The sequence below is a fragment of the Typopeltis vanoorti genome, chromosome 13, assembly GCF_054136105.1.
Source record: "Typopeltis vanoorti isolate ZY-2024b chromosome 13, IOZ_Tvanoo_1.0, whole genome shotgun sequence".
Lineage (NCBI taxonomy): Eukaryota > Metazoa > Arthropoda > Arachnida > Uropygi > Thelyphonidae > Typopeltis > Typopeltis vanoorti.
Window position 1 is genome coordinate 27,639,426 of NC_143561.1, and position 288,358 is coordinate 27,927,783.

The 288,358-nt window shown below is 35.4% G+C and overlaps 2 protein-coding genes across 2 annotated transcripts in view; both read right to left on the reverse strand.

The window, feature by feature from the left end:
• Nucleotides 1-770: 770 nt before the first annotated feature.
• LOC150100010 (scavenger receptor class B member 1-like) lies at nt 771-136,565 on the reverse strand. Its single transcript, XM_090402579.1, has 13 exons — nt 136,027-136,565; nt 124,375-124,535; nt 117,657-117,798; nt 103,808-104,008; nt 80,863-80,954; nt 65,082-65,128; nt 58,958-59,030; nt 48,179-48,351; nt 29,649-29,767; nt 17,651-17,724; nt 17,361-17,415; nt 7,092-7,247; nt 771-1,730 (listed from the first exon to the last, which is right to left on the reverse strand). Exons 1-13 carry the CDS (start codon nt 136,144-136,146, stop codon nt 1,653-1,655), a joined length of 1,491 nt encoding a protein of 496 aa, XP_090258705.1. The 5' UTR covers nt 136,147-136,565; the 3' UTR covers nt 771-1,652.
• A 72,804-nt stretch (nt 136,566-209,369) lies between these two features.
• LOC150100011 (S-phase kinase-associated protein 2-like) overlaps nt 209,370-288,358 on the reverse strand; it is an 82,242-nt gene continuing 3,253 nt past the window's right edge. Inside the window, exons 2-6 of the mRNA XM_090402674.1 lie at nt 263,988-264,159; nt 247,453-247,613; nt 236,466-236,549; nt 226,148-226,262; nt 209,370-212,153 (exon numbers count right to left, since the gene is read on the reverse strand). Of these exons, the coding sequence (XP_090258800.1) occupies nt 212,025-212,153; nt 226,148-226,262; nt 236,466-236,549; nt 247,453-247,613; nt 263,988-264,159 (661 nt within the window). The 3' untranslated portion in view covers nt 209,370-212,024. The remainder of the gene's footprint in view (nt 212,154-226,147; nt 226,263-236,465; nt 236,550-247,452; nt 247,614-263,987; nt 264,160-288,358) is intronic.

The following is a 288,358-nucleotide window of genomic DNA, read 5'->3' on the forward strand; positions in this document are numbered from 1 at the left end:
TGACATCTGCTAATGCCACACACATGCCCTAAATGAAAGTTTAATTACATTTATAAATTTATTTATAAATTTAGAACCGAAAAATTACTCCTTTTAGAATGTTTTTTTTTAACGAAGTCAATACTTATTCACAAAACATTTGTTTTTAAATATTTACCAAGAAAAATATTTATTTGTTCTTTTATTACCTCTTTCATTATGTATTAATGAAAATTAGTGCTGATATCCAAAGTGTCATCTTATATCAAGCAATGAAACTACTTTTATTACTGAGTTAACTTTCTTTGGTATATGATGCTAAAATGATGTGTCATGGCAATGTCGGTTGTCAGTATTGAAGAGGAAAAATATTCATCCTCTGAGTGGTCTTCTAGTCACACCAAGTAGTTCTGGTTCATCACTCTTATACCTTTCAATTTAGCAAGTCCCTTAAGTCTAGATACTACTTTTTTTGTGCAGTTCTCCCTTGTTTGCAAGTCCCAATTCCTCAGACCACACAATTAATGCCCTGAGCTCAAGCTGTTTGTTGGTCCACATTGTATGAATATTCTCAGGCCAGTTTGTTTACATGGCATAAACCCAAAAGTTCCATGAGGAAAAAACTGTCACAGTATAAAACAAGTTAACTTATATTCAGTTGATAACACCCTTTAATATTATGGTCATGATTTCCTTTGTGTAACTAATGAGCTGTCCCCCTTTTACAAAAAAACACCCTTCTTCATCATAAAATAAGAGTATTTTCAGGGAAAAGTTACAAAATAATAATAAACTATGGCACGCAAAATATTTTATTTTGACAAAGTTGAATGACAGGTCTGGTTACTTAAAATTAAAAATTTCAATTTTAAGCACTTACTATTGTCAAATTGGAATAAAAGCATTCCAGAAACAGTCTTGTAAAATTCCCTAAAAATCAATGATTTAACAAAAATCTATAAAGTTACATTACATATTGAACAACTTTTCATTAACACTGACATTTTTAGATTAACAAACATGACAGTAGGCATACTGAATCTGTATAAAAAGGACTATGCAATTGAAAGTCAAATACAGTAGAGTAAAATCGACACATCTGAAAATATCAGCCAATAAACGAAAACATTAAGGATAACATTTACCAACACATGCAAAAAAACAGTTTCTGAGCATAATTATGGAAGCATCAAGCTGCATGAGAATATTTCTTTGGCTCTTCAAAACAGAAATGTTTCCAAAATAACAATTCTACTAACAATATACAGCTTTTGTTGTCTCTTGCTCCTCCATACGTATTATTTTTTTTAATGTACAGTATAGAAACTAGTCCTTTTTCCAAAATTTTTTTAAATCTATACAGCTTAATAACATGACTGTAGATATCTAAACAAAAAAGCAGAGAGCCTCACTAGTACTATTATTACCTGTACAAGAAATGTATCACAAACAAATGTATAACTAGATATCTAATCATACAATTTTTTATTTATTTATACAAAATGTGCATACTTGCTGATGCACATTTATTTGGAAGATCCCCATGTCCATCTTTTAAAATAATGATTTTTTTCAGTTTTTCCATAGGTATACTGAATCTGTATGAAAAGACTTTATACAATTTATATTTATATACAAATTTAAGTAGAGGATTTTCAGTATCATATGAAAGACTATTTGGGCGTAACATCTAAACAAATATTCTCTGCAGGTTTCTCCTTTTGTACAGCAGTATATTTCTTTGAATGTTTCTACAACAATTAGAAAAGATAAAATTAGAACATTTTCAAAAACAGTTAAAAAAAATAACCAATGAATTTTTTTTTGCTTGTTTAACAATTAAAAATTTATTAATTTTTGTTCTGATTTGAACAAAATATCTTGAAATTAAACTCCAAAAGGAGTTTATATATATGGTTATATATAAAGTTACATATATAATGGTAGCCTAGCAGAACCATAAAAAGTGCTTTTTGAATTCCTTTTTTTTTTTTTTTTTTTTTTTAAATAGAAAACTTGATATGTTGATTAATGTACAATATGACTTATCCCTTCACTCTGAAACTGTATAAAAGTCCATTGTTAAAAGTCCAATAACAGTGGTATAAATGCACTGACAAAAAGTAATATTGCTCCATGGAGGATAAATTTAGGTATCCCCCATATCCAATAATAATTTGAACAGTTGTAAAAAGTTACAGAATTACTGCATGCACTATGTGCCAGCATTCTTCAAGTATATAAACTGCTTCATATGTTGAGCCTTATGGAATAAAGTAAAATGTGCCTCTTCTATTCACAAGATGTTTGGAAGCTAATAACTATCTATCCATAATAAAGAATTCCAAGTGCAAAGGATCATTAAAGTCAATTTCAGGATCATCTTGAATTTTAGAGAACTTTAATAGCCTAATCCCCCAAACCCCAAAATACCTTTCCATGTTTTCTCTGCTAAAAAATTTTCTTAATTGATTGGTATTCTCTTCTGTAATTGAAGAAAAAAAAATTGTCCTTGATGCATTAACAGTTAGATGTTTATTTTTGTAATAAATTTTCATACATTCAAAATGATAATATTTTCAGTTAATTAACTGAAAAGAGAACTGAAGAAACTTGATGTAGTTGAAATTTTGTTACAAAAAAAGAAAGAAAAAAAAAGAGTAATTGCTAATGCCAGAGGATTAATTTTAGATATACTTGCATTAACAATGCAAATGTATCTAAAATTAATCCTCTGGCATTAGCAATGTACTTATTTTTTCTCTCTTTTTTTTTTTGTAACAAAATTTCAACTGCATCAAGTTTCTTAAGTTCTCTTTTCAATTTTTTCCCTACCAGTTTGCACATCTATAGATAGTCCTCCTGTATTGAACTCAGCAAAAAACTTTATAGAATTATTTATCATCCTGTTTCCACGTAGGATCCTGTTCCTTGAAACTTATCAAACAAAAAAATTAAATCTGTTTTTTTGCGAGTAGCTATCATAGGCGATATATACCATCTCAGTTTGTTGCCACAGTACTTAATCTGTTATTCATCAAGACTAATATTGTCCAACCATACATTTTGATAATTTCAGACACTTCTAATTGCATCCAATTGAACTCTATCTTGGTCTTCCTCTGGTATTTTGCTAACTTTTCCTCTCCCATTTTGTTTAAGTGAACTTGCCCACGTTAAATAGCTTCTGTTCATACATTTTTCAAGAGCAATAATATCAAGTGTCCTTTCTAACATTCATTTTTAATATGATTCTGCCATTAATGCCATCTGTTCTGTAATTTTTCTCAGAATTCTCATATCAGTGGTCCTAGTCTTTAATCAATTGTTATTTCTAAACCAGCTCTCAGATTCAAAATTAGATAGAATACTGTTTTGTATACTGTTTGTAAGTGTTTTTGTCTGACTTCTTATTCCAAATAAATTTATTCAACTGGTTCCCCCCATACCAGTTTTATTTAATCAGGGAAACAAAACTGGAAAAAAGAACATAATGAAAGTGCAACTTGGGATGTAAAGAGTATTGCAAACAAAGAAAAGGAACTTAATGAACAACTAAACAAAGCCAATGTAATCATCATCATCATCAAATTCCTGCCATGTACCATCAAGGGGTGTACAGGATATGATAGTACTATATGAAAAAAAAAATTACATCATTACTAACTTCCTATCTACAATTTTCCTCCAAATCAGTCTTGTTACTTGTCAAGACTCCAGCATTATCAGATCTTATATTTCTATCGTCTAAGGCACTTTGTACCGTATCAATCCACCTAAATCTTGGTCTTCCTCTGGGAAGACCAAGATATAGGTGGCAACTTTTTGCTGCCAACCTGGCAGAGAACAATTGTTTTGCTAATCTTTCTTCGCCCATTCTGTTTAAGTGACCATACCACCTGAGATTAGCTCTCCTAACGCATTCCTGGATGCTGACAATGTCAAGTTCTTTCCTAATATCCTTGTTTTTAATATGATATTGCCATTAATGCCATCTGTTCATGCCTATAATCTTTCTCAGGACTCTCATATCTGCGGCTTCTAGTCTTTGGTCAAGTGTTTTACTTCTGACCCAGCTCTCGGATCCATAAGTTTGAACACTGTCTTGTATACAGCTAATTTAGTGTTCCGACTAATTTCTGTCTTATAACATATGAATTTATTCAATTGATTTCCCACTATACCAGCTTTGCTGATTCTGTTGTCTATTTCTATATTGAATTTACCATCTTCACTAAAAATTGTGCCTAAGTAGCTGAAATGTTCTACTTGTTCCACAGGTTCTCCACTCACAACACAGTTGACATTTTCAATGATTCTGCCTATTTTCATTGTCTTTGTCTTTTTATTGCTGACCTTTATACCATATCTATTACAACAGCTATTCAATTTAGTCAAAGAATCTTGCAGACTTGTAGCAGATTTATTTAGAAGTATAACATCATCTGCATAAAGCAAACAGCTGACATTAACATCTCCAATTTTGATATCATGTTTAATACCACTTTCCTTCATAATGTGATCCATATAGATAATGAATAACAGAGGGGGATAATGTACATCCTTGTCTCACACCAGATTTAACATTAAACTATCTTCCTGTACTTCCTTCAATTCTAACTGCTGACTTACAACTCAAATAAAGATTAAGTATTGCTTGATATAATGCCCCATTGACACCGTATAACTGTAGCATATTGAATAGGCTTCTCTCTTGGCACCTTGTCATATGCCTTTTCCAAATCGACAAAACTTAAATACAGATCTTTGTTATATTCCCATGCTTTCTCGACTATTTGTCATAAAGTGAAGATCTGATCCTGACAGCCTCTATTTGGCCTGAATCCAGCTTGTTCTTCACCAAACTTTTCTTCCACAATTCTTCTCAACCGTTTCTCAAGTATACTTGCATAGGTCACGTAACAATAATCAGGGCATATGCACCAGAGAAGATGAAAGACGAAAACAGTAGTGTTGCATGGTGATCAGCATTCATTTTAGAAATTATGGACTTTACAACCATGTTATAAATAACTATTTTAATTTCCCAACGTTTTGACCTTCATATTAAGGTCATCATCTGGAATATATACAAATATACAAAGACAAGCTGAGTTACATTTCACACAGTAAGCTACAGAAACAACGTGAAATGTTGTGAAGTGGTGACACTTGTGAAAAGGGCAGAATTGTGAAAACTGACTAATAAATCATCTTTGCTGAGTGTTATGTTTTTAATTTTGTTTATAAAGTGTTGTGTGTTCTTTATATAGGAGGGGGAATGACCTACCAACTCCTTGAGTGTTGATGCTAATTTCTTCGCTAGGTGATAATTAGGGCTGTCTATTCCTTTTCAAGAACAAATTTCTGCCCAACATTACGGTCCTCTTTATCCACGTACTATGTTCCGGTTACTTCGTGTGGCAAAATGAATTTTACCTACAAAAAGAAGGTATGGCCATGGGCTCACCACTACCCCCCCCCCCCCCCATTGCTAACTTTTATATGGAAGCTTTTGAGCAAAGTGCTCTTGATTCCCTTTTCTTTCCCCTCCAAATTTTCCCAAAATTCTGTATCTGACAATCATCTCCAACAAGGACCAACTTTTCCTTTTTTCGTTGTGTCAGTTGCTTTCTCTAAAGCAACTTCCTCAAAAAAAAAAAAAAAAAAAAAAAAAAAAAAAAAAAAAAAAATCCTCACTTCTACCTTCTGTGGGACCATAGGCACAAATACGTCTCATTCTTCAGTTTTCCATTCTGATATTTGGTCCATATCATTCTACTTAATATTGCCTGCCATTCAAGAAGATTAGCCTCGTATTTAGTGTTAAATACTATAGCTACTCATTTTTTCCCTAATTGTTATTGCCTGAATTTTTGTATTTATTGCTTAGAAATATCCTGCCAGTTTTTATCTTTTCTGTTTCAGTCACCCCTATCAGGTCAATCTGGTACTTATCCAATTCTTCTCCTAGCTCCATTTCTTTGCCATTCAGGATTCTTATGTTGATAGTACTGACCTTGAACTCTGGCGATATTCAGCTGGGGTATGTTTTAGGATTTGTTCCAGTAGCTGACTTTTTGCCGTTTGCCCGGTTCCCTGGTGAAAACAATGGGGGGGGGGGGGGGGGTTAACCAGGTGATGCCCCAGCCGACATGAAATTCTGTCATGTTGTACCATCATTTTATTTGTGGTTTAAGCCAATAAGAAAGAATTTGGTCAGCTAAATCCCAAATTGTCAGCCCATCCTCGTTTATTCAGTATCCAGGTAGATACCTAACAGGGTGCACCATGAGAAGGTGAGGATTGGACATTAGGTCAGAAGCTCTAGTCAGTTCTCTGCATTCTTTTAAAGGCTATGTGGAGGTCTCCTCTCAGTTATACAGCTTTGACCTTAAGCATCCCAAAAAAAAAGAAGATATGCAAGCAAAAATGGAAAGGGCTGAATATTATTTTAAGTATATACATCAGCAATGTATGTATTGTTTTGTATTTAATGTAATCCTGACATGTACCCTCAAGAGTGTACAGGATGTTTAATGTCATCAAGTAAAATTAAGTTTTTTTTTTTGTTTAAATAGTGCTTTTGCTGGTATTTAAGCTTGGTGTGAACCGATTCACCCCCCCACACACAAAACACTATTTAGTTTTGTCTTATTCAGAAAGTAACACTGAATTTACTCTTCTTTTTAGTGTGAATTCCCCCCCTCCTCTCACAAAAAAAACATTGTAAACCTTAATACTAAAGGTAGGGTATGGGGAAGGTATATCAGGTGGTTTGGGCGATTTATAGCCTCCCTCAATGAGTCAAGGACTCATCGAGGGAGGCTATAAATCTCCTTCTCTACAAACCAAACAGGGGACTTTTTTTAAGCCATTAAATTTTCCAAATCAGTATGGTATTAGCCTCCCAATAGTCAAAGACATCCATTTAAAAAGGCATTCACAAATAACATATCGGACATAGTGCAATTAAAACCCACAACCTGTTGATTGGAGATGCAATTCACTGAGACAACTAGGTAAGCATTTGTTTATCACTGCACTTTAAAAAAAAACTGAATTACTAATAAATAAATTCTCAAGTAACTTTATATTAAATATATGCTTACATGTGTCTTGAAAAAACGGATGGCATATATAATACCAAAGGTGACAATTCCACCTCCAATAATAAGCAATATGGCCGATGCTATCATTGCATACCGTGGCAGTTCTTTTGTTACAAATTTCAACTTCTGTGCTGTTTCCATGTTAATTGATGCAGACTGTAAATATTTGTAAATAAATAACAAATCACTTAACAAAAATTAAATATAATCACTCTCTTAAATTATTAAATAATATGAGTATATATATATAAACATTTTATTTTGATTCTCTGCATAATACTCTTGTATGGTAAAGAATTATTGCAGAATATACATTAAATGGATTAAACTTGTAAAAATATTTTCAGGATTCAGCCAAATCTCGTTGCCATCTTTAGTGCTGAAGTCTAGGATTTCATGTTTTTAAATATACATGATTATCTTTTCTGTGTTTAATTCCTATTAGAGCAACATTTATCATATCATTGTGCATTTTAAATTTTAAGTGTTCTATTCTATTTTGCATTACCTTCATTTCTGTAACCTAGTCTATAGCACTGAAGACTATGAGACTTCAGTGAAATTTTAAAGTGAAAATAATATTTAGTTATAATATAATAAATGTTTATATATATTTAAAACATATGGGAGTTGGTTGCTAGAGAGCCAGACGGTCGGTCGTATTTTCAGGGAGCTTCCGAAAGCTAAGTATAATTTTGAATGAAAATTAGAATATAGGTTAAAATCATAACGTAATATTGTCTAATTTTGGTAGTTTGTTGTGTATGTGTGATTTTGGTGCGAATTCGGTTATTTAATTCAGTATTTAACGATACGTTTCATAGATTTGAATATGGCGCCAATGCGATGTAAGATAATGGCGTCCAAAAATACAACGCTAATGTTCAAAAACTATAATGTGAGAGAATTTGTCCAATGTGATGTGTGTGGAATGTATGCATTCCCGAATGAGGCTGGAGTTTGGATTGAAAGTGATAGTGGTGGGAGAATGTGCAGAAAGTGTAAGCAAAGTGAGGAGTTGAAGTATGTGTCAAGTTGTGAGACAGTTATGGTTGAAGAAAGCCAGAATGAGAGTGAAAATAGCGGATTGATAGGGAATGGCGATGTACAAGATGGCAACGAGAGCGCTGATCTAAGAGTGAGAGCAACTATACAGAAAGAGAAAATGGTTTGAATGATAAAAAAAATGAGGAATTATTTGTAGGAAGTGAGATCGCTAGGTTGTGCGCAGCGGCAATTAGAGCACCTGCAAAACTCTTTCCAGAGTGATTCGGCTAATGTAAATAAACAGCGTAAGAGTGGGAGAGTTTCTGAAATGAAGGAAAGAGTGTTCTATGGTGACTCGTTATTAAGAGGAGTGATAGATGGGAGTGTAACTAAATCGTACTTAAAGGGTGCAAAATTTGTAAGTGAGAGTATTAGAGTGCAAAAACAGAGGGTGAAAGAATTAATAATTGTGGCGGGTACGAATGAATTGAAAGGTGATAAATCTTTTTATGAGAGAGGACTTGAAAGTATTGTTAAAGGTAGCGAAAGAAAATAGTGACAGAGTTAAAATGGTGAGTCTGTTGCCGCGGTATGACAGAGAGGAGTTTAGAAGGGGGGCCATAATCGCAAATGACATTATGCGCAGGTTATGCAGATGGTGTGGTGTGGAATTCGTGGACGTGTGGAATGAGTTTGATGGGCGAAAGGACTTATACAAGATAGATGGCCTGCATTTGAATGGACTTGGTGTGCGGAGACTGGAAAAAGTGTTGCTGAATGAAGTGAAAATGGATGTGCAGAACCAGGGAAACTAGAACTACCAAGTAGGGGGGGGAGGTGGATATGCAAACTTCAGTGAGACAGTTGAGTGTAAAAATGTATATAATGTACCTGAGCCAGCACTAAGGACAAAAAATGGGAATGGGACATTTAGAATAACGCATCAAGATAGGGGTGGGACAAAGGGATCACTGCATTTCATGTATACTAATGCCAAGAGTATTAGGAACAAGAAGGAAGAATTTTTGGCCTTCATTGGCTCTTCCTTGCCACAGGTTACTGGCATAAGTGAAACATGGCTGACGGAAGATGATATAGTTAGTGGGATAGAATGTGTAGGTTACAGTGTGTTTAGGAGGGACAGAGAGAATAAAATGGGGGGAGGGGTGTTATTGATGATAGCTGATGAACTGCAGCCAAGGAGAATTGAAGTTGTATTGCAGGATAGTGAAAGGAGCTCATTTGAGGCCATTTGGTGTGAGATTGAGACTGGCAGAATAAAATATACAGTTGGGTGCTGCTATAGACCAGGTGATGGAATAGATGGTGGAGATAGTATGCATAAACAAATTGATGAAATGAGTGGAAGGAGGGTAATTATTATGGGGGATTTCAACTATGGTAACATTGATTGGAAGGAGGAGAGGACACATGTGAGGAAGGAAATAGATTTCATTCAATTATTAAGGGATAACTATATGAGACAGCATGTAATTGAAAATATTAGGGGTGTGAGAGTGCTTGACCTGGTAATAGCATCTCACAATCTGACTAATGAATATGACCATGTTGCCACCTATTGGTGAGAGTGATCATAAGGTCTTGACCTGGGAGGTAGCTAAAGGTGTGGAATTTTTCATTAAGACAGGGTATATGTGGAATTACCATGCTGGAAAGTTTGACAAGCTTAGGAGATTGCTTGGATCAGTGCCATGGCATGTACAACTGCAAGGACTGGATGTTGATAGAGCATGGGAAGTGGTCAAGGAGCATTTACAGGAGGTTATGGCTGATTGTATACCTAGGGTCCGAATAGTAAACCAAGTAGGGGTTAAATGGATGAATAACACCATTAAGCTTGAGCTGCAAAAAAAGAAACAACTGTGGAGGGAATTTAAAGAAAGGGGTGACCTGCAGGCACACGAACGGTATAAAGTGCAGGCCAGAAGGGTAACGAGTGTGGTAAAAACAGCAAAAGCCGATTATGAAAGGAAACTAGCTATGCAAGCAAAAGAGAATCCCAAACAGTTCTTTCAATATGCTGCAAGCAAGAAAAAAACTGTACGTGGCAAAATGATTTTAAGGAATGATGATGGTAAAGAGTTCACTGAACCAGTCGATATAGTGGAGTTACTGAGTGCGCACTTTGCAAAAGTATATCATCCAGGTGGTGACATTGAAAAAATGAAGGAACCATTAGTTTATATGGGAATTGTGATGAATGAAGTGGAGGTGAATTGTCTATTACAGAACCTTAATGTGAATACATCTGTGGGATTGGATGGTATACCGGCACGGGTCTTGCGTTAGGCGGCTAAGGAATTATCAGTGCCCTTGACCATGTTGTTTAATCTGAGTCTCGGGTCTGGTTTAGTCCCGAAGGCATGGAAAGAGGGGAAAATAGTTTCACTGCATAAAGGAGGATCCAAGACTATGGTGGCAAATTACCGACCGATCAGCATATCAGGAGTCATTGTCAAGGTGTTGGAAAAAGTAGTCAAGGGAAAAATACAGGAATGGATTGATGAAAATGAGATACTGTACAGGGGACAGCATGGCTTTGTGAAGGGTAGATCATGCCTCAGTAACTTGCTCAAGTTTTATAACAAGGTGACGGCAGAACTGGATAAGGGAAATGGGTTTACAGTGATACTGCTGGACCTGGCAAAAGCGTTTGACAGGATACCACATGGAATTCTAATCCGTAAACTACAACATATGGGAATGGATAGAGGGTTGGTGAGATGGATAGGTGGGTGGGTGGTTGATGGAGAGATATCAAAGAGTAGTTTATTCAGGAGTAGAGTCCAAAAGACGGCCTGTGACTAGTGGTGTGCTGCAGGGCTCTGTTCTTGGACCACTGCTGTTTAATCTGTTCATTAACGATATAGGGAAGGATCTAAAGTGGAACAGTTCATTTGTTCGCTGATGATGCAAAGTTGGGTAGGGCGATAGTGAATGCAGAAGATGTTAAAGTCTTGCAGGATGACTTAGATAGATTGGAGTTCTGGGCTAAGGAGAATGGATGTCAATTTAATGTGATAAAATGTAAGGTTATGCATTTTGGGGTGAAAAGATGGCAGCAGTATACCACATTGGTGGAACTGTACTCCAAGAGATTGATGAGGCCAGAGACTTGGGAGTGTTGGTGGATAGGGAGATGAAGTTTAGGGGGCACATTGCAAAAGTAGCTAAATCAGCCCATTAACTCACTTGGTTGTTGAAAAATACCATGACGAGCAGAGACAAGCAAGTTATTGTACCTCTGAACCGAGCCCTGATAAGACCTCATCTCTACTACTGTGCCCAGATTTGGTCACCTCGGTTCCTTCTTGATGGGGAGGAGGTGGAGAGGATCCAGAGGCGAGTGACTAAGATAATAGCAGGTCTATGGAATGAACCATATGAGAACAGGTTGAAGATTTGTGGGTTGCAGAAACTAGTTGATAGGCGGAAAAGGGGAGATATGATTGAGACATTCAAATTGCTAAAAGGATTCTATAGGATTAATTCAGAGGATATTTTTGAGATCAGGACTGGTGGTGGGAGAACTAGGGAACACCTATGGAAGCTGGGCAAGAGTGTGGTTAGCAGGGGTGTTAGAGCTGGGTTCTTTACTTTTAGAGTGGTAAATGAGTGGAATAAGCTGCCAGAGTCTGTTGTGGGTGCTATGACAGTGAGCGATTTCAAGGCAAGGTATGATAGATACTGTGAGAATGTCGAATAGTTGTGTGGACATGATGTTTAGGGCCTCCCTCGATGAGTCTAAGGACCCCTGGAGTAGCCTGAAATAATAATAAGAAATAATAATATATCCCACTGTTTCAGTAACAACGGGAAAATGTTTAATAGAATTTAAAACAGTCAAATTCAAATTGCTGCAATAATTTGACTACTGGGCCTTTGAAATTTTTGAAGTGAATAAATTGGTTTATTGAATTTAGCTTTATAATAGGCTGTATTAAAAAAGGCATTTCAGGTGCATCAACATTTAGAATCCATCTTTCTTTGGAAGGCAACTAGACATGTTTCCTAGGTGATATCTGGCCAAGTCTATAATGCAAATGTGTGTGTGAAAACTGAATTGTGTCCCATGAGCCTTAGATGTCTCCACTTTAAAAGGAACTCAAAAATCATTTGATAATTTAGATTTCTATCAGTAGCCCATGATATTTTCTATACATCATCTTCATAGTACAAGGACTTGAATTCCATAAGCCACTGTCTCAGAAAGCTAGTCTTTATTGTTTTTAAGTTGATGACACAATAGCAGAACTATTTTCTCCAATGTTTTTATTACTTTCTGGTCTCTTACTTTTGCCTTCAGTTCTACACCATTTCACAAAACTAAAAAATGTATTCTGCATTCCCTTTAATCTATTACCATCATGAAGGGTGAATTTATATAAATTATCCATAAAAATAATTCAATAGGAAAGACAAAAATTTACAAAAACAGAAAAATGGTCAGCACTAGCAATGACAGCACCAGACTAACTTGTCATGATATCACGTCAGTAACGTAATCTGGTCTCCAACTTGTCTTTGCAAGATAATTGTTTCTTAAATAACAATATTAAAAAGCCTTTTCATCATGTAAATGTTCAAGTATATAATACACTAAGTTAATTCATGTTGTGAAAATAAGCTAAAATAAGAAATGGTCTTTAATCCATCTATATATTACACACACACATTCAGAACTATAAAGCAGGTGATTAGGAGAAGCTCTGTAGTCAACATAAGTGCACTGGAATGATGAGCTGTGCATAAAAAAGTTGACAGTGTATGGGAAATGATAAGGCAATACATAACTGCATGTCAAGAGTTAGGCACATGGAGTACATAGGTTGGTGGACAGAAGGAAAAGAGAAGATATGATAGACCTTCAAGTTAGTTAAAGGATTCTATCAGATTAATACAGAAGAAATTATATAAAGAGTGGATGTTAAGAATGAGCAGCTATCCCTGAAAGTTGTATAAAGATGTGAAGGATGTAGGGAGTAGATTTTATTTTATTTTTTTTTTTATACCATGCAGAGTTGTTAGTGAGTGGAATGTATTGCCAGGGTACACTGCAAATGCAGGTGGTGTAAATAATTTCAAAGCTCATTATGATAGACATGTTGCTGGTTGAGTGGGCCTCCCAGGATGAGTTAGTTGACTCCATGGAGGTTACTACCAAAATAATAATAAATCTAGGTCAAAGTGTTGAAAAAACTGGTCAGCATGAGTTTGTAAAAAAGCATCACTTGTTTTAGCAACCTGCTTACATTTTACGATAAGGTAATGAATGTGTTGAATTAGGGAGATTCATATACAGTGATATTCTTGGACTTTGCAAAAGGTATTTGAAGATGATTTACTATATGACAGGTTGGTGCATAAGCTGCAGTATTGTATGATGGAGCAATGTCTCAGAAGAGACAGATAAGCAGTGGTGTGCCTCAAGGTTCTGTTTTTGGCATCCTGCTGTTTAATTTTTATTTCTTTATAATATTTCATGTAAATTGGAGATTTTCAATTTTTATTGATGATGCAAAGTTAGATAGAATTATCAGGAGTAGTGTTGATATTGATTCTCTACAAGAGGATTTGATTAGACTTTTAGCTTAGATAGATGAACAGGTTTGTAGTTTTAATATTAATAAATGTAAGGTGATAAACTTTGTGGTGCAAAGATACAAGGCTGCGTACTCTACTGGTGGCAATATGATTCAGGAACTGAATGAATTCTTGTCTTTATTACACATGGGGTGTAATAAAGACAGTGGAATAAATTCCAAGAGCACATTGCAAGTGTGAAGAGCCTGCAGTGATTTAAATAGGCCATCACAGTATGGGAAAAAGATGATGGATTTCAGCTTAACGTGGAGAAATGTAAAGTTATGCATTTTAGGATAAATAGATTACAAGCGGTGTACCACATTGATGGAAATGTACTCCAGGAAGCAGATGAAGCTAGGGATTTGGAGGGGTAGACAAAGAGCTGAAGTTTAGAGGACATATTGGTTGCTAAGGTAACTCAAGATTACTTGGCTACTGAAGGAAAGTTAAGGAAGTTGTTATTCTTCTTTATAAAGCCTTGATACATCCACATCTGGATTACTATGCTCAGGTGTGGGCTGCTGGGTTTCTTGGGGATGAGGAAGTGGTGGAGAGGATTCAGAGGCAAGCAACCAAGATGGTGAATGGTCTGTGGAATGTTCCCTATGAGGATAGATTGAAGGTGTATGGACTGCAGAAGTTTGTTGATAGGTGAAAGAGGGGGATATGATAGAAACATTTAAGTTACTTAAAGGATTTTATAGGATTGATGCAGCAGTTAGCTGGAGGCAGAACAAATTGAGTAAAAGTGTGGTTAGTAAGGGAGTGAGGACTAGATTTTTCACTTGGAGAGTTGTGAATAAATGAAATGCTGGAGTTATTTAGTGTTTTGTCCATTAATGGGTTCAAGGAGAGATGACAGAGCATGTGGATACATTGGGTCTCTCACAATGAGGATTTGGACTCCATGGAGGTGCCCGTACAATAATAATACCGATGATGATCAATATCCACCAAAATTTCACTAATATATACGCGTCTTTAAATAAATGCATTCAAGCATATGTTTATGTGCATGCATGTATGCGAGTGTTTATATTAAGGAATTAAAGATGCAAGTGATGTGTGATCACATGATGATTTTGGGAGTGACATCTGATAGTTTCAAAAACTTGCTTGAAAGCAAGATAACTGCTTTCACCACCCCTTTAGCACTAATATTTGTTCTAACCTCTACCCCAAGCAACAGCCTAATTCTTGGCCATCTCATGCAAGAAATTCTTACTCTGAGCTTTGCTTTCTTTTGCAATAATGTATCTACTTTATTAGATACTGAAAATATCTAATCAAGTAGACAGTTAAAAATTTATATTATTTGCAATCATAAAAACGTTGCATGGGTCACAATAGCAAGATTCTTCATTCCAGTAGAAGTTTATTATCTTACATACTTGCAGACTGTTTTTCAGTTATCATAAACACTGTTCTCTGTAACCATTCTTTAAAAAGTTATGTAAATGTGCTCCCAAGTAATAAACTTTTCACATACACGTCATGTGTCTTAACATCTGAAGTTACTCCTTGATGTTTAAAATAAAACAGATTGTTTCACTATTAGAGTTTAATATAAGTAAGGTGGTTTTTTCTTTTTTTTGGAAAAGAAAAACTACAAGGGCTGTTTACTATAACTATTACAGTAATCTTATCTTTTTTTGGAATTATTTGAATTGGTATTCACAAATTATGCATGAAATATTTTCCATTTTAGTATTATTCTTAAAATCAGAATAAAAAAAAAGTCAAATTTTCTGAAAATTAAAGTAAACAAATGAAAGCATGCTGTCATAAACAAGTTCTATTTATAGAAAATCAGTTTTGAGATTATACTGCAAATATACTAAACTATTTGATTGCCTGCAGCAGAAATATTTAATTATGTAATCTATTCAAAAATGGCATCTAATCCACTAAAGGTTATCTGGCTGGCATGCATTATTGATCCATAATTAGACATTCAAATTTCTAATTTGCCTTTCAATTTTATAATATTGAAAGACAAAAAAAAAAAAATAATAATAATAATAATATTGAAAGAAGCAGTTACAATGGAAGTTCATTGCCACAGTCAAAACATACATACTATGCCTACCTTTTACCTCAATCCATATGTCTGGTATGTGGTAAAGCATTTCATTGTGTTTATAATGCTTCAGTGGCAAAAAGGTATTTCTAAACAGTATCAAGCAAGACTCAGTTTTAGATTGGAATGGTAGAATTTTTTTTGCTCTCACTAAACAGATGAATAGTTCTGAGAAGATATAAAAATGAAACATATGGCAACAAATTATAATTTAGGATGGAAGGAATAAAGAAAATCTTTAATAGAAGACGTTGCTACAATTCAACTGCATTCAAAGGTTGCAAGATTAGTTTTTCCTTTTTTTTTGGGGGGGGGGGGGGGTAATTAGAAATTTTTATTTTAGAATTAGATTACATGTCAATAAAATTATGGTGTATTTATTGTTTTCTTCTGTTTACAATTAAATATTAATCTCACTACATATATGTATGGAAATTTCCCTTTGCAACTGTTCTTTATATTGCAAAGAGAAAGAAATTTCAAAGAAAAAAATTAATAAAAATAGGTCAAACTTTAAAGAAAACTTTTAGGCATTTCTATCAAAGAACCTTTTCTAAAACTGTATGGGGGTGCAATATCCAGGAAAAGGAAAGTCACTAGTGGAGTGCCTCAGGGGTCTGTTTTAGGGCCATTACTATTTAACTTGTATATTAATGATATTGGCAAAGAATTGGATGGAGATATTCAGTTGTTTGCAGATGATGCAAAGTTGGGACGAACCATAAAGAGTAGTGAAAATGTTGTGGCCTTGCAAGAAGACTTGAATAAATTGAGTGATTGGGCAAGCAAATGGGGATGCAAGTTCAATGTTGCAAAATGTAAGGTTTTAAAATTTGGAAAACAAACATGGGATGCAGAATTTATGCTTGGTGAGAATATATTGTTAGAGGTAGAGGAAATAAGAGATCTGGGGGTGATAGTGGATAAGGATCTAAAATTTAGGGGACACATTGCCAAAATTGTGAAGACAACACAAAGACTTCTGTGAATGATGCGGAGGACACTGACGTGTAGAAGTAGGGAGATTCCTGTTCCATTGTATAAGGCTTTGATTAGGCCACACATGGACTATTGTGCCCAGATTTGGTCACCAGGTTTTCAGAAGGATGAAGGGGTGTTGGAAAGGGTCCAAAGGCAACTGACTAAGGTAGTTTCTGACTTCTGGAATGTTGAGTATGAGGAAAGATTGAGAAGATGTAATTTACAGAGTCTGGTGGAGAGAAGGAAGAGGGGAGATATGCTAGAGACCTACAAGTTGGTAAGGGATTGTTATAAGATCAATGGTGTAGAAGTTCTAGAGAGAATAGTGGGAGATCAGGAGAGAACCTGTATAAAGAGGGTGTGAGTAGGGGAGCGATAGGCAGATTTTTTTCGTGCAGAGTTGTGAATGATTGGAATGCCTTGCCTGAGAGTGTGGTGTCTGCAAGGAGTTTGAGTGTGTTTAAGACACAGTATGATGAGATGCGTGTGTGATAAAAGGACCTCCCAGATGAGTCTGACTCCATGAGGTCTTGAGTAATAATAATAATAATAAAAATAATAATAAAAACAAAAAAAAAAATTTTTTTTTAAATATCTAAATGAATCATTTTTACCTCACTGTACCAAAATACTGGGTAATAAGTAACTTTAGGTAGATTCTTTAGCTCACTATAAAAAATAAAAGCAACAACAAAATCAAAATTAAATAATAACATAAACAAAATAAATATTAAAAATAGGATAAAATCAAAATTAACAAAATAAAATATATGGAGAATAAAAACAAATAGCCTGCTGTTAAATCAAAAAGGAAAAAAAAACAAATAAGAGGGGAAAAAAGAAGAAAAAAACATATTGAAGGACATATTCCAGCAGCAGTGGATTAATGAAGAACATTACTTACTCAAATTCTTTCATTCCTTCAACAGCTACATTCATTTGCATTTTTCCTTCTACATTTACAGGAATTCCCAACTCCTGTAATAAAATGAAAAAATTAGATCAGCTATTCTTGTACAAAGAAACCAATTAATATTCTGAAGATCTATATATAATCCTAGTTCAAGTAAAAGCAAACACCTTGAAATTAAATTTCATATCAAATTTATTTTTTATCCTGTATTGTATAGACAATGAATTGACAATGTATGTAAGAGCTTTGACTAAGAAGGGGGCATATATTATGGAACTCTAAGGCAGGCAATTATAATAGAAGTAGTCAAAAGGTACCTAAAGGAAGCTATATCTGACAATCCCAAGAATTAGGAGAATTGATCGAATGGGAGGTGGTGGGGGTTAATGGATGAATAATACTTTAAAACAAAAGCTAAATAAAAAGAGGATACTATAGATCTGATGAGATTCTGGAGTGCTATAAAGAAAAGGCCAAAGAATTATTTCATAATCTGATTTTAAGGAAGGAGCAGAAAAAAATTCAGATTATGAAAGCATTATCAGATTAAGCCAAAAGGAATTTAAAAGAATTTTATCACTATGTACAAGTCATAAGAATAACCATGGAAGAATAGCCTTGGTGAATGATAGAAAAGGTCAGATACAACAAATAGCAGAGTAGTTAAGTTATCACTTTAGTAAGACCTAGTCTAGCATAAATACTGTTACAACTACTTTAACAGTGCATAAACCTTTCATCTATTAGTAAATAATTTACAGCTTTCAGCACATACAAACCACATGTATAATGCACATATAGCAGCACTCAATGTTCAAAACATACCCCTTTTGCCTTCTCACATGCCTGAAGTGTGCGAGGCCACATGTTGATGGTGGCATGCACAACATCCAACAGGAAAATTGCCACCGCTCACTCTAAATCCACCTTTAAGGTGGCAATGCTGTATTGTTGTTTCTTGCAGGCTACTCTTTCAAGCTCTGATCAAAATGTGAAGTTCAGTGGATTCAGATTGGTACTTCAAGACAGCCAATCAGATGGTGATATATGGTTGGGCACATTCACCTCCAACCACTGTTGTGTGGTCCTTGTGTGTGCAGGGGCTGAGTCCAGTTGGAAGGTCCACTGCGTACTGTGAAACAAGGTGTTATCCAGGGGCCATACCCCAGTTCCAGTATGGTCTTGATACACTTCAGTGAAGGTTTTGATCCCTTTCTTGCAAAAATTCTACTTGGATACCTCTGGTGCATCACCCCACACTAAGCCATCACTGACACAGAGTGATGACCTCTGAATCCTGGGTGCTATGGCATATGTTGTGTGACCATCCAGGGCATATATCCGATTGTTTTGGTGGTTAAATGACTCTTCAATGGTGAAAATCTTCTCATCTGTGAAGAGGGTATCTCTGTGCCTGTTGTTTTTATACTACTGAAGAAGTGTCTTTGATTTTATTACCCTCTGCTGCATAAGTTGTGGTGTCAGGAAATGTCCAGTAGAATGACGATATGCTCTCACTCCAGGTCATCAGTTATGTTCTTTGGCAGTCAAATACATCTTCTGTATCATTATAACAATTAATAATAGTAAGATATACAAACATCCTACTATCTTGAGTGTTTTTAGCATGTTGAAAATAACATGTTGCTGTATTCCAATCTTGTGAAGTGTTATTACAGCTACACAGTTCTCAATCTCCCCACTACATGTTAATCCATATAGCTAGACAATTGTCTCTCTAATGATAAATGTGAATGTTGGCTGTGCACAGCATTAGGATACAGGAATGTGCAGAAGTTGTAGTAGTATTTATGGCAAGATTGTGTATTCCATGCAGGCTCATTAGCTCTCTAGATGCCAGAGGAACGAATAGAGGTAGATGAGTTAGAAGTATTTATCCTAGAAGTTACCCTAGTTAGAAGTATTTAGAAGTAAGTTATTACAAAAGCATTACTCAAAGCAGTTAGACTGGATAGTATATCAGCATGGGTGCTGAAGAAATATGCAAAACAGTTAGTGGTCTCCCTGACTAGGTTATTTAACTTTAGTCTCAGCACACGGAAGATTCCTAAGGAATGGAAAGAGAGCAAGACAATTCCATTACACAAGAGTGGTGTATAATGGAGTTGTCTATAATTCTGATCTATATTTCTCTACTTCAGCTAAGAATAAAGTAGAGAATTATAGACCAGTCAACAACCTTGGTGTGATCTAAGTATTGGAAAAGTTGATTAGGAACTACATCCAAAAAGGCAGGCAGACAACACTAGGATCCCCTATAGAGGGCAGCATGGTTTGTTAAAAAGGTAAGTCTTGCTTTAGCAACCTGTTTGTGCTCTGTCCAACAATAGAGTTGGATAAGAAGAGTAGATCAGTCTTCCTACTTAGTATCATCAGCAAAGAACCGAATATCACACAAGATCCCCCCCCCCCCCCACTCCCAATATCATTACATGTTAAATAACAACGGCTCAAGTTGTTTCACAAATGATAATGGTGGTGCTGAGTTTATGAGAAGAACAGTGACAATGGTATACCATTGTCGTATACTTCAACCATTGTTGTTTAACATGTAATGATATTGGTGAGGGGATCTTGTGTGATGTTCGGTTATTTGCTGATGATACTAAGTTAGGGAGAATGATAAGGAATATAACTGATACAGAATCTCTGTAGGCTGATTTGAAGAGATTAGTTATATGGGCAAATGACAATGAATGTCAGTTCCATGCTGCCAAGTATAAAACTATGCATTTTTGGATAGAGGACATTATAGGCAGAGTATTATATTAATGGGAATTCATTGGCAGTAGTAAATGATGCTAGATGGAAATTTGGGGGTTATTGCGAATAGTGAATTAAAGTTAAGGAATCACGTTACTATGTTGGTTAGCAGCTACCAAGATGATAAATATGATGTGGCCTATGGAAATGTGCATGTGACAGAGTGAGGGAATGTGGCCTTCAAAGTTTAAGGAACAGATAGAGGAGAGGAGATGAGAAAAAATAAAAGTTAGTAAGGGGATCTTGCAGTGCAGACACAAAAGAGATTTTGCAACGTATAGAAGGCAGAGGTAGAACTTGAGATTGTCTCCCTAGAAGCTGGTTAGTGGTGTTGTTAGGAAGCAAGTAAGGTCCAGGTTCTTCTTGTGGCATGTTATATGTGGAATGGGTCACTATATTGTGTTCCAGAATGGTCCTATTAAATGGACCTGTGGAGGTGCACCATCTTGTTGAAAGAGAGATTTATCACTCCCATAAAGTGCATAAATGGCAGATAAAATGGATGTGCATAGTATGTCTAGGTACACTTGATCAGTAACAGTACCTTCAAAGAAGAATGGTCCTATTAAACCCCTAGACAGTGGTTAAATTCAGCCGGGGACCAGCCCCAGAACTTTTTTATGCACTGGACCCAGAGAAATATGATAGGTATTTAAGCATGAGTGAAAATGAGCTCTCCCTCCCTCAATGAGTCCTTGAACACCCTTGAGGCCAGTTCCTTTATATTGAAACTAGAGGGGGCTACACCCAACCCCCTGAGTTCCAGACTGGTAGGCCAGTTCTCCTTTAATTCTGATGACTCGAATTTTGAAGACTCGACATTCAGGGTAACCCCTAAGTTACAAAACGTTTCAAAAAACGTGACATAAAAAACACTTATCATATTATACGTATATATAGGTAGATATACGGAGTCAATCAAAAAACTGTATAAAAATTGTAATACTAAATTTATACAGACATCAAGGGATGAATACAAGTTGCTTTTGCCTTCTACAATTACATGAGATACTCAAAGTGGTTACCATTAGCATCCACACACTTTTTATTACAGCAAACTACTGCTTGGGCAACATTGGCCAAAGTGTCCAGTGGGATTGCTGTGCATGCCATTTCAATTTCTTTCCGAAGGGAACCAGGGTAGCTGGTTTTCTACAATACACTGCATCCTTTAGAGTCCTCCATAGGTCCAAGAGTGTTAAATCAGGAGAATGTTGGTGTGTGTGTGTGGGGGGGGGGGGGGGGGCTGCACCTCTTCATCCTATCCACCATTGTCACTGCAAACTCTCATGTCTTGGTGGTAGTGCGCCATCTTGTTGAAAGAGAAAATCATTCATAAAGTGCATGAATGGCAGGTAAAATAGATGTGCATAGCAATGTCTAGGTACACTTGACCAGTAACAGTACCTTCAAAAGAAGAATGGTCCTATTAAACCCCTAGACAGTGGTTAAATATTCAGCCATGGCCCAGCCCCAGAACATTTCTGTTTTGTGACTTTTCTCCCTTTTCGGTAATTATGCCTACATTATTATGCTATTATTCAACAATTGTTTACAGTTTTGAATGTGTATATAAAGTCAATAAACAGTTCTTCTGATTATGAATGTTTGATGAAAGAGACAGGAAGGTTTGGAGCTTCTTGTAATGCGTTATCTTGCAGTGATTGACAAGCAAACATTACTGCAGCATAGTGTAGCAGAATTTTGACAGAGTTGTAGCGATATTTTGTCTTTTCTGGTTGACAACACTATCAGCAACAGTCAGTAACCAACAACAGAGCAGCAGGTTAGCAGTTGTTTATCAAGTCAGAGCTTGCGATTGTGAGAAGCACAAAGAAAATCATGTAATATTTTTGTTTTATGTAGGCCTATTATTTCAACTACCAATAAGTACATTTGTACCTTCTTTAAATGGAAAAATAGCTCTGATGACAGTGATAATACAAAATGAGTTTGTAATGATAGTTTGCATGTAGTTTCTGAAGAGAAAGAAGTCTAATGAATCCACAGAAACATAGGATTCCCATCAGTTGCAATGCAATAATATTAATATACGTTAAACAAAAGGAAAGATTTGCCGACTTGCTGACTTACTCAAAGGTAAATACAATTGGCTATTTTGCAAGGATGGAAGTCTGGGGTGAATAACATGTGCAGAGGTACAGATTCTAGGCACAGATTCTTCACATCAGGGTATTTACTTAGCATCAGAGTGGATTAAGTGGGTGTCCTCCCACAATGAATCTTTGGACTCCTTGGCGGTGTCACAAATTATAATAAAAATAAATGGATTTGCTGTTTTAAGGATACTTGTGACATAAGACTGAATAATATATGCACGTAAACACAAGAAAGATATTTAATTAACCAAATATTTCGGTCTGGAAATAGCAGACGTTTAAAACTGTTCTTGTAATTCCTCAGTGGAATTACAAGAACAGTTTTAAAAAATACAAGCTAGAATACTAACAATAAATCGTTAAAAAATAGAACATGCTGCGCGATGTTATATCACTAAGTATGAAATGGAATATTTTGAAGTAGAGACATGATTGAAAAAAAAAATAAAATAAAATAAAAAAATAAAAAATTAATGAGTAATCTTGATTAGACTTTCCCAGATTTTTGATATAGATATACAGCCATTACGATTCAGGTTGGGACGATGGAGCAAGGCCTCCACGCTTTCCTTCAACAAACGTTCAAACCTATAATGGGATCTATGCAAGAGGCGAGTCCTGAACCAATCCAGAATTTTCAGGTTTGTTGTGAAGAATGGGGGATTGATGTTCTTGGATTCTTTTTTTCAAGAGAACGTCCAGTCTGTCCAAAATAGGAGAGATCACAGTTGCAAGGAATTTGATAAGCTCCAGGAAGAGATAAAGTTGAGCGTTTGTCTTTAGGAGAAGGAAAATGAGAAGACAATTTGTTAATAGGTGAATAAGTAGCTGTTAAATCATATTTCTTTAAAATTCTTGTGATAGGTTCGATTAGTTTTGGCTCTTCTGATGAGGCATTTTATAATTCCTGTTTTTTGACATGGATGATGGGCTGATTGTTTAAGAATATAACGACTGTGAACGTTGGTTTCCTGTATATTGTAGTTGTAAGAGTATTTGAAGGCGACCAGATGAGGAGAACGTCTAAAATACATAACTGGTTGTTTTCTTCTATTTCCATAGTAAACTTTATACGATGATGCAAGGAATTGATACTGTTTAAAAAAGAAGGTAAAGAGTTTTTGCTGTGTGGCCAAATAGTAAAGATTTCATCTATATATCTTACCCAAATGGATGGTTGAGAGAAAACAGATGAGAAGAGGACTTTTTCTAAATTTTCTCATTACAACCTACAGATCTTATGGTTAGCTTTGATATAGAATCGTTATGTACCAATGTAGCTCTCAAGTTAACTTTAAAATTACTTGCTGACATCTTTCCTGAAGACATTATAAAACTATTCGATTTCGTAATACATTCTGGATATTTTGTATGTCAAAATAAATTTTACAGCCAAGTAAAAGGAACGGCCATGTTAATAAATAGTATCAATTCCTTGCATCATATAAAGTTTACTATGGAAATAGAAGAAAACAACCAGTTATCCTTTTTAGATGTTCTCCTCATCCGATCACCTTCAAATATTCTTACAACTACAGTATACAGGAAACCAACGTTCACAGGTCGTTATATTCTTAAAGAATCAGCCCATCATCCATATCAAAAAACAGGAATTATAAAATGCCTCATCAGAAGAGCCAAAACTAATTGTTCTACTTTTGATTATCTACAGAAAGAACTTTCTACTATCCAACAACACATGAAACTCTATGGCTTTTCTGAAAAAAGTACTCAACGTCTTCTCAATTCTTATAATCCTCCACAAAACAACAAAGTGTTAATACGTTGAGTGCCTATTCCTTATATCTCCGGTATTTCAGAACCTATCGCAAGAATTTTAAAAAAATATGATTTAACAGCTACTTATTCACCTATTAACAAATTGTCTTCTCATTTTCCTTCTCCTAAAGACGAAACGCTCAACTTTCTCTCTTCTTGGAGTTTATCAAATTCCTTGCAACTGTGATCTCTCCTATTTTGGACAGACTGGACGTTCTCTTGAAAAAAGAATCCAAGAACATCAATCCTCCATTCTTCACAACAAACCAGAAAAGTCTGGATTGGCTCAACATGGGATTGAAACTGACCATAGCATCTTTTGGTCCGGGACTCGCCTCTTGCATAGATCCCGTTATAGGTTTGAATGTTTGTTCAAGGAAAGTGTGGAGGCCTTGCTCCATCATCCCAACCCGAATCGTAATGACTGTATATCTATATCAAAAATCTGGGAAAGTCTAATCAAGATTACTCATTATTTTATTTTATTTATTTATTTTATTTTTTCCAATCAAGTCTCTACTTCAAAATATTCCGTTTCATACTTAGTGATATAACATCAGGCGGCATGTTCTATTTTTTAATGATCTATTGTTAGTATTCTAGCTTGTATTTTTCAAAACTGTTCTTGTAATACCACCGAGGATGATCTGCTATTTCCAGACCGAAATATTTGGTTAATTAAATATCTTTCTTGTGTTTACGTGCATATATTATTCAATAAATGGATTAATACATATTAAAGTGGAAGGGTCTAATCAATGCCAACAAAAGCAACTCAGAAAGAAAATTTATGAACATAGAGATACCAAATCTCAAAAAAGTGCAGAAGCAATTATTAGATGTAAAAGAGAGAATTCACTGCGACACATTTAAGAACAGAACTCTTTAGCTCACGAAATCATGTGTTGTGTGTTTCTCACACTGTGTATCATATTGCAAAGCATAATTTGTCTTTTTTTGTAGATCATTCAAAATTAATTGATCTTCAGATTATTAATGGGCTGTGGAGTAGATGTGGGTGTGTGCTTTACGTAGTAATGAGACATGCACTGAGATAGTAAATCATATTGCAAAACAAACGAAACAGTTTCAATAAGGTGGTGCTTAAGGGTCAAAGCTGTATAACTCAGAGGAGACTTCCACATATCTTTTAAAGGAATGTGGAAAACGACCAGGGCTTCTGACCGAATGTCCAATCCTCACCTTCTCGTGGTGCATCCTGTTGGGCATCTACCTGGATACTGAACAAACGAGGATGGGCTGGCAATTTGGGATTTAGCCGTCCAAATTGTATTCTTATTGGCTTAAACCAATATACAAAATAATGGTACAACATGACAAAATTTCATGCCGGCTGGGACATCACCCGGTTACACAAGGCTCCCGTTGTTTTCACCAAGGAACCAGGGTGAACAGTGAAAAGTCAGCTACTGGAACAAATCTGAAAAAACACCCCAACTCAACATCACCAGGGTTAAATATCGGTACTATCAACATAAGAAGCTTAAATGGCAAAGAAATGGAGCTAGCGAAGGAATTAGATAAGTACCAGATCAACATAATAGGGTTGACTGAAACGAAAAAGACAAAAACTGGCGAGATCTTTCTGAGCAACAAATACAAAATGTTATATTCATGCAATGACAATCAAGCAAAAGAAGGAGTAACCATAGTATTCAACACAAAATACAAGACTAATCTTCTTGAATGGCAGTCAGTCTCAAGTAGAGTGATGTGGGCAAATATGAGAATGGGGAACTGTACAATGAGACTTATTTGTGCCTATGGTCCCACAGAAGGTTCTACTAAGGTAGAAGTGGAGAAATTTTTTGATGCTTTAGTAAAAGCAACTGACACAATGAAAAAGGAAAAGTTGGCGGTTGTTGGGGATCTAAATAGTAGAGTAGGATATGATTGTGAGACATACAAAAATATTTTGGGAAAATTTGGAGAAAATAGCAAAGCTAATAATGGCAAATATCTGTTGGATTTCTGCTCAGGGCATGGCCTGGTTATTACTAACACCAGGTTCCAACATATAAATGTACACAAATTCACATGAAGAGAAGAGGCAAGGAATAAGAAGTCTTATTGACTATGTTATTGTTGATAGTGATGTTTTCTCCCTGGTGCAGGACACCAGAGTGTACAGAGAATTTGAAATTGGAAGTGATTACTATTTAGTCTTGAGCAGGATAAAATTGAATTTCATATTGAAAAGAATGATAAGAAAGTTTTAAAGCGAATAAAAGCTGAGCAGCTCTCAGATGTGAACTGTAGACTACAATACACAACGATTATTGAAGAAAAAATGGAAGAGTTTGAAAACAGGAATCAAAACTTGGAGATTCAGTGGCAAACTCTGAAGAAAATATTGATCGATTCTGCCAGAGAGAAATGTGGTGCGGTTGTCTGCAAGGATAAAAAAAAATCAGAACTCCCTGGTGAACACAGGAAGTTAAAGAGGCAGTGAAGGAAAAGAAGAAAGCATATCAAAAGTTCCTGGCAAATAAGTCAGCTTGTGCTCTTAGAGAATACAGAGACAAATGTAAGAAAGCTAAAAACTAGCTAAACAAAAGTTATGGGAGGGCTTTGGCAAGAATATAGAAAATAAATATCACGAAGGTGGCAAAATATTCTGGAGGTTGTTGAGGAAGCTTAGGAATTGAGGAAAGAGTACTGTAAAAGGAGTTAGAGATAATAAAGGTGACATGAAAAAGGGAGAAAAAGATATCCTTGAAGTATGGAGTAATTACTTTGAAAAACTGCTAAATGAAACAAGCAGTGATGACAGCACAGTGGTAAAAAAACACTGACCAGGCATGCAGTCAGGAATACATATCCATACTTGAAATAGAAAAAGCCATCAAAGGCTTGAAATATGGAAAGACAGCAGGAGTAGATGATATTCGACCAAAAATGCTGAAGTATGGTGGTATAAAAGTCTTACAGTGGCTGCACTGGATAGTTCAGAAAGCCTGGACAGAGGAACAAATTCCCGATGATTGGAGTAGAGCTCTAATAGTACCCATATATAAAAAGGGAAATAAAACTGAATGTGAGAATTACAGAAGTATTTCCCAATTGAGCGTTCCTGGCAAGATCTATGCAAGTATACTTGAGAAACAGTTGAGAAGAATTGTGGAAGAAAAGCTTGGTGAAGAACAAGCTGGATTCAGGCAAAATAGAGGCCGTCAGGATCAGATCTTCCCTTTACGACAATTAGTGGAGAAAGCATGGGAATATAACAAATATCTGTATTTAAGTTTTGTCGATTTGGAAATGGCATATGACAAGGTGCCAAGAGAGAAGCTATTCAATACGCTACAGTTATATGGTGTCAATGGGGCATTATATCATGAAATACTTAGTCTTTATTTGAGTTGTAAGTCAGCAGTTAGAATTGAAGGAAGTACAGGAAGATGGTTTAATGTTAAATCTGGTGTGAGACAAGGATGTACATTATCCTCTCTGTTATTCATTATCTATATGGATCACATTATGAAGGAAAGTGGTATTAAACATGATATCAAAATTGGAGATGTTAATGTCAGCTGTTTGCTTTATGCGGATGATGTTATACTTCTAAATAAATCTGCTACAAGTCTGCAAGATTCTCTGACTAAATTGAATAGCTGTTGTAATAGATATGGTATGAAGGTCAGCAATAATAAAGACAATGAAAATAGGCAGAATCATTGAAAATGTCAACTGTGTTGTCAGTGGGGAACCTGTGGAACAAGTAAAACATTTGAGCTACTTAGGCATGATTTTTACTGAAGATGGTAAATTAAATATAGAAATAGACAACAGAATCAGCGAAGATGGTATGGTGGGAAGTCAATTGAATAAATTCATATGGAAAAAGAGAGAAATTAGTCGGAAAACTAAATTAGCTGTATACAAGACAGAGTTCAAACCAGTTTTAACTTATGGATCTGAGAGCTGGGTCAGAAGTAAAACAGTTGACCAAAGACTAGAGACCACAGGTATGAGAGTCCTGAGAAAGATTATAGGCGTGAACAGATGGCATCAATGGCAATATCATATTAAAAACGAGGATATTAGGAAAGAACTTGACATTGTCAGCATCCAGGTATGTGTTAGCAGAGCTAATCTCAGGTGGTATGGTCACTTAAACAGAATGGGCGAAGAAAGATTAGCAAAACAAGTGTTCTCTGCCAAGTTGGCAGCAGAACGACCCATAGGAAGACCAAGATATAGGTGGATTGATACGGTACAAAGTGCCTTAGACAATAGAAATATAAGATCTGATAATGTTGGAGTCTTGACAAGTAACAGACTGATTTGGAGGAAAATTGTAGATAGGAAGTTAGTAATGATGTAATTTTTTTCATGTAGTACTATCCTATCCTGTACACCTCTTGAGGGTACATGGCAGGAATTTGATGATGATGATGAAAAAAAAAATATTGCCACAATCTAGCAATAGCCTCACATTTATGATTCTTACTTTAAGGGGCCCAGAGCTTATTCGTTTAGAATTTAACCACTATCCTTAGATGACAGTCCACACCAGACATTGAGCCCTGGTAAATTGAGTGCCTTGTCCACTTCAACAACATTCTCAAATTTGAAATACTACTTTAAAATGGTCTTGCATTTGTCGAACGACAATCATGCCTCTGTCATTTTGTTTTGACTGTCCTACCAGTCACGTGTTGATGCTAGTATTCATGCGATAACGACATCTTTTGAGAGTACATCATACTACACATTGCTACCATAATTCGATCCAACTTCAAAAAAAGTTCATAGATGTTAAAGTGTGTATACATTTCTTTGATGGACTCCATATCAATATAGTCAAATATATATATAAATATATATATAAAAGTATGGGAGCCTCTATACCTTAGTCAATATTAGCAATCTTGGCTGGAAAGACTTTGGTTTATATCCTGTTTGGAGTATGAAAACCTTTACAAACTTTTAGAACTGAAGGAGAGTTAGCGAGTCTCATATGGAGACTGCAGGAATTTTTTCCATTGCAAGACAGAAAAACTGACTAAGAATGCATGCAATTCATGCATTCTTGGTCGGTGAACTAAGAAAACTATGCATTCTTGTTCAGTAAATGAAGTAAACTATGTCAACAGGATTTAGTGCCTTATCATAACACTGATTAGGTTTCAAAAAGCTAAGTTACTTGGCTACAGCAGACCACTGTGTCTGGCAGGTAAGGCAAAAAAGAAGATATTAAATTATATTAAAATATGCTTCTCATTATTACATCAAAAATCCTACAATATGTTAATTTTAAAAAAAAACATTTAAATACATACTGGTTCTAGATCCATAAAGAATATGTGTTTTTGGGGATCAGGCTGCATTCCTGTAACCTGCTGCCGGTATAAAGACTCTGCAAACAGGAAATGTGGAAAAGACACCACAATTGAAGCACCTAGACAGAAATCAATTTAAATAAAATGAAGTTTCTGGAAATAAATCTTAGAGGTATTTGGTGTATGCATGCATCTGTCAGTAATTTCACAAAGCTGTACTCTACACCTCAAAATAAAATGAAACCAAAAAATCTAAGTAAATGTCGGTACAGAAATCTTTCATTTCTGAGATGCAGTCCTTTTAGTGGTAGCATGAATTTTGACAATGCAGGTAGAAGGCAAAATATCAAGAAATAAGCATAAATCCTTGATAACTGCTAAAGGAAACTGTGGGATGAATGTACCTTACAGCAGATGCTCACACTGACCTCTCTTGCCAAACGGCATAACCATTGAGATAACTCACCATTTACTGCCTCACATACTCAAAAGTTCCTGACTGATGTATGCACGTTCAACATTCCCTGCTGAGGGAGAATATACCTATAATTTCAAATGGCCCCACAAATCAAAAGCCATAGAATTTAGATCAGGCAACCAATGCAGCTATTAATTGGTCCATCTCAACCAGGTCATGTTTCAGGAAATCTGAGATCTCAAGGCCTCATTACTGAAGTATAGTGGAGCCTATGAGTAAAAACATGAAACACATGTTTTTACTCTAACCAAGGGAACATTATTGAACTCATCATGGAAGATATTTTCTACCATTCTACCAGGTGTTACAAGAAGAAATGGTACCAAGGTTCTATGACAAAACACATGTCCCCTATTAATCTCTCTCTCTCCATAGATGTCTGCCCACACATTGATAGAGAATTGCTCTGATGTCTTGATCTGAATAACTGCATGTGATTGCTGCAATAAATGAAAATACTCCAAGTGAACATCGCCTCATCTGTGAAAAGCATATCAGAGAAACTGTAGATCCTGCATACGCTGTTGCAGAAATTATACCAATTGACAATTATAATACATACTGTAAAAGTGCTTGAACCTGCTGTAAAAACAATTTTCATGCAGGACTCTCCATACAGTCCTGTGCTACTTGGCAAAGTATGTTTTCACAGTATTCTAGTATGTTATTTCAGTCTTCACAGTATCCTCGTGGTTCTTTGACCTCCCCCTTCATAATCATGGTGCAGAAACTCTTCCGAGCTCAAAGAGGAGTAAAAGCTTAAAAGCATGAAATTCTATGACAAAAAAAAGATACCAAAAGAAAGTATCTTTATAAAGCAAAAGCGTGCTTCATATGCATTGGCATATCCATAATAAAAGTGCATATCAGCTGAATTCAGTAAATATGAACCTGCCTTTCACTGCAAAATAGCAATGCATGACTTAGAAACAAAACAAAACAGCCAGCAACTACCACTTGCTCAAGTTAAACATATTAGACTAAATGCAATATGCGATCATGATTGTTTGCAATCACATGATTCACTGAGTTACATCTGTCTACTTTGTACATTGTCACTGTTCATGCTACAGCTAAAAAGCTTTCTTAGGAATGCAAGATTTTCTTGGGATCCATGTTTATTGGGACCTTTCTTGCTAGTTTTAACACACAGAATATGCCTTTAAAATTTATGATAAAAAAGAGTGGAATCACCTTATATAATAAATAAAATCTTTTTACCATAAAAAAAAAATGACATCATAAATAAGTTATATACAGAAAAACAGCTATACATGTAACAGTTAACAAAACAAGTATTGTTTCAATTAGCAATAAGTATTAAACTTTGCTAGTTTGGAACCCGGGGCAGAGCTGACTACTACTGGGTGCATCCCCAGGTGGCGGAACAGCCTTCAGATATGGAGGCTAGCTGCGATATAAGCAGAGCAATCTGGCGAATAAGCAGCCATGGACCAACAATGACTGAGCTATCAGGGCGTGGGGGAGCAGAAGTGGCAACTCTGTTTCACTTAAAACCTCACAAAGCCCAATAACAACTCTGTGACATGGCGAGTAGTGCCGCCATTAAATAAGCACCTGCTGGGGTTACTGCCCCTGACATTGGGAAGCAGCATTGTCAGTACTGACACAAGGTTGAAGCCAAATGATGACGGAAAAGCTTGTGATCAGAGATTTGCAGATGGCAATATGATTATATTGTGTACGTCTGTAATACTGCAGAGCAGAAAGCAAACGGAGAAATTACTGCTCTACCTTATCTCCAGAACAACCACCATGGCAAGCAAACCCTTACAATTGGCCCCAAGTTCCCGGCGTCCCTTAAATGGGACAGGGGTGCGAAGAATCTCCGAGCTCAAAATGGTGTCCACTTTTAAAATTGCAACTTGGAATGTCAGAACTCTGTATGAAGCTGGCAAATTAAGAAATGCCACAAGAGAAATGAAGAGGCTGGGCATCCGGATTTTGGGAATTTGCGAGACAAGATGGCCAGGATCTGGAAAGTGTCAACAAGATAATACGACAATGTATTACTCTGGGAATGATGAGAAACATCGACATGGTGTAGCTGTAATAGTAGATGAAGAAATCAATAAATCAGTAATAAATTGGATTCCATTTTCTGAAAGGATAATGCTGTTACAACTTAAGGGAAACCCCGTTAACATAAATATCATCCAAGCTTATGCACCCACATCTGACAAAAGTGAAAAAGATGTTGAAGAGTTTTATGAACACCTAAAAGAGATTAAAAACATAACAAAGAAACATGATATAAACATAGTGATGGGTGACTTCAATGCAAAAGTGGGAAGAGGGGGTGATGGAGAAATTGTTGGCGAACATGGCTTAGGCACCAGAAACGACAGAGGAGATCGCCTAGTCCAGTTCTGTCAGGAAAAAGATCTAATAATAGCAAATACCTGGTTTAAACTTCCACCCAGAAGACTGTACACTTGGAAATCGCCTCAAGATAACCAACATAACATTGTCAGAAATCAAATTGATTATATACTGATAAATAAAAGATTCCACAGTAGTATAAAGAGTGCAAAGACTTATCCTGGAGCAGATATCTCATCAGACCACAATCCTATAGTTGCAGAAGTACGTCTTAGATTAAAATCAGCTAAAAAATCACAAAAGAAAAAGAAAATTGATGTAGAAAAACTGAAAGACCCGAACATAAATAAAAGTGCCAAGACACAGCTTAACCTGCGATTACAACAGATTAACATAGAAGAAAATAAAAGTGAGGAATCTTTTTGGAATAGCTTAAAGAATGCCATCGTAACAACAAGTATTGAAGAAGTAGGTTATGTGAATAATATAAAACAACAGGAATGGATGACAGATAAGATTCTTTCTCTTATTGATACAATAAGAATGTACAAAAACAAAGACCTTGCCAGGTATAGAAACACATAACATCATCAAGAAAAAAATAAAAGAAGCCAAAGAAAATTGGATGAAAAATTTATGTACTGAAATTGAACTGCTTCAGAAGAAACATGATAATTTCAATCTGTATAAGAAAATCAACGAAATTTCTGGAAAACTGAGGAAAAAGCAAATAGTGTCTCTAAGAGACGAAAATGAGAAAATAGTTCTAGAAGAAGAGAATAAAGCACAGATTTGGATAAAATATGTAACAGAACTTTTCAATCATACTAGACATAAATATAAAAGATAACATTCAAGGACCAGCAATCATGAAATGCGAAATAGAGAATGCTATACGAACAAGTAAAACAGGAAAAGCCAGTGGACCAGATGGTGTGCAAACAGAATTTTTAAAATTAATAGAACCAGATAACATCAAACTTCTTGAAAAGCTATTTAATAAAATATATGAAAGTGATGAATTTCCATCAGATTGGCTCAAATCTACATTTATCACTATCCCAAAGAAACCCAAAGCGAATTCCTGTGGTGACTTCAGACTTATTAGTCTAATGAGCCAAACATTAAAAATATTTTTGAAAGTAATTCAGAATCGCATTTATAGAAAAAGTGAAGAAACTCTAAGTGAAACACAATTTGGCTTTCGGAATGGTTTTGGTACTAGAGAGGCCATTTTCTGTACCCAAATATTGATACAAAAATGCATAGAAAAACAGAAATCTGTCTTTATGTGTTTCATAGATTTTGAAAAAGCATTCGACAAAGTCAGACACACCAACTTAATAGAAATCCTTCAACAAATAAGGCTAGACGAACAAGACATAAGACTAATAACAAATCTGTATTGGAATCAGTCAGCTACCGTTCAATTAGACAACATTACCACCAGTGATATTAACATCAAAAGAGGAGTGAGACAAGGATGTGTGCTCTCACCACTCCTGTTCAACATATATGCAGAGGTAATCTTTAAAAAAGCATTGCAAGAATGTCCAGAGGGAATCACAATAAATGGAAAGATTGTTAACAACCTACGATATGCAGATGACACCGTGCTAATTGCAGATAACATTATGGATCTCCAAAAACTCGTTGACAGAGTATACATAGAAAGCCAAAGAATGGGAATAAATATAAACATCAACAAGACAAAATACATGATCATCAACAAACATCCAGCCTCATCAATGAAACTGACACTCAATGGGAAAAATATTGATCAAGATATAAATATCTTGGTTGCTGGCTTAATGAACGGTGGAATCCAGAAATAGATATAAAGACAAGGATCGAAGTTGCACGGCAGTCCTTCATGAAAATGAGAACACTATTCTGCAATAAAGACCTAAACATAGAAGTCAGATGCCGAATGCTGAAATGTTACGTGTGGTCTATTCTGCTCTATGGAGTTGAAACATGGACATTGAAGGCGACAACCATCAAGAAAATCGAAGCCTTTGAGATGTGGCTATACAGAAGAATGCTAAAGATATCATGGACAGAAAAAATTACCAATGAAGATGTCTTAAAATCCATTGGCAAAGCTAAACATCTTGTACAAATAATCAAGAAACGAAAAACATATCTTGGCCACATCATGAGAAACAGCAAATACCAACTTCTACAAACTATTTTGGTAGGAAGAATTGATGGCAAAGGAACTAGAGGAAGAAAAAGAATATCATGGTTTGACAACATCAAGACGTGGACAGGAAAGAGCAGTGCACAACTGCTCAGATTAGCACAAGAGCGCAGTTTGTTCGCCAAGATGGTCGCTGACCTTCGATAGAAGATAGCACAATAAGAAGAAGTTTGGAACACTGGCAAAGTAATGGTGATGTGAAAAGATGACAATTAGGGAGCTGTTTATACTGAAATAGATAAATAAGATGTTTATAAATAAAACTAAAAATAATAATGGAACAGAATTATATGAACAGTTGAGTACAATCTTCTAATTTGAGAAGTCATATATTCAACCATGGAAGCTATTTATTAAGGTTGGTGGTAATTCAAATTACTATTAATATGTCTGTCTGCATGAGTGTTGCTGATATCCAGTACAAGAATCTATCTCACCATTGATCAAGGTATTCTAGGAATGTGAGTTCCCCCCCCCCTCCTCTTATAACAGAAGTTAGGATACTGGTATACAAAATTATACAAATTAAGTGGATATTGAATCCAACATTATTTCAAAGCCGAATATGGAAACTCTAATTAAATTCTAAGTGCTTCGTCGTAAATATATAGAAACTATAAAAGTTTCGGCAGATCCAAGCGTAAGCCAACACCTGGTTCAGGCTAGGGCAACTCGTAGTAAAGGTGGAGTAAGTTCTGATCACTATCCTTAGTATTTTCCATAATGTAAAGCACATCTCCTTACGGAGATGTATGATGCTATACATTATGGAGGGAGGGTCACTACCCAGACCAGTTTTGACCTTTGTCAAATGTTCAAGTACAGGTCAAACTCCAAACACTGAGCATTGTTCCCCCTCAGTAACAGGCTTACCCTGCCACTGAGAAGAACTCTCAGAACTGGTTGGCACAACACTGTGGCAGGCTCACCCCACCACTGAGCAGAGCTGCTCATATCTAAAGGGGTAACAGCAACAGACGTGCCTCAGTTAACTTCACAGGCTACAGTATTGCCATCACCTCCACCATGGACCTGGGTGACAGCAACAGCCAAACCTCAGTTAAACTTGATGGGCTACAGCATTGCCATTCATCACCACTACCCTGACTGGTTTTGACCTTTGTTGAGGTCTCATCAGTGAGTAGGTAGACCCAGATGTAAATACTGAGGTTGAAGTGATGCAGAAGTTATTCTTTACCATACGAGTTGCCAAAAGGTGCACCAAGAATTACTGAGATAAAGACCAAAAAGGCTTCACTTCGGAGATACAAAATTATACAAATTAAGTGGATATTGAATCCAACATTATTTAAAAGCCGAATATGGAAACTAAGAAACTAAGAGTTTCATGCTGAATATATAGAAACTATAAACGTTTTGGCAGATCCAAGGGTAAGCCAACACCTGGTTCAGGCTAGGGCAACTCATACGCCTGAACCAGATGTTTTGGCAGATCCAAGCATAAGCTAACATCTGGTTCAGGCGTATGAGTTGCCCTAGCCTGAACCAGGTGTTGGCTTACACTTGGATCTGCCAAAACGTTTATAGTTTCTATATATTCAGCATGAAACTCTTAGTTTCTTAGTTTCCATATTCGGCTCTTAAATAATGTTGGATTCAATATCCACTTAATTTGTATAATTTTGCATTGCCGAAGTGAAGCCTTTTTGGCTTTTTATCTCAGTAATTCCTAGTATACAAATTTATTTACTCTGGAGTTTGCAGTCTAGAATAGTCCGCACGGTTAGCCTAGTGGCTATGTGCTTCGCAACCATATGCCTGGGGAGGCAGTGCCCTAGGTTCAATTCCCGTTGCAGACGTGAGGAGCTTAAGGATCTTCCTCAGCCATAGCCAAGTTAGCCGGTCTTGGGCATGGACAGCAGGATTTTTTCCCCCGGTTTATCATCCCCCTGCTTGCGGAATGAAAAACTCTGGGGTTTTTCATCCCGCAAGCAGGCAAACTGGCCCCCTGAACACACGGATCTATAGCCATAAATGTAAATCTTTGATATCCAAAACCTCATAAAATCTGCTTCTCAGAAGCAGATCTCATACATGAAATCAAAATGAATAAAGTCTTAAAAGATTAGAATTCAAAAATTATGCAGAAAATCAATGATAGTTTTTTTCCAGCATTCACTAAGCACAAAAGAAATCCCCAGCATTCCTATTTGATATAATGAGCAGTTCATAAATATGACTTCATGGAGAGATTGAGAGCAGTTGATGATGGGGAGGAGAGACTGACTGTAAGTGAGCAAGAGGTGTTTGGGGAGTTGAGTAAACTAGATGTAAATAAGGCTGTGGGACTTGATAATATATCACCACGTATTCTGAAGGAATGTGCCAGAGAGTTGACACCTGCCTCGACATATTTTTTTAATACGAGTCTTGCGCTTGGTCAAGTTCGTAAAGAATGGAAGGAGGGCAAGATTGTGCCACTTCATAAAGGAGGTGATCAAACTCGAGCATCAAACTATAGGCTTATCTGTGTGTCAGGTGTTGTGGTTAAGTTGTTGGAGAAGCTTGTGAGAACTAGGATCCAGAGTTGGGTTGACAACAATGGTATAATCTTTGATGGACAGCATGGATTTGCTAAGGGGAGGTCATGTTTTAGTAATCTACTTATTACAATAAAGTGACTGCTTCCTTGGACAGAGGAGAAGAATACACAGTAATATACTTGAATTTTGCAAAGGCTTTTGATAGAGTACCTCATGATAAGTTGACAGTCAAACTAGAGCAGATTGGGTTGGATAATAGATTAACATTGTATAATTACAAATGTATAATTGGTCTCCAGTCCAATTATACACTGGATTGGAGACTGGCTCTCTGATAGGTATCAACAAGTTGTGTATTGAGGAGCGATATCCAGGAAAAGGAAAGTCACTAGTGGAGTGCCTCAGGGATCTGTTTTAGAGCCATTACTATTTAACTTGTATATTAATGACATTGGCGAAGATTTGGATGGAGATATTCAGTTGTTTGCAGATGATGCAAAGTTGGGACGAACCATAAAGAGTAGTGAAGATGTTGTGGCCTTGCAAGAAAACTTGAATAAATTGAGTGATTGGGCAAGCAAATGGGGATGCAAGTTCAATGTTGCAAAATGTAAGGTTTTAAAATTTGGAAAAGAAAGATGGGATGCAGGATTTATGCTTGGTGAGAATATATTGTTGGAGATAGAGGAAATAAGAGATCTGGGGGTGATAGTGGATAAGGATCTAAAATTTAGGGGACACATCACCAAAATTGTGAAGGCAACACAAAGACTTCTGGGAATGATGTGGAGGACACTGACATGTAGAAGTAGGGAGATTCTTGTTCCATTGTATAAGGCTTTGATTAGGCCACACATGGACTATTGTGCCCAGATTTGGTCACAATTTGGTGCCCAGATTAGGCCACACATGGACTATTGTGCCCAGATTTGGTCACTGGGTTTTCAGAAGGATGAAGAGATGTTGGAAAGGGTCCAAAGGCAACTGACTAAGGTAGTTTCTGATCTCTGGAATGTTGAGTATGAGGAAAGATTGAGAAGATGTAATTTGCAGAGTCTGGTGAAGAGAAGGAAGAGGGGAGATATGATAGAGACCTACAAGTTGGTAAGGGATTGTTATAAGATCAATGGAGGGGAAGTTCTACAGAGAATAGTGAGAGATCCAGGGAGAACCAGAGGTCATCCCTGGAAACTGTATAAAGAGGGTGTGAGTAGGGGAGTGAGAGGCAGGTTTTTTTCATGCAGAGTTGTGAATGATTGGAATGCCTTGCCTGAGAGTGTGGTGTCTGCAAGGAGTTTGAGTAAGACACGGTATGATGAGATATGTGTGTGAGAGATAAGAGGACCTCATGGAGTCAAAGACTCCATGAGGTCCTGGGAAATAATACTAATATATAAAAATACTTTCTGAACATACAGCAAAGATTCAAATGAAATTCTAGATCACAGCACTTTTGCAATCTATTGCCAAATTTATCAGTTGCTATCTTTTCCTAAAGGCAAACTGTTTGTTATTACTATCTAGTTTCATGTTGGTGTAACTTATCTTACTTTGGTGAAACAGGAAGATCAGTTCAAAAATGTATTTCAGAATACCAGAGCCATATTTCAACTTATTAAGCCTCATAAATCTGGATTGGCTCAACATGGAATACATTAGCCATTGAATTTAGTAATTTTTGGAATTACTAAATTATCATCATCATCATCATCATCAAATTCCTGCCATGTACCCTCAAGGGGTGTACAGGATATGACAGTACTACATGAAAAAATTACATCATTACTAACTTCCTATCTACAATTTTCCTCCAAATCAGTCTGTTACTTGTCAAGACTCCAACATTATCAGATCTTATATTTCTATCGTCTAAGGCACTTTGTACCGTATCAATCCACCTATATCTTGGTCTTCCTCTGGGTCGTTTTCCTGCCAACCTGGCAGAGAACACTTGTTTTGTTAATCTTTCCTCTCCCATTCTATTTAAGTGACCATACCATCTGAGATTAGCTCTGCTAACGCATTCCTGGATGCTGACAATGTCAAGTTCTTTCCTAATATCCTCATTTTTAATATGATATTGCCATTGATGCCATCTGTTCACGCCTCTAATCTTTCTCAGGACTCTCATATCTGCGGTCTCTAGTCTTTGGTCAAGTGTTTTACTTCTGACCCAGCTCTCAGATCCATAAGTTAAAATTGGTTTGAACACAGTCTTGTATACAGCTAATTTAGTGTTCCGACTAATTTCTTTCTTATTCCATATGAATTTATTCAATTGACTTCCCACGATACCAGCTTTGCTGATTCTGTTGTCTATTTCTATATTTAGTTTACCATCTTCAGTAAAAATTGTGCCTAAGTAGCTGAAATGTTTTACTTGTTCCACAGGCTCTCCATTCACAACACAGTTGACATTTTCAATGATTCTGCCTATTTTCATTGTCTTTGTCTTTTTATTGCTGACCTTCATACCATATCTATTACAACAGCTATTCAATTTAGTCAGAGAATCTTGCAGACTTGTAGCGGATTTATTTAGAAGTATAACATCATCCGCATAAAGCAAAGAGCTGACATTAACATCTCCAATTTTGATATCAGGTTTAATACCACATTCCTTCATAATGTGATCCATATAGATAATGAATAACAGAGGGGATAATATACATCCTTGTCTCACACCAGATTTAACATTAAACCATCTTCCTGTACTTCCTTCAATTCTAACTGCTGACTCACAACTCAAATAAAGACTAAGTATTGCTTGATATAATGCCCCATTGACACCATATAACTGCAGCGTATTGAATAGCTTCTCTCTTGGCACCTTGTCATATGCCTTTTCCAAATCGACAAAACTTAAATACAGATCTTTGTTATATTCCCATGCTTTCTCGACTATTTGTCGTAAAGTGAAGATCTGATCCTGACTGCCTCTATTTGGCCTGAATCCAGCTTGTTCTTCACCAAGCTTTTCTTCCACAATTCTTCTCAACCGTTTCTCAAGTATACTTGCATAGATCTTGCCAGGAACACTCAGTAGGGAAATACCTCTGTAATTCTCACATTCAGTTTTATTTCCCTTTTTATATATGGGTACTATGAGAGCTCTACTCCAATCATCGGGAATTCGTCCCTCTGTCCAGGCTTTCTGAACTATGCAGTGCAGCCTGCATTACTAAATTACCACATTATAAATACTATTACAGTAAATTTGTAAATGTATTGATCATTAAAATGATTTACTGTGGTAATGTTTCAAACAACTATGGAAGTTCCACAGTTTTCGATAGGAGATGAATTTCATTCCCCAATTTGCTACTGGAAGTCTGAATTAGCTTCAAAAGTTTTGTATGTGCATGTGCCAGTGTTGATCTGGTTAACATGATGTACCTTTCATAACTCATCTATACTAATTCCAACTTCTTTATCAGAGCAGACTATAACTGAGTAACTTTTTGTTCTCATTGCATGTTCTTGTTATATATTTGTTCTAAGTAGGTGAATGAATAATTACCAATAGCTATTATGTGATATGAAAGGATTTACTCTCAATTAACATTGCTTTTCTCTCTTGGCATGGAAGGCTATCCAATCACTGCCCAATCATATACCCAATCACTGCAATATTTTTTTTCTTCTCTTACATATTTAATATGCCAGCAAAGGTTGGTCGATTGGTAGAGCCTCTGCTACTAATGGCTCTCAAAAAGTTAAGCAAGTTTGAACGCAGTAAGTAGTTGGAAGGGGTTAAATCATTCGATGCTGTTCGCACACTCTCCCTCAATGAGTGTTTGGACTCCCTGGAGGTGTCACATAATAATAATATTTAATGTTCACCAATATGGACTTTTTCCAAGTGGATAGTCTGGCATAGATATAACAAATTGTAGTATTTTATATCTTGTAAATTCCTGTCTTCTTTACTGGTGGATAAGATGGCTTTAGTTATCCATATAAACAAAGTAATCCACTATAATGTGGATTACTTTGTTTATAACAGTGACAGCTTTTATGTTAATGTTATTTCAAAATATGGGCTATTCTGTCAATCATGTAACGAAGAATGACAGTTAAGATTTTCTTGACTGTTGGATGCTATGTCTGGTTTTTTGCTGCAATATGTTAATAAATGTTTCCATTTTCAATTAGAATATCCTTTAGGTACTGAAGTACTTTTTATTTATTTATTTATTTGTATGGGGTTCCTCCCGTTCCTCAGGACTGGTTGAGTCCTCCTGATGAGGGATTAAGTATGTATTTTATAATTGTAGATCAGTGTGTTATGGGCTGGTTTGCCTGTTCTGAGGGACAAAAAACCCCTCTACCTCCATATGAGACCGGCTAACTCACCTTTAGTTGAAAAAGACAAGATAAAGATTCAACTCCCATCATGGATGGGAATTGAACCCAGGTCTTTCCGACCAAAGGGCTTCGTCTATACTAACTGAGCTACAGAAGTCTTACTCAAGTACTGATAACTTCATATGGCTGATGCATTGCGCCTCTGATGCTGATGACACTCCATTCAATGGGCAGTGGCAGTTTGACACTGCATATATCTTGTTTTCCTTTCTGTATATTGCATGTTAGATTTCTTGCTAGAGATAGAGATTAATACATGCAGAAAAGAAGTGCTCAGTTAGTTTCTAATTCATGTGAAATGGATTTTAGGATATAAATTGTTTAAATAAGAGATAAATTCAACATGTTCTTCCTTGATTCTGGCCATATGAGGAATATCATTAATATATATATATACAGGGTGTTCGGGATAAATTTGACAGTTTCGTAAGGAAAAAGAAAATCTTCTTTGTATCTATTAAATTTAATGAATTGACAAAAAAACATTACAGGCAGAGTTAATTACAATACTATCAACAAGATTTACTCAAAATAACCACAATTAGCATCAATCACAGCTTCAATTCTGCTTCGGAACCTCGAACAAGCTGATGCTACAGTCTCCCTGGGAAGGGCCGCAAAAACTGTTTTAATTTTATCCATTAACTGGGCTTTTGTATTACTGGAAGTGCGATTGGTGTCTTTTTCAACTGCGCCCCATACAAAATAATCCATGGGGTTAAGGTCTGGGGAGTTTGGAGGCCAAACATTTGGACTGGTGAAGTCGTAGAAATTTTCAGACAACCATTTTTGACTTTTCCCAGAGGTGTGGCAAGGGGCCGAATCCTGCTGCCATACATACGGCCTACCATTGGCTACCCTTGTTATCCAGGGCTTGACTACAGTTAGCAACTCCATGAACAAAGCCCGAATTCCAATGCCAGGGTTCTTCAACACCTGTTCCTGCAGATTTGCGAGGAATTCTGCTGTACGAACGCAATCAGATCGTCTTCTAGGGATCTTTCTTCTTGCTACATCCTCGTAGTCACCATTGCAAGTCTCTAGTTCATGCCTGATTGTTTTTACTGTATTCAGGGAGCATTGGGCAGCAGTCGTAATATCCTTATTTTGATGGCGAGCACGAATCATCATGATACAAGTTATTCTCTTCCATGATTCAGGTGGGTTCCAGCTATCCATCCTTTCTGACATCTTGTATATGAATGAAGAAGGGTCCAAACTTTTAAATGAAGAGAAGTGTGTGTTAATACATGTAACTTACGGAAAAATATAATTAATTATAAATATGTCAAATTTATCCCGAACACCCTCTGTATGTGTGTGTATATATATATATATATATTAATGTGGTGGAGACAGAGTTGTAGAGTGGATGCCCTCCCTCGATGAGTCTTTGGACTTCATGGAGGTGACAAATAATAATAATAATATAATTTTTTTGTTGTTGTTGTCATTCATGGTTTGTTGTTCAAAGGATTCTATATAAATATTAGCAGATACACTGACAAATCCATTGCTAAGCTTTCTATTTCTCACACACAAAAACTATCCAAACAGTGCAAGGACAATCCACGACATACTAAAGAAGTAGTATGTACTACTAAAGCAGTGAATAAAAGTAATTAAAGTCTTCAAAAGACTGCTAAGAATACAGAATATAAATATCAAAAAAAGGTATCAAAATGATCTGGAGGCTATTGATGAAACTTAGAAATGGAGGGATAAAATGAGGAAAAGCAATTCCAAGATGATAAAGATAATATGAAAACTGATAATAAAGATATCTTGCATGCTAGTACGAAATCTTTATCCTACAACAATTATTTGAAAGACTGAATCAGGAGTACATATCAATTTGAGGTAGAAAATACCTTCAAAAACCTGAATTGTGAGAAGGTAGCTGTAATCTATATTTTACCTGACATGCTCAAGCATGGAGGTATAAAAGTTTTACAGTGGTGCACTGCATAATGATATTGATCGCATGATACTGATCTATAAAAAGGGAAATAATGTGAAAATTAGAGGAATTTCCCTACTAATGTTCTAGGTATGATTTATACCAACATATTTGAGGAGAGAGACTAAGAAAATTATTGAAGAGAAACTTGAAGAGTAGTTGGATTCAGGCCAAAGCTGAGGTAGTCTAGCTCAGATTTTCACTTTAAGACAGATAGCTGAGAAATCATGGGAACATAATGAGGATCTATTTTAAGTTTTAGAGATCTGAAAAAGGCATATGACAAGGTTCTAAGAGAAAGCTGTTAGAAATGCTACAGTTCTATGGTGTAAATGGAACATTATATCCACCAATACATGATCTATATTTGAGTTGTAAGCCAACTATTAGAATTGAAAGAGGCACAGGAAGGCAGCATGATGTAAAATCCGGTGTAGGACAGGGGATGCTCATGATCTCCACTGTTATTCATCATTTATATAGATCGCACTATGAAGGAGGTTGGCATTAAAAATTATATCAAAACTGGAGATGATAATCTTAGCGCTTTACTTTATGCATTTATATTATAATCCTAAATAAATCCATTACAAGTTTGCAAGATATTGTGACAAATATGACATGAAAATCAGCAATAAAAAGACAAACTATGAAAATAGGTAGGAACACAGAAAACTTTAACTGTTTGTTGAATGGAGAACCTATAGAATAAGTAAAAACATTTCAGTTAGTGTGAAAATTTTTTGGCATAAACAGAAATAGACAACTGCATTAGCAAAGCAGATATGGTAGAGGGTTCAAGTCAACTGAATAAATTTATATGGAATAAGAGAAATTAGCTAGATCATTAAAACTAGCAGCACATGCATACATACAAGACAGTGTTCCAGTTTTAACTTAACTTATGGATCTGAGAACTGGAGTAGAAATAAACTAGTTGATCAAAAACTGGAGACCAGATATAATTCTGAGAAAAATTATGGAATAAACAGAATTTTAGGGAGTATGGTCACTTCAACAGAATGTGAAAGGAAAGATTAGCAAAGCAAGTGTGTGATGGCAAGATGACAGAAAAAAGACCCCAAGGAAGGTCAAGATGCAGTCAGATTGATACAGTTATAAGTGCATTAAAGGACTGAAATATAAGATCTGACAGTATTGGAATTCTCACAGATAATATATAAATTGTTATATGTTAGGAAGTTAGCAGTAATGTAAACTTTTCACGTAATACCCTACACTCCTTTAAAGTACATATTATGAATTTGATGACAATGATATTAGGAAGGTGGCAAAATGATCTGGAAGTAGTGTAAGAATTATTCTAATGTCATCTAAAGGAAAGTTAATTTTAAAAAAAAAAGCAATATTGAGACTAATTAGTCATTCAGGCCAAGATGAAGTTTAAGATTTTTTTTTCTTTAAATTCAAAACTGTTTTTGAAAACACGTAGATTTACTTGTGAAGAGGTACAGTAAACTACAGGTACTTCATAACAAAATCAAATCATGCACTCAATGACAGGTTACCATGAAATCTGCTTTGTTAATTTTGGAGAGACCATATACAATGTAGGAGGACAATAATGGCAGATCTTAATCTTTGGTTGCATCACTTCATCTGGAGTGATGCAACTGACTAAATGGTTTGATCATCAGAAAGTGGATGACATGCAATGTAGTAATACAGCATCAAGGTAAATTTTCTGCAATATTCCTTCTAAAAGTTTTTGGAGTAAGTCAGGACTTTATTTCTGATAAATTTTTGTCAGAAATAATTCTGACAAAAATTCCTAAGAGATTCCTAAGAGAAAAAGACTAGCAAGAAACATTATCACACCCTCCATGAAGTTACTCATAATTGGAGGTTCATTCAATCAAACAATGTATTCATCGTACTGAATCTTAAAATCCTCAGCACTCCCTGCATTAACAACATCCCAGTAATGCATGCTATTCACCCATAACTCTCCATGTAAAAAATCTACTTCTTGCACCCCTCTTCACCACACTCTTACATAACTATCAGGGATTGACTCTGGTTCTTCCCCTATCGCCTTTCACTCTTTTTATAATCTGCTATGAATTAATCCAATAAAATCTCCTCACTAACTTAAACATCTATTTCCCTCCTATCCACCAAACTTTCCAATCCACATTCCATCAACTTCTCTCCATTCCCAACATTCCAGAGAACTGATATTGTTTCTTCTCTAGACCCTCTCCAATGTTTCCACATCACAATGAAAAACAGGCGACTAAATCTGACCAACAGAAGAAGGAGGAAGGTAGCAAATTAGATAATTAAACTTCTGTCTTGTAGAGCATTAAAAACCATTTTAGAATATTCCATGGATATTTTTTGTATAACATTAAAAACTCTGGTGACAACATCAAAAATATTCAGTGAACTCGTGCATCATGAACTTGACTAAATATAAAGCAAAGTTTTTAGCCAAATTTAAGTTGGTATAAAAATAAGGACTTCATTAAGTAAACACAATGCAATCTATTAGTTTTAGAATAAAAAAAACACATGATGAGAGAAAGATAAAACACTGATATTCAAAATACAATCCAGTGGCATTTATACTGCTTTAGCATAGTAGTACAGTTTTCAGAGTTGCAAAAAATTCCCCTTGTTTGATCGTCTTCAACAAGTTGGTGTCCTTTCAGAAAATAGTCCAGAGGGAATAAATCTGGTGAGTAAAGGGGGTGATAAAGGGAGGGATACTTGTGTGTCAAAAAAGTGACACACACATTTGAAGCTTTGTGAGCAGGTGCATTAACATGCAACAGGAAAAAAAAAAAATCTCACGACTGAAATGAAGTGGAAAACAAACAGGTTGAATGCATTTCAGGAGACGATTCATAGCTTCTTTATAAATTCCATGTTCATCATTCTTCCCTCCAGTACAAATTCTTTGTATACCACATCTTAAGAATCAAAGTTATCAATATTGTCTTGGTTGTGACTTTTGAAATCTCAATTTCTTTGGTCTGGGTGATGTCTCACCAACCCATTCAGAACTGTTGCTCCATTTCAAAATTGTAGGGAACATCAACTCTCATCTCCCATAATGATTTTGTTCAGAAATTTTTTATCTGCATCTGCCATTGCCATAATGTCCTGACATGATTACATTCTCTTTGCTCAGCTATCAAGGCATGTGGGACAAAACATGCAACAACATCCTCTTCCCCGAATTTTCACTCAAAATGCAAAGAAGAACATTCTTAGGGATGTTTGAAGCTTCTGTTATTATCCATGCTGCAATTTGCCAATTGTTCTTCACCAACTCAGCCGCAGCGTTTTCCTGAATTCGAGTCAATGTGAGATGGCCACTTCTCTCATCATCTTCTACTGATTCTCATCATGAAAACCACCTGAAGACATTAGATTGGTTCAAAGCCTTTATTTTCATAATTTTTTTTTTTTTTTGTACCATTTCTAGGGTTTTTGTAGGCAGAAAGACCTGCTTTAAAACAAAATTTAATCTTGATTCTCTGCTCATTTATCATATCCATGATATTTTTAATCTGGATAGTGTATATTAGTATTATTATTAATATCTCATAACAGCTACATGCAGAAGTTCATCTAGGTATCTCCAATATCATTAATATACAAGTTCAACAATGCCATCACAAATAAAAAATCCTGGTACCCCACTGATCACCCTCCTTCACTTCAGTACCTCGGTACCACCATACACTACTTGCTGATATCTGTCAGGCTCCTATCCATGTCACAAGCCTATTTATACATTCTGCTGACTAGTTTTCACTAATTGCAATTTTTTTTGTCCTAATTACATTACCAGTACTAAAAGCTTTTCACTTTTATTTCTAGTACTTCAGGCAGTAATGAACATGCATGATAATCACCTCCCAAGGTGATGGGTATTCAAGTAAATTAGAACCCAACTATATCAAATAAGCAGTCCAAGTTTATTCTCCTAACTTCAGAGCCCTCTGACAGCGTGATCAAGCATTTTGGTTAAACCATCTGCATAATACTCTTGTTTTTCCTATTACAGAATAGGTGCACAAATTCAGAAACAAGTCAGAATTTGAAATTGGAAAATTTCATATTCAAAAAATACCAGTAGGCAATTATGTCTCTTCTAAACTACATCCTTGAAAAAAAATGCAAGGAAACATGTGATCCTTTTGCAAACTTTGGTTAAAGGTACAGGTAAATTTTTGGTCTGTTCCCAAAAATTTGTCTGTGTCTGGTCTTTCCTTTCCTTTCTTCCTCCCTCTCAAAAAAACTAACAACCTTTGAAATGTCTCTCTTAAATCACCAAGTAGCCACTACAGAAAACGAATGCAATGCAATCGTTTACCATCCCTTTCTTTGCTACAGTCTGCCATAGCGACTTATTTAGCATAGTATTGAACATACATTTATGGAGCCTTAGTCATTACTTTTTAGTAGTTTGTTATAGTGAAAGAGCCACCAGTAATAGCCTTATTAATATATTAACATTCACAATCCTAGCATACACATTTGTGAGTCACTGACATGTTGCATATGAGTGTCAGTGAAATTAATCATGTGATTGAAGCATTAATTAGGTTTATAATAAGCGTTTAACAGTAATCACTACTCAAAACTAAACGTTAACTTTTTCGAAGATATTTTTTTAATGTCTTATTATTTAATACTCACCAGGCTGACATGGTGAAAGATCAAACCCACCAGAAGGTAAACAATTATCACTACAATAGCATTGATTGGATTCATCAAACCTGCCATTATCAAATGCTGTATTACTTAACCAGTACCTGTAAGCTGACACTCCATTCCAATCAACATCTTCTAAATAACTAAGAGACAGGGTTCTAAAAAAAAAAACATTTAAAGAAACAGTAAATTCAAATTTTTTGATGAAGTCAAAAACATATATAATATACATTTTATATTTTTTTATGAACTTCTTAATATACATTTTATACATAGATAAAAAAATATTTTGGGAAAATTTGGAGAAAAGAGCAAAGCTAATAATAATGGCAAATATCTGTTGGATTTCGGCTCAGGACAAGGACTGGTTATTACTAACACCATGTTCCAACATAAAAATGTGCACAAATTCACATGGAGAGAAGAGGCTAGGAATAAGAAAAGTCTCATTGACTATGTTATTGTTGATAGTGATGTTTTCTCCCTGGTGCAGGACATCAGAGTGTACAGAGGATTTGAAATTGGAAGTGATCACTGTCTAGTCTTGAGCAAGATAAAATTGAATTTCATATCGAAAAGAATAACATGTAAGAAAGTTTTAAAGCGAATAAAAGTTGAGCAGCTCTCAGATGTGAACTGTCGACTGAAATACACAAAGATTATTGAAGAAAAAATGAAAGAGTTTGAGAACAGGAATCAAACCTTGGAGATTCAGTGGCAAACTCTGAAGAAAACATTGATTCTGCAAGAGAGGCATGTGGTGAGGTTGTCTGTAAGGATAAAAAAAATCAGAACTCCCTGGTGGACACAGGAAGTTAAAGAGGCAGTGAAGGAAAAGAAGAAAGCATATCAAAAGTTCCTGACAAATAAGTCAGCTTTTACTCTTACAGAATACAGACACAAATGTAAGAAAGCTAAACAGTGTGTAAAACTAGCTAAACAAACGTCATGGGAGGACTTTGGCAAGAATATAGAAAATAAATATCAAGAAGGTGGCAAAATATTCTGGAGGTTGTTGAAGAAGCTTAGGAATGGAGGAAAGAGTGCTGTAAAAGGAATTAGAGATGATAAAGGTGACATGAAAACAGGAGAAAAAGATATCCTTGAAGTATGGAGTAATTACTTTGAAAAACTTCTAAATGAAACAAGCAGTGATGACAGCACAATGATAAAAAACACTGACCAGGCACGCAGTCAGGAATACATATCCATACTTGAAGTAGAAAAAGCCATCAAAGGCTTGAAATATGGAAAGGCAGCAGGAGTAGATGATATTCGACCAGAAATGCTGAAGTATGGTGGTATAAGAGTCTTACAGTGGCTGCACTGCATAGTTCAGAAAGCCTGGACAGAGGGACGAATTCCCGATGATTGGAGTAGAGCTCTCATAGTACCCATATATAAAAAGGGAAATAAAACTGAATGTGAGAATTACAGAGGTATTTCCCTACTGAGTGTTCCTGGCAAGATCTATGCAAGTATACCTGAGAAACGGTTGAAAAGAATTGTGGAAGAAAAGCTTGGTGAAGAACAAGCTGGATTCAGGCCAAATAGATGCTGTCAGGATCAGATCTTCACTTTACGACAAATAGTCGAGAAAGCATGGGAATATAACAAAGATCTGTATTTAAGTTTTGTCGATTTGGAAAAGGCATATGACAAGGTGCCAAGAGAGAAGCTATTCAATACGCTGCAGTTATATGGTGTCAATGGGGCATTATATCAAGCAATACTTAGTCTTTATTTGAGTTGTGAGTCAGCAGTTAGAATTGAAGGAAGTACAGGAAGATGGTTTAATGTTAAATCTGGTGTGAGACAAGGATGTATATTATCCCCTCTGTTATTCATTATCTATATGGATCACATTATGAAGGAATGTGGTATTAAACCTGATATCAAAATTGGAGATGTTAATGTCAGCTCTTTGCTTTATGCGGATGATGTTATACTTCTAAATAAATCCGCTACAAGTCTGCAAGATTCTCTGACTAAATTGAATAGCTGTTGTAATAGATATGGTATGAAGGTCAGCAATAAAAAGACAAAGACAATGAAAATAGGCAGAATCATTGAAAATGTCAACTGTGTTGTGAATGGAGAGCCTGTGGAACAAGTAAAACATTTCAGCTACTTAGGCACAATTTTTACTGAAGATGGTAAACTAAATATAGAAATAGACAACAGAATCAGCAAAGCTGGTATCGTGGGAAGTCAATTGAATAAATTCATATGGAATAAGAAAGAAATTAGTCGGAACACTAAATTAGCTGTATACAAGACTGTGTTCAAACCAATTTTAACTTATGGATCTGAGAGCTGGGTCAGAAGTAAAACACTTGACCAAAGACTAGAGACCGCAGATATGAGAGTCCTGAGAAAGATTAGAGGCGTGAACAGATGGCATCAATGGCAATATCATATTAAAAATGAGGATATTAGGAAAGAACTTGACATTGTCAGCATCCAGGAATGCGTTAGCAGAGCTAATTTCAGGTGGTATGGTCACTTAAATAGAATGGGAGAGGAAAGATTAGCAAAACAAGTGTTCTCTGCCAGATTGGCAGGAAAACGACCCAGAGGAAGACCAAGATATAGGTGGATTGATACGGTACAAAGTGCCTTAGACGATAGAAAAATAAGATCTGATAATGTTGGAATCTTGACAAGTAACAGAGTGATTTGGAGGAAAATTGTAGATAGGAAGTTAGTAATGATGTAATTTTTTTCATGTAGTACTGTCATATCCTGTACACCCCTTGAGGGTACATGGCAGGAATTTGATGATGATGACATAGATAAAAAGGTTGATTATATGACTACACACAATTACATAAGGAATTTAATGTAAACACTAATATTTGTTATAAGTATTTCATCATATCAGAAATGCACAAATGGAACATGAAGCAAGAAAGAAAATGAACAGATGCTATAGTGCTTCTCTGCTACTTTCAGCCATTCACTGTTACTATAAAGGAAGCTGTGGGAACTGAGAAAACAGTCATTAACAGTTATAAACAAATACTAATAACTGACCATTTGGACTATGAGCATAGTCATGAATGACTATGCTTTGTTTTCATGGGTTCGAATGGTAGTGACTAGCCAAGAGCAGCAGAACAGAAATGCTCTAACTTCTGCCCATTTCTTTCCGTCGTGCATTTATTCTGATGATGTTATACTCATCATGGAATATTAGTGGTTTATATTAAAATTCCTTATTTTCCTTATGTAATTTGTATGCAATCATCTAATCATGGTCAAATTATGTCAGCATTAACAATCTGAAAGTTTACATGTGTTTTGTGCAACAATATTATCTCCATCAGTCCTGCTGATTACAACTTAATCCTGAACATGCCAGTGAAGCCATGCTACAAATTAAATCAACCCCCCCCCCCCACCACCTTTTAAAATTGCATCATTTTCAAACCACATGAGGTAAAGTAAAAAGATCATCATCAAATTCCTGCTATGTACCCTCAAGGGGTGTACATCATTATTAATTAAAAAAATTACATCATTATTAATTTCCTATCTACAATTTTCCTCCAAATCAGTCTCTTACTTGTCAAGACTCCAACATTATCAGATCTTATGTTTCTATCGTCTAAGGCACTTTGTACCGTATCAATCCACCTATATCTTGGTCTTCCTCTGGGTCGTTTTGCTGCCAACCTGGCAGAGAACATTTGTTTTGCCAATCGTTCCTTGCCCATTCTGTTTAAGTGACCATACCACCTGAGATTAGCTCTGCTAACGCATTCCTGGATGCTGACAATGTCAAGTTCTTTCCTAATATCCTTGTTTTTAATAGATATTGCCATTGATGCCATCTGTTCGCACCTATAATCTTTCTCAGGACTCTGATATCTGTGGTCTCTAGTCTTTGGTCAAGTGTTTTACTTCTGACCCAGCTCTCAGATGCATAAGTTAAAATTGGTTTAAACTCTGTCTTGTACACAGCTAATTTAGTGTTCCGACTAATTTCTCTCCTATTCCATATGAATTTATTCAATTGACTTCCCACCATACCAGCTTTGCTGATTCTGTTGTCTATTTCTATATTTAATTTACCATCTTCAGCAAAAATCGTGCCTAAATAGTTGAAATGTTTCACTTGTTCCACAGGTTCTCCATTCACAACAGAGTTGACATTTTCAATGATTCTGCCTATTTTCATTGTCTTTGTCTTTTTATTGCTGACCTTCATACCATATCTATTACAACAGCTATTCAATTTAGTCAGAGAATCTTGCAGACTTGTAGCGGATTTATTTAGAAGTATAACATCATCCGCATAAAGCAAAGAGCTGACATTAACATCTCCAATTTTGATATCATTTTTAATACCACTTTCCTTCATAATGTTATCCATATAGATAATGAATAACAGAGGGGATAATGTACATCCTTGTCTCACACCAGATTTAACATTAAACCATCTTCCTGTACTTCCTTCAATTCTAACTGTGACTTACAACTCAAATAAAGACTACGTATTGCTTGATATAATGCCCCATTGACACCATATAACTGCAGCGTATTGAATAGCTTCTCTCTTGGCACCTAGTCATATGCCTTTTCCAAATCGACAAAACTTAAATACAGATCTTTGTTATATTCCCATGCTTTCTCGACTATTTGTCGTAAAGTGAAGATCTGATCCTGACAGTCTCTATTTGGTCTGAATCCAGCTTGTTCTTCACCAAGCTTTTCTTCCACAATTCTTCTCAACCGTTTCTCAAGTATACTTGCATAGATCTTGCCGGGAACACTCAGTAGGGAAATACCTCTGTAATTCTCACATGCAGTTTTATTTCCCTTTTTATATATGGGTACTATGAGAGCTCTACTCCAATCATCGGGAATTCTTCCCTCTGTCCAGGCCTTCTGAACTATGAGGTGCAGCTACTGTAAGACTCTCACACCACCATACTTCAGCATTTCTGGTCGAATATCATCTACTCCTGCTGCCTTTCCACATTTCAAGCCTTTGATGGCTTTTTCTACTTCAAGTATGGATATGTATTCCTGACTGCATGCCTGGTCAGTATTTTTTTTTATCACTATGCTGTCATCACTGCTTGTTTCATTTAGAAGTTTTTCAAAGTAATTACTCCATACTTCAAGGATATCTTTTTCTCCCGTTTTCATGTCACCTTTATCATCTCTAACTCCTTTTAGAGCACTCTTTCTTCCATTCCTAAGCTTCTTCAACAACCTCCAGAATAATTTGCCACCTTCTTGATATTTATTTTCTATATTCTTTCCAAAGTCCTCTCATGACTTTTGTTTATCTAGTTTTACACAGTTTTTATCATTCTTGCATTTGTCTCTATATTCTCTAAGAGCATAAGCTGACTTATTTGACAGGAACTTTTGATATGCTTTTTTCTTTTCCTTCACTGCCTCTTTAACTTCCTGTGTCCACCAGGGAGTTCTGATTTTTCTATCCTTGCAGATGCCTCTCTGGCAGAATCATTCAATGTTTTCTTCAGAGTTTGCCACTGAATCTCCAAGGTTTGATTCCTGTTCTCAAACTCTTTCATTTTTTCTTCAATAATCTTTGTGTATTTCAGTCGACAGTTCACATCTGAGAGCTGCTCAACTTTTATTCGCTTTAAAACTTTCTTACATGTTATTCTTTTCGATATGAAATTCAATTTCATCTTGCTCAAGACTAGACAGTGATCACTTCCAATTTCAAATCCTCTGCACACTCTGATGTCCTGCACCAGGGAGAAAACATCACTATCAACAATAACATAGTCAATGAGACTTTTCTTATTCCTAGCCTCTTCTCTCCATGTGAATTTGTGCGCATTTTTATGTTGGAAAATGGTGTTAGTAATAACCAGTCCATGTCCTGAGCAGAAATCCAACAGGTATTTGCCATTATTATTAGCATTGCTCTTTTCTCCAAATTTTCCCAAAATATTTTTGTATGTCTGACAATCATTTCCTACTCTGCTATTTAGATCCCCAACAAGGACCAACTTTTCATTTTTCATTGTGTCAGTTGCTTTTACTAAAGCCTCAAAAAATTCCTCTACTTCTACTTTAGTAGAACCTGCTGTGGGACCATAGGCACAAATAAGTCTCATTGTCCAGTTCCCCATTCTCATATTTGCCCACATTACTCTACTTGAGACTGACTGCCATTCAAGAAGATTAGTCTTGTATTTCGTGTTGAATACTATGGCTACTCATTTTCCTAGATTGTCATTGCCTGAATATAACATTTTGTATTCATTGCTCAGAAAGATCTCACCAGTTTTGGTCTTTTTTGTTTCAGTCACCCCTATTATGTCGATCTGGTACTTATCTAATTCCTCAGCTAGCTCCATTTCTTTGCCATTCAGGCTTCTTACGTTGATAGTACCGATCTTTAACTCTGGTGATGTTGAGTTTGGATTTGTTTTCAGATTCGTTCCAGTAGCTGACTTTTCGCTGTTTGCCCTGGTTCCCTGGCGAAAACAACGGGTGCCTTGTTTAACTGCGCGATGCCCCAGCCGGCATGAAATTTTGTCATGTTGTACCATCATATTTTATTTTGGTTTAACCAATAAGACAATTGGGTCGGCTAAATAACAAATTGCCAGCCCATCCTCATTCATTCAGTATCCAAGTAGCTAGATACCCAACAGGGTGCACCACGAGAAGGTGAGGATTGGACATTAAGTCAAAAGCTCTGGTCGGTTCTCCGCATTCCTTTAAAGGCTATGTGGAGGTCTCCTCTCAGTTATACAGCTTTGACCCTTCAGTACCCCTTAAGAAAATAGATTATGGATTTTATTCACAACCTTCAAGAATGTCTTTCATCCATCATTACTGATTACCAATCAAATCGGGCAATCCATGCTTACAAAACCACTAATGCTAATTGTTTCAGTTACTATTTCTAAAGTTTTTTCTCATCTTCTCATTAACCCAAAAGTCCAAGGACAGGCATAGATTCAGATACAGAAGAAGCATAGAAATAACTACTTCTACTTTGTTGCCCAGTCATAAATTCTTATCATCATCATTATCAAATTACTGCCATGTACCCTCAAGGGGTGTACACAATATGATAGCACTACATGAAAAAAATTACATCATTACTAACTTCCTATCTACAATTTTCCTCCAAATAAGTCTATTACTTGTCAAGACTCCAACATTATCAGATCTTATATTTCTATCATCTAAGGCACTTTGTGCCGTATCAATCCAGCTATATCTTGGTCTTCCTCTGGGTCGTTTTGCTGCCAACCGGGCAGAGAACACATGTTTTGCTTAATCTTTCTTCACCCATTCTGTTTAAGTGACCATACCACCTGAAATTAGCTCTGCTAACGCATTCCTGGATGCTAACAATGTCAAGTTCTTTCCTAATATCCTCATTTTTAATATGATATTGCCATTGATGCCATCTGTTCACGCCTCTAATCTTTCTCAGGACTCTCATATCTGTGGTCTCTAGTCTTTGGTTAAATGTTTTACTTCTGACCCAGCTCTCAGATCCATAAGTTAAAACTGGTTTGAACACTGTCTTGTATACAGACAATTTAGTGTTCCGACTAATTTCTCTCTTTTTCCATATGAATTTATTCAATTGGCTTCCCACCATACCAGCTTTGCTGATTCTGTTATCTATTTCTATATTAATTTACTATCTTCACTAAAAATCGTGCCTAAGTAGCTGAAATGTTTCTTCTCCACAGGTTCTCCATTCACAACACAGTTGATATGTTCAATGATTCTGCCTATTTTCATTGTCTTTTTATTGCTGACCTTCATACCATATCTATTACAACAGTTATTCAATTTAGTCAGAGAATCTTGCAGACTTGTAGCGGATTTATTTAGAAGTATAACATCATCCGCATAAAGCAAACAGCTGACATTAACATTCTCCAATTTTGATATTATGTTTAATGCCACTTTCCTTCATAATGAGATCCATATAGGATCACATTATGAAGGGATAATGAGGGGATAATGTACATCCTTGTCTCACACCAGATTTAACATTAAACCATCTTCCTGTACTTCCTTCAATTCTAACTGCGACTTACAACTCAAATAAAGACTACGTATTGCTTGATATAATGCCCCATTGACACCATATAACTGCAGCATATTGAATAGCTTCTCTCTTGGCACCTTGTCATATGCCTTTTCCAAATCGACAAAACTTAAATACAGATCTTTGTTATATTCCCATGCTTTCTCGACTATTTGTCGTAAAGTGAAGATCTGATCCTGACAGTCTCTATTTGGTCTGAATCCAGCTTGTTCTTCACCAAGCTTTTCTTCCACAATTCTTCTCAACCGTTTCTCAAGTATACTTGCATAGATCTTGCCGGGAACACTCAGTAGGGAAATACCTCTGTAATTCTCACATTTAGTTTTATTTCCCTTTTTATATATGGGTACTATGAGAGCTCTACTCCAATCATTGGGAATTCATCCCTCTGTCCAATCTTTCTGAGCTATGCAGTGCCGCCACTGTAAGACTTTTATACCACCATACTTCAGCATTTCTGGTCGAATATCATCTACACCTGTTGCCTTTCCACATTTTAAGCCTTTGATGGCTTTTTCTACTTCAAGTATGGATATGTATTCCTGACTGCATGCCTGGTCAGTTTTTTTTTTTTTTTTACCACTGTGCTATCATCACTGCTTGTTTCATTTAGCAGTTTTTTAAAGTAATTACTCCATACTTCAAAGGATATTATTTTCTTCCATTTTCATCTCTAACTCCTTTTACAGCACTCTTTCCTCCATTCCTAAGATTCTTCAACAACCTCCAGAATATTTTGCCACCTTCTTGATATTTATTTTCTATATTCTTGCTAAAGTCCTCCATTAATTTTGTTTAGCTAGTTTTACACAGTGTTTAGCATTCTTGCATTTGTCTCTGTATTCTCTAAGAGCACAAGCTGACTTTTTTGCCAGGAACTTTTGATATGCTTTCTTCTTTTCCTTCACTGCCTCTTTAACTGTTTGTGTCCACCATGGAGTTCCAATTTTTCTATCCTTGCAGACAACTTCACCATATGCCTCTCTAGCTGAATCAATCAGGGCTTTCTTCAAGGCTTGGCACTGAATCTCCAAGGTTTGATTCCTGTTCTCAAACTTTTTGATCTTTTCTTCAATAATCTTTGTGTATTTTAGTCGACAGTTAACATCTGAGAGCTGCTCAACTTTCATTCGCTTTAAAACTTTCTTACATGTCATTCTTTTCAATATAAAATTCAATTTTATCCTGCTCAAGACTAGACAGTGATCTCCAATTTCAAATCCTCTGTACACTCTGGTGTCCTGCACCAGGAAGAAAACATCACTATCAACAATAACATAGTCAATGAGACTTTTCTTATTCCTTGCCTCTTCTCTCCATGTGAATTTGTGCACATTTTTATGTTGGAACATGGTGTTAGTAATAATCAGTCCATATCCAGAGCAGAAATCCAACAGATATTTGCCATTATTATTAGCTTAGCTCTTTTCTCTAAATTTTTCCAAAATATTTTTGTATGTCTCACAATCATTTCCTACTCTGCTATTTATATCCCCAACAAGGACCAACTTTTCATTTTTCATTGTGTCAGTTGCTTTTTCTAAAGCCTCAAAAAATTCCTCCACTTCTACCTTAGTAGAACCTTCTGTGGGACCATAGGCACAAACAAGTCTCATTGTCCAGTTCCCCATTCTCATATTTGCCCACATTACTCTACTTGAGACTGATTGCCATTCAAGAAGATTAGCCTCATATTTTGCGTTAAATACTATGGCTACTCCTTCCTTTCCTTGATTGCCATTTCCCGAATATAACATTTTCTATTTATTGCTCAGAAACTCACCAGTTTTTGTCTTTTTTTGTTTCAGTCACTCCTATTATGTCGATCTGATACTTATCAAATTGCTCAGCTAGCTCCATTTCTTTGCCATTCAGGCTTCTTATGTTGATAGTACCGATCTTTAACTCCTGTGATGTTGAGTTGGGGGTGTGTTTTCAGATTTGTTCTAGTAGCTGAATTTTTGCTGTTCTCCCTGGTGAAAACAATGGGGGGGGGGCTTGTTTAACCGGGCGATACAAACCAGAAAAAACATTACTGCAACAGAAACTCCAAAACTATAACAGAAGTTTATAGCAGGCATAACAGCATCTCCTTCATTAATAAAATTAATGAGGATTCTTTTCTCTCATTAAAATTCCCTTAAAAAAACTGATGCATCTATATTTTTATTTTGAAAAATATAAAATAAAACATGTAATTACTTATAGCATCAAAATGAGTGTATATTACCCTGATTTGATTTTTTTTTATGGCACAAAGACATCAAAGGTCATACTGCACCAAGACACAGGTTACAGCAGTACATACGGTAATTGGTTGGTAGAACATTCACAAATATCCATGCCTCTGGCTATATTCGAACCCACAGCTGCTTGAGAAAGTGGATATGCTAACCACTTGGCCAACCAGGCCACCATATTACCCTGAACTATGATGAGAATCATTTTTTATTAACTGAATTTATTAATATAATAAAATTATGAAAAAAATTTGGCAAAAACATTATGTGGAAACACTTGTTTGTGAACCCCCAATTAAAAACATCTAAATAGTTTGGTGCATGGATGGAAAAGATTAAAAATTATTATAAGATGGATATTTTAGATTATAACCCAATTTTCCAAAATGTGTGACACAAACTGCGTTTTTTTTTTTTTTTTTTTTTTTTTTTTTTTTTAAAGTATCTTACCTGCATATGTCTGGAGCAAAGAGCTTAATATTGCTATTACGTGCCAGAGTAAATGGTGGCCACATATCTCCAGCTGAAAATAAAAACCAATTCTTGACATTACAAGGTAAAACACTGATGAAGCATATTAAAGTTAATTTATACAACAAAAGATAAAGAATAAACACTTATCATAGCAACAGTTAACAAACATTTTTGAAAATTAAGTATTTGAGGAAAAAAATTAAGGATTAAAAAAAATTGTTTTATGATGTAACATGAAAATTTAAAAATGTCAACCACTTTATTTCCACAGAAAATTAATTTTTTTAGAGTAATTTACAATGAACAAAGAATCAAGCATTGAACACTATCGTGAAAATAGCAATTATTATTGTGTTATTTTCTTAGAATTAGTTTTTATTAAATTATTAGTGCTGATTTTCATGCATTTCAGTATTTGATATATTTCTTGATATTTTGATAATTACTGTAACATTAAAGTAGCTTCATAACATGGTGCCAAAACCACATAACAATAGCAGCAATTAAAAAGAATAATAGTGAAATTGTTAATACGGTGACTAAGCCCCAAATAAACACAATCATGTATTTCACAAAGTAACAAAGAGAGAATATGAATCATCAAATTCCTGCCATGTACCCTCAAGGGGTGTACATGATATGATAGCACTACACGAAAAATTTACATCATTACTAATTCCCTATCTACAATTTTCCTCCAAATCAGTCTGTTACTTGTCAAGACTAAAACATTATCAGATCTTATATTTCTATCGTCTAAGGCACTTTATACCATATCAATCCATCTATATCTTGGTCTTCCTCTGCCAACCTGGTAGAGAACACTTGTTTTGCTAATCTTTCTTCACCCATTCTGTTTAAGTGACCATACCACCTGAGATTAGCTCTGCTAACGCATTCCTGGATGCTGACAATGTCAAGTTCTTTCCTAATATCCTCATTTTTAATATGATGTTGCCATTGAGGCCATCTGTTCACGCTTCTAATCTTTCTCGGGACTCTCATATCTGTGGTCTCTAGTCTTTGGTCAAGTGTTTTACTTCTGACCTAGCTCACAGATCCACAAGTTAAAACTGGTTTGAACACTGTCTTGTATATAGCTAATTTAGTATTCTGACTAAATTCTCTTTTTCCATATGAATTTATTCAATTGACTTCCTACCATACCAGCTTTGTTGATTCTGTTGTCTATTTCCATATTTAATTTACCACCTTCACTAAAAATCGTGCCTAAATAGCTGAAATGCTTTACTTGTTCTACAAGTTCTACGTACACAACAGTTGACATTTTCAATGATTCTGCCTATTTTCATTGTCTTTGTCTTTTTATTGCTGACCTTCATACCATATCTATTACAATAGTTATTCAATTTAGTCAGGGAATCTTGCAGACTTGTAGCAGATTTATTTAGAAGTATAACATCGTCAGCATAAAGCAAAGAGCTGACATTAACATCTCCAATTTTGATATCATGTTTAATACAACTTTCCTTCATAATGTGATCCATATAGATAATGAATAACAGAGGGGATAATGTACATCCTTGTATCACACCAGATTTAACATTAAACCATCTTCCTGTACTTCCTTCAATTCTAACTGCTGACTTACAACTCAAATAAAGACTAAGTATTGCTTGATATAATGCCCCATTGACACCATATACCTGTAGCGTATTGAATAGCTTCTCTCTTGGCACCTTTTCCAGATCAACAAAACTTAAATACAGATCTTTGTTATATTCCACTATTTGTCATAAAGTGAAGATCTGATCCTGACAGCCTCTATTTGGCCTGAATCCAGCTTGTTCTTCACCCAGCTTTTCTTCCACAATTCTTCTCAATCGTTTCTCAAGTATACTTGCATAGATCTTGCCAGGAACACTTAGTAGGGAAATATCTCTGAAATTCTCACATTCAGTTTTATTTCCCTTTTTATATATGGGTACTATGAGAGCTCTACTCCAATCATCTGGAATTCGTCTCTCTGTCCAGGCTTTCTGAACTATGCAGTGCAGCGACTGTAAGACGTTTATACCACCAAGTTACTTCAGCATTTCTGGTCGAACATCATCTACTCCTGCTGCCTTTCCACATTTCAAGCCTTGGATGGCTTTTTCTACTTCAAGTATAGATATGTATTCTTGACTGTATGTCTGTTGAGTGTTTTTCACCACTGTGCTATTGTTAATAATTGGTTGATATTTATATAGATAAAGGATATTCATAGATATTATCTTAATATTAATCCTACCGTAGAGATGATCTCTGTTTCTAACAATTATTATTATTATTATTTTTTTTTTTTTCTGAGTGTACCTATATGTTATTATATGCACAAGGGTTCACTCCAATTGGTGCAATGATCTTAACTCTTTCTTTCAGAATCCAAATAATCACCGACTCAAGACCAAAATAAACACATTTAATAAAACAAAAACAATATATATAGACTTCAAACAATATTACATAACTAACTACAAATTAATTGGATCCAAGGCCTTTTAAAAATAAACTTACACTTAAGACCAGACTAAACACTTTGTTTGCACAATGACAAAATGTTCATAGTCAGTTTCTCTCTCTGTGAATGCCCTTCTACGAAGACATATGACTTTATTCTTCATTTTCACAGGATCTTTTATTTTATTTTATTTATTTTTTTTTTTAATCACTCATGTAGCACACATTAATTCTTCTTAACTTAATTCTGTATCTTTTCTTCAGTAGAAATAATAGTCAGATCTGGCATCCTTAATAAAGATGAAACTTCCTAATCAGAGTTTTCTCGAACATTCCTTTAGAACATAAATAGCAACTTCTTTTATTCACTAATTAAAAAAAAACTCCAATTAAAAAAACTTACAGTTTTATGATTTCCCTTTTGGAATCTCCTATAAATCTTCCAATTGGTGTTTCCTCTAATATTCCTTTTAAAATGCCTATGGCAATATTTCCCTTTTATTTATCAATACTTATTCCACTTAGAAAGAACTTGACATTGTCAGCATCCAGGAATGCGTTAGCAGAGTTAATCTCAGGTAGTATGGTCACTTAAGTAGAATGGGTGAAGAAAGATTAGCAAAACAAGTGATCTCTGCCAAGTTGGCAGTAAAACGACCCAGAGGAAGACCAAGATATAGGTGGTTTGATACGGTACAAAGTGCCTTAGACTATAGAAATATAAGATCTGATAATGTTGGAGTCTTGACAACAGACTGATTTGGAGGAAAACTGTAGATAGGAAGTTAGTAATGATGTAATTTTTTTCATGTAGTACTATCATATCCTGTACACCCCTTGAGGGTACATGGCAGTAATTTGATGATGATGACAAGTCTCTTGATGTGAGTGGAGTCTAACAAGATCAAATACTTGGTGGGGGTGTTGCTACAGACCTAGTAGATGAGCCAACTGCATCATACAGTCTACAAAGGAGAGTATAAAAAATCATGAAGGTAACATCTATACATAAATGCCAAGAGTATAAGAAACAAAGGAGTTGAGTTTCTTGCCTTGGTGAATACGTTGTGGCCTCAGATTATTGGCATTAGTGAGACCTGGTTCTCAGAGGAAAGTGTACATTATTTTTAGGAAGTATAAGCAAGGAGGATAGGATATGAGGGGGGGGGGTGCATTGCTAATGATATCAAATGATTCAAGTCCAGTTAGAGTAGATAGCTATGATTGCATTATTAGTAACAGTTTTCCATGTCACACTGAGTTTGAAGCTATTTGATGTGAGTGGAGCTAACAAGATCAAATATTTGGTGGAGTGTTTCTAAAAACCTAGTAGATTGGCTATTAGTTGCAATGAAAGGCATTGCCAAATAAAAATAATAATGGGTACTAAACAATTAATCATCATCATCACAGGCGACTTTAATTATCCAAACATTGATTGGGTAGCAGTGAAATCTTGTGAAAAGAATGAAGCTAAATTTACTGAGCATGTGACAAGTTCTTTCAGCAGTATGTAACAGAAGAACGAGCTCAAAGAATATTAATCCTGGTTATAGTGTTGGGGGGGGGGGGGGGGAAGCAAGTTAAAGACAACTGTTCTGTCCTCTGTGACAGTGATCATGCTGTCCTAATTAGAAGTAGAAAATGGAATAAATGTATATTCCATTTAGAAAATGGTTATATGCTGAACAACCTCAAAACAGGAACTTATGATTAACTGGAGAGAATCCTGAATTTGATCGGTAGCGCATAGCAAATATTTAAAAAATACATCATTGGTACAATATCAGAATGTGTTCCTAGAGTTCAAAGAATAAACAGGTTTGGAGTGAAATTAACAACCTTATTAAAGAAGAGATTCTTTAAAAAAAAAAAAAAGGATGTGAAAGAGGAATACTGTATTCATAAGGATGTCAGCTATGGAAATTAACAAGGCACATGCCAGAAAGGTTACAACTATTGTACAAAAAGCTAAGTGTGTGACTATTTAAAGAAACTTGCTCTGCAAGCTAAAGATAACACAAAAGAATTTTATCATTATGTTGCAGGCAAAAGAAAGAATGAATGAGAAGGAATGGCTCATCAATGCAGATAGTATGTGGATGGCAGATGCAGATGAGATCATTCAACTAATGAGTGTCCATTTTGCTAAATACTATCAATATAGTATATGCAACATTGAGTTCAATGCTGTCTCTACACCAACAGAAGAAACTCAGCTATATAAGGAGAAGGTGCCAGAGATTGACAATAGGGGCTGATGGGATATCAGCATAAATGTTAAAAGACTGTTCAGCTGAGCTGGCTGGACAATTTAAGTCTCGGCACAGGAACAGCCAATTCAGCTGAACAGGAAAGATTCCACAGAAATGGAAAAAGTGTATGATAATCCCACACAAGTGTAGTGCAGACTGATGTGTCAAACCATCGACCTGTCAATATCTCTGGAGTGACAGACAGTAAGATTCTGGAAAAGTTTGCATACAGATGGTTGTCCTAAAATCTGTGCTATGCAATGAACAGCATGGTTTACTAAGGGAAGGTCATGTTTGAGCAACTTTCTCACATTTCATAATGTCACCATTGAGTTAGACAAGGGAAATGCATGCACTATGATACTTTTGGATTTTGCTAAAACTTCTCACAGGATTCAGCATGGAAAACTGTTGCATAAGCTTGAGGATATGGAACTGGATTATAAATTAATAGTTTGAATGGCTGAGTGAAATATGAATAAGTGGTATATAAGGAATGAGAGTCTATAAGATTTAAGGTGAGCAGTAGTGTACCCCAAGGATCAGTCCATGGCCCACTGTTATTCAGTTTTAATCATATTGAAAAAGATTTAACAGGAGTCATCAGAAATAGCCATATGGAATTGAATAGGATAGAATTGTTGGCATGTGAAAATGGCTCTCAGTTCAATGTTAGTAAAGATAAAGTCATGTACTTTGGTATGATGCAATATCCAATGTCATATTATATTGGTGGGATTATGCTAGAAGAAACTGACCAGACTAGGGATCTTGGATTTTAGTAGATAGGAAGTTAAAGTTCAGGAGTCATAGTAAAAATTGTGAATACAACTCAGAGGATAATTGCAATGCTAAAGCAAAACACTGACATGTAAGACTAAAGAAGTCATTTTGTCTCTTTACAAGACTCAATACAACTTCATCTGGACTACTGTGTGCATATCTGGTCTCCTGGTTTCCAAGGTGATGCAGATAAAGTTTAGAATATGCAGAGGAGAGTGTTAAAGATGATACTTGGATTATGGAATGTAGATTATGAGAAGAGATTGAGAATTTGTGGACTACAGATACTAGCGAACAGGAAAAAGAGGGGCGATATGATAGAACCTATAAACTTCTGAAAGGAATATACAGGATACCAGTAGATGGATATTTTCATTTTATGGAGAGTGGGCAGAAGACTAGATTTTTCTCTCAATCAATGTGCAACAGAAATTTCTTGCCCCTTTGGAGGATGTGAGTGCAAATAGTAAATGAACTGAACAGAATTGTATGATAATGTGGTGCAAGTGAAATGTGGCCTCCCTCAATGAATTATTGACTCCCTGCAGTACCTTGTAATAATAATAATAATAAAAATAACAACAAGTTAAATAACTTACGTGTTCCTTCAATGTTATTACAAGATGAATTCCATATGGAAAGTTTGCTAGAAATAAAGAAAATATATTCAATACTTAGTACTACATATAATAATTTTCAGATAAATTTTGATGATTAATGAAAAAAAAAAAAATTCATCAATAAAGAGCCTAAAATGCTTTAATTTGGAATTGAACATCATTAAAAAAAAATGAACAGTAAATTTACAATATATTAGATTAATGAAATCCATAAAAGTAGCACATATACATATACACACACACACTCTCAAAGAAATCAAGTTTCAAAGTGAAAACATTATTTGCTTACTTGGCATGTAAAACAAGTGAAGATTTGCTATCCTCATTTTTAAAAATATGCTTTTTTTTTTAATATCACTACCCCCATGATTAGCCGCAAGGCATTTATTTATTAATGGTGTTATGTGAGTTTTGACATAGATTTTTAAGATAGTTCATAAAGAATTCCTTCAATTAATTCACTGTTGATTTCCTATTATATTCATTTTATTAAATAAAGTATAAAAGGGTACCATATAATATCTACTCTTTCTCTTCTTAGCAACATTATTTCATCTCTACTTCAACTTGTATGCCAGCATGAACAAGATTCCCAATGTGTGGATGGAAGGCAAGATCGTTCCATTATACAGAATGGAGCCAGAACACAAGCAAACAATAATGACCAACCACTCTAAACAGTACTGACTGGTCTATAAAAGGGCATTAGGTATTTGGGAGGCATTGAGAAATGGGTAGATAGCACTTCGTGTACAGAGGACAATATAGCTTTATTAAAAAGGTAGGTCTTGTTTTAGCCATCTACTCATATTCTCTAATAAAGAAACTGAGTTGTATAAAGGAAATGATACTACTATTATGTCTCTAAACTTTATCAAGGCATATAACAGGATTTCACAGGAAAGGTTATACAAACCTTTTTTGAGTTTGTATAACCTTTCCTGTGAAATCTTGTTATATGCCTTGATAAAGTTTAGAGACATAATGGTAGTATCATTTCCTTTATACAACTCAGTTTCTTTATTAGAGAAACTGAGTAGATGGCTAAAACAAGACCTACCTTTTTAATAAAGCTATATTGTCCTCTGTAGACTAAGTGCTATCTACCTATTTCTCAATGCCTCCCAAATACCTAATGCCCTTTTAAAGACCAGTCAGTACTGTTTAGAGTGGTTGGTCATTATTGTTTGCTTCTGTCCTGGCTCCATTCTGTATAATGGAACGATCTTGCCTTCCATCACAGGAAAGGTTATACAAACTCAAAAAAGGTATAGATATACAAAATAGGCTTGTGAAATTGGTAAGGTCACTGAACTGTTATTCTCAGATATGGTCACCTAGGTTCTACAAAGAGACTAAAAACATCTAATGAGGGCTTTTATGCTGGGCTCCACACGAGAGGTTGGTTTCAACCTACAGTGCATTAGTACCACATATGGAAACAGAATTGGGAAACAAGGAACTTGTTCACATTGGATTTGAAAGCCTGTGCATTGTATTCTGCGAAAAACATGGGAGGGATGATGATGAACCTATTTTTCCACCCACTGTAGGAGGGTTGGGTCTACTTCTCCCATGGTGACCCAGTCCATCTTGAGAGTGTTTATTCATTTGGATGAATGAATATATGAAGGTGGAAGACAATCACAAACATCCATGCCTAGGTGGGATTTGAACCCACAGCCTCTTGGCTGGAGAGCGGATACGCTAACCACTCAGCCAACCAGGCCAGCACGTGGGAGGGATGGCTGTTTTTCAATATAGCAGCAGTAAGAATAAAGGAGGAGGAAGATAAACTTGTTCTATGAGTATGGAGTTTGACTGAAGGGATGTTGGGTGGTATTTTCATTTTATAGAGGGTGAGGAGAACACTAGATTTTTCTCAGAGCAGTTGTGACAGAAATGGACTGCCTTTGGAGGTTGTGAGGTATTCATAAACAATTCCTTCAATAAATTCACTGCTGATTTTTTTTTTATTATATTCATTTTATTGAGTAAAGTAAAAAAGATACCATATAATATCTACTCTTTCTCTTCTTAGCAACATTCTTTCATCTCCACTTCAACTTATATGCCAGCATGAGAAAGATTCCCAGTCTAACTTCTCCTGCATTGTGTTGAGTATTTTTAGGGAACTCTTAGAGATATTGCTTAGCCAGATAAGACCCTATTTTTAATAAGGAAAATAAGGTCTTAAGTTCTTCACATAAATCTGGTAGAGAGTGGAATGATTTACCATGAAAATATTTATAAAGATGCATGCAGTAGATACTAGATGCCTACGCAAGTGACTAGAGCGAGTTGGTAAGAGATGAGTCGTCAATCAGTCTGATTTCTGCACTGTCGAGTATTTTTAGTGAGCTCTTAGGGGGTACCTCTCCAGATGTGCAAGCAGTACTCTTATGGATGAGCAGATTTGCGATTTGTACAGGGTTAATAGCTGTTCAGGGTAAATTAATGCCTTAAATGAACGAGGAGTCCTAATTTTTTGGATGCTGAGGAGGCAATGGTTGTAATGTGTTTATGCCAAAAGAGTCTTGATGTCAAGGTAATCTCAAGGAGAGATCTTGTACTGCCTGGAGATTTGGATGTTGTCAAAAGGTAAGGCTGGGAAAATTTGGTTCTTTTTTGTAGGGAAAAAAAAGGAGAACTGTGTTTTGCAGGCATTGAAATTAACAAGGTCATCCAACCCCCCCCAATAGAAGAATGGTTTGGAGATCAGAATTTAGGCTTGCAGAGGTTGTTTATTTGGTGCAACATTTGTCAAGCGAGAAGGAGGAATGTAGTATCATAGGCAAAACTGTTTGATAGGACTTTGAAACAAACTTTCACAAAAAGTTTGTTTCAGTCCTATCTGTACTTTCTAAAAACATATTTCCAATCTAAATGTTTAAGTTTTATTTTTTTCCTTTTTAATTTTCAACTCATCCACAGTCTTAGTATTCTAGTTGTACATTTTGTATGCTACAGGATTTATTTTTTAATTAACATATATTAAACTAACATGTTGTGTTATCTAACAATATAAACATCAAAGTTTATATTGTAGAGTATTTCATCATTCACTGTAACAAATGTTGAAAGTTTAATAATAATCTAGCAGTCTGTTTTACAGCATTCAAGATTACAAATTAATATTTCGTCTCCAGTCTAACTACAAAGCCAATTCCAGATATGAAAATGGAATTAAGGAAGCAGGTCAGATCACCATATGCCAGACATATTAAACAATTACGTATATGTCGGGGTATAGGATGACCAGCATATAAGACTAGGCCTAAATTTTAGGCTATTTTTAGGTTTTAAGCTTATGTTGGTTGTATAAGGCAACCAACCCCCCCCCCCCCCAATTTCTTCTTTCTTGTATTAATGCAATGTTAGGTATTGTTATATCCATTATTTTTTATATCTATACATACATATCCGTTATTTTTTTGCATACCATAGATTTAGTATTTATGCAAATTACTCTAATTAAAAGTGATTAGCCCCAATTTTAATTATTAATTTTACATTTTTTTTAAATTTTAGGATTATTAAAATTATCATTTAAAATCATGAAACCAGCAACAAAATAAAGAAAGCATGAAGCTTGATTTAAAATAAGGGTAATTGAAATGGTTATGTCAAAAGAAAGTTTGACATAACTGAGATGATGGCAAGAGAATGGAGGAAGAAAGAAGATATTTTTAAAAAAACTGCCAAAGAAAAAAGGTGCGATGAGAACAGGGATCATCCCGATGGCCGCAACTGGAAAATCACGTTGCAGAATAGGTATTCGAAAAAGGCTTATCTTTTACAAGAAATATGATTAGAGAATATTGTTACGTCTTGTTTTATCTCTTATTTGTATGACACTATTTGATTAAGTGATCTCTACTCTTTCTTTTACTTCATTATGTAACTTGGCCTCTATTCTGTTATTTTTAACCTTTATATACTTCTATAATCGTCTGTCTATTTTGAATATCAGATCTTATTGCTTATCTAACAATTCTAGATTAGGGCCCCCCAGAAATGCCTGCTCTCTGATCGCTATAAGTCATCCCCAATTACTCAGATAAATTTATATTGCGCCAGCCTAAGCTTAAAGGCAGAGTAAATCTCAGCCTAAGGATGGTTATAAAAATCAGATGCTACTTCACTTAATATAATTCACTTGAAGTTAGAAGCCATAGATATTCTAGTTTGTTTGCAGTCGTGCCCCCTCCTTTTCCGTTCTTACATAGGATATCCCCGTGCACATATATAATCACCAGGTTCATATTTTTATGAAGGGTCTAGGTCAGTCAACATGGTCAGAAAAACAAACATGAAAAGTAACAAATAATTTTAATGAATTCATAATAAATTACAATATAAAGACAAAATTGATGTTAATGCTAAGTTAAATCTCTTACGTTTCTCTCACTCTTAGATAAATGGATTTCTTATCTTTATAATACAAATTCATAATTTATAATACTGTATAAAGAGGGTGTGAGTAGGGGAGTGAGAGGCAGGTTTTTTTCGTGCAGAGTTGTGAATGATTGGAATGCCTTGCCTGAGAGTGTGGTGTCTGCAAGGAGTTTGAATGTGTTTAAGACCCGGTATGATGAGATGTGTGTGAGATAAAAGGACCTCCTAGATGAGTCTTTGACTCCATGAGGTCTTGTTTAATAATAATAATAATAATAATAATACAAATTCTTTCAACTTATCAAATATTTAGTTTACAACTTATTGGGAACCAGCTAGGTATTTAGCACATCATTAATTTCCCTCAAGTGAGTCACGACAAATATCTAGTAAACTGATAGTTCTCAGAACTCAATCCAATGGTATAGAGTTATTCACACATATTTTAATTCTTCATGCTTCTTTTTATCACAAATTCGAAATACACTTTCTTCCGTTTCTGTTAGTCAATTTCTCTAAAAGGGCTAGAACATGTAAAAGTACTTATCTATACTATCTCAGGTTCTCTCGGGATTTTCTCCGTGCTTCCTTCTTACGAAATTCTGGCTGCCTTGGTTCTGCTGCCACGTGGGAATCACGTGCTCTCCCTGAATCGGGTGCGGGGTTTCTTTGCTAAAGATTTATGTCAATGCTTTTCCTCATCGACAGCCCACGTTTGATCTTGCCGTGTTCTGTGGCGGTGCATTCTGGAATTTCTCGGAGGTCAGCTCTTAAAGATAAGAACTGAACCATGATGATCACTCCTCGAAGCACACGGTGAGAATACAGGAACAAACAAAATGGAGGGGTTTCAATTCTGTGTTGCAGGTTTTATACGCCCCCTACAAGCGCCATCTTTCCGAGAATGTCCACCCTTCCGCCTCGTCTGGGTGACTTCATCGTTCCTCATATGGGCCTTTCCAATTCCTGGAATGTATGCATCTAGATGTTTTCTTAGAGGTAGCACCCTCGAGTGCTTATGCTGCTTTTGTAGTATTAGGGCGACCTTTTCCCCTTCTTGCCAAATTATTGGCATTCTTTCATGTGTAGAAAAATCACCGATAACACTGGCCAACAAAAAAAATTTTTTTTTTCTACTGATTATGATCTGACACTTGTTTTTTACTAATTTGGGTGCACTAATTTCAAATATCAAACCCATTTTTCTCTATCACATCAGGTTTTTCCTCTATGGCATTTTCTTTTTGCTAATTTGTAAGTTTTTGATAGTTTTAAGGAGGCAGTACTATTTAGAGGATCAAAAAAATCGATTTTTTAATATTATTTTCTGAAAGTATGTACTTTTAAAAATCTGTTCCTAACTTTTTATCAAGAAATTCGAAAAATTCCCGAAGATATACCCTATTATTCAAAGCGGTGCACAGATCAGAATCTGAGCACTCACCGCTCTCGCTTGTTAGTAAACGAATAAATGTGTAAGAACCTGCAACGGCACGTACTGGCGTGCCATTGCAGGTTCTTAAAAACTACTGGCACTTTGAATGCGAGAAAGACCGATAACCGACCTAATACATTTAGGTGATGAAAAGTAGGCGATGACAACTGCCTAAAACAAATGAATGCTATATGCGTCATAGTGGACAAAGAACGATCGAAATCAGTCAATCGTTCTTGAAAGTATGATGAGCACTTATGTTTCAATAAAGTCTCTGGTTTTTTTTGTTTTGTTAATTGCATGTTAGTCGGCAGTGAAGAAAATACATCATGTCTACTACTCGAAAATGTGTAAATAGTATAGATTCCTTCTGCTACATTTGTGGCAGCTTTACTGTTCCCAGTCAAAGGACAAATATCACTGATTTCGTTAAGAAAGTGTACTTTGTATACTTTGACGTAAAACTTGCAGATCAGGACAATTCATGGGCTCCAAATGAAGTGTGTAAGTCATGTGTAGAAAATTTACGACAGTGGAGCAAGGGAAAACACCAAAAATTAGCTTTTGGCATTCCAATGATTTGGCGTGAACCGAAAAATCATGTAGATGACTGCTAATTTTGTTTAGTTCAGACTTCTGGTTATAATAAGAATAAGAAAAAACATGTGTATCCAAATCTCGACTCAGCAATTTGGCCAGTTGCTCATTCCAATGAAATAGCCGTGCCAATTTATAAAGGACTTCCTTTACTTGAGAATGAGCACGATCGGGATATGCCAGATGTTCTTGAGGAGCAAGACCCGGATGTTGATTTAGACAATGAAAATTTAATTTTTAGTTCTGGACCGCAACGTAATATTTGGGCCTATCAAAGGAATCATCGGAATTGTTAGCTTCGAGATTAAATGAAAAAACTTACTGGAGCAAGATACAAAGGTAACTTTTTATCGTAGCAGGGAAAGTAATCTTGTACAATATTTTAAACATGAGTGTGGGTTTGTTTACTGTAACAATGTGTCAGGTTTACCTGAAATGAGTGTTGTACAATATCATTCAAATGAGTGGCGTTTATTTATCGACAGTTCAACCAGAAGTCTCAAGTGTGTCTTACTACACAATGGGAATGTATATGGCTCAATTCCTATTGGCTATTCAGTCCACTTAAAGGAAACATATGAGGACATTAAAAAGGTTCTGAAGTTATTAAAACATACAGACCATAACTGGATCATCTGTGTGGATCTTAAAATGGTGAACTTTTTACTTGGCTTTCAAAGAGGATATACAAAGTTTCCGTGTTTTCTATGCTTCTGGGATAGTTGAGCTAGAAACCAACACTGGAGTCAGAAACATTGGCCTCTTAGAATATCCTTAAATGTTGGAGAACAGAATGTTATAAATCAACCTTTAATCGACAGAGAAAAAATCATTTTTCCACCTCTACGCAAACTAGGTCTTATGAAGCAGTATGTTAAAGCTTTAGATTTACAAGGTGACTGTTTCCAATACATGTGAAAAATTTCCACGACTTAGTTATGAAAAATTAAAGCTGGTGTATTTGATGGACCGCAAATTAGAACTTTAATGAGAAACCCAAATTTCATCAACTCTATGAATGAAATTGAGAAAGAGGCCTGGACTTCATTTACGATGGTTGCAAATAATTTTCTTGGAAACAAAAAAGCGTGCAATTACAAAGATCTAGTGGAAACTTCCAGCGCCTAGGTTGCAACATGAGCATAAAGCTTCATTTCCTATACAGTCATCTTGATAGATTTCCTGAGAATTTAGGTGCTGTAAATGATGAACAAACCAAAAGATTTCATCAAGACTTAAAAACTATGGAAGATTGGTACCAAGGAAGATGGGATTCTCACATGATGGCTGACTACTGTTGGAGTATTCAAAGGGATTGCCAAAACAGAACACATAGCAGAAATTGCTACAAACAAAAATTTATTCCCTGAAACTCATGTGGAAGTAAAATTGTTATTTTTTTATAAATATTCTTGTAATTTTTAATGAATATTGTTAAGTAGTTATGTATCTAATTATCGGCCTCTCTCACATTCAAAGCGCCAGTACATGCCGTGGCAGGTTCTTACGCATTTATTCATTTACTAACAAGCGAGAGCGGCAAGCACTCCGATTCTGATCTGCGCACCGCTTTGAATAATAGGCTATATCTTCGGGAATTTTTCAAATTTCTTGATAAAAAGTTAGGAACAGATTTTTAAAAGTTCATACTTTCAGAAAATAATATTAAAAAATCGATTTTTTTGATCCTCTAAATAGTACTGCCTCCTTAAAACTATCAAAAACTTACAAATTAGCAAAAAGAAAATGCCATAGAGGAAAAACCTGATGTGATAGAGAAAAATGGGTTTGATATTTGAACACCCAAATTAGTAAAAAACAAGTTTCATATAAAAGTCAGCAAAAATTGTGGACTGTGTAATCACTTTTACATTTGCCCTTTTTGTTGACTTACAGTTACATTTAATATATAGATACATTAACTTCAATATAAACAGTTCTTATTTTAATTTGCAAGTTGTTATTTCTTTTAAAACATAGTTAAATTGTGCCAAAATGATAAGTATGCTTATTCAATGGAAAATTTCTGCTAGACTCTGGAAAGGTGACGTCATTTAGAATGAGGTCACCTATTTCAGATCTAACAATATGCAATAAAATGGTCAAGATTGAATCCAGATGAACGTATAGAATTTCAAGCTACTTCAAGATGTAATCGTTTTATGAACAGACGAAATCTGGTAATATGACAAAAAAACGAAAATTGCTCAAAAACTACCAGCAGATCTTGACCACAAACTTACCAGTTTCCATAAATTTATTATTCAGTTGAGACACGGACAAAAATTTCTTTTGTCAAATATTGGAAATATGGATAAAACTCCTATGAGCTTTGATGTGATAAGCAATAAAATAGTGGAATCTAAAGGTAGTAAAAGTCTGCTAGTTCAAAGTACAGGTCATGAAAAAACAAGGTTTACAGTTGTGTTGTCTTGTTTGGCTGATGAAACCAAGTTAAAACCAATGATCATCTTCAAATGTAAAACTAAACCTAAGATAAAATTTCCTTCAGGTGATTTTGTACATTTTCACGAAAAAGGATGGATGGACGAAAATTATGGATAAATAATGTGTGGAACACGCGACCAGGTGGTATAATGAAGAAAACGCAGTTTATTCATTTTCGTAACCATTTAACTGAGAATACTAAAAGTCTTCTAGAAAAAAAATAAACACAAAAATTGCTGTTATACCAGGTGGTTTAACATCTATATTGCAACCACTAGACGTCTACTTGAAGATACCATTTAAAGATCACATGCGAGAAGAGTGGAATAATTGGATATGGACTGGTGAAAAATCATTTACAAATAGTGGATCTATGCATGCTGTATCACTTGATATGTTGTGCAATTTTGTGATCAAAGCATGGAATAAAGTAAAAGTAGAGACTGTAATAAAATCATTTACAAAGCGTGGTATCTCTAATCTTATGGATGGTATAGAAGATGATCTGTTGTGGGACACTGATGACGATGAAAATGAAATCAATTCACCGGATTCGAACTGGGATCCATATGACAATCATTTAAACAATGAATCTGAAGAACTATTTTCAACAGATGATGAAGAAAATTAACATGAAAATTTAGGTTAATAATTATTATTTGTTTTTTAAGACTTACATCTTACATTAATTACATAATTTTAAATAAATTTATGTAACCAAAAATTAATTTTATTTGTTTATAAACACTGCCTAAATGTTCATCCAAGAAATTAAGCTTCCCTTTTTATACTCGCCGTATAAGATGACCCATGATTTCGAGGGATTTTCTGTAGTATTTGAGAGTAGTCTTATATGCTGACATATACAGTACTTAAATATCTTAAGAATTTTGGCCAACCTGCCACTACTGAGACCAATGGGAAACACCAATTATCAACAAGACAACTATAGCATAACTTAGGCTCATGTTTTCTAAATTAAATTTCCATTGTATAGCATATTATTCTAGTGTCATCTTTAATTTCTATTATTTCAAAAAATTTCGAAAACCATAATCTCATTATATTGAACCTATTTTTGGATAAAAAATTACAATTTAGATAAGCAAAGCATATAGCTCTGACTCTTAAAGAATGACAAAGAATTTGAAGAAATGATAGAACTTTCCGATGTCCAATCATCACTTTCCTGAGTTTTGTTTAACAATGACCCCACATACATGAAAGGTCACAAGATCTATAACACGTCCCATGCGAGCACACCTTGTTGGTGTTATCTAGTAATGTGATACCTAGAAACAAAGCTGACCTCCTGCCATCATTTTGCTCCTTCATAAACAACCAAAGCACATTACCTCGTACCACATCAGAAACAGTAGTACATGCATTCTGTGGTGCATGTAGATGTAAAAATAATCATAATTAAAATTCTGAATATTTTTACGAATTATTTATGTTTAAAATGTTTATTAGTTTTAGTTTCATAACACGCATTGTCGGCATTTGCAATGTGCCAGTTATTAAATTGTTTTGTCAAAAATGATATGTAAAGAAGTTAAAAAATTGATGTACTTACTAGATTTGATATTTGTATTACTTACAAGAATTTTATTGCAATTTAAAATTATCAAAAGTTGTGTTTTACGATGACATTCTCTCGTCGCTAACGGAGACAACGTGTCAGCCATTATTTTTACCTAACTTCTTGCTTACCAGTTTCATGGAGTGCGCATGCTCGCCGAGAAGTTGGATGTGTGATTGACAGCTGACAAATTCGGTATCGAAGTAACGGGAGAGTAAACAAGATAGCGTTCGGGAGGAATTTAGAACTCAGGCCGGCAGATATTTAGGTTCGGAGGAACTTAAGTTTTTTATGTGACAGTCGGATGAAAAATTAATAGTATATTCCAAAAAAGGAATCATGGAACTATTAAGTTTTAATGTGGAATAAGTATGTGGATAAATAAAGGAAAATATTGCTATATACGTTTTAAATGGAATATTGGAGGAAACGCTAATTGGAAGATTTATAGGAGATTCCAAAAAGGGAATCGTAGAACTGCAAGTTTTTTTTAAAGTGGAAGAGTCAAGACTGTCAATAAGAATTAGTGAATAAAAGAAGAAGTTGCTATTTACGTTCTAAAGGAATGTTCGAGAAAACTCTGATTAGGAAGTTTCATCTGTATTAAGGATGCCAAATCTGACTATTAATTCTACTGAAGAAAAGAGACAGAATTAAGTCAGGAAGAATTAATGTGTGTTACATAAGTGATGAGAAAGGATCCTGTAAAAATGAAGAATAGAGTCATATCTATTGTAAAGGGCCTTGACAGAGAAAGAAACTGGCTATGAACATTTTGTGATTGTGCAAACAAAGTGTTTAGTCTAGTCTTAAGTGCAAGTTTATTTTTAAAAGGCCTTGGATCCAATTAATTTTGTAGTTAGATATGTAATATTTGTTTGAAGTGTGTGTGTGTGTGTGTGTGTGTGTGTGTGTGTGTGTGTGTGTGTGTGTATATATATATATATATATATTGTTTTTGTTTTATTAAATGTGTTTATTTTGTATTTGGTCTTGAGTCAGTGATTATTTGGATTCTGAAAGGAAGAGTTAAGATCATTGCACCAATTGGAGTGAACCCTTGTGCATATAATAACATATAGGTACACTTGGAAATAAAAAAAATAATCGTTAGAAACAGAGATCATCTCTATGGTAGGATTAATATTAAGATAATATCTATGAATATCATCTATATATAAAAATCCACCAAATATTAACACCAGAAACAGTACTACATGCATTCTGTGGTGCATGTAGGCACTTGTGCCACATAACAACTGCCATGTGGGGTGCTTCACATTACTAGGTATCTGCCTGGTTACTGAACAAACAGGAATGAGATGAGAACAATTTGAGACTTCACTGACTGAACTGTGTTCTATATTAGTGTGTGCATATACACATGCACACACAGAATATGAGACAACATAATCAAATGTCATGTGGCTGAGACATTGCTTAGCCAGATAAGACTGTTTTTAGTAAGGAAAATAAGGTCTTAAGTTCCTGTGAAAGACCACAGGATGCATGCAGTACTGTTTCTGGTGTGGTAGGAGGTAATATGCTTTGGATGTTTATGAATGAGAAGAATGATGCCAGGAGGTCAGCTTTGTTTTTTTTAGGTGTTGTTGAAGTAGTGCTGTCTGGATGAGAAATAGGAGAAAGCACAGCTGGGTTAGCTGAATCCAATGGTCATTTACAAAGGAACAGGAGATCATTTGTAAAGGATAACTCATTGTACAAGAGGCAAGTTTTCTTCATTTGGCCTTTTCAATGTCAGATATGGATTTGTTGTATTTGACGTACTTCAATGTAAGCCAAGAATGCGGCTGGGATTCTTATCTCAAGCCACTTCTGTTATGCTGAATTTTCTCTTGGACTGGCTTGGCATACCTGATGTTAAATCATGGCTTAGATAATGGGCAGAAATTCCAGAAAGGATAATTTTGCAACTCACCATGAAAAGGAAGAGCAGAAGTTCTCTGAAATTATCCTTGCTTAGTACTGATGTAGTGCAATACAAATTTGGGTCCTTTGACACTATAACAGAACCAAGCAAAGTACTGTTGCAGTGTCAAAGGACACAAGGTTGAGAATGACAGGGGAAAAAGCATTCTGTGGGGAAAAAAAAAAATAAGATTATGGTTTAAATTCCCAAGAGGTCACACCTCTGTAGTATATTTGGAAAGAGAATTAGTTAAGAAAAGATCATGGGTGAGTGGAGAGGATTATCTGTTATTCTGGTTGGTAAATGAATGACTTTTATTATAGCATTGCTTATGGCATATATTTCTGAATCTCTTCTAGCTTAGTTAGTGGAATGGGAAAAGGGAAGCCAGATGGAGTTGCAAATATTAAAGTCATTCACGATGACTTTATTGCTGATAAGTTTAACTGTAGCTAGTCAAACTTCAGGGATAAAAAGTAGAAGAGGTTGAAGTGATTTTCAGAATCTGGAGTGGCAAAAACAACAGATGAATGTAACTGAAGTGGACAAGGAAACCTTAAGACAGAGACTGAGAGAGAGATTGTTTTTTGAATTATGACTGAAGCAACATGCAAGTGCTACCCTTGTGGTGGAAGAAGTCAAAGCATAGTTTGGACCATCAGGATATACAATAGTTGGTATCTAAGGTTCAGATTAGGTGTCAGATTGATGTGCATTTGTTTTTATACTAAAAATGTTGGTGAAATGTATATGTAAATAACATTTTTGGTAGGATTTTGTGCAGTTTTACAATTTTGAGAGGATTTTTTTTTGTTTGGTCTTATTTTATATTAATGAAAAGCAGACAAAATCTCTCTCTCTCTCTGTTGATGTAATAATAATAATAACAACAAATTCCAAGCAATAGTCAAATATACCTTATGATATCTGACACTTAAGTTATTCAAATTAGCCACAAAAATATCATTAAAATCATTATGGAAATTATGAATATTTACAATGGGTAACAAGGATGTGAAATTAAAATTCATGCTGCATTTTGACAAGAAATAGTACTACAATATCCCCATGGTTAAATGCTATCATGGCCATTAGCATTGGATCCTTGATGGGAATGTTTCAATCAATAGTATACATTATTAACCCCCCCCAAACATCAATACAGCTTCATAAAGCTTAATGTTTTGCTGAATTTCCAACTAGTACCCTCAGAGAACACACAAAACAGAGTATATAGCACTTAGATAGTTGTATCTACATGCTATGTATGTAACTGAAAATGAACCAATGTTTTTAGAGGGGCCAGATAAAAATGAAGTGCATTCAGAAAAGGTAAACGTCTTAGAATGACAATTACCCGACTTTTATAAGGATGTTCCTGGTTTACAAGGAAATGTAAAAGAATTTCTCTAGTCTAAAACATATGTTTAAGCTCTTCCTGTCTAATCTGATGAGTGAGGAGTTTCACAGAATCCATCATTTTTGAATGTCAGCAATAAATTAGTCATTTTTATTAAACCTGTTGATATAAATGAACTGATTTATTTAACTCTTTCTTTCATGTTTTAAGTTTCCATCTTATGGTGGAAAATTAGCACAGCATGTTGGAATAGAAGAAATTCAAATATTGTCGTCAAAAAATGAACACACAATTTAGAATTGAAACATGATAAGGACACTCCAACCATGTAGGAAACAACAATATCAACATTCTTCCAGGTGGATGGTGAGAAAAGCAAGGAGGTGAAGTCCATAGTAAAAGAAATATTTTAAAAGTTTCAAAATTTCATTTATTATTAGCTAAATCAAATATCACAAAGACAAGACAAATATAGCCATTAAAGTTTTCTTTATTGAAACGCACAGCTCATAAGTGAAAAAACTGTATATTAATGCAAAGTAATGGCAACAACCTTAAGAATTAAAAGAAAAATAGTTGCAAATGAATCTAAAACTTTAGACATGACTGACAAAATAAATTCTCTAAACTAAATGAAATAATCAAAGCATTTAAGACCAGCAAATCAAATAAAAGTAGACTAATGTATAATTTGGACTCCTTAAAGGTGCCACATAAGTATATGAAAATATATTGGTTTGATACATGAAGAATAGCAATTTACAGAAAATGAGATAAAAAGTGAAACGAACACATACTGAAAGAATTACACCCAACACCAATAATTATTATTATTATTATTAGAACGGGCAACTCCAAGGAGTCCTTAGACTCATCGAGGGAGGCCCTAACATCATGTCTAGAACAACTATTCAACATTCACATCATACCATATTCATATCATATTCAACATTCACATCATACCTCACCTTGAACTCATTTACAGTCATGGCACCCACAACAGACTCTGGCAACTTATTCCACTCATTCACCCACTCTCCAAGAAAAAAACCTAGCTCTAACACCCTTGCCCAGCTTCCATGGATGGCCCCCTAGTCCTCCCACCATCAGTCCTATTCTCAAAAATATCTTCTGAATTAATCTTATAGAAACACCCTTCAGTAATTTGAATGTCTCAATCATATCGCCCCTTTTCCACCTATCAGCCAATTTCTGCAACCCACAAATCTTCAACCTGTTCTCATAAGGTTCATTCCATAGACCTGCTATCATCTTGGTCACTCGTCTCTGCATCCTCTCTACCTCCTCCCCATCAAAAAGAAACCCTGGCACCCAAATCTGGGCACAGTAGTCTAGATAGGGTCTTATCAAGGCTCAATACAGAAGAACAATAACCTGTTTGTCTCTGCTCGTCAAAGTATTTTTCAGCGACCAAGTGATTTGATGAACTGATTTAGCCACTTTGCGATGTGCCCCCCTAAACTTCAACTCCCTATCCATCAACACTCCCAAATCCCTGGCCTCGTCAATCTCCTAGAGTACAATAATAAAGAGAGAAAAACACAGAAACAAAATGGAAAGAACATGTAGAACAAATGTTATATGAAAAGTACTTGAAGTTAAAATTATAACAGGATGAAGAAATAAACAGGAAAACAAAACACTGGGCTGAAATCAAAACAAGCCACCTGATTTAAATTTATAAAAAGAAGAAAAAAGTTGTCTTCTTTTATGAGAAGAAATGAAAATTTTCAAACTGTTTATTTTTTATAAACTACATCTGTATCCATTTTATTGTTTATAAGATATCAGATCTTATAATTTTATAAGATATTGTTTATAAGATATCATCTTTATCATTATTCAATAATGATAAGGATGATATCATTTCAAAAAATATAGCACATATTATATTTGCAAGTAATATTTTTATTTCCCATACAAGTAATGGAATAAAGTAAATAAAATTCTTTAAATATTAAGTAAGATTACTTAAAATTATTAACTTACTCTAATCCATTCCATTTCTCAATAAATCCATAGTTATGCATTCCTCCTTTACCAGTGTGAATATTGAAAATTCCACCATCAGAATTATTTTTCTAGTTAAAAAAAGTTACAGGAATTGCAATTATTATGGCCCTCTTAATATGAAACTTACCATTTTGTTTACTGCTTTATGTATGTTTATTATTTTGCCTGCACATATTTAAAATCTCATGTACATCATTTCCAAGTTCTATAGGCTAGAGTCATCATATCATTTAGGTATCTCTGACTTCTCTCCAATAAAATAATATATTTTACTTTGAAAAGAATGTTTTGAAAACACACACCATTCACTTATCTTTAAAATAAGACAAAAAAAATTGTAATACAAAAGAAACAATATTAATTAAATAACTATACAAAAATAATTATTTACATTAAGAAAATTATAAGAGATACCTCTCTCACACACTCCATTCACTTTAAGTTCAGGAATAAAAAATAAATAAAAAAAATTCTAAAAAAATAAATAAATAAAGGACACAAATTCCTTCACTAATTCTCTCTAATATAAAACAACTATAGTTTTTCATTACAGTCAATAAACAACAACATTCCTTTAGTAATCCTCTCTAGGATTTAACAACTAATGCAATCAGTTCCAGTTTAGGAATAATGGCACTGGTTCAAATTAGCATGCATTACAAAATAAATAATATCCTACCTCTGTAACTTGAGTACACAAATATCTTCAGGAATATTTATTTCACTCCAGAAAGTTAAAACATTAAGAATAAACTGTTTGCTCTACAGTTCTCTGAACACAATCTTCACATAATGTGTATTTACTTCCTATCCTTAACTAATTACTTGCTTCTTGTCTTGAGTATTCTGTAATAGGGCTACTAACCCAGTATTCTGCTTGAGATAAAATTTTCATTCCATTCATCAACAAGAACAAAACACAGAGTTATAATAAATAAACAGTAGACATTTCTTGTGTTGGAACTTGTTTTCTCAAAACTTGAGTTACTTTTATTCTTTACAACAAAACTGTGCTTTATGATGCTTTCAGATAAATCTGTCAGTTTCCGAATGTTTATAAACCCTCTCTGTCAAAAATGGCTCCCTATAATCACCATATTACATTGCCATAAAGTTTCTTCTTCTCTCTCTCTCTAATTCTTTTCTGTGCATGTGCAATCTAGCTTCAAACTTGATGTTATTGGCTGAAAGTGCAGTGCAATACTTGAACTCCATATTCATCTCTTGCTGCAATTATGTAACTTGGCCAAAATCAGCAATACATTACAACATAAACCAAACTTACAATTCATTTTAACAGTAACATTTTATAAAATGAATTACATAAATTCTTTATGCAGACAAAGATTCAAATTTAATTACAGCACTAAATTAAATTCCTCTGGGTATTAAAGGAGCTATTACATTATTATAATGGGGGGTACATTTTTTAACCCTATTTCTTCCCAATTCTTTTATTAATACATAAGTCACCTAATAAAAAAATAAAAATATGTATCTGAATGAAACTTATACCCCATGGTCCTTTTTCTCAATTTCTTAAAATAAAACAAAAAAATATGCATGTGTTTGCCAGGTACTTAGTGTGTACATTAGGGCTACTAGTGGGCAGGTAGTCGCAAAATACAGCCTCTCCCTGTCAAGTCAACCACACCTTTCACAGTGTGTGACCTGTCTCCACAAAAGGAGCTCTGGTGAGCATGCTTGCTGCAAAATATATCTTCCTAGTTGGAGAAAAAGCTAATTAGACCAATCAGGTAATAGATGACTTTCATCATCTAGTGAAATACCATCACCCACCTTATTGGAGGCCTAAAAAGGAAAATGTCAAGTTTGGTTTCCAGAGCAAGGAAAGTCCAGAAACTTACTAGTCAGATAGCACATAATCCTGCTGCCACATACTCTGCCAGGCTGTGCCTGGCAATTGAGTCCAGGTAGTTATGTGGGAGGCACTGTCAATGCCACATTATGGCATGGAGACTTGTCGATCTCTGTATGGTGTCACATCCAAGAGTATTTCCTTACTGCATATCTCCCCCCTCTTTTCTTTCTTCTAACCATAAACAAACCAATAAGGAAACGTACAAACATTGACAGCGACACTGTAACTAGAAGTCTACATCAAAAACCAATCTCAACAAAAAAAAAAAAAAAATACGAGTTTTAATTTTCTGGAAACAAAGAACTCATTTTCACATTCACTTTACCATCACTGTGGCATAAATAGTACTTTTTTTTGCATAAATAGGCTTACTTTTTTTTATTATCATCATTGGGGTCCAATACACCACTTCTAAATCATCCAAAGTACCACTTTTGGTGCATGCCGCATAGGTTGGCCATCCCTGCTCTATCTAGTAATATTCATCTGCCATATTGTTTGCATGTTTGCAGATGATGCGAAGCTGGGAAAGGTTATTAGTAATAGTGCAGATGTGGTAGCCCTGCAAGAGGATTTGAATAAGATGAGGAAATGAATGGGGTGTCAGTTTAATGCAGCAAGATGTAAGGTCTTGAGATAAAGAGTCATGACAAGGGGCCATCCCTGGAAGTTATGAAAGGAAACTGTGAGAAAGAGGGTGAGGAGTGGTTTCTTTGCATGGAGGGTGGATGAACCATGGAATGCATTGCCTGATGGAGTGGTGAGAGCAAGAACGGTCAATGCATTTAAGGAGTGGTATGATAGACTGTGTTTCCTAGGAGGGACCTCCCTCAATGAGACTTGATAGACTTGTGTTTCTTAGAAAGGACCTCCCATGATAAGTCTTTTAACTCCATGGAGGCCTGAATAATAATAATAATAATATCTACCTGTCTCCAAACTCTAAGAACCATTCTGATCTCTTCACCTTCCTCTGCATGAAGCTCGACCAGCTGCAATCTAGCTATTCAAATAGTGAAATAATCTTCAATGGTAATCTTAATGTCCACAACACCAAATGGCTCCCTTTTTTCAAATAATACCAACCAAGACAGATGAGATGCAGCTTTGCTGTAAGCAAAGACCTAATGTAAATCTTACATTTGCTTACCTGAATTCCTGATAACTCTCTTCATTCTCCCAATAACCTTGATCTTTTTGTAACCAGTTCTGTATCCAGATATACCATAGAGGTAACCTCACTCTCAATAACTCAGATCACAATCTTGCACAAATCTCTTTACTCAAAGAAAACCCTTCTCAACCATTCCCAACCTTTCATTCTTTGGTACTACAAGAGTGAAGTAGTATGACATCATTACTTCCACTCTTCTGGAAGTAATGATGTCATACTACTAATCATTACAGAAGTATGATGTTGGTGACATACTTCTGGAAGTAATGATGTCACCAACTGAGCAAGTCACAAAAATTATCTTCACCATAATGAAGGCCTTCATTCCCCATTCTACCCAAAATTCTCATCCACTTTTCAAATCCTGGTTGAACAAAAAGTGTATACCAAAGCAGTCAAAGAAAAAATAACAGCTTACTGCAGGTGACTTGCACCAAGAACTGCAGCATTATATTCAGCCTATCTATACTGAAGTGCATGAAATAAACATCAGCAAATCCAAATTGACTTTATAATGGCCAACAGCATGAAACTCTTCTGCTGTTAGACTTTTCTAGCCTGCATGCCTTGAGTTTGCTGCTGGCAAATGGAAGAGATGCCTTTTGGTTCCTTGCTAAGGGCATTAGATGGAACTTCTGCTCCATCTGCACTTTCACTTCTCTCATTCAAATGACAATGCTGTTACCACACCTAAAGACAAGTGACCTGGTCAATTTTCCTCCAACTCCTGCAAAGATCACCAATGCACAAATCACCTTCTTCCATACCAGAATTGAGCACTGTATGTCTCTTAGTTTTTCAGCAAAAAGACATCAGAAGAATACCAAACTTGACACTAAATAAGTATCTCCAACTGTACTCAAACATTACACTCCAGAGCTGACACCCATCCTATACCATCTCTACTTACTTGCCATTTATCCCAACAAGCAGAAGTACCCATATATCCAGCCTATTTGAAATAATAATAAAAAAAGATGCTCTGATATTTGACTACTCACTAACAGCATTCACCTCAGCCCTCTCCAAAAGAACAGAGAACTTCTCCACTATCTCAACTAAAGGCCCAGTTAATCATCAATAGTTGTAGAAAAGGTTTATCACTTGGTTGTAAAGTGAATAACCAAGTGAAAATATTAAAGTTCTATGAACTATATTTGTGTAAGCAAACGATTTGACAAAATACTAATAGAAATTAGTCTTTTGTCAAAAAGAAAACAAACAAAACTGACTATTTACTACTAGTAGCTGATTTAAATGCCAGAATAGGAAACAAAAAATACAAAACTAACATAGGTAAATTTGGCAAAGATGCATGTAATCAAAATGTTCATAGACTGTGTAATTTTGTCATTTATAATAATATGAGAATAATGAATTTAGTGTTTAAACACAAGGAAATACATAAATATACTTGGGCAGCCAGAGAATACAAATCAGTAATTGATTATGTTATTGCAAATTTTAAATTAGCACAGTTAATTTTAGATGCAAGAGCATATTGAGGCTTTGAATTAAACACTGATCATTATATGGTATCAGCAAAAATTCGATTTAAACCAAAGTGGCTAAAAATACATAAAATTGAAAATTCTTACCAGCCTAGTTATAAAATTTCTTCATTACAGGATCCCCATGTTAGACAACAATATCAAAAATGCACAAACTTAAAAACAGAAACCACACATGAATCAAGTGACATAGAAGAGGAATTGGAAAATTTGAAACAAATTCTCACAAATGCAGCAACAGAAACCTTAGGAATAAAGCACAAATGGATTAGAAAAAGAGGACTACGAAACTGGAAAAAAGAAATAGAAAACATAATAAAAACAAAAAAGGACAGTTACCAGAAATGGCTAAATTCCAAAACGACAGAAACAGAAATAGAGTATAAAAGAAACAGTGTAATTGTGAAACGAGAAGTAAGGAAAAAACAGAGAGAGAGAGAGATGGAACAATTTCGTAACAAAACTAGAAAAGGATATATTGAAGCCACAACCCAAAATCTATAAAGTAATAAAATACATGAATAAAGAAATAAAAGAAAAGATAAAAATACAAACAATGGATTTAGAAAAATGGGTGACCTATTTCTAAAATCTCTGGAGAGATGAGAACAATGGAATAAAATTTTATAAAACAAAGAATGACCTAACAGAAAATATCACAATGTTAGAACTGAAAAATACAATAAAGATGAAAAACAGAAAAAACACCAGAAGACAATATAAATATAGAATTATACAAAAATGCTGGTGAAAAATTTAATGAAAGATTTCTGAAATTTTTTTAATGTGGTTTGGATGTCAAAACCAATTCTACTATATGGAAGCAAAACATGGACCATAAAAAAGAAAGATGAAAAACAAATTCAAACAGCAGAAATGAAATTTCTCAGAAAAACAGCTGGATATACCAAGTGGGACCATAAAACAAATGAGGAAATTTTACAATCCCTGAATATAAAACCAATTAATCACTACATAAGACAGTATAAACAAAACTGGATAGAACATTCAAATCCAATGGATAACAGCAGACTACCAAAAATATTATACAGATAAAATAAATGGTAAAAGAAGAATCGGAAGACCAAAAAAAGAGATGGAATGAGACCAGAACAGGCCACCTGGCCTAAAATCCATGTTCGGAAGAAGTATAAACAAACATAATTTGTTACTCAAAGAATAGATTACTTATATACAACTACCCTAGCATCCCATAATGCAAAAGAAGCTTTCTTTAATACATTGGTTTGCATTAAGAGAAGAATCACTACTGAAACTGGATTTGACCTTTGAGGTTATCACTGAGAGCCAGACTCAAGAAGATACCAAAGTTGAAGTAATGCAAGTCATAAACCAGATACAATGGATGGGATGTCTTAGTTAACATAATATACCACTAGAGAAGTGCAAGGAAATGTTTGGAGAAACATGCTTTTGCTCTTGGCATTTCCAGAGCTTTTTTTTTTTTTCTTTTAAATCGCATCTGAAATCGAGGTCTGGTAAACAAACTATCATTCTATGGTACCTACTGGAAATGGATAGCCATCTTTTTCTCTGGTTGTTCACTAGATGTTATGGTGAGTATCTCTCACTCAAGTTTTGACACCAATGCAGATGTCAAAAAACTGTTCTTCCACTTACCTCTTTCGCCTATATTTAAATAACCTACACCACTAATCCTATTCAGTTTTGTTGATGATAATACATTCCATTCATCCTACTAATTTGACAAATCTTGAAAAATGCTTAGACATGCCAAGCTTCAAGATAATTTGAAACCAGCACCCTTAAACACTGATCTCCATACCATTCTTCAATGAAGTGAGGACAACTCTGTAACCTTCATTGTCTCCAAAGGAAAACAATGAAGGTTACAGGAATGAGGCGTCAAAAAGGCAAATGCAGCCTTGCCTTTTCTCTCACAAAAGGGTCCTCAGCTCATCTCTTCTTATATTCAGTGATACACAAATCACCAGACAGGATCAGCTTTCTGCTTGAACTGACATTTACCTTCAGCCTTTCCTAGCATACAGTATAAAGCTTGAAGGGGTGTATGTGGACCAGGGCCTGTAATTTTGAAAAGCTTAGGAGACAACTGGGAGCTATAGCATGGAAAAGAGGAGTTGAGTGGAAAGGTGCTGCCTGGGCATTGATCAAGGACTATTTAAACAGCAGCAGCAACGTTTGAGGGTTTCCAAAAGTGAAAAAGTAAGAGTAAAATGGATGAATGAAGAGATTAAGCACGAAAACTGGAAGAAGGCACTGTGAAGGCAACAGAAGATGAATGTTCATAATAATCAGTTGCATGCAAAGTACAAATAGTAGGCCACACTTGGTAAAGACAGCAAGAAGTGCAGTGTGAGCACAAATTAGTCAATCAAGCTAAAAAAAATTCTAGTGAGTTATTTTGATATGTATTAAATAGAAGGGAAAATGACTATGGGAGGTTGATAATACTTTACATTGACATATTCTTAACTAACGCAGAGCCATAAACAAATTAGTTAATGAGCGAGTTATCAGTGTATTCTCATGAAGGTGACATCATGAAAAACAGAGGTAGTGTTAAATCTGGAATGAAAGATTCAATTCGTTAGTGAGCATTTTATTCGAGATTTAACTAGGATCAAAAAAACTATATAAAAAGGAAATGCTTATACATAAGGAATAAGTGAAATCTCTAATGTATTAATATTGTAAGTGATAAATTGTAAACTGTCTTATAAATAACATACCAGAGTCTAAAAGGTGTTATTGAAGGTTACTTTAGGAGAAAGTTTAAGCCAAGTCCACTTTAGCCTAATCGGCTTTTGAACATAATCCTGGGGCATCGCAATGCGAAGTCCGAGACACATGTATGGCACCCACGTGATGGGAAGCATATCGAGGAGAAGCGTAGGGGATTGTGCAAAAAGAGTTAGGTGTCATGAGCAACCAGTGACGTAGTTGGGAGAGTGAACTAGGGGATATATAAGGATTTGCCAGCGAATATAGCCCTCTCTCAGTCCTCAGTTCTTTGTGGTGTCTCTCTCCCTTAGCAGTGGGTTCCGATGGAAGTAATTCGTGGCGACGGCTAGAAGAATGGTCAACGACAGCTACAAAGTCAGGTAGTGATCCGTTTCAAGCATAGCAGTGGCACAGCCATGCAGCCAGCGGAGATCGAAGCCTTATGCCTAGTCGTACATGCCTATCTGTCGAAACAGTGTCATTAAAGTTACAGAAACAGCGGTGATTCGTGATTGTAATCACTGGTGGTAAGAAGTCTGAAGAAATTACATATAGCAGACTTAGGAACCTAACCGAACGGAAACAACAAGCACTGATGTTAAGCCCACATAGTCGGTAAAGTAGAAACTTTAATTTATTTCATGCTGAGAACAGGATTAGAACAAGTGAAAGTGCTAACCTTATAAGTGATAGGACCTTTTTATGCCTGTCTGGACTATAGTGTTTTACTTTGTGGCTAGATGTTGTATTTCCAGAAGTTCATTGTTACTAAGTTATGCCCATAATAGAATTTTGGTATATTGTAGTCTAATCTGGGAAGTTGAAGGATTGTTCATTTATATAACTGTGATGAGTTATATAAATCCATGGTTATATATAGATCCATGAAAGCTGGGCAAGAGTGTGGTTAGTAAGGGTGTTAGAATAAATTTAGTTTATTCCTTTATCCAAGTGTGTGCAAACAAAGTTTGCGTCTGAAAGTATCTTCAGGACTGGGGTAAAGGGGTACAACACCGGGCAACTCCTTGCAAAGGTGGAGCAATCTACCAACACTCCTATCTCAGTATCTACCATAATGCAAAACATATCTCCTTGCAGATATGTATAATGTAATGTTATGCATTAAGGGAAGGGCTAGTTTCTACCTTTATTGAGGTATCTTCAGTGGGAGCCAGGCCCAAGTGGAGATACCAAGGTAGAAACATTAGCAAGGTCATCTCCTCCTATAGGAGCTGCCAAACAGTGTGCCACCTTTTTATTAAATTACTCTGGATTTAGAGAAAGATGTTGAAAGTTTATTTTTCACTTGGTCAGACTATAATAAATTTAGTTTAATCCTTTATCCAAGTGTGTGCAAACAAAGTTTGTGTCTGAAAGCATCTTCAGGACTGGGGTAAAGTGGTACAACACCGGGCAACTCCTTGCAAAGGTGGAGCAAGCTACCAACACTCCTATCTCAGTATCTACCATAATGCAAAACATATCTCCTTGCAGATATGTATAATGTTATGCATTAAGGGAAGGGCCACTACCCAGACTAGTTTCGACCTTTATTGAGGCCTCTTCAGTGGGAGCCAGGCACAAGTGGAGATACCAAGGCAGAAGTATTAGCATTCTGGGTAGTGGCACTTGCCTTAATGCATACCATTATACATATCCGCAAGGAGATGTGTTTTGCATTATGGTAGATACTGAGATAGAAGTGTTGGTAGCTTGCTCCACCTTTGCAAGGAGTTGCCTGGTGTTGTATCACTTTACCCCAGTCCTGAAGATACTTTCAGGTGCAAACTTTGTTTGCGCACACTTGGATAAAGGATTAAACTAAATTTATTATAGTCTGACCAAGTGAAAAATAAACTTTCAACAAGGGTGTTAAGAGTTGGGTTCTTTACTTGGAGAGTGGTGAATGAGTGGAATAAGCTGCCAGAGTCTGTAGTGGGTGCTGTGACAGTGAATGAGTTGAAGGCAAGGTATGATAGATACTGTGTGAATGTCGAATAGTTGTGATGAACATGATTTGGGGCCTCCCTCGATGAGTCTAAGGACTCCCTGGAGTTGCCCGTAATAATAATAACTTAGCGAGAATTAGATTAATTGATCTGTTGGAAATATTTTAAGTGACTAATTAGTTATAATTAGATAGATTGTCTGAGAAATTTTGAGATATTCTTTTATGAACAAGTCATTATATGTCTAAAGCAAAATTTTGATCTCTGACAGGAATATCCTTTTTGTATAGGAATCAAGATGGCTCAGCTGTATTAAATAAATTTTTCTTGATTCTGAAAAAGAGCGCACTCCAGATCTACAACAATAGGAGAATTTGGCTCTCGCCCAGGGCATTCTCTTTGTACCATTCTACAAGAATGGTACATGTGATCTATTAGAAAGAAAGGTGCCTAATAAAAATCAGTTCTAATTAAGACTAAGCACTGTATATTAGTGGCTGGAATAGGAACAGCAGAACAATTGGTAGAAAGACTAACTAAAGAACTATAGATAAGATTCATAAAAGACAATAAGGCACAACATACTATGATATAACAGTAGAATGTATGTATGTAGGAAGCAGGAATTATATGAGGAATTAAGTAAACAATGTATAAGGTAGGGATGGACAATATATCACCAAGGAATGTTCTAGGAAGTCAACAGCACCTTTGGCAAACCAGTTTAACTGGAGTCTTGCAGAAGAGCAAGTCCCAAAGCAGTGGAACGAGGTGAAAAAATTATTCCACTTCACAAAGGGGGGGGGGGATTAAGACTGAGGCTATAAATTCTAGTCTGGAGTATTACGAGACTGGTGAGAATTAAAATTTAGAAAATCGCTTGATAACAGCAGTATTCTTTAGGATGAGATCAGCATTGGTTTGTTATGGGGGGGGATAAAGCATTAACAATCTAATCACATAATACAAAAAAGGTTACAAATTCACTGGATAAAGGAGATGCATATACAGTAATATACTTTTTTTTTCCCAAAAGGTCTTTGAAAAACTGCATGTGACAAGCTGGTAGCTAAATTGAAACAGATGGGATAATAGACTAATGAGCTGGATAGTTAATTAGTTGTCAGATGGTATCATCAGATTGTGTATGGAGAAATAGTATCTGAAAAGAGGCATGCCACAGGAATCTGTTTTGGGACTAATATTGCTCACATTTTGGGTGGTGCACCAAAACCTCATTAAAAATTCTCGATAATGTCTCTGGACATTATCGAGAATTATATGGGGTGAATGGAACATTATATAGAACAATTACATAGTCTATATTTAAGCTGTCAGTCAGCAGTTAGAAGGAAATACAGGAAGATGGTTTGATATAAAATCAGGGGTAAGACAAGGATGTACCTTATCTCCACTCTTATTCATCATCTATATGGATAAAATTTAAAAAAAAAAAAAAAAAAAAAATTCAAGCCTGATATTGGAATTGGAGATGCCAAACTTAGCTCTTTCCTTTATGCAGATGACGCTGTACTCCTAAATACATCTAGTGCAAGTCTCCAGGATTCACTACACTTAATAACAGCTGTAACAAATTTGGCATGAAAATCAGACCAAAACTATGAAAACATGCAAAAAAAATTGAACACATCAACTATGTTCCAAATGGAGAACCTCTAGAACAAGTAAAATATTTCAGTTTTTAGTGAAGATGACAAATCAAATATGGAAATAGACACCAGAATTGGCAAAGTTGGTATGGTGGGTAGCCAGCTGAATAAATTTATATGGAATAAGAGAGACATTGGTGTTTTGGCTAAACTAACAGCATACAAGAGCATTTAAGCCAGTTTTAAGTTATGGATTTGAGAGTTGGGTTAGAAATAAAGCTTGATCAAAGACTAGAGACCACAAATATGAGGGCGCTCAGAAAAATTAGAGGAGTTGAACTGATAGCATCAAAGGCAGAATCATATTAAAAATAAAGTATTAGAAAGGAACTTAACATTGTTAGCATTCAAGAATGTGTGAAAGGCCACTTAAATAGAATGGTTAGCAAAACAGGTGTTTGATGACAGAGACCCAGAGACCAAGGTGTAGGTGGATTGATTCAGTCAGAAGTGCCCAAGTATGAAATGTTAGATATGACAATTTTGGACTGCTCACAAGTAAGATTGGCTTGGAAGAAAATTGTTGATAGGAGATTAACAATAATGTAAACTTAATTATGTAATACTGTCAGAGTAACCTGAAGATGACAAATCAAATATGGAAATAGACAACAGAATTAGCAAAGTTGTTCTGTTGTCTATTTCCATATTTGATTTGTCATCTTCAGGTTACATGAAATACGAGAGACATTTGTACCCCCCCCCCAAAGGTGTGGGAGATACAAATCAGGCAATTGATGATGAAGCCAAGTAACTGAGTCATGAAGGCCAATGAGCTTAACATGTCAAAAGGAAGGCAGCCAAAGTAACCGAGGAAATCAGTGTATTGCATCTCTGTACATGTTAAAGAAATTTTTGAATGCCCCCTAGTTAAATTCTATTATTTCACATATGTGATGGATATTTCAGGAATGATACCAAACTAAAAAACATGATAGAAATATAGTTATTAGTATTAAATGAAAAGTCTACTTATCCTAAGTAGCTCAGTCAATACAGACAGTTCTTTGGTTGGGAATGGAGTTCAAATCCTGTATTAGGACAAAAAGAATCATTCAGGACTTTTCAAACGAAGGCGGCTTAGCCAGTCTCATACAGATGTGGCACAGTTTTTATACTAGAAATGTTGGTTTTTCATCCTACAAAAACTGGCATAAATGGCCTGAAGAGCACAAAATTTATAGCCTTAACATACATTGCACACAGGAATAACCTACCTATCATGAATCAAATTTCTAAGAAGCCTTGCTACTTAGTCATGACTACTGGGCTTAACACAAAGAGAAAGGTTTTTTTTTTTTTTTGTAATTTATTACCTATCTAGAAAAATATGTTCAATGTTTCTGCCTATTTTCATAGTTTTGGTCTTTTTATTGCTGATTTTCATGCCAAATTTGTTACAGTTGTTATTCAGTTCAGTCAATCCTGGAGACTTGCACTAGACGTATTTAGGAGTACAACTTACATAAAGGAAAGAGCTAAGTTTGGCATCTCCCATTCTAATAATCAGGCTTGATGCCACTTTCTTTCATAAATGTTATCCATATAGCTCAGGTATTCTCAACCAATGGTATGCATACCACTGGTGGTACGTGAGCCACTGCCTTACTGGTACATCTAATATCTTGAATTAAATACAGTGGTATGCCACTGGAAAAGGTTGAGAGCCCCTGATATAGATGATTAATAAGAGTGGAGATAATGTGCATCCTTGTCTTACCCCTGATTTTACAACAAAATATCTTCCTGTATTTCCTTTAATTCTAACTGACAGTTTAAATATAGACTATGTATTGTTCTATATAATGTTCCATTCACCCCATATAAATCTCGATAATGTCTCTGGACATTATTCAGAATTTTTAATGAGGTTTTAGGTGCACCACCCAAAATGTAAGCAATATTAGTCTCAAATGATTATTATAATTCTATATAAAAATGATACAGAAGAGTGGAAAGTTCTGATAAATGCCTAGAAGAAAAATGATATTAAAGTAACCGATATAACCACAAGAAAGAACATGCTAATAGAGTATGAAGGTAACTTATGTTCTTATATCCTCTTATGTTGTAGTTATATCAGTTGCTTTAACCACCTTACCAGCAGGCCCAGCGCAAGGCAGGGGCAGAATGGGCGAATGCTGCAGGCGGAAAAGTAAAAGGGCGGAAAACTTGGAGTTTATGTTACAATTATACTGGAGGCAGAAAAATTTTTTAAAAAAATATTAAATTTATATATAGATATTTATAAAGATAATTATATTTTATTCTAATTATATAAGCTCCAAATAATTATTTTTATTTTGATAATCCCTGGGACCAGTACCATCGACAGGGTGTAGTATAGAGGCAGCCTGCCTCATGGCACTGCTTAACACTCGGGCGGCACTCGCATCTGATCTGACAGATACATGCTAATTGTTAACATGAATATTCTTTAACCTATCTATTGTATAGGTTGAAAGTCATGAGTATCTGCATGTGAGTATATTAAGAGTGCTATTTTGCACTTTTGTTGCTGTCAGTTTGGTTTAACACGTGTTATGCAAAAATTTATGATATTTGACCCTGCTGAGGTCCTGGCAGATCTGACAGATACTTGCTAATTGACATAGATATTTTATTGTATAAGTTAAAGGTCATGACTAGCTGCATGTGCGTATGTTACAAGTGATATTCCTCACCTTTTTTTTTTTTGCTATCAGTTTGGTTGAACTTTTTTTTTGTAAAGGTTTGTGATATTTGATAGTAAATTACTGCAAGCTCCAATGTCAATATAGCTCATAAATATAAATAAAAATGCTCAGATTATTCAGATGCTGAACAACAATGTGAAAATACAGCACAGAATATTTATTAGAAATCTCGTAATGCAGTTAGTGTCAGAAGAAATAAAAAGGTGTTCAGAAATCTCTACAGGCGTGAATAGACCTTTACACTTGAAACTTCAATTTCAGACATAATTTGAAGGAAATTCTAATGACGACATAGATACGGCTCCCTCGACAAGCAGAAAAAGAAATACTTTTTGCAAGCATTGTAAAGAGTATTATGCTTTCAGTATTGTTTGTGATGACTGTTATGACAGTAAATCCAACTATTGAAGATTCTGATTAATTAATGTTAAATGCATTTGTTTAGTTTTATTTTCTTTCATTATCGATGTTTGCGTTATTTTGTAACAAAAATTTTTATTCTTTATATTTCTTTGTTTCAATAATTTCTAGATTGTAACTGAAAATAAATAAAGCATCATGTATTCCTGAAATAGAGAGCCAAAGGCTTATTTATCATACATGTCCTGTAGAACAGCGCTTCCCAAACTGTGGGACACATCCCCTTGGGGGGGGGGGGGGGAAAGTTTTGTTGAGGGAGCAGTGAAATATTGAAAACAAATTTAAAATATTTTAAGACTAAGTAGTTCTTTTTTTTTTTTTTTTTAATCTTAAAAGAAAAACGCATTTAATTTTTATTATTTCTTTTATGTTTTTTTTAATATTTTAATGGAAAAAATCGCACATCAGTGTTCGTTCACAAATTTTGCTTCCTGCATATTTCAGCGCTTAATGAATATTAGTAAAGATATGCTTATTCATATAAGTTTCATTTCAAAAGGTATTGATAAGAAGCACAAAAAAAAGCTTACAAACACAAAATCTTGAATATAAACAAAATAAATATTATAATAATATATGTCTGTATTACAATTTTTTTTCCGATGAGGGAGGGGCCCTTTACATCCAAAAGTTTGGGAAGCACTGCTCAGAAGATGTGCTTTACATTTATGGAAAATACTAAGGAAAGTGGTCTGAGGCTTGCTCAACCTTTACTACAAGTTGCCCATAAGGCACTACTTATGCTTGCATCTGAAGAAACTTTTAGTTTCTATATATTCGGCAATGAAATAATGTTGGATTCAATATTCACTTAATTTGTACCATTATGTATTATATTTGCAGTGTTTTTCTTTATCTTTTTTTGCATTTTAGCACATACTAGTAATGAATGTATCTCTCAGATAAACCATGTTGTATGCTGAAAAATTACCGCTTTGAGCTCCCGAGTGTTAATAAGGGCACTCGTTCAGCCGTATTATTGCAACAAGATATTTTACAAAAATACAGCATTTAGTTTACCAAATAAAAAAGGTGCCATTTTCCATTGACAGTTAAATGTGTTTATCATATCTTATTAATAAAAAAATTATAGTCATACATACATACTAAAACTAAACATTTTAGACCCACTTATTAGATACTGAAGGAAACAACCCATAAAGTATCATTCGATGTGAAGCCTTTAAAAGGAATGTGGAGAACTAACCAGGGCTTCTGACCTAATGTCCAATCCTCATCTTCTCGTGGTGCACCCTGTTAGGTATCTACCTGGATACTGAACGAATGAGGATAGGCTGGCAATTTGAGATTAAGCCAACCAAATTCTATTCTTATTGGTTAAACCACAAATAAAATTATGGTACAACATGACAAAATTTCATGCCGGCTGGGGCGTCGTCCGGTTAAACAAGGCCCCCGTTGTTTTCGCCAAAGAACTAGGGCGAACAGCAAAAAGTCAGCTACTGGAACAAATCTGAAAACACACCCCCAACCCAACATCAGAGTTAAAGATCGGTACTATCAACATAAGAAACCTGAATGGCAAAGAAATGGAGCTAGCGGAGGAATTAGATAAGTACCAGATCGACATAATAGGGGTGACTGAAACAAAAAAGACAAAAACTGGTGAGATCTTTCTGAGCAATAAATACAAAATGTTATATTTGGGAAATGACAATCAAGGAAAGGAAGGAATAGCTATAGTATTCAACAATAAATATGAGGCTAATCTTAAATGGCAGGCAGTGTCAAGTAGAGTGATGTGGGCAAATATAAGAATTGGGAACTGGACAATGAGATTTATTTGTGCCTATGGTCTCACAGAACGTTCTACTAAGGTAGAAATGAAGGAATTTTTTGATGCTTTAGAAAAAGCAACTGATACAATGAAAAAGGAAAAGTTGGTCCTTGTTCGGGATCTAAATAGCAGAGTAGGAAATGATTGTGAGACATACTATTATTATTACGGGTATCTCCATGGAGTCAGTAGACTCATCGCGGGAGACCCAAGCTAGCAAAACAATATCTGTCATATCTCTTCTTGAATTCATTTACAGATGAAGAGCTCACAACAAAGTCAGGCAATGAATTCCACTCATTCACCACCCTCCAGGCAAAAAAACCTTGTTCTGACACCTTTGTTAACCACACTCTTCTTTAATTTCCAGAGATGACCTCTTGTTCTTCCATCACTATCACACAGCTGAAACATTTCCCCTGCATCAATCCTATAAAAACCTTTTAGTAATTTGAATGTTTCTATCATATCCCCTCTTCTTCGCCTATCAACCAATCTCTGCAATCCACAAGCTCTCAATCTATCAATGTAGGGAGCATTTTTTATATCACTCACCAACTTGGTCACTCTTCTCTGAACCCTCTCCACAGCCTCCTCATCTCCAAGGAATCCAGGTGACCAGACCTGAGCACAGTAATCCAAATGTGGAAGTATCAATGCTTTATAAAGGGGAATAATAACCTCTTTATCTCTGGATGTCAGTGTGTTCCTCAACAACCAAGTAATCCTATGTGCAATCTTGGACACCTTAGCAATGTGTCCTCTGAACTTCATCTCCTTATCTACCAATACCCCTAAGTCCCTAGCCTCATCAATCTCTTGGAGTACCTTTCCATCGATGTAGTACACAGCTGGTAATCTTTTAATCCCAAAATGCAAGACTTTACACTTTTCCACATTGAACTGACATCCATTTTCTTTTGCCCATTTCACCAGCTTATTTAAATCCTCCTGCAAACTTTCAACATCAGCTTGATTTTTTATTGCACTACACAACTTTGCATCATCAGCAAACAACTGAATATCTCCCTTTAAGCCGTTTCCTATATCATTTATATACAAATTAAACAACATTGGCCCAAGCACAGAGCCCTGAGGCACACCACTGGTCACCTGCCTCATTCTGGACTCGGCTCCTCCATACACCACCTTATGGTATCTCTCCCTGAGCCATTCTCCTATCCATATCACCAATTTAATATCCATTCCCATCTGCTCCAATTTGCGTAACAGTGTTCTATGGGGGTATCCTGTCAAAAGCCTTAGCAAAATCCAGAAGTACCACTGTGTAGCCAGTTCCTTTGTCCAACTCTGATGTTATTCTATTATGGATAGTTAATAGATTGCTAAGGCAGGATCTACCTTTAACAAAACCATGTTGGCCTCTATAGAGTATCATATCCTGATCCACCCATTCTTGAATTTTGTCTTTAACCAACTTTTCCAATACTTTTACCACTACTCCTGAGATGGTGATTGGTCTGTAATTCAATACTGCAGTTTTAGAGCCACCCTTATGCAAAGGAACCACTTTGCCTAACTTCCACTCCCTAGGGACAATACCAGAGTTCAAACTTAAATTAAATATCCAGGTAAGAGGGGTTGACAATTCATTTGCACATTCACGCAACACCCGAGCTGATATTCCATCTAAGCCTACCGCAGTGTTTGCATTTAAGTTTCGCAATATATTTAATACCTCTGATTCTTTAGCTTCAATTCTCACATTAGGTATTGCTATAGGTATAGAGATATCCTCACTTGGGTGATAGACTTTTGAGAAGTGATCACTCGGTAACTCGACTATTACATCTGATTTTGTCACCTCAATACCATCAGCACCCACTAAGGTTATCCTTCCGAAGTCATTCTTCCTCTTACTTGCCACATAGCGGAAGAACTCTTTGGGATTACCCTTGATCTCTTTGGCTAAGGTCTTCTCATAATCTGATTTGGCTTTTCTTACTATGCTGGTAACCTTCCTAGCTTGAGCCTTGTACTGCACATGGGTGTCCTGATCGCCCTTCTCCTTGTAAATTCTCCATAACATTTTCTTTTTTTTCTTTGCTCTTTTCTCTAAATTTTTCCAAAATACAAAAATATTTTGGAAAAATTTAGAGAAAAGAGCAAAGCTAATAATAATGGCAAATATCTATTGGATTTCTGCTCTGGATATGGACTGGTTATTACTGCCACCATGTTCCAACATAAAAATGTGCACAAATTCACATGGAGAGAAGAGGCAAGGAATAAAAAAAGTCTCAATGACTGATATTGTTGAGAGTGATATTTTCTCCCTGGTGCATGACCAGAGTCTACAGAGGATTTGAAATTGATCACTATTTAGTCTTCAGCAGGATAAAATTGAATTTCATATTGAAAAGAATAACATGTAAGAAAGTTTTAAAGAGAATAAAAGTTAAGCAGCTCTCAGATGTGAACTGTAGACTAAAATACACAGAGTTTATTGAAGAAAAAATTAAAGAGTTTGAGAACAGGAACCAAACCTATGAGATTCAGTAGCAATCCTTGAAGAAAACCTTGATTGATTCTGCCACAGAGGCATGTGGTGAGATAGTTTGCAAGGATAGAAAAATCAGAACTCCATGGTGGACACAAAAAGTTAAAGAGGCAGTGATGGAAAAGAAAAAAGCATATCAAAAGTTCCTGGCAAATAATTCAACTTGTGCTCTGAGAGAATACAGAGACAAATGTAAGAAAGCTAAATAGTGTGTAAAACTAGCTAAACAAAAGTCATGGGAGGACTTTGGCAAGAACATAAAAAATAAATATCAAGAAGGTGGCAAAATATTCTGGAGGTTGTTGAAGAAGCTCAGAAATGGAGTGATGAGTGCTGTCAAAGGAATTAGAGATGATAAAGGTGATATGAAAACAAGAGAAAAAGATATCATTGAAGTATGGAGTAATTACTTCGAAAAATTGCTAAATGAAACAAGCAGTGATAGCACAGTGGTAAAAAACACTCAACAGGCATACAGTCAGGAATACATATCCATACTTGAAGTAGAAAAAGCCATCAAAGGCTTGAAACGTGAAAAGGCAGCAGGAGTAGATGATGTTCGACTCAGAAATGGTGAAGTATGATGGTATAAAAGTCTTACAGTGGCTGCACTGCATAGTTCAGAAAGCCTGGACAGAGGGATGAATTTCCATTGACTGAGTAGATCACTAATAGTACCCATATATAAAAAAGGGAAATAAAACTCAATGTGAGAATTACAGAGGTATTTCCCTACTGAGTGTTCCTGGCAAGATCTATGCAAGTATACTTGAGAAACGGGTGAGAAGAATTGTGGAAGAATTTGAAAGTTAAGCACCAAGCCCATAAATTTGCTCTAAATATTGGGTTAAATGCTGATTTTCCAACTAATGGCAGCATACGAACGACATGTAAAAACTCAATTCGATTATGAATGTCCTGACAAATCAATTACTAATTTTGAGCGACAGTTTAAAATTAATTTTTTTAATGCAATTCTTGATTCAGCAATAACATCAATTACTGAGAGATTTGAACAGCTAAATAAATATAAATCAATTTTTGGGTTTCTCTTTAACATCATAAAATTCCAGACATGTACCCTCAAGGGGTGTACAGGATATGATACTACTACATGAAAAATTTACGTCGTTACTAACTTCCTATCTACAATTTACCTCCAAATCAGTCTGTTACTTGTCACGACTCCAACATCAGATCTTATATTACTATCATCTAAGGCACTTTGTATCGTATCAAACCACCTATATCTTGGTCTTCCTCTGGGTCATTTTCCTGCCAACTTGGCAGTGTTCTCTGCCAAGTTGACATGAAATTTGCCAAAGATTTTGCTAATCTTTCCTCGCCCATTCTGTTTAAGTGACCATACCACCTGAGATTAGCTTTGCTAATGCATTCCTGGATGCTGACAATGTCAAGTTCTTTCCTAATATCCTCGTTTTTAATATGATGTTGCCATTGATGCCATCTGTTCACGCCCCTAATCTTTCTCAGGACTCATATCTGCAGTCACTAGTCTTTGGTCAAGTGTTTTACTTCTGACCCAGCTCTCAGATCCATAAGTTAAAACTGGTTTGAAAACTGTCTTGTATACAGCTAATTTAGTGTTCAGAACTAATTTCTCTTATTCCATATGAATTTATTCAATTGACTTCCTATCAAGCTTTGTTGATTCTGTTGCCTATTTCCATATTTAATTTATCATCTTCACTAAAAATCGTGCCTAAGTAGCTGAAATGTTTTACTTGTTCCACAAATTCTCCATTCATAACACAGTTGACAATTTCAATGATTCTGCATATTTTCATTCTTTTTGTCTTTTTATTGCTGACCTTCATACCATATCTATTACAACAGCTATTCAATTTAGTCAGAGAATCTTGCAGACTTGTAGCGGATTTTTTTTAGAAGTATAAAATCATCTGCATAAAGCAGAGAGCTGACATTAACATCTCCAATGTTGATATCATGTTTAATACCACTTTCCTTCATAATGTGATCCATATAGATAATGAATAACAGAGGGGGGGGGGGGTAATGTACATCCTTGTCTCACACCAGATTCAACATTAAACCATCTTCCTGTACTTCCTTCAATTCTAACTGCTGACTTACAACTCAAATAAAGACTAAGTATTGCTTGATATAATGCCCCATTGACACCATATAACTGTAGCATATTGAATAGCTTCTTTCTTGGCACCTTGTCATATGCCTTTTCCAAATCGACAACACTTAAATAACAGATCTTTGTTATATTCCCATGCTTTCTCAACTATTTGTCATAAAGCGAAGATCTGATCATGACAGCCTCTATTTGGCCTGAATCCATCTTGTTCTTCATCAAGCTTTTCTTCTCAACCGTTTCTCAAGTATACTTGCATAGATCTTGCCAGGAGCATTTCTGGGCTCTGGTATCATCTATTCCTGCTGCCTTTTCACATTTCAAGCCTTTGATGGCTTTTTCTACTTCAAATATGGATATGCATTCCTGACTGCATGCCTGGTCTGTGTTTTTTTACCATTGTGCTGTCATCACTGCTTGTTTCATTTAGCAGTTTTTTAAAGTAATTACTCCATAATTCAAAGATATCTTTTTCTCCCATTTTCATGTCCCCTTTATCATCTCTAACTCCTATTACAGCAATCTCTCCTCCATTCTTAAGCTTTTTCAACAATCTCCAGAATATATCTTGCCACCTTCTTGATATTTATTTTCTATGTTCTTGCCAAAGTCCTCCCATGACTTTTGTTTAGCTAGTTTTATACAGTGTTTCGCTTTCTTACATTTGTCTATGTATTCTCTAAGAGCAAAAGCTGACTTATTTGCCAGGAACTTTTGATATGCTTTCTTCTTTTCCTTCACTGCCTCTTTAACTTTCTGTGTCCACCATGGAGTTCTGATTTTTCTATCCTTGCAGACTACCTCACTACATGCCTCTCTGGCAGAATCAATCAAGGTTTTCTTCAAGGCTTGCCACTGAATCTTCAAGGTTTGATTCCTGTTCTCAAACTTTTTCATCTTTTCTTCAATAATCTTTGTGTATTTTAGTCTACAGTTCACATCTCAGAGCTGCTCAACTTTTATTTGCGTTAAAACTTTCTTACATGTTATTCTTTTCTATATGAAATTCAATTTTATCCTACTCAAGACTCTCTTTAACATTGATAACTTAAAATTTAATAATGATACAGAAAAAAAGTTTGTTTCGACTTATAAATTGTTCTGTTTGATGGTGATCAAAAAGATATTTCAGCAAGATTTATTAGATTAATTAAAGATATTCTCTTGGAGGATATCTATCAAATAATTATTCTCCCAAAGAAGTATTAAATTATATTTGTTCAAATAACTGCATAAGTCTTTTTCCTAATGTGTACACATCACTACGAATTCTTTTAACAATCCCAACTACAGTTTCAAGTGCAGTTTTTCTAAATTAAGACTTATTAAAAATTATTTGAGGTCCACAATGTCCCTAGAGAGAGAGATTAGATGGCTTAGCCACTTTATCTATTGAAAGTGATATAGCCGAGGCATTAGATCTAGAAGAAATAGTCTTTTGCCGAAATTAAGGCTAGAAAAGTTTCTTTTTTTTAAATAATTAAAACTGTTAATTCTTAATTTAGATTTTTTCATATTTGTTTTGTCGTATTTAATGTGATTTATGTAATATTTATAAATTGTGTTAAAATTACATACTCATTATATAACAAAGATTTTATTTATTTATTCACTAGATTATATACATACATACACACACACACACACAATTTCAACCGGAGGGCAGAAATAAAATCTTGCCCACTCAAAAATTTGCTTTGGCCAGCGCTGCTTGAAGATCAAATATGCATCCTCAAAAGCTTCACATCCATCATCAATTTCAATGTAATATCAATGGTGTTACAATTTTAATATGCACTTCGCATCCATAGTAATATTGACATATGTATACGTCCTGGCCAGTAGCATGGTTGATATAATTTTTGTTCTAGGTGTTTATCAGAACTTTTCAGTCCCTACTTGTGTGTGCGTGCACACACATTTATTTATTTAATTTTTTTTAAGGTGCATAAAATTCATCTGTAAATGGGTAGTTTGATTCAATGACACTACTGTTAAAAAAATAAATAAAAAATATTTATTTCTGGCTGTATGTCTCATGGTTCCAATGAGACATACAGCCAGATAAATGGTCTACATATAACTACATAAATGGTCTACTTCAAAACACATTCTTGGAAAAATTCACATAAATTGTTCACTTATTTCAATCTTTATTTCATGCCTCCAACTAAGTTGGAACACCTAAGAAACTATAATCAAGTGCTCTAGATATAAAATTCTTCATAAAAATAAATAAATTTTTTATACGATTTCTATCAAATAATAAACTGTTTTAATATTTTTTTTTAAATTATAGGATTTTCTTTTATTATTAACTTAGTATAAAATACTAAGTCTATTAACTTATGAAAATAGACAAAATATGCATTAATCCCTACATATTTTTTTGTTTTTAAATCTGTTAATTTCTATAGAATGTTAAAAGATTCTAAAAAATGTATTTACCATAGAAAACCATCCAAATGTTGTAGTGGGAATTTCTATACCCATTTCACTAACTGCCATAAGAAGTGGATCTGAATAACCTTCAAATATCAGCTGTCGAATGGGCTTTTCAATAAACAATTTGCTTCCAGTCCTATTGAATATAGTGATATACAATTCTATAAACATTTCACCATAAATCTTCGAAGATGTGGCTGCTGCCTGAAAAGAAAAAAAGTATTCAATATTAAAAAAAAGAATAACATCAAATAAATTTTTTTTCACATCTTAATTAATATAAATGGCTGAATTGCAAATTGTCAGCCCATCCTCATTCATTCAGTATCTGGGTAAATAAAACTAATGAGGGTATGCACTATAAAAAGAAGACAAGGATTGAATATTACATTAGAAGCCCCAGCTGAATTTCACATTGGAATCCTTAAAACATGAAATGCAAGAAGATAAATGGAGAAGATGATATCTGATCAGAAATGATCAAATACAAAAAAGGTATGAAAGTTTTGGAGTGGCTTTATTGAGATCTAAAAAAAAAATAAAATAAAATAAAACTGAATGTGAGAATTACGAAAGTTATTTCATTCTAGTGTTACAGGTAAGATTTATGCAAACATACTTAAGAAGAGAAACTTGAAGAACAAGGCTGGTTCAGGCCAGACAGACAGATCACATTTAAAACAAACAGTTGAGAAATCATGAAAATATAACAAGGATCTTTAATTACTAATTGTATGAAGAGCCAAAGGTTTCAATTTGGCGACATGAACTTATTTAAGTTAAGGGATATTACATCCCATATTGTTTCTTAGCCAAATAAGAAACACAAAGAGTTTCATGCTGAATATAGAAACTATATAAAGTTCGGTGATTCCAAGCATAAGCAAATACCTGGATAGTGCAGCACCTGACCCATTTGGTAGTGCAAGCTGAGGCAACTCATAGTAAGGGTGGAGCAAGCTCCGATCACTATTCATGGTATTTACCCATAATGTGAACTTAGCTCCTAGGAACTGTATTACTGTTCTACATTATGAGAGAAGGTCACTACCCAGACCAGTTTCAACCTTTATTGAGGTCTCATCAGTGAGTAGGTAGACCTAGTTAATCACCACCCTTACTATGAGTTGCCTCAGCTTGCACTACCAAATGGGTCAGGTGCTGCACTATCCAGGTATTTGCTTACGCTTGGAATCGCCGAACTTTATATAGTTTCTATATTCGGCATGAAACCCTTTGAGTTTCTTATTCGGCTAAGAAACAATATGGGATGTAATATCCCTTAACTTAAATAAGTTCATGTTGCCGAATTGAAGCCTTTAGCTCTTCATATAACTGACGATTTTGAGTAGAAATGGGTACACATTCAAATTTTTTAATCTCGCACAAACGGCCACAATGCAACACTCAACAGGATAAAAGGCTGTCCTAAACAAAAAGGGAAGCTCTTTTCATGAAGGAATATAAAGTTGCAAACTTGAATGTCTTGTAATGTCTCAAAGACATTATCTAGATGATTTCACATGGGGAAGAATTATTAGAAAGCTTGCAGAATTACTGATATTGCCAGAGAGTTTGGAATCTCACACAGCATTAGATATGGCAGTGCTGGGGTCATGGTTTGTGGGAAGGCATTATGCTTAAAAGATGCACCAAGCTCCAAGTGCTGAAAAAAAAGGGACTATGACGTGAATGATATTACAATGTAGTTCTTCAACGTCATGTTCGATTGTTCTGTAGCCGAAGAATTTACTTTTATGGATGACAATGCCACACCACATTGTACACAAGCACTGGAGATACTTCTGGAGACAGAGGATATTAATCAAATCAAGTAGCCATTATGTTCCCCAGATCTCAACCCCAACATTCGGGAGACTCATTGCTGCTCGAAATTCTCCTCCAGAAAACAAACAAGGTCTCATCCTTGCTTGCTCTGAAGGAATGGACCAGTTAAGAACTTCTGAATCAACTGGTGCTAAGCAAGGTGCTACATTGTGAGCTGCATTGCAGTTTGGGGTGGACATATTCCATATTCAAATGTCTCTCAGCATAGTTTTCAGTAAACACTGTACATTATATCCTTAACCATGTTCTTAAGAAATTTGTGACTTTTGTCAAAAACATATTGCAATTTAATTTGTATAAAATTTATAAAACACATTTTTTTCGTGTAATATAATTTATTAGTATGCAATGCACACAATAAATTTATGTCCACATTTGGCTGTAGTCATGAAATTTTTTTTCATATACAGGTTATAAAATGTGGTTCATCCTTAGCTTCTGGACACCAGTTCATATGATATAAATGGGATATTTTAAGCAATGCAGTCTATATTTGAGTTGATTCATCAGTTAAAATTAAAGGAGCTGAAAAAAAAAAAAAAAAAAGATCATGTAAAATCGGGTATAAAAACTAGCGTGCACATTATTTCCTCTGTTATTCACCATCAATAAGGATTGCATTTCAAAGGAAAGTGGCATTAGGTCTTCATTCATTTCATATGGTGATTTAACAGCCGTGAGCACCCTTTTATGGGGAGGTATGGCACCACCTCAATCCCCCTATTTTTATCCAGGCTTGGACTGGCATAGCTGACAATTCAGACCTATTGCTAGAGGGATTGTCTTAAGTATTCCTGACTGTATCCGTGTGTGTTCACGGGGCCAGTTTGCATGATAAAAAACCCTGCTATCCAGGGCCAAAACTGGCTAACTTGGCTATGGCTGAGGAAGATCCTTAAGCGCCTCACGTTGTCGATGGGAATCGAACCTAGGACACTCCTTCCCCAGAAGTATGGTTGTGAAGCGCATAGCCACTAGGCTAACTGAGCTTAAGCATTAAGACTGATGTCAAAATACAAAATATCAAAATTGGTTCTACTTTATGCAGATCATGTTATACTTCTAAACAAATCCAGTTCATGTTTCCAGGATTTCTAATTTGAACAACTGTAACATATTGCAATGAAAATCAGATTAATACCAAAGATGGCAAGTTAAATATGGAAAAAGATAGCAGAATTGGAAAAGCTGGTACAGCATGGAGTCAAATGATACACCTCAGCTTGATGAATCCCTAGTATTTTGATTATAAAACCCACACATAGTAGTAGATACATCACATCCACCAAGTAAACATCACTCCTCTCCCAAGAATGAGATTATAAAAACCATACATAACCGGGTTATGTATGTTTTTTTTATGAACTTGATCTCACCAATCACTACACCCCCCCACAAAATATTAAAACCCTGTAACTGCAACCCTCCTCCTCTTCTTTAGAACAGAGATTACACAAAATCTATTACTATTTCATATATCTGGAGAATATTTGAAAAATTAACAAAAAATCCTAAAGAAATCTTACAGCCACTTATCGACTACATAAAAAATTAGCATCCCTTATCCACTTCAAAGATCATTTACATTCCATAGACTTACCAAGGCCTTTGCAGTTACAAACTGTCCTATGGCTAAACAGGCAGGACAGCCAATATCAATTTCTGAACATATGGACTATATCCATTTCCCCCATTACAGGCACTCTGGACTTGTTTACCATGCTTTGGACACTCACCACAAGACATACTAGAACAAAGCCACTCTTTTGCACTGCAGCAAAAAAAGAGAGAAGCTATTCCTGGAATCTGCCTCAGCCCTGAGAAACTTTCCAAACCTCAACAAATTTGTGTACACGAAACCTCCAAATTTGAGATGAACTCATCCTCAGATCAGCCCAATGGCCAAGATCATCCAAATTTAGCCCACTAGGACATTTAAGACTAGGCCTGACTGGAGTTGCCTTTGTCCAACCTCGTTTACCCTCATTCACATATCGTTTCTTTGTGATCCCTGATGATGCCAATGTAATGTTGCAAAATATAGAAAGTATGAATTAAAGTTATTATAATTAATATTTATTATACACTAATTAGTTGAAAAATAAGTTATGAATATCCAACATACAAGTCTTTCAATGAGAAATTAGTCAAAATGCTAAAGCAGTTGTATACAAAAAAAAAAAACTTATGGAACTAAAAGCTGGTTTAGAAAGAGAACAGTTGATCAAAAGACTGGAAACCAGATATGCAAGTTCTGAGAAAAATTAGGAAAGTAAATGGATGACATTGATCTCAGAATCATATCAAAAATAAAGATAACAGAACAAAACTTGTTATTAACATTCAAGAATGTGCAAGCAGAGCTAATCCCAAGTGACATGGTGACTTAAAAACAGAATGGGAGAAAAAAAAAGCAAAATTTTTTGCTTTTTTTGATGACAGGATGGGAAGAAAAAAAAGAGGAAGACCAAGATCATGGTGAATTGTGAAGTTAGGTGTCTTGAAGCACAAATCGTGAGAGAATATTATTATTAGCTACTTCATGGAGACAGACTAACCATCATGCCAAGCACTATCCAACATTCACACAGTAATTATCATACTTTGCTTTGAACTCATTCAAAGTCACACCCACAACAGACTCTGGCAACCTATTCTACTCACTCGCCACTCTCCAAGCAAAAAATCCAGTCCCGACACCCTTGCTAACTAACGCTTACTCGGTTTCCAAGAACGGCCCTAGTTCTCCCACCACCACCAGACCTGTTCTGAAAAATTTTCTCTGTATTAATGTTGAAAACACCCTTCAGTAATTTGTATGTCTCAATCATATCACCCCTTTTCTGCCTGTTGACCAATGTCTGTAACTCACAATATCTAAACTAATCATAATATCAGGAATATCCAGATGAAGATTAGAAATTTTATTTTCAAATCCATAGTGTTTAATATAAGTAGAAGTTCTTCTAGTAGCAAGTAAAGTAGCAAATAAATTGGAGAAGTAGTAGTTTAATGAACTTTCGGAAGACCATATAATTTAGGTGGACAATGAAAAAAGATTTCAAACTTTTTCTTCATCCCAATTAAAAACATTATCGATAAGAGAATGAAGACCATCTAGTTGACTAAAGGTAGGACTGATGCGAGTAGCTTAAAGTAGAATAGTCTCGAAGTAACAGACATTTTTCTATCGTATTCTCTTTGATCTTGAACAAAAGCTTTCCCTTGTCAGCTTCAGTAATTAAACTGTTATTCTTCAAGGACTTCAGCAATTGAAATTAAGAAAAATAACGATCAGGATGAGGAGTCCTAACACTAAAAAGAATTTTTGCATATTCAAAACAAATCCTATTAGCTGTTTAAAGAGAGGATCTATGTGAAAAAGCCCATAAGAGGTACCTGAGAAATGGCAAAATTATGTCCTTTTGATAAAACAAAAGTTTGTTAATGGACAGCCAGAAATATTTAAGATGAGTTTTTTGTGTTACAGAATTATGAGTACTGGTTCTAAAGTATCTTACAAGTGAATCAAAGTTGCACTTTAAATTATCATGAGAAGCATGCATTAAAAACATGTCGGTAAGAAGTTAATGAAATGCAAAAGAATAGTGTTCAAAATTTTAGTTACTAATACAAATTTTATACTGATCTTGATAGAATATATTTCCCTATTTAAGAGGGTTAAAGCTTTTATTATTATTATTCCTGATACCTCCAAGGAGTCTGAAGACTCATCGTGGGAGGACACCTACAACTGTCTCTACACCTAACCTCTACTACGAATCATCTCCATCAACGCCACCTACTGCCCACTTCCAACACCACCACAACTGGTATTTTTTTTGTCTGTAAATTATGTGTGTTCTGAAGGGCCAATTTGTCTGTATGTGAGATGAAAAACCCGGGTTTCCAGGTTTTTCATCCCTCATACAGAAAACCCTGCTACCTCCGTATGAGATTGGCTAACTCACCTTCGATTGAAATCGACCAGATAAAGATTCCTCCCATTGCGACAAGAATCGAACTTAGGCCTATTCCAATCGAAGGGCGCAATGTACCATCGTTCTTCCAATTGCGCTACGGAGGCGCTTTATAGCTTTGTAAAGTTGATAATTTAAAATGACCTGCTAGCCTTCGAGTAAATCCGATGGGCTTTAGAAGACCTATAATTTCTGAACAGGAAGGAATAACCAGAGCCATCTTTATAAAATCCAGAATTATATTTTAGAAATATAATTTTGTTAATGCATTTAGCATTCTAAAGTTCAACATATCTAGCACAATGTTTAGAAGTAGACTCTCCATAAAGTCTAGCGATTTATTTCAATAATGGATTCCATGAGTTGGAAAAATAAAAATAAATATATAAACAGAAGAAATATCACAAATGCATTTAATGTAAATTTTTTACTTAAAAAATAAGATGCCCATGACATTTATCTTCATTAAAGTTAAACAGTATGATAAGGATGAGTACTTGTTTTGTAGATCTGGAAAAAGGCATATGACAAGGTGTCCAGGGAAAGGTTTTCAAAAACACTACAGTTATATAGGGTAAATGGAACATTATACATGGCAATACATGGTCTATATTTAAGTTGTAAGTCAACAGTAAGAAGAATTGAAGGGAATAAATACAGAAAGATGGTTGGATGTAAAATCAGGTGTAAGACAAGGATGCACATTGTCTCCACTCTTATTTGTCTATATGGATCACATTATGAAAAAAAAGTGGCATTAAAATTGATATTAGAAATGGAAATATCAAACTTAGCTCTTTGTTTTATGCAGATGATGTACTCCTAAACACATCCAGTGCAAGTCTCCAGAATTGTTTAACTAAATTGAATAACAGATGCAACAAATCTGACATGAAAATAGTCAATAAAAAGACCAAAACTATGAACCAAGTCCACTCCATGAAAACCATCCCCCCACACTGTAACACCAACTCCTCTAAATTTCACTGTTGGCACTACACATGCTTGAAGGAATCTTTCTCCAGGCATTTGCCACACCCAGACCCTCCCATCGGACCGCCACATGGTAAAACATGATTCATCACTCCAAATCACACGTTTCCAGTTGTCTACTGTCCAGTGTCATCGTTCTTTACACCACTACAGGCAGCGATTAGCATTCACAGGAGAAATGTTTGGTTTATAGGCAGCTGCTCGACCATGGAACCCCATTCCTCTTAACTCTAGACACACACACACACAGTCAAGATGCTGGCTTTACAGTTAGTATCACTGTAGAGCTCCTGGGTGATTGTTTCACTCTATGTCCGGCAATTTCCATGAACCATCTTATTCAACGCTTTCCATCTGTCATTAAATGCAGCCTACCTGATCGTGGCTTTGTTGTGCCTTCACTTTTCCACTTCACAATCACATCACTAACTGTTGACTTGGGCAACTTGAGGAGGGTTGAAATGTCTCTGACAGTTTTCTTACTGATGTGGCAATCGATAACTAGTCCACATTCGAAGTCCCTGAGCTCCCTTGACCTACCCATTCTGCTCGTGCTTCTTATCACTGAAGAACACACACACAGCTCGTGCCTCCTTTTCTACCAGTAAGTGAGGTTATATTGACATCTAGACGTCAGTTTACGAATTACAGAGGGGTATCCGGATACTTTTAACCAGATAGTGTAGTTTGATGGCAGGAAAAGACCCAGAAGAAGACCAAGGTGTAAGTGGATTGATTCTTTCAGATGTGCCTTAGAAGAATGAAATGTTAGATAACAATATTTTAGTGCCGAAAAGTAAGGCTAATTTGGAGGAACGTTGTTCAGGGAATAATTAATAATAAAGTTAATTATGTAGTGCTGTCATAATAGCCTGAACACCCTTTGAGGATATATAAAGAAATTGATGATGACCAAAGTTATTTTTTTATTAAATAAATAAAAAAAAAAAAAAAAAAAAAAAAATTCTCTTTTGCTCAGTCTGCAGTCACTCACCAGCTGGCAAAATCTACTCACCACAAACAGGTGAGCCCTGGTCATCTGGATTCCATGGAGACAAGAAATCAGTCAAAAAAGATTCAGCACTTGCTAACTAAAATTATATTTGGTTGTGGAACTTTGCATATAAAGACAGACTGAAGCAGTGTGGGATTCAAAGTTAGGAAGAGAGGAGAGATATGTTAAAAACAAAAAAAAGATACTAAAGGTTCTTAGAATGTAGACATGGGAAACATTTTGCAGCAAATTCAAAGAATCTTTTAGAGGTCATACTAGAAAGCTGATTATAGGTGTGGCTGGGAAGAATGCAAGATCCAAGTTCTTTTCATAGCATATAGTGAGTGAATGGAATAAGTTGCCAGGGGACATAAGTATTTTTAAGGAGAGATATGATAAATACCAAGGAATTACACATTTCCAGAATCTCTCTCTTGATCAGGCCTCACTCCCTGGAAGCATCTATATATAAAAATTTTACCCGTTTCTCTCCTCTCCTAAACACACACACACATGCAAAAAAGGGGCTGTCAGGTCTTGCATCAGTAATGACAGGAAACACAGAAACTTTGCTTCAAATATGAAGTAGATATTATTTTTATGCACTTTATCCACGTAAGGATTGAATATTCACTTAAATTTAATACAAGATTGAAACTTCTGCAAAAGAACAAATGGTACCTGTTTAGGTGATCTCAGGGACAGTCAACTTGTTGATACCATGGAATAGTTGACAGGTCACTTTGCATAAATGTTCCTAATTTACATACTATTATATATTGAGTTTTATCCTTTATCCAAGTGTTAGCAAACAAAGTTTGCACTTGAAGTACTTTCAGGACTGGGACAACTCATGGTAAAGGTGGTAAGTTCTCATCACTTGCCTTAGTATATCTCCCATAATGCAACAAACATCTCCTTGAGGAGATGTATGATGCTATGCATTAAGGGAAAGGTCACTATCCAGTCCAGTTTCGAACTTCACTGAGGTCTCATCAGTGGGAGCCAGACACCCAGAAGTGGTGATACTAAGGCATAACACTACTGTCAGGATGGGTGAAGCACATGTGCTTTTCATATTACCCTTTGTCTGTGCTGGAAGTTGTTTCGGAAAGGAAGTTTTGTGAGCAATTAAGCTTGCCCACTAGGGGCAGTTGTGTTAGCTATGAACAGTTGAGAGTAGAATAGCCTTCGGTCTTTTGTATTTGTAGTAGTCTGTTTCATTGTAATTGACAGCTTGTACAATCAGCAGGTTTGAATGCGAATTGACTTGATGAAGAATTTTTCTGCGAGATCACGAACGAAGAAAGGAGGAGATGTATGGAATGTCGGTTTCTCAATGAATCTATGAATTTCTGATGAACCATGGGGCGTCTAGAATCATCCTTAGGCATTTATTTTGGATTCTTTGTAGTTTTAAAATGTTTGATCGTGACGTGCGACTCCATGCTGGTGAGGCATAGGTTATAACTGGACATATGACCATCGGGTAAAGTAGTAATTATTTTGTAAGTTCAGTTTGCTCTTACAGTTGATCATTAGGTAGAACTGAGCTGTTACTTTGCTTGTCTTGGAGCAAATGAGATTGATGTGCTTATTAAAAAGGAGTTTCTTGTCCAGTATTACCACAAGATATTTGGTCTATGATTGCCATGGGATCTTTTGACCAGAAAACAAGATGTCCTCTTTGATGCAGACTTTTTTCTAGAGAACAGCATGGCTGAGCTTTTGAGGGGGGGTTTACTTGAATTCTCCAGTTGGTGAACCAGTTTTCCAGCGCATTGATACTTCCTTGGAGTCTAGAAACTGAGGCGAAGGCTGAGAGATCTTGCTAGAATAGCGGTGTCATCAGCATAAAGGGCCGTAATGGTTGTTCGTAAATAAAGTTCACTAGCTTAATTGGGATGTTGTTTATAATAAGTTTAAAGATAAGGCCTTGATGCCAGACCTCAAAGGCCTTGGCTACATCCAAGAACACAGCAGCAGTGTGAAGGTGCCAGTTAAAACCATGGGTGATGTGTTCTGTTAATCGGAGAATTTGCTGTACCGTGTTGTGAACTTTGCAGAACCTAAATTGCTCATTAGGGATTACTTTATGTTTGTCAACTGCTAATTGAAGCCTTGCTAAGATGACTTTTTCTGTTACCTTTATCAAGGCAGGAAAGAAGACTAATGGGCCTGTAGCTTTGGGAGAGTTGTGGGTTGTTACCAGACTTTTTCAGAGGGATGATGTCAGCAGTTTTCCAGGCTGTAAGAAAGTACTGGAATCTTAAAATGGAATTGGTAATATTAACTAGATGAATTATGGCCTTCCTTGGGAGTAATTTTATTATTCTATTGGTGATACCATCAGGACCAGGAGCCTTTTTATTCTTCAATTGGATATAACGTTAATTATTTCTGTTGGAGTAGTGGGGGTAATGGATTCTGAATCATCCTTAGGCTGACTTAAGACTTTTCTGACTTGATGATGAACTTTACAAATGAAATTAATATTGAAGTTTTCATAAGATGGGCTGCATTGATTTTCCAGATTGTCAATAAGGGCTTCTACTTTTTCAGCTTCTGAGTGTGCAATTCCAAATTTGGTCTTTATAGGGGAAGGGATTGTCTTTTGTTATGAGGAGATTTTAGAAATTTCCACATGGAAATATCTTCTGGGTTGATATCTGTGAGTTTAGATTCCCATTCTGAATTCCTGCGATTCTGGAGAGCTTCTCAAACTGGTCTGTTGAGGTTGCTTTGTCCTGCAGGGCTCTAGTGCTGTGATATCGCTTTCTGGCTGTTTTTGGCCCTAATCAGGTCCATTATCTCTTCTGGGATCCAATTAGATGCAAAGAAGACAGTGGTTTGAGTGACTAATGCTATTGCTGTGCTGATTTGCCTGGTTAGGTTGATTACAGGAGCCTGTGTAGCTCAGTGGATGTGGCGTTTGCCAACCACGGCGCTTGGCCGCACGAAGGAAGACTTGGTTTCGAGTCTAGTCGGCGACTAGAGGAAATCTTTCTAAGCCTTTTTTCGACCGGTTCCCGAGTTAGTCGATCTCTGGCACGGGCAAGCAGGTTTTTCCTCCCGGAAACTCGGGTTTTTCGTCCTGTAAACTCAAGAAAATCGACCGTAGAACCCGCATTATTTCAGACATTAAATATATTCTGTTAAGGTTAGGGACCACGAGATGGCGGCACATTTGAGCCGTCTCTCTTCACTGAGTACCGCTTAATTAGTGATAGCCTTCGCCATCTATCTCTGATTGGTACCAGTGGAGATTGAACTGCCCACTCAGTCTCCAATAGTTAGATAGGGCTAAATGGCCTCGCCTACTCCCCGTATACGGGAATAAAAAGGCGTTAGCTGGTTAATTACAGCTATGTCTTCTTTTTTGCAAATGACAGGAAGTAGGTTGATGTGGACTGGGAGAACCTTAGAGAGCTTGTCCCAGAAAGAATGTTGAGGAGAGAGCGAGCTGATCCTGGATTCCTAGCTTGAGCTGGATGGGATGTTCTTCTAGTGTCTCCAGCTGGTATTGATATCTGATGTTCCTGAGGATAACTATGTCTAGTACGTCAGAACTTCCTGATGGGCTGTAGCGGGTGGGCTCAGTAGGTCCAGCTACTATTGATGAGTGGAGTGATGTGTAGTTAAATAAAGTACGGCCTTTCGAGTTGATTGACAAACTGAACCGAGCTGTATGTTTGGAGTTGAGGTTACCTGCTATAATTATGGAATCCTTCGAGCTGAGGATGGAGTCTAAGTCTGTTGTCAATAGTGGAATGCTGGGAGGATTGTATGCTGCATAGATTTTAAGTTTGCCTGTGTTGTTTGTGTGCACCTCTACACCTGTCACTTCAAGGTTTAAAGTTTGGGGATTGGTCAATACATTGTGGCTTAAATAATTTTTAATAAAAATGGCTGTACCGCCACTGCTAGAGTTAAGTCTGTCTGTCCTATATAGAATATAACCTCTTAGTCTTGGGTTGTTTCATGGTCTGAGGTGGGATTCACTGATCAAGATTATGTCTGGATTGTATCTCTTTACAAATTCTTGCAGCCCAAGAATTTTATTTGCCAAGCCATTGGCATTCCATGCTATTATCATGAGGGAATTTGGTTTGAATTTTTTAAACATTATAGAGGGCTATTAATATGGTTTGGGTTTCTAGATAAAATCTCTTTCTGGAAGATGGTGAAGTGCTTGCTGAATTCATGCAGCATTGTTGTATGTGAGGTTAGAGCTAATGTTAGTTTGGAGCTTATTTGCTCTTGAGATGAAGGAATCCAAGTTCGTACCGCCTCCACATATGATTTGGACATGGATGAAGGTCGAGTGCCTTCCTGTGTTGCTGAATGCGAGGTATTATGATCAGGAGGGAAACCTGCTTGGTTGTTTATGGTGTCATTTCATGGAGGAGCATAGTTCGTTCTTGTTGACCCACGATTTTTTGGGTGGGAAAGGCATCCCTTGTAATTTGCAGGATGTGGTCCTCTAAAGTTGGCACAACAGGCAGGTGTGAATCTGGGCTTGTACAGGAGTTAGTCTGGTTACCCTCACCACATTTCAGGCATCTGTAGGCAGCTCTGCACAGCTTTTGGGTGTGCCCGAATCTTTGGCATCTGTGACATTGCCCTGCCAATGCTTTCCTCCTTAGAGGCTCAGTTGTAATTTTGAGTCTACAAATGTCAGTTACTTCATAAATCCTTTTCTGTGTATTGCTGATTTTGACCAACACTAGCGGCATTGGCCTTTTATCTGATCTCAGCATCCTGCTGACTTTAATTGGGGGTCAGTCCTTGACTGATGAGGTCAGCTGTGATCTCATCCGTTTTGATGCCCTCAGCAACCCCTCTCAGAACCACTTTTAGATTTTTCTTGCTTGCTAGCGCAAAGGCATGGAAGGACAATTTGGAATTGTCCAGCATTTTTGTCATCTTACGATAATCTGTAACAGTAGGATGAATCTTTACACCCTCGTCAGTATTTCTTGCCCAGGAGAAATTAATGTTTTGTTCTCCAAGGGGCCTTGAGACTGAGGTTCATTTTTCTTTATCTCGAAGGTAACTGAAGGGACCTTTTCTTTTCTTTCTTGGGCGTCATGTGTTGTTACATCCTCTTACATGTCATCTACGTCTATTGTTAGATTGTTCCTCCTGCGAACAATCTAACTGTCGGGGAGTCTTTGGAGGTGGAACAGGTGTGAAGTCCCCTTCAGTGCCCACATCATCTTCTTCCATGTCATTAACCTGAGTGACAACCAGGATATTCTGTTTTGAATTTCTTTAAGGTGAATTTAAGAACGTCAAGTGTCAGATCTTTGTTTAAATTTTGAATGGCGTCCTTAATGTTACATTCTCCATTCTTGCACACTGTATATAATCGAGGAATATTCCGGTGCCTGTAGACTTTGGAGAGTCTACTGACAAATCCCGTAGTCTCACGCGCCAGTCTACCAGCAAAACAATATATAATTGCAAAAATAGTTACAAAACGAAGAAAGGTTACCTCTAAATATCTTGATTTCCTCCTTTACCCTTACGTGACTTAGCCATCAATTCTTAATTCAAATATCAAACTCCATTCCTTTCAATTAATTCATTGAAAAACGGTTAAACTTCTACAACTCACCACTCAAATCTGCCATCTTATCAATCTGATACTAAGATGGAAGTAATGGAGAAGTCATATTTACCTATATGAGTTGTCAAAGGGTGTCACACCCTATTAATAAAATTTTCTGGATTACAGATGTTTATGGAAGTTTTTTCACTTGGCTATGCTACTAATTATATATTGGGTTTTTTCCTTTATCCAAGTGTAAGCAAACAAAGTTTGCACCTGAAGTACTTTCATGACTTGCATTATGGGAGATATACTAAGGCAAGTGATGAGAACTTACTACCTTTACCACGAGTTGTCCCAGTCCTGAAAGTACTTCAGGTGCAAACTTTGTTTGCTAATACTTGGATAAAGGATTATACCAAATATATAATAAGATTAATTAGATCAAGTTGTCAGAAAAATAAAATAAAAAATATCACTTACCACAAAAGGAACATTTACTGTAGTGATTATATCATCCAAAGACCCCACAGTCATATTAGGTTCAAAGTACCATCTCTTTATTTCTAAATATGAAACTGTTCCATTGTGATTCCAAGTAATGTTTACCTTATGGCGTGTTTCCCTAAAATGGATGAAAAAATTCTGTAATTGAGTAAATATAATAAACTGTTTCTGAAGCATTACATTTTCCCCACTACAATAAATATTCATAATAAAAGTAGTTTGCAAAGTAGTGTGTGTATGTCATTGAAACCAAGCAATGTCACAGAATAGGTCACCCATTTCCATAGTGTATGTTTGTATATCCCTCTCAGGGGACCCTGTAACCCCTAGAGAGCGCGTCCCCTGGGTGGCAGATAGGGGAGCCCACCATGTGTGTTGTACATGCGCGTGCATATATATATATATATATATATATATATATATATATATATATATATATATATATGGTGGAGTGGTCCGAATATACTGAATAAGGACTCATGGACCAACAGGGCCAATCATCTTGATTGTAAGGGAAGCGGCACTCCCATGGACCCCTAGCTGGATCTATCCTCTCCTTCTACTTTGAGGAAGACCCACTTACTTTAATCTTTCCTATAAGGCCTTATCAGCCAACTCTTCTTACTTTATGACCCTTGTGCTATTAGAGTACTCGAGGGCCATGGGGTCTTTTCATTTCTGGCCTTACAACTATGTCCTCTCTATAAACCTTACTATATTTCTTCTATAATCTACCCTTTCCCCTTCAATATACCCTATTCCTCCTATGAGTTTAAATTTGGAAGAAGGCGAGTTCAGAAGCCTTAAGGTAGCAGCCCTACCACTGAACTATTCCATCGTCAGGCTAGTCCCCTGACATGGAGAACATAACCATACTTGTAAGCTGACAGAAAAAGATAATCGGATTGAATCTATGGGAAATGACCCTGGAATGGAAAAGGGAAAACGAAAATGGAAATGACAAAATATAATACACATAGCAAACTGGAATGTAAGAGGATTAGCATATAAAGAAATAGAATTAGACCAGTTATTAAATGAAAGAAATTTTAAAATAGCAGTAATCACTGAAACAAAAAAGAAATTAAAAGGAACTATGAGAACTGAAAATTTTAATGTGATATACAGTGGAGTCGACAGAGACCAAAGAGCACAAGCAGGAGTCATGATTTGGATTCATAACTCCCTTTCAAAACAGTTAAAACATTATAAATTACGGAATGAAAGAATAATAGAAGCTAGAATAAAAATAGATAGAGGCTATTTAACAATAATTGGTTTATGTGCCCCAGAAGAAGGAAGAGAACAGGATAATATTGATTTTTATAATCAGCTACAAAACATATATAATAAAATAAATAAAAATGATTACATAATTTTAGCAGGAGACTTAAATGCAAGAATTGGAAACACAAAAATTAATAATAATATAGGAATACATGGAGAACACACTCTAAACAGAAATGGTAAAAAATTGATTGACTTTGTAGTTTATAATAACCTAAAAATAATGAATTCCTTCTATAAACATAAAGATACATAAATATACTTGGGCAGCAAGAGGATGGAAATCAATATTAGATTACTTCATATTAAATGAAAAGACATCAAAATTTTCACTAGATGTTAGAGTTCACAGAGGATATGAAATAAGCAGTGACCACTTCCTTGTTAAAATAAAATTAAGATTACCACCTAAATGGCTACAAGTAACAAGAACAGAAAGAAAAATTGAAACATTTGTTTATAAAACTAGACTATTGAATGACACAAATGTACAATGGCTATATGAACAAAGAATTAACCAGTATCTAGATAAAATAAAACAAAATGAAGAAATAGAAAGGCTTAATATAAAAACGATACTAAATGCAGCAGCAAATGAAAGCTTAGGAAAGACCAAAAAATTCAATAAAAGAAAAAAACTGAAGATCTGGGATGATACAATCAAAGAAATAAAAAGAAAACAGAAGCCTATCACAAATGGTTAAGCAGTAAAAGATTAGAAGATGAAATAGAATATAAAAGAATAAGAGCCATAGCTAAAAGAGAAGTCAGAAAAAGACAGAGAATCATAGAATAAATTTGTTTCTAATTTAGAACACGATTTATAAAAAATAAGACCCAATGTATATAAGATTTTGAAACACCTAAATGCAGATACCAAAGAAAACATAAAATTAAACACTGAATTGAAATTAGAAGAATTTCTAAATTACTACACAGAACTGTGGACAGACAAATATTTTAAAAAAGACAACTGGCAAACAATTAACGAAAATGAAAAGGAAATAACTGAAGAAGTTATTTCCTTTTCAGGAAGAAGGAATCTCTTTTTGTAGGCTTTTTCCATGTATTGAGATAGAAACCAGCTGAGTATGCAAAAACAACATAGGACAGGTATTAGTTCTGGAGTGAAACTCAAAAGATATACTCAAGAACTTCATCATGCCCAAGATTTTTTGGAATCTAGGTTAAGATACTTTTAATGTCCTTCTTGGCAAAAGATCACAGAAGACATGTGGTTTGGCATTTTTGATATAAAAAGAGGTAATTTGCTTTAGTCACTTACGCAGGAGAAGAATGAAACTAAAAGTTCACTTTTATCTCTAGATATTGCATCAGTGCCATTGTAAAATTCGATGTAGCTAGCTTAATATTTTACGAGTGCTTTACATCGATTTTTACAGAGGGGTCACATCTAAAAAGTTTGTGTTGAAAAAATAAACTTGTATAAAAGAATGTACATAATCCTAAGGAAAATATAAACCTACCCAAAAATGTAGTACAAAAATGGTTAGAATTAGTAACAAAGGAAAATGCTGTGTCATTAGAAACTATATATCTTTGTTTTAACTAAGTGTTTTGAAAACCTTTGTTTACGTGCTCTGTATATTGCCAACTGTCAAGGTCGTAATTAAAAAGGGGTTGGCACGAATCGCACGAAGTTCCGATGTCCGACTAATCAGATTTGTGTAGTACACCAAGAGAAGAAAGAACGGTTCAGCCTAAACAGAAGATCAAGGACTCGCGCCGAATTCTTTGGGGATTTCAACCCTTCGTGCAAGGTCCTGGAGAACATGAAATAAAAAGGGACTGGGAGGAATATCGATATAGGCAGTCAGAAACAGGACATGACTATATGGCTAGGGTATGCCAGATGTCGGGGAGAAAGGGAGGCCGATCCACCTGAGTCTGTTTCAATGCTGGATTTGGTTGTGGAAGATTACTGGAAGCTAATAACCAAGGAGCAGACTTCAGCACCCAGAGGAGAATGCGTTGCCTTCTGAGCAAGACTGCATAAGTTCCACATGCTGGACCCCTCATCCGAAGCCCAAGAGTGCCGGAGATCAGCATTCTGAAACTCCGCCAAAAATCCTTGATGAAGCACAGGTGAAGCAAGACATAGCAGAAAGAAAATCTAAGACCCGAAACAGAAGAAATCTAGGACTCTAGTGAAAAATCCTTGATAAAGTGCACAACCTGAAGACAGAGCATATGCGAGTTCATTCCAATTTTTTTCCATGTTTCTCTTATGTAATATAGGAGAATTAATTTAGATGGACTGTTAAGATACAGGGTACTAGAAACTAGCAGTGTCTATAAGAGAGTCCTTTGATTTGTTAATAATTGGTGTACAATTTGTGAGATAACTTGGCATAGCTAGCTAACCTCTTTGTGAGTAAACTAGAGTTTCAATAATTTAATTTATATATCAGAGAAGTAATTGAGTAATTGTATTGTAAAGGGAAATTTTCTTTATGCTAAAAGTCTAACAGATAGGCAGAGAGAGAGTACCCACCCTATCGTTTAATTAATGTAAATAAATGCGTTTTATTTATATATCAACAGAGTGCAGCCTGATCTTTTAATTTACAATGCACTGTTCCCAAATAAATGCGAACTTGAGAGCGGGAACCAAATAAGGCATTAAAGACGTAGTTTAAGTACTTGAGAACCACAACTGTTTATATAAACTTTATTGAAGGAATTTATGCTAGACAGCATGAGAGAGAGAGAGAGAGAGATCTACAGCCGTATTACTGAGTCTTATGTTGATATAGGAATACTGGTGGCGCAGTCTGAACAAACAAATTTTCCAGTACTCTTAGGCATAGGACAAGTAGTGCAAAAGGTGGAATAGTTTTTGTACGAAAGTGTAAAACATAAAGATTAAGCTAAAGGAATAAAGATAGAAAATAATTAAGAGTTCGCAACGGCACAACAACCGACAACATAAAGTGATAATAATATAAAGAGGCAAATATACAGAGAAACGTTTACAATACAAATATAGACCCTCTACTGCAATGCTGCAGCCGAGAGGATAAAATCCACAGTAATTAAAATAAAAAAGAGTGGATTGGAACAGTATTGTAAAAAGATCAGGTGACTAAGTATAAATAGAAAGTGTATAAATATATATACAGTGTAAACTTTTTAACCATGAATGTGAACAACGTTGATTTGGGAGCCACTAGTACTAACATGATGGGGGATAGAGAATTCTTTAGAATAGTGAATCCTCGCCTCATTATCCCACAATTCTCTGCAGAGGACCACAATGATGTGTTGTCTCTCTTCAAGTTTGTAGAGGAGCTAAGGAACATTGGCAACTGGTCGGAATTCCAGCTTCTAATAATAATAAGGAATAAATTGATTGGCAGGACCAAGAATTTTTTGTATTCCTCTCCTATACTGAGAGACACTTTGGAATACAATAAATTCAAGGATACCCTGATATCTCAGTTTTCCAACGTTAGAAGCGTGGGTCTGAACTTCTGGAGGCTAAAAAAATGCAGATAAGAGAAGAAAGAATCTATCACAGATTAATATAATAAACTATTAACTTTAGCTAATAGCCTGAGTGGGTTCAGTGATCAAAAGAGCCATCTTGATTGGGCAGTCTTTAACCAATTCAGGTTAAGAGTAAAAGAGGAATTCAAAGAGATAGCATACAAAAGGAAGATAAATAATTTTGAAGAATGCTATCAGGCAATAAAAGAAAAACAGGAAAGGCTGGGCGATCTTCATCCCGCATCTAGTGCCAGCCAGATACACAGCATTACAGAAGTGTCAGATACAAAGTGAGGTTAAGAGAGAGAAAAATCCAGGTAATCCTAAAGAAAAAATTAGGGACCAAAAGGAAGGAAAAGAGGAAAATAAGGCCACAGAAATAAACAATGTAGACTACAAGACTGGCCATTGCTGAATCCATTGACATGAAGGAACTACAATCTATAATCAAAAGGGAGGTAGAAAAATTGCAACAACCCTTGATGGAAAAACTTGACTACATTCTAAACCAATTAGGGGAGTTCAAGACAAAAATCTCCAAGAAAAGCTGGGCCCTGAATGAGAGTGTACTAAAAAGGAAAACGGGAGAGAAGTACCTCAGTGCTACAGATGCAATAAATTTGGGCACATTGCCAGACAGTGCTTTAGCAGTAGGAAGAACTCAGATAGAAACATGCACTGGGAATCTAATATGGTAACAACTTGCCAACATCATACACGGAGAGCAAAGAAAATGTGAAGAAGCACTAGGAATCAATATGAAGGATCTATGACAGTGATACGAGGAAAAATAAGAGGGCTACAGTGCAAAGTTTTGCTAGACACTGGTTCCCAAGTTTCAGAATGGTGCAACAGCCAACAACATAATAAAGTGATAATAATATAAAGAGGCAAATATATAGAGAAACATTTACAATACAAATATAGACCCTCTATTACACCATTTGGGCAAGACCAAGTGGAAGCACAGATGGGCAAATGTTATGACTGATGGGTCACAAAGAACTAGAAAACATGACTTCTGGACACATATAGAAAGCAAGTTTTCTGAATTGGAACCTTTCAAAATCAGATTTGGATTTGCTGGTGGCTGTTTTGCATTTGCTGCATGCTTCATTGTAGACTGAGAATGACACTTGAAGTATGCTGAATTTCTCTCTTGGACTGACTTGAAACACTTGCTGCTAAACCATGCCATGGATGGTGGATGAGAATTTTGAATAATGGTGAATTCCAGTGAGGATAATTTCAGTACTGTCTCAGAGCAAATTAAATTAGAACAGAAGTTAGACTGTTCTATCATTAAAGCATGATTCTGCAGACTACAGTGAAGTTCAGAAGTTGGAGTGATAGTGACAGCAGATAAAAAGGTAACAATAGGAAAGGAAACCTTAAGAAGAGAAAGTAAGAAAGACAGAAGATTCTAGATCTGGAATTTTCTAGGAGGTTATATCAGATCACACAAAGGGAACAAGTGTTGCTCTTGTGATGGAAGAAATCATATAGAATATAGTGAGGGCAGTTCAAATGTAGTGTTTGCTGCCGAGGTTGAGATTCCATAAGAAATAGGAAATCAGGTGTGGATGTTTGTAATTGGTGATGTACATTGTTTTCATCTATGCTGTAAATGTTGGATAAGTGGTTTTTTTTAAGGGAACATTGTTGCTAATGGCTTGTCCCCATGGTAATTTCCTTTAAAACAAAATTATCGTTGTAATTATGAACCAGGTATACTGATTTCAAACTATGAAAATGTCTTGCTTCTCGCATCCCAGGAAGATGGGTGGGGTCCCCTTTTTTTGAACTTCTTTCATACAAGATCAGTCTAATAACTTATCCTAAAATACTAAAATGCAGTTAAGAATTGTTTTATATGGAAAATATCTAAATGATTTACCTGAATGTATATGGTCCAACTTCACTCACAACAGGTCTCTGAAAATCAGTTTGTATTTCTTCTGGATTTGTAATGTTGAAAAAGTAGAATTTGGAATAAATTGGTATAGGAACTTCTTTCCAGTATTCAAAAGGCTCAGCTTTTGGAGACAAAACTACACTCTGAAGTAAAGAATGACCAAAATTTTATTAAAATTCAAAATGGCTTTTTTTTTTTTTTCCATTGTACATGAAGCGATTAAAAGAATATAATAGCTAGTAATAAAATAGCAAATTAAATTAAATACAAAAATAACACCAGCATTACTTTTAGTCTCACTATGAGAGATATATACATAAAGAAAGTTCCCTCATTACTTTCACTTTCTAGAAAAGTTTGGATTGCAAAGATGTGTCACATTTTTAATTTAGTATTCATTCCGAGATGAGTATAACATTTAGTAGTAGTATTTCACATCATCATGGAGCTGCCATGAGAGAATCTGTTTTAGCCATCATAGTACCTTACCTTAAATGATGTTGGTGAATTCTACCATTTCCTTACTGATAGAAATTATGCAACAACCCAGAATGATCATCTCTTGTTCTTTCACTATAATGTGAAAAACCCCGTCATCAATTTATAATGGCCTTTAGCAAAAAGTATCTGGAATGGATGCATTTCATGTTCACTATGCTTTCTATGCACCGCATACATTTATGTATGCAGTGCATACATAGACATTATATATTTATAGTATGCTATTAACTATGTGTACTGACTAGTTTGTTCATTTAGTTTGTATTTTACAGACCTAACTCATTTTCAATTGGTCATGTATAAGACCATATAAGAACAAAATACACTATAATTTATGCAACGGTTGACATTTCACTGGCCTCAACCTAGAATCATGAGAGCATAAAAGCAATTTTTACAAAAATTGTGACACATTGTAGTGTTTGTGTCACTACAATCAAGTGACACAAACACAACCTTCACATTAAAATGGTGTGAGAGCTAGATTTTTTCTCTCAGAGGATGGTGCATGATTGGAATGGATTACATCTGGATGTTGTGAGTGCAAGCAGTGTGAATGAATTCAAGAATAAGTAAGATAGCTGGTGTGTGGGTAGTATGTGGCCTCCCTCGATGAGTCTGACTCCCTGAAGGTCTCTCTTAATAATAATAAATCCCACGATCAATCCTTTGAATCTATGGAGTTCAAAATCACATATCAAACTATCATTCCTTATCTCTTTATATACATCCAAAAGTGTATATAGATGTGTACATACATCCAGAAAAACCATTAACATCTGCGTTCAAGAACTATATACAGTTCATTGTTTACTATATACTATATGAATGAACTATATATAGTTTATTCATTGTTTGATTCTCCAGCATCAATGTTGTTTAAGGAAGTCAACAATGCAGACTAGATAACTAAAAATTATTACTTCCTCAACTTTTTCGAAGTTAAATCAGCATCTAGGGGGAATAATACACTGGTATTAAACATTATTATTATCATTATTATTCAGGACTCCATGGAGTCTAAAGACTAATCGTGGGAGGTCCTTTCTATGAAACACAAGTCAATCAAGACTCATCGAAGGAGGTCCCTCCTAGGAAACACAAAGTCTATCATACCACTCCTTAAATGCATTGACCATTCTCGCTCTCACCACTCCATCAGAATGGTTCTTGGAGTTTGGAGACAGGTATATATTATTATTATTCAGACCTCCATGGAGTTAAGACTTATCATCATGGAAGGTCCTTTCTAAGAAACAAGTCTATCAAGACTCATCGAGGGAGGTCTCTCCTAGGAAACACAGTCTATCATACCACTCCTTAAATGCATTGACCGTTCTTGCTCTCACCACTCCATCAGGCAATGCATTCCATGCAAAGAAACCACTCCTCACCCTCTTTAACACAGTTTCCTTTCATAACTTCCAGGGATGGCCCCTTGTCATGACTCCTTCTTGCTGTTCAACCAAGCGAAAGAACTCCCCAGTGTCAACCCTGTAACCACCACTCAACAGTTTAAAAGTCTCAATCTTATCACCTCTCCTTCTATCCACCAAACTCTGCAGTCCACACTCCAGCAGCTGATCCTCATAGCTAACATTGTACAGTCCTGACAGCATATTTGTTATCTGCCTTTGTACCCTTTCCACAGTTAATTTATCCCCTTCAAATCCTGGGGACCAGATCTGAGAACAATAGTCTAAGTGTGGTCTGATCAGAGTCTTATACAACGGAATGATAACCCTTTTATCTCTGCAGGTCAGTGTCCTTCTCATTATTGCAGCAATCCTCTGTGTCACCGTTCACCACTTTTGCAATATATCCCCTAAATTTCAGGTTTCCGTCAATCATCAACCCCAGATCTAGTCTCCCCTACTTCCACCAGTTGAACTCCTCCCATAGAGTATGCAGCTTCCCATCAACATGTCCCAAACCCCTCAAGACTTACATTTTGCTGCATTAAACTGACACCCTCATTCATTTACCCGTCTATCTAGCTTATTCAAATCCTCTTGCAGGGCTACCACATCTGCACTATTACTAATAACCCTTCCCAGCTTCGCATCATCCGCAAACAACTGAATATCCCCTTGCAATCCACAGACAATGTCATTGATCATCATCATCATCATCATCATCAAATTCCTGCCATGTACCCTCAAGGGGTGTACAGGATATGACAGTACTACATGAAAAAATTACATCATTACTAACTTCCTATCTACAATTTTCCTCCAAATCAGTCTGTTACTTGTCAAGACTTCAACATTATCAGATCTTATATTTCTATCGTCTAAGGCACTTTGTACCGTATCAATCCACCTATATCTTGGTCTTCCTCTGGGTCGTTTTCCTACCAACCTGGCAGAGAACACTTGTTTTGCTAATCTTTCCTCTCCCATTCTATTTAAGTGACCATACCATCTGAGATTAGCTCTGCTAACGCATTCCTGGATGCTGACAATGTCAAGTTCTTTCCTAATATCCTCATTTTTAATATGATATTGCCATTGATGCCATCTGTTCACGCCTCTAATCTTTCTCAGGACTCTCATATCTGCGGTCTCTAGTCTTTGGTCAAGTGTTTTACTTCTGACCCAGCTCTCAGATCCATAAGTTAAAATTGGTTTGAACACAGTCTTGTATACAGCTAATTTAGTGTTCCGACTAATTTCTTTCTTATTCCATATGAATTTATTCAATTGACTTCCCACGATACCAGCTTTGCTGATTCTGTTGTCTATTTCTATATTTAGTTTACCATCTTCAGTAAAAATTGTGCCTAAGTAGCTGAAATGTTTTACTTGTTCCACAGGTTCTCCATTCACAACACAGTTGACATTTTCAATGATTCTGCCTATTTTCATTGTCTTTGTCTTTTTATTGCTGACCTTCATACCATATCTATTACAACAGCTATTCAATTTAGTCAGAATCTTGCAGACTTGTAGCGGATTTATTTAGAAGTATAACATCATCCGCATAAAGCAAAGAGCTGACATTAACATCTCCAATTTTGATATCAGGTTTAATACCACATTCCTTCATAATGTGATCCATATAGATAATGAATAACAGAGGGGATAATGTACATCCTTGTCTCACACCAGATTTAACATTAAACCATCTTCCTGTACTTCCTTCAATTCTAAGTGCTGACTCACAACTCAAATAAAGACTAAGTATTGCTTGATATAATGCCCCATTGACACCATATAACTGCAGCGTATTGAATAGCTTCTCTCTTGGCACCTTGTCATATGCCTTTTCCAAATCGACAAAACTTAAATACAGATCTTTGTTATATTCCCATGCTTTCTCGACTATTTGTCGTAAAGTGAAGATCTGATCCTGGCAGCCTCTATTTGGCCTGAATCCAGCTTGTTCTTCACCAAGCTTTTCTTCCACAATTCTTCTCAACCGTTTCTCAAGTATACTTGCATATATCTTGCCAGGAACACTCAGTAGGGAAATACCTCTGTAATTCTCACATTCAGTTTTATTTCCCTTTTTATATATGGGTACTATGAGAGCTCTACTCCAATCATCGGGAATTCGTCCCTCTGTCCAGGCTTTCTGAACTATGCAGTGCAGCCACTGTAAGACTCTTATACCACCATACTTCAGCATTTCTGGTCGAATATCATCTACTCCTGCTGCCTTTCCACATTTCAAGCCTTTGATGGCTTTTTCTACTTCAAGTATGGATATGTATTCCTGACTGCATGCCTGGTCAGTGTTTTTTATCACTGTGCTGTCATCACTGCTTGTTTCATTTAGCAGTTTTTCAAAGTAATTACTCCATACTTCAAGGATATCTTTTTCTCCTGTTTTCATTTCACCTTTATCATCTCTAATTCCTTTTACAGCACTCTTTCCTCCATTCCTAAGCTTCTTCAACAACCTCCAGAATATTTTGCCACCTTCTTGATATTTATTTTCTATATTCTTGCCAAAGTCCTCCCATGACTTTTGTTTAGCTAGTTTTACACACTGTTTAGCTTTCTTACATTTGTCTCTATATTCTCTAAGAGCACAAGCTGACTTATTTGCCAGGAACTTTTGGTATGCTTTCTTCTTTTCCTTCACTGCCTCTTTAACTTCCTGTGTCCACCAGGGAGTTCTGATTTTTTTATCTTTGCACACAACCTCACCACATGCCTCTCTGGCAGAATCAATCAATGTTTCCTTCAGAGTTTGCCACTGAATCTCCAAGGTTTGATTCCTGTTCTCAAACTCTTTCATTTTCTTTTCAATAATATTTCTGTATTTTAGTCTACAATTTACATCTGAGAGCTGCTCAACTTTTATTCGCTTTAAAACTTTCTTACATGTTATTCTTTTCAATATGAAATTCAATTTTATCCTGCTCAAGACTAAATAGTGATCACTTCCAATTTCAAATCCTCTGTACACTCTGGTGTCCTGCACCAGGGAGAAAACATCACTATCAACAATAACATAGTCAATGAGACTTTTCTTATTCCTAGCCTCTTCTCTCCATGTGAATTTGTGCACATTTTTATGTTGGAACATGGTGTTAGTAATAACCAGTCCATGTCCTGAGCAGAAATCCAACAGATATTTGCCATTATTATTAGCTTTGCTCTTTTCTCCAAATTTTCCCAAAATATTTTTGTATGTCTCACAATCATTTCCTACTCTACTATTTAGATCCCCAACAAGGACCAACTTTTCCTTTTTCATTGTGTCAGTTGCTTTTTCTAAAGCCTCAAAAAATTCCTCCACTTCTACCTTAGTAGAACCTTCTGTGGGACCATAGGCACAAATAAGTCTCATTGTCCAGTTCCCCATTCTCATATTTGCCCACATTACTCTACTTGAGACTGACTGCCATTCAAGAAGATTAGCCTCGTATTTTGTGTTGAATACTATGGCTACTCCTTCTTTTCCTTGATTGTTATTGCCTGAATATAACATTTTGTATTTATTGCTCAGAAAGATCTCACCAGTTTTGGTCTTTTTTGTTTCAGTCACCCCTATTATGTCGATCTGGTACTTATCTAATTCCTCAGCTAGCTCCATTTCTTTGCCATTCAGGCTTCTTACGTTGATAGTACCGATCTTCAACTCTGGTGATGTTGAGTTGGGGTTTGTTTTCAGATTTGTTCCAGTAGCTGACTTTTCGCTGTTCACCCTGGTTCCCTGGCGAAAACAACGGGGGCCTTGTTTAACCGGGCGACGCCCCAGCCGGCATGAAATTTTGTCATGTTGTACCATCATTTTTTATTTTGGTTTAACCAATAAGAATACAATTTGGTCGGCTAAATCCCAAATTGCCAGCCCATCCTCGTTCGTTCAGTATCAAAGTAGATACCCAACAGGGTGCACCACGAGAAGGTGAGGATTGGACATTAGGTCAGAAGCCCTGGTCGGTTCTCCGCATTCCTTTAAAGGCTATGTGGAGGTCTCCTCTCAGTTATACAGCTTTGACCCTTAAGCACCCCAATGTCATTGATATAAAGGTTAAATAATATAGGTCCCAGTACTGAGCCCTGTGGGAACCCCACTTGTAACCTTCTGCCTCTTTGAAATTGCTCCACCATACACAACTCTGATAACTATCGGACAGCCAATCCTGAATCCAGTTGACCAATCTGACATCCAGACCCATGTGCTGCAACTTGAATATCAGCTTATCGTGTGGCACCCTGTCAAATGCTTTTGACAAGTATAGAAAATGGCAGTATATGCCTTTCCCTCGTCTAATGCTCTTGTAACTTTATCATAAAAGGCCAGCATATTGCTAAAACAAGAGCGCCCCTTCACAAATCCATGTTGACTCTCACAGATAACATTACCCACATCTGCCTAATGCTGTATACGGTCCCTCACTACTTTCTCCAAGATCTTACTAACTATTGATGACACACAAACTGGCCTATAATTAGACACTTCCAGTCTGCTACTATCCTTATGTAATGGCACTATCTTACCTTCCTTCCATTCCATGGGCACCTTTCTTGCCATTTTGCCTTTCTTGTGAAATCAACAATGTTCATTTCTCCTGCAAACCTTTTTGCTTCATACTGAATAAGCTTGGTTGACACACACACATATACCACTCTGGTGCTGCTCCATAATCCAAGTCTTAAGCCTCTGCTCCAAGTTTGGCCATTTAGCTGGTTTTCCTCTTAAGGCCCTCTTCTTTTTTGACATCTTGAGTAGTTGTTCTTTCTGTTTTCTCCACTGTCTAATCATACACTCAGTGGGAGGAGGTCCAAACTGTCTCTTGGAAGCTTTCTTTCCATGTTCTTTTGCGAATTAATGACTTTTAACTTGAATTTTGAAGAATATGACAATCGTTTTTTATTTTTGGACATTTTATGGGCTAGTGCTCAAAATATTATTAATGCATTAACTTATCCTGCCAACAAGTTGCAGACCTATGAATGCTTTCAGAGATCTGATTGGTTTATTCAGAATCAGCCGTTAATGACATCAATCGACAAAGTTAACAAAGGCTAGTGATTGGCAGAAGTCTGTTCGCGGAGACAAGATACCAGCAGTCTTGCCATGGCAACTGCAGGTCTCTCGACTGGTTATCGACTCCACCCCCAACTTTTATAAGACAGAAATAAAAGCTGGGTAGTTCATGGAAACAGCAAATAAAAATTATGTAAAGAATGAAGAATATTCTATCAGATTTACATAGGATATTATACAGCATAGTTGTGATGTCCAAATTTTATCTTAATTTTCTATAAACAAAATACCAGTAACACTTATTTTATCATCTGTTATAGACTGATGTATGGTGATTTCTGATGCAATCCATCTATCCACCAAACTTATTTCTTATCCACAAGAAAAGTTGGCTGATAAATTTGCAGTTTTATACAAGGACAGTGTCCTTGCTCCCATCTCACAGAAAGAACTTCATGATCTGTAACTAATCCTCTAATATGCGTGTGCTTGTAATGATACGACAGTTCCAACTTCTCTACTTTTTAGTGAAACTAATTCTCACTTTCTGTCCACTCATTCTGCTAATATTTAATAAGATTATTTTATTATTTATTACAAATGGTCTTTACTATTTTCTTTGAAACTACAGTGTGATACAAAATTAAGTGCAAACCACAATAAGCAGGAAAAAATTAATGTAAGTTAGTTTTCAATGTTATTAAAATCTTGATTTGTGTAATTATCACTTCCATAGAGTTAGACCTAATAGGAGTGGCTCTAATGACATTTCTTCTTAAATTCATTTATCAATGCTCTTGCTTCTCTTTCACCTATAGCAATGTGTTCCTCTCATTATTTACTTTCTTGCCTGACGTACACCTTTACCTCTCAAAGAGTCTTATTCTACCTCACTTTTTTCAAAATTAATCTAATGGCTATGAGGACAACAACACTCCATTGTCCTGATATTATTCAGAATCCCATGGAGTCATAAGACTCATTGTGGGAGGTCGATCTTAGACAATACAAATCTATCATACCACTCCTTAAACTCATTCGGTGTTCATGTTTTCACTATCCCATCAGACAATACATTCCATTCTATTCATAATTTCCAGAGATGATGCCTTATCCTTGCTCATTTTTCGTGTTCTATCATGTGAAAGATTTCGCCAGTGTCAACCCTATAACTACCTCCGAACAGTTTAAAAATATCAATCACATCAACTCTCCTATCTATTAAACTTAGCAGTCCATATAGTCACAGAATATCCTCATAACTAACACTGCACAGTCCTGATATCATTTTTTATCATCCAGCTCTGCACCCTCTTGAAGGTTAAGTTATGCTCTTCAAATCCTGGTAACCAAATCTGGGCACAATAATCCAGATGCGGTCTGATCAAGACTTTATACAGTATAACAAAAAAAGAAGAAAAAAATGTACTGAACTTTGACACCCCCTTCAGCATACATGGTATGAGATAGGTCATTCGACTGCATACACATCAACAGAGGAGCATGTGTAGAGTCTACACCATTACATTTAGTTATAGCAATGGTGCTGATGTTAGAAGAAAAGACATTTATTGTTGAACATATTTTCGTTCATATGGAGTTAGTAGAACAAATGGTCCAAGCCTACGACATGTTTGTGAGCAGTTTCTGTAAGCATGTCCCAAGCAATAGTGCCATCATTGACTTAATCAATAGGTTCCAACATATCGGGAGTGTTCTGCAGCAATACAAGGCGTATTCAGGGAGACCGAACTGTTTTCATAAATGAGAATCGTGGGCATGTGCTGGAGCAAGTATTATGTTCTCCAAAAAAGCAGTCAACACCAAACAGCAGTAAAACTTAGGATACCAAGGTGGTCACTACAGAGAATCCTTAAGGAGCTGGGTGCCTTTTTATGTCATTTAAGTGGATCAGTGATTAACAGCAATGGATTACATGCATGCTGGCCAATGTCTATGAAGTTCCATCTTTCCTCTATAATGTCTGGTTCTTGGATGAAGTGCACATTTCCATCTAATGCTGTCATGTAAAACAGGCAAATCTATAGGGTTCTTGGTTTCTCGAGAACTGAATATGTCCATGAGAAACCTCTTCACAGAAAAAAGGTCAACGCATGGTGTGCAGTTTCTGGTCTGGCATAATTGAGCCTTCCTTGAAGAGGATGATGTAACCATGACCTTGAATAACAAAAACACTACATTGAGAGAATATATTGGTTTTTCATCCAAGATTTGCATAGGAAGTGTCATGCAAAAACATTCCATTTCATGCACAGGTATTCCAAGAGGACAGAGCAATCTATCACACATCACATAATTCATGAGCCTATTTATCATAACACTTCCCCAGGAGGCTCATTTCAAGGTTCACAGAATTCATGTACCCTTCTTGTTCTCCTGATCTTTCTCACGTTTCCTCGCATCTTCTCCAAATGAATTGTTGCAAAAATGATTTTGCAACATCTAAGAATAATAAAATATGAATCTCCGTCAAGTCTTTCGTTCGTTATAAAACAGCACGCAGAAGTTTTTATAAGCAAGCAAGAACAGCAACAACAAAATTATAATCGTTGATGAAAAGCAAAACAAACAACTCCGAAAATCCCCCTTGTTTTAAAACATTACGATTTGTATTTGTCCTAAAAGAAATTCAGACCAACAAGTTTAATTATTGGAAGAAATGCCAAACAAAATGTCATATTCCAATAAACAATAGCTGTGCACGCTCATTAATTATGAACGAGAAATAATCTGTAAATTATTCTCATGGTCCTTATGAAGAACGCATACTCTTATTTGTCTTGATAATCTGAATAAGGTGTTCATAAATAATAATACTCATATTGCATGACACCTAAACTCATGATGAGCACGAGTCCTTAGAGGTATCATGTAATAATATACACACACCATTTATACTAAAAAATGGCGGGAAAACAATATATCAGTATGAATACTGCGTTACAATATTATCTGGAAGCCTGAACGAGTCCTTATAACTCCATTAACAGTGTTCACTTTGCTTTCAAAATAAAGCTTATAATGATGAACTTGTAGAATATCTAGCAAAGATTTCATTACTTATTTTGTCAGACAAGTAAAGAAGATGTTAATTAACATCTGGAAATATGAAGAAATTATAAATCACCATCAAAGACCTATTACCAAACACCGAATTAGTTTGTTAATCATCCATTTGTATTCAATATCCATCATTTAAAATCTCAGTTATGAATATGGCTTTCCCGTATCGGCAAAAGTTGTACCTGGCAGTAACGATCGTTAATTTTCCTGAATGATGTCTTTGACCCTATTAACTATAATTCTGGGAGGATTTTGTGTTTTAGTGCTCACTGCTTAAAAGAAAACACTTAATTGCACTGCTCATCTAGAGCCTGTGCAAGAACGCGCACAATGAGGCAAATAAATACACAACTTCTTGATAGCAAACCAGCCAAATAAATCAAAATTAATTATCAAACACCGAATTAGTATGTCAATCAACAAACTGGGATTAATTCCTGTATTCCAGCAAATAAACTTTTGTAAAAGTTCTCTTGATTATATATTTATATCCTCAAAAAGTATTTCCCTGGTAGCTATATATAAAATTTCGCATACGTTTCTTTGGAGAGAGAAAAAAAGTTGAGCTTTAAATTAAAATATTAAGGAAAAACAATGTAATATAGCCCAAGTCAAAGATGAATTAATTATCATCATGTAAAATTACTCCAATAAACTGCTCATTATTATTACAATATACATAAGTAAACAAATCTGTGTAAAGAAGACGCCAAAGATTTTATATAATTAGAAGGGGGGAGGGAGAAAGTATGATAGTACCTTAAACTTAAAAAATACATGGAACAATTGCTTTATTATTATTCCCAGTGTATCGCAATAAACTCGTTCTAACTACTTCGATAAATCTACATCATTTCTAACTGGCACAAAATAAAGTTATTTCACGGTCTGGAACCTGAATTGATTGACGAAAAGATACGGTTAAAATTGGAAAGTATTTGAAGAGAACGAAAGTAAATTACACCAGTTGAAAATATGAACACACAGTATCGCACTCCGACGAGCAAATTTCTTCCCTAAACTGCATCTCTTATGAAACGAAAGATCACATTAAACCTTAACACTTTAAAAACATAATTAATAACAAAGAATAAATCACTTTCGTCGCAGTTGTAACATTCCGAGAAAACAAATTCGTGGAATATTTACATTTCGGTTCCTATTGCTGCTCCAGTTATTACCTTTCACGCATTTTTGCTTTAGACATTCACATTTAAATAAATAAATAATATATATGATGATGATAAAACAAAAAAAAGGTAAAATTTTCGAATTCGCATTATTCACCATCGGATTTCACTTTCAATTGGCATTATTTAATTATTTTAACTTCAGTGTGCCGGAGCACGATACGAAAATATTTAAAATTTATTTCAGCTATCAAAATATTAATCGAATATTCTAAAAACTAATTCCTGCTTATTATAAGCACCAAGCAGGGAAAAAAAAAAAAGAAAAAAAAACAATATTCATTGCATAATCGAAAATTTATTAAGTTATTTAAGCATTGCATATATTGAGATAATACACAGTACATAGACCTTCAGAGAAAATATTTAAAGATGCTAATATATAAACTGAAAAAAGGAAATAAATGGTTACCTCTTCAATACGCCACCTGAGTATACGAGGGAAAAGAAGTGAGGACAACAATCCTATAAGGGAAAGCAGAAATCCAATGAATATTATTATTGCTGTTTTCGTTACGGGAGACAAGGCCATCGCCGTGAGTTACAGATACCCGTTTAGTGAACTAAAAAGAAAAAAAAAAACACACAAAAAGTCCTCTTTTACGTCTCGTGGCGTTGATTATGCCTCGCGTGTGTGCGGGACGTAACGTTAATCAGCTGGAATGAATGATCTCAAACCCTAATTCCGGTACACTGGTTTCACGTTAGCGGTATTCGATCCCTTTGCAGCGTCCACATCCCCCTCGTCTCTTTCTTGTACTTCGGAACAATGCCTTGACAATTGATCCCGACCTGACAGTTCAGTAAGGTTAAAGATAGGAAATATTTGCACAAGGAACTAATCTCAGACAAAAGATAATGCACTCGATAAATACCGGTAGAAGCTATACATCGGATGCATATTTTGGAATTTCGCTTGCTCACAAGCAGTTTCAGTTCGTAACAGCTGATAACAAGGGCATTGTGTGCTTTCAGGAACTTTTAAACAGAAGAAACCACCACGTGACATAAAACGCCTCAATCACGTGAAAGCAGAACGCTCTCTTTCACATTCAAGACCAGTTATTCCTAAATAAACGTAGAAAGATATGATTACCAAAACGTTCGCGTTACTTCCAAAGAGAAGTTGACTTAATAAAATGCAGCGACTATATATCACAATTTTCAAGTAACATTTTAAATGCTATTGTTTGTAGCACATTACAACTAGTAGGAGTTTCGTAACGTTGTTGACAAGTTCTGATTGGCTGTCTTCCAGTGCCAATTAATTTTTCCCTTCTCATCTCTTTTTTCTTTTTATTGTTGTTGCTTTTTCTTATTTTATTTTTATTTTTTATTTTTAATAGGCTGTTTAAAAATAAAATATGGAATCAATCTACAACCTTTGAGCATAGAAGGACTTGTAATTGTAAGATTTATTTCCTGTGGGTGTTTACCATAACGGTATTCTGTGTTGTATTTTGCAGTGTAAATCACACCATAGTTTCGATGGGAAGAAGTTGCCTATGACCCTAAATCTTTGAGGTAATTGACTCGTCCTGTGAGAGTAGATAACAAAAACAACCTTTGCTCGAGTCTCAGTGAAAGGAGTTACTATATATAATATGACAGAAGTCAAACTACAATTTACTCTGCAATAAAATAATAAGTGCGTAAAACTTAATTCGCAAACCTTTATTTCATTCAATTATATAATGAATGACATTAAGTTTCTGGCGTCCAAATTTACAAATATAAGAATTATAAGTGATTTGTACATGATATTTATAACATTGTAATATTATTATACATTTATAACTTAAAATCCATTGCATCATTATTTTTTAATTATAAACTGTTTATAAAAGAGATAGTGACTCACTGTTTGACGAACAAGCACCGAATCAATGCGCATTAGTTGTGTACGTTTGTTACTGAATGTGAATTGTAACACAAAATTATAATACATCAAATTTGATTCAAGATGTGAATATAAACTACATGTTTTAATTGTCACTCTCTCTCTCTCTCTCTCTCTCTCTCTCTCATATAAAAATTTCCAATTAGTAATTATTTTATTCGTGTGATTTAATTTTATTTTATTTAGTAAAAACTAAATAAAATAAAATAAAAATAAGACGGTAATACATAGCCTAAGGCTGGATACGAAGATATCAGCTAAATAAGCCCTGCTATTCTTTTCTGTTTCCAAGAATATGAAATAATTTTCAGAAATACATACTTTTTGATTCGAAGAATCCCTAAGGGATTGAAAAAGAGCAAGATATTGCCATTGCATAAAGATTGTAGTAAAATGGAAGCATCAAATTATAGATCGTTTTACATGTTTTTCTCTTTTTCATTGGAAGTTAAGATTTTGGAAAATATTGCTAAGAATTCTTATAGAGGAACAATGAAGATGGGGTTCGATTCATTAGCGAGGTCGGGATGGGTTTTTTTTTTAACGACAATCTTGTTAACTGATAGTATTTTATAATAAAGTGACAAAAAGCAGTTGTTACTTTATTATTATGAAAAAATAAAAGCGTGTGTGTGTATGTATTGTGATTGTTGTACATTTTGCAAAGCATTGGACAGTTGTCACATAACCGGTGATGTTGAAGTTTAAAAATGGGTTTGGAAAACTAGATTCGGCTATTTGTCAGATATCAAAGATTTGAATACGGAGGAGCAGAAAAGGATTATAAATGGGTCCCCACACATATAGTTTAGTGTCAGGTTTTAAACTTCGGGGATTCAGAAATGGAAGGCTGTGTATTCTGTTTTTGGTAGAAGTATGCTAAAGTAAATGGAAAAAAATAAAAACTCTTGGGGGATAATGATGAACAGGGAGTTTAGGGAACAAATCACAAAAGATGATGCAATGATGAGGATGGTGACTAGGAGAGATAAGGCTATGGCGATTCCATTGCATAAAATCCAAATCAGACCTCACCTAGACCTGTGTGCAGAACTCTCATCTGTATTTTGGGGGCAACTTCAGAGAGAAGAAGAGTAACAAAGATAAAAACCGCAATGGAATGCTGGACAGATTAAGAGAATATCATTGGCGAGTTTGGGAGATAGGAAAAAAAAAGGTGATATGACAGAGATGAATCAGTTGGTGAGAGATATTCATTTGAAAAGCAAAAAAGTAGGTTTGTACAAAGGATGCCTGGAATGCATTACCCAGGATTATAGTGAGAATGCAGACGGTAAATGAATTAAAGTTACCGTATGATAAACTTTAATATAGGCGGTGTTCCCATGATGAACTGCTATTCATAGGGGTATACTGCATAATGATGATGATAATCTCTATAGTCTATTATCTTTCAACACTTTTGTTCTTCGGCTGTGTGTTTTTACGTGAGAGTTTTTGCAAAAACTCTCCGTGACTTTATGAGACAGACTAACTCGCATTCAGATGAGGTCTTATAAATGTCTTTCTTGAAAGGATTCGAAACTACTTGTTTCTTGTCGCCTCCATAACGATGAAGGCACCGAAAAACTAATTAGGAATGTGTGCTCTTTTAACAAAAAAAAAAACGTACCGTTTATTTATTTCTTTTTCCAATTTATTATTTTCTATTAATAAAATGCATAAGGTTCATAATTAGATAAAAAATATTTTTATTATTTTAATAGCAATTATTATTTTAAATTTCCAAAAAAGAACTCTCAACGGAAGTTACTGTTAATGACATTGTCATAAATAATAATAACCCTCGATATGACGAAATGCAAACAAAGTAAACTATTTATGACAATATTAAAGAGAAAAATTTTATCAAAAAATCTATATAAGGTTGGTGATATTCGTGGACAAGACACAAGTGCACCAAACTGCCATACGGGATATATGCAATGGACTTTGATATATGAAACAGCTTAATGGAATTTAGTATGTCGAAAATTCTCTTAGTACATAATCCGCTTATCATAAATCAAATGTTTACAAAAAGGGAATTATTTTGAAGTTCAACTTCAAACTGAACTAATGAGTGCCTTGGGTTATTTGCCTTCGGTCTTTGTGCTTTTTTTTTTCGTGAATTTTTTTATTATTATTTCATATTATATATATATATATATATATATATATATATATATATATATATATATATATATATATATATACACATATATATATACATACAGCCATGAGCTCACCACTTCCCTTCCCCAATAGCTAACTTTTATATGGAAGATTTGGAGCAACGAGCTCTAGAGTCAGTGTGCCTAAAGTCCAAAATTTGGCTCAGATACGTCGACGATATTTTCGCTATTTGGCCCCACGGCCGCAAAGCACTAAATACATTCCTTAGCCACCTGAACAAACAACACAAACGTATCCAATTCACCATTGAAATGGAAAAAAACAACTCTCTTCCGTTCCTAGACACACTCGTCACACGTCTTCCCTCAGGCTGTCTCGCCTCATTCTACCACAAACCTACACACACACACAGGCCAGTACATACACAAAAATTCTTATCACCACCCAATACAAAAACTAGGTGTCATAAGCACCCTTAAACACAGAGTTCAAACTATTTGTTCAAATGAACAAGCTCTAAACCAGGAATACGAGATCATCAACTATACATTTATAAAAAAATGGATATATAAAAAAAAACTATTCACAAGATCCTCCACAGAGATACCAATAAAAACAAAAAAGATTTCAAGAATGCTTGCCATACCTTATGTTACAGGCATTTCCGAAAAAATAGACAGAACACTACACAAATACAACATCAAAACCACCTTTAAACCCCCGACAAAATTAAGACACCTACTCAGTTCTCCAAAGATCCTCTTCCACACCTAGCCCACCCAGGGGTTTACAAAATGCATATGTAATCTACCATACATAGGGGAAACAGGGTGAACCATCCCAATTAGGAATGGTTCGACACATTAAATACCTCCATTTTGGAAAAACCGGCCTTTCTGACCACGCACTCCAAATATAACACAGAATTGATTGGAAAGGTACCAAGTCCCTACACCGCACCAAAACCTGGTTCGAGAGGAAATTTAAAGAAGCATGTGAAATGCTCAAACATAATCCAAATCTGAACAAAAATGTTGGTCTAACCATTCCAAGGATGTGGAGGACCCATTTGCAACCTTTATAGCAACCAGAACAAGCCAAAGAAAAATCTCAATACAAGAAGAAGACTTGAAGTGTTTTTTTTTTTGTTTTTTCCCCCTTAACATCCAATAGCAACTTGAACTGTACAAATCCAGAAGAATCTTAGTAATCTTAGTACAGAAAGGACTTTAGCAGAGTTTATTGTAGTTTTTTATTTTTTTATTTTATAATTTTTTATTATTATTTATTTATTTAATTTTTATTTTATTTTATTTTATTTTATCACTAGAGGTCAGGCTAAAAAAAAGATTAATTAACAGCGTAGATTTAATTTACCTTTATAGAGTGCAAGAGCATGTAGCTTGGTTTCCTATACACATGTATCCTTCTGATGATGACCTCAATACAGGGGTCGAAACGTCAAGTGTTATTTTATTAATAATAAGTAAAATAATCATTTCAACATGTGTGTTTTGTGTCCCTAAATTCGTAAATATGGATGCTGAACACCGTGTAACCTTAAAAGGAAAAAAAAAAATATATATATATATATATATATATACTCAAATACTAAATATATACTAAAAATATAAACGGTGAATTAAAAAAATGCATTAACAATGATAAGGAATTCTTGTATTTCGTTTTTTAAAATATTTTATTTCATATTTTATATTTCATAAAATGAAATATAAAATAATTTTTGGTATTTCTTATGTTTTTTGAAAGAAAAAAATCTATAGTATTCGGTAATCACACTTCAACTTTAAAAGGGAGTATTCAAATATATATTTAATTAACATTTCTTGTAGTTTAATATTAATTATAATATTAATTATAACTGATAATTTATTCAAGTTTTACATGCAACTTTTATTTCATTTTTAAAGTGTTATGATTTCAAATAATACAGATAACAAGAATTATATGTTTATTATTATTATTATTATTATTATTATAAACAAATTTTATTTATTTGTTGGGCGTCATTAAGAATTGGGCAATTCGATCATACTGAATATTTCTCGTTAATACTTTTGTAATTCACTGATAATGGGTAATATCTTTCGTTTATCTTTTTTTTTTTCCCTGATACAAATAATTTGAAAAGAAGCTTATTCAAATTATTGATAAAATTTTAAAAGGTAGTATCTTTTGCAGCGGAGATTAGATAACCTTGATGTAAAGAAAGAAGGGGGAAAAACTAATGAGAAAGGATATGGGGAAGAAAAAAAAATCCACAAATATAAAGTTGTCCCATTTATAATTATTATTATTGCAATATTTCCGCAGAATAACTAGTAATAAAGAGATTTAATTCTATGTAATATTTGGTACCTAATATACTTAATTCTAGTCGAATTAAATCTATTTAATACCAAGAAATAATCTTACTCTATCTGATGCTATGGAAATTTATTACATAAATTTGTATAGCATCACAAACTCAGAAATATTCAATTTTAGCTGTATATTATACTAAAAATACAACAAATATAGTTTATTTTCAGTTACGTCTGCTTCTTTGTCGGTTCTGAAATAGTGGTGAATGACATTGAATTAATGATAATATTAGTTCAAAAATGTATTATTATTATTATTCACCAATAACGGATGTTATAAAATTTTTCCTTGAAAGAATAAGAAAGATCACGATACATTGCAGCAGTTGTCTCATGACTTTTTTTATAGCTTTGATTTTTTTTTTTTTTTACTTGCTGCTGTCCTAAATAAATTAACATACCAAATCACTATTCTCAAAGTTTCTTCAATTCTTGGCATTCTTGCCCTTAATACCGTACTATCTATCCCGGTGCTTCCGAAACTTATGGATGTAAAGGCCCCTTTGGAAAAATTAAAATATTCCACGGTCCCCATCGAAAAAAAAATCGTAATACAGACATATTATTATAATATTTATTGTATTTATATTCAATGCAAAGCATACACAGCGAATATTGCAAAAATCAAATGCAAATATTATATTTTTAGCATCTTACATACACATTTGACATAGCACACCTAGTCTTAAAACATTTTTAATTTGTTTTCATTATTTCGCAGCCCCCTTACCAAAACTAACGGCCTCCAAGGGGGGGGGGGCACAGTTTGGGAAGCACTGATCTATCCTATATCTTAATTTAATGAGACAGTCGTTAACAGTGGTAATCTTTATCCTTCAATCCCTTAGCCTTGAACTTCGGATAGGGCTTGTAATATTATCATGACACATTCACAAGATTAAAAATCACAATTGTATTTTTATTTTGTTATATTAACATTTCGAAAACAGAACACTTCCATGTTACGCTAGTATAATAATATTGGCTTTCTTCAGGGGGGTGATATTTAAAAGGCAACTGTTAACGAATATAAACGATTGCAAAAACGATTGATATAGAAACTCACTTCCTCAATACACATCATGAAAACATTATCACTAGAGGACAATCATAAGTTACCGATTTTAGACAATATGATAAAATTTAAAGTATCCCAGATTTTGTTTTGCTTTGTCGTAACGGGAAAGAAAAAAAAACTATAGTAATTTGGAAATACAGTATTTATTATGGCGATAATAGCCGAGAGAGAAGAATAAATAAGTAGAATACTGTATACTCTTTATCCTTAAAATCGCACTAGTTTCGTCTTCCTACTTGACTTAATTGGATGCATAAATATAGACGGAAGATAAATCAAAGAAGTACATTAAATATCACAATAATATATCTGTCATTATATTAAATACGGAGTGCAGTCATTTAAAATAATTCTCTATCTAACTGTATTGTTAAGCACGTGAGTGGTAGTCTCGCGTTTGCCATGATTAAACAGCAGAGGAGTAACAATTTAATAGATTGTAGCTGAGATTTACTTTAAGGGGAATAAGGTTGAAAAAAAATTCTATGGATTCCAATATTTTTCTCTCTACACCAAAGACGATACACACTTGGGTATTACAGGGCATATCAATTTCTCCCCAAGGTGTTTTGGTACTTAAGGCTAGCTGCTGGAATAGTATCCATAAACAATGATGCATTAAAATGAATTGAAAATTCTCTTGAAATATTCCTCACAATGCCAACAACTGTAGCCACAGCCAAAAGGAGCTGTAGCAAGTTAAGACTTGTTAAGAATTATTTGCGATCGAAGTCGAGACAACAACAACAACATTTTTATATCTCAATTGAATGAACTAGCTAACCAAATAGGCTTCGATGAAATTATGACAATTTTGCTAGCACTAAAACAAGGAAAATAAGCGTGGTTTTAAATTTTTGTTTAAAGCTTTAACGTACTTTAATAATTTTAAATTTTATGTTCTTATACTCGTATAACTTTATATAATTATCTATACGAATCTGTGATTTTATGCATTAATATTGTTGCTGAAGAAGTGCTTTTTTTTGTCATTAAATAAGTAAAAGATTGTTTATCTTTATGTTTCATTATCATAGCATCTATATAGGATAAACTGATCAAAATACTTATTATTATTTATTATGATTTTAACAATTATCGAAATTCTCACACTAAAGTATATATATATTTCTTGGAATCAAAGACTCAATGGGGAAGGAAGGCAACTAGAGAAGGAAGGAACATGCAATCTAATAGCAATACCTGCAATTTGCATTAAATATCTTCAATACCTTTCCACCTCAGCCGGTATCGCATTCAATTCACGTGACGCTTTCTATACAAAAAAAAAAAAAAAAAAAAAAAAAAAATTGCATTTCATTCTCCTACGTATCACACATTTATGCTTCCAGAAACATCCACTTGTTCCTATTCATCTCCCCTTTTGCAAAATATCCCGGATATTACTTCACTCATATCACCATACCTCCTCCTCTTCCTCCTCTTCATAATTATATAGCTCTGCAATTTAAATTCCCTCAACCTATAATCATAAATCAACTTTTCGACAGACCAGATGTTGCCTTTGTTATCGGAATCTTGTGCAAGGTTTGCTCATCTCTGAGAAATACAAGCGATTAAATCTGTGCACATCCACATGGTATAATCAAAACTTTTTGTACAATGGAATGATCATCTTCTTATCTTTAATTTATTTATTTTTACTACAGTATCACTTCTTTATGCTGTTTTTACTACTTTTGCAATATATCCCCCGAATTTCAACTCTTTATCTACCACTATTCTAAGATCCTTTGCTTCCTCTTGCAACACAATCCCACCAGTGTACTAAACAGATTTAATTTTCTGAGTACCAAAAGGTAAAAATGTTACATATATTAATGTTGAATTGGCATCCCCCTTTCTCCCTCCCTTCCTTCAGTGTTCTAGTCTTCTACCCATGATTATCGAAAAGAGAAATTAACAATCAGAAAAATCACAGTGACCTGTAAAACTTTCCCCTGAAAAAAATCAATCCTAAGAATGCACGGAGTTAACACTAACTAAAACTTTTTCTAGGTTTTTTTTCAATTTTCACTTTTTCAATTAAAGCGTTAGTCGATTTCTGGTGCAATAAGTCGTCTCTCTCTCTCTCTCTCTCTCTACCGGAAGAAATTCAGGTTTTCAATCCTACAACTCACTAAAATCGACCGTAGAACATACACATGTATTTATCGGTTAGAATTATGAAATATCGCCTTATCTTAGCAAGTCGTGAGAATGAGCTCAAACCACACGTAATAGTGGGAGGTAAATGCATATCGAATAGCATGGCATTTCTTACGTGCCAGTAAGACCCTTTATCATAAGATACTCATCTCTGTCAGATAAATAAGTTAGTTTTTAAACATCCTTTGGAATATAAATGAATTACAAACTACCAATGTTATATTGAAAAGAAACATGAAAAGAAGACTGAGTACAATTTTTGTTTATACTGCGTCACCGTAAATCCGTGGTGGAAAGTTTTTCTTTGTTGTTGTTGTTGTTGTTGTTGTTGTCTTTATGGTACAATCATTGAACAACCGAACACAGCAAATTACAAATTGTTCTTCAAGCATTAACTCGCATATCATTAATTTAAAAAAAGGACTGCAAAGATTTTTTTAACATTTAATTAAAGAAAATAAAGTACTAAGACGTGATAAATAAAATAGAAGTATTAAATTTAAGAAGATTCACAGAAAATAAAGTAGTATTAATAGTATTAATACTGTAAATTTTCTATAAAAAATTCTGACGCTCCTAAAATTAAACTTTTAGGCCTAGTTGTTACAGAGCGACTGCTCCATCGCCATGAATTACTTTCCTCCTCCCCTATTTTAAAGACGTAATAAATTTATAAATAAAAGAAACATGATTTGAAATCGTATCTTATAGTACCAAATTCTGCAATTTAATTTACATTTTACATGTGACAACGAAGTTTCTAGAATTAATGTCCTAGTCATATTTCGTTTATTTATTTACTGTATTATTATTTTCTCAGAACAAAATATGTCCCGGTTCTGGAATATGTTGATTGTTTAGTTCCATTTTGTCTCAAAAGAAAATTCTAGTCAATTTTTTTAGTCAACGGAGACACCCCTTTTGATTTGTCCAGTATCTACCAGATTCTGCACCTAAGTAGATTTCTTTTCGAACGTCTGTATAAGGAGAGCTAGTGGGAGGTTAACTGCCTACTCCTGTTCTGTAAGAAAATACGGAAAAACGGGACACATGTTTAGAATTTTCTGAAGTCCTTGTTGTTTTATGTTTAAAAGAAACATATTTTGTTCCTGGGAGAAAAAAAAAAGTATATGAAATAAATAATTTCACTTAAGTTATCAGTTGATATTTCTTTGTATTATGCCCACTTATGCGGGCATAATACAAAGACTAACCTCCAGCTTTTCAAAAAGAATATCAACAAATTCCTTCTTAATTCTTGTCCACACGCGGCATCAGTTAGCAAAAAGAACACACACACACACACACACACACACACACACACACACACACACACACACACACACACACACACAACCTAGGTCGCAGAAAGCCTTTATTGGGAATTTTTTTATTGAAGGTGAGTTGGCGGCCGATTTCATACGGTAACGAAGGGATTTTCCTCCCTAAAACTTGGATTATTCATCCCTCAAAAAAAGGCAAACTGGAATCTTCAGGAGAACACAAGCAATTGACAGCTATGATAGACTATGAGCATTAATTTAATTCAAAGAAGCAAATTACTTGGGTGCGACAAGCTGTTGAGCCTAACAAAGGAAAAATCAATGAGATGGAATCATTTTATTTATTTATTTATTTTTATTAACACTAATTGGATTTCGCATGAATTTTACTGTACTAAATCACTCATGTGCATTGTTGATTTTCTATTTTATGTGTAGGTGTGCTTTTGTGCAAATTCTTTCATATCGTAGGATGCCTAAAAACGTAGGTAATAAATAATTATTTATATCATTGATTTAGTTATTTTATTTAACTTTAAGATTAACTTATTTGATTCCATGATAAAAAAAAATATTGCATGAATGTCTTAGTTTTTAATTAAAAAAAAAAAACATAAGCAGCTATGAGCATTTTATTTACTGATCTCATGAAGAGTGATTCTTATTAGAAAAATCTTCGAATGCAACTACTATATATAAATCTCAAATTCAATACTCTAAATAAACAGACGAAAGTGGCTATTCATATTACTAAAATTCTTCGCATAATTTCAGCAGAAAAGTGGCAGTACGTACAACCATGGCAAAACTCATTTTATGTATATTGAGGAGCTTGGCAAAATGGCAGATAGAAGTGTAATCTGGACCAAAATTAAATTTCACGGATGTATTTCACTAAGGAATCCGCTATTATGGATTACATCAAAATCCGTCATGCTGTTTAAGAGATGCAGAGTCCAATGTCATGGACGGACACAATATCTCCAGATGTTCTGCTACAATTAGCTTCGCTGTAAAAGAACACTTGAAAATTAACCAAAAGACACGTTAATCGTATGGTTCTTAGAATATATATAACTAAAAGCTAGTCTCATGTCATACGAAACTAACACTCGACATTTCGAGAATAGAAATAAACATTTTCATATATTTGCTAGTAAGTGATACATGAAACTGGTGCAAAAATTATTACATAAATATTAAAATATCTCGTCGCTACATTGTAGTGCTGGATGGGGTCCTCTTCGTTTAATTATCACTAATTTAAAAGAATGAAGGACTACAGAGTCACTCAGTTTACTGGGATAAATCCGAAAACATTTTTCGCTGTAGTGATGACTTTGAAAAGAAAATCGTGGAATCCAGAGAAATCCTCCTTAATCCTGAACATTTGAACACCAATTTGAGTTATAACATCCCTGATAGGCATACTGCAGTTGTTCAATACTGGCGCTCACGAGAATCTGCAAGCACGCATACAACAAACAATAGCACGTAAGATAGAACGACTTGAAAAATGCAATACAACGTTTTTGTGTCAATTATGTATTGCATTTTTTGCCTGTAATTCTCAGTTTTTTGTAACTTCAATTGTTTATTACTGTGTTCTACCTATAGTGGATCCTGAAGAAGGCTGTAAAAGGCTGAAACTAATTGTAGCATTTTCGTTAAAATTTAATATTTTATCTCGGTTTAAAGTCATTTAAAATTTATTCTTTAAAATGTATCATTACAACCGATAGATGATCAAGAACACACACACACACACACACACACACACACACACACACACACACACACACACACATATACACTCAAGTCCAATCAAGCTGCTTCTTTTGTAGGCTCTTTTTCCTTTTTCTCTTTAAATTTTTCCATTTCATTAGTGTGGGGGGGGGGGGTTGATGGTGTAATAAATTTTAGTATCTTTTTTAATCTAAACGAATAAAGATTATTTGTCAGACATACTGTCCACATTTTTTATGCAAATCTCCTCTCCTCTCCTCAAGGAAAAGTGTGAACTTATAATACATTAGCATATGAGTTTTCTAAGAGTTTAGATACCTCGGATATCTTGCTGTAGAGACCAAACACTGAATTTTCTCAAGACACATTAGGCATCAACCAGCAGAGTGGCTGTGGTTGGTGCTCTCACACCTGACAAGGAAATTCATATACCACTTTAAGTCGTCAGAATTTGCAGGGATATTCAAATCAACGATCTACAGACTGGAGATCGGAGATGCCAATTCACACTGCCATGAACAGATTATTTTTATTATCATTATCATCATCAAATTCCTGATATATGCTCTCAAGAGGTATAGAGGATGTGAATAATACTACATGAAAAAACTTACATCACCACTAACTTCGTATCTACAATTTTCCTCCAAATCAATCTGTTACCTGTCAAGACTTAAACATTATCAGATCTTATATTTCTGTCTTCTAAGGCAGTGCTTCCCAACCTTCTGGATGTCAGGGCCCCCTTTGGGAAAATTAAAATATTTCACCCCCTCAAAAAAAATTGTAATATAGACATATATTATTATAATATTTATTACATTTATATTCAATACAAAACATACACAGCGAATATTGCAAAAATCAAATGCAAACATTACATTTTTTAGCATCTTACATACACATGGCACATTATCTCATATTTTTATGTAGATAGATATATTGTTATTGTACGTTTGCAGTACAAGCACATGAAACGTAAAACGATTAGTAATAAAGAAAGAATTAAAAACATAAAAGAAGTTTAGTAACAATTTAATGTGATGGATGTGTTTCAATACTGCTACACCAATATCAGGTGAAATATTTGAAACTGCAATTCTTCGATTTCTGCTTTGAAATGAAACTTATATGAATAAGCAGATATTTACTAATATTCATTAAGCGCCGAAATACGCAGAAAGCAAAATTTGTGAACCCGCACCAATGTGTGATTTTTTTCCATTAAAATATAAAAAATAACAAAAAAATAAATAATAAATAATAAAAATTAAATACGTTTCTTTTAAGATAAAAAAAATCTACTTAGTCTTAAAACATTTTAAATTTGTTTTCAATATTTCACAGCCCCCCCCCCTCAACAAAACCTACGGCCCCCAAGGGGGGGGGATCTCGGTCCACAGTTTGGGAAGCGCTGTTCTAAGGCACTATTTTACTGTATCAATCCACCTATACCTTGGTCTTTTTCCTGCCAACCTGGCAGAGAACACTTGTTTTGCTAATCTTTCCTCGCCCATTCTGTTTAAGTGACCAGACCACCTGAGATTAGCTCTGTTAACACAATCCTGGATGATAACAATGTCAAGTTCTTTCCCAATATCTTCATTTTATTATGATATTGCCATGGATGCTATCGGTTCACACCTCCCCTAATCTTTCTCAGAATTCTCATATTCGTGGTCTCCAGTCTTTGATTAAGTGTTTTACTTCTGATCCAGCTTTTACATCCATAAGATAAAACCGATTTGAACACTGTCTTGCATATAAAGCTGCTTTAGTTTTTAATTTATTTCTCTCTTATTCCATATAAATTTATGCAGTTGACCTACCATACCAGCTTTGCTAATTCTGTTGTCTATTCCCAAAATTAATTTTCCATCTTCACTAAAAATTGTGTCTAGGTAGCCTGAAATGTTTTATTTGTTCTATAGGTTCTCCATTCACAATGCAGTTGATATTTTTAGTACAGTAACAAGGGTATGAAGCACCTGTGGCAAGTGTCTAACTTGCGCCTCCCCCCAACCCAAAAATGACAAAAATTTTGAAAAATTCAAATGTAACAAGTTAAATTTTACTAAATGCAATATGTTAAATACTTACTATTAACCCCATCAAAATGAGTTGTGGTGTGTTGCAGAATTTGTGTGTCTAAAACGGCGTATTGCCGAAACTTAAAAATACAATATAAAATAGCGGACTTTTATATCTATTTATTTATTTTTATTTTTTACATTTTTCACGTTTGGCGCCCCTAACCTAGTTGCACCCGTGGCGGGCACCTCTTTCGCCACGCCCTCGTTACGGCACTGGATATTTTCAATGCTTCTGCCTATTTTCATTGTCTTTGTCTTGTCATTGCTGACCTTCATACCATATCTATTACAACAGCTATTCAATTTAGTCAGAGAATCTTGCAGACTTGTACTGGATTTATTTAGAAGTATAACATCATCTGCATAAAGCAAAGAGCTGAGATTAACATCTCCAATTTTGATATCAGGTTTAATACCACTTTTCTCATAATGTGATCCATAAAGATGATGAATAAGAGTGGAGATAATGTGCAACCTTGTCTCACACCTGATTTAACCATCTTCTGTATTTTCTTCAATTCTAACTGCTGACTTACAAGTGAAATACAGAGTGAATACTGCTTGATATAATGTGCTATTTACACCATACAGTATAACTGCAGCATTTTGAATAGCTTTTCCCTTGCCTCTTCCAGATCTAAAAAACTTAAATACAGACCTTGTTATATTCCCATGATTATATTGGATATATTATGAATATATATCATTATTATATTATATATAATAATGATATATATTCCAATATATATATATATATATATATATATATATATATATATATATATATATATATATATATATATGTAGAAAGTATTTTTACCTTGGGTATAAATATGTTAAAGATACCAAGTAATTTTAAACCTGGTTTTACTCCATTTCCCAAGTAAGCAAACAGACTAAAAGTCAAGTTTGCGCCTGCAATTGATGCAAGTCTAACTGATCCCACAGGTAGTGCAGGACCAGGGCAACTCGTGGCAAAGGTGGAACAAGCTCCGATCACTAATCTTAATATTTACCCTTAATGCCAAAACACATCTCCAAGAAGGGGATGTATGATGTTTTGTATTAAAGGCAAGGGGCCACTACCCAGACCGGTTTCGACCTTTATTCAATACCAGGTCTAAAATTACTTGGTATATATATATATATATATATATATATATATATATATATATATATATATATATATATATATATATATATATATATATATATATATATATATAGAATTGATGTTTCTTGTCATTTCTGTACTTCTTATGAGAACAACTCATTTGCATATTTTAACATTGATAAGAGTTCTTGAATACATTATGAATTTTAATGCTTTCCTATTTTTCCTTGTGTAAAATGATATTTTTCCTTGACTGAACACGTAGGCTACTAAATGGTCCGAAGGTTCCATTTTAGATTAAACCCTGATATGTGATAAGACTAGTGATATGCCTATGCGGAGAAACAAAAGAGAAATAAAGCCACTTAATTGTCCCAGCAGGAAAATAGGCAGTAAACCACTTGATATAAACTTGAGCATTGTCAGCAGGAGAAAATGCCAATTAAGTTGGTTAAAAAGTTTTCGATAACAGTTTTGATTGGCCAGCTTTTGTCCTTGACTTGTAACAAGCACATTTGTTTATTTACTGATTTTCAGTTTTTTCAAAGAAAGATGACTATCTCATACGGAAAAGATCTATTTGTTAAGGAAAACAACTGAAAAACAGAATAATCACTAGCTCTATCAACTTCATTATTTCTATCCTTGGACTTCGCTTCAGAAGCATCAAACTTATGAATGAATAAATGACAGTTATAACAAACAATGTCCAGAAACTCAGGAAAGTTTAATGGATTTATATTAAAATAAGAGTTGGTAAATCTGAGATAAAAGCAGTATCTATTATGCCCTTAAAATCGTTCAGATAACATAAGTGATTAATATATTGGAGGCATAGAATAATTCAAATCAAATTAAAACTGAAAAGCTGTTATGTAACTATAAAAATACTAGAGACTCTACTCTAGGATCTTCTGCTGCCAACTCGGCCGATAAATAAAGACACGTGATATGAAGATGCACAAAAACTCAGAAGTAAACACTTTGAAAGTATATGCTAAAAAATAACAAAACTAATAGTTCAGTGACGCTTTAAACTTGATTTTTTTAAGTTCTTCTAACGGGATATAAATATATATATTTTTTATTAGTTATTCAGTAAGGAATATACATTTTACGGATGATTTTTTTGTTTTTATGCGAAGGTCAAATTTTTCTATTTTGAACTGAATTTCGCGCAATTACAAAAGACAGGAGGGTAGCCTAAAGTGCGATAAGCGAAGTATTTATTTATTATTTTTTATACTTCGGCACAATAAAAAAAATGCATTCCAAAATCTTTCATTTATTAGTTTTTGGAGAATTAAATAAATCGGCTATAATACTTAAACTCAAAAATTTCGAGTGTTTGGGTTGTTTTCGTCAGTTGTGGACCAAAGGTTATCTGTAAACGTTTATATTTCACTCCAAATGTTTATCCCCCCCCCCCTCAATCCTAGCGAGAGCCAGTAAATAAGTTTGATCTACTAGTCAATCATTCCACAGCGTGAGTGTGTGTGTGTAAGTGAAAAGGTTAGGAATAAAATAAAATAAAAAAAAAAGTTTCCTGACTAGACTAAGTATGTCCCAGAGATAATAATATAAGATAATAATATCTGAGGACAATTACCAAATACAATATACTGTTGACAGCAGTAACGAAGTGGTTAAAGTTCAGCAGATAGCTTGTTTGACAAGGCATAAAAATTAGGAATGGAGTTATTATTTATTTATTATTACTTATTTATATATTTGTTAATTAATACTTCCATTATTCTTAAGTCAAATAAAAAGCATTGTAAAATATACAATTAAAGCCAATTTTTATGAAAAACTTGGAATTGTATTTTCACATTCCTTAAACGTAAATACATGTATGATATTATAAAATATTGTCTAACGTAAAATTAAATTCGGTTAAAGTATTTTTATTAAAAATATTTAATTGTAATTTTTAAACTGCTTGATAAATTATAATACATACAATATTCATTATTATTTGACATTTTGAAGGTGTGACGTAACAATAATAATAAATCATGAAGTATTTTCTTGATCATAAATTAGTATAATGATAATATTTGGTTTACAGATCAAGTGTTGATCAATTTTATTTAACTGAACCAACTAGTTTCGCCACACTTTAACTGTTGGCATCTTCAGGGCACTTATAAGTTTAAACAATCTCACAATTATGCGTAACTGCAAAAACTGACAAAAATAACTGTAAAAAACTGACTAGAATAATTACAAATAGAATAGTATCAAACGTGAGTGAAACACGTATCACGTGTACATGGTTAGCTAGCTGTTGCTAAGAAACTTTCTGTAGTTTGTATTAAAGTTCATTTCTTCCGTTTTTAAAGTTCTGATTAGGGTTTTTCATATCTCTGGGAGTATTAGGCCTTGATTTCTGTTAAGATTGACAGTAGAACGGGCGACTGTGGCTGCTTCTTTGAAAATTCTTGAATGGTAATCTTCCTTTATGTAAGGAGAACAGCTTTTGTCCCGCTCGATGACATGGTTAGTTGTAGAGAAATGAGACGATAGGCCAGAAATGTCCTGTCTGTTGTTTTTAACATAGTCAATGTGTTCCTTTTGCCTGATTTCGAGGCTTCTCGAAGTCTGTCCGATGTAACTAGAGCCACAAGCGCATGGAATATTATAAACTCCAGCATATTTATAGAAAGGATGGTTGTCTTTTGGAGATCTTAGTAGTTTACAAATAGATTCTATTGGTTTAAATGTTACTCTTATTCTGTGTTGTTTGAGGAGGCTGGCGAGCTTGTTGGAGATGCCACTTACAAACGGAAAAGCAAACGAAAAGCTGTTCTCCTTACATAGAGGAAGATTACCATTCAAGAATTTTCAAAGAAGCAGCCACAGTCGCCCGTTCTACTGTCAACCTTAACAGAAATCAAGGCCTAATACTCCCAGAGATATGGAAAACCCTAATCAGAACTTCAAAAACGGAAGAAATGAACTTTAATACAAACTACAGAAAGTACCTTAGCAACAGCTAGCTAACCTCGTACACGTGATACGTGTTTCACTCACGTTCGATACTATTCTATTTGTAATTATTCTAGTCAGTTTTTTACAGTTATTTTTGTCAGTTTTGCAGTTACGCATAATTGTGAGATTTTTAAACTTATAAGTGCCCTGAAGATGCCAACAGTTAAAGTGTGGCGAAACTAGTTGGTTCAGTTAAATAAAATTGATCAACACTTGATCTGTAAACCAAATATTATTATTATACTAAAAGACTATAATATATAAAATTATAAAGTCATTTGTATTAAATTATTTTATTGTAATTAAATTTCGAGAAATAGTATTCATTGAATCAGTATAATATTTTTTAGCAAAAAAAGGTGTTCCAAGATCGTTAATTTCTTTGTAGTTGAATGATGACGACGCTAAATTTAACTGACGAAATGTGTTGTATCGCTAAGCCAGAACTTTTATTTACAAGTGACAACACCATTGTTAATAAATAATATTTTACTTGTACTGGGAGATATGAACACTCAAGTTTAAAAAAAAGAAGATTGAGGCCCGTCTGGGAACATTTGGGAAACAGCGATAAAGAACAATGAAAAGGGATTGTAGAGTAAGTTTAGAGTGGCTTATAAATGAACAGAGTAATGATAAGTAATAATACTGAAAGCTTAAAGTGATGACTACAGAATAATCAAATAGAAACGGGTGAAAAAAAAAAATAAACGTACAAAAAGTTTCAGAAGGGTTATTTTAAAACCATTGAATTTTCTGAATTTTTAGAGTGATATAACAGAAGAAAAGTATAAATAGTTTATAAATGGTTTCATTTTCATAAACATTCACTGACTGAATGTTTATGAAAATGGAAAAAAAAAAAAAAAACGCTACAGACACAATCGTGGTAAGAGTGTGAAGAGCTGAATAGTCAAGTTTTCTGCGAAAGGGTAGCTATAAGACAAAAATGAAACAATCTCTATAGAGCATGGGAGGTTGTTGATCACTGAAGTAATTTTTCTATCAGACAGATGAGTGGGAGTGTGATGGAAGCTGAAAAACATTTTACGCCGGAATGCACCATCCTGTTAAGAGTTTGGTGGTGGAGGTACACAGTCTGGATATTGGATGTTTCTTCTGGTATGGACTTGAACTTTCGTTTTTTTAGTGTCTTAAAGGATGCCAAAGAATGCACAATATTTTTGGATAACATTTTTTACATTGGGACAGTTTATGGACAGGGTGCATCATGATGAAGGACACGTGTCTCTTTCAACACGATAATACACAATATCATGCCTACAAGTAATATTACAAGACTGTCCGAGGCAAAATATTTCACTTTGGGACGAAGCTACAAACCAGACTCGTGTCCACAAACTGGCGGTCATGTCGATAAATGGTACAATTTTCTGACTTATATTAGCACCAACTTATAAAGGGTATGCCTAGAAGGGAAGAAAGAATCAGGCCAAAGGGGAACCACAAGCTGTTAAGGTGTGTGCGCGCGCGCGCACGCAGCGATATGCATTTTTATTGCAAACTTATAGTACAAGTCTCCGTAGCTCAATCGGTATAGACGAAGCTCTTTGGTTGAAAATACGTGGTTCAACTACCATCTAAGACGCAAAGAACCCTTTATCAGAGGTTTTCCACTTCAACATGAATTAGCCGGTCTCATACGGAAATGTTTTTCCTCCTGGAAACACGAGTTTTTCGCCCGCAATAAATGCTTGATACCTATTGATGTGATTTTTGAACAGCTGTTATAGTGCTTGTTAGGAAAAACAGCGTGAGAGATCTGCTCCAGAAGACAGATAGATGAAAAAAAGCCTATATGAACAAAAAGACACCATAGGAAATGTAAATGCTAAACGCAAAACTCAATACAATATTCTGTTATTAAAAGAGGCATTTTAATGACGTACTCGAATTATAAGGAACATAATTTAGCCTATTATAAGATACAATTTCTCGTATACTACAACTTGTAATATATCCAGACATCTCTCTAGCTGAGTGATTTTCAACCTTTTCCATAATACGGCACACCTAGACTAATTATTAAAATTCTGCGGCACACTAAAAATATATTCTTTTAATTTTTTTGATGATCTGGCAAAAAATAGGCATAATTTTGATTGATTTACACACACAAGAAGAGGGAAGACCAGAAACTAATAAATAAATATGCAAAATACGACATTATTTCTTTCAATTAATTTGTTTTCATAAATCTCGTGATACACCTGAAGACCTCTCGCAGCACACCAATGTGCCGCGGCACACCGGTTGAAAATCGCTGCTCTAGCTGAATAAATATAAGCTTATCATGCATCTCATTTAAATAAAAATAATATGATTTTAGATAATACTGTTTCCAGGAGTGTCCTGGATTAGTTTGTGATTTAGTTCGAATTGCAGCAAAAAAAGGATAATTTTTTATTGTAATTATTTATTATTGATTAGATGTATATTCTTATTATTTGTTTTATATTCTTATTCTTCCATATAACGCGCAATATACTTTCGTAGTAGTGCAGAACGAAAGCTTAATGAGATCTGAGTACTCGCCTCATTTGCAAAACTGGCACATGTATACAGTTTATAAATTGAAAAAGGTAAATGATATCTGGATTGAAAGAGAGGATTACAAAGGCTCTGGTTTGTTTTAACGACTGAAGCAGCTAAAGCTATAAGGTCAGTGTTCTATTAACGCGTGTTCTCTGGTCGATTTTCCTGTATGTATGAAATACCCTAGTTTCCGGGAGGGAAAACACAGCTAACTCACGTTCAATTGAAAAAAAAAATAAATAAATAAATAAAATCCATATAAAGATTCCCCTCGTCATGACAATAATCTAACTTAGGTCCAATGAAAGTGCGCCGATTCTCCCATCGTTCTTCCAAGTTTGATACCTTAGCTCAGATATCCTATGAATTATTTTGACCTTTGAAAAAAAAAAAAAAAATACAATATTCGCAATGTCATATAAGAGTATGTTATAATTAAAACGATTATCAAATTCAAATTTAGATTAATTAAATAATTAAATATCTAATTATTATGGAATATTTCGTAAAAAAAATAGCAGGAACCATACGTTTTAGAATGATACAAACGTAATAACCGGCTGGCTAAATCGACCAGAGAACACTCGCTGATAATGATCGGTATATACTTCTGAAAGTACAGTATTTATGGTATTATATTATATCTCATCTTATGAGAAGTATATACGATAACATGTTTGTGTGAATTTATTAATTGCCGACTGTTCAGTTAGAGAGAGAGAGAGAGAGATCATATCAGATCGAGGCGAATAAAATACATCTCTCTCTCTCTCTCTCTATCTCGCTCTTTCTCCTTTCTCCTTCTCTCGCTGTATTCTCTCAACAATTTACCTTAAAGCAAACGATTTGGAAAACATTATCAGCGTGTGTTCTGTGGTCGATTCACCCAGCCGGTTATTACGTTTGTATCATTCTAAAACGTATGGTTTGCAATATTATATTATATTGTGTTGGTTTCACATCTAAATACTGCCAATTCTATATATTTCTGGCTTAAAAGTAAATCATAAATATCTAAATACAAAGTAGCAACTGTGTTTCGTAGTTTGATAAGATAAATATCTGTATGAGAAAATTTCTGTTTCAGATACCGACGTTTTAAGTGAATCCTATCCTTTTCTAAAACTGCTCCATCAATAAATATAGCATATTAAGTATCCTCATGGTATGCATTGCTTCTAAAAGAAATGGAACGTAAAGATAATTCAAGCAAATCACTACATACGTATTCCGAATATGAAACAGACTTATGTTTATCCTACAATCGGCGTGTATTTAATGTAAATATATTTTTCACTCATTTGTAATATCATTTAGAAGAAATACTTCCTCAGTTCTTTACACAGAACATCTTTTAACGCATTCTGATTATAAAGTAACAGTCTTCACGGGTTCTTACACATCTTCATTCAGCAAATGCTAGTGTGGGTTCAATGCTCCTGTCATATTTCGATATGCGACAGGGAAAGTTGTTCAGTTGAAATGTGTCGTATCTTTGGCCATAGAAAAGACACTGAAGGTAGTTTTGTCATCGAGAGGGGGGGGGGTTGCTAGAGGGCTGGCAGAAGAAAGTAAAAGCTTCCTTGAAAAGCTGTTTGAATTATTTCTTTATTGTGTGCTGAGTATGACAATACTGTTTCGATTTGGCTTAAGAGAACGAATGATTTTTATTTATTTCTCGAAGTTCAGTGTCTCCTTGTTTAATTATGACTTGAACAATAGCGATATGACCGACTTTAAAATTGTGGACAGTCGAAATTCAGCTGGCTATCCGTTGTGGGATGACTGAGATGTCTTCGTTAGATTATGTGAACAATGGAAACTTTGAGAGAGCATTAATATTAGAAATAATGAGAGGTGAATGACTGTCAGCAGAGAAAACGGCCTTGCATAGTAGTGTAACAAAATAGCAATAAGGCGCGTTGAACAGCGAATAAGAATAACAGTAGTGAAAAAAGTAGAGTAAATGGTGAAGGTGAGAATAAACATAACAATGCAAGTCATGAAAAGCAAAATAAGAATAGCGAGAAAGTCACCAAAAGTGACTTTCTCGCTATTCTTAATAAAGAAAACACAATAAAGAAAATGACGAGCTGATTGATGAAAGAGACTGCATGAATGACTGAAGAATGATTTGAGTAATGGACAAGATGGAAGTGGATGACTAGAGAAGAGAACAAGGAATAAAAGTGATAGTATCAGAGAAAAAAAAAGTGAATGTAAGTCAGTGGATAAAAGATAATATGGTAAGGAAAAGCAATACTATGCTTTATAGTTCTCTCTTGTGACGGACACGGGAGATCAACGATTTTGAGATCAACAGATTTTGAGCACACTACGAGTGTGCTCAAAATCTGTTTACACGGAGGCAGGGCCGGCGGAAGCGGGCATTCAGAGCATGCGGGCGCCGCCTCCGGGGTACACACACGCCCGGATCGTTACAGGGGGCGCTTAGATAGAAATTGCATGCCGGCGGCAAAGATCCTAGCGCCGCCACTGCACAGAGGAATAATGAAGAGTTGAATATGGAGGAAATGACTGTGGGTGTTAGGGCTAGAAACTTTCCATCCAGTAAAAGTGATACAACACGGGACTGTTGGGAGTCGTGAAAGAAAGAACAGGGGAACCTGTAGCCTAAGTATGCGAGCAGATGAGGAAGTGAGCAATGTTAGTTAACAGTATGATGGATAGAATGTGTAGGAAGCAAGGAAGGGAGAATTGTAATTTTACAAATGTCCGGGATCGATTCGAGAAAGCACTGAATGATAGAACAGGATTGCATCTGGATGAAAGGAATAGCGATACTTTGGAGAGCGAGCAAGAGAGAGATGGAGAGAAATGTGATAGTTAAGGAGGGAGAAAATTAAGGAGGGTTTAACGCAGAATGTTAAGGTAGGTAAGCAAAGGCGTTTATCATAGGAGATTGCAAGCACGTCATAATTTATAAATACATTTCCACATACTTGAACTATGTTTAATGAAAAAGTATTTATTCCTACACCAGACTTATTTCAAAATGGTTCATTTATTAATATTGTTGACTTTATGCCTGTACACCTCGGAGTTCTCATAAATTTTATTTGGCTTGATTTTATTCTTTAACTCGTGTTAATGTCCATGAGCCTCCGTAGCTTAGTCGATATAGACGAAACCCTTTGGTCGGAAATACCTGGTTTCAATTCCCGTCAGTGACGTGAGGAATCTTTATCTGGTCTCTTTTGATAAAGGTGAGTTAGGTTGAGGGTTTTTTCTTACGGAGGTAGAGGGTTTTTTCACCCGGAAACTCGGGTTTTTCGTCCCCCAGAACAGACAAACCGTCCCCGTGAACACACACACACACACACACACACACACACACTTCTAGACATAAGACACTCCTGGAATAAGGAATAACCAATCTATTCCGTAGGGATTTCGGTTTCGAATGCCTACACGGTAAAGTGTGGGTCTACGCGAGAGCGTAAATCAGGACGATAATCTCCATATTCCACTTCCATACAAGAATGTGAATAGCGTTAATATATATATTTTTATATTTATTTCATTTTCATTATATATTCTCAAATAATTAATTTTCTCTAAATGTTTTGCTTATAAAAATTAATGCCTCTGTTAATTATCCGACTTTCCCATTCGTACCATCCACCCACGCGATGACCTCTTTCTTCGCTCCTACCACTGAGGTAAGAATGCTGCTGTTTCTTAAATGTTATTAAAATAAGTCAAGTAGGTTAACTCAGATGACCTGTAGCTTCGTTACCAATATATTATCCTAGAAGTCTTCCTCCTTAAAAAAAAAAAAAAAAAAAAAAAAAAAAAAAAACTTCTCAGCTTTTCTAAAAACTAGTTTTGAATTTTCATTTACTTGCTTTGCGCAACACTAGCTGTCAACAGAATTACAAATTTCTGTCGCAAAACGTGTACTATGTACTAATGTAAAATTGAAATTCCGAATAGCGTTTGCATATACCTGAAATATTTACACCAATAAATACACCGCTAATAAAGGTGATTTTGTTATATTTCGCGATCCAACATGTATCGCAAGTATGAATTAATTTGTTAACAAATACAAAATGACATGGATTAACTACTGAGTACCGTTTTTTACAAAAATCACGTGATCAGGGTAATAACAATGAGAGTAAGTTAAGTGAAATGGTTCATCAGTAATCTTGAGGATGCCAAATGCCAGATAAATAAACCATTTATTTTACTTCGTTAGAAATTTCGGTCGAATCACTAACACCTTTATTTTTTTCGAAATTTAATTTTCAGGATGGGTAATGGCTAGGAACTCAAAATGAATGTTTTCCTGGTCCATCACAAACAAACGTAATCAAAAATAAATTGTTTGGAGCGGTACCATGGGGTGACATACTTCACGGGAAAGATGTTAGTAGCAAAAGATTGTTTAAAGGAACGAGTAACTAACTGCATAACTAGAACTAAGAGAAATTGGGAATTAATGGATGAGTTGCAGCATTGAGCAAGAGTTAAAAGAATGGGGGAGGGCATTCAAAGAGAAAGGTGCAGTAATAAAGCACAGACCAAAAGAGTGACTGTTATGGTAAGGAAGGTAAAATCGGAGTATGAGAAGAGATTTGACGATGGGCCAAGGGTAATCCGAAAGAGTTTGTATCATCCAGGTGAATTATTTCAATAATATGAGGGTTAATATGGAAGTTAAGAACTTTAGATATGTAGGATATTACACAGAATCTTGATGCGAATACAGCTATGGGTTTGGATGGGATATCAGCTCGCGTATTACGATGATGTTCTAGGGAATTGGTAGTGCCTTTGACTAGATTGTTTAATCTGAGTCTCCGCTCTGATCGAGCCCAAGGGAGTGAAATGAGGGGAAATAGTTCCGCTGCATAAAGGAGGGTTCCAAGAAAGAAGTCGAAAATTATCGAGCAGTCTCGACATTTTAGCAGACTGGTTATAGCAATGATATTGGAGAAGTTGGCTAAAGACAAAATTCAGGAAAGGATGGATAGGAAGAGGATGCTGTATTGGGGACAGCATGGCTTTGTGAACAGTAAGTCATGTTTCAGTAACTTACTTTTCATGATAAAGTAACAGCTGAGTTGACAAAGGTAATGGCTACTGTCAAGATACCGCATGGAATTCTAAAACACAAATGACAGCAAATGGGTACGGACGTGAAGTTGGTGATATCGATAAGAGAGAGAGAGAGAGAGAGGGGGGGTGATGGAGAGATACCAGGCAGTAGTTTATTCAGAAGCAGTCTCGTAGAATGACTAGCAGCGTACCGCAGGGCTCTGTGCTTGGGCAACTATTATTTAGTTTGTAGATTAATCATGAGGTGAGAGAAGACGCGCCTTGCACTATGTGTATGCAGATGACATTGTGCTGTGTGCAGAATCAAGAGAAGAAGTGGCAGCTAAACTGGAAAGTTGGAGGAAAGTACTGGAAGAGAGAGGTATGAGACTGAGCAGAGGTAAGACTGAGTATATGTGTTGCAAAGTGGATGGCAGTCAGGAGACAGATCTAGAGCTGGAAGGAAATGTCATCAGAAAGGTCAGTGACTTTAGATACTTAGGTTCAACAATGAAAGAGGATGGTGAGGCTGAGAAGGAAGTGGGATACAGGATACAAGCAGAATGGAGGAACTGGAGAGAGAGATGGCTGGAGTGTTATGCGATAAGAGGGTACCGATCAATCTTAATTGCAAAATCTACAGGACAGTAGTGAGACCAGCTATGACGTATGCTATGGAAACTCTGGCCCTGAGGAAAAATAACATCAGCAGGATGGAGGTAGAGGAGATGAGAATGCTTAGGTGGATGTGCGGTGTGAACAAAAAGGATCGTCTGAGAAATGATTATGTAAGGGAAACGGTGAAAGTTACGAACTTAGGAGCAAAGATACAGGAGGCAAGGTTGAGATGGTCTGGTCATGTGATGAGGAGGGAGGAAGAGTATGTGGGAAGAAAGGTCATGCAGATGGATATGCAGAGGGCCATGGATGTGGGATAAATGGATGTGGGAAGAGGAAGCGCGGACGGCCAAAGAAGAGATGGTGGAGGAGGACTTGAAGTTGAAGAACTTGGATGTGGCTACAGCCCAAGACAGGAGGTTGTGGAGGAGACTCACCACAAACAACGACTCTACTTAATTGGGAAAAGCTGCAGAAGAAGAAGAAGAAGATTAATGGTATAAGAAATGATCTGAGGGGGAAATATTCAAGTGTTTGCAGATGATGTAAAATTAGATACAGCAATAGTCAATAAAGATGATGCTAAAATTTTACAAGATGATTTAAGTAGAGCAGTATGGGCAAAGGAGAACAGGTGTCACTGTTTCAGAGGGTAAGGTTAGGCATTTTGGAGCGAAAATGTTACCATCTGTGTATTATATTTATGAAACATTGCTTCAGGGAATTGGGAGTGTTGGTGGATAGGGAGTTGAAGTTCAGATGACATATTACAAAGGTGGCTAATAATTTACACGGTTTTGAAGAAGCTTCACCTGGATTAATGCGCACAGATCTGGTCGCCTGTGTCTCTTGAAGATGTGGAATGGATTCAGAGGCGAGTGGCAGGTCTTTGTGATGCTCCATATGAGGAGATGTTGAAGATTTGTGGGTTACAGACTGGTTGATAGACGGATAAGAGGGGATATGACAGAGACATAATTTATTTAGGGGGAATTATAGGATTGATGTGGCGGAAATATTTCCTCATGAATAATATGAGGAAAACTAAGAGTAATCCATGGAAATTAAGTAAGAATGTGGTTAGCAAGGGCGTGAGAACTCGATCTTTTTTCTTGGAGAGCGGTGAATGAGTGGAATAGATCTGAATGAGTTCAAAGCAAAATATATTGATAGTTAGCGTTGATATAATGGACCTCCCATGATGAGTCTATGTAGTCCATGAAGGTTCCTATATGTAATAGTATAATTACTTTCACCCTGATTCCTCTGACATCGTCGATACCCCATTAAAGTAATAAACAGTGTTAAAGTATTTAAATATTGAAACTGGTATTTTCATAAAATACCTAATTTTATTTAAAATTATTTTTAATTAACTGTTAATTACAAATTACAGTCTCGATAGTGAGCATTTAAACAGCAATAACATAAATACTGTTGACTTTTTAATATTTTCCTAAACCCCCATCCCCCGATAAGCATAACATTTGTCAACATTCAACATTATCGTGATTATCAAAAGACATTTTCCACTTTCATTATTTTAACAATTTCGTGTTAAACTCACCAGATGAATATCAGGAGAAAGGTGGTCTTACTCTGCGTAATTGATTTCAAGCAAATAGAAGCGCTTATCTTTCAACTTGTGAAACAAAAATAACTGTTTCCGTAAGCCACACTTAACGAACGATTTAGGAATACAAAAAATACTGCATATTCGCAACATTATTGGTGTCAATGGCGGCTCGTGGATAGAAATCGTGGAGGTGCTACAACATTCGAAATATACATACACACTGTAAATACAGTGTATATGTGTTTGGATAAAATATCAAAATTATGGTAAAAATTAAAAAAAAATGAAACATGAAAAAATATTGTTTATTATCGCTAAAATTATACAGTATGGTATAATTCAAAATTACTTAAAAATAAAATCCATTATCATAACCCCAATAATGTTCTAAAATAAAAACTAGAAGAAATGTTATGTCTTTAATTGTAATGTCCAAATATTTAAATAGATGGAGTAAACACGATAAGCACCACGATCACTCCGTACTGGAGCAAACTGCATATAAACAACAGGCGACGGACAGTGCCGCATTACGCTTATTATTATTATTATTATTTTGACACCTCCAGGGAGTCCAAGGACTCATCGAGGGAATTTATTTATTTATTCATATGGAGTTTCCTCCCTTTTCTCCCCCGTCCCTATTGGGGAGAGCTGAGCCCCCTCATGGGGGATTAAGTATTTATGGCTGTAGATCCGTGTGTTCACGGGCCGGTTTGCCTGCTTGCGGGATGAAAAACCCCAGATAAACTGGGGGAAAAAAAACCTGCTGTCCATGCCCAAGACCGGCTAACTTGGCTATGGCTGAGGAAGATCCTTAAGCTCCTCACGTCGGCAACGGGAATCAAACCCAGGACACTCCTTCCCCAAGCATATGGTTGCGAAGCGCAAAGCCACTAGGCTAACCGCGTGGACCGCATTACGCTAATAGCCCGCATCTCACTATGACGTGCATATGCTTGCGCGCGTAGCAATATGACACTGTGGTAAACACAGTGCTGCTAGCGTCCTTCGCCCTCCTAAGTGCTACAAGATGGATTTTTATTATATTTTATACAAAATAAGAGAATTGTATAGGATTCAATTGTATTGTTGATGATAAAATTAAATATTACAAGCAAATATAAATAAATTTATAAATATATATATATATACCGAGTAAAATTGGGGGTGCTGCAGTTCCGCAGTGCCTATGCACGAGTCGCCCCTGCTTCAGCATCTACACGATGATATCTTGCGAAAACATGATTTCTGTACTATGATATTGCTCCGGTTCATTGTTGCTTTGAACGCTGGCCTGGTTGCCGAGTTGTTAGCATATCACGCAGAGCACTCAGACGTCGATTTTTCGGTCCTCGGACTGAGGCCCGCTCCGTTCCCAGAGGGGCCCCGCACTTTCAAATTTCTTACTATGTATTTTAGTATGTAACTATATATATATGTAATGTTTGTAAATTATGTTTAATAAATGATATGATTTTTCGATAAAAAAAATTATTTTTTGCAAATATTTTGGGACCCCACTAATAACTTTTTCCCGAGGTCCCGCAAAACCTCCAGTCGTCCCGGCATACACGTACCCACTCTCTAACCAAGAGGCTGCGGATTCGAATCCACTAATTCTTTGTGGGAAGGTCATCTGTGACCCTACCTCACAGCCTTCACTCGCAAAAGCTTGAGGTATGGGGGTGATGATACGGTGACGTCACACATGAATAACTAACACTTTGCTTTGTCTTTGCAGGGACCAAAATAGTATAACTATTACACGCCACACTCTCCAAAGCATAACTTGTACAACTTTTTTTCATTTTTTTTTTCAAAAAGAAAAAAAAAGTTGCCAGTAAAAGAAGATTTGATGACATGCCGATTAAAAGAAGGCTATAATAGTGGAGTTCAAAACTCAGAACTTTTGCAAATGCTATCACAATGGCCCAAACCCTGACCTAGCTCTCTCAAGTGGCAAGAGGATGATTATCTTGAAGTTTCCCGGGTATTCATTGTAACAGTAGATACAATCCGGCGCGCATCCCCAGAGGGAGGGAGCTGTTATAAGACTTATCTAATAACTTCGGAGCTAAAGACCTTTATTATGAAACACAGTACTTACATGTGCAAAGGATATAGAAATCTCTAGTATTGTATATTTCTATTTTATTCAGCAAGTCTTTTTGATTTAATTGCAGAAGTAATCATGCATTCTCCCATTTTTTGCTACATCTATACTATGGCAGGTTTCATTTGTATTCCTGGCTTGTGAAAACGATTGTACTTCATTCGAAATTATAATGATTTTCTTTATTTCAGAATAAAAAAAAAAATTTTTGATTTTTCCAGTAAACCGGGGAAACTACTTGAACGGATTTTTAAGTATTTACGTAAGTAAGATTTCTTTCATTCATTTTGAATAAACGCCATTCACAAAGTTGTTATTCAGTGTCAAGAATTCCTTCATTATCGATTATTGCAAAAGAAAAAAATAAATAAATAAAATAATCAGCAAAGGAAAATCACCACCAAGTACATTTACTTTAAATATTGAGATGAGAAGTTATATTTAGAATATGCCATCAAATAATATTCGAGAGGTATATGCAGCAAAATAAATAAATAAAATAAAATAAAAACAATAAATAAATAATCTAACACCTTTATTCTCTTGGAAGCGTTTTTATCTTACAAAATAGTCAAACTGGCCGGAGAACATAGGTGTAATAAACAGACATAATACAGTGGCCTCATAGCATATGTTGCATCTGTTGTAATTCACCAATCCAATCCATCCTTTGTTCTGCCGATAATTTAATTCAAGTCTACTAAGTTGTAGATGTAAGGATGCCGAGAATACAACAATTATATAATAATATTATTATTATTATTCCTGATACCTCCAAGGAGTCCGAAGAATCATTGCGGGAGGACACCTACAACTGTCTCAACCACTACACCGAACCTCTACTACGAATCATCTCCATCAACGCCATCTACCACCACCACCACAACTAGTATTTTTTGTCTGTAAATTGCGTGTGTTCTGAAGGGCCGATTTTTCTGAATGCGGGATGAAAAACCCGAGTTTCTGGGACAAAAAACCCTGCTACCACCATATGAGATCGGCTAACTCACCTTCGATTGAAATCGTCCAGATAAAGATTCCTCCCGTCGCGACGAGAATCGAACTTAGGTCTATTCCAATCGAAGGGCGCAATGTACCGTCGTTCTTCCAATTGCGCTACCGAGGCATTTTAAAGTTTTATTTAATTTTTATATCCAGATTTGTTCAATAAATGCAAATTAGGAATTCGATAATTTGTACACACATTTTTGTCATATTTGTCCTTATATAAGGACTGGCTTAAAGGGGCGAAGCAAGAATGCTTTTCATCTTCCTCGTTATTTGTAGAGGACAGTGTAGGGATATGGTATTATTGAGCAATTAAAGCTCTGATCATGGCAGGAGGGTAACAGCAATGGCCGAGCCTCAGTTAGAACTTCATTGGCTACAGCATTGCCATCCATTACCCTCCAAGGGTATTAATCACCGCATTTCACGGTCGATTTTACTGTCCAAGTAAGTTAACCTATTGTGTATATGCATATTAGTGCACATAAACATCGTATTGATAATAATGCAAATTATTGCCCTTATCCATGACATTCGGCTAATTACATAATTATGTTGATTCCTAAACAAATAGTTATTTGTTTTGTTTATTCATTTGTTTAAGACATAGTTTAAGCATTACACATAGCTGGAAACTGAACATAACTGTAATACAAAATCGCCAATTTCGAAAGGTCATTTCATTAAGAAAATAGAAAATGAAAGTTGACAGTTTATTTGGATGCATTTTTTATTAGAATTGCTGAAGTGCTATATTCTAATATTCTAACTGCTGTAAGCAAGCAAGCAGACGATATGTGTCGCGTGCTTTCCTGTTAGTAGTATGACAAAAGATAGGAGGCGTTGCATACTCTATAGGCTGGTACTGTGATTTTTGAGGTGTTAAGAAAAAATAATTTAGTGCCATTATTTATTCTATTTTAATTTATTTTATAAAATTTTCGCTTCTTTTAATTTGATGCGAAGGAGATTTTTTTTTTAAATTTTATTTTCCTTGTGTGTAATTGACATTAAAACTTTTGTGCCCTTGTTTCAAACAACAGTCTTGTGTATTTGAATTTATAAGTGAAATATTTGATTTTAAAATCATTTAATCGTTTATACCGAGTAAGCTACGAAGAGTATCTGTATTTCAGTCGGTACAGATGAAGTTCTTTGGTTGGAAACATCTTTCGAATCCTGTCTAGAACACAAAGAACCTTTATCGAGGATTTTCAATCAAAGGTGAATTAGTTTATCCTCGAAGACTGTGTCTTTTGGCAAGGAGTTGCAGGCTTTCGTCTGGTGGTTTGCATTGCACATCTACGCGAAAACTGAGAGTTGTTTCACTTAAAAATTCAAAAGAATTTTGCTAGTAGCATCAGGGGAATGTTATGAAGGCTTCGTTATATGTTTTGGTAGTAATTCAAAGGTAATAGGATCTTATTAGAGCATATCCAGTTCAATCTAAATTAGACAATGATTGTGATTTTCAGTGACTGATATTCCTCTAAGTAGGACTGATGTGCTTGATGCTGTTGTTTCAGCTAACGTAATGTCATTAATGTATATCTACACTCCCCCCCCCCCACCAAATTAGGTTAGTTCCTGGCACTGGTTTTCTCAGCACAGTAATATTTATTGTTGTTTCTTGTAATATGTCAGTGACTTTTTTTCTTCGACTATTCAAAAAATTTATTACCTCTTTGTTGCTTTCTACGGTTGGTGGTATGTTGGGAACTGTTTCTATTTTATTACAAAAATTACAATTCCTGTGGAAACTTCTGGAAACTCAGAAGATTTCAGTAATATATCCATATTCTTTTAGTACCACTTTCAGTGCGTGGCTCTGCAGTCTCTTTCAGTAAATCTGATAACCTCGGTTTTATTCCATCATCCATTAGAACAGTGTTTCTCAAACTTTAGATATCCGCGTACCCCTTCTTAAAGTTTCATTATTACCAAGTACCCCCTTATCAAATAATAAATAAAGTATGTTTTTCATTGTAAATGTCTATTTTATTTGAATTTATATGTTCATGTAAACAAAAAATATGATTCATTTTTAATAGAATAAAATTTGGAATAGGTTCCTCTTCATTTCCCGTCCATGAAAATCCACATTTCAAGTAATTCATATCATACTTACAAAGATTTTCATCTTCTTCCTAGTTGGTTCTCTACAGATGTCAGACAACACATTATCAATTTCGTTTGATCCAGATGCAATATCAACATTTTCTTGTTGCTTACGCCTACTTGTATTTGCTATATTGCTCTCTTTTGTGGTTTATAAATCCAATCTTTAACCAATGATCCATACTCAAGAATTTGAAAGCTAAAAAAATTACCGTAAATTTATCTACTCGAATATAACTCGCACTTTTTTCCCAAAATTAAAGCTAAAAAATCGTGTTGCGAGATATATGCGGGGATTTTCAGAAACTAAAGTTTTCAGAAAAAAAACTGCAAATGGTGTGACTTACCAAGAAGCTCCTACTCGTTATCGCTACTTTAGACATCGAGAACAGTTTCCTTGTGTGCATCGTCAAAGTCATCTACCCAAATAGCTTCACCTTCTTTCCCATTACTTCAAGCAAAAATTACCAGCAATTTACAAGACTTGAGATACATAGAGCAGCTATGAAGAAGTGCATATGATTGGTACGGTATTAACAAAAGATCGCGCGAACCAAAACAAATTAGCATTTCAACAGTTGAGTTGAAATGCTAATTCTCTTCAACCGAATTCCATAATATCTGAAACACATTCACGACGGAGTGGTGTCAAGCAAAACCTTATGTTGCCTGCGCAACATATTGTTTTGCTTGAGTCTATACAGCAGTTTCTATTGGAGGGGGGAGATGTGATTCATTAGTTAGTGCTGTTTTTATCCCAGTTGTTCTCTAATTGCACTATTTGTTAAGAAATATAATGATTCCGTGCGTTAATGATGCATAGCCGAAAATTGTCACGTATCCCCTGAAGACCTTTCGCGTACCCCCGGGGGTACGCGTACCACACTTTGAGAAACTCTGCTTTAGAATACCGGTTACCAACCGGTGGTACGTGCTAGGCCGTTCAGAATACAGGAAAAAGAATCAGTAATGGCGGAAAAACAAGTAAAGTAAACAAAATGCATTGAATAGGCACTTGAACAAAATGTGTCAGTATTTAAAAATAGCTATTTTAAAAACAAGGGGTACAATTTTTGAAATAGGTTTAAAAGGGGTACACAAGTGGAAAAAAGTTGGAACCACTGCTCTAGAGAAATATTTCCCCCCCCCCCCCAACAAGTGAAATCAAAATAATAACAATCACCTTATTATAGCTCACATTAACATTCTAATTTTAATATTTGAACGCTGAGGTAGTTTATCGGTTGCTGCTTCATTAGCCGATTTGTTAGTTGCTGAAATCCAGTTTATTAAAAAATAAATCTTTATGTAGAAATTCACGTTTATTTAAATAATTTAAATGAGAGAAGTAATTACATTCACACAGTATTTGAATATTGAGATTAAGTTAAAATACCGAAAGTTTTCAAAGTATTTACAAATAAATACTTCATTCTAGATTATATTTTTATGGCAATTAATTATTTGAGAAAAATCAATTTATTATGAGTTAAAGGCTGAAAATAAATTTTCTCTAATACTATTTCACTTATACTGACAGCATCATAAAAATGTTTGGCGTTTTTGAGTACATACTGAGCTAAACGAAAATATATATTAGCAATATATATTTTGCTAATAGAATCACAATCACTGCCAGCAGAGCCTTGCTACTAATGGCTCACAAAAAGTTAAGCAAGTTTGAGCACTGTTAGTAGTTGGAAGGGTATCGATCGTTCGATGCTGTTGGCACACGCGGGAGAGTGTTGGCACACTCTCCCTCGATGAGCCTTCGGACTCCATGGAGGTGTCATATCAGTGGTATAGCTAGCGCTTTTGCCGCCTGGGGCGGTCCCTGAGTTTGCCGCCTCTCTCAATATACACCAAATATACTACAAAAAGTCAAAACGACGTATAGGGAAATAAATTAAAACTATGTTTATTTTTGAAGTAAAACTTTAATTTCAACATTCTAAAATGTTATTTTTCTTGCTTTTCTGTTAGCAAAATCGTCAATGACATTGTCGAAGTCTATTTCATAGTAATGTAAGTAATTCTTAATCAATTTTATTTAGAAAAACTCCTCGAAAAACACAACTAGCAACACTTACAGCAATTATAAGGAAATTTCGCTGTAGTATTATAATAGTTGGAACTGACTTCTCGAAACTGTATTTTAGAATTAACTGCAAAAGTTCAAAAATGCCGCCCGGGGCGCCCCCCCCCACCATCTAACTACGCCTCTGTATCACATAATAATAATGATGATAATAAAATAACAGATAAAAGTTATTCTATCAGTTACAAAGACAAGGAAGGTAACAAAAGTTACTCCCAGTAGCTTCGAAGCAATTAAATCGCTACTGGTTTTCGTTATAGTGACAATGAGCAAAAGAAATCTCCGAAGACGAAATACAGGAATGACCAACGGACATGGTTAGGATTGCGTTCTCGACGTCGTATATGGAACATCTGTATCTGATTACAGCAACGGATTTGTGCCCTATTTTACATTGGCAGGAAAAAGTGCTTACAGATATAATAATAATAATAATAAACATTCAGATAAAATTTACGTTCTGTGTAATTTAAAAACCAATTCTGCGTAAATCCCTTAAATTATTTTAAAATATTTATTGTTTTATTAGTATAATATACTCTAATTTTTCACTATTAGGTAATTTCTTTCTTTGTGATTTAACTAAGTTCAGAATATCATTTTGTATTAATTCTTTTAAAGGAGGGTCGATTTCTCCCTTCTGGTTAAGGGGAAGAGGATGCGGTAGGTTCCTGAAAGTGACAACTTAAAATACAGTAGCATCCTTTTGAATCACTTTACAGCCTTGGGGAGAAGACAGGAAGAAGAAACGCCATTGGGTAAAACTCTGTGCCAAGTTAATGCTCACTTTAATTATACGTTGTGGGAAGAATAGAGCGGTCAGTGGATGACGTAATACGGGTTATAAGTATCGAGAAATTTCCTGGAAATTAGAGGCTCCACTAGGAACTTCGAACCTTCTAAGCTGAAACGGTTTTATCAGCTTAAAACATTTGTGATCGAAAACATTTATTCGTTACGGAGATATATAGCAATGAACTTTGAACTAGTGTTTAATTTGTGATTACTTTTTTAGAATGCATTCTAAGAATTGGTAAAATATAGCGCCTTATAATAAGAATAAAACTGGTTCAATTCTTGTCATGACGCGAGGAATCTTTATGTAGACTTTTGCAATCCAAGGTGAGATACTCGGTCTTGTACAGAGATAAAAGATTTTTTTTTTCTTCTTCCAAAACTTCGTTTTTCCTCCCGTAAAACAGGTAAACAAGCCAGAGAACGGGTAACTGATAAAATATATATATATTTCAGAGATTCTCGCCTGCAGTGACTTGGGATTCCATGGGGGTGTCGGGGATTGACTATGGTTTAAATAATTTGGAAATTCTGTTTGAGACTAAACAAAACTTTTCAATCTGCTGAGTTCCCCAGTAAGTAGGGTGATGGTCTCACACTAGGCGATGAAAATCATATACTACTTAATAACACTCTATTTATTTATTTTCCCATTTACTGTTTATTTGAAATTTAAATTATGTTCATTATTTTTTCATTTTTAAATTTTGTTTAAAATCGTTTAACTATTTTTTTATTTCTAAATTATTTTTATTCTGTAATTCTATCGTGTTATTAAAATTCAGTTTCAAGTTATAAATACTGTAGCACTCAGTTAAAAACGATATGTTGGGCTTAGCAATATTACTTATAGTTAAATACTAATATTTAAATAAATTATATATTTTTTAATAAGTTAAGAAATTTAATGACATTTTTTTTAGTTATCTTACGTTCAATACTTAGGTGGCGCCTTTTGGAATTGTCGGTTATTGTTCGATTAGCTTCTTACATTCTTGTACTTAAGATGCCTTTGATACTTAGGCGAAATTATACTAATAAAAAATAATAATTTACGTGAGTTTATTCCTTTATTATATTTTATTTAAATATGCCTACCCGTGGTATTTCCTTATTGAAATAAACACTAATACTTTATACATTCCATAACATAGTGGGGAAGAGAGTTATCGTAACTTGAAATCCCGTCCCGCAGTGTGGGAAAGAGGAGACGGGTACTTAGAGGGCGGTTCCATGAAAGTTTTTGAGGAAGCTTAGATAAAAGGGGAAGGACGACTGTGGTGTTGTCACTGACAGAACAGAAAACAGCCTTGAGCCAAAAATTTATGTTAATACTAAAATCTACCAGGATTTTTAACTTAAAACAGTATAAATAAAAACGAGTAGATAAAGTGTACTATATTAAATAAAGTTGATTATATTTATGCAATATACTTTATAATTTGTATCTTTATCAACTTATCGAGGATCAAAATATATTCCCTTTATATTCACAATTCACAAATAATATTCCCTTTATATCTATCACTTGTTGTTGATAGATAAAAAAAAAAAAGTAACCGTAAACAAATTAGTTGTTTCCTATATTAATCACTAATCTCACTTGCATGATATTTGAATGTAAAAATACATAATCTCAAATTCAATGCACAAAATATGCAATGCAGTTTACATAGACGGGAAAAAATATCCAATGATGGTAATAAAACAGGCGCGCGCATGCTCTAGTCTGCGTAATCTACCTTTGGAATACTGCCAACATGAAACAGAATGGCAATATAGTAATACTAGCTGTGTTACTTGAGCCTTGCATATAATGAGACAATATAAACAGGGTTCCTTACCGTTGCATATCACTTAAAACTAAAATTGGAGAATATATTTTATAAAGGATCTTGTGCACTAATTTTCATCACAATTCATAAGTGGTTTAAGGTGAGCCGAGAAGCACAATGTGGCAGATTTTCGTCAAAAGACAGAATAAAATAAAAACATAGAAAGTATTACTTGAAACTTCCTGCAGTAACTGCCCGGATTCAAATGATAAAAGTAATTGTCATTAGTACCGGAAAGCAGACGATCTGTCGTTCACAGTAGTTTAATTATAGTATTTATGCGTGCTCCAGCCAAAATCTGTAGAAGAATGAACTTTGTCAAATTAACATACTTTTCTTGCTCTAACAAATATGGCTAGTAATATTTAGTAATACTATTCACAACAATTCCGATAACATAAAAACAGAACGTGCAACCTTTATAACTCACCTAATTCATCATTCGCTGGCAGTGTTAATTACGCATGTATTGAATTAATGACTATATAATAGAATATTCCATCATTAAAAGAATTAAAAACTTTCTACGTATCATAAATATTTATATCTTGATCATAATTCAGTTTAATTTTTGAAGATATCAGAACAGACAAAAATCTGATGTGTTGTACAGAATTGATGGTTTTGTTATGTCTGGAAGAAGTTTCATGTACCTTTTTGCTTCTTTAGCATCAAATGATAGCGCTTTGTTCCTGCAATAAATTCCTCTGATTTTTTATTATTTTTATTTTTATTTTTTTTAGCATCAGACTAATCGCTTAGAATTATATTTACAATAAATAAAATTTATTTTATTTTTTTATTTATGATTTATCGATTCCCCTCCCGCTTTTAATGCCACCTAGCAGCTTTATATGAAAATCTTATTTACAGATTCGAGAATAATTTATATGGATAAATAGAGAAGTAAAAATAAATAACAAAAACTACGTCAAGCATTAATGACATTTAAATATAATAACAACACACACACACACACACACAAAAAAAAAAAAATCAGCGTGAAATAAATAAATAAATACCATGATGCTGTATGCATGACAACAACACCGCGGCATTTATTAACATTCCCCTCCTAGTAATTTATTAGTATTTACTAACAAATTGCCTTCTCACAAATTTTTGCGATCACGTATTCACTGGTCATGGCCGCTTCTATTATTGTACTTATGAGCAGGACAAAAATGCAAGAAAAGAACGAAGGTTACAGATATTTTGGATCAGAAGAACAGGATTATTGCGGTCCTAAGTACATGGGTCGAACTGAAAGAAGATCGAATGCCGCCTGTCTTTCTGCAGAGTCGAGAAGTACACATAAATTGTATACGGAGCCGGTCAGTAAACTTTGAAAGGCGTATCACATGCTACAAAGTGTATTTATATTATATTTCCAAAAATATTCACACGAACGTATGAAATATGAACTATGTAATTATATGTGCATTTATTATTGCTATCTCTCATCTCCCTTGCTTATATTATTATCTCTGGCTTCGTTAGTTTTACACAAAAAAAAAAAAAAAAAAAAAAAAATGCATGCAATGAACCGTAAGTACTGTTTAGGGCGTTTCATTACCTTGAAAATGGCCTTGAATGATATCTAGAATGTAAGCTAAACTTGCGATTTTGATTTGCGAGGTGTATTTATAACCAAACGCTATAAATAGCGATGAAAAAAATTGTGCAGAGACAGAATATTTTTTGTCTGAACGCATATTAATAACATTTAATATCTTAACTAATTATTAACATATTTTAGTAGGTTATAATTCATTTATTTAAATCCTAATGTGAACATTTAAAAAAAATAAATTTTCAAACGGTTGAAAAATGCGGATAGCGTAGAACCAGTAAATGCACATATCAAATCAAATTTTTAAAAAATCTTTAAAAATAAGGCGTTGGATTTTTAAAAAAAGCCAAAAAAAAAAAAAATTATTATTTTGAATAAAACTGGTTTTCTTGCATCAGAAAGGTACAGACGAAGTGTCCGTGTTATTATGAATGCATGGTAACTTCATCGAACACGCTACAGTATAATAATCTACTTTATCAAAGGTATTGCTAATTACGAGGGTTGTTTGATAAGTCCTTGCAAAAATAGTCTCCTTTGAGGTGTACACTTAGTCCAACGATGCTCGAGTTTTTTTGTTCCCGAACATGTAATATGATTTGTCCAACTCTTCAAAATAGGCAGTTGTTTCGGCAAATCACCTCATTGTTTGATGAAAATCTCTTTCCTGCCAGCCATTTTTCCATGTTTGGAAACAGATAGTAGTCCGAGGGAGCCAAATCTGGAAAGTAGGGGGAATGCGAAAGGACTTCATAGCGTAAATCGAACAATTTTGCAATCACAATTGCAAAAGAGTGAGCGGGTGCGTTGTCGTGGTGAAAAAGAATCTTCTTTTTCGCCAAGTGTGGTCGTTTTTCCTTTATTTCATTATTTAAACGATCCATCAAAGACACATAATATACTGTGGTAATTATTTTCCCCCTTTCCAAGAAGTCTATGAAGATTATGCCACGAGCATCCCAGAAGACGGTGGCCATAACCTTTCTTGCTGAATGAAGGGTTTTCGCTTTCCCCGCTTGCAACCCATTGTTTTGACTGTTCCTTGGTCTCAGGCTGGTAGTGATGAATCCACGTTTCGTCCACTGTTATGAAACGATGCAAAAATTCCTCTGGATTCCGTTGAAACAGCTTCAAGCTGTCCTTGCAACAGTTCACACGTTGACGCTTTTGATCCAGTGTGAGCAAACGCGGCACCCATCTTGAGGATAGTTTTTTTCACATGTAAATGTTAAATATAAAATATTATATACGCGGTCATTTTGAGATGCCTACAGCCTTAGCAATTTCACTCACCTTCACTCTTCTACCATCCATCACCATATCATGGTATTTTTCAATAATTTCTGGAGTAGTGACCTCAACAGGGCGTCCAGAACGTTCAGCGTCACATGTGCTCATATGGCCATTTCGAAAGTTACTAAACCACTTATAAGCCGTTCTAATCGATGGTGCAGACTCACCATAATGTTTATCATGCTTAGCTTTGGTTTCCTGAGCCGTTTTGCCTTTCAAAAAGTAATGTTTAATCACTACACGAAATTCTTTCTCATCCATTTTTCACAAATCACGGTACTTGATCGATTCAAATGAATGTCAAACACAGAGTAATAGATCTATCTAACTGAAACTTAGTGTGTGATCCTCCAACAATTGCCAGCAACTAAAAATAACTTCGATACGTACTGGTGGCGCCATCTCATCGACTTTGCACCGACTTATCGAACAGCCCTCGTACTTGTGTTGGCCACTTTGCCTGTTTTGAGGAATGAAAAATGCAGATTTAAGTAGATTCTTATCTCTGTTACGCCGAATTTTATTAGTTCTAATATTTTTTCAGTTGGGTGCATTATCAATTTTTAATAATTCTTTCAATAATTATATTAAAAAAAGTTATAAAATTCGTAATATATGTGCTATATCTGTGTTATTTCACTCAACACTCGAGCGCCTTAGCGCTATAGATGCAAAAGCCATTTCCATAAGGCACACAGGCCTGATAGGGCTCAATAATTTATACGATAATAATTTTCTTAAAAAGATTAAACTATTTTACATGTTAATGTTTGTTTCTTTAAGAACAAAACATTAACAATATCTAAAAGTGTCTTATGACTTACCACGCTAGACCACTCGAAGAAAGACGACTTGTGATTATTATAACCACTGCTGTGATTATTATCTTAATGATAATATCAGAGCAGTTATTAATTATTATCATTAAATAACAAAACTTTTTGGAAGGAAGTAACATTAGTCGAAGAGTTTATCAGGATTTTAATTGAATTCTGGAAAAATGTACAGAATAGATTAATTATTATTATTATTATTTTCATTCACGGAGTTTCATGGAGTTTACAATTCAAGTGAGCAGCTCTATAGAAAATCAGCACATATGTATGAAAGAAGACGTTTCACTGACCTACGATGGCAAGGAGGAGGAGGGTCTGAACTGCTTGCGTTAAATAAATACAGTGAAACTAGAAGCTACCACGCCTGAGCAACTTGAGGAGTTGAAGTGTCCCATTGAGAGGAAACAGAAGCACAAATGGGAGGGGGAGAGAAACGCACCTTAAAGTAGATTTCTTCAGTGGCGCTTAGATTCTTGGCGGTTAAAAGTCTGTAGATGATATATCCTCTATCCTAAATTAAAGAAAATGATGATCATGTTTGGTCCGTTCAATGTATATACGCTTCTTCAAGGACCAGATCAGATTACAGTGTGAATTAATGTGAAAAATATACAAATATGGAGAAACTGAAAGACTTATAATGTATATTTGCATTAAAAAAATACCATGAAATAGCGAATGATAATGTGTGTGTGTGTGTGTGTGTGTGTGTGTGTGTGTGTGTGTGTGTGTGTGTGTGTGTGTGTGTGTGTGTGTGTGTGTGTGTTAGAGGCTTTTTAAGTGAGGCAAAGTACTCTGATTACGTTCATCTTTTGTCAGCAAGGCTCTGTTATCTCAGTGGCCAAACCAAACATTCGATTACAAAATTGTAAGATGATAGCAAGGAAATAAAATAACTTGTCGTGGTTTTTATAGCTGTAGATAATGGCTAACATTTGACTTGCATCGGGTATAGTCAGTTTAGAAATCATTTGGAGGAGAAAGAGAGAGAGAGAGAGAGAGAGACGAAAACTGAAGAAACAGTGCGAAATATGGAATAGAAAAATGCAAGAGGTCTATATTAGACTTCTAATGAGTGTATATTAATTACATAATAATCAAGACATCAGAAACATGACGCAAATCATGCGCAAATTTAGAGGTATTTAAAACTCGACATAAGAAAGCCAATGATTATTATTATTATTATTGTTATGAGACACCTCCAGGGAGTCCAAAAGACTCATCGAGGGAGAGTGTGCCAACAGCATCGAATGATTGAACTCCTTCCAACTACTAACCGCGCTTAAATTTGCTTAACTTTTTGCGAGCCATTAGTGGCAAAGCAAGGCTCTAACCAATCGACCAACCTTTGCTGGCATCTCGAAATCTTAGAATTGATTGAGAGGCACTCAAAACTATCAGCAATTATCCAGACAGTTATCGAGTACCACACACACACACACACACACACACACACACACACACACACACACACACACACACACACACACACACACACACACACACACACACACACACACACACACACACACACACAGATTTAATTGTTTTAGCGGAAGAGAGAAAGCTATTCATTGCTGTTTGCAAAACACGAATAGTATGCTGAATCCCCACAGCAGACTATTGTGTTGTAATTTACATAAATAAATAAATTCTCTCAGAACTTTTCATTTGTCACAGGCAGTAGATGTAACGCTTTTATCTCTAACTTTTAGAGAATCGATAAATAGTTGATTTCCATCTCTCATATTACCAAGCTCGAATACATTCCCACGAAACTAGATAAGAGATGTTCCTGATCCTAAGCAGTATCTGTTTATGTGTTGTACGGTCTATTTTGTTTTCTTTATGAAATCATAAATATGTTTTATTCTAATGATTGTTATTATTACGCCTTTTTTCATCAAAAAGAAGCAAGGAAATAGTTGAAGACAATAATTAAAAATCATCATCAAGGATTTAAGCCCTAAAGTGGCTATTTTGGCCTCAGAAGTCATCGTTGAATTTCTTTGGAGAACGTCCTGGTTTTCTATATAATTAAAAATGAATCATAATATGCACTTTTTTTTGTACATTGAGACCATTCATTATTACAGCATTTGAAGCTGGGGATATGTTTCGCAAAATGTGTAAACGCCTGCTAGATCGCGTTTGAATTTTTTTTTTTTCATGCTATCAGTAAATCAAGGCTTTAATTTCGAGGCCCTAAACCCCACGATTTTTTTTATATGTGGGGTTAAAAAAAAACGAAGTGCTGTCTTGCCCATGACAGTTATCGACTAACTCAGGAAATCCGAAAAAAGTTTGCTCTAGTCAGAGACTTACAATAGTCTTCCTTCGGGCGATCTAACGCACTGGATGCAAATGTTATCTTTCAGAACACTACACAGGAACTTCGAATTATTAAAATCTTTGTGAAAAAACAGGAATTATTAATTTTGAAGTTGTTTCTATCATGATTATCATAAAGGGGTTTTTTTTAGTTAAAATGGTCTTTTTTTATTTATAGTTTAAATATCTGTTATTATTTCTGGCTCACCAAACTTTTTGTATCGAAAAATGACACTAAATGAAAACGTTTAATTTCTAGTGCATTTTGTGATAGTGACATCATCACAGAAGTAAAGTTTCGAAAAAAAAAGAAAAAAAAAGAGTTCAATTGTTCAAAAAGTTCAAAAAAATTAAAAAAAAAAAAGCTCCTCTAGTCGCCGTTGACTACTCGAGGAGCTTTTTCTAAGCCTTTTTTGGACCAATTACCGAGTTAGTCCATCGCTGACGTTTACAAGCGGGATTTTTTCTCACAAGTTTTTCATCCCATAAACTCAAAAAAATCGACCCTAGAACCCACTTTATATTAGACAAATATTGTGTTAAGATTAGGGACAACGCGATGGGGACACTTGTCAGCCGCCTCTTTTCACTGGATGCCGTGTATAATTTGTGATAACCTTGGGACTACGTCTGGAGATTGAATTGCCCTCTGTCTCCAAAAGCTAGATAGGACTAGAAGAGATCTTGCTTAGTCCCTATAGGACAGTGGTATTCAACCTTTTTTACTACGCGAGCTACTTTTCTATAAAAAGTTATTCGGCGATCTACTCTTATATAGATCACCTTCCCCCAACCTGATATCTGATTACGCACAAATAAACAACTAAAAATAAACAACTAAAAAATACACAACTAAAAACTTTATTTGTGTATTTAAAAATTTATTTATCACTTTTAATTATTTTAATACAACAAATATTTTAATACAACACAAAAAACAAATATATTGGAATAAAATATTTATTTCTCTATTTTGGAAAACCAAAGTTAGCAAAAACAACAGATTGACTACAAACTCACAAGTTACAGGAAATGCCGGTTGATTAAAAAAAAAAAAAGTTAATGTGAAATTTGGCATTGTTTGGACCTCGCAATATTTTCATGGTCAAGTTGATATGAAGAAGTGGCCAATCGCAGACAATCATCCAAATGATCATTTGTAATTTGGTTTCTTAATTGATTTTTTATGACGGTCATATTTGAAAAAGCGGATTCTCACAAGTATGTCGATCCGAAACACGACAGAATTTTTCGCGCAATATCAGTTAATATTGGGAATTTTTCATGTGCATACTTCCAAATGACTTCATTGTTTATTGATTTTAAATGGAAACTATTCTGAATGTTTATTATCTCAAGTTCTACTTCAGCTTGGTTTATATCAAACAGCCCACAACTTTTATTTAAAATTTCTGTGATGTTCAAGTTTTCTTGAAATGGATTATTGATAAAAGATAAAATCATTTCGGTTTTATTAAAATCTTTAAATCTGAATTTATTTCTTCCTCAACTAATTCTATTTCACGAATAAATTCTTTTAAATCATAGCGAAGCATTTCTTGATTTTGTTCAAAAATTTTTAATAAATATGGGAGATGTCTAATTTCGCGGTCATTTATATTTTTCTTTAATAAAAGTAAGTATTGTTGGAAAGTTTTTATTGAACTTAGCATCTCAATTAAATTTTTATCTCTACCTTGTAACTCTAAATTGAAATTGCTTAATTTCGTACAGAAATCTACTAAAAATGATAAGTGTAACACCATCTTTTATAACTCAATTGTGGATAAATATCTCCTTTTTCATCAGGAAAAATTAATACAAGAAATCTTTCTTGTATTAATACAAGAAATCTTTCTAAAAATTGACTTCTGCTGAGTCAGCGAACTTTATTGTACAACAGAAGTTCCCTATCATCATCTGCCTGTAATTTAAATAACCGCTGTTGCAGGGCTTTTCTTCGAACAGAATTTACAATTTTATATGTAATATCCAAAACATCTTTCGTGTTTAATCTTTTACTACACAGTACTTTTTGGTGAATAATACAGTGGCACGTTAAAAAATCTGGATATTTGTCATCGTTTTTACATAATGAAATGAAGCCTGATTTATTACCTATCATTGCAGGAGCACCATCAGTAGTAATAGACACAAAATTAAAAAGCGGAAATTTATGTTGTTTCACAAATTCATCAAATGCCGAAAAAATGTCTTCTCCTCCTAGTCCTTCCCAATAATGGTATAATTTTCAAAAGTTCTTCTTTACTTGAATAATCTTGAAATACCATTAACTGAGCAATATCAGTAAAGTCGTTTGATTCATCAAATTATAATGAAAACACAACACACTGGTGAATGTCTGACATTAACCTGGCCTGGAAACTTTTCTCCGGCAATTGGAACTCTTCCTTTCGGCAATTTGAAACTTTGTTTGCGGCCGAGAAGTAGTCTCTCTCTAACGACGTCTCGAACCGAGAAGCTCCTTTCTGGAAGAGGGAAACTCCTCTCTCAAGCAACGTGGATCCAGGCAGTCTCTCTGATGGCGACTCTTGATCGCGCGGCCTCCTCTCTGACAGCAAGTCTGAAACCGGGACCCCTTCTGCTTGCTTCAGTCCCTTTTTATTAGGCCTCCTCTGAGATCTCGAGATGTTCACACTTTAGCGCCTGCAAGCGTTTCTCATACATACAACTTTCGATAACAATCTTTCTAATGCCGCCATGTACAACTTCAGCGACAAAAACATTGCCTTTGTTTTTAACACTAACATATTCTTATTAAAGCAGTATATATAGTTAGCTTCAAAAGCGTTATTTACAAAAACATCTAATACAAACTATACCGAGACAAACAAAGTTTATTTTTTTACAATATTCACATGGGACTTAACCTAGTAAAAAAATCGATGTAGTGTGCTTTGAAATATTTCATATTTAAGCTATAATCGAGTTTTTACACTTTGCTTATAATTGTATTCACTCGGCTCGCTGTTTGACTTCCACTGATCCAAATTAATTCATTTACCTGGACTTATAAGAAAATTACTGAGTTGACAGTTTAAATGAAAAAATAAATAAACAATAGCAATATACTTAAAGCGAATTAAAAATAATACAAAATAATGATAAATAAAATATAACGTTTTCAGTTTTAATTAAAATTCGTAAGTAAGGAGGAATACACAAGAGATTGACCAAAAATCGCTCCGCGATCTACCGGTCGATCGCGATCGACAGGTTGAACACCCCTGCTATAGGGGAATAAGGCGTTAGCAGATATATATATAAATATATATTTATTTATTTATTTAAATATATTATAAATACATATTTATTGTATTATATTATATATATATTTCCCGGGATATACATTATTATTATTATTATTATTATTATTATTATTATTATTATTATTATTATTATTATTATTATTATTATTATTATTATTATTATTATTATTATTATTATTATTATTATTATTTTATTATTATTATTATTATTATTATTATTATTATTATATGGACACCTCCATGGAGTCCATAGACTTATCACTGGAGGGTCATACTTGTATATGTACGATAAAGGAAATGTATGATCCAGCTTTGCCAAAAATATCATCTTTAATTTTTAACCTTTACATCTTTTTTTTCATTTTCAAATAATATTTCATTTTGTACTAATTAAAGAAATGTATATGAAACTTTACTGTAGTTGAATAACAGTTTCATTAAGCTGACGTTTAAAGTAAAGAGAAGGCTTAGTTTTTTCAACTCTCTTATTCAACTTTCTTATTCAAACTTATTCAATCTATAATGCAAAGATAACGGTTGTCATGGGAACCTTTGCGCCATCTCTTGGTATGGTAACTAACTATCCTGCAGTATATTAAGACCACTGTGTTTATGTCTCGCAGATCCTAAGGTAAGATTGAGAGAGGACTGATGATAAATTAAACAATAAAGAGAAAAATACAATACCATGAATGTTAGCTTTAGAAGCGAGCTGAATTAACTGAATTACTAAAATGTGATATATGCAAGCAGATGACTTATATTTAGCTGGAGATGCAAAGGACTGGAATATTGATGAGCAAGGAAGATCATATTCTCTGCAGAAGCAGCAGCTGGTTCAGGGAAAACAGAGCGGATAAATATTGAGACTTTTCTGCTAAGTTTTATCTCATAAATATTAATTATACATCAAAATTGAAATTAAATTATAGAATTAATATATAAATATATTAATTAATATTATATATTAACTTAAGTTAATTTTAATTATAAGAATATAATTTAATTAATATGCAATATTAATTATGCAATAATATGCAATATTAGGGTCCATATATTCTCCTTCTATTGGTCCATTTTGATATGGTTTCACTAACTTGACAGCTGCTTTGAACTGGTTGGTTCTCCTCAGAGACACGCAGAAACCTTAAGAGAGCAAAAGCTCTCGTTCAGTACTAAAGAACACGCAGTGTCGGAGATGTGTATATTTCGTAAGCGAACACTCGGTCGGTGTATAAAAGAATTTACTAAAATAAAGAGTCAAAAGACTTCAGTTCGGGAATGCAAAATTATACAAGTAAAGTGGATATTAAATCCATCATTATTTTAAAGCCGTATTGTTACGAAACTTTGATAGTTTCTACATTCGGCTTTGAAATAATTCTGGATTTAATATCCACTTTACTTGTATAATTATATATTAATATATTCATTAATATTATATATCAATTGAAGAACCTGTGTAGCTCAGTAGAAGTGGCGTTTGCACTCTACGACGCTTGTCCACAAAACGAAAGTCTTCAGCTCGAGTCTAGTCACTCACTAGAGGAATGTTTTCTAAGCCTTTTCTCGACCGGTTCCTGAGTTAGTCGACCTTTGGCACGGGAAAGCGATTGTTTTCTCCCGGAAACTCAAGAAAATCAGCCGTCGAACCCACACTATTTTCAGACATTATAAATATTGTGTTAGGGTCAGGGACCATGAAATGGCGACACTTGCTAGCCGCTTTCTTCACTGCGTACCGATTAATAATGATAGCCTTAGGCCAGCTATCTCTGATTGGGTACCAGTGGGGATTGAACTGTCCACTCGGTCTCCAAAAGTTAGATAAGGCTGAAACGTGTTCGCTTACTCCCTATACGGGAACAAAAAGGCGTTAGCTGATTTAATATATATTATTACTTCAGAAACTGCTAACAATGTGAGAGAGGAGACTTGCACAAGATTGGATTGTGGTTTAAGTTGCTGAGAGGAGAGGTGACCACAACAGTGTATCTGGAGAACTGGTCAAAATGAGATCCAGAGTATTTGGGTAATGAAGAGGGTTATGAGAAATTTCGTGATAACTTAACACTATTTATGTTAGGTTATTGCTCATAGCAACGAATTCTGTTTCTCATCCAGCTTAGACAATAGTGTTGGAAAATGGAGAGTTACTTGGAATTGTGGATGACGAGGTCCCTAAGAAGATGACCTCACTATTGGGATAGCTGGAGTACAGATAGTCTAGTTTCATTAAAAGGAAATGTAAAGAGGTCTGAGTGGTTTACCAGCATTTGGAAAGCAGTGAATATAGCAAATGCAAATGAATGTTACGAAATGGAGAAAGGCCACCTTGAGCCAGAGAAGGTTAAAATGCAGGGGATTTCAAATTACTCATTCTCTAGCAAGTTATGTTGGACCTCACAAAAGCAGAGGTGCCTCCCTTATTGTGAAAAGATTCCTGATTTGTGTATTTTGGGAATTGGAAGTGAATGTAGCTGCAATCTGGGCTTCTGTCGAGTAAGCTGTCTTGTCTGGAAGACTGCAAGTGATGATGGAATCAATTATGTTGGCGTTAATGTCACAGATATTAGTAGAGTGGATGTGAAAGTGAGTTTTTAATGAGTTCTCGTATGATTTCTGTGTAGTGATTGGTTGCATTGTATATTTTTATTGGAATCAATTTTTGAAGGAGATTCCTTTTTTGTCAGTCTCACTGTTATTGTTTGTAAGATTCATCATTTGTTTGTTCATGGTTAGATGGAAGGTTAGAGTTGTGACGTGTGAGAGGAGATAGACTCTTACGCATGACATCTCTACAGAAAGTGACCAATCTGTATGTCATAATATGGTCTTTACAGTGCCTCCCACGTACTATTTCACAGATTCCCTCTCCAGGCACGTCCTTCAAAGTATGTGATTGCTCATATTCTATAATAATGTTACCATTCATTGGACAAGGGAATGGATACACCATGATACTTTTGGACTTGGCTAAGGCTTTTTATAGTATGCAGCATAGAAGCTGTAAAATAAATAGGAGAATGTGGGATTGGATTATAAAATATTAGTGTAGAAAAGAAGATGGTTAACTGACATAAAAAAACGGTGTAGTAAGGAAGTGAATCTGTTAGATTTAAAGTGACCAGCGATGCGCCACAGGGATCAGTCCTTGGACCATTGTTATTCACCTTTTAACCTTAATGACAATGGGAAGGATTTGACAGAAAACGTGCAGTTTTTTCTTGACGAAGACCGCAAGTAATACAAAGATAGGATAATCAGACATGTGACTATGCAGTACTTGCAGAATGATTTGATGAAAATGGCTATCATTTCAATGTTAATAAATGTAAAGTTAAACGTTGTGTACAATGAGATAACGTATTGTATTGGTGGGATAAGGCTAAACGAAACTAATTAAATTAGAGATCTTGGAGTTTTAGTATTAGTAGATAGTAAGTTGAAGTCCAAGATCCACATAGCAAAGATCGCAAGTACAACTCAGCGGATAATTGCAATGCTAAAATTGCTGTTATACTTAAGAAATTTACAAGTGGCAAGAGCTTCCCAAACAGAACTTATGGCATGGGAGGTAGTTTAATAATCTCATCATAGACTAGGCAGAAAGAACCCCTTACTTTTATAATAACAATAGCAACTTATGTAAAGTTACTATTTTATTATAATTGGGTCCGAAAAAAGAATTGTTAAAATAAAAAATGTAACGCGTTTTATTTCCCAAAGGGAGTAGGCAGTGTTCTTTCTAACCCTAACTAATTTTGAAGACAGTGGGCAGTAGGTCTCCATCTTTCAGGCTTCACTGAAAGTGAGTCTGTGCTATCATTCGACCAAGGCTTTTGAGAGAGTGAGACAGACAACAGCCGCCATCTCGTGATCCTAAACCAGAACACTGGTATTGGTAATGGGAGTTTTTTCCTTTTTTTAAGATGCGGGATTAAATATAGGATTTTCCTGGAGAAAACCCTATTTACCTATTCCCGAAATCAATTAACTCGGGATCGACTGAAAAGAGGCTAACAGTCAGCGACTAGAATCGAAATTAGAAGTCTTTCTTCCGGAGGCCTAGCACCATGGATGTAAATATCATTTTTGGAAAGCTACACATTGACACCTTGAATTATTAAAATTTTTGTGAAAAAAAAATTATTAAACTTTTTTAAAATAGAAATAAAAAAATCAGCTGACACCTTTTATTCCCTTATTGGGAGAAGGCGAGGCCATGTTTGTCCTATCTAACTTTTGGAGATTTAGTGGACAGTTCAACCTCCACTGGTAGCCAATGAAAGATAGTTAGCCCAAGACTATCACTAATTATAAGCGGCAACCGATGAGGAGACTGGCAAACAAATTCTGCCATTTCGTAATTATTTTTACTATAATTATCGTGAGATTTTCTGGTTAAAAACATTCTCTCTCTCTCTCTCTCTCTTCTATATAAATCCTCTATATACAGTATATATCTGTGACTGGGAGCAAAAAGCAAAAGCTGCCATATATTTATTAATTGAAATTATGAGCGATAATAGAAAGATTTGAATTAGTTAACAATATCTCCAGTTTAAATAATAAAATAACACGTAAAAACCACAGTGATATCTTTAATTAGTAAAAGGACAGATATTTCGTATTAAATTAATAGTACATCTTGACTGTCTGTAACAGTAATAGGAATAGAATACTGGCAAAACGTTCGGTGGATCACCTATTAAAATACAATGGTTACCGCGTGCTAGGAAATAATAGAAAATAACAAATTTAATCTATTAAGATAAATGGTTTTTTACATAAGATAAAAGTCTCCCAGATCTTTGATTGTGATTGCACATTACAAGTGATTCCGACACTGCTCGTTTGGGCAGTGTCGCTTACAAATAAATTGTATGGATGCGCGCGTTATTTCTGTGCCATACGAAACTTTCATTATTGTTTTGCTTGTATTCCATTCCTATTACTGTTACAGACACTGAAGATGTACTATTAATTTTAGTACGAAATATCAGTCCTTTTACTAATTAAAGATATCACTGTGGTTTTTACGTGTTACTTTATTATTTAATTACTATGCCACAGGTTCCACTAAAAATCAAATATCTCCAGTTTACCTTTCATTTTCATTATGGAATAAAACTTCCATTCCAGACATATAAACTATTAAGAGGTTATTACCAGGGAGAGAACAAGAAATCACCCCTGAAGCTGTGTAAGGAGAGTTTGAGCTAGGGGGTAAGGAGAAGGTTTTTGCATGGAGAATGGTGAGTGATTGGAATACATTGTTTGAAAGTGTGGTGAATGCAGAGACAGGGAATATATTTAAGGCATGGTATGATAAACTGTGTACGTGGCAGTGAGACCTCCTGCGATGAATCTTTTGACTCCATGGAGGTTGGAGGTTTAATAATAATAATAAAATCAAAATTTACAGTTGTAGAATATCGAAGTTTCAAAAAGCGTTAACCTGAACGTCTGTAATAAAGATATATTTACTTCTTATATTTTTCTGGTGTATTTCTCACGTTTCCATATACCAGTGGTGGCTTGTACATAATCACTGGAACATTGCAGTACCTCCAAGGAAAAAATGAAAAAATTAAATTTTGTTTGTGTTTATAAATAAGAACAATGCTCACAACATTATATAAATGCAATACAACCAGTTAAAGGTTACAGCTTATGTTTCGACATTGATCGAATAATTGGAATTGTTCGATTTACGCTTTAGATTACGAAACAAGTGTGAGAATTATCGCGCCAATTGCAGCTAGACTCGCCGATATTCGTTTACGCATGTCATTGCACGTTACAAGTAATTCTGACATCGCTCGTTTGGGCAGTGTCGCTTACAGTTAAATCGTATGCTTGAGCGCGTTATTTCTGTGAGATACGAAACTTTTATTATTGGTGTTTATTCGCGGTGAGGGTGAAATATTTTTAATAAAGCAATTTTTTAATATGTAAATTTATTTATTAATAAATTGGTTACTGATTAGGAAAAAGAAGAATTTTTTTTTGTATATGCACCCCCCCCCCCCCACTTAAAATTTTCACCGGCCGCCACTGCCATATTCGTTAATGTTTCTCGTATTATGCAAGACAGTTGTTTTGTCTATAATATCAGTTCTCTATCTTCTGAAAGCGGAGAACTCCTATTTTAGTTTGAATATCATACTTCTTTTTAATCTTAAATTATCTACACTTTGACCATACTTACATGGCATATGGACCGTAAAAGTTTTCGTCAAGAAAAGACGTTATGGACATTTCAAGGGGACGTTATGTACTAGTCAAATGCTAGATGGTTAAGTAGAGGTGCTGTGCTAAAAATATTTTTTAATTTGCGTGAAGAAATAGATATTTTCATGACGGAACACGAAAATATCTATATGTCTCAGAACTATCGGATAAAAAATGGATTATGTCTCTTGCATTTATCGTAGACATTACAACTACCTTAACGAACTTAATTTGAACCAGTAGGGCCAAGGTAAATTACTATCAGAACTGTTTTCTGACATCAAAGCTTTTGAAGGCAAACACTGTCTGTTGAAAAAATATATGATGGAAGAAATCTACATGATTATATTTGTTGCAAATCGGCATCTACAGTTGGATGGCAAACACAAAACTTTTGTTGGTATTATGGTAGATTTACAAAACGGAAAATTTTCAATAAGATTTGTGGATATCGAATCCTTTTAATGACAACATTGATCACCTACCAAACCGACTACCGATGGAAGTTTTGGAATTGCAACACAATGAAATATTAAAGAACGCATTTTCGTTGGAAAATACCGAAAAAATTTATCGATGCTTACCAAAAAATTTGGAGGATTAATCAGTTTCGCAAAGAAGATGATAGTCGCATTTGGAAGCACATACATTTGCGAACAAGCATTTTCTGCCATGGGTTTTAGAAAAAATAAATTTGCTTCTCGACTGACTGATGAACATTTGCATGCTTCGATTCGAATTTACATCTCAGGTTATAAAATAGATAGAGATAATTTGGCTAAGGGAAAACAATCGCATTAAGCAGGGAGACACACATATTGTAGTGCATAAACGATATAACTTTGTTTTTACGTGATAATAATTTTTCATTGAGTTTCATTTTTATGCTTGTTTCATATTTGGTACTATAAATATTTCGATGTTTTTTAAGATTGATATATTAAAAATTGATAATATAAGTATTTTTTTCGCTCACTATTTTCTCTTAATTAAACGCTTGCGGCCCGATTATTAAAGATAAATGTTGAATGTGGTCCGCGAGTCTGAAAAGTTTGCCGACCGCTGCTTCATCTATTCCCCTTCTACAGACCGACAACACATAGTGACACCTCGCGGCGAACGTACAATTTGCTCCTGACTGAAGAACGAAAAATTTAGAACATGCAATCGAGCAGTATACGGCGATGTACAGCGATATGTGGCATACGCATTGAAGGTCATCGAGATGCTATAATGCGTTGTCAGTCTGTATACAGTCCGTGGTAGTACACCGACACTGTTCATAATAACATAAAATATTTGCCATGAAAAATGAATCTCGGATCTCTGAGATGTTACTGCAGAGTCACAGGGGTTCGTGGACCATAAGTTGGAAACCACTGATCCATAATGCAAAAACAGCAGCTGTCATGAAAACTTTTGCGCCATCTCTTGGTCGTAATTAACTATGTTGTGGTGTAGGTGAGAAGTTAGGAATTAACCAGTGGCGGCTCGTGGCTTGAAATCGTGGAGGTGCTGCGACTATCGAAATACTGTATACACACACGCACTGCAAGTACAGTGTATACGCGTTTGGATAAAATATCAAACTTATGGTAAAAATTAAAAAAAAAAATAAATAAATAAACATGAAAAAATATTGTTTATTATCGATAAAATTGTACAGTTTAGTATAATTCAAAATTACTTAAAAATAAAATCCATTCCTTTAATTGTAATTAAAGGAATGGATTTACAATTTTTGGACATTACAATTAAATCCTTTAATTGTAATGTCCAATTTAAAGAGACGGAGTAAAGACGATAAGCACTACGAACACTCTACTACTGCCGCAAACTACATATAAACATCAGTGGAACTGCGCGACGGACAGTGCCACATTACGCTAATAGCTTGCATCTCACTATGACGTTCATATTGCTTGCGCGCGTAACAATATGACACTGTGGTAAACACAGTGCTGCTAGCGTCCTTCGCCCTCCTAAGTGCTACAAGATGGATTTTTATTGTTTTTTATACAAAATAAAAGAATTGTATAGGATTGTTGATGATAAAATTCTGACTTTTCAGTTGAGTTTACGTATATTTTTAATTGCAACACATTAATGAAACTGTTTAACTACTGCAATAAATATATTTATTATTATTATTATTATTATTATTATTATTATTATTATTATTATTATTATTATTATTATTTGACATGTCTTCTCGTGTGCTATGTGAATATGCAAGGGAATTGTCAGTATCTCTGATAAAATTGTTTAATTTAAGTCAGCTCCATTGCATAAAGGTGGCTCTAAGACGGAAGTAGCCAATTATAGACCGATTAGTATGTCAGAAGTGGCAGTTAAGGTATTGGAAAAAGTTGATTATGGGAAAACTTCGGGAATAAGCGGATATGAGTAAGATACACTGCGGAGCAGCATGTACAAGAGTAATTTGGTCACATTTTGTAAGTGACAGTGGAATTGGATAAGCGAAAAGACTATACCCAGACTTTGCAAAAGCATTGGACAAAATATCTCATGGATATCTATTGCATAAGTTGAAACAAATAGGAATAGATATGAAGCTGGTAATAACATGGATAGAGGGTCACTATGAGACAGACATCAGAGGGTAGAATATAGTGTAGTCAAGTGTAGAAGAATTCGAGTAACTAATGGAGTGCCTGAAAGTTCTGTACCAGGGCTAATTCTGTTCAGTTTGTATATCACTGATATAGGGAATAATGTCAGTAGTATATTCACCCGTTTGCTGATGATGCTAAGCTGTGGAAGACAATAGTTGCTAAAGGTGATGCAGACATTTTGCAGGAAAGGCAAAACGAAATTATTTCAATAGTTTAGCAGTGTGGGAGGTGAATATTAATGTTTCAAATATAAGATTATGTACTTCTGGATGAAGAGAATACATGGTGTGTATTATATTAATGGTATTTTATTTAGGAAACTAATGAGACTAAGGATCTGAGCGTCATGGTGGACAGAGAATTATATAGTACTCTTCGCTGTTAAACTAATTTTCCCCCCCTTGAATCCCATCCACAAATGGTTGTTAGTCATAGTACATTAGTGCCCTACGAAGACTATGGGATAGAAATTCAGTAACCCTGTTGCAGAGCTCTAGATACCGAAATGAAACTGCCACTAGCCTTCAATAATCATGGAAATTTCATCAGGCGACGAAATTTATCTTGTGGGATTCGAACCCACAAACTTTTGGTTAACTCTAGGAAAGTGAAATTTCAGTTAAATAAATAAATTTATCTCTTATTAGGTTTTTAAAATAATAAAAATTATAATTCAAATTAAAATTTTGAATTAAATATAAATGAGGATAAATCTACCTTAGAACACACACACGAATATTTCCACGACGCTTATAGGAATGCTCTAAAGCTCGGTCATGGTGAGAGAATGAAAAAAAGAAGGAATTAGTAGATTTATTTTTTCCTTTTATTCAGATTTAATTTAAAAAAAAATATCCTAAGTGAACTATGTTGAAAAAGGAAATATTTAAAAAAATGCAAGGTATCAATGCATTTCGGTTCACTCATTAAATTAATCTTTCACTATAAATTATGCTGACATTATAAAAAAAATTAAAAAAAAAAAATCCGTATTATTATTTAAGCGAAATAAATAAAAATTTTGCATTTACAACAATTAACAAAAATTTTATTATAATTCCAATACTTCGATGACTGAACAACAACAAAAAAGTTTTAAAAAAATTATTATATCGACAGGGTTTAGACACAGTTCAAATCCATTCACTTAGAAAATTGTGTATTCACTGTATTTATTGATAATTGAAAATGAATGGTAACAAGCCGATAGCTATTAACTGATAGCAGTTCACCGACGGTTATCTTGCCAGAGCATGTGAATGGGAGATGTATCCTTCAAACATTTTTTAAGTGTTCTTAGAGAGAAGAATGTTTTCTTTACCATCAAACATCGATAGCTCTTCTTCACGTACAGAAATAGATTAAGATACAACCATAATTTACACACACACACAAAAAAAAAATAAATAAATAAGCAAACATGTATTATTATACGTTATCAGTTACTAATTATATAACTCATAATCACTACAGTCGGCAAGGGCAACAGTTATAGAAAAACACAGTAATAAAACAATTGTTTGTTATTTTTTGTTTATTAATACATTTTTTTTAAAAAAAGAAAGGTTCCGCAAATAAAAACGAAAAACCTAAGGTGTATTTCTGTCCACACATTATATTACAGTTTTTCGATTTTTCATAGTTTATTAGGACTTACTTTTTTTTTTTTTAATAATCATTTTCGAATGCTGTGAATCAAAGTGTGTATGAAAAGTGTTTGAAATCTATTACAGCACTAGATTTGTAGCAGAAAGACTGGCAGGTTGGTTTCCTAGTTAGCAAGTAGACTTTTGGTCTATTTCCTCAGTAACTCAAGCTTTGTCATTACCATCACTTAGCTAACCTGTGCGCATGCGCACACAAAATGTTTACTTTCAGAATTTCTAATTTACAGTCAGTAATTTTTGAATGCACTGTTCAAACGAATAATTTAATAAATCATACTCTTATTTTATTTAGTAATTTCTTCGTCTTCACTCCAATGTTACTCTAACTCATTTCTACTTCATACACTCTAATTGGTTACTTTTTACTAATTACAGTGTATGAGGTCTGGGCTCCAGCTTCTACTAGCTCAAAAGAAAAACTTGACAGAGTACAATGAAGGGCAGCAAAAATTATTATAGGTGCAGTCTCATCCACAAATAATTTAAACGTTCTACAAGAGTGTGGGCTTCACATACTAGAAGACAGTAGAAAACTCTCCACAGGAACCCGTATCAGATATTAAGCTGATAAGAACAGATTGTGTTTGAGTACCTTTTCTGTTCTAACTGTTGTTAGACATCTTCCATGGCCAGGGCAAATCTTCACCAAGGCCAATGGAAGACATACTCATTTATAAGGTGCAGTTATCAAAGCTTCAGCCCCTGCTTCCACTTCTTTAACCGTACCCTATACCCTTTGTGAAACACCATTTTGGATCTATTAAATTCCCATTGGCCTGTTACGTCCTTGCCCTCTCTGGCCACTGTTTGAGTCGAGAGGGTTTATAGACTTTGCAGGCTTGGGAATCCTGTTGAAACTTATGGTCTGAAGAGAAAAGACTGATAGGACAGTTGAAAAAAAACTGGGCTTGAAGTGGGTGGGTTTCTATTTTATGCTATATACTTTGGTTGGGGTTCTTCCCAGCGAAGGTGCCAGTCCCTTCCCTGGGTTCTGTTCACCCTTTCGTTCCAAGTGAAGTTAGGCTTGGAACGGCCAGGTGAGACAGGGAGTTAGTATCTAGTTAGAGCACTTATTCTAATATACATAACATATATAAACTTTGATTGAATTTCTGGTTAGTTAGACGATACCTCCTGGTTAGTGTTATATTTGGCAGTTACTTCTGTGTAAGGTTAGTAATAAAGTATAGATAGGAAAATTAAGTTAAATATTAAATATATATATATATATAATCTAGAGATAATTAAAATTAGAGGAAGTATTTGCCTGTTTAGAGAACTTGGCAACTTTTCACAGTTCTTGCATCCTGGAGACCATTTTTGGTGGCCACCTGAAGTTGGTCTTTCCTGCTGTGATGTAGGGTCCTGTTCTAAGTTTTTCATACTCTAACTTACCTGAAAATTAAATTTAGCTTAGCTTGTTACTTAAGTAAGTTGGGTTACTTGGTAATTATTGGGTACCTTGGATGGACTAAAAGAGGTAAGGACCATGGTCCCAGTGATGCTGTCTTCTAGAGGGATGCACTGCTTTGGTGTTTGCCCTTACTCACCATCCTTCCTCTTGCATTCAATTTGATAATCATAGTCCTCCCACATATATGGGATTATCCTTAATGTGCTGTCGTCCAGTAACTTGACCATGTTATTGTACAGCTCTTTTTCTTCTTCTTCTGTGAATTGCAGTATGGGATAAAAATCATTTGGAGTTGCTTCAATGATATCGTAAATCATACGGTTTCCCCATACCAAACCAACCTTCCTAGAGCCGAAATTTTTATTGAGAAAAAGAATAGGTTCTTCTCTATCTTTTTCTAATATACTTTTTTAACTTTCATGGTGGTTGTTCGTTTCCCATGGAAAGTTTCTGTCATTAATGGACCTAATGGCAGAAACCTACCATTAGGTAGGTTTCTGCCATTATTCATAGACCACGAGGAAACCTCCATCCGGTAGGTTTCCTCATGGTCTAAAATTCATAGACCATGAGGAAACCTGCCGGATGGAGGTTTCCTCATGGTTTATGAATTCCTTAATTTTTTCTTTTCCCATTTTTATACTGTTTTGTTTCTTGACTTTCGGTGTGGGGGGTTTAGAGGTATTTTCATCTCCTCCTTCTTCTATTTCCGTTTCCTCATCATATTCATCTTCTATTTTTTTATTCTCCCTTTTCTCCTCGTCTTCTATTTCTTTTTCTCCTTCCTTACCCCTTTTTTGTTTCGGACAGTCTGCGCTTAGGTGGTCAGTAGCTCTACACCTCGTGCATTGTCGCACGACCCCTGGGTAGTTAAGTAGTATCTTCCACCCAGCTACTGTGATAATATTCGGTACTGTTTTCTCCATTAGTATGGAGATGGTCATATCTCCAGTTAGTATGGAGGGGAAATCTTCATGACACTTTCGTCTTATCGATATCTCCCGTCCATGCTTTGTCAAGCTTTCCTTTATCCAGTTATCTTCAAGCTCAATCGGGACTCTCTGTATACGGATAACTTTTCGAGGGAGTCCGATCGTGCTTGGTATGGTGGTTACATTTTTGTAGGGAAATCCCTCCAGTAATTTTTCTCTGGCCCTTTGGCTAACTGTCAACTGAAACCTGTTACCCGGAGAGTGGGTAATCCAGGTGATGTCTTTTTCATTGCCCAAAAAGGTGATGATTTCTTTTAAAAGATCTCTTTCATTCACTTCATCTTCGCCTGGCACCTGAAATTGCAGGGTGTTCGGCCGGCAAAAATTAGGAGGATTAGGAGGAGCCATCCGGGGGGGGGGGCGAAAAACCTAACCGCGTAGTGTTGGGATGGGGGAGTGCAAAGTCCTTACTTACCTATCTCCCTAGTTGCAAGACTGGGATCATGTAGGTTTCTGACTGGGATGCACCTCTGAAAAAAACAGTGTTTGTTTTTGCCCCAGTCCGGGGTTTTTCGGTCCTATTGGACTTAGCTAGTGCCGTTGTGATTGGGAAACTGCTCAGCATCGTTATCTTATCAGCTTGATATCCAGTGCCTCGATGAGACTCATATAAATATCAAACCGATAAGAACAGATACTACAAACTGGTTTAGCCGAGCGGCCGAAGTTATATCTGTTCCGAAAAGAACAGATACACTGTAATCTGATGGGAGGCGGTTAAGAAGTTTGCAGGAGGCAATGGCTGACTGTATACCTAGAGTCTGACTAATAAATCAAGTAGGGGTTAAATGGATGAATAACACCATTAAGCTTGAGCTGCAAAAAGAAAAACAACTATGGAAGGAATTTAAGGAGAAAGGTGACCGACAGGCACATGAACGGTATAAAGCACAGGCCAGAAGGGTAACGAGTGTGGTAAGAAAAGCAAAAGCGGATTATGAAAGGAAATTAGCCATGCAAGCTAAAGAGAATCCCAAACAGTTTTTTCAATATGTTGCAAGTAAAAGAAAAAATGTTCATGGCAGAATGATTTTAAAGAATGCCGATGGTAGGGCGATAACCGAATCAGTTGATATAGTGGAATTACTGAGCGAGAACTTTGCAAGAATATATCATCCAAGTGGTGACATTGCAGGAATGAATGAACCAATAGCTTGTATGGGAATTGTGGTGAATGAAGTGAGGGTGAATAGTCTATTACAAAACCTCAATGTTAATACATCTGTGGGATTGGATGGTATACCAGCTCGTGTCGAACGTGGAGCAGCTAAAGAATTTTCAGCGCCCTTAACCATTTTGTTTAATTTGAGTCTCGGGTCTGGGTTAGTCCCAAGGGGGTGGAAAGAAGGGAAAATAGTTCCACTGCATAAAGGAGGTTCCAAGACTGCTGTTGTAAATTACTGACCGATCAGCATATCAGGAATCATTGTCAAGGTCTTGGAAAAAATAGTCAAGAGGAAAATAAAGAATTGGATAGATGAAAAAGGGATACTGCATGGGGGGGATAGCATGGTTTTGTGAAGGGGAGATCATGCCTCAGTAACTTGCTCACGTTTTATAACACAGTGACGGCTGAATACATAAAAGTAATGGGTTTACGGCGATTCTACTGGACCTTGCTAAGGCCTTTGACAGGAAACCACATGGGATTCTAATCAGTAAACTGCAGCATATGTGGATGGATATAGGGTTGGTGAGATGGATAGGAGAGTGGTTTATTCAAGAGTAGAGTCCAAAAGACGGCCTGTGACTAGTGGTGTGCCGCATGGTTCTGTTCTTGGACCACCACTTTTCAATTTGTTCATTAACGATATAGGAAAGGATCTGAGAGGAAGTGTTCAATTGTTTGCTGATGATGCAAAGTTGGGTAGAGCAATTGTGAGTGCACAGGATGTCAAAATTTTGCAGGATGATTTGGATAGTTTGGAGGACTGGACTAAGGAGAATGGATGTCGATTTAATATGGCAAAGTGTAAGGGTTATGCATTTTGGGGGTGAAAAGGTTAGCAGCAGTATATCACATTAGTGGAACCATACTACAGGAGATTGATGATGCCAGGGATTTGAGAGTGTTGGTGGATAGGGAGTTGAAGTTTAGGAAGCACATTGCAAAAGTGGCTAAATCAGCTCATCAAATCACTTGGTTGCTGAAAAATACTTTAACAAGCAGAGACAAACAGGCTATTGTTCCTCTGTATTGAGCCTTGATAAGACCCTATTTAGACTACTGTGCCCAGATCTGGGTGTCAGAGTTTCTTCTTGATGGGGAGGAAGTGGAGAGGATCTGGAGACTAGTGACCAAGATGATGGCAGGTCTATGTAATGAACCTTATGCTAACAGGTTGAAGATTTGTGGGCTGCAGAAATTGGTTGATAGGTGGAAAAGGGGTGATATGATTAAGACATTCAAATTACTGAAGGGTTTCTATAAGATTAATTCAGAAGATATTTTTGAGAATATGACTGGTGGTCGGAGGATTAGGGGTCATACATGGAAGCTTGGAAAGAGTGTGGTTAGCAAGGGTGTTAGAGCTAGGTTTTTTACTTGGAGGGTGGGGAATGAGTGGAATAAGCTGCCAGAGTCTGTTGTGGGTGCCATGACTGTGAATGAGTTCAATGCGAGGTATAAAAATACTGTGTCAATGTCGAATAGTTGTTCTTGACATGATGTTAGGGCCTTCCTCGATGAGTCTATCGACTCCTTGGAGTTGCCTGTAATAATAATTTTTTTATTTATTTTATTTTTAACCTCATACGAATAATTTATTGATTTCTAAAATATGTTTTTACACATATACAATGATCATCTTGAGTGACATTCCAACTTATAATTTTTACAATATTCAGCACTGAGTGTTGCATTTTCTACATTGGATTTCAATTAAAAATTTTAATAATACGTTTTGCCTCTATATATTATGTATTTACAACACATGTTCTTCTTATTCTTCTATTTTTTTTAATAAAGAAATAATTTTTTATTGATTGATAAAATATTTACATATACAATAAACATCTTGAGTGACATTGCAACTTATAATTTTACAGAGTTCAGCACTAAGTGCTGCATTTTCTACATTGGATTTCAATTAAAATTTTTAATAATACTTTTTTGCTTCTCTATTATGTTATGTATTTACAACACATGTTCTTCCAATATTAACAATAAAGACTATACAGAATTTTTGAATAGAGAGTATACATAATAATAATTGAGAAAGAGTGATAAAACCTACAAATTTCTGCATTTACTTAAGGATTACTTGTAGATGAGTGAGGCAAGTTAATTCCACCTACTTCGAAGCTTGGGTTAGTTTTTATGAAGAGAGTGGGGATTTAGCCTTCACTATTTGTGTTGTTGCTAATGTTTAAGTATGGGATGTAGGCATTGGATGCTAGTGATTTGCGATGTGTATATTAGTGTTAATAGTTTCTTAACTTTGTTATATTTCCAGAGTTCGTTTTTTAATGTTCTGTAGTTATCTACGTGTTTTAACTTTCGTGATAGGTTGTTGAGTTGCGTGGGTATCTGATGTGATCTCACAAAAGAACCGTATAAGTTGTTGAAGGATGTGGAGGATGTAGAGAGTTGTAGGTCGTGTTATACGAAATGAGTCTCTGTTGTTTCGATAGGTGATGTTAAAGTAATTCCTTGTTAATGTCATGTAGTGTTTCAGGTTTTTAATGCTCAGAATTCTGTGTATCGCCTTGGGCTTGTTGGATATTGGTTGTTGCGTGTAAGGTGTCCAGATCACTGTTGACACGATTTTCCTGTGTAGTGTTTCTAATTTTGTTAGGTGGCTGTTTGATGTATTTGCATAGACTGTTATTCCGTATCTGAGTAGGGATTCGCAGATACCGTGATATAGGAGTTTTTTTTTTTTATGTTGGGTGGAATAATGCCTTTAACTTGGAAGAGTTTTGCTGCGATGATCCGGAGTTTGGTGTGTGTAGGTATTTTATGTTTTTTCCATTTAAGGTGGAAATCTATATCGAGACCGAGGTATTTTGCGTGTGTTACAGGTTTGATTTCAGAACATTGGCAGGTATTTTTGTTGTTAATGCAGCGGTATGTGTGCCAATGTATCGATAGTGATTCTTGGCCGTATGATTCTTGGATTGTGTATTATCAACATCTGTGTTTTGGTGCCGTTGATTAGAACTGCGTTTTGGTGGAAGTATGTCCTGATTTCATTTAGGTCTTGTGTTTTGCAGAGAGCTGTGTTAATGTCTATGTGGATTGCTAGTAGTGCAGTATCATCTGCGTATTGAAATATTTGACTTCTTATGGATATGTTATGAACATCGTTAATGTATATGTTGAATAGAGTGGGTGATAATATGGCACCTTGAGGTACACCGTTTTTTACTTGTATACTCCGACTGTGACATGTACCTATTTTTGTTACTTGTGTTCTGTTTGAGAGGTAGTTCTTGAACCATGTATGCAGTGTTCCTCTTATACCTATTGAGTATAGTTTGGTGAGTAGAATGTCATGTTCAAGTGTGTCAAATGCTTTGGTTAGGTCCAGTAGTATAAGGACGGCGTACTTGTTTTTGTCGAGAGCTTTGTTTATTGTGTCGGCGATGTCTTCTAATAAAGCAATGGTGCTTTTTGTTTTCTGAAAGCCGTATTGGTTTTGTGAGATGATGTTGTACTTCTGTAAATAGTTCTGTAGCCTGGTGTGTGTTATTTTTTTTAGAATTTTTGAGATGACTGGTAGTATAGCTATTGGTCTGCAGTTCTGAGTATCGTTTCTTTTGCCATGTTTGTATATTGGCGTAATTATTACTGCAGTTTGTAGTTGTGGGATAATGCCTGTGTCGAATATTATGTTCACGAGTTTTAAAAGTATTGGATTTATTTGTTCAAAGTGTGTTATAATGTCTGTGAGTCTTATTTTGTCTATTCCTGGAGTGGTCTTTGGTTTTAGTTGTAGGATTGCTTCTATCAGTTCCTGTTTTGTTATGGGTGGAAAATACATCGTTTGTTGTCGACTTTGTGTCGGTAGTTTTTTGTTGATCGTTGGTAGTTTGTCTTTTTTGAGTTGTGTGATGTTGTTTGTGAAAACATGGTTGAATGAGTCTGCTAGTTCCTCTTGGTTTGTGTCCTGACCGAAGCTTTTTGCAATAAAATCTTGTGCTGCAGTTTTCTTTTTTCTGGTTACTAATTAGTTGGGTGTAGCCCATGTTTGCTTACTGTTGTTATATTCCATGAATTTTTGGAAGTAGTAGTCTTTTTGCCCTACGAATTTTTGTTGTTAGTTTATTTCTTGTGTTTTTGTATAAGGTTTGTAAATGGGTGTTACTGGGTGACTTAATATTTTTTTTTCTCAGATAAATTACATACATTATATGAAGACAATCATGCATAACAAATACTTTCTCGTACTTAAATATTTTTTAAAATAATAATAACAGTTTACAGCATATATTATTATAACATTCATAATGATGATTATTACAGATGTGTCTTTGCAATTTTACACTCTATATATACAATATCAATGGATATAATCACTCTATATATTGCATACTTTTGTTACAGTTATTACATTTGATTACATATACTTACTTCACATACATTTGTTTACATATAATACATACATTAAATACTTTGGTTTACATGTGATACTTATTACATGCACTTGGTTATATATTATACATCTTGGATGAGAACTAATTTCTCTGCTTTCATCCTCGAAGCTTATATGTAAGCTTATCTGAGGATGACACCAGTTGGTTATTATTTATTGTTTTTTTTTTTTTTTCCTGTGTTGGGAAGCTACGAAATCTATGATCGAGAAATTCGCGCGCGCGCACACACACAAAACTTGGAATTATTATTATTACGGGTATCTCCATGGAGTCAGTAGACTCATTGCGGGAGACCCAAACTAGCAAAACAATATCTGTCATATCTCTTCTTGAACTCATCCACAGACGAAGAGCTCACAACTAAGTCAGGCAATGAATTCCACTCATTCACCACCCTCCTGGCAAAAAACCTTGTTCTGACACCTTTGTTAACCACACTCTTCTTTAATTTCCAGAGATGACCTCTTGTTCTTCCATCACTATCACACAGCTGAAACATTTCACCTGCATCAATCCTATAAAAACCTTTTAGTAATTTGAATGTTTCTATCATATCCCCTCTTCTTCGCCTATCAACCAATCTCTGCAATCCACAAGCTCTCAATCTATCAATGTAGGGAGCATTTTTTATATCACTCACCAACTTGGTCACTCTTCTCTGAACCCTCTCCACAGCCTCCTCATCTCCAAGGAATCTAGGTGACCAGACCTGAGCACAGTAATCCAAATGTGGAAGTATCAATGCTTTATAAAGGGGAATAATAACCTCTTTATCTCTGGATGTCAGTGTGTTCCTCAACAACCAAGTAATCCTATGTGCAATCTTGGACACCTTAGCAATGTGTCCTCTGAACTTCATCTCCCTATCTACCAATACCCCTAAGTCCGTAGCCTCATCAATCTCTTGGAGTACCTTTCCATCGATGTAGTACACAGCTGGTAATCTTTTAATCCCAAAATGCATGACTTTACACTTTTCCACATTGAACTGACATCCATTTTCTTTTGCCCATTTTACCAGCTTATTTAAATCCTCCTGCAAACTTTCAACATCAGCTTGATTTTTTATTGCACTACACAACTTTGCATCATCAGCAAACAACTGAATATCTCCCTTTAAGCCGTTTCCTATATCATTTATATACAAATTAAACAACATTGGCCCAAGCACAGAGCCCTGAGGCACACCACTGGTCACCTGCCTCATTCTGGACTCGGCTCCTCCATACAATTTATGTATTGATGCGTCGCTGAACTGGAAGCCTGAACGAATATATTGTGTTTCATTAAGTTTGTATGGTATTTTGGGTGGGTGTTTCTTGTTCATAGTATGTCCTTAGAGCTCTTTTCAGGCTATTGTAGTTTGTAAGGTTTCTGTATTCAAAAGGTAATTTGTTTATTGCCTGGGATGTAGAAGTTTCGCATGGCCTTTCCGTAGTGATTATTGTATTTATATGTGATATAGTTAGTAGTCTGAGGTCTTGTTATACGGTATGTATTTCTGACCATCCTGTAGTTGGCATCGAAATAATGTTTCAGCAAAGCTGCATAGTGACATAAATGTTTTGCTGTCAGTATTTTGTGTTCTGACATTGCAATGTATATAAGGTCATTATTTTCTCTTTGTTCCCAAAAGATCAGTTTTATCATTTTGTACTGTAGCAACATTAATCTATTTAATTTGTAGGGAGCACAGAAAGCATACATTGTTATAGCGTATCTTAGTATATTTTGGCATAGTGCTTTGTATATTAGTGTTTTTATGCATATGGGAACTGTCTTTTAACCTGTAGAGTTTGCCACTTATTGTTTGGAGTTTGTTGTGTAGATGGTTTATGTGGCTATTCCAGTTCATATCTGCATTGAAGTAAATTCCAAGGTATCGTATTGTTTCAACCTGAGCGATTGTAGTGGTTTTGCTGTTCTGTGTTTTTTATGTTGGAAAGTGGATGTTGGATGGTTATATATTTGTTATCAACTGGTCGAGTCAGTGGATTTCTGAATATCATTAATTGTCTTTTCTGAGTTTAGGTGTATGGAGTTTTTCGTGAGCCAGTCTATGATCAGATTTATCTCATGTTGCATATTTGTTTGGGCTATGCTTGCGTTATTATGGATGGATATTATTGCTGTATCTTATGCGTATTGGAATATCTTACCTTTGAGTGGTAGCTGATTAATATCGTGCGTGTAAATGTTGAATAGAGTTGGGGAGACTACAGCTCTCTGTGGTATTCCACAGGTTACTGGTAGCTCTCTGCTTCGGTTTGACCCAATATGTGTGATATGCTTTCTATTTTGAAGGTAGTTTGTAAACCACCTGTGAAGAGGCCCGTCTATTCCAACACGCCTCAGCTTTTCTACCAAGGTTTGATGTGTAAGTGTATCAAATGCTTTAGATCAATAAAGACTACCATGGCAATTTTGTTTTTGTCTAAGGCGGTATTAATTACGTCTGTAAAGTCTTCCAAGAGAGATGTTGTTCCATTATTTTTCTGAAAACCGTGTTTTGGGGATAACATGAAAGATCTCAGTGTATGCTGAGTTTCTTCAGTATGATCCGTTCCATAATTTGATTGTATTGTTAATTGGTAATGTTGCTATGGGTCTGTAATTGCTGATTAAATTTCTTTTTTCATGTTTGTATAGGGGTGTGATTATGACAGTCTTTAGCATACTTGGTATCTGTCCTGTTTTAAATATTTTATTTATTAATTTTAGTAGGATAGGATTTAAACTAGTTGCATGTTGCTTTATATCTTTAGGTCTGATACCATGAATTCCTGGGCAATTGTTTGGTTTGATTTGATGTATTGCAGAGAGAAGTTCTGCTTCTTTTATCGTTGGGAACCATAATGTCTGTTTTGATTGTGGTCCAAGTGGAGGGTCTCGTTTTGTGATTGGGGGAATATTTCTGAGCAGTTCTTGAATTGAGTCTGCAAAGTATTGGTTAAAGTCATTTGCTAGTTGTTGGATAGGTTTTGCGTCTTTCATGAAGCTGTGTTTTATGGTTTCGGAGGCAGTGGTGTTGGGAACAAAATCTAGCATCTCACTGATCGGATGCCAGGTTTGTTTCATGTTGTATTGTGCAGAGGTTAGTTTGTCTCTGTAGTAGCTTCTTTTTGCATTACTGATTTGTGTTGTAAGGCGATTCCTTGTTATCTTATATTGTTTTTAAAGCTGTGTTATTTGGATATCGCTTTAATTCTTTTCATAAAGCATCCTTTCTGTGTATTTCTAGGATTAAATTTTGTGTTATCCAAGGATTTTGTGTTGTTTTTGAACGAATTCTGACTTTCTTTGTAGCTTTCTTATATATTTCCTCCAGTGTGAGTTTAATGTTGTTGTATAAGATATCTGCTGAATCTGATGCCAGGTGTTCCCAGTCTGTTTTTCTTATTTCGTGGTTGACTATTTGTTCGTCTATTATTGCTTTCCGTCGTTTTTCTTCTGTGGGACATTGCATGGATATTGTCTTGGTATGCAGGTTTAGAGCGGTGAAGTAATGGTCTGCTACTTTGCACTTTATGACTGATGCAGTGTAACTGTTTGGTGGTGCTAGGACGTTTATATGATCTAGACAGCGATAGTATTTCCGAATATTTTTTCTCTAGTACATGATGTTATTGTTGGTATTAGATTATACATGGATAGCGTGTCTAGGTATTGTAGTGTTGTTCTGGTTTTCGTTTGCAATATTTATGTTTATGTCGCCAATTATCATTAGGTATTCAGTTGAACATATTTCTTGGCATGAAATCACCCATAGTAATAAATCGATTCACAAAATCAGTTTTATTCTTGTTAATACGCTCCAAGCACTGTTCAGAGATTTTCATCCGAGTGCGTTTTTGATCTGCTGTGAGCAAGCACGGAACCTATCTTGCACAAAGCTTTTTCATTTGCAATTAGTCATGCAAAATATATCCTACACGTTCTTTTGAAATGCCTATAGTCTCAGCAATTTCACACTTTGACTCGCCGGTCATCCAATATCATATCGTGCACTTGATCAATGATTTCTAGTGTTTGTTATACATTTTTGACGTCCTTCACGTGGATGATCTTCAAGGCTGTTACGACCACGTTTAAACTCATCAGTCCATTTCTTAATTGTTGAAAATGAAGGAGAATAGCGCCCATAAACTTTTATGAACTTTGAATGAATTTCTTTTGGCGTTAAATCTTCTTTTACAAAGAATTTTATAACTGCACAATACTGAATTTTATCCATTTCAAAGGATACAGACACCACTTTTGCTTCAGACAGCTGTGTAAAACAAACTACTTGATAGAATGCTTTGGAATTTCACATGGATGCTTATGACAGATGTACAAACTTAGAAAAAAAAATCTTGCCGATAGTGTGTTGTCATCTATGGTCGAGGCTGAAAACATTTCAGACCACCCTTGTAGAAAACAGTGAAAATAAGAAGTTAAATATCTAAAAGCTCAAAGATTATTAATATTCAATAATATAAAACAAAGATTTAAAAAGATAATCTATAAATTGGTAGTTCAGCCCATAACAACATAAAGAGATACATGAAACAAGACTCAAAACATTAAAAATGTGCATATACATACATCCTAAGTAAATGTATGTGAAATGAAAACATTAAGAAAATAGTCAATAAAGCAAAATTTGACAAAATAAAAATATGCATATTAGTTGCAAAAAAGGATAAAAAATTCAGAACATAATGGACTCAAAAATAATAGTAAAATTATTATGAAACCAAATGCAAAAAAAAAAAAGATTAGTTGGTTTAAATCAATCCATTGTTTGCTTTCTACTTTGTAATTAACTATTGTCACCACTGATGATGATGGCCTGTAATAATATTCAACCTGAAATAAATAGTATTATTTATCCCTTGTTTGTTATGTTAACTTGAAGAAAAGATTAGTTGGTAAACAACTGAGAGAATGAGTAGGAGGGAAAAATGGACAGTGTGTACACTGAAAACACAATCTTATGCTCAAAGGAAAAAAAAAGGAGGAAGAAAGAACAATATTTCCTTCAATAAAATATAGAAAAAAATGCAACATAATTGTTAAATTTCAAATCCACAAAAATTCTCTTTTGCTAAGTTCAGTTTTAAAAATCTCACTTTTTCATACAATATGACAGAGTACCTATATTTAAGAAAAAATCTCTAGCTGGGGTATGATCATAATTGTTAAATTTCAAATCCACAAAAATCCTCTTTTGCTAAGTTCAGTTTTAAAAATCTCTTTTTCATACAATATGACAGAGTAACTATATTTAAGAAAAAATCTCTAGCTGGGGTATGAATCAGCATTATCTGCATGCATTTCAGACTTCTCCAGGTATAGTATTTCAAATGCTTTGCTGAATATTTTTATCATGCAGTGGTAGAAACAGCCAGAACCAAACATTTTTGCATTACTAAAATAAATTATAAGAGTCAGGACAATGCATCATCTGATGATTTACAAGAGGACAGATGGTTTAATACTATTATTCAAGACATTCGTGAAGGCATGAGACTTGCTGTGGAAGATCTATTTTAGACAACACAAATTCTATTATACCATGCCTTGAATTTATTTACTGTTTGAACCCCTCTCCACCATCCCTCTAGAAATGCATTCCATGCTCCTATAATTTACCATGCAAAAGTAATCCCCAGAGCCAAATTATTGCCCTGGCGATTGCTTTCTTTGGCTTTCAATATTCAAAGGTCATCCAAATTATGGCTCCATGGTTCTCTGACTTTATTTGGCCAAGAGTTGGTGGTACAGGCAAAAAAAAAAATGAGCTGCTACAGAGGAGTGTACCCGCCTCTCTTCTTTTTAAGATTTATGTCATTGACAAACCAATTTATCCTTATGCTAGAAACTTTGCATATGTAGTGATCTCAGCCCTTGTGACACAGATCTCTGATTCACACAACTAAAGAAAAAATGTCACCAGCCCGAAAAAAATTTAGTAATTTATTATTATTATCCAATGAGTCCAAAGACTCATCGAGGGAGGGCATCTACAACTATCTCCACCAACTATAGCGAACACATCATCTATTGCCCACCACCACCACCACCAGTATTTTCACAATCACAAACATCCATGCCCACGGTGGGATTCGAACCTACAGCCTTTTGGCTGGAGAGCAGATTCGCTAATCACTCAGCCAACCAGGCTGGCATAAAGATTCTTCTCATCATGACGAGAATTGAACTTCAGCCTTTCCAATCAAAGGGTGCAACATACCATCATTCTTCCAGTTGTGCTATGGAGGCACTTGCATGCCAATCCAGTCAAAACCCAGGTAAGCTCATTTCATCTCAACAATCATGAGGATGACAAAGAATTAAACATTACATGGAATGGTCCTAATATATCAAAAGTATCAAGTATATCTGGGTGTCATTCTTGAATGGAGCATGACATTTAAAAAAAACATACAGAACAAGGGTTAAAGTTAGAACAACATCCTACAAAAACTTATCTCAACAAAAGTAGGAGTGCAACTATTGAATACCTTCAGAATAATGACTCTTTCCTTATTGTTTTGCACCTGCAGAATATTGCACCCACAGTATAGTTAAATTGATGCCACATCTTCAAACTGGATGTAACCAGAGCTGCAGACAAATCACAGGCTGCTTAAAACCAATAAATCTGTATTAGTAAAACCAATACAGCTTTACAAACTTTCTGGTACATTTCCACTAGCTATTAGAAGAACTGTAACAGCTATATGATTACAGACATCCAATGTATGAACAAAATCTAGCATCTCACCAATAAAGCAGCAGCAACTACCAAGCGAGATAGAAAACATACCTTGGAAGAGCCTGAACAGACTACACATTTAACACATCAAGGTGGGAAAATCTAAATAATATAATACAACCCCAAATAATGAGGGTTAAATGAAAGATTCAGTTCTTTGCACATGGAATGTCACAGAAACCAGGAAATATCTTTAGATATGTTAATCTGGATCAACATTGCATAATCAAACATTTGACTGAGTGCAGAGATGCTGTTATCCAGTGTGCAAAGTTCTGAATTAACTTGTATTGCTACTGTAATTTAACAGTACATTGCAAATTATTTTATGATCTGTGAAATTTAGTTGTTGAATTTTGCATTGATTTTAATGAACATAAAATAAATTAGATTATAATTATGGAGGTAACTACTGATTTACAAGCAGAGAAAATAGAATTTCATAATCAATTAACTCTGTTTAATGAAAATTCAGTTTTCAAATATCAAATTACAATATACTACATTTTAGCATTCAATTATGCATATTTACACAGCTGTACATATAGAAGATAAAACTTGTTAACAACCTTCATTAAAGGTTGTTACAGAATAAGAAAACAGCTTTAGTTTGGCATAATAACTTCATGAATCTAACAATGTATCTTTTTAAAAAGATAAATTTATTCCTTGCAGTGAACATTTGAAGGAATGGAGGAACATTTGTATAGAGTTCCAACATATAAATCAAAATAATAAATTTTATTCATATAAACTACCCTCTTCAGATATGTGTCAAAAGAGTCTTGATTGTTTTTATTTTTAGTGAGACCTGTGCACAAACTAATGCAAGAAATTTCTTCACTAGAATGTTTATTTCAGTTGCAATTTTCATGATGATTCATCAACTGATACATGCATCCAGCTGTTTTCTAAGCTAAATACACATCCAATGAAATCACATTACTGTGTGATAAAGGAAAAAGTGCTATTAATTATTTACAGGGTTAATTGTTTGCTTATGTAAGTTTTGATTTTACATATAATAATAAACTTTAACAAGTAATTAACATTAGATAAAATATAATTTCTTAGTTTTGATATTTCATTCAATTTTATGAACATACCTTATGCAAAATATTTCTGTCTGGCATTTAACTCATAAATCTCTTCCATTAAAGCCAGGAAAGATGTACTAAAATAATCTACAACATATTACATTTTAATACTGAAAATATTTGATAACAGTTATATCTATCACCAGAAATAAATTCCAAATTATTCTTTGGAATATATCATGGGTGTAAAGAAATTTTATTTCCTTTTAATCAAACAAACTATTTAATCCTAATAATGAAAAGCTAATAATGTCTTTTAAGAGACCCATGTGGACAGAGTCCAGAGTTGTATCCATAATTAACAGAAGGAAGTCATTATTCACAGGCAGCAATAAATAGTTATACAGACAAATTTTTAATTTCTCAATATAGACCATTGACATTTTCATTAGCAGAATTGTGGCATGTGGTGGCCATGATTTCTGGGCCTATAAATGTTTTTTTTAGTGAAAAAAATCCAAAAGGAGCAAATCCAGGAAATAATGTCTAACATCCAACTTTAAAAGTGGAAGGAATTTTGGAAAGCAAATGGCAACAACTTACAACACCATTTTCACACTAAGGCAAAGAAATTTAAAATCAAAAGTACAGACACAACAAAAGAGCATAAACTGACACTTAACAGGAAATATCCAGATTTGTATAACTGTTCCTCTAAGTGATATCCATCTTATATATGATGGTTACAATAAATATAAATCTATGTCACAATTCTTATAGGGATAACATATGACACAGAATATATTATATAACAAATATATGCATGTAAAAAGTAAAACAATAAAACAACTTTGCAAAAATATGCGCTGAACCAAACTCTTATGTGTGTATATGTACTATGCAATGTGCATGCTGCAGTTTGTTGTTTCTTAAAAAAATCATTTTAAACAAGGAATCTAAAATGTAGAAAACCACATATTATCTGAAGAGATAAGAGAAATAAAACTGAATGTAAGAATTAAAAGAATTTCATTATTGAGTACTCTAATAAAAAAGGGGAAACTAAACTACTAAAACTATATGATGTAAATTAAAATTATACAGAATGATGTATAAGCTGAAAATCAGTAGTCTAGAATGAAAGATATATATATATATATATATATATATATATATATATGTATATATATACACACACACATACATACAGGAAGATGGTATGATAATTAAATTAGGGGTATTTTTTATACTGTTCCACTGTTATTTATAATCTACATGGGCCACATTATAAAGAAAAGTGATATTAAGCTCATTTTCTTATGTAGATGGTATTTGCTTTTCAAAAATTACTTAACTTTTCCAACACTCTTTAGCTAAATTAAATAACTGCTCTCATAAATCTGATATGAAAACACAAAGCAAAACTACATTTTGAATAGCAAACAAATAACATATGGAAATAGATAATAGAATAAGCAAGTCTGGTATGGTGGAAGTCAGTTAAATCAAATTATATGGAACAAGAGAGAAGTCAACTAAAACATGTTCAGATATATTGTTTACTACATTTCTCATAGCTATTAAGCTTTGAAAATATATCCAGAAGTTATTAGTTTTCATTATTACTATTAAACAGCTATTTATTTTATAGTATATGAGGTTTAAGAAACAACAAATTCTCAGACTTCATACATACACATTTCCAGAGTTAAAATATAATTAAGATAATTCTATCCAAATTTTATTAAATGGCCTTTTGTGTGGGTGCTTAGAGAAATTTGCTTGAACATATATCATAAATGAAAAATGCCATTACTGTTCATCTGAACTTGAGGAAATCAGGTTAATGATTGTCATTTAATTTTAGAGGAATACATAATGTCAGCTGGTAAATTTTAACACATCCCAGCTAACCTTATATCCTTGAAACTGTAAGAATGAGATTTGCTGTTTCCATTAAAATCTATTTCTAAAAACAACAAACAGCAACTGTAAAAAAAAAAAGTAATATTCTAAATACACAGTAAAAGATGCAAGAAAACTGGATATATTCTGGTTATTCCAACTTCTGTTCATCCAAGTCACTAGATGGTTCTGGAGAGAAAACAACTGCTTCTCCATAATAATCTAGTACGACTAGTTTTGGCATTGCATCTACTAGTCTGTACAGCAGTTCATCAATTATCTATAGGGGAGAAAGACAAGTTTTTGCAAAGTCATAACATGTGATCATATATTTAATAACCAATATATGCAAAAAGCAATCATCGAAATATATAATTACTGCATAATCAATAAGTTTGCTATAATTTCTTAATGATCATTCATTAAATCAAAACACGAGAAATTGCTATGGATGAATTCAAAAATATTTCTGTAACTTGTCATTACAGTCTTGAGAAATGACATACTTATATATTTTTAACTCTTAGTCTTAAGTTTTAGAAGGTATATGTGAAAGCTGGCTGTTCAAAAGAATGGAATTCAAAAGATGAACGAGAGGATGTTTAGAATTAACAAGGCAGATATCTGGTGGTTAATAAATGTGAATATTTTAAAATCAGAAATGTGTAATATATTCCTTCAAAAGTACTGTTAAGAATCATTTTCATTTTGCATATTATGTCAGATTAAGAAAACAACCATGACGCCTTTACTGGGTAAGGATGTAGCCTCCATAATACTCTATAAATTGCTAATTTGTATCTAATAAAACAACCACAGTCACAACAGCAAACCTTATAATAATAAAAATAGTAATAAAAATTAAAATTATAATAAACAACTGATTTTAAATAAAGTTTACTTATTTCACACAAATAATATACTGTGTTAGGACTAGCAGCCATGAGATGTCAGTAAGTCTCTGCCTCTCTTCACTGGATGCATTTATAATCAGCGACAGCCTTGGGTCTGGTATTTCTGATTGGCTACTAGTGGAGAAAACCAGCCTTGCCTACCGTAAAAATTTGATGTAGCTTAATAATGCCAGAAAGCCTTACATCAACTTTTACAGACGTCAAGCTCTGTAAGGATGTTATAAAAATACCGTGTATGTCTATGTATATTTAAAACAGTTTGTTAATGTAAATAATCCCTATGGGAATTGTCCATACTTGCTGCCCTAAAACGAAAATTCTAGAATGTGTTGAGCTAAGGCAATACCTTGCCACCAGAAAACCGTATATGTTAGCTCCTTATAAGGACATAAAATTTGTTTGTGAAGTGCACCTATAAATACTCAAGGTCAGTGTTAAATGGACCGACAAACTTCAGACGAATGTCTGCTGCCCGAAACAAATAGGATTAAAGGAGTACACGAGAAGAACAAAGAAAGGGTCAACGTCAGTGGAAGAACAAGGGACCGCACCGAAATGTTCGAGGTCCCATATCTTCGTGCAGGGATACAAAAGAAGGTGAATAAAAGGTGTTGGCCAGAAGATCGAGTATCGGTTCCAGGAGTTCCTCATTGGTTGTCCAGAGGTCGTTATCAAGAAGTCGCCAGTGGTTGTCCGTCAGATGTAAGCCATCGAGGATGCAACTTCAGGAGAAATCATGCCAAAGGCCTGAAAGAAAAGATGATAGGAGGCGATCTGCCAGACAACGCATAGACCTGATGACAACTCTTTGCACGGAGCTATTGTCTGAGGAGAAGGAATTTTCGAACGGGAAAGAATTGCTCCATTACATTCAATGCGCATGCAAATACTCCTCAAGCCGAGAATCTTTGCCCGTGCACCGGGAGGACACGTCTCAGAAAGTTGTCAACAAGTCTAACACCGGCATAAGCAGGGGGAGAAAAGAATCAGAACTCCAGTTAGAAGCCAAGTACACAGTGGGTAGCAGCCATAAAGTGAGTTGATCCATTTGTTCAATTTTCTTGAATTATAGGAGAACTTTATTAGTGGACTGTTAAGTTGAGGCTGATGAAATTGAGCAAAGTTAATGGTTGAAAATTAGATGTTCAATAATTAATAGAAATTTATGTGTAACAGTCGGAGAGTACCTGTTTGTCAATGGTGCATTTTGCCTATAGAATTATCTTAGTATTGGTAGGAAAGAGCTTTTGTGTGTAATGATATTTTTTTTTATGCGCATAACAGTTAAGAAGTAACAGTTTATTAATAGGTACCACTGCTTAGGGTAGTAACTTGTATTTGGAAGAGAGTGGTTATTTATGTGACATAATTTTCATGAATTGAAAGGGCATTTTAAGCTAATTGTTTTATGTAAAATAAATGTGTTGTTTAAATGTTAACAGTGTCACCTGATACTTAATTTTTTTTATGCACTGTTCTTAAAAAAAAAAAAAAAAAAAAAAAAAGATCCTATTAGCGGGAACCTAGGAGAAAGGATAGTAAAGGATAGATAGTAGACCACGACTGCAGATATTAATTAAATCAGGGATAATTTGAATGTAATGGGAAAACTACTGGATGCACCTAACACTTCCTATTACTAGAAAATGGACATCAGTGGCACAGCTTTTCAAATAAATTTTCTGGTGTTCAAAGAATAAGAAGGCAGTATAGCTTAAAGAGATAATATTGAAGACATAAGGAAAATAATAAGGTATATAAATAGAGATATAAAGAAGGGGGCATATAAATAAAAAAGGATAAATATAGTAAGATAAGTTATATAAATAATAAATAAATGGCTTCCAAAAATGGCTCCCAGATTTTGGATTGTGTTCTCACAATCCAAAATCAACAAGTGAGCATGTTGATGAGTGTCCAAGTGTTTTGAATCAATTGCAAAGGAGATCTGAAGATATAAAAAAATCAAAGAATTGAGTTACAAATATTTGAAACGCCTTTTGATATATGCCCTGAGGAAGCTTCCGATTCCTTGCCATTAGAGTTGATTGATTTGCAGTGTGATAACACTTTGAGATCAAAATATAGTAATCTGCCTATATTGGACTTTTACAAATCTATCGATTCTGAGAAATTCCCTTCTTTAAAAAAATAATGCCTTGAAAAAAACTGCTCCTGAGTTTTCTATTACTTATCAACGCGGCCAATTTTTTTCAAAATTAAGCCTGGCAAAAAATCGGCTTCGTACAAGACTCACTGACGAAAATCTCGCCAATGAACTATGAGTAGCCGTCTCATCAAGTACGACTAATATTTCTAAGCTTTCACAAAAAAAAAGCAGTTTCAGCCTTCTCACTAAAAAGTTTAAGATTAAAGGTAAGCTTCATTAACTTTGATGAAATATTTATTATGCTATTATTGCTTTAATAAAGTTTTCAGTTAAAATAAAATAAATATCATTTTTTAAATAAATTAAATATAGCCTTTGCTTGATTGTTATAATTATATGTCTACACAATAAGTAAATGTGCAACATTCTCATCTAATTAAAAGATGAGAATGTTGCACATTTACTTACTGAGATATATAATATATTGCACACTATATACGAGTTAAAATTTGCTAGTCATCCACGGAAGTTTTTAAATTAGCAATTTTTGCCCTTGATACCAAAAAGGTTCCCCACCCCTGGTTTAAATAAGCCCCCTTTCCTTATCTCAATTAGAAATTTTTTCATTGTTTGCTGCAGATAATCATTCAGATTTTGCTTTTCTTCTTCAACAACTTGCTTTACTTGTAGTAATCCTCTGCCTTCTTTTTTGCATGATAGGTAGAGCCTATCAATGTCACTGCAAGGATTGAGGGCATGGTGCATGGTCATTAATTTTCAAGTTTTTTGGTCTAAATCCTCCAACTCTAGCTGGGTCCATCCCACAATGTCTTCTGAATATCTCAAAACAGGTATGGCCTGGTGTTAATTGTTTTTATCATATTTCCAGCATTAAGCATTGACTTAAGGAATTCCTTAGCAGCCTTATGTATTCTGCTCTAATTTTTAATTTGATCTTATTGTGCATAATTTCTGATGCTTCTAAAATTCCCAAATATTTGTAGTTATCTTTGAATTTTATTGCCTTGATTTTTTTTTTGCCACTCTTCAAACTTTCCTCTTGTTATTCCAACAATTGTGCATTTGTCTAAGCCAAAATCCATTGATATATCTTGACTGAATATGTGCACAGTATTAGGCAATGATCCAAGTTCATTCTCTGATTTTTTGCATGGCTTCAGATTGTCCATGAATAAAAGCTGAGATATCTTTGCACTTTTTTGCGCAGTTTGGTAATCATGAGCAGTTTTATTTAAAACTCTAGTTAAGGGAACCAATGACAAGATAAAGAATAAAGGAGATAATGAGTCTCCATGAAAAATATTCCTTTTTATGTTTATCTCCCCAATTTCTTCTCTATTCAGAACCAACATTGTTTTCCAATTTTTCATGCTGGTTTGCAAGAATGTTTGTATGTTTTTGCTAATACTGAATAGTTCTGCGCATTTTAAAATCCAACTAATGAGGCACTGATTTAAATGATTTTTTATAATCTATTATTATTACATCAAACCTCCAGGGAGTCCAAAGACTCATCGAGGAAGGGCATCTACTCTACAACTCTTCGTCTCACTACTCCACTAACCTTCATCATCTAACACCAACACCATCTACCGCCGACTACCACCACTAGTACTTTCACAGACAATCACAACATCCATGCCCATGGCAGGATTCGAACCCGCAGCCTTTTGGCTGGAGAGCAGATACACTAACCACTCAGCCAACCAGGCTGGCATCTATCCAAGCCATATGAAGGATGGTTTCTCTAAGTTTGAAATTTTTCAAAATCATTTTGTCAATCAGTAATTGGTCTTTTGTGCCTCTTGAATTTTTGCTGCTACCTTTTTGTTCAATTGGGAAAAAGGAATTTGCTTTACAATAGCTATATATTTTGTCAGCTAGTATGCCTGTGAGTAGCTTAAAAGTTGTTGGCAGGCAGGTTATTGGTTGGAAGTTTTCTGGCTTTGGACCTTTTTTCCTTATCTGTTATGATCAAAAACGTTTTGCCTGCTGTGAGCCACTCTTCTTTGCTTTGTCCTTCTAAACATCGTTAAATTGGTCAGCAAGTTTTTTGTGCAAGCCTGTCAGATATTTCAACCAGTAAGCCATGTAATTCATCCTTCCCAGGCGTTGACCAATTTTTTATCCTTTCAGCTTATTTCTGAAGCATTTCAGTTGGTACATTTTTGGTTCTTGAGATTCATTCATAATCTGTTCAATCCACTTTGCCTTATTATTATGCCTTTTAGGATTGTCCCACAGATTCTGCCAAAATTTAAGTGTATTTTCTTTGCCTGTAGTACTTATATTTTCTTTAAAATTGTCATTCCTGCAGCTATCGATTTTCTTGTAAAATTGGTGCTGATTTGCATGAAACATTGAATTTTGCTTGTACTATGCATGCACTGTATCTTCTTATTTTAGCTGCAACTGCAACTATTTTTTGCTTCAGTTCTTCTAATACTTCATCAATAGGTTGTGTTCCAATATTATACCTCTTTAGGAGGTTATTTTGGGTTTTCATGCTTTTCAGCTTCTTTTCCTAAAGGTTTTTCAAATTGCTCACGTCTGCTCTAAGTTTAAGAATATTATTCTCCAGTAAATGCTTCCACTTTGGAAGTGGAAGTATTAACCGGAGAATAAAAGTCTAATTTTATAGACTAATTTGGATGTTCCTATGTAGGCTATTGAGTAGTACATAAGTTGATTCATTTGCCAATAGTTCTGGTAGGTATAGCCATTGCAGTTTTATTGGCTTCTTGGAGAAGTTCCTTCAGTTTTTGTTGAGGTACTTGTCTGAATACTGGAAGCCTGACTTGTTCCATGTTGTTGTTGTTCATTTGCTTGATAATTTTTGTGGTGAGTTCTTGTTCCTTCTCTGATAGATTCCTTTCAACTATTTCTATATTTTCAGCATTTTCAACATTTTGCACATTGGAATCTGGTTCTGCTATGTTCATATTCTCAGTCAGTTCAGGGCCAGTACAGTCTTCTTTTACAGATTAAGCTTTCAGTTCTCCAAGCTCAAGTTCACTAAATATCTTGCATTTGATAATGATGCTGGGCTGTTGCATCAGCCTTTCAAATGAAATTTCCGAATTTGTGTGTGGTTCAAGCCAAAGTTGGAATATTCTTTTCTGAAATCCCTCAACTGAGAGGTTTGAACAATAGAAGCACTGCATGACTTGGCAATTTTCTGCCATGCTCTAATTTTTCCTAGTAATTACTTTCGAGTTCTGCAAATCTTGCTCCTGTAGCCCACTTGTCACTAGATGTCCAGGGAGCCTAACATCCAGTGCGGCCCTTGGTAAACTGCAACAACCGACGCTGTATAGAGTTCGGATTTGTCTTCACCATTTTTAAATGGGGGTGGGCAGGTACCTGGGAGGAGAAGGGACTCCCACTGTGTGAGGTGAAAAAACAGGAATACAGGAGGTGATTCCTATAGAATCACCCCTAGCCCTCAAATACTCTAATAGCATTGGGGAAAAGGAGCAAGATGAAAAGAAATACAGAGGGAAAGAAGAGTAGGGACCAGTCTACAGATAATATAACAGGTATATATTACATGAAGTAAGGCATGGTCCAGCTTCAGGTGCCTCAGGTTTGCCATGCATGAACTCACTAAAGTAAGCCCTTGAGGATTTTATATATATACATATATTTTATGGCTCCCACTCATGAAAGGTTTTTGAACTATAGTATATTTGTACCATGGGTGGGCTAAGTATTTCTTTTTCTATTAATTTAATTATTTATTATTATTATTTTTTTTTTCATCTTTCTTTATTTTTTACATGGTCCAGAAATGCTGCTCTAGAGGACCAAGCATGGAATTTTTCCACTTCAGACCTCCAAATAAGTGGAGTAGTGCTGGTCTTACACCTGGCAATGAAAATCATCTCTCACCTAAAAAACATAGAAATATCCATCCCCCATGGCAGGATTCAAACTCACAGCCTGTTGGTTTGAGATCAGATAGATTAACCAGTCAGATGACCAGGCTGGCAAACATTATACAACTGTTAAAAATGAAATTAAATAAAATGCAACTTCCAAGAGTGACTCCTTGTTCTTTCCTGTCCTGGGAATACTGGAAAGTTTCTTCAGCATCTACTCTACAAAATTCCTTTAGTAACATTATGTTTCTGTCAATTTTGCTTATCAACTAAATATTGTAACTCACAAACTGATCATTATTTTGGTCACTCAACCTCTGTCCTTTCTCTGACAGTTCCACATCACCAGGCAACCAAATCTGTGCACAGTAATCCAGTGTTATTATTATCCAAGACCTCCAGGGAGTCAAGGAATCATCGAGGGAGGCTATAAATCACCCAAACCAGCTGTCATACCTTCCTTTAAATTCATTCACACTAGATGCACTCGCTACCCCAAGAGGCAAACTATTTCACTCACTTAATGCTCTGTGAGAGAAAAACCTAGCTCTTACCCCTTTTTTGACTATGAACAAACTTCACTTCCATGGATAGCACTGTGTTCTCTCTTCACCTTCCATATAATGAAAAATTTCAGATGTTATCCTATAATACCCATTCAAAAGTTTACAGACCTCTATCATATCACCCCTCTTTTTCCTGTTAACCAGAGTCTGTAATCCACATACAATCTGACCTCATGATCTAAATCCCATAATCCAGATATAATCTTTGTAACTCTTCTTTGCACCCTTTCCACACAGCATCTTTATCCCTTTGGAATCTGGGAGGCCAAATAATAATGTGCACAATAATCCAGGTGTGGTCTTATCAAAGCCTTACAAAGAGGAAAAATGACTTCCTTATCCTTACATGTCAATAACTATTAAATTCCTAAAATAATTTAATAGTCATGTGTTACCAACGTACAAGAATGTCAATGTTCGCTTCAACAGTGCAATTATCTTCTGAGTTGTATTTGCAACTTTTTGCGACCTTGAACTTCAAATTATTATCCACCAATATGCCAAGATCTCTTTCCTCTTCAGTTTCTTATAGCATAACCCCACTAATATAATATGCTACTGGAACTCTAATCATGCCAAAGTGCTTAACTTTACACTTACTAACATTAAACTGACAGCCATTTTCATTGCTCAAATTTCCAGCCTATTCCAATCATTTTGTAAGTGCTGAATATCAGTAGCATCCCTGATTGCCATCTTCACATCACTGGCAAACAATTGCACATCTGATATTAGGCCCTGCCTGATGTCATTAATGTACAGATTGAACAATAATGGCCCAAGAGCTGAACCCTGAGGTATGCCACTGGTCACCTTAAATCTGGCAGATTCACACCCACTGTAATACCACTTTTTGATATCTGTCTGTCAACCATTCCCTGATCCAAGTCAAGAGTTTATAAGCCAGTCCCATATTCTCAGTTTATGCAACAGCCTTTCGTGTAGTATCCTATCAAATGCCTTAGAAAAATCCAACATCATCGTAGTGTATCCATTCCCTTTATCCAACTAGGCCATATATCTGAGCAAATTGCTAAAACATGATCTTCCTTCAGTAAACCCATGCTGATCCTTGCAGAGCATAGCTTGTTTGTCTACCCATTTCTGTATGCAAGTTCTTACCAACTTCTCTAAAATTTTCACCACCACACACCAGAGATACTGATAGGACAGTAATTAAACACATCAGTTTTTGAACAACCTTTGTACAATAGAATTATCATACAATTCTTTCATTCCTGTGGTGTCATTTCTGAGCTGAGACTCAAATTATATAAATATGTGAAAGGTCTAGCTAATTTGAATGAACATTCCTTTAGCAAACTTGCTGATATTTCATCTGTCCCAATAGACAAATTTTTATCTACGTTATGCAACCAATGTAGCAGTAATACTGTGCATCATGTTACATACACCTGGTTGATATATCTTAGCAAAGTGAGCGCTCATTAATTGAACAATCTCATTAGCGTCCAACACTCGAGTACCATCTGCATTCAATAAAGTTATTCTTTCACATTCATTCTTTCGATTGTAGCATAACGATCAAATTCTTTTCGATTACCTTTAGCTTGTATGGCCAATTTCTTTTCATACTACGATTTAGCTTTCCACACAATATTTGTTACTTTTCTGGTTTGAGCTTTATCTATTTCATAACTCCTCTCACTGTTATTCTCATGATATTCTTTGCACATCATCTTCTTGTGGATCTCTTGATTAATAAGGTTGCACATCCATTTTTACTCCCAACCTATTTGTTCTTTAAACACTAGGGATACATTCAGATAACGCCTCATTTAAGCACTTTTCAAAGATTCCCATGAATTGATGACATTTTTCCTATTCAGTAACTGATACCATGGGATTAAAGATAGTATTCTTGTAAAAGTTGATTATAATATCCAGCTTTGTAGTTCACAGCATGGAACCTGTTATAATTAGACCATCAATACGATTAGATACTTCCCAAGAAAGCAGAGCATGATCACTGTCACCAACTGGCGGTAAAATAGCCATATTCTTAACAGATACTCCTTCTGATGCTATAAGCAAATTCAACACTCTTTGACCTTGAGTTCCTTCTTTCACATGCTGCCTGAGAAAGTTGTCTCACAACAATTCAATAAATTCCTCTTCTTTCTTATCATGAGTTTTCTTATTCTACCCAATCAATGTTTGGAAAATTAAAGTTTCCCATAATGATCACTCGTTTGGTAACCATAAGGCTAAATTGGCGATGCATTTCTTTGTCTGCTGCAACTGAGCTGCCAGGTCCGTAGCAACAACCCACCACATATTTCATTTGTTAGCCTCCAATTCACACCAAATAGACTCAAACTCATGTTACATGGGACATTGTTATCATCATTGTTTTCTTGCATTTCTACTCTAAATGGACTTAAGTCATCTCATATCATTAGTAATACTCCTGCCAACAATCTTAGGTTACATCATATTCAATAAAGCAATGAACTCAATCAATTTGTTTCTGATGACATTTGTGTATAGACATAATAAATTACTACCTAGCCTATTCTTATAATTAGATATGCAATCTATTTGGTGTTGTTCTAGACCTTTCTCTTTTCCTTCCCGAGACATATCCAAAAGGTTCAAACCCAAAGCGTATTTTTCCATCCCTTCACAACATACATAATCATGTTGAAAGACATTCATATCTTTATCACATTTGCATACCATAGCTGAACTTTCACACATTTTTCCCATTCCTCCCTTGATAATCTAGTTTTCCTGACTCTCTGCATTAGGTCTCATACTAAGAAGTAATTTTTCCAGGCTCCTGATGCCAAATGAATTCAAGTGCAGGCTATCCCACTTACACAAGTCTTTTCTGTCATCACTCTACATATCTAAAAATTCACATCCATTTCTTCTACATAGTCTGCATGTGAAATCATTTGCCCTCCTTAACTCAGTACTGTCATATCTGGGTAGCATTCCTAAAATTTTTACTCTCTCGCATTTCTTTCTCGCTTCTTCCAACAGACCTTTCATATCTTCTCTCATACTATATTTGTCACTATTTAAATTATTAGTACCTACTAGAACTATCATCTCTTTTACTTTTCTTTTTGTTTTTCAATTACATTTGTCATATCTTTAATTTCTGTTAAATTAGGTCTCATACTAAGAAGTAATTTTTCCAGGCTCCTGATGCCAAATGAATTCAAGTGCAGGCTATCCCACTTACACAAGTCTTTTCTGTCATCACTCTACATATCTAAAAATTCACATCCATTTCTTCTACATAGTCTGCATGTGAAATCATTTGCCCTCCTTAACTCAGTACTGTCATATCTGGGTAGCATTCCTACAATTTTTACTCTCTCGCATTTCTTTCTCGCTTCTTCCAACAGACCTTTCATATCTTCTCTCATACTATATTTGTCACTATTTAAATTATTAGTACCTACTAGAACTATCATCTCTTTTACTTTTCTTTTTGTTTTTCAATTACATTTGTCATATCTTTAATTTCTGCCCCCCCCCCCCCCCCAAGATAGAAGTGGTGACCCCCTCAGCAAGCACAAATTTTAAGATTGAATCACCATACTATATAATCTGTTTTCTTAGGTTTTAACTGACTTACTTCGTTGTTATTAATATTATGATTACCAAGTTCAGTGCTTTCCTGCCTGTTCTTGTTCTGATCCTTTTTCTTATCCTGTCTAAGTTTAGTTAAATGTTTTTCCACTTTTTCTAATTCTCTAATAATTTCTTTTAATCAAGAAATTTCTAACAGCTTATCCTCAGATAAATTATCAACACTGCAGCAGCACTTTTGTTCATCAGGACAAATGCTCTCCTCGGTAGCAAAAACTTGAGCTTTAGACACTGTCCTGATGCGATGAGGACATAATAGTACAATAATTACACTAAAAAACTACAATAATATACTAAAAATACACCATTAAATTAAAAACATTTAATAAATTAACAAAAAAATCACAGATCTTTAAGGAGCTTTCTAACAACACGTCTTTTCCTGTTGATTGCCATACCAGACTTACAGAAAGGAATAACAACAGAGATATTTCTGTTTATCAGTGTATTCTTCAGCATTCGGTAATCTTTTTAAGCCACTTAGCTTGCTTTTGCAACATATTCTGGATTTCTATTCTTCACTCACCAAATCCCACCTAAAGTGAACAGTATCCTTTGCTCATTGTGAACTACCTTTTTTTTTTTTTTTTTTTCAATGGTGCTGCAAATTCTGACACTTAAAACTTTTAATTTAATTACGTAGTTAATATCAGTGATAAAAATTAAGAATGGAACTGATCTTAAATTTTTTTTTTTTTTCTCCCTGAGTCAATCCTAATAATTTCATTGCCTTATCCTTAATGTCATACTGCTCTGATCTGGAGACAATATTATGCAGAACTGTACTGTACCGAATAATAAAGTTTGTGTGTGTGTGTGTGTGTGTGCGCGCATGCGAACATGCTTTTCCATGCACATTAATGTGTCTGTATTTATTCTTCAAAGCTGATATTTAACATACAATTTTTAAACAAAATCACCAGGAGGTTAGTTTTTATAAAGATTTCACTTTATATGTTTAACTTTACCAACTTAATAATATATGTAAAATATTACATATATTATATTAGTCAAATACACTAATATAATCAAAAATATCTGGATGCTTGCTTTCTCAGTTCTCACACTAATATGAAAGGCATTATTATGGATTTGGTTCACCCTCTGCTGCTATAACAGCCTTCAAACTTCTGGAAATGCTTTCTTCTAGATTTTGGTATACTGCTGTGGTAATTCCCTTCCATTCTTCCAGAAGAACATTAAGTCAGCCACTGATGTCAGGTGATTTGGCCTGGCTTGCAATCAACATTCCAATTCATTCCTCAGGTGTTCAATGAGAAACAGATTAGGGCTCTGAGCAGGCTAGTCCAGTTCTTCAATACCCATTTTATCAACCCATTCCTACAGAGATCTCACTTTGTGGATGTAGCATTGTTGTTGTGATACAAAAAAGTCTTCAAACTGTTGCCATAAAATTGGATGTACAGATGCATCTAGAATATTATTATAGATCACAGTATTAAGAATGCCTATCAACTAAGAGGCCCAACATAAACCATGAAAAATATCCCCAGACCATGATGCTTCTCCAAATTTTGCAGTTAGCAAAACACATTTGGGCAGGTAGCATTCCTGCATCTGCCAAACCTAGACATGTCCAATGGACTGTCAAGTGGTGAAGCGTGATTCATCACACTCAAGAGAATGCATTTCCACTGTTCCAGAGTCCAATGGTGGCAAGCTTTACACCACTCCACTTAATGCTTAGTGTTGTCCTTGCTGAATGTTAGGCTTGTGTGTGTATTGCTGCATGACAAGCCATGTTCTTTAGCACTCAACAAACAGTTACAATATTGGCACTTTTACTGAGGCATTTCAAAACTGAGTAGTGAGTGTTTCAACCAAGGACATGCATTTTTTTTTGCACCATACACTGGTCCCACTGTGATTTTATGTGGATTATCAGGTTGTGATTATGTTGTTGCACCTAGTCATTTTCACTTCATAATAATATCCCCTACTATTGATGAAGGAAGTTACAGCAGGGCTGAAATTTTCCAAACTGAGTTGTTGCAAAGGTATCCTATGCAACAACAATATTGCTATGTCAAAAGTCACTGAGCTCTTTAGTATGACTAATTTTACTTTTTTTACTAATTTTAATATTTATCTACAAACACTGCAAGAGCGTGTACTTCCTCTTATATCTGATGAAAATTTTTTTTTGTTTGGTTATAAATTAAATTAAAGATGCCAAAGCATTATATTCTAGTTTCCTTTATACAGCTGTAAGTAAACAAAGTTTGTGCATGAATTTAATTTATAACCAAGTGAAAAAACTTTCAACTACTACCTCTAATCCAGAGTATTTTAACAGTAAGGTTTTACTACACCTTTTCACTATTTGTACATGGGAAATACTTCTGCATTACTTCAACCTTGGTATCTCTATTCCCACTGATGACATTTTAATAATTTGGGCTCAATTCCAGGGAGTAGAGTTGTTCTGCTTAGTGGCAGATTTTTTCCTATCACTGAGTCAAGCCACAAATGAGTTTAATGAGTTTAGTGGTAATCCTTTTGTGTCACTCAGTGAGATTTAGAATGACCTGTAGATTGCTCAGAGTTTTTTGGGGAGGTAACTCCTGCACTTTACCTTAATTTAATAATGTTTCTTGCTTCTTAGGGAGTAGAGCAGTTCTGGTAGATGATATTTTGCCTGTCACTGAGCAGAGCCACTGATGATATTAAGAATGATCCTTTTAGGTCATTCATTGAGATTTAGAGTGATTTTATAGATCATGCAGTTTTTGGAGAGAGGTACCTCTGCACCTTAGCAGTACCTCAATAAAGGTCAAAATAGGTCCTTCCCATAATGAATAGCATTATACACACCTGAAGAGGATGTATGCTTTGCATTATGGGATACTAAGGCAATTAATGTGAGGTCACTAGCTTTTATATACAAGTCGCATAGTCATGAAGATACTTCACATGCAGGCTTTGTTTGCTTACACTTGGATAAAGGTTTAAAACAAGAATATAATTATAATTTCTTGCCATCTTCAATTCCTTTAATACATGAGTCATGGTTGTGATGTATTTAGCCATATTCACTACAATGAATAGGTGTCAGGATATTTCTGATCGGACAGTTTATCAATAAGTTCCAGTTGTTTAATAAGATAAAATGGAAGTATCAATAATTTACTTACATCATTGCACTGTTCAAGATTTAGAAACTTAAGACTAGGAAGACAAGAAGGCACTTTGAGCAACCATTTTCCAGTCAGCCTATACAGGCCTACCAAATCCAAAATTATCAACTCCCTGCAATCAAAGCAATGTATTTAATGTATTTTTTTCCCATATACATTTATTACATTTTTTTTTTAAACTTAATTTTTATGACAAATATACTATACTATCAAAACAATTTGAGGGAAATTTAACCATTCAAAATTTTGTTCTATTATTTACTTCACTTTTAACATTATGAAACACATTATATTACTTTTCAACATTTCCAACTTTCTAAACTGTTTTGTTTTCAGGAACCCAACAGGTGCTACATATAATTTAACTCATGAAAAGAAAAAAAAAAAAAAAGTTAATATTTTTTTCAGAAAATTAAAGAAATTCATTACATGATAATCCAACCAAGCTTGTATTATGTATTTGTAAAATGATGAGCTTAAAATAATTTACACCATACATATAAGAGTTCTGAGAAAGATTAATGGAGTGAACAGATGGCATCAATGGTGGTATCATTAAAAATGAGGATATCAAGAAAGAACTAGACATTGTTGACATTCAGGAATGTTCTGGCAGAGCTAATCTCAGGTGGTAAGGTCACTTAAACAGAATGGAAAAGTGAAAGATTAGAAAAACCAGTGTTCTCTGCCAGGTTGGCGGGAAAAAAGACCCAGAAGATCATAGGTGGATCGATACAATAAAAAAGTGTCTTAGAGGACAGAAATATAAGATCTAATGATATTGGAGTCTTGACAGGTAACAGAATAATTTGGAAGAAAACTGTTGATCATAAGTTATTAATGATGCAACTTTTCATATAGTACCATCATAATATCTTGTATCTAATCCTCCCCTTTGGGGTATACATCAGGAATTAGATGATATTCTCAAATTCACTTTTCCTCTTTATGGACATTTCTGAGGATACATATAAAGTGACCCTTGAAGAACACAGGTTTGAGCTGTGCAGATCCACTTATATACACGTTTCTTTTATGAATAAATATATTGGAAAATTTTTTGGAGATTTCGACAATTTGAAGAAACTTCAGACAAACTGAATAGCTTAGAAATATCGAAAAAATTAAGAAAAAGTTGGGTATGTTATGAATGCATAAAATATATGTAGATACTAGTCTATTTTATGATTTGCTACCATAAAACATATACAAATCTATTATAAAAAGTTATCAAAACTCATGCACACAAACACTTACTGACCGTATACGGTCAGTTGCAATCGAGAGAAATGTAAACAGTGTAAAGATGCAGTGTTAAATCATAACTGCAAAAAATTAACTGTTATTAATTAGTTAAATTAATTTAATTTAGGCTACTGCAGAGCAATCTTATCGATTGCACTAAGCTACCATAAAACAATCATACTGCTGTTTCTACATTATCAATGCATGAATCATTATACCTGTAAATAAATATGAATAATTTCTTTTTCACATTATCTTTTCATTTTTGATGTCTGGTGTTAGTATTACATATAACATCTGCAGTATTTTGTATCATATCAGACAATATTGATGTAGGTACTGACAGACATATGATTCATCTTGTAAACAGACGACGTAAACTTGGGGTATCAATAAATACAATACAGTACTGAAAAGTATTTTCACTTATGATTTTTTTAATATTATTTTCTTTCTCTAGTTTACTTTATTGTAAGAATATAATATACATACCATATAAAATATGTGTTAATCGACCGTTCGTTATCGATAAGGCTTCTGGTCAGCAGTAGGCTATTAGTAGTTAAGTTTTTTGGGGAGTCAAAAGTTATTTGTGGATTTTCAAACAACAGGGGGGGCCTAACCCCCTGTGCTGTTCAAGGGTCAACTATATATATATATAAAATGTATATAATTGTAAGTTAAACTGACAATAAATGATGAGCAAGGCAAATTACAACAGTTCACTTCAATTGCAGGTAGTAGACTTAATTACATCTGCACTGTGAAATGATCTGGGAACAATGATTCGCATCAATGTTTTTTTTTTTTTTTTTTAATGCAGATATTATTATCATCATCATCAAATTTCTGCTGTATCCTCTGAGGTTTTATAGAACATTGTGATTGTAAAATATGAAAGAAGTCCAGTTCCATTAATAACTTCCTATCAACAGTTTTTCTCAAAATTAATCTATTATCTGTCAAGACATTTTCTTTGATCATTTTCTAAGGCACTTGTAGTAACAAATCATCGTTTTCATGAGATCCTGCAAAAGAAGGGAGAGGTTGGCAAAACACTTGTTCTGCCAACCCTTCCTCTCCTATTCTGTAAGTGACCATATCACCTTCGACCAGCTCTGCTCACATATTCTTGAATGTTAACAACAATGAGTTGTTAGGAAGGAACGTGATATTGTTCTTCCTAACATCTTAATTTTTAATATGGCTCTGTTAATGTTGTTTGAATGTTATGTTTGGATCAAAATTTCAAAATTAAAATAACATTTCAAAATTACTTTATGTATATATTTTCCTGAAGAAATATCGAATGAAACAGTTGAGTTAATAAGCAGTAGAATCAGTATGTGTGCCTGTGCATGTGTACACACACACACACACACACACACACACACACACACACACACACACACACACACACAGAGGGTATTTCAGAATATCCATTACAAAATTCTAGGATATGCAGGGGAAGGGGGTCAGTCCAGGTAGATCAGATTTTGATTAGCAACACCCATGTCCCCAAATGCAGCATTGCAATGGTACAGCTGAAAAACATTTTTGGATCTGTACTGACATGAGTTCAGTCACTGGTATGGATCAGGCCATTAACATTGGGAGAATGTGACTAGGGAAAGGATGTTTACGTATCACAAATGGGTGATCAGCAAACAAACTGACTTGTTTTGGTAGAGTCTCTTACAGTCAATAGTTCGGATCACCCCTAGGTTACATTCATGCTAAAACCACAAAAATCCTCTCCCTAGTGGTGGTGATGATAATGCAGTGTAGCATTGATGCACATCATATTAATGCAAAACGACAAATTACATGAATGCTGTCTATGCCAACATGATTTAATGTACAGTGTTTCCACATTGTTTAACTCTACTGCACATCCTGTTTGCCAATGCGAATCAGCAGTTATGGGGAAACAGGTTCCTTCAATGACAACAGGCATGACTATGGAGCTCCAAGGCCATGCTGTATCCTAGACTTTGATGAGGAGGTACTTCACCAGGTTGAGAAGAACCCTTCTGTAAGTATCCATGGTATTGCACATGCATGAATGTCCCTCACTCCAGCACCTGGCAGGCTCTGCATGCTGATCAGATCTAATCCCTTTTTGTATCAGAAGGTTCATGCTCTGGACCCAAATGATTTTGCATTATGGGTTGGGTTCTGTAGGTGATTCAGTCAATATTATGTAGAACAGCCTCAATTTCCAGAAATGGGTGCTCTTCACCAATGAAGCTGTTCTCATTAGGGAAGGCATAGGGAACTGCCAAAACAGCTACATTTGGTCCAGGTACAACGCTTACATCACTCACTGCCATTCCAGAACAAGTTTCCCATCAACACGTGGACAGGCATCATTGGTGATGAGTTGATTGGACTCTATTTTCTTCCACACTATGCTTGAATGGCCCATGTACTTGACGTTCCTGCAAGTGACACTGCCACAATTGTTGGAAGATGTACCATTGCACATTAGGCAACACATATAGTTTCAACATGACTTACACCACCACCACACTTTTCATGTGATGTTCCACACTAACCCCACGAAATGTTTGGTGGGCGATGGATTGGCAGAGGTGGCCCAGTGGCATGGTCTACTTGTTCACCAGACTTAACTCCATTGAACTTTTTTTTTTTTTGGTCTGGGGTCAAACCATGCCAGGCATTTTTGAAAGAGTGCACCAGAAAGAACTTGCTACACATGCATGCTGTGAAGCTGGAGGTTGCAACTTCAAGAACCTTTTGTAAATGTTTATGAAATTAAAATGTAATATACCCTGTATCTGATGTGCATGTCCTTTGTAACGTGCACATGAAACGTTTTCAACCTGTACCATTGCAACACATTTGGGGAGATGGGTTGCTAATGAAAACCTAAGCTGATCTAGTCCCCCAACATGCCCTAGAAGTTTGTAATGAGTATTCTGAAACACCCTGTATATATATATATATATAATTTTTTTCTGGTTTCTAGATGGGTAATTCCAGTACACCATTTAAGATGTAACTGCTTCTTCTTCATGTGCCTTTTCTCATCAATTTGGGGTTGGCCTTTTATACGATGCGACTTTACGTGTGCTCCCACTGACTTACCACAGAGGCTGACGTGGGGGAAAGGTATTTATATCTGTCATGTTGTGTGTTCACGGGGACCAGTTTGCCTGTTCTGAGGGACAAAAAACAAGAGTTTATCATCATCATCAAATTCCTGCCATGTACCCTCAAGGGGTGTACAGGATATGATAGTACTACATGAAAAAAATTACATCATTACTAACTTCCTATCTACAATTTTCCTCCAAATCAGTCTGTTACTTGTCACGACTCCAATATTATCGTTATCAGATCTTATATTTCTATTGTCTAAGGCACTTTGTACCGTATCAATCCACCTATATCTTGGTCTTCCTCTGGGTCGTTTTGCTGCCAACCTAGCAGAGAACACTTGTTTGCTAATCTTTCTTCGCCCATTCTGTTTAAGTGACCATACCAACTGAGATTAGCTCTGCTAACGCATTCCTCGATGCTGACAATGTCAAGTTCTTTCCTAATATCCTCATTTTTAATATGATATTGCCATTGATGCCATCTGTTCACCCCTATAATCTTTCTCAGAACTCTCATATCTGTGGTCTCTAGTCAAGTGTTTTACTTCTGACCCAGCTCTCAGATCCATAAGTTAAAACTGGTTTGAACACTGTCTTGTATACAGCTAATTTAGTGTTCCGACTAATTTCTCTCTTATTCCATATGAATTTATTTAATTGACTTCCAACCATACCAGCTTTGCTGATTCTGTTGTCTATTTCCATATTTAATTTACCATCTTCACTAAAAATCATGCCTAAGTAGCTGAAATGTTTTACTTGTTCCACAGGTTCTCCATTCATAACACAGTTGACATTTTCAATGATTCTGCCTATTTTCATTGTCTTTGTCTTTTTATTGCTGACATTCATACCATATCTATTACAACACCTATTCAATTTAGTCAGAGGATCTTGCAGACTTGTAGCGGATTTATTTAGAAGTATAACATCATCCGCATAAAGCAAAGAGCTGACATTAACATCTCCAATTTTGATATCATGTTTAATACCATTTTCCTTCATAATGTGATCCATATAGATGATGAATAACAGAGGGGATAATGTACAGCCTTGTCTCACACCAGATTCAATATTAACCATCTTCCGTACTTCCTTCAATTCGAATTGCTGACTTACAACTCAAATAAGGACTAAGTATTGCTTGATATAATGCCCCATTGACACCATATAACTGTTAGCGTATGGAATAGCTTCTTTCTTGGCACCTTGTCATATGCCTTTTCCAAATCGACAAAACTTAAATACAGATCTCTGTTATATTCCTATGCTTTCTTGACTATTTGTTGCAAAGTGAAGATCTTATCATATATATTATAAGATAACATCATCTGCATAAAGCAAAGAGCTGACATTAACATCTCCAATTTTGATATCATGTTTAATACCACTTTCCTTCATAATGTGATCCATATAGATAATGAATAACAGAGGGGATAATGTACATCCTTGTCTCACACCAAATTCATCATTAAACCATCTTCTTGTACTTCCTTCAATTCTAACTGCTGACTTACAACTCAAATAAAGACTATGTATTGCTTGATATAATGCCCCATTGACACCGTATAACTGTAGCGTATTGAATAGCTTCTTTCTTGGCACCTTGTCACATGCCTCTTCCAAATCGACAAAACTTAAATACAGATCTCTGTTATACTCCCATGCTTTCTTGGCTATTTATCGTAAAGTGAAGATCTGATCCTGACAGCCTCTATTTGGCCTGAATCCAGCTTGTTCTTCACCAAGCTTTCCTTCCACAATTCTTCTCAACCGTTTCTCAAGTATACTTGCATAGACCTTACCAGGAACACTCAGTAGGGAAATACCTCTGTAATTCTCACATTCAGTTTTATTTCCCTTTTTATATATGGGTACTATGAGAACTCTATTCCAATCATCGGGATTTCGTCAATCTGTCCAGGCTTTCTGAACTATGTAGTGCAGTCACTGTAAGACTCTTATACCACAATACTTCAGCATTTCTGGTCGAATATCATCTACTCCTGCTGCCTTTCCACATTTCAAGCCTTTGATGGCTTTTTCTACTTCAAGTATGGATATGTATTCCTGACTGCATGCCTGGTCAGTGTTTTTTACCACTGTGCTGTCATCACTGCTTGTTTCATTTAGCAGTTTTTCAAAGTAATTATTCCATATTTCAAGGATATCTTTTTCTCCCGTTTTCACGTCACCTTTATCATCTCTAACTCCTTTTACAGCACTCTTTCCTCCATTCTTAAGCTTCTTCAAAAACCTCCAGAATATTTTGCCGCCTTCTTGATATTTATTTTCTATATACTTGCCAAAGTCCTCCCATGACTTTACTGCCTCTTTAACTTCCTGTGTCCACCAGAGAGTTCTGATTTTTTTATCCTTGCAGACAACCTCACCACATGCTTCTCTGGCAGAATCAATCAATGTTTTCTTCAGAGTTTGCCACTGAATCTCCAAGGTTTGATTCCTATTATCAAACTCTTTCATTTTTGATTTCATTTTTTTCAATAATCTTTGTGTATTTTAGTCTACAATTCACATCTGAGAGCTACTGAACTTTTATTTGGTTTAAACTTTCTTACATGTTATTCTTTTCAATATGAAATTCAATTTTATCCTGCTCAAGACTAAATATTGATCACTTCCAATTTCAAATGCTCTGTACACTCTGGAGTCCTGCATCAGGGAGAAAACATCACTATCAACAATAACATAGTCAATGAGACTTTTCTTATTCTTAGCCTCTTCTCTCCATGTGAATTTGTGCACATTTTTATGTTGGAACATGGTGTTAGTAATAACCAGTCCATGTCCTGAGTAGAAATCCAACAGATATTTGCCATTATTATTAGCTTTGCTCTTTTCTCCAAATTTTCCCAAAATATTTTTGTATGTCTCACAATCATTTCCTACTCTGCTATTTAGATCCCCAACAAGGACCAACTTTTCCTTTTTCATTGTGTCAGTTGCTTTCTCAAAAGCCTCAAAAAATTCCTCCACTTCTACCTTAGTAGAACCTTCTGTGGGACCATAGGCACAAATAAGTCTCATTGTCCAGTTCCCCATTCTCATATTTGCCCACATTACTCTACTTGAGACTGACTGCCATTCAAGAAGATTAGCCTCGTAATTTGTGTTGAATACTATGGCTACTCCTTCTTTTCCTTGATTGTCATTGCCTGAATATAACATTTTGTATTTATTGCACAGAAAGATCTCACCAGTTTTTGCCTTTTTTTTGTTTCAGTCACCCCTATTATGTCGTACTTATCTAATTCATCAGCTAGCTCAATTTCTTTGTCATTCAGGCTTCTTGTGTTGATAGTACCGATCTTTAACTCTGGCGATGTTGAGTTGGGGTTTGTTTTCAGATTTGTTCCAGTAGCTGACTTTTCACTGGTAGCCCTGGTTCCCTGGCGAAAACAACGAGTGCCTTGTTTAACCGGGCGACTCCCCAGCCGGCGTGAAATTTTGTCATGTCATACCATCATTTTTATTTTGTTTCTTATTGGTTAAACCAAAATAAAAATGATGGTACGACTCGGCTAAATCCCAAATTGCCAGCCCATCCTCGTTCATTCAGTATCCAAGTAGATACCCAACAGGGTGCACCACGAGAAGGTGAGGATTGGACATTAGGTCAGGAGCTCTGGTCGATTCTCCACATTCCTTTAAAGGCTATGTGGAGGTCTCCTCTCAGTTATACAGCTTTGACCCTTAAGCACCCCATGGAAGAAAAAATCCTCTACCTTCGTATGAGACCTGAAAAATCACCTTTATCAAAAGAGACCAGATAAAGGTTCCTCACGTCATGGATGGGAATCAAACCCCGGACTTTCCGACCAAAGGGCTTCATCTATACCGACTGAGCTACAGAGGCTCTACCATTTTAAATAACTATTGAATAAAATTAAAAACTGTAAAAAAAAAAAGTACAAGTTAGTACTATATAACAAAAGCCAGTTTGCATAAAGTAAATATATATATACAGTGGTATCTTGAGATACAAGTGCCCCAACATCCGAGTTTTTCGAGATGCGAGCAGTCACTAGGTCGATTTTTTTTTTGCCTTGAGTTACGAGCCAGAATTTGAGATACAAGCCTGCTTCTGTGACGTCACAACCATCACTCTGCTGAGATTCCCGAGTCTTGTGCATCGTTCAGTTCACATGTTTACCTAACCACAGAAGCATTTCTGTGGTGTTGAGTTTTAATTTTTTTTTTTTTTTTTTTTTGTGTGTACAGTTATTTAGCTAATTTTTTTCGTATAACCATGAGTCCAAAGAAGGTGAGTATAAAGTACAGTGGTGAGAAGAGGAAAAAGGTGATATCCATAGAATTAAAGTGCGAGATAATAGGACAAACATGAGCAAGGCGTAAGAGTAATAGACTTGACAACTCAGTACGATCGCACTATTTCTACGATATGTACCATTCTGAAGCAGAAGGACTCGATAAAGGCTATAACTCCAGCTAAGGAGTTATAGCCTTTTAAAGTTTGAAAGGGATCGTTAAAATCATTTCAAAGCTACGCAACCCTGTCCATGAAAAGATGGAGAACCTGCTGATTTTTTGGTTGACAGGGAAGCGGCTCGCAGGAGACATTGTGACAGAGACTATAATTTGTGAGAAGGCACGAGCCATTTACGCAGATTTGCTGCAGCAGACCCCAGATACTTCAGCACAGGAGGCTTCACAAGAGCAGTTCAAAGCCAGTCGTCGGTGGTTCGAAAATTCGAGAGTTTTGGAAGGACTACTACAACATTGTCATATGCTTCAAAATTATTGATATGGCCTGGCAAGGTGTTACAAAAAGGACCTCTGCATGGAAAAAGCTGTGGCTGAAAGGGACTTTGAAGGATTTAGCCCTGAACAGGAAGTACTGGAGGAGATTGTGTCTCTCGGAAAGTCCATGAGCCTGAAGGTGGATGAGGGAGACATCGAAGACCTTGTCGGCGCACATTCCGAGGAAATGACGACGGAGGAGTTGACGGAACAACACACGCAGCAACATAAGGAGGTTCGGCAGGAGATTGGTACAACAGCAGAGGAGGTTATCACTTCAAGTGTTGGCAATGTGGGAAAAAGTTTCTGACTTTATTGAAAAGAAATACCCTGAAAATGTTGCAACTGGTTGTGCAGCGGCGCTATTTAATAACACTTGCCTAACTCATTTCAGAAACATTCTAAAAGGGAGGAAGAAACAAAGCTCCTTGGACAGGTTTCTATTGAAACACCCTGCAGATGAAAGTGACGAAAGCGTGGCAAAAAAGAAAAAAACTAGCAAAGAAGAAAATTAAGTTAAGCAAAAGTGAAGTGAAAGAAAAAATTAATACCATACGCTAATCGGCTCGGCCAACACTGTTTATTTCTTTAGATTCTCTTTTACATGTACGTATGTTTAGTATTTGGTTTTATTTTGCTTGTATACAATATTTGTTCATTATAAATACATTATTATAAAAAAATTGGAGTGGTTTTTGGGGGCTGGTATAATTTCAATGGGGAAAACTGATTTGAGATACAAGCATTTTGACTTACGAAATCAGTCATGGAATGAATTAAACTCTTATCTCAAGGTACCATTGTATTTCGCTTAGGAAAGAAAAAATCTATCTTACTGATTTTTTATTTTTAAGGAATCATGCAGCTGAACGATTATCCTGCTGAGTTCGAAACAGTATAATGAAATGCACTATATTTATCCTTGAGAGGATTAAGTTCTTTGTAGTATAGTACAGTGCTGAAAGCTCTTGATGAAATGGCAATGAAAAAAAAGCTTTTTTCCTTTTCATGATTTTTATGATGGATTTTTATGCCTCCAAACTAAAATAAATGAAACTACCAAAAAAAAAAAGGAATCCTTAAAGGCCTCCTCTTTTCAAAATCACTTATCATTTTTATCTCTTTCTACATAAAAATAAATAAATAAATAGTTAGCTACATACCTACAGTTCTGGATAAGAATCTCCAATCCAAAATCAGTAATTTCCCAACACCATGGCAATGCTAGATGCTTCAGATGTTTACAGCTACAATTACATAAAACTATTCATAAGTAAACTTCTTTAAACTATGGTAGCACCAAATATATGACTATGTTTCAAATGAAGTACCATAATACAAATAACGAATAAATGCGACAATTCAATTGCATTTCAATATTGTTTATGACTGATTATTTTAATAGCAAGGTTACTTTGTTTCATATAGTCTGCTGAGCCATAAAGTTTATTTTGAAATTATATAGCTGAAGAGTTGTATTTTGGCACAATAGAAAGGAACAAGTTGCTAAGATCACTTTTAACAGATTGTTACTAAGAAGTGGCAAAATGTTATGGAGGCTATTAAAAAGCTTAGAAATGGAGGAAAAAGTACTGTAAAAGGCACCAAAGATGATAAAGGTGACATGAAAACTGAAGATAAGGATATCCTGTATATGTCTGGAGTAATAACTTTGAAATATTGTTAAATGAAACAAGTAGTAACAAAATAATGCTAGAAAATTTTCAAGAAGAATGCAAAGAGGAGTACCTATCAATAATTGAGATAGAAAAAGCAATCAAAAACTTGAAACGTGGAAAAGCAGCTGGAGTAGATGACATTTGACTAGAAATTCTTAAGTATGAAAGTATAAAAGTTTTGCACACTGCATAATTGCAGAGAAACTGGTCAGAAGGTCAAATCCATGATGATTGGGGTATAGCTCTAATGATTCCCATCTGTAAACAAGGGTATAAAACTGAATGCGAGAATTACAGAGGAATTTCTCTACTAAGTGTTCCAGGTATGATTTATACAAGATCTTTCTCAACCTCTTTACAAGTATGTTGAGAAAGATCTGGAAGAGAAAGTTGGAGAAAAAGAAGGCCAAATACAGGTTGTAAAGATCAGATTTTCACTTCATGACAAATAGTTGAGAAATCGTGGGAATGTGACAAGGATCTGTACTTAAGTTTGTAGATCTAGAAAAGGTATATGATGAAATGCCCAGAGAAAAGTTTTTCAAAACATTACAATTATATGGGATAAATGGAACATTATACAACATTAACCACCTCATCAGCCATAATGGATCAAATACACATCCTCATATACTTCGTATCCATCATATATTTCAATGTAATATCAATGATATTACAATTTTAATATACACTTCGCATCCACGATAAACTTGACGTCTATAGACGTCTTGGCCGGTTGCATGGTTAATACAGAGCAATACATAGTCTACATTTAAGTTGTAAGTCAGCAGTTAGAAATGAAGGAAATACAGGAAGATGGTTTGATATAATGATGTACATTATCTCCACTCTTATTCATCATGGATCACATTATGAAAGAAAGTGGCATTAGGCTTGATATTAGAATTAAAAATGTCAAACTTTGCTGTCTGCTTTATGCAGATGATGTACTTTTAAACACATTTAGTGCAAGTATTATCCAGATTTTCTAACTAAACTGAATAGTGGCTGTAACAAATTTGGCATGAAAATTAGCAATAAAAAGACCTATGTTTCTGCCTATGAAAATAGGCAGAAACATTGAACACATCAACTGCATTCTGAATGGAGAGCCTACAGAACAAGTAAAATATTTCAGCTATTTAGGCACAGGTTTAGTAAAGATGGCAAGTTAAATATGGAAATAGACAACATAATAAGTAAAGCTGGTATTGTTGCTATGTATATGAAATTACAGCAAAATTAGACAAAAATCCACACTAGCAGTATACAAGCCAGTGTTCAAAACCAGTTACGGATCTGAGAGTTGGGTTAGAAATAAAGCACTTGATCAAAGACTAGATACCATAGATATGAGGGATCCAAGAAAAATTAGGCAAGTGAACAGATGGCATCAGTGGCAGAATCATATTAAAAATGAAGACATTGGGAAGGAACTTGACATTGTTAGCTTTCAAGAATGTGAGCAGGGCTAATTTAAAGTAATATGGTCACTTAAACAGAACGGGGAAGGAAAAGTTAACAAAGTACTCTATCCGATCAAAAGTATTCAGATACTTACTCAAAACTAAACAGACTTTCCCTGTGACATACTTTCCAGTAGTGGACATTAAAAGTGGACCTTTTCTGTAGCCAGAGCAGTTCATGATGTGGCTACAGCTCTTCAGGATGAATTAGAACACTGACTTCACTCCGGATCCCAATGACTCATTCACTGCAAGTGCTACTTGCAGTGGATGAACTACCACACTTGCCAAACGTGACTGTAGGATGCTACTAGGAAGGATAATATGTAAAAATTGCAATTCTTCAGCCAATACATTGAATGCGAAATTCTGGGCATTGACTGAAATACAAATCTGTACAAAAACACTCAAAACCAAGGCTCACAACATGGGTTTCCATAGTAGAATTGCAATATACAAGCCTCATATTACCTGATCCAACATGCCATCTTCAGTGGTGCAAAGAGCATAGACAGTGGGATGTGGAAGCTTGGAAAGCTGTGTTATGGAATAACGAATCACGCTACACCCTTTACCGAGCAGACGAACAGGTTACTGTCTCTTACCGGAGTGCATAACTACAACTATGAAATGCAGAGGTGGCAGTGTGATAGTATGGTCCCGTTTTTCTTCATTTAGTTTTGGCCTTCATTCAATGTTGTGCTGCGAACATTGAACTCTGAGAGATATTTGAACATTCTGGACAATGCAATGCATCTTACAGAAGTGACCATTGTCTCTTTCAGCAACATTATGCTGAAAGAGACATGTCATAAGGCTGCTGCTGCTGTAACTGCATGGTTTGTGAACACGAACATCACCACACTTGACTATCCTCCACAGGGCCCTGATCTCAGCCATACTGAACATCTGTGGGATGAATTGGAGTGTCGGATGGGGTCAAGGAACATCTGTCCCACAACAGTCCAAGACCATATTACATGCTTCAAAGTTCCCATTAACTGTCTAATATGCTTGTGGAAAGTATGCACCATGGATTTCTACAGTCATCGTTGAGAAAGGAGATCCTACATCTTAAGGTGGCATAAGTCAGTATTCTCTGGAACCTGTCCAATATATGCTCATCACCATGAAAACCAGGACACTAAATCTGTACATATTAATCCATGTGAGGCCTGATCAAGGCCTTATACAATTGAACTAGAACCTCTTTATTTTTACACATTAAAGTTCTCTGCATTAATTGCCATAATCTGATGTGATGACTTCACAACTTGTGCAATGTGTTCTCTGAACTTCAGATCCTTGTCTGCCACCACTCCAAAGTCTTATCTCCTCAACTTCCTCCAGAATTTCCCTGCTAAGTGTATACTTTGCATCCCATTGTTGCCTACCATATTTCAGAATCGCACAATATGCAACTTTGAACTGATAGTTCCGTACTGTTGCTCACTCATTTAATCTATTCAAGTCCTTCTGTAAAGCCATAACATCTGCTTGATTCTTCATCACTCTTCCCAGTTTTGCATCATCTACAAATAGTTATATATCAGCAGTTAAACCAATCCAATATGATAATTATACAAATTAAATAATGATATTACACCTGCATACATAAATTGCTGATACTTATCAGAGAGCCAGTTGCCTGTCCAACTCACTAATTTATCATCCCATCTGCTTTGGTTTAGTTACCAATTTGTAGTGTGGCAATCTATCAAAAGCCTTTGCAAAATCAAAGTATACCACTGTGGCTATTAGAAAATTTCTTTTTGATGGAGTCTTTTGTGATAAGATGTTAGCTACATTGAGCATGATATTGTTGACAACATTAGGAGATAAGTTGTGTATGCCATGCTCTCTATACCACGATTTCTAAACCAGGAACTTGCTGAGGTGCTACTGCAAAGTCAAAGCACAATAACAGCTGTTTTGTTGAATCTTTTTGATGACGACTTAATGACAACTTTAGTGGCTAACTTTGCAGCTGAGAAGAACAACAAAGATTATTAATATGTTTATATTTTATCTTCTGAAATTCTTCATGGGTTGATTTCTCAGAAATATTAAATAAAACACTCTAAAGTTCAGGGTTGACAATAGAGGAGAGTTCAACTTGAAAGAGAGCTAATGGCTGTATTAATAGTAGATAATTTATGATTTGTTCATGAAGCAAAGCTGGCACACCTGTACATGTGCAGAGATTTAGGAGAGTGAAATTTTGATTTAAACTTAACACAAGTAGGTATGATTCCCCAGTCCCTACACTTTTTAAGGAAGGCCTAAATATGATTGTATTAAAGTTCCCAAGACTGGGAAACTTAATTCTTAGGCCTCTTGCCCAACATCTAAAGCTAGCCAATGGCACCCACTATGGGTGCCATTGGCTAGCTTTAGATGTTGGGCAACCCTTCATAAGACTTTATAGTCTTCATATAGTCTAATTTCATTTCTTCCCCTCATTACTTGTGTTCCTGTGTGTGTTATTACAATTTTAACATTGCATTCCTGAAGATGTGATAGAGATGAAATATTGAAATGATTAAACTTCCTGTTTAATTATTTTTCTTTGTTCTGTATTATTCTATTAAATTGTATTATTAGTGTAAACCAGCACCTAAGCCTAAATACTTGTTCATCATCCCTCTCAAAAAATGAATATTACCATAGTAGAGCATATGTCATCTGTTCCAATCCTGAGAATCTCTGACAAGAACTGGACCATCCAAAGCATCACACTACAGAATGGCTTTGTCAGAAAGAAGTTTAAACACATATTCGACACTTTTAAGCCCATCCCTAAGAACTGTATGATGAGTTGCAATTCCATATACTAGTACGTATCTCCCTTGTCTAGTTGCCTTGTTACAGAACATAAACATAAGCATTGATAAAACACAACCTCTCTTTAATGTTCACACCAGGGTAATCATAGCTTTCTTGCCATCCTTGGTGAAGCAAGAGGAAATCACCATGGCCTCTGGCAATTTTGTGCCTGCATGTCACCAGACATGCCACTTATCATGACAGTTTCTTTTATTGTAACCAAATCAGCATAGAGGCAGGGAGGGAGATGAAAAGGAATGTTATTTTTCAGGATATATTAGAAAACAATAATTAAAGAGAATGATATATTTGATTATTAGTTATTATACTTGAATTACTAAAAGATGTAAAGAATGACAAATATAAGAGAGAAAGAATAGGCATGAACAGAAATACTTTCATTACTGTCAAATGGTTTATAAATAATTTATATTTGTGATATATGTGTGCATGTTCTATAAGTTGCTGGGGGGGGGTAGAGTGAAGAACATGTGATCGCATAAACTTTACTTGCATATTTGCATTTATGATGGTATAATTAAAAAAAAAAAAAAAAGAACAAAAACTTATGAATAGATGGAAACGAATTTGTGTTTACAATATAAATCACTAACTAATAATAAAAAGTGGCTGTCTACATTGGTAGCTCAGTAAATAACAGTAGGGATGGGGGGGAAGGCATATCCTATGATTTAATAATGCTGATCAGGTGATTCATGTGGTTGCAGCAGGAGTATATGTGGATTGATGGAGCAGCAAATCATCTTGTACTATTTATTGTGCTTGTTATGTGCATTTCTTTTGTTTTCTTTTTTTTTTAATATATCTTTCACTTTGTTTTCTGATAATTCTTTCATTTACTAATAATCAGTGTTTTTTTACATAGCAGTATAATATAAATAATTTTGTTCTCCTCCTTAATGGTATCTCCACCTTGATGTGGTGAGGAGGCTTGCACACATCAATGAACTCAAGAGCTATGCCAAAAGGTAGCTAAGCTACTTGTAGAGCCTTCCTAGTTGGACAATTCAAGAGGTAGGTGCTGGACTAAAGAGACACCTTGGTCCTCCAAGTTGGAAGTTTTGCATAAGGCTGGTTACCTTACCAAGTAAAAAATTTCTGTAACTCAGACACTTTTACTTAAAAATTCATTGAACAAAAACAATGGAAAATGGCCAAAAAAGAAAAAGAATCTCAGACATTTTAAAAGTAGCCATATGGAATGTAAGAAGCATAATAACAAAGGAATTCGAAATAGCAAAACAACTAGCATCATTAACATAGCCATTACCATGTTATATAGCAGAGTGGACCAATATATTAGGACTTCTAGTGGAGTGGCCATTTTAATTGATAATAAATGGAAAAACAGAATACGAAAGAAGTGTTATATAAATGATCAAATTATAACAGTTAAATTAAAAACAAATAGAAGCTACTTAAATATCATAGGAGTGTATACCCCTGAAGAAAGTAGAAAGTGGACTATGAAAATTTTATAAGAAACTACAAAAAAGTTAAATAAATGTAATAAAAATGATTATATATTAATAGCAGCAGATCTTAAAGCTAGAGCTTTGCATGAATAACAATGGTCAAGAACTATCAGGATTCTGTATTTTCGATAATTTTTAAATAACTAATACTTTTTTTTCAAAAAAGGGATATAAATTAATATACTTGGACTTGCAGAGGAACAAGATCTATAACTGATTATATCATTACTAATTAGAAACTAGCTCCACGTGTAAGAGATGCACATAATTACAGAGGAAATGTAATTTTTTCAATTTATTCCTTAGTAGTTTCTAAAATAGAAATAAGATATAGATTAAGAATGGAAACATTGATAAAGATAATTCATAAAGCAGCCTCTGAAGTACTTGGAAAGAAAAACTAAAATATTAAAAAGAAAAACAAAAAATTTGGAACACAGATATAGAAAATGCAATAAAATAAAAACAAAAAGGATACAAAACATTCCTTCAAAAACATACAAAGGAAAAATAAGAAATATGCTAAAACAAAAGAAAAAAATAGCTACAACCATAGTACAGAAAGCTCAAAGATTCCTGGGACAGATTTATTATTAAAGTAGAAGATATAGATGGAAGACAAAAACACTGTCTACAAAATATTAAAAAAATTAAACAATGAAAAAAGATACAGCACAAATCAATATAACACAAGAGAAACAACAATGGATAGAACATTATAAGAATTTAAGGTATGACCCCAATTTAAGGACAAAACAATAATGAAGACATTACTACTGATATAAAACCATTATTTTTTATATAAATATATGTATACAATCGTCAACCAGTTTCGCCAGCATGGATCTGTCTGGCTTCTTCAGGACGAGAATGGTTACATTAACATTAAATGCTACAACAGAAGAATGTGGTAACGACCTTAAAATCAGTTAAAAAAATTGAAAAGAACAGTCGACATTAAGAGCATAAAGTGTGGAGAATTAATCATTGTTAGTAGATTGAGTTCTATAGTCGTTCGATTAATTCAGTTCTGCTAAACATAGTGAATTTATTAAGCTTTTTCAAATGTTCTTTTAACATCATGCCTTGATTTCTATTGAGATTGTTTCCTGTACGGAGTACCACTGTAGCTTCTTTCAAGTTTCTACATTTGAAATCTTCTTCAATGTACGGCATGGAGCTGTTGTCCTAATCCTGAGGTGTCTGTTCTGTTGTTGACATCTCTGAGCATGTGAATAATGCTAAGTTTTTGTGCATACTTATCATTATGCACAAAAACTTAGCATTATTCACATGCTCAAAAACAGAGCAATAAATATCATCACAGAAGAAAAAGATCTACTTGATGAGCTCAAACTCATATCAAAAACTTTATCCAAAAATAATTATCCACAAAATAAAATTCAAAAGATTCTCTATGGAAACAGCCCACAGCAACAACCTCAAGTGATACAGTACACATCGTCCATCGTCATACCTTATGCAGGCTCAGTCTCCAACAAAATAGCAAAAATCATGAATTCTTTCAACATCAGGGTTGCCTTTAAACCTATTTTAACTACACTGCACATGTTAAGATCTCCTAAGGACATCATCACTTTCTACAAATACGCAGGAGCATACAACATCCCATGTTCCTGTGGACTGAACTATATAGGTCAAACATCACGAAGCCCAGAAATCCGAAAAAAAAAGAACATATCAGAGATGTCAACAACAACAGAACAGACACCTCAGGATTAGCACATCGTTTCTCAAATTTCGAACCATTCCATTGATTGGGACAACAGCTCCATGCCATACATAGAAGATTTTAAATGTAGAAACTTTAAAGAAGGTGCAGTGGTACTCCGTACAGGAGACAATCTCATAGAAATCAAGGCATGATGTTAAAAGACATTTGGAAAAGCTTAATAAATTCACTATGTTTAGCAGAACTGAATTACGCAAAAAACTATAAAACGCGATCTACTAATAATGATTAATTCTCCACTCTTTATGCTCTTAATGTCATGCATCCTTTTCAATTTTTTTAAACTGATTTTAAGGTTGTTACTGCATTCCTCTGTTCTAGCATTTAATGTTAATATAACCATTCTCGTCCTGAAGAAGCCAGATAGACCTAAGCTGGTTGACGATTGTATATATATATATATATATATATATATATATATATATATATATAAAAAATCATGGTCCAATAAAATCCAAAGAAAATGTCTCATATTTATGAAACCATTATATTAGAAGAATTAAAAGAAGGAATAAAGTTATCAAAAAATAGAAAATCAACTGAATTAGATGGCATAAAGTACACAGTTTTGGAAATATGGTGGAGAATCTTTACATCAAAGATTCTCAAAATTAATAAATAACTACTGGATGAAATGCAAGATTCTGTCAGATTGGTCAAAAGCTAAAGGTTATATCTATATTTAAGAATGTAAACAGGGTGATTGTGGAAATTACAGAGGAATCAGTCCATTAAATAGAGGTTACAAAATTTAAATTTACAGTGAAATTCTGAATAAAAGACTAAGAAATATTGTAAACAATCTGCTCCCAGAAGAACAAAATGGTTTCAGACATGGAAGATTACGTATAGACAATATTTATAAGATAAAACAAATCGTCGAAAAAAATACAAGAATTTAATTTACAAACTCATCTGGCCTTTATAGATTATGAGAAAGCTTTTGATAAAATACACAGAAAAGTTATGGAATATAATGAAAAACAAGGATATCCATTACAATTGGTACAAGCTATACAAAGTTTATATAAAGATACAAAAGTACAGTTATAATTAGATAATAAAAGAACAGAAGAGACTGACATCGATCAAAGTGTTAGACAGTGATGTAGCTTATCTCCAACTTTATTGATCAGATTATTAAAATATAGAAAACAACAATAAAACAAGGTATCTGGTTAACCAGAAGAACTGTTATCAATATAATGCTGTATGCAGATGATTAGATTGCATTACAAGTCAATGAAGATGACCTTCAAAAATCAGTTTATGCATTAAACAAAATAAGTCAATGATGCAATTTACAAATTTTAGAAAAGTAATGGCATTTAAAGGTGGAGATAGTGTTCAATTAAAAATAGTCATAGAAAATACCGTGGAACGTTTAAAAGGACACTAAATAAAAAACAAGATAAGACATTCAACTAAAATTTTATAAAGTAATGGCCATTCCCACTCAATTACATGTGGCCTGTTAAAAAAATGTAAGTAAAATACAAACTGAAGAAATTAGATTTTTAAGAGCAATTAAAGGATGCACAAAATTGGACCATATAAAAAAATTAAGTCATCAGAAGAGAACTAGACATTTACAACGTAAATAAAAAGATCAAGGAATATACAGAGAAATGGAAAAGCATCTATTTAGGATAGAAAGATATCAGCTACCAAAAGAAGTGGATAAATATGGACCATATATATATATATATATATATATATATATATATATATATATATATATATATATATATATAGAGAGAGAGAGAGAGAGAGAGAGAGAGAGAGAGAGAGAGAGGGGGGGGGGGGAGGGAGGAAAACTGGCTGTAAGATGGAAAGACCAGTGAACTGGAATAGGCAAGGCAAATGTCTAATCCTTGAGAAGAAGATTTTGTTCTTTATGCAAACATTTTATTTTAAAAATTAACAATATCTATTTTCTTTATGTAGAGAAAAAAAAATGTATTTATGAATACTATTACATTATCAGATTATTTTAAAACACAGTAAATTATTCATATGTATGAGTCACATTAAACACATTTAAGGCTGTCCATCACAATTTATACAATATGTTGTCACCTCATAACTGAGATGATCTTAAGACTATGAAACTTCGACCATGTGGAAAAATGAAACTGGGGATTGCAGTTTTGTCAATAAGGAAATATGATAGAAAGATCCAAATTGGTGTAGAGATTTGAGAGGATAAATAGAAGAAATTTTTTAATACATGGCAGGATAAAAAGGAACAAGGGATAATCTCTGGAAACTCAGATTGAAAAGATGAATTTAAAAAGGAACATGACAGATAGTGTACAAGCTAGAGTAGGCTTTTCCCATTATGAAAACTATGGAGATACCCAAATAATAATATATGAATTAGTATAGTTGCTGGCTTAGTTGGCCAAGCAGATAGCATATGCTTATCAACAGGCTAGGGGTTGAATTCCATTATAAGCTTGATGTTTGCGGATGTCATTAGGGATAGATAGCTTTCATTTCTGGGTTTGAAACCACCAGCCCTGCTCAGTGGAGACTTGAAGTGGCTTTAGAAAGTTCCACATTTGTTCTTCAGAGGGCTTCCAGATTTTCTAGCCCTTACTTCACCCACGATACTAAAATTTTTAAACTTATGAATACAATTTACATTAAAAAAAATGGAAGAAATGATTTAAAGTAGCAATTTCTTTTTACTAATTTTTTTTTTCCCATTTAAATGGAAGAAATGTAGCAATACTTGAGAGGTACTGATTGATGTATCATTCATACTTCTAAAATAACTGACTGCTGAAGTTAATGTTCTATTTGGTGGATTGACTGTTCTAACAACACTAAATCATTTATTTGGAAGAAAAAAAAAAACAACTGTCCTGCATGAACATGTTTTTTGTTAATTTTTTTTTCACTCACCCATTTAGTTTTTAACTTACCATTTAGTCATATTTTCTATTCCTTTATCATCCAAAAGCAGACTGTCCATTTCAAGATGTGTTAAATGTTGCATCTGCTTTCCTGCAAAGAATTCTGTTAATGCTTTTGTGGAGAGCTGTGGTGCCCTTCGTAACTTCAAATAATTTAGAGATTCCAAAGTCTAAATAAAATAATAGAAATAAATGTATTCATGTTTGCATGAACACACACACACACGCACACACGTAAATATGTATTTTTGTATAAATAATTAGGGATGAACAAAATTAACATTTTATGAATAACAAACTAGGGGAACAATTCCTATAAGTTAGATTTGAGAATCACAAAATTCATCCACCTCACTTCCAATATAACCATCTGTTGATAAGACTGCTGGTAAGTAAAATCCATTGTTTGTATATTCGGCTGCTTTCTGGGTGGTTACCGGCATATTTTACATGTTATATCTGAAAATTATGCATACGTATTCTCATGCTGTTTCATGCACACTGGGAAATCCTGCATTTCTAGAAGGAAGACAGGTGCTCTGCTAATTTTGCCTAAAACTGAAAAAGAGGGATATGCAGGAAATTCTTATCACATCTTGCCAGCCTGGTTGGCTGAGTGATTAGCATATCTGCTCTCAAACCAAAAGGCTGCAGGTTCGAATCCCAGCGTGGGCATGGAATTTGCGATTGTCTTTGGAAATACTAGTGGTGGTCGGCAGTAGATGTTGTTGGTGTAGTCTCAGTCAATTGGTGGATTGAGTGGTGGAGACAGAGTTGTAGAGAAGGAGCCCTCCCTTGATGAGTCTAATAATAATAATAATAATCCAGATATCTTCTTTGTTATGTATGGTGAAATTACAGCCATAGAAAACAACCCCCCCCCCTTTTTTTTGTAATATTTAAAAATATCAGGCAATGCACTTGTCTAATACATTCTCAATCAGTAATTTCTCTGGAGGATGCCATTATTTTTGCTCAAGATGATCAAGCAATAGTTAGTCATGTCTTTTATGGATGGCGCGTGCACACACACCTTTGCATTCAGAGGTCTATCTTCCACTGTACTTTCCATGGAAGAAAATGGTTTAAAATCAAAACTACATTAAACTCAAAGTACATGCTGTAAAAACTTCACATAATCATTGTACTTATTATATTTGTTTTTTACAGTATTATATATAGCAAGTGAAAATTTCATAAATAATGTTTAAATTTCGTTATATATGTGATAATGTAAAAATATACATATATATTTGTTCACATTTAAATGCAACTGTACACAGTATTATTGGAACTGCTATGTGGAGAAGTGGTGGTGGTATAACGAAAGGAGAGCAGACTTAAATGTTAAGTTATCAAACTTGTTTACCATAATGTTGTAATCCTAAAACACAACATACTGATTTTGAAGTCAGTAAACCATCAGGGATACGAATTTGAAACATTTTAATCAACCAATAAAGAAAATAAATTTATCTACCCTAAATATATAAAATGATAAGCCTTTTTATGTCATGCCTGTATGTCATGTTTTTTGAAACATTTTGAACCTGTCGAGTCTTCAAAATTTGAGTCATCAGAATTCAAGGAGAACCGGCCTACCGGTCCGGAACTCAGGGGGTTGGGCGCCGTGGCTGCCAGGGGGAGGTAACCCCCCTTTCAAGTCTTCAAAATTTGAGTCATCAGAATTCAAGGAGAACCATTTGATAGTGATTTACTTCACTTTATAGAGATAAAGTGAAGTAAATTAATATACAGAATTTGTAATATGGGAAGCACTGTAGGTGCCAAGGGGGATAAATGGAGCATAAATTAAATCGCATATTGCAATTTAATTTATGCAAAAGTTACAAATTTCTACAAACAGTTTTACAAAAAAGTCTTTTTGCAAAAGTTACAAATTTCTTAAGCACATAATTAAGGAATTATTCTACAGTGTTAACAGAAAACGTTAGCACTGTAGAAAACTGAAACATTTCAATATGGAACATGTCAACCCTGAACTGTGACGTTCCATGTCATACCATGCTTAGCACCAAGTGATTCAGGAGTTCTTAAGGCAAACTGGCCCACTTCTTCTTCAGAGCAATAAGGCCTTGTTTATTTTCTGGAGGGAAATTTCAAGTAGCAATGTGTCTCCCTATTGAGTCCCAAACATGTTCTATGGGGGGGGGTTGAGATCTGGGGAGCATGCTGACTATTTGATTGCTATCCTTAGTCTCCAGAAGTATTTCCACTACTGATGTTCAATGTGGTGTCGCATTGTCACCCATGAAAGTGCATTCTTTGCGTACAGCACCACAGAACAATCGAACATGACGTTCAGGAACTTCGTTGCAATATCGTTCACCAGTCACAGTCCCTTTTTCCAGTATTTGTAGCCCAGCACGTCTATTAAGCATAATACCTCCCCCATACCATCATATCTATTCCTTTCAAGAACATTCTCACGATGGTAAGCAGTACCACTTTCATGCCAGATCAATGGTTGTCTAGAATCGGAGGAAAGACTAAAATGTCTCTCATCTTTAAAGAGTAGACTATTGGTATCTCATCCAATATTTATGGATACAACAACAAAGAAAATTTGGTAGATGATCAGCTGTGGATATGCAGACAGACTACAGGCCTTTGGGTGTACAGGCCTACTTTTTGCAGACATCTTGCCAAAGTTTGTCGAGATATCCATGTACCTGTACTTGAATGGAGCCGACTTTCAAGCTGACCTGCCATGCTGCGTCTATTACGTTTTCTTCATGCTCCCTGGTAGAGTGAGTGCGATCTCTTAGCAAATGTCTGGAACATATTCCGTTGCATTGAAATGCTGCCCAGAAACTGGATATAATGGTATGTGAGATTCCACTCTCTGGCAATATTAGTAATTCTGCAACTTTGTTCAAGCTTTAATTTAAATTGCCAGAAGCCATCACTTTTGATTTGCTGATGCTTAAATTAAGCCTGGTTCTGTTACTTTCCATCTTAACAAATTGAATCAATACCTCCAGATCATACTTAGTTTCTGCTATGAGGGTTTATCATCTGAATATCTTAAATTATTTATTTTTCTGCCATCAATCTTAATTCCAGCTGGATCTTTGTTTAAGTTAGCCATTCTCATAATACACTAGTGTTCAAAACCTAAGAACGAACTGTAACGATAGCTGTCTTCTTCGTTACTGTAATATCTTCTTTTATTCTCTATTACTAATTAGCAGTATGTGCTTTTTTTCTCGTAACCTTCCTTATTTATTCTACTGCGTACTATGTTTATCCATCTTCCGTATTTATTAGTCATATGCCTATGAACACTGGAAAATTTATTTGTAAGACTGCCCCATCCAATATGTCAATATTCGGCATAAGGCTCAATAAAACGTCCAGTAGATCTCTCTCTCTCACTAGCATAAATTCCTTCAACAAAGTTTACATAAACAGTCGTGGTACTTAAGTAATTAAACTGCATTTTTAATGCCTTAGTTGTTTCCTGCTCACAAGTCCGATTATTTTTAGAAACAGTGCATTGTAAGATAAAGGATCAGGCAGCACTCTTGTAACAAATAATTAAAACACATTTACATTAATATGAAATATACATGAATCAAACGACAGGGAGATTGCTTTCTCTACCCATCTAAAAAAATCTTTAGCATAAAATTAGAACCCTTTTACTTCAATACTAAATAATCTCTTTAACTCAAAAACTTATTTACTCTCAGCTTACCAATTCAACTTATTAAACTTCTAGTTTACTCGCAAAGAGGTTAGCTAACTCTCTGCTAAGTTATTTTTACAAATTTGATATCAACTTCTACATGCCAATTGACTCTCTTATGGACACTTCTTATAACTACTAAACTAATTCTTAACAGTCCATATATAACATATCTCCTAGATTATAAGAGAACATGTACAAAAAGGATGGAACTTACAGAGGCTGTGTCGCACATTCAGTCAAGAGTCTTACACTAAAGTCTTTCCGGCATTTCTTTCATCTGGAGTTTTAGGCTTCTTTCGGGAGTGTCTTGCTTCAGCAACAGCACGTCGGATTTTGGACTGCAATCTGCGGTACTTGAATAGCACATGCAAGAGGTTTCAGCATACATCCTGCTTCAGGAACTTTTGTCTCTAACTGCCAACCACCGATGACTGTAACTGCCGCTGACTGGCTCTCTTCGGTAACAGCGCTTTGCCTTGCTCTCTTTGCAACTGGATCTCGGCTCTCCTCTGTCGGCAACTGGACCTGGACTGTCCTGTTGCAAACAACTAACTGGGGCCTTGCCTCTCCTCTTTCTCTGCTGCCACTGCTCTGGTTCCGACTGCCTCTCCTCAACTGACGACTGGAAGCCCCTTGTGCTCGTCTCAATCCCTTTTATTTTCCTGTTCTCCGGACCTTGCACTAAGGGTTGTAAACCCCGAAGAATTTGGCATGACTCTTTCATCTTCTTTTAAGTTCAACTTGCTCTTTGTTCTCCTCCGAGCACTCCCCCCCCCCTTTTTTTATCTTGCCAGTCAGCAGAAACTTGTCTGAACCTAGTGGCACTCTTAGATACTAACTTTAAAAAGGTATTATGTGCAGAGCTCACAAACAACTTTCTCATACACATAACTGGAAACAACTTTCTTGCGCTCTCATATAGAGCTATTATACAAAGTTCCGGTGGCAAAGCATTGCCTTTGACATTAAAACAGTAAATACAGTCACTTCCCATAGGGTTACAAAAATATCTAGCATAAAAAACATAGAAACAAACAAGGTTATTTACAGTTCTCATGGGACTTGACCTATGTAAAAATCTATGTAAAGTGCTTTGGTAATTTTAAGCTATATAGAGTTTTCATAGAACATTATTTTTGAATATTACAACTGTAAATTCAGATGAATCAGCTTGTGGCAATTTGTATAACTGACGATTTTAAGTAGAAAGTAGGTAAACATTCAAATTTACAAATCGTGCACAAAGTGGACAAGTGGTAGCACTCAACAAGACAAAAGGCTGGGCTAAGTGAATTGTGTTTGAAGAAAGCTCTTTTCATGAAGGAATATAGTTGCAAACTTGAAAGTCTTGTAATTTCTTATAGACATCATCTAGATGATTTCATGTGGAGAGAATTACTTATATTACCAGAGAGTTTGAAATCTCGCACAGCACTGTATTCAACTCTGGGCAGCATTTAAAACCAATAGAATGTGTTCCAGATGTTTGATAAGAGATTGCCGTCACTCTATCATTGAGCATGAAAACAGATTTTTACTTATAACAGCAAAATGTAATCGATGCACTACGGTAGGTCAGCTTTCAAGTCGGCTCCATTTAAGCACATGGATAGCTTAAACTTTGGCGAGACACCTGCAATAAGTAGGCTTATACACTCAAAGGCCTGTAAGCCTGCATCTCATTATCTATAGCTCATTGTAGAGCACATTTTCAGTGGTGCTGTAGTCATAAATATTGGACAAGACATCAATAGTCTAATGTACTCTTTACAGGTGAGAGACATTTTAGTCTTTCCTCCAATTCTAGACGACACTTGATCTGCCATGAAAGTGATACTGCTTACCATCACGAGAATGTTCTTGAAAGGGATAGATAAGATGCTGGGGATATAGTGCGAAAATTAAGGATGTGAGTGAGTCTATTAGAGCGCAAAAGCAGAGGGTGAAAGAAATGATTGTAGTGGCAGGAACGAATGATTTAAAAGGAGAAAAAATTGCTATGAGAGAGGACGTGAAGGAATTACTAGAGGTAGCAAAAGAAAAGAGTGAGAGAGTTAAGATAGTGAGTCTGTTGCCGTGGTATGACAGAGAAGAGTTGAGAAGGAGGGTCATAATTGCAAATGACTATGCACAAGTTATGTAGGAGGAGTGGTGTGAAGTTTATGGATGCGTGGAGTGAATTTGATGGGCGAAAGAATTTATATACGATGGATGATTTGCATCTCAATGGATTTGATGTGCGGAGACTGGAAAAAGTGTTGTTGAATGAAGTTTCCCTGATTCTGCACATCCACATGACTGGATGTACAGAATCAGGGAAACTAGAGTTATTAAGAGGGGGGGTGATATGCAGACTTCAGAGAGGCAGTTGAGTGTATGAATATCTATAATATGCTTGAGCTAGTACAAAGGACAACAAATCAGAATGGAAAAAGTGTTGTTGAATGAAGTTTCCCTGATTCTGCACATCCACATGACTGGATATGCAGAATCAGGGAAACTAGAGTCATTAAGGGGGGGGGGGAATATGCAGACTTCAGGGAGGCAGTTGAGTGTATGAATATCTATAATATGCTCAAGCTAGTACGAAGGACAACAAATCAGAATGAGATAGTTAGTAAAAGGCATCACGATAGGGGTGGGACTAACGGGCTTATACTAATGCCAGGAGTATTAGGAACAAGAAGGAAGAATCATTGGCCTTGGCTCTTCCTGGCCACAGGTTATTGGCATTAGTGAAACATGGCTGACAGAAGATGATATAGCTAGTGGGATAGAACGTGAGGGGGTATAGTATGTTCAGGAGGGACAGAGAAAATAAAATGGGGGAGGAGTGTTAATGATGATAGTTCGCGCATTTAGATCAGTGGCTTTGCGCTTCGCAACCATATGCTTGGGGGAAGGAGTGTCCTAGGTTCGATTCCCATCGAAGAAATGGGGAACTTGAGGATCTTCCTCAGGCATAGCCAAGTTAGTTGGTGTTGGGCACGGGCAGTAGGGTTTTTTTCTGCCAGTTTATCTGGTGTTTTTCATTCCACAAGTAGGCAAACTGCCCCATGAACATTCGCTTCTACAGCCAAAAATATATCTCCCCCCCCACAGTGGCAGACTAGGTGACGGGTTGGTTGGGAGTGGTACTAAAAAGTAGTCGCATCTAAGTAACACGCGGACCATGCATAGGAAGTGGCGTAGTGAAAGAAAGAAAGTGTTAATGATGATAGCTGATGAACTGCAGCCAAGGAGAATAGAAGTTGAACTGCAGGATAGAGAAAAGAGCACATTTGAGGCTATTTGGTATGAGATTGAGAATAGCAGAACAAAATATACAGTTGGATGCTGCTATAGACCAGGTGATGGAATAGATGGTGGTGATAGAATATGCATAAGCAAATAGAAGAAATGAGTGGAAGGAGGGTAATTATTATGGGCGATTTCAACTATGGCAACATTGATTGGAAGGAGGAGAGGACACATGGGAGGAAGGAATTGGATTTTATGCGATTATTAAGGGATAACTATCTGCGACAGCATGTAATGGAAAACAACTAGGGGTTTGAGAGTGCTTGACCGAGTAATTGCATCTGCGGATTTGACTGTAATGAATATGGCCACATTGCCACCAATTGGTGAGAGTGATCATAGAGTCTTGACCTGGGAGGTGGCTAAATGTGTGGAATTTTCAATTAAGACAGGGTGGTGGAATTACCAGGCTGGTAAGTATGACAAGCTTAGGAGATTGCTTGGTTCAGTGCCATGGCATGTAAAGCTGCAAGGGCTGGATGTTGATAGTGCATGTGAGGTGGTTAAGGAGTGTTTGCAGGAGGCAATGGCTGACTGTATACTTAGAGTCCGACTAATAATCAAGTAAGGGTTAAATGGATGAATAACACCATTAAGCTTGAGCTGCAAAAAAAGAAACAACTATGGAAGGAATTTAAGGAGAAAGGTGACCGGCAGGCACATGAACGGTATAAAGCACAGGCCAGAAGGGTAACGAGTGTGGTAAGAAAAGCAAAAGCGGATTATGAAAGGAAATTAGCCATGCAAGCTAAAGAGAATCCCAAACAGTTTTTTCAATATGTTGCAAGTAAAAGAAAAAACGTTCATGGCAGAATGATTTTAAAGAATGCCGATGGTAGGGCGGTAACTGAATCAGTTGATATAGTGGAATTACTGAGCAAGCACTTTGCAAGAGTATATCATCCAGATGGTGATATTGCAGGAATTGTGGTGAATGAAGTGGAGGTGTGAAGTGTGAATAGTCTATTACAAAACCTTAATGTGAATACATCTGTGGGATTGGATGGTATACCAGCTTGTGTTGTAAGTGAAGCGGCTAAAGAATTGTCAGTGCCCTTGACCATTTTGTTTAATTTGAGTTTCAAGTCTGGGTTAATCCTGAGTGGGAGTGGAAAGAGGGGAAAATAGTTCCAGTGCATAAAGGAGGTTCCAAGACTGCTGTTAAAAATTACCGACCGACCACATATCAGGAGTCGTTGTCAAGGTCTTGGAGAAAGTAGTCAAAAGGAAAATACAGGAATGGATAGATGAAATTGGGATGGGAGACAGCATGGTTTTTGTGAAGGGTAGATCATGCCTCAGTAACTTGCTCACGTTTTATAACACAGTGACGGCTGAACTGGATAAGGTTAATGGGTTTACAGTGATTCTGCTGGACCTTGCTAAGGCCTTTGATAGGATACCACATGGAATTCTAATCAGCAAACTGCAGCATATGGGGATGGATATAGGGTTGGTGAGATGGATATGAGGGTGGTTGATGGAGAGATATCAGCGAGTAGAGTCCAAAAGACGGCCTGTGACTAGTGGTGTGCCGCAAAGTTTTATTCTTGGACCACTACTATTTAATTTGTCTATTAACGATATAGGAAAGGATCTGAGAGAAAGTGTTTATTTGTTAGCTGATGATGCAAAGTTGGGTAGAGCAATAGTGAATGCATATGATGTCTAAATTTTGCTGGATGATTTGATTAGTTTGGAGGACTGGGCTAAGGAGAATGGATGTTAATTTAATGTGGCAAAATGTAAAGTTATGCATTTTGGGGTGAAAAGATTAGCAGCAGTATACCGCATTGGTGGAACTATACTGCAGGAGATTGACGAAGCCAGGGATTTGGGAGTAGATGTTTAGAGGCCACATCGCAAAAGTGGCTAAATCAGCTCATCGAATCACTTGGTTACTGAAGAATACTTTCACGAGCAGAGACAAGCAAATTATTGTTCCTCTGTATCGAGGCTTGATAAAATCCCATCTTGACTACTATGTCTAGATTTGGGTGCCAGGGTTTCTTCTTGATGGGGAGGAAGTGGAGAGGATCCAGAGGCAAGTGACTAAGATGATAGCAGGTCTATGGAATGAACCTTATGAGAACAGGTTGAAGATTTGTGGGTTGCAGAAATTGGTTGATAGGCAGAAAAGGGGTGATATGATTGAGACATTTAAATTACTGAAGGGTTTCTATAAGATTAATTCAGAGGATATTTTTGACTGCAGGATTGGTGGTGGGAGGACTAGGGGCCATCCATGGAAACTGGGCAAGAGTGTGGTTAGCAAGGGTGTTAGAGCTAGGTTTTTTACTTGGAGAGTGATGAATATGTGGAATAAGCTGCCCGAGTCTGTTGTGGGTGCCACGACTGTGAATGAGTTCAAGGCGAGGTATGATAGATACTGTGTGAATGCTGAATAGTTGTTTTTGACATGATGTTAGGGCCTCCCTCGATGAGTCTAAGGACTCCTTGGAGTTGCCCGTAATAATAATAAATATTGAACAAGACATCAATAGTCTAATGTACTCTTTACAGGTGAGAGACATTTTAGTGTTTCCTCCAATTCTAGACGACACTTGATCTGCCGTGAAAGTGATACTGTTTACCATCACGAAAATGTTCTTAAAAGGGATAGATAAGAGATGCTGGGGACATAGTGTGGGGAGGCATTATGCTTAATGGATGCACTAGCTCAAGTACTAGGGAAAAAAAAGGATTACGACTGGTAAACAATATTGCAATGAAGTTCTTCAACATCATGTTTGTCTGAACCGTGGAGAATTGATTTTCATGGATGATAATATCACACCACAGCATTATTATATCACCTCCAGGGAGTCCAAAGACTCATCGAGGGAGAAGGTGCCAACAGTATCGAACGATTGATCCCTCTCCAACTACTAACCACATTGTACATGATTTATTAGTATACTGGCAATAAATTTATGTCTGCATTTGGCAGTAGTCATGAAAATTTTTTCATATGCAGGTAACAATGTATTTGTTCTTAGCTTTTGGATATCAGTGTATGTTCACTATAAATATTAAAAAGATAAGGTGACAGTATCAATTCTGCTACACCCGTTTTTTCCAATTGTTTGCAGATGATGCAAAGTTGGGGAGCATTATGAGAAGTAGAGCATATGTAGTTTTGCAAGACGACCTGAATAGACTGTCTGAATGGATGAGTGTATGTGGGATGTCAGTTTAATGTAGCAAAGTGTAAGGTTTTAAAATTTGGGAAGTAAATATGGGATGCAGAGATAGGATTGGTGGGGATATTTTAGAGAAGGTGGAGGAGATGAAAGATCTACGGGTGATGGTGAACAGGAACTTGAAATTTCGTGGACATTTTGCTAAAATTGTGAAGACAACACAGCAGATTATGGAAATGATGAGGATAACACTGACATATAGAAGAAGGGATATTTTAATTCCACTGTACAAAGCTTTGATCAGGCTGCATATGGATCACTGTGCATAGATTTCGTTGCAAGGTTTTCATAAGGATGATAAGATGTTGGAGAGGGTTCAGAGAAAATTGATTGTTTGTTTCTGGTATTTGGAATATTAGGACAGATTGAGAAAATGCAAATTACAGATCCTAGTAGATAGATGGAAGAGAGAAGACATGATCAAGACATAAGTTGGTAAGGGGTAATTACCAGATTAATGTGGATGAAATTTTTCATAGAATATCTAGAGATGAGGGAGAATGAGAGGCCATACCTGGAAGCTGTATAAGGTAGGTGTGAACAAGAGGATGAGGAGTAGATGTTTTGCATAGAGAGTGGTGGGTGATTGAAATGCTTTGCTGGAGAGTATGGCGAGTTCAGGGACAGCGAATTCATTTAAGTCAAGGTATGCTGACCTGTGCATGTGAGTGTGGGACCTCCCATGATGAGTCTCTTGACTCCATGGAGGTCTGTTAATAATCATAATTTTGCTGAACTGTTCACCCTCAAATAAAAACTTTACACCTCCAACTGTCATTAACAATATCTGCTATGACTATTTTATCTCATTCTTTTCAATAAATGCTTAACAAAAGCAAATTTGTGGAAACCCACTATGTTTCAAAAATTCAAAACATTAAAAGTAATACACAGTCCAAAATGAAATTAACTTAAACATATTCATCATCATCACATGTATATGGTGGATGCGAATCTGCTAGATTTAAGGTGACCAGTGGTGTACATCACAGTTCAGTCCTTGAGCCACTGTTGTTCAATCTATACATTAATGAATTTAGGAAGAGGTCTAACAGGAGATGCTGACAATGTGAAGATAAACAGGGCAATCATGGATGCTACTGATATCTAGCACTTACAAAATGATTTGAATAGGCTGGAAATTTGGGCAAACAAAAATGGCTATCAGTTTAATGAAAGTTAGTGTAAAGTTATGGCATGATGAGATTTCCAGCAGTATATTATATTAGCAGGGTTATGCTACAAGAAACTGATAAGGATAGGGATCTTGGCATAATGGATGATAGTAATTTGCAGTTCACAGCAAAAGCTGCAAATACAAGTCAGAGGATAATTGTGATGGCGAAGTGAACCTTGACGTAAGGATAAGGAAGTAATTTCGTCTCTTTTGATAAGATCATACCTGGATTATGGTGCACAGATTTGGTCTCCCAGGTTCCAAGGAGATAAAGAAGCTGTGGAAAGGTGCAAAGAATAATTACAAAAATTATATCTGGATTATGGGATTTAGATTATGAGGACAGATTGCAAGTATGTGGATTACAGACTCTTAACAGGAGAAAGAGGGATGATATGACAGAGGTCAATAAACTTCTGAATTGGTGTTATAGTCTGATGAAATTTTTCATTATAAGGAAGGTGGGAAGAGAACACGGGGAGGGGGGGAGGCATCCATGAAAGTTAAGTTTCTTTGCAGTCAAGAAAGGGGTTGGAGCTAGGTGTTTCTCTCACAGACAGTGAGTGGAATAGTTTGCTTTTAGGGGTTGTGAATGCATTTGATGCTTAATGCATTGACGCTGTTAAGTATTTCTTTGTCACTTCCAAAGGAGCATTTCTTTTCTGCTCAACTCTTCATTCCATGAAATAGCTCCAAGCTGTCTAATAAGGTTGGTATAATGACCAGCCTTGTACTTTGACATATATCCTTTCCCTACAGAAGTAGTTTTCATATGGCTAGCCACAACCCAAGTGATCAATTCATGATTACTCTCACACATTAGAGGGAAGTGCAAAACGTTACTCACAATTACATCCTCTGATGAAATGATCAGATCCAAAACTCTTTATCCTCAATATCATCTTTTTACATACTGCCTAAGACAGTTGTCTCTCAAGAACTCGAGAAATTGATGTTCCTTATTCCCAAATGCTATCCCTTCATTTCAATCTATACTGCCATAATTAAAATCACTCATAATAATCCCATCTTATTCACTAACCCAAATTGCTTATACATTTCTTTATCAGCTCTCTCCCTCTCCATATCCCTTGGTCTACCGGCAACATTCAACTAAAAATCTATTTTTGTCAACCTTCACCATACTGCCTCAAAACCATCAGTGCTATTTCACACTTTTATGTGTACTTGACATGGACATGATTTCTCTGCTACCATCAGCAAGCCCTCCTACTCCCTTCTTGTCCTTTCTAATGTCACATAAAACACTGTATCCTTCCATTTCTATTCCCTGTTAGGATATCATCTTCCTTCAACTACATTGAAGGAAGATGATATCCTTTCATTTATCTCTGAGATGTCCTCATGCCTGACGACTCTTGAATGTCCTGATGATGCTTCGCTATTTTTTCTCCCCTGTGTTTCTCTTATTATTATTTATTATTCCGGGCAACTCCAAGGAGTCCACAGACTCATCGAGGGAGGCCCTAACGTCATGTCAAGAACAACTATTCGACATTCACACAGTATCTATCATACCTTGCCTTGAACTCATTCACGGTCGTAGCACCCACAATAGACTCTGGCAGCTTATTCCACTCATTCACCACTCTCCAAGTAAAAAACCTAGCTCTAACACCCCTGCTAACCACATTCTTTCCCAGCTCCATGTATGGCCCCTAGTCCTCCCACCACCAGTCCTATTCTCAAAAATATCTTCTGGATTAATCTTATAGAAACCCTTCAGTAATTTGAATGTCTCAATCATATCACCCCTTTTCCGCCTGTCGACAAATTTTTGCAACCCACAAATCTTCAACCTGTTCTCATAAGGTTCATTCCACAGACCTGCTATCATCTTGGTCACTCGTCTCTGGATCCTCTCCACCTCCTCCCCATCAAGAAGAAACCCTGGTGACCATATCTGGGGCACAGTAGTCTAGATGGGGTCTTATTAAGGCTCGATACAGAGGAATGATAACTTGTTTGTCTCCGCTTGTTAAAGTATTTTTCAGAAGCCAAGTGATTTGATGGGCTGATTTAGCCACTTTTGCAATGTGCCCCTAAACTTCAATTCCCTATCCACAACACTCCCAAATCCCTGGCCTCATCAATCTCCTGGAGTATGGTTCCACCAATGCGATATACAGCTGCTATTCTTTTCACCCCAAAATGCATAACCTAACACTTTGCCACATTAAATTGACATCCATTTTCCCTAGCCCAGTCCTCCAAACAATCCAAATCATCCTGTAAAATTTTGACATTTTGTGCACTCACAATTGCTCTACCCAACTTTGCATCATCAGCAAACAAGTGAACACTTCATCTCAGATCCTTTCCTATATCATTTATGATCAAATTGAAAAGTAGTGGTCCAAGAACAGAGCCCTGCGGCACACCACTAGTCACAAGCAGTCTTTTGGACTCATCTCCTGAATACCACTCTCTGGTATCTTTCCATCAACCGCCCTCCTATCCATCTCACCAACCCTATATCCATCCCCATCTGCTCCAAGTTTACTGATTAGAGTTCCATGTAGTATCCTGTCAAAGGCCTTTGCAAGGTCCAGTAGAATCACTGTAAACCCATTACCCTTATCCAGTTCAGCTGTCACTGTGTTATAAAACTTGAGCAAATTACTGAGGCATGATCTACCCTTCACAAAACCATGTTGTTCCCCATACAATATCCCATTTTCATCTATCCAATCCTGTATTCTTTTCTTGACTACTTTCTCCAAGACCTTGACAATGATTCCTGATATGCTAATCGGTCGGTAATTTACAACAGCGGTCTTGGAACCTCCTTTATGCAGTGGAACTATTTTCCCCCTCTTTCCACCCCCTCGGGACTAACCCAGACCCGAGACTCAAATTAAACAAAACGGTCAAGGGTACTGATAATTCTTTTGCCGCTTCACGTACTACACGAGCTGGTATAGCATCCAATCCCACAGATGTATATTGACATTGAGGTTATGCAATAGACTACTCACCTCCACTTCATTCACCACAATTCCCGTATAATCTATTGGTTCATTCATTTCTGGATGATATATTCTTGCAAAGTGCTCACTCAGTAACTCAACTATATCAACTGATTCAGTTACCTCCCTACCATCGGCATTCTTTAAAATCATTCTGACATATACATTTTTTCTTTTACTTGCAACATATCGAAAAAACTGTTTAGGATTCTCTTTAGCCTGCATGGCCAATGTTCTTTTGTAATCCTTTTTTTGCTTTTCTTACCACACTCGTTAACCTTCTGGCCTGCGCTTTATACCGTTCATGTGCCTGCCGGTCACCTTTCTCCTTAAATTCCCCCCATAGTTGTTTCTTTTTTTGCAGCTCAAGCTTAATGGTGTTATTCATCCATTTAACCCCTACTTGATTTATTATTCGGACTCTAGGTATACAGTCAGCCATTGCTTCATGCAAACACTTCTTAACTGCCTCCCATGCACTATCAACTTGTAGCCCTTGCAGTTGTACATGCCATGGCACTGAACTAATCAAACTCCTAAGCTTGTCATACTTACCAGCCAGATAATTCCACATGTACCCTGTCTTAATTGTAAATTATTGTTTGTTCTAGTTTAAGTCTGGTGATTCTTGATATTTATTCAATCCATTTGATCGGGGCTTTTCCCTCTTTTTCCATACAGTTTACCCTGGATGATTATTTTTTCCAGACAGTTGCCTTTCTTTCTGCATATGTGTCCAAAATATTGCACAATTCTTTTGTTAATTATATTTGTCAGTCTTGTGTGGATATGCAATTCTTCTAGGATACTTCTGTTTGTTCGTTTTTCTGTCCAAGACACTCTTAACATTCTCTTACATTTCACTTAATCCAATGATATTTGTAGGACTAAATTCAATTAGTGAAACAATTTCATCTCCCTTATTTCTGATATTTTTGGCATTTGTCAATAAACACAGCAGTTAATTTTAGGTCTATAACAAGTCCTACTGAAGCAGCTGTTAGTTTTGATTTCCCCATCACACCATGTGGCTTTGGTCTATTACATTTCTCACCACTCGCCTCATATCTTCTAAGTCTCATATAACTCTCCACCCCAATCACATCCTGATCATCCCCATACATACATACATACATTCATTTTCATGCTGGAACCAGGCAAATTAAGTAAGAGATGACATGTAAATGTTACTCCCCCCCCCATATATATTTAAGCATCCCTTATCCTAAAATTATGGTTATGAAAGTCAAAGGTCTTTAATTTCAGTGGATGATAATTATTATTATTAATATATTTAAGGCAACTGATTTGGCATGGTCTATACAAATGTGACTAAGAGACTCACTTGTGTGGACTGTCAACATCACTTGCTACCATGAATTAACATTAACAATCAACAACTGATTAAAAAAATTGGTTCCCATGCAAAAAAAAGCAGACTGCAATACTTCAGTCAAAACAACTTTTTCAAAGTGTCTTTGGACTGCTTGGAGGTATCATGTAAGTAAAATATGTGATTATTGGGAAGAACTTACAAGACTGCAGGTGGAGAGTTGCCGTGCACTAAAATGCATGTGTCGGCTATATGAATATCATCCATGTAGACATGTACATAGTCATTCGTTTATGTAATGATATATTAATAAATTTATATCATAAATAAATTTTTCATCATTCCATTTCTTAAAGGAAAAAACACAAAAATGTAAATAATTTAAGTAAGTAACTGCAGTATAAGCAAACCCATCTATGATACTGCAATTGTGATATTCCATACTTTGCTATTTAATTTTGTGATAGCATGCTGGCTAGGCTCTTGATAAGTGACACTTTTATCAAGCTCTGAAATTTGATTCAGCTTGAATATGCAAAAACATTATGCGAATAAGCATTATGCAATTAACTGGAATAATCTGCAATAGAAACATAAGGTTGCAAGTTTTACTCTTTATGCAAATAAGTGATATATGAATAAGCATGAGACATTATACATTAAAACAAAATTCAATGGTATGATATAAAATAATATAACAATGACACATCACATTGAGAATTTCTTTGTTAAAAAAAATTTTTTTTTAATGCCTAATTTTGTTATTGCAGTTTACTTAGCTAAGAAAAAATGTGATTTTATATTTTTAAGAAAGAGTGCATATTACCTTGATATACTTAAGGCTACAATCAGTTATCAACTCTGCAAATGATACTAATAGTGACGTAAGATGATTACATTTAACTAAGTTTCTAAAACTTTCATCACTTAATTGTTCACCATCCAAGTGCAAATAATGAAGGGAATGCTGAACTTTTCGTGCCAGGGTACAAACTGAACTACAAAATAAAGAATGAAATTAAACATTTCACAGTTAGCTAAGAATATCCATTTTTCACATCAACATTTCATGAATGCAATTATTAAAGAATAGTTAATAACAACAAAAAATAATATTTGTTGTTATTTCAAGTAAAACAGTACATAATATATTTAGCCAAGTTCTGTTTGAAGATGAACTGACCAGAATTTAAAAAAAAAAAAAAAAGAATTACGCAAATGTAGTTTAACAATAAAATGAAATCATTACCCTATACATAAAAAATAAAATCATTATATAAGTCATAAACTTAAATAAGTAAGCAACCTGCTTAAAATATTTTTAAGAGTCATGCAGTTGATAATATATATATATATATATTAAGTGGAAATCATATTAATACAAATTAATTGTAGAGAAGAAATTTGGAGGCCAAATAATTTGTATATCTTAAGTGATATGGTCCTATCTTGAGTGGGATTCCACTGTAGCAAATATTTCAGCCATCATGAATCAGAGATATTATTATTATTATTGTTATTATATGGACATGCATGGAGTCCGAAAACTCATAGTGGGAGACCCAATCTATCCACACAATCTATCATACCTCTCTTTGAACTCACAACTGACCATGGCAATCCATTCCACTCATTCACAACTCTCCAAGCAAAAAAAATCTAGTCCTCACACCCATACTAACCACACCTTTATTCAACTTCCAGGGATAAGCTCTTGTTCTAGTCCCTCTAGTCAAGTACTAAAATATTTCCACTGCATCTATCTTATAAAATCCTTTACGCGACTTAAATGTTTCTATCATATTCCCTCTTTTCCTCCTATCAACCAACTTCCGCAATCCACGCACCTTCCATCTACCCTCATAGGGAACATTCCACTGGCCACTCATCATCTTTGTCATTTGCCTCTGAATCCTCTCCACTCTTCATCCCCAAGAAACCCAGGGGACCAGACTTAAGTACAGTAATCCAGATGTGGGTGTATCAAGAGCTTATAAAGAGGAATAACTTCCTTATCTCTACTTGTTAATGTGTTCTTCAATAGCTAAGTAATATTATGGGCTACCTTAGCAACTTTAGCAATATGCCTTCTAAACTTTAACTCTGTCTACCACCACCCCCTAAATTTCTAGCTTCATCTATGTCTGGAGTATAGTGCCATCAATGTGATGCATGGCTTGTAATATATTTAACCCAAAAATTCATAACTTTACATCTCTTGACATTAAATTGACACACATTAACTTCTGCCTATACTGACAGCCTATTTAAATCATCCTGCAAGCTCTCCATATCGCTTTGATTAACTCTTACTCGACCTAATTTTGTATCATCAGCAAACAACTGAATATTTTCTTTCAGGTTATTTCCTATATTATTTATGTGCAAACTAAACAGCAATGGCTGGTAATTAATTTACGGAATTAACAACGCATATAAAGTATATTAATTAAAGATAACTTTAATGAATCACTTCTATATTTCGGCAATGTCACATTGCCATCTTCAGGAACATAAAGATATGGTATGTGCACTAAGGAACTAACAAAGCAAATGAGGAAGAAAGTAAGAAACTAATTTTGTTCCTAAAGTCCTAATGGTGCCCTCCTGAAGATGGCAATGTGACATTGCCGAAATATAGAAGTGATTCATTAAAGTTATCTTTAATTAATATACTTTATATGCGTTGTTAATTCCGTAAATTAATTACCAGAGGACTTTAGGAACAAAATTAGTTTCTTACTTTCTTCCTCATTTGCTTTCTTAGTTCCTTAGTGCACATACCATATCTTTATGTTCCTGAAGATGGCAATGTGACATTGCCGAAATATAGAAGTGATTCATTAAAGTTATCTTTAATTAATATACTTTATATGCATTGTTAATTCCGTAAATTAATTACCAGTTATGTCTAACCAACGTATAAGTCTTACTACTAGAATAAACAGCAATGGTCCCAGCACAATCAAGGCAGAAACAGGTGACTAGTTGTTTGCCACAAGGCAAACAACTAGTCACCTGTTTCTGCCTTGATTCTGCTCCTCCATATACCACTTTTTGATACCTGTCCACTTAACCAATGTCATATGCATCCCCATTTGTTCTAATTTACATAACAGATAAGGATCCTTTATTATGATAATTACATTTTATAATGATTCTAATTCAAAAAGTTAATGATAAAAAAAAAATTTATAACTCCATAATGAATCCTGATTCACTAAACTAACCATGGTTAGAGATCCTTACATTGTATACTCCACAATATCTAACCTTGAAGTCAGCATATCTACTACAGACAGTGACCATCCTCCATACAAAAAAATTCCTTTTCCTCATTCTTTTGCTCATTACACCTTTACATAGTTTCTGGCCATGAAAATGAAATGAGCCTATCAGACAGATAGGTTTCTTTTGCCAACTCATCTCAATATATTACCTCTCAAACTCCTACAAACTCCTCCTCCGCCAAACCCTACAAACTGTACTCCCTCAACCCTTTCTCCGACTTAGAATGAGAATCACGATACACTAAAGCCTCTTCTGATTTTCTCTATCTCCTAGAAATGCAGAAGATGATTTTTTTTTTATTTTTTTTTTATAAGCAGCAATCTAGATGTCACCTGATCACTGCTTTATACAAAAGGCACAATCACCATTTTTTTTTTTTTAATCCAAACTTGATAGCATTCTTTCAACAGGACAGTCCTTCAAAGCTATTGTTGTGTATTTCTAAACTGAAGTCTTAACTATTATCACTCTCAGATCCCTTGCCTCTTCCACCTTCAAGTATATCTTTAATATCCCTAAATTGCACTCCATTTCTTCTGTCCAAAGTACAACACTTATACCAGACAAATGAACTGATATTTTTCCTGTCCAAAGTACAACACTTATACCAGACAAATGAACTGATATTTTTCGTCACCACATTCAAGAGGAAATGACCACAACATTCAAATCCTCCTGAAAGTGCCTTCAAAGTAGGATTCTATAATATTACTCTGTCCAATTTTACATCTTCTGCAAACAACTGAATATTTCAGATGCGGAGAAGCTGGCTGGCAATTATGTTAACTTTTTACACAAACATATACATACTCACAGCACCTCACAAGAAATAAATATCATAATTTCTTAAGATTAGGATAGTACTATTTTGCTGTATTTCAAACCAATCTTCACAGCATAGTAAAACACCTCTCACAGAACACAAGCATTCCAATGAATTGTGAAACAATTCAAAATTGTAAGGGAATTATATTTTATCAATCACATTTGTGGAACTAAGTTTTATAATGAAAAGAAAACTAAGTTCTATTGTGACATCTTCTAGGAATGATGATAGCACATGTATTTCTTATGTTCTTCAAGGTGAAAATTAAAAGTTCTTTTCATGTGTTCAGAGTAGGCTGATTTGCAGGCACACTTTATACATTCTTAAATGAATCAGAGGATATAATATGCTGGCCTGGTTGGCCAAGTGATTGGCGTATCTGCTCTTCAGCCAAAAGGCTGTGGGTTCAAATCCTGCTGTGAACATGGATGTTTGTGATCGTCTGTGAAAATATTAGTGGTGGTGGTGGGCTATAGATGGCGTTGGTGTAGATGATGCGGTTCACTGTAGTAAGTGGATTGAATGGTGGAGACTGAGTTGTAGAGTAGGTGTCCTCCCTCAATGAGTTTTTGGACTTCGTGTCACGTAATAGCAATAATATCCTTATGAGAATAGATAAAGGTGTGATGTGGGAGGAAGGGATTCTGATGGGACTGTGTTTATATGCATGTAATTGAGCACAGGCTCAATTACATGCATATAAACACAATTAATGTTTTGAGAAGGAACTTAATCATATCTTCATACTCTGCTTTGTCCATCACAATGCACCTGTGACAGGCGCAGATTGAAAAACTTGGTCATGGCCAGTTTGCAGAATGAAAAACTCAAGTGTGCAGTAGAAAAAATTCTGACATCTCTATATGGGACCAATTTTCACTGCTTGCATCTTTTACAAATACTTCTATAGTCACTGTTCATCAGTATTAGAATCAATAATACCCTGCTATGTGTCAAATCAGTTCAAATGTATGCAGCAACTAATCAACACTCTTTCACAGAACAAATTTCTGATTTTCATTCATTCCTTCTACTGCTGCCCTCTGCAATGCCAGGTGGCATTTCACTGGAAGGTTTGTGTAAAGAAGGCTCCCAGTTCAGATAAGTTATTTTTAACTAATTGTAAATAAATATTTTGAATAATTGTAAATAAAGAGCTTCCGTAGCTCAGTCAGTATAGACAAAGCCATATGTTGGGAAAGATCTGGGTTCGATTCCTGTCAGTGATGTGAGAAACCTTTATCTGGTCTCTTTTGATGAAAGGTGAGTTAGCCAGTCTCATACAGAGGTAGAGTTTTTTTTCACCTGTAAACTCTGGTTTTTTGTCCTCCAGCACAGGCTGGTTTGCCTGTGCTAATGGAACACACATGGATTACAGTCAGGAATACTTAAGACAGTCCCTCCAGGTATAGGTCTGATTTGTCAGCTATGCCAGTCCCAAGCCTAGATAAAAAATTAGAGAGGACCGAGATGGTGCCATACCTCCCCCGTAAAAGGGGCTCACGGTCAATGAATCATCATACAAAATAAATAAAAATTGTAAATGTGTAAGAGTTACAGTAGAAGTTGTGCACTTGCAGCGTTTCTAATGTGTGGGCTTGTTGTTCAAGTTTGTTTACAAAATCATTAAACTTAGCACATTGGATACAACATGGCAGTGAAAGGCAAATCATTGCGTAGATCTGCGAGAAAGACAAATAAAACAGATGCTGCGAATTTCTCGAAAATGGTACGGTGTTATGAATGTCCTCCAGAGTAGAGAGGCTGAATAATAGAAAAAATGAGTGTGGATATGTAGGAAAAGCAGTGTTCTGATGTACCATGAAGCTTTCTTTAATATGATTTAAATATAAGTAGGAACATGACATCGTAACAACTGACACTGTAGTTGAAGACTGTATGAATATTCAGAGAGCATGTGGAAATGATAGCGAGGAAAAAAGTTCGACTGACGATAATGCAGGTGATAATTTATACAACGTTAAAAAACATGAAATTAAATGATAAAGTGGGCAATAAAGACACTGAAAAACAGAATGCAATTAATGGTAAGGTGGTGAGCAAGACTGACAGCGAACAAGTGTGTGTGACTGGTGATAAAATAGCAAGTGAATGACAGCAAAAAACGGATGCAAGATTTGAAAGCCGAGTTAGGGAAGATGAGACAAGAGATGAGGTATATGCAGAGTGAAATGAAAAGAATTGTAGATTTATATGGAAGAGTAAAGAAGATGAAAATGGTAACAAAAGATCCACGAGTGCCATTGTACAGAGAGAGAGAGATTTGATTATTAGAAGTGTGGTACATGAGAAGATGCAGAAGTTTTGTTTTCATGGAGGTAAAATGAATAGAGCGATTGAGGCACTGGATACGAGGACTAAGCAAGCAAAGAGTTGGTAGTAGTAGTAGGGACAAATGACTTGACCGTGAACAAGGAGAATGTAAGATTGGATATCAGGAGGTTGTCGAGAATGATAAAACATAATAGTGTGATAGGAAAGGAAGTACGTTGCCTAGATATGAGAGTGATGAGATGATATGGAGAGAAAGAATTATGAATGATATGTTAGCAGAAATGTATGTGTGAGGAGAAAGGAGTGCTGTTTGTTAATGTGTGGAATGAGTTTTAAGGAAGAAATGCAGCTGTATAAGAGAGATGGACTGCATTTCAATGGTTTGGTGTGCAAGACATTTGGAAAGACTGCTGTTGGAAGGGAGAGTCATGAATGCGGAGAATGAATCTGAGCAAGTAAGAAGCGATGTGAACGAGCAGGAGAGTAAGGAAGGAAATATTGAAGTGGTGCTTATGAATGAAGAAGTGAGTAGCCGAGTGTAGAGAATGACAGAACAAGTGTACAAGACAAACAAGGAAACATGAAGACTCAAGGTGGTCAGGAGCACACAGTGTAAGAAAGGTTGATGCTCTAAGAGGATGTGAATGCATGTAGACAAAATAAAGGAAGGAAATGACCTGAGATGTAGGGAAAACAGTTGGATTTGATGAGGGCTCTAGGATGACTAAGGAGAAAAAGAAATGGCTCAAGGAAATAATGGACAAGTCACATCTGATAAGTGGTATCAGTGAAATGTTATAGATTCAGGAATGAGCTGTTATGTTTGATTATGAATGCCAGACGTATCAGAAACAAGGGAAATTAAATGGTTGCATTGATTGAGTATGTTCATCCAAAAATAGTTGGCATAAGTGAGACATGTTTGTATGAGATGACATCCTGACAGGAATAGAGATTGAAGGGTATGATGTGTTTTGTGAAGATAGAAAAGGTAAAAAGGGAGGTGGAGTGCTATTCACGATAGAAAAAGAGTTATGTCCATACAAGGTAGAGATGCAAGGGGGAAATGGTGGTAATGGTTTTGAGGTGGTATAGTGTGAGATACAGGTGAATAGAATGAAATACCTTGTTAGATGTTGTTATAGACTCGGTAATGTGGAGGGTAGCGACCAGGAAATGTACAAGCAAATTACCCAACCAAACGAGAAAAGGGTGATCATTATAGGTGATTGTAATTATGGCAATATAAATTGAGATGGCAACAGAGCAACTGGAAGAAAGAAAATGAGTTCCTTGAGTTTTTGAGAGACAACTACCTCAGGCAGTACATAACAGAGGGTACACTTATAATAACATCCTTTGAGAGGATGTTATTATAAAGTTATTATTATGAGATATTATTAGAGGATGTTATTATTATTATTTGTCACTGGAGGTGACAAATCTCTCTCCAGTTGATGAGAGTGATCATGAAGTGATTATCTGGGTGGTTTCCAGCAATGCAAGGACTTCTGTGAGGAAATTGTAGTCCCTCCCCTTATCTGTGGAGGATACGTTCCAAGTCCCGCAGTGGATACCCGAAACTACAGACAGTATTGAATGTGTACTATGTACCACATTCAGTACTGTATACCCTATATGTACTATGCTTTTCCTATACATACTTACCTATAATAAAGTTTAATTTATAAATTAGGCACAGTATGAGATCAACAACAAAATAATAAAATAGAACAATTATAACAATATACTGTAATAAAAGTTATGTCAATGTGAATGGAATCTTAGCAACCTCAGCATACGATCCCCCCCCCCTTATAAGTCGAGAACTTTCACGTTTTCGCTCTTAAAGGAAGCACTTTATGGCTTCTTTTTGGCATATTCGAATTGCCAGCATCACTACTTTTGCACTTTGTGGCCATTAAGTAAAATAAGGATTACTTGAACATAAGCACTGCAATACCACAACAGTCGATCTGTTAACTGAGACTACTAAGGGACTAATGGGAGGATAGCATATACAGTATAGCGTAGATACGTTGGATGTGGATTCACGTGCAGGCAGGATGATGAGAGGGATTTCATCACACTACTCAGAAGAGCATGCAATTTGAAGCTTATGCAGTGCTTATTTCTGGAATTTTCCATTTAATATTTTTAGATCAGGGTAGATTGCAGGTAACTGAAACTGCAAATAATGGGGGACTACTGTATATGGAACTACAAGGCTGGTGATTATGAGAAGTTCAGGAGACAGCTTTGAGCAATAGCATAGAATGAGGAAATGGGTGAAAAGGAGATCGGTACTACTTCGGTGATATTGAAGAACTATGTAGTAGAAGTAATGTCTAAAAGCATTCCAAAGATCAAAAGGTTAAATAAGGTAGGTGCGAAATGTATGTATGAATGAAGAGATTACACATGAAATACAGAGAAAAAAAGTATTTTCTCTGTATTCCATGTATTTCATTATAGCAACATAAGAAGATTGGTAATAATTAATTCCATGAGAAGAACAGGCAAGGGACTTGGTCGATAAGAATAGTGAAAGTAAAGTATGAGCAGTAGTTAGCAATTGAAGCCAAAAAATAAATAAAATCCCATGGAGTTCTTTTGATATGTAGCCAACAAAAATAAGAATGATTATGGCAGGATGGCACTGATTGAAGAAAATGGTGTAAGGACAACTGCTGCAGAGGATGTTAGTTGAGATATTTAATGAGCAGTGGATGAGGGAGGAGGGACTGAATGTGTGAGGAAGAGGTATAAGGGAAATAAAGGAAACTTGATATTAATAAGGCTGTGGGACTTGATAATATATTACCACATATTTTAAAGAAATGTGCAGAGAGTTGACCTTCCTTGACATATTTGAGTCTTACATTAGGATAAGTTTCAAGGGAGTGAAAGGAAGGCAAGATTTACTGCTTCATCAAGGAGGTGACTGAACTCTACCATCAAATTATAGGCCAATTTGTGTGTCAGGTGTTGTGATAAAAGTGTTGGAAAGACCGGTGAGAATCAGGATCCAGAAATATTAAACCAAGCTCTTGATTTTCCTTTCGGGTGGCCTTAATACAGATGGGTTAATCGCCTCGGTATAGCATCCGGAACTGTACATGATCCATGATCTGTTGTAATTCAGTGTATCCTGTAAAAGTTCCATTTGCAGTTTGTTTGTGAATCATATTTCAGTTTATTTCCATATGTATTTCAGTATGTCATGTGGCTTTTTTTCTCGTTTATAGATATAACTGATAATAAAGGACTAAAATGGTATTATCTTTGATGGAGGGCACAGATTTTATTATTATTATTATCATTCCTGATACCTCCAAGGAGTCCGAAGACTCATCGCGGGAGGACACCATTTGCTAAAGGGAGGTCATGTTTCAAATCTACTTACTTATTGCAATAAAGTGACAGCAGTATTGGATGTGAGAGATAGATACACAACAGTATACTGTCTGATAGGTATAAAAAGTTGTGTACAGGGGGGGGGGGGGTCAATCTCAGAAGATGAAAGTCACTAGTGGTGTGCCTTAGGATATTGGAGATATACAGCTGTTTGCAGATGATGCAAAGTTCGGATGAACTATGAGGAGCAGAGTAGATGTTGTGGTCTTACAAGAAGACTTGAATAGACAGTGAATGGGGATGTCGGTTCAATGTTGAGAAATGTAAAGTTTTAAAATTTGGAAAACAAAGATGGGATACAAAATAAGAAATCTTGGTGTGATGGTGAATATGGATCTGAATTTTTGAGAACACAACAAATTCTGAAAATGATGCAAAAGACACAGACTAGTAGAAGTAAGGAGATTCTGGTTCCATTGTATAAGGCTCTGATTAGACCATGTATGGACCATTGTATACACAAATTTGGTCATCTAGTTTTCAAATGGATGAAGAAATGGTGGAGAGGGGTCCAGAGGCAATTGACCAAAGTAGTTTCTGATCTCTGGAATGTTAAATATGAAGAAAGGTTGAGACGTTGCAATTTGCAGATTTTGGTGGATAAGAGGAGGAGAGGTGATACAATAGACATACAAGTTGGTAAAGCGGTTGTTATAGGATTAATGTTGAGGGTTTTCATAAAATGGTAGGAGAACAAGAGGTCATCCCTGGAAGCTGTATAAGGAGGGTGTGAGCAAGAGAGTGATAAGCAGGTTTTTTTGCATGGGCAGTTGCAAATGATCAGAATGCACTACCAGAGAGCATGGTGTATGCAGAGAATTTGAATGTGTTTAAGGCATGGTATAATGAATTGACAAAAGAGACCTGTTTATGACAAAAGAGACTTCCTAGATCAGTCTGTGACTCCATGAAGTCTTAAGATAATAATAATCTTATGTGTGTTTCCCAAAGAATTTACAACTCTTTAAGATAAATGTGAAAAAGTTCCTTCTTGCCCATCCATAGTACTATAGGTTGACCAACCTCTTATGGATGGATTCTTCATAAAATAATAATTAATTCACCTCTAGCTAAAAAGACTTTATAAAGGATGTTCATGTTCTAGACAGAATGCCAACCTCCAGCCTTTCCAACCAAAGGTATCAGCATTGCCAAATGAGCTATAGAGGTTCTACAGGGTGTCCACAAATGTTTACCCTGATTATAATATATTATAACTCTTCGGTGGATACTTGAAATGGAACACAAAGTTAGACTTCAATGCATAACATATAGAAAAAAAAGTCAATGAACAACTTTAACATGTGCACCACTGGTAACAAGTAAAATATCCAAGCAGTAATCAATAGCACGCCACACATTCTCCAACATTTGTTGTGCGACTCCAACTTGCATTTCTGATGCACTATCACAAGGTCTGGAACTGGTGTTGCATAAACAAGATCCTTAACATACTTCCAAAGAAAAAAGTCAAGGGGTGTAATGTCCGGTGACCTCGGGGGCCATGTGATTGGACCATCTCTGCCAATCCAGTGATTTGGGAATTCTCGATTAAGACGATTGCAAACATCACAAGATCAATGGGGGAAGGCTCTGTCCTGTTGAAAGATAACATTTGGTTGCATTTCCTGTAGCTGGGGAATGGCATAATTATTGAGCATGTCTAAGTACACATTTCCATTAATTTCTTTTTCAAGAAAGAAGAAAGGGCCAATCACTCGATCATGCATTAGTCCACACCATACATTGAGTTTTGGACTAGCTTGAATGTGTTCTCTTATGGCATTTGGGTTTTCAGATCTCCAGATCCTTACATTGTGTCTGTTGACTACTCCACTCAAGTGAAATGTTGCCTCATCAGAGAAACAAACACGTTGCAAAAAATCATTATCCTCATTGATGCGGCTCAAAATGAGGTTAGCAAATTCTTCATGCCTTGGACGATCATCTGGCTCCTGGACAATTTGGACTTCGTATGCAAACAATTTCAAACGTTTGCATACCACTTTGTGGACTGTACTCCTTGGCATTTGAAGTTCTAGTGAAGCTCTTCTAATTGACTTCTGCAGTGAAAGGATGAAGGCAGTTTGAACTTCCTTAACAGTCTCCTCGGAAACCGATGGTCTGCCACTGCTTGTACCCATATGAACTGAACCTGTTTCTAAAAACTTTGTCTTCCATGACTTAATGAGCTTGATATCAGGTAGGTTCTTTCCATACTTTGCCCTAAACATTCGTTGCACTTTAACTGGAGATTTTGTTTCTGCTAGCCACAGAATACATTGGACTTTTTCCTGTACTGAAGCCATTTTTAAAGAAAATCAGCAGCAGTGGTCCTGGTGGCAAAAGCAATATGGAAACTTTAAGAGTGCCCAAGTTTACCTGCAACAAAATTTATTCAGTTAGTTTCATTGTTAAAATATTACAGCCAGTTGAAATCGGGGTAATCATTTGTGGACACTGTATATTCTTATTCATTTCTCTTGATCTATCTACAACTATTCCAACTGAAACTGTTGGATCAAATCTCCCCATTACTCTATCTCTTCAAATTCTTCCTTCGTGAATACTATTCCAGTTTAAGTTTCTGTTTTCTATATCTTTCATCTGGTCTCTCCACCTTTTCTGTGGTCTTTCCTTTTTGGCCTCTTCTCCTCAAATGTCTTTTCAAACATTCTTCTTGGTATTCTTTCTAAATTCATTTTCATATGTCCAAACCATTTCAAGCAAGAGTTCACAAGGATTTTTTCTAGTTCTAAACAATTCCTAATGTCTGCATTTCTTATTCTATCTTTTCTTTCCTTTTTTTTTTGTTGCCAACATTGTCCTTACAACTACCATTTCCATTGCTTGTAATCTACTTATGTCTCTTTTTGTTTTATTAGTCTGTGTCTCTACTGCCGAAGTCAAAATGGGAAAGTAACTTCTGTTAATTAAAAGATTGTACCCCAGTGGGATCTCACCTCCCAATTACACTGTTAAGAAAAGGTGTCCTATCTTATCCTATTCCCTCAGCCATATGGCTGGTGGGGGTAGCTATATGCTACCATACTAAGGAGATGATTATGAGCAAGGTGGTGTAATATATTTTATGACTATAGCCATGTGTATTCACAGATCTGGTTTGCCTGCTTGCAGGATGAAAAACCCCAGATAAACTGGTGGAAAACATCCTGCTGGACATGCCCAAGACTGGCTAACTTGCTATGGCTGAGGAAGATTCTTGAGCTCCTCATGTCTCCAACAGGAATTGAACCTAGGACACTCCTTCCCCAGGCATATGGTTGCAAAGCACAAAGCTAGGCTAATGTGTGGACAAAAAGGTGTGGAGCACTGAAATTCTTCTCATTATTTCCTGGTCTAACTTCCACCACTGGAAAGTATACTTTTCCCATCCTAGATATTTGAAGTTTTCACCACTCTAAAAAATCTGGCCATTGAGTAACCCCATTAATGTTTACATTTCCTCTATGATTGAAATCCATGCACTCACTCTCCCACTATTAATATGCTGCAACTCACAGTTCTGTATCATAATGTTATATTTTGTCCAGTTAATTCTGCAGCTCTTCTTCTGAACTGTGCCCAAATCCCATCATCTACAAACATGGTTGTTTCCCCCTTTCTGGTTGTAGGAAAGTCATGATAAAGATCTGTGTTAAAACAAAATTTGGTAATTCAGAGTAGTTAACACTTGAAAACAGGCTGCACTAAGGAAGTGTCTTATTTTCAAATGTTAACTACTCTGAATTACCAAATTTTGTTTTAACACAGCTCTTAGACTTAACATACATATGATGATTATTTCTTCCTTTTTTCTATGCGTATCATTTCCAAACGTTTCTAGATTTTTTCCCATCAAATCCCATCACAGTACTGTAATGGGATATGATGGGGGAAAAACCCAATCACAAAAAAAAAAAAAAAAAAAAAAAAAAAAAAAAAAAAAAAAAACCTCCGCAATTTTTTTTCTTTCTTTCCTTAAATGCACAAATATCGCAAATGAAAGACTTTTTGGGGAGCAACAAGACTTCAAATGAGCAGGGTGGTTGCAAATCAGATGCCAAAATTTACCCACCACTTTAGACATTGAAGGTGTAAACATCCACTACATGAGATTTAAATCCATGCTGTTTAGTCAGAAAGCAGTGATGCTATCAATTTGGCTTCAGGGATAGTAACTCAGGGCCTTCATTTATTTATATATACTTTTTCTCTTAACTAAATCACTTTCAGTTTCAAATCACTACCTTTACAACCAATCCATGGTTTTCCTCCCAACCACCCCAACTTTTAAAAATTCAATATTAGCTTTGTGAGAGCAGGAAAAGCAGTTGCTCTTTAAACCACAGGTCACCGATTAGTTTTGCCAGAATAAAAGAAAATAAAAAGTAACTTGTTGGTTCACGAATACCTTAGCCATCAGAGATTGAGATTAATAAAACATCAGATCAATATTATATTTCATCACACATTTTTATTAATTATTATAAATTACACTGTAATTTAAGTATTAATTAATAAAAAATGGCACTTCTTTTCCACAACAACTTTTCCAAAATATAAAGCCAAATTTGTATTTGACATTTGTATTAAATTTTAAACATGTCTATGGATTAGAAAGATTGAAATGTGCTATCATGAAGTTCATTTCTGCAAAATATTGGTTTACAGTGTGCACAAGTGCCTTTTTATTATATTTCTGGCAAATTTTATTGTGCGACTTCAATGTATGAGATATTGTAAACTTATAATACATTAACGCTACTAGTGAACTATGGATTTCTTTTTCTATTTTTTTTTTTTTGATTTTTTTAAATTCATTTTTTTAACCCAATTTGGAAACCTTGCTGAACTGAACTTTTTCAAGCCACTTTAGACTGCCAATAAGCAAAGCAATGGTTTCACAGCGAATAATGAAATTCATCTACCACCTAAAGACAATCACATACATCCATGATCACAATAGGATTTAAACCTATAACCTGTTGGGTAAAGAGCAAATATGCTAATAATAAAGTCATCTTCAACCTAAAGACAATCGCAAACATTCATGCGAAAGACAGAATTCAAATCCAGAGAGCTAATCAACCAGCCTTTGCCAGCAAAGGTTGGTCGATTGGTAGAGCCTCTGCTACTAATGGCTCATGCAAAAAAAAAAAGTTAAGCAAGTTTCAGCACGGTTAGTAGTTGGAAGAGGATCAATTGTTTGATGCTGTTGACACACTCTCCCTCAATGAGTCTTTGGACTCCCTGGAGGTGTCACATAATAATAATTGCTTGTCCAACCATGCTGGCAACTGCTCGCATTCATAATACAAATTTTACCAGTGACGTGAAGATGAAAGGATAAATGTCATAAGTCAGAATAAAGATGCTTACAAAATTGCAAAACGAAAATAATTACTTTATATTTAAAAGAGAATTACAAAAGTTTAGAGGCATTTAAATGAACATAGAGAGAAAATGAAAATTAACAGCAAAATAAGAAACAACAATGCACGCAAGATCTGTATAGGTAAGTCAGGAAGTAACATAAATAATGTAAGCGACGTTGTTTGTAGAAAGAAAGATGTTATTTGGTATGGTGACTGTATAATAAAACATGCCATTTATGAGCAAGTTATAACTTCGAGTTTTCCTGGAGCGAAAATTAAGAATATAAAGGAAGCAATTCAAAAACAGATAAAAAAGTAAACGAAATTGTAATTGTAGTAGGTACTAACGACTTAACTAGCGATAAGTTCAGTATGAGAGAGGATATGAAAGAGTTGTTGGAAGAGGCGAGAGTGAAGAGTGAGATAGTGAAAATTGTCAGTATTGTACCTCGATAAGACAAAAATGAATTAAGAAGAAGGGCTATGATGGCAAACAATTTGATGCGATGCATAGGCTGTGAAGAAGGAATGGATGCGAGTTTTTGGATGTGTGGAGTGAGTTTAAAGGAAGATTGGATTTGTATAAGAGGGATGGCCTACACCTGAATGCGTTTGGTATCAAGAGTCTAGAAAAACTAACAACTGGTTTGAGACCTAATAGAGTCAGGGAAACTAAATTATAAAGGGAGGAATGGTGAGAATGCGAGTGTAAGAGTGGCAATGTTATATATATACACACACACACACACACACACACACACACACACACACAAAGCCCATTTCTGTTTTATATGTTGTGGTAATGACAGGAATGGACTTTGTCATGAAAATGTTGATGAGGAGAGAACTATTTCGGCTTTGTGTTCATCCAGTTTGGATCCATCAAACATGTGAAAAGATGTCTATATGTGTAGGGCACTAGAGATCTGCAAGTTGTCCAACTGTGTCATACAAACTGGAGAAAAGATATACAAAAGACCATTAGGGAGATTATTACGACTGTACACAAATGCTAGGAGTATCAGAAAAATGGAATAGAGTTTGTTGCCTTAGTCAATATGTTGGGGCCTCAGATTGTAGGCATTAGTGAGACCTGGCTATCAGATTCAGACATACTAACTGATATCGAATGTAAAAGGTACATACTTACAGAACTGAAAGGATAGGAGAGGGGGGGGGGGGCATCTGCTAATGATAAATTTAGTTTAATCCTTTATCCAAGTGTGTGCAAACAAAGTTTGCGCCTGAAAGTATCTTCAGGACTGTGGTAAAGTGGTACAACACCAGGCAACTCCTTGCAAAGGTGGAGCAAACCACCAACACTCCTATCTCAGTATCTCCCATAATGCAAAACACATCTCCTTGCAGATATGTATAATGTTATGCATTAAGGAAAGGGCCACTAGCCAGACTAGTTTCGACCTTTATTGAGGTCTCTCAGTGGGAGCTAGGCCCAAGTGGAGATACCAGGCAGAAGCATTAGCAAGGTCATCTCCTCGTATAGGAGCTGCCAAACGGTGTGCCACCTTTTTATTAAATTACTCTGGATTTAGAGAAAGATGTTGAAAGTTTATTTTTCACTTGGTCAGACTATAATAAATTTAGCTTAATCCTTTATCCAAGAGTGTGGAAACAAAGTTTGTGCCTGAAAGTATCTTCAGGACTGGGGTAAAGTGGTACAACACTGGGCAACTCCTTGCAAAGGTGGAGCAAGCTGCTAATGATATCGGATGATTTGAATCCAGTTAGAGTTGAAACCTATGATACTACTAACAGTATTTCATGTGGCAGAGAGTTTGACGCAATCTGGTGTGAGGTGGAATCTAACAATTGTTACAGACCTGGTGGATCAGTTACTAGTGATGAAGAAATGCATCACCAAATAGACAAGATGAACACAAAAAGAGTAATCATAATTATTATTATTCAGGCCTTCATGGAGTCAAAAGACTCATCGTGAGAAACATAATGAGAGACTTTTGGAGAGAGTATCCAAATATTAATTGAGTAGTAGAATCTCATAACAAGAATGAAAGTGCATTTATTGATCTGTGGCAGGCCAACTTCCTCAAGCAGCATGTGACAGAAGGAACTCAAGGGCAAAAAGTGTTAGATTTGATTAAAGACAACTATTCTGCCTCCGGTTGGTAACAGTTATCATGCGGTACTCACTTGGGAAGTGACTAAGTTTATGAATGTTCCATTCAGAAAAGGTTACATTTTGAACTATAAAGCAGGAAATTATGACCAACTGAGGAGTATACTGAGTTCAGTGGAATGGAATCGGTTGATGCCTGGGAAGCATTTAAACAATACTTAAATGATGAGATATCAGAGTGTGTCCCAAGAGTTTAAAAAATAAATAGGGTAGGAGTCAAATGGATGTGGAATCTTATCAAGCAAGAGATTTGTAAGAAAAGGATGATGTGGAAGAATTACCATGTGCATAAGGATGATGTCCGTTATGAAAATTATAAGCAGCAGGCTAGAATAGTCACAACTGTTGTATTGAAAACAAAGTCTGAGTATGAAAATAAACTGGCTCTGCACTAAAGACAACCCACAAGAATGCTATCGACATGCTGCAAGTAAAAGAAAGAATGACTATGAAAGAATAACTCTTCTAAATGCAGATGGCACAAGGGTTACAGATGCAGAGAGAGGTTGTTAAACTAACGAGTGCCCATTTTGTTAAAAGCTATCAACCTGGTGTACGTGACATTGAGCTACCTCTTCACTCGATGAAGAAACTCAGGTGTATGAGGATGAGATATTAGAGCTGTTGCACAATCTGAATAAAAATTCAGCAATAGGGACTGATGGGATATCAGCACGTGTGCTAAAAGAGTGTTCAGCTGAAATGGCTATTCCTTTGACCAGGCTGATTAATATGAGTCTCAGAACAGGGAAGATTCTACAAGAATGGAAAGAATGTATGGTAATTCCATTGCACAAAGGTGGTGCAAAGACCAATGTATCCAACTATCGACCAACTAGTATCTCAGGAGTGGTGGTGAAGATTTTGGAAAAATTGGTTAGGGCTCACATTCAGAAATGGGTTGACAGTGAATCTCTACTTTGCAATGAGTAACATGGGTTTACTAAGGGAAGGTCATGTTTTAACAACCTGCTCACATTCTATAACAATGCTATCATTGAACTAGATGAGGGGAATGGATACACCATGATACTTTTGGATTTTGCTAAAACTTTTAACAGAATACAGAATGGTAGACTATGGAATAAATAGAAAAATATGGGTTTGGATTATAGAATATTAGTGTAGTTAAGAGGATGGCTGACTGACAGATATCAAAAAAGTAGTATATGGGGGATGTGAGTCTGCAAGATTTAAGGTAACTAGTGGTGTACCACAAGGATCAGTGCTTGGTCCACTGTTATTCAATCTCATCATCATCATGCATATCAAGGATTTAGGCCTAGCGTGGCCAGTTCCATCCTTAGAAGTCATCGTTGAATCATTTAAGAGGACGTCCTGGTTTTCTTTTTCCTAATGGCTTGTACTTTAAGGCTTGTTTTGTTAATCTTTCTATTTTCATTCTTTGAACGTGTTCCATCCATTTATGTCTATTTTTTAATTTTTTAATTTTGTTATTCAAAATTAAAAATGATATAAATAAGCTGGAATTGTTGGCATGGGATAATGGATGTCAGTTCAATGCCAGTAAATATAAAGTCATTCACTTCGGCATTAGATATCCAATGTCATGTTATATTGGTGGGATTATGCTTGAAAAAAATGATCAGGCTAGAGATCTTGGAGTGTTAATAGATAGGAAATTGAAGTTCAGGGACTATGTAACAAAGTTTGTGAATACAACTCAAAAGATAATTATTATTATTATTATTATTATTATTATCCAGGCCTCAATGGAGTCAAAAGACTCATCGTGGGAGGCCCTTCCTAAGAAACACAAAGTCTATCATACCACTCCTCACCCTCTTGCTCACAGTTTCCTTTCGTAACTTCCAGGGATGGCCTCTTATCATCGCTCCTTCTCGCTGTTCAACCAAGCAAAAGAACTCCCCAGTGACAACCCTGTAACCACCTTTCAACAGTTTAAAAGTCTCAATCATATCACCTCTCCATCTATTCACCAAACTCTGCAGTCCACATTCCCTCAGCCGATCCTCGTAACTATCATTGTACAGTCCTGAAACCATCTGTACCCTTTTCCACAGTTAATTTATCCCCTTCAAATCCTGGGGACCAAATCTGAGAAAATAGTCTAAGTGTGGTCTGATCAGAGTCTTATACAATGGAATGAAAACCCTTTTATCTCTGCAGGTCAGTGTCCTTCTCATTATTGCAGCAATCCTCTGTATCACCTTCACCACCTTTGCAATATGTCCCCTAAATTTCAGGTTTCTATCACTCATCAACCCCAGATCTCTTGTCTTCCCTACTTTTTCGAGTATAACTCCTACCATAGAGTATGCAGCTTGATGTTTCCCAAATCTCAAGACCTTACATTTTGCTGCATTAAACTGATCCCCCCATTCTTCTGCCCATCTATCTAGCTTATTCAAATCCTCTTGCAGGGCTACACATCTGCACTATTACTAATAATTCTTCCCAGCTTCGCATCATCTGCAAACAACTGAATATCCCCCTTGCAATCCACTGACAATGTCACTGATATAAAGGTTAAACAATATAGGTCCCAGTACTGAGCCCTGTGGAACCCCACTTGTAACTTTCTGCCTGTTTGATATTGCTCCACCATACGCAACTCTCTGATACCTATCGGACAGCCAATCCTGAATTCAGTTGACCAATCTGGCATCCAGACCCATGTGCTGCAACTTGAATATCAGCTTATCATGTGGCACCCTGTCAAAAGCTTTTGCCAAGTCTAGGAAAATGGCATTATATGCCTTTCCCTCATCTAATGCTCTTGTAACTTTATTATAAAAGGCTAGCATATTGCTAAAACAAGAGAACCCTTTCAGAAATCCATGTTGACTCTCACAGATAACATTACCCTCATCTGCCCAATGTTGTACACGGTACCTCACTACTTTGTCCAAGATCTTAACAACTACTGATGACACACACAAAAACTAGCCTATAATTAGCCACTTCCAGTCTGCTATCGCCCTTATGCAATGCCACTATCTTACCTTCCTTCCATTCCATGGGCACCTTTCCCGCAGCCACTCTTTCATTGAAAAGCCAGGTCAAAGGCACTGTCAGTTCCCTAGTACATTCTCTCAATGATGGTATTTCACCACAAAACTCGTGGTGAAATATCATACAGGTCCACAGCTTTACTGACATCCAGAGTACTCAGTATTTGAAACACACTCTCCTCCTGTACCTCTAAACCTCGAACCTGCCGTATCCCTCTAGTATTAAAACCAACTCCTCCAGATGAAATACTCCAATAAAGTGTTCATTGAAATTCCACTACGTATTCTGCATCAGTCACTCTATTCCCATTTTTATCTCACAATATCATTCTTCCATAGTCATTTCTCCTCCTACTGACCACATAGCTAAAAAATTCCCTAGGATTTTCTTTGGATCTTAGGGCCAATCTCCTCTCATATTCCAGTTTTGCCTTCCTTACCATAGTCGCTCTTCTGGTCTGTGTCTTGTATTCTTCATGCATCCTCTTTTTACCTGTCTCCCTATATCTCTTCCATAGCCTCTTTTTCGCTTGCAATTCCTGTTTAATATTGTTTGTCATCCACTTTACTCCAAATTGTGTCCTCTTCTTCACTTATGTATACAACTTACCATTGCTGCTAACAAATATTATTTCACAATTTCCCACGCAATAATGATATCCAGGCCTTCCAATTCCTCCCCCTATGAAACTTCACCAAGTTGACGTCTTAGACTATTAAAATCACCAGCCATATAATTCCACATACGTTTCTGTCTCTTTGATATTCCTGCATGTCTATTCATCTTCCAAGTCAAAACCATATGGTCACTCTCTCCAATTGGTGGGAGAGATGTCATCGCAGTTATTATCAACTCTTCTGATGCTATAACCAAATCCAAAACTCTTGAACCTCCTGTTCCCTCTATTACATGTTGCCTAAGACATTTGTCCCTCAAAAATTCAAGAAATTCCATTCCCTTATTGCTACATGCATCTTCTCCCCAATTTATACTACTGTAGTTAAATCTCGCATGACAATTATTCTTCTTGCACTTACCAAACTCAGCTGTCTAAACATCTCCTGGTCCCCACCCTCTGTGCTCCTAAGTCTGTAGCAACACCCCACCAAATATCCTGTCTTGCCCACCTCTACCTCATCCATGCTTCCAAAATCATTAGTGTCACTGCTTTCCAAAGCCTCCACTCTTAGAGGACATAGGTTGTCACTTATCATAAGCAGTACTCCACCACCACGTTTTCCCTTCCTATCTTGGGCACAGCCGAAAAATGCTGTACCCAGCGACTTCTATTCTTGTTATTATATCCTCTTCTATCAACCACATCTCAGTGATCTCAATAATATTTCTTTTGTCAATACAACAGTGCAAAAATCTGTAAATTGATTACATTGTAGCTGATAGAGAATTCATGCAAGAAAAAATATTTATGTAAGCATTATTCAAATTAAGGGGATATTAAATCCCACATTGTTTTAAAACCGAATAAGAAACTCAAAGATTGGAATCACAGAGTTTCATGCCGAATATAGTAAACTATAAAAGTATCGGTGATTACTAGTGTGAGCTAATGCAAGTAGTCCAGTACGTAGTACAATTTCGGGCAACTCGCCTGAGGTTGTAAAAATATAATGTAATATTGTAAAAACTGTTTTTACATTATGGAAAACACCAAGAATAGTGATCAGAACTTTACCACCTTTGTTGCGAGTTGCCCGAGATTGTACTACGTACTAGAACTACTTGCATTAGCTCACGCTAGTAATCGCCGATACTTTTATAGTTTACTATATTCGACATGAAACTCTCCGGTTCCAATCTTTGAGTTTCTTATTCCATTTTAAAACAATGTGGGATTTAATATCCCCTTAATTTAAATAATGTTTATATCACCAAAATGAAGCCTATTGGTTCTTTATATTTAAGTAATTTATGTAAGAGTTCTAACATCAGCAGATATAATGACATTTTCTAGTTTATGAATGTGACGTTACTGAAGTAGTTATACTTTGCTACATAATTGCAATGCTGAAATGAACGTTCACATGTAAACATAAGGATGTAATTTCGCCTTTTTTACAAGACCTTGATAAGACCTCACTTGGACTATTGTGTGCAGTTCTGGTCTCCTGGCTTCCATTTTTATTCTGATATATTGGAGATTGTGCAAAGGTGTGTGTTAAAAATGCTATAAGGATTGTGGAATACTGATTATGAAGACAGATTGAGAATTTGTAGACTGCAGACGCTAGCAAACATGAGAAAGAAGGGTGATATGATTAAAATTTACAAACTTCTGAAAGGGTCATACAGGATTTCAACTGATGGAATTTTTCAATTTATGGATTGTGATGAAAGGAGAAGAGGGCACCCTCAGAAGCTGAGAATGAATACCACTAAGAAGGGGGAGGGGGAGACTAGATTTTTCTCTCGTAGGGTGGTGCGTGAATGGAATGGATTGCCATTGAATGTTGCGAGTGCAAGCAGTGTGAATGAATTCAAGAATAAGTATGATAGCTGGTGCATGTATTATGTGACCTCCTCAATGGGTCCCTGACTCCCACTTAATAATAATAATATACTTCAGTGATTTAAGCTGAATCACTCAGTCTGTGACTGCTAACCATGTCTGCTCATTTTATTACTGGTAAATATTACTTACCAATGAAATTAAATGAAAAAAAATAATAATGGCAAGATTTGATTCACATCACAGTGGTCCAGGTCTATTCACTCACCTCAGAAAGTAGTGAAGAAGAAATAGTTATTCTATAGCACCTTGGAAGTAATATTGAAATAAGTACCAAAAAAAAAAATACACTCATTACTGAAGGAAACTGGATGCTAAGATTGGAATGGACAATGAAGGATAGAAAAGAATAACAGGCAAATATGGATGTGGAGAAAGCAATGCAAGAGGAGACATAATGCTTGAGTTGGCCTTGAAGATGACATGGTAATTTGCAACACAAAATTAAAGCAAAAAAACTGCAGAAAGTGGACATGGCAATCACCTGATGGAAGGATGAAGAACATCCTTCCATCATTAGTTCAGCAGTGTCTAACATTTTATGGAACAGACATTGAATCAGATAATATCTTAGTGATTGCTAATATCAAGTTGAAATTTAAATGATAAGTGAAGGTACAGTTTAAGAGTAAATATAAGGTCACTAAGTGAGGAAATCACTGGGAAAATACAGGAAAGTGCTCAAGGAAGAACTGAAATCCATCACAGAAAAGGAGCTGGAAGATAGAAACAACAAAATATGTCTGCAATCAAGACAGCAGTGAAAGAAACAGTCTCAGAGACAGAAAAGTTAAGGAAGTGGGTCTCACAAAAGACATCAAAATTAATCCTAGAAAAAAAGCACTAAACATTACGAGAGATATTTCTGTAGAAATGGAAGAAAAGTATAAAACAAAATGCAGTGAAGAGAAGAAAGTAGTTAAAAGACAAATCAAAGTGGTTAAAGGAATGGTTCAAGAATATCAACAAATACTAGGGTGAATACAAAACAAGAGAAGTACACAAAATGATCAGAAACATCAAGAAATGGATCCCAAAGCAGAGAGCCATAAAAGATGAAAAGGCAAAATTTTGATAGATGCAGAAAAAATAAGAAAAAGATGGACAAGATACTATTCTGCTCAGGGTTAGATAAAACACAGGGAGATGCTAAAGTCCAAACTAGGTTAATTAATGAACTGAGAGAAATATCACTACCAAGAACAGAGGGAGAAAGAGAGATACTAAGAGATGAGTTTGTAATGACAGTAAAGCATCTGAAGAACCATAAAAGCCATGGGAATGATGAAATCACTAGGAAGATACTAAAATATGTTGGTGAGGTGATGATTGATGAACTATGCCAGTTATGTAACATTGCACTGCATAGGATGAAGGAAAAGCACCAAAAGAATGGACAAGTTCAATCCTAATTCAACCATTCATAAGAAAGAAATCAAAATTAACTGCAAAAATTATAGAACAGTTTCTTTAATGAGTCATGTGGGAAAAGTACTTATGACGATATTAACAGAAAGAATAAGGAAACTAATGGAAAAAAAAATATAGAAAATGAGCAAACAGGATTCAGAAGAGACAGCAGTACTGTACTTAGGGTTATCAAATATTAATGTTGAGAATTGTGAAGAAAATGTTAATGCCTGTTGTGTTGACTTTCAGAAACCATTTGACAGAAAGTGTCACAGGCTGGACTAAACTCTTATGGAGTTACTATAATAAGCCAAAAGGCTATTTTACCGGCGACATAAGTTAAAGGAAGGTGGTAAGTCCCATTTTATTTTATAGCTGGGTATGAAACTCGGATGGAAATCCATCGAATCCATAGAGTTTCATGCCGAAAAAACTATTGGCGAGCCCAAGTGTAAGTGATCACTTGGGTAGTACAACACCAGGGCAACTCCAAGCAAAGGTGGAGCAAGCTCAGTCACTAACCTTAATATTCTCTTATAATGTAAAACACAGCTCCTAAGAGATGTATATATACTGTTTTACATTATGAGAAGAGGTCACTACCCAGACTGGTTTCAACCTTTTTTGAGGTCTCATCAGTGAGTAGGTAGACGTGGAATATCAAGGTTTTAAGTGAACCAAACTTACATATACCTCTACTATAGAATTGCTGAACCGGTGTACTCCTATATTGTTATTACTACTATAATAAACCTTTTGACTAATTATAGTAGTAATAACAATATTGGAGTACACCAGTTCAGCAATTCTATAGTAGAGGTATATGTAAGTTCAGTTCACTTAAAACCTTGATATTCCAGATCTACCTACTCACTGATGAGACCTCAAAAAAAAAGTT

What these genes read in the sequence shown, in the direction of transcription:
- LOC150100010 (XM_090402579.1), bottom strand. Translation starts at nt 136,146, where the DNA reads ATGGCCTTGTCTCCCGTAACGAAAACAGCAATAATAATATTCATTGGA. An exon ending in GAGAAATGGAATGGATTAGA is followed by an intron (nt 65,129 to 80,862) that starts GTAAGTTAATAA and finishes CTTTATTTCTAG; the next exon opens with CAAACTTTCCATATGGAATT. An exon ending in GAAGGAATGAAAGAATTTGA is followed by an intron (nt 17,416 to 17,650) that starts GTAAGTAATGTT and finishes TATTTTTTATAG; the next exon opens with TGAGCTAAAGAATCTACCTA.